The 288,358-nt window shown below is 47.1% G+C and overlaps 2 protein-coding genes across 2 annotated transcripts; one reads left to right on the forward strand and one right to left on the reverse strand.

Moving 5' to 3' along the window:
• The first annotated feature begins 8,772 nt into the window (after window positions 1-8,772).
• Window positions 8,773-10,554, forward strand: LOC149360767 (endothelin-converting enzyme 2-like). The gene has a single exon (XM_089567917.1). The coding sequence runs from the start codon at window positions 8,773-8,775 to the stop codon at window positions 10,552-10,554; it is 1,782 nt and encodes a 593-aa protein (XP_089424043.1).
• Window positions 10,555-148,426: 137,872 nt separating this feature from the next.
• On the reverse strand, window positions 148,427-149,800 carry LOC149360768 (neprilysin-like). Its single transcript, XM_089567919.1, has one exon. The coding sequence runs from the start codon at window positions 149,798-149,800 to the stop codon at window positions 148,427-148,429; it is 1,374 nt and encodes a 457-aa protein (XP_089424045.1).
• Between the last annotated feature and the right edge of the window lie 138,558 nt (window positions 149,801-288,358).

Consider the following 288,358-nt stretch of genomic DNA (forward strand, 5'->3'; position numbering starts at 1 on the left):
CAAACGCCACTCCCATATCTGTCCAATTAGCCTTGTCCGTTGCCACCTGCGGCCCCCTTATCCCCACAAACTTCTTAAATCTAATGCGCCCACCTAACCATCTGCTGCCCGCTGCTACGCTTGCCTTCTTTTGGAACCCACTGCGTTACCCTTAAGGACGAGCTGTTATAGGCCTTTTCTTTACATTCCCGGCCAAAGCCAATTTCTTCTCGATTTCGACTAGCATGACATTAATACGGGTTTGTTCCCTCACCCAATCTGCCCGCTTCCGGTCTCTTAACATTACACCTATCATTTTTCTTTTCACTGCTTGCTGCGCTGTGCGTAACTTAAACAGGCCCCTTTTCGTTAGCCTCCATGTTTCTTCCCCGTAGGTGAGTGCAGGTAACATACAGATGTGGTATAATTTTCTCTTGAGGCATACTGGTGAACTATCTATCAATCATGGTGTAAGCGCACCTGCCATATGCGTTCCATCCCATTCTTGTTCTTCTAATTTTTTGCCTCTCAGCATCCTGACCTGCGGTCACTACTTGCCCTAAGTAGACATAATCCTTTACCACTTCCAGCACGTCGCAGCCAATTTTCAACTGCCGTTCCCTTGCGAGACTTTTAAACATTACTTTGATTTTCTGCATGCTAAATTTTAGTCCCACCGTTCTGCTCCCTCTGCCTAACTCATTCTTTAAAATATGAATGGTATTAGAAGAGCCGTAAGACGAGGCATATAAACGACTCTGATTCTCAAGCGTGCGGCTGATTTATGTTCATCATCTTCGTCAGTCGGACTACGCCTACTGCAGGGCAACGACCTCTCCTACGTCTCTCCAATTACCCTGTTCTTTGGCAGGTGTGGCCGCCGTATTCCGGCAAAGTGCTTAATGTTATCCGCCCACATAACTGTCTGCCCCCTCTGCTACGCGTGCCTTCTCTTGGAACCCACTCTGTTGTATTTAAGAAGCTGCGGTTATCTTGCCTTCTCATTCCGTGCCCTACCCGAGTGGCTGATTACCTGGAGCCTAGATGCTTCAGAAAAAAAAAAACCGTTCGTTATCTGTATAATTTTTATACAAAAAATGCCACTTCTGGCAACGATGTGGCGTAGACTAAAAGCTTTCCAGTGCTCGCTAGCCGCTGTCCGAAATACTTTATAACGCTTCTCTGGGCACAACAGTACCGCGCGACCGCTACACAAAAGCGATTTGCTAACGCTTCACAGAAATCAATAAAAAGGTCATAACCTCTAAGCTGCAGTACATTTTGCTAAATAGCAACTGGTTGTTTACCTGCCATCATGGTTTATTATTATTTCCTACAAATTGTGAGAGTGGTGTCGGATATTTTTATAATTTGCCGATTTCTTCCTGATCGACCCCCCCCCCCCCCCCCCCCCCGAGCGTTTCGATTCCGAAAAGATCACATGATGTGAAATTTTCTTCCACTTTGCCGACCCCTGCTTCCACTGCGGTTCGCCGCTAGGGACTTAAGGTTTCTGTGAGCATGTATTCCTGATTTGTCAGCAGCAACGACAGTTGTGACACAAAGGAACGTCCCTCTCATCTACCCGTCCGGCGGTCGTTCATGTTCTCCTCTGGTAGAGGTACACATACGAAGAGTGAGGGATCTGAAATGTTGCGTTGAAAATTCATACAGGAGGAACAGATAAGACTTAAGTTCGACACTGAGTCGTGAAATTTTTAATGAAAAGTTAGCACAATTGTAATTAACGAAGGAGCTTCCCTGACGAAAAAATGTAATCACGAAGGGAATCGCCCACTAGTTTGGGGGAGAATCACACACTGGTTTTGGGGCGTATCCATTGGCGCTTCCCTTAAGCGAGGGGATAATTGGAAAAGAAGGAGGAGGCCTTAAGCGAGTGAGACGGAACAGAAGAAATTTATCAAGTGATTCAGTTTCACCACATGACTCACAAAGGTTCGAAAGAGAGAACTATGATCGGCGCACGTCAAGATTTAAACCTGGTATTGCGCAACGCAAAACGGTCATGGACACCTGGCGTTGTCGTTAACTGCATAAGCTAGCGCTCCAAGGAAAGTTGTTTTTAGCATTTCAAAAGATTGCACATACCCACACCGGGGTATCGGCCAAGGGGGGGAGGAGGTTGTGTTGCTGTTGTTGTTGTTCCAAAGGCTAAAAATGATGATGATGATGTCTTCAGGCTTAATGCTACATACCCACGGCGGGGGATTGGAAATCCAGGCCTCTTTCTCTTCGTCTTCGTCTACGCATGCAGCGTGGATCGCATGCATCCACTCGCCTCGCTACCTCCTGATTGCCTCATTTGCGTAACAAACGGGTGGGCCTCGAACATATTTACATCATTCCGCTTTCTTAGATATACGTGGAGCTCTCAATTTGGATTCTTCATTATGCCCTTTATAACTCAAGAATCTATCGAAATTTGGCACTATGCATATCACTTCGTGAGCGCGCACTGTTCTTCATAAAGATCATCATCAGTGCGAGAACCACTCGTGCTTCCGGGCGACATACTGGACAACCTGGGTGCCTGATCTCCCAGAACTTCGAAGCGCAGTGGCCTGCTGAGCTGCCCCCCCCCGGCATTGGATTCATTGCGCTGAAAGGTCAACCTTCACGGTCGGAACTGTGAGCGAGGCGTTTGTGTCGGGAACAACGTCCGGCCAACCCATACGTTTTGTCGGTAGGACAATCTATATGCTCCGTAACCCTACCGCTAGCGTTCAGCCATGTTCAGCTCGGACCGAAATTACACGGTAGTTTATCAGATACGAGTTGCGTGCGCGGCAGTCATTCATGTTGTAACCAATAACCTTCAGTTTCTTCAACCGGTCAGTGAAAACGTTCATCATGGGTTTCTGGGAGTAGCAAGCTCTCAAATGCGCCCGCATCGCTCTCATTTGGCCTGTAGCGGCCACTTCCCCTGGGTGTTTCTGATTTGCTGCTCATGCAAGGTTGTTTCAAGATTCTTCGCACACCCTTAGATCTCAGTTTTGCCAGACTTATACCTCCTCGATATAGCCAGAGGTCTCAAACGTACGGATCGAGCAGATGTTGGCGGACGCCTTTTCGTACCGTCTCTCACGTCGCTTTAAGCGTGACGATGATTGTTTTTACGACGGCAAAACTGCGGGCTAGTAGTTATGCGTTTTAACTAGGCACTGCAAAGAGCTACGACGAGACATAGGCTGGACTAATGCAGCGCAAACTTTCCAGTAGGTTTAAGACGGAAACACCCTAGTATCTGCAGAGGCTGGTGAAGAGCGATTGGAAAAAGGGGGAAGGGGGGCACAATGCGCAAGCGATTGATACGAAAGAAACAGCAGTATCTGTTTCTCATAAGAAAAGGGAAGGCCGAAAAGGCATATACGAGAATACGCCTGGAAATAAATGGTTTACTATTAGTAGGAACAGAGTAGTTAACGGGACACAGCGAAGAGGGACACACACACATAGCGCCCCTAGTGTGCCCCTCTTCGTTCCATGCTGTTACTTGCACTGATCCTACAAATATGCATTACAAACTAGCTCGTCACACCGCTTTTCTGAACCTCAGTGTATGTGGGATAGTTCTGTTTTATTTTCTGGATCTTATTAAAGAATTCTCTTCATGACCTATTTAGTCTCAAACTTTGTGAAACTATATTACGGTAGAGAGAACAACAGATACCAGAGGACCTAAAATAGTGAAATAGCAAGATCTTGACTTGAGGGTTTGCTTCGTGGAAGCGAAGACGAGTTTTTGGTGTGAGGTAAAATTTTTTAGTTTTGGCGTGTTCGTTTTTTCGGAGTCGCAGCCGGTTAATAAACACTTTGAATGCGTGTGCTGGTTAATGTTTATAGACACTGCATATATCTTTCAATAGCTTTTTTCTTTGTTTAGAATATGTGAAATAAGAAAAAAGGTGACAGTGATCGGGCACGAATGCTTTAGCACGTTCCTTCTGATCGCGCCAAAGCAGTGCATAACTAATAATGGTCATCACCATTCTCTGCAGCGTTCTCCCCTGTGTCCGTGAGGGTTTAAACGAAACACCTTCGGTCATCCAAGCGCAGCGGAAGCTTCCAGTGAATCACGCGAGGGCATAAAACGAGAGTGAGTGAGCAAATTAAGTAGAGTGTTTACGAAAGCGTTCAAATCGGCTAAATGATAGAAGTTGGGGGCGGAAATCAGCGTCCTCAATCACTCGATTCACTACCCTAGGCTACAGATTATCTTTTTGAAGGCTGTGCACACTGATGTGCAGCAAATAAGCAGCTTCTTCTCGAAGTGTGCTCCAGTTCGCACCTATTCCTTTGTTTAAAGTGAATTCCGTTGTCATATTATTGCAACTGGTGTGCCTTTTTGATTTGCAGATAGCGACCGTAGTGAATATTTCCCAGAAGACTAAGCTGAGCAGCTCGCCCTTGGGCTCTAGAGAGTTTCTCACCGATGAAGTCATTTTCATTGCGAAAGCAACACTACGCGACTCGCCGAGCCATTTCGCGGAGCTGAGGAAAGGCCATACTGTGCGTGCTCGAGGAGCAGTGATGTCACACAGCGCACAGCTGGCGCACCGCCGCCGTCGCTGCGCGGTTTACTCAGAGGTGCCACCGCAGCGCTCGGCAGTTGCGCATGCGCAGTAGCGGCGCATAGCTAGCGTGGCGGGGCCAGCGCCGCCAAAACAGTGGCTATTCCATACAACCACAAGGTGTCCCCCAACCTAAAAAGGGTGGACAACAGGTACGGCGTCTCGATGGTTTTCTCGGCACCGTGTAAATTTTCCAAGATGTGCCCTAAGGTCACCCGCAGTGACCCTGCAACATCTGCAAAACACGCCAAGCCCTTCTTTGTTGGGTGTGCCATGAGTGTGGTCCATGAGATGCCGCTGTCTTGTGGCAAAGTGTACGTTGGCCAGAATGAGCTTTCTGTTAAAGAGCGTGACAGGAAACGTGAAAGAATGATTGAAAACGCATCGACTCAAGCACGAATCGACTAGACCATTGCCGTTCTTGCAAAAATCTAAACATTCAGAACTATGAGCCACGGCTTGATAAGATCAAAATTGTGACGACGAGCAAAGATAGATTAGCTCGAGAAATATCGGAAGCCTTTTTTATCAAGGCGAGAGGCGGCAGGTGTGTCGGAAGCACCTGTGTCTCCCTGCATACCAGCGAATTCACATTGCTTAGAAATAGGGGAAGAAATGCAGTCTGCTTTTCTTACTCTACTTTGACTTATTTGCTGTTCTCTTCAGTAGAAAAAAAGAAAGAAAAACAGTGCGACCTCACTTTCCTTCTCCCCTTCTACCGTTTTCTTGACCTTTCGTTTTGTGGCCAGTCATAGATGCGCATGCGCTCACTGTTGTCTTTCTTGCATCTTCAACGAAAATACGCGTCAGTAAACATGGTTGGAGTCAGCGCCTGTCCTTTTATGTCTTTCAGTGCTTTTGTCTAAAATGTAGCGCTACTTAAATTTCAAGAAAAGAAACATCACGTGTTTTATTAATATACTTGAGCTTGCATAGTATTGCTTTGCGGGAGATTATTTCCTTTTTTTTTCGAAGCCTTTATCATTGAAATAATTAAGGCACTGATGTGTATGCGCCCACTTACCAGCGATGCGTACAGACTTCTGGTTCTAGCTGACTAGTGCTGCGCTCGACAGTCTGTACGACTTCTTACTCATTTGACCGCAAATGGCGCAACAGTAGCGATCGCGGCTACACGACTGTGTGTCTCTTTGCCGTGCGTCACGCCATCCAGCAGCTGTTTCTATGCCACGTCATCGGCTTCGTGCGGTTTCCTGACACCGAAGAAAGTGTCTCGATCCGCGGAATACATTATCGCGGCTGTGTAAAAAACCGCGCGCTCTCATGCTTAAACGTAAATGAACGTAACGGCGACCACTACTGGTCCTCATGGTACCGATAATAGAGGGGCAGTAAATTACGATGGACCCTAACGTCTTAACCCCGCCGCGGTTACTCAGTGCTTACGGCGCTCGGCTCAGAAAAAGAAGTTCACAGGCGTGGGCTCTACTTTACTTTATTTCCGACGTCCCATGTTTCGCGCTTGTTACGTGTCGCCGTGAAGTTGCATGCAGTGCCGTATTATGTACTAGTATTCAGGCTATTATGCATTGCCGTAGAAGTCGTGATGGACGCTGTTGGTGGCTGATTCTGAGAGGAGTAACAGAACCCACCCCCTAACTATTTTCGAGAGCTGTGTAACAGATATCTGTCCTTCTTTATTAGGGACGCACAAACGATAGGTGGCAGGCTTATACAATTCCGCGCCCGTGTTATCTTTGCAGGCTAGGGCTGGGCCATACTCTGCCGTCGAGACGGTATGTCTTCTGGACCATGTGCTCCCGACAAGGAACGTGGCCTTTCCAAGCGAGACGGAGAGATGCCTAATTCGTCCAATCCTAAGAGACGTAGGCCCAGCGCGACCGTCGTCGTAGAGCAAAAGAACGAATCTCACCCTCCTCTAGGTACCCAGGAGGCAGTCAAAACGGGATCTTCAACTAAGAGGCCTTACAGGCCGTCAACTAGTACTGCTGACAACCGCAGTCGACGCTCATTAGTTGGCAGCTCCACCAGGCGCCTTAAGGGTGCAACCATCAAAGTGGAAACAGCAGGGCCAGCCGCAGACGACCCCGCTTCGAAGCCCGCAAAGCCAAGCGATGCTGAGAGCCGTAAAGCGCCGGATCCTGAACGCGTCGCAGAGAATCAGACATCGCAGCAAGCTGGGGATAAATCTTCATATCTAAAGCACTCACGGCAAAAAACCAGCCAAGTGGCCTCCGGCGTGCAAGAGGCTCCCTCGGGTGGAGAAACAAAGCAGCGGGACGTGATCGTCACGCTGATTGCCATCCAACCTCCTACCGCTCATCCCTCGACGTCTGCCAAAAAAGTCGCGGCAGCAACTAGCCTGGCTTACCCGGAGAGCGCAGATGCCCCACCAGGCGACCCGGCACCCGAAGGCTTAGTGCCGGAGAATGCACCTGCGGAGGACCCGGCGCCTCGCGCCAAGGGTTCTAAGGCGATTCCAAGGAAGAGCACCATGGTGAGCCCAAATTTGCTGGGCCTGAAAAACTTCATTTTGGCCGACATGGTGAGTTGCCCATTTGAACATATCATGCGGAGGTATCTTCTAGTATCGGGGCATGGTAGGAATGGAGCTGCATCGGATTTTATAAGGCCAGCGCCCTGATGCAGCGGACTAAAATTGGATGGTGTCACACACTCACGCCAACAATAGGTTCATTTCACTTCAGAGCAGGGCGCTTTAGGATAAACATTTGGAAGGAGAGGGTTTCTTCCAGCAAGAGAAAACTCGCCATTTGGCGTTTCGTTTAGGGTCGGGAAAGAAAGTGAAACGTAAACAGGGAAACTTAAGGGCCTTCTTGACCACATCGTTAAAGAACAAAAATTCTATATTGTTTAGATTGCCTGCTATGGTGTCTATAACGAGAGCCCAATATTCTTGCAATTTTGGCGCCCAAGCCTTTTTGGAAACTCTTGCATTGGGTCTATATGGTATGCATGAATTATAACCTTCAAGAATGATCCGGTACCTTCTATTTTATTATCACATGAAGTTTGACTAAGTAAACTTTGTATTCGAGCTCATTTCACCCACTAATCCTCTTAATAAAATACGGGAGTGGCCCTACCAAAGTTTTGACTGTCCTTAGGAATTTCTCAGCGTGAGAGAATTTCAAATTTGGGGGTCCTCAGATTTTCAATATTGGTGGATCTCTATCATAGGCCCATTGGTGGTCAGGTGATGTTGATTGCGGTACGACCTTTTAATGGCATTCATTATCGCGGGGAGTCCTCGTACGAATCCTGGTACAGTGGCGCAGCTATTAAGCGCCACTGACGAGGATGGTGCCTACTTCAAACACAACCACCGGTTGGGCTTGTGCGACCAAGCTTGCTCATTCGGAGCTCCCGTAAGACTCATGTGCAGCGCCACAATGGGCGGTTGGAATTGCATCGAGTTTAGCAACGGTGCGTGGTTTGCTCACAATCCGTTTGCACACAGCTCAACATCACGTGACCTCTTTTCGCCACTGTAATAATTTCTTTACAAAGAAGTAGGAATGTTCTTCTGAGAGGGTATACTAAACTCTTTCGTATTTATACTTACTATAACTGTACAACACTTTATTGTTATATATTTCATCACTTTTGACATCAAATCTGGCCGCCTTCGACTGCAAATGTCACAGTAATACCTTAATTTCTAACACCATCAAAGACAAAATACCACTGGTATCTTAGGCCGAAGTTACCTAAGTTAAGCTTGGTCCTGCACAAACACTGTCTTGTCCTCGTGTTTCCTAATGTGCAAGATTTTCTTTACCCCATCAGGACACTGGAATGCAGGAAAGGGCACATAAGCAGACTATCATATTAAATAACAACTCTGCAATTTCGGGTCGAGTAATACAAAGCTCCTCTCGGTCTTTAGGTGAGAAGTCCACGTGAGACCTTCGGCAGCAGCGCAGGAGTGCTCCTGAAGAGGGAGATTCTGATCAGCCTCGTTGCTATAGCGACCATGCTGTTTTTGTTAGTCGCCCTCTTCTTCCTAATCCCCACGACGACACCGAAAGTAAAACACGGCTTCTGCGTGACAGACGACTGCCTTTCACACGCAAGCCTTCTCAAAGGGACTCGAAGCACAAAGTTTGACCCGTGCCACGACTTCAGTGCCCACGTCTGCTCAAACTGGTCACCGCCAAAACACAGGGAAGAAATTAGAGATTTTGACACCTCCGCTATGGTAGACATGGTCTACTCATGGCTCCTGGACCTGAGCACGACTCTGCAAAAAGGGTCCAAGGCGTTCCCCGTGGCCAACAAGGCACTGGCTATGCTAGAGTCTTGTATGGGCAACTCCTCCACGTACGGAACAAACTTGAAGGCTTTCCGGCAATTTCTGAATGATCTCAGACTGCCTTGGCCGAATCCACCAAAACAAGGTACCGATGCGCTTGGCGTGCTCGTAAATCTGGCCTACAATTGGCAGGCTTCCTTCTGGTTCAAGGTGAGAGTGTCTTTTATGCATAAAGGCGCATACAAAGGCAAGCGCAGCATTATTTTGACGCCTTCTCCTCTGATTGCCATCTCCCGCAAGCAGCACCACGCTGTCATGAGAGACGGAAAGAACGCGTACGTCAAGTACTGGATGGACTTCTACGTAGCACTCTTCGGCGACATAAAAACAGCCAGCAAAGAACGGGCGCTGCAGACAGCGAAAATGGAGGGTGACATTTCTGAGTCCATCAAAGAGGCTTTACACGCCTCACCAAAAGATTCGGCTGTGTTCCCGATAAGCGAGCTCGAAGTGTTCACGAACGGCATAAGCTCCCGCCGATGGTTGCAGCTGCTGAAGAACGCAACCGCCTTGAATCCCGAACTGACTGAGCATGACGCTGTTGTTACGACCAATGTACTTTTCCTGCAGACAGTGGGCAACCTGTTCAAGAAATACACCAACGCTGAGATCTTGGATTTTTTAGGGTGGCAATTTGCCCAGCACTATGCACCTGTGTCAGACAGCGGCCTTCTGGTGGCGCGTTACGGCGACCGCAGGACAGCCAGAAGCTTGCGACCCGCCTTCTGCGGATTCCACATCGAGGTGCCCTACAGGGTGCTCCTCCTATCCCTGCGCTTTGCGTCGCGGCTAACGCACACCGACAAGGAACTAGTCGACGCCGGCTTCGACCGCCTTGTATCGACGGCTGTGTACTTGCTCAACGATTCGATTTGGTTAGACTCAGAGAGCAGATCCTTGGCCACTGAAAAACTTCGTGCTGCCAAATTGCGGGTGTGGCCTCCCGCCAAATTTCTCAACGATACAAACCTGGAGGAGCTATTTCGAGCGTTTCCGGAAAAAGAAGAGTCGTTTGGCGACTACGTCATCAACTCGCGCCGGAGCATTCGAACAATCAAGAGAACGCCGGAGTTCGACACAGTGCTTGAGATGCCGGAGAACTATGGCCTGCCGTATTTCGAGTACGACTACGTAGAAAACACCGTAGGTGTCGCGATCGGTGCGGTGGCCCGCCCGCTATTTTACAGCAAAGGCACTCTGGCCATGTTCTATGGCGGATTTGGCTTTTCGCTCGCATTAGAATTGGTCAAGGCGCTAGACCAGGAGGGACTCCAATGGCACCCCGACGGACGGCTCGTCGACTCGTTCCTCAGCGCACGCTCGCAGGTTGTTTTCGAAGCCAAAAATAGGTGCTTTAACAACAGTGAGCTGGCCGGCAGCAGAAGTGTGTTTCCAGAAATACCGGCGCTGCAGATCGCCTACTCTGCCTTTCTCGACGCAGCCCGCGAAGGCGGGAACACAACGCAGATAAGCACCGAGCTTAACGAAGAGAAGGTATTTTTTCTGACCATCTGCCACATGACATGCACCCGGCAGGACGTCAAGAACCCGTTCTCGGTTGACTGCAACAAACTTGTGCGCCACTCTGCGGCTTTCGCAAAGGCATTCCGCTGCCCGGAAGGATCTCGAATGAACCCGAGAAATAAGTGCAGCTTTTTTGACTGATACGATAATTTTGTGACGCTAGAATTTTTTAAGCTTTACGACGGTACTGTGAGTTTCTTTGAACACCAACTAGCATTGACTACTATGTGCAATGTTGTGTAGTCATAAAAAAATATCTTGTGTAATCTATATGGAAGTGGCGAGAACTTTGGAAAACTGCGGCGATTTTCATCTTTTTGTTTGTATATTTATTCATCTGATGTGATGTTGTCTCATTGGCGTTTTCACATTTTTACGATAGCCTTGCTCTCGGGTAACAAGCGGCGACAGAGATAATTTTCGAACTGCCCTAATCAAAGCTGAGCTCATAGTATTGAAATATCCTTCTTAAGCAAGGAAATCGAGGCGGGTGCCAAGCTTTGTAGCTAGCTAAATTTGGTCATGGATCTGTGGCAGCTTCTAGACACGTTCTTTTGTTTTTTACAAATGCAGTCATAGTGCCCAAGGCCAGAAGTGGCGTACTCTTGCTAAGAATTCTACTTTCGGTTTCAAAATAGCGTACTCCTACGCTGAGATTTCACTGCAGCTGCAAAATGGTGGCGCCTGCTGTTATCGGGGACCTAGACGTTCAAAGTGATATCTTATCTCATTTGCCAGTCGCTTTTTGCACACTACGACACTTCGTCGAATGTCGAACTGTTAGCTTAACCTGGCGACTTTTGTGTGTTTTGTTGTCTATTGAAGTGGACATGGGGTGCTTAATTTTGAAATTACGTTATTTCTTTAGCCACTGTTAAGTCATCCATTTGCATTAGCGGTGTATCCAAGTGTTGGATCCATTGAAGTCACTGTCAGTTAGTTCGCCACGCCATGTTATTTTAACCTTTAAATTTTTGTTTCGTCTCGGACAACATAAAAAATTTATGTCAGAACAGGTAGCGTTGTGATTCAAATATAAAAGCTTTCTATTTAAACGCATGGTTTTATTTTCGGTGAGCTCTTAATTTTTGGACGCTCACGGTTTTTTCTCGCTGCAGAAAAGGAAACTGAGAAGAGAAACGCATCCAGCATAATAAAGTTGACGTTTTTCACTCATTCTTAGAACTAGTGTCGTCTGAATGCTGAAGCTCTCGGGTGCATCATTGTAGCCAACGTTTCTGCTGCAGAGTACGACCTATTTGTTCATACATTAGGTGACTTTTCATTAAGCGGGAGGAGGAGGAGGACGAGAACGCACCGGAAGGTTGTGCGAATGAGTTGCTCCGTCTTTCTCACGCAGTTACAGTTTTTGGTCTTCGATGACACAGCCACGACCCTAATTTTGGCGAGCGCCACCTTTATGCTTGGCAACCATGCTCATAAGTGTTCAGAATTGTGTGCTCCTTGCGGCGTTTTCCAGTGTAGTCTATCGGAAGAACAACCTTTCCCCCCTTTGACCCCCCCCCCCCCCGCCCTCCACTGTACTATTTGTGCGGAATATTTTGAGATGTCGAACTTAAATATACTGAAGAGTAGCACAGGGGACATTTCTTGTCAGTCTTACGTGCGCTGATCTGTAAAATACTACGTCTACTAACTGCTTTAAGGAAGACAATTAGGGCAAATTGCAGTTTTCCAGCTTTGATTTGTATATTCTTTGTCGGCAGAGCGTTTAGTTACTATTAGAATTGCGCGTTTATAAGCTTGTCAATGTTAAAGTTGTCGCAGCCGCATGCCGTTTTTCTCCCGAGCAGTTAAGTGAATCATTTCGTGTTCAGGAACGAGAGGCATTGAGAGACGGGGACAGGCGACTTCCTGTCGGTCTATGTCTCTGGCCCTTGCGCGTGTCACGCCGTGCAGCCTGGTGTCCAACTGGCTCACCTGAGACAGAGAGAGACTTTAATGAATAAAGGAGAGGTCTGCCTGGTTATAGGCCTGGCATACTACTACAGACCGACTTTACTGAATAAAGGAGAGGCCTTCCTGGTTATGGGCCTGGCATACTATATTACAGACCAGGGTGAGAGAAGAGGGTGAAAAAAAGAGAATAAGGAAAAAAAAAGACGATGTCAAGCATACTGATGAACACTCACGCACTCACCAACACACATGATTATCAAAAGATGTCCACTAAATCCGTGTCTATAAAAAACACTGAGAATGTTTTGTCCCTCGCGCAGCCGAAGTCGCATCGCTCAATGATCCAAGGACATGCTCCAGGTGCACGGGGCTATCCTGACGGAGTCCTGAAGCGCGTAAAAGTGCCTTGAGACGGGGAGTAAAGATTAGGCAGCGGCAGAGCAACAGCTCAAGGTCCTCTCGCACACCACATGCCGAGTGCAGAGGGCTACTTGAGGCATTAATTTTATAAGGATAGAATTTAGTGAAGACAACATCCAGACGAATTCGGTGCAGGCAATTACGATCAAGTCTATCTGAACTGGGTGGTATGCGAAATTCACAAGTGCGGTCGATGCGAAGAAGGGGTCTGTATTGACGCTGCTGATCACACCACAAAGAGCGTTTCATCTGCAGGATTTAACAGCCAGAAGTCTCGCGCCATCACTACGAGAAAAGGGTATGGGTACGAGGAAGGAGGTGTCGCCATGCGCCGACCTCGCTGCACTGTCAGCATGATCGTTGCCTGTGAGGCCACAGTGAACGGGTAACCACTCAAGCACAACACGGTGACTTAGCTCAAAGGCCTTGGTGTGTAGTCTGTTCAAATCATCGACGATCTGCTGCTGAAGGCTTCATGATGAGTTTATCGATTGTATTGCAGCGCGAGTGTCTCTGAAGGTAATCCACGCTGTTGGCGGTTGTTGTAGAATGCAATGAAATGCTGCTCGCGGAGCAGCCAACTCGGTAGCAGTAATCGAGGTGCGTTGACTGAGTGTCGCCGAAATTGTAGTGCGCGTTCACGAAATCGAGACGCCAATCATTGATGAGATGGATGTGACACAGTCATCACTGTAGATTTGGCGGTACGCACTGTAGCAACCATATATGTGCTCGAAAGAAACGTATTCAAGGGCAGGATCGGGAGTGTTTTGTTTTTCGTTTAATGCCAGGGACTCTGGTCTTGATTTTCCATGCTGCGTACCTCCATGATGCGTAGGGGGTCGTGGTGTGGCGCTGGTACTGTGATGAAAGAATGTCAGAAACATCCTCTATAGAGTACTCTGCGAGTGGATGGTTAGGTACACGAGCGACAAACCACACCTGGGCACAAAGGAGCTCCTGCACTAACAGTACAGATGCAGATAGACGTCTGCTTTCTGCCCGAGTACCTCCTGTGGAGGTGTTTTTCGGAAGGTCGAGGCAGATCCGCAATTCTTTAGCTTGCATAGCTTCAAGGATCTTAATATCGGTTTGAGAAATACCCTGAAGAGCTGGGAGACTGCAGCGCAAAAGACCTTCACAGACCACGCCATGCAGTCGTAGTAATGACGTTGTAGAACAGCCTTTTCTGATGGTGGAGAGCATACAAAAGGTAGAGGCGTAAGAGCAGAGCTCTATTTCCAGCTGCTTCACACGTGAGGACCAGGACAGTGACCTTTAAAACGTCATCCTCAGGAATTTATGGCTTATGACTTACGGTATTGGTGTGCCAGCAAATTTCAGCATGCAGCGGAAAAGATGACGCCTCGAGAATACAATTGCTGAGCTTTTTTCTGGCGACATGGCAACACCATGCTGACTTAAGAATGATTCAGTGCAGCTTACTGCCCTCTGTAGACGGACAAGCACATTACACCTATTTCTTCCGGTACACCATACACAGATATCATCTGCATAAAGGGAGAATTCAACTGTCGGTGCGAAGCATTTTCCCAAGCAAACAAGAGAGATATTGAAAAGGGTGGGTCTTAATATTGCCCCCTGAGGTACTCCGCGAGATATTTTATGCAGAGCTGTGTAACCTTCACTTGTTGACTTAAAAGTCGATCTTTCGTGGAGATAGTCAGGCAGCCAGTCAAACATTCGTCCACCAATGCCAACTTATTATAAGGTTGAATGAATTGCCTCATTTGCGACATTATCAAAAGCTCCCTTCACGTCCAGAAACACAGTAATGGTCAGAGACCGCTCTGCTTTGCTGCGTTTGACCCAATTAGCAAGGGCAATAACGTTGTCAATATTGCTGCGTCTTTTTCGGAAACCAGACACAGTCGAAGGGTAAATTCCCCTGTTCGCCAGGTCCAAGGTTAGGGGGGGGGGGGGGGGAACCATTTTCTTCATCACTTTTCCGACGCAACTGAAAAGTGCAGTGGGACGGTGTGCTTAAGTCAGTTGATGATTTTCCAGGCGTGACGATAGGTATGACACGCGAACGCATCCAGCACGTTTGAAGGCAGCCAGACTCCCACGAGGAGTTATAAACTGCGAGCAGCTGAGCCTTCGCCCTAGTTGTTTTCAGGTGAGAAAGGGCAGTGCAGCTTACACCGTGGCGCACATGGACTTCTGAACAAGTAAATCCGTTTCTTTTTTTTAATTTTATGTGACATCTTTGTGTTTAGGCTACAATATTCTCTCACTCCCGGTCGCTGATGGCACTTATACTACAAGTTTGAACTTTGGCAGAAAAAACGATATTTTAAAACCAGATTCGCCCACAAACGAATGTATCGATTCCTCCCGAGCAAATATCAACAAATTATCAGAGATTCAAACACTCGGCCTTTAGTAAGGAACTGACAGATTTTCAACGCCGTTATAACGAATATGACGTACAAAAGCATTTTTTTTTTCGAATTAGCGTGAGTATTGCGTAAGCATTGCCTGAACTTATCGTTCAAATTTTCTTGACTCTTACCTATACGTTGCCTTACATTGTCCTCCAAGACAATTCCTTCTAAAATTTTGTACCAGGGCACCTTCTCCTAGGCACACAGTATTCATGTCATTTCATCTCAAAGGTCAAAGCTCACATCTCAAAGCTTTAGAGACCCATCCGTTTTTTTGCATTACGGCAATTGAAGTTGTGCATTTCCAGTAAAACTAAACATTTATGATGTTATCCTGGGTGTATACTTAATTCGAAGTGCTGGAAAGGGCATGCCTGTACGAAATAGAAATTTCACAGATATGAATGCATCTGATCTGAGAAGATTCATTGTTGCATGAAATTGATACCTCTCAGAGTTTTTTAGGAGCAAAAAGAGAGAGTTGTTCTTAGCGTCCCTTTACAACAAGCAAAACGGCAGACATCCCAAAGTACCGAACTCCGCCGAAATAATAATCTTAAGTGGCAGCAGCTCATGCGTATCTCAAGTAAGGTCATGAGACTCACACCTCTTAAAGGACTGAATATTATTGCTGCCTGTCTGCTTAGGTTGTTGCTATCATTTGAGACACTTCGCACTTATTATAAAGATAATGACCGATATTAGATGGAATGTTTTTTGAGCGCCCTTCCCTTTTCATCTGTTACCCGCTCTTACCTCCGCAGAAGAAGGCTACCGTCACCGGCGTCATACATGCGCCGCACATCTGTTTCACGGTGAGCGAACACTTCTGCAAGTCCGCGGGATTATTACGGACTGGCCGAGAAGGCGTTCGCCGGTATTATATTGATGCGGGTAGACGACGACGACAAAGAGCGATGGCACGAGTGGGAAGAGTAGAAGAGGACAACGAAGTTCGGACTGTGTTCTCGGTGCCGCTCGCAGCTGTTCTTGTCTATTTGTAAATATCTGTAAATATATTCTTTCCCGCAACATATTTGGTGGAGGTGCGGCTTTCCCCTACGTCTACCGACGACGGAGCTCCGCAGCGGCCGCCAGTTGCCTTCACTCATCATGACCCAAGACGCCGCCCAGCAAACCTCAGCCCCGGCCATGACATCACTCGTTCTTTCTCCCCCTCGTGACCCTGGGACCTTTTCTGGTACCGACAACACTGACGTCGACGACTGGATCAACATGTACGAGCGAGTGAGTACCTACAACCGCTGGGATCCGACCCTCATGCTCGCAAATGTAATATTCTATCTAAAAGACACTGCCCGGGTCTGGTATGAGACGCACGAAGACCATCTGACCAGCTGGGACGTGTGCAAAGAGAAACTCCGCGAATTGTTTGGACGGCCGCTCGGCCGAACGCTTGCCGCTAAGAAGGACCTCGCCTCCCGAGCTCAAACATCTACGGAGTCCTATGTGTCGTACATTCAAGATGTACTGGCCCTCTGTCACAAAGTTGACGCCAACATGCCCGAGTCCGACAAAGTCGGCCACGTGTTGAAGGGAATCGCCGACGATGCCTTCAACTTGCTCGTATACAAGAACTGCACTACAGTCGACGGAATTATTAAGGAATGTCGACGCTTCGAGGAAGCCAAAAGCAGGCGTATTAGCCAGCCGTACACACGCCTCCCCAACACGGCTGCGACTTCTTCATGTGAAGACCTGCGACACCGGGAAACTCCAGCGCCCCCAGAAAATGTGACCCGCATCATCCGACGCGAGCTCGAAGCTATGTCCCCTGCCCGCCTGCATCTACATGATGGCGACAACCGCTTGCCTACCATCTCTCTGGTACAGACTGTCGTCCGCCAAGAGCTTGCAAACCTTGGTTTCCAGCCCGTCAGCCCTGTACGGTCTTCATCACCACCCGAAATCACTGCGATTGCTCCTGGACGACCTTCGTACTTCACTCCACGTCGGCGAAACCCTAACGATTGGCGGACAACCGACGACAGGCCCATTTGTTTCCATTGCCACCGCGTTGGCCACATCTCCCGCCACTGTCGAAATTATTGGTCCCGTCGCAGCACATACCGTCCTCTCAGCTCCCACCGCGACGACGAACAGCCCAGCCACTACACGCCCCCTCCAGCCCAGCACAGTGCTTCAGTCGACGGCCAGATTCCCCGCTCCAGCCGCTCCCCGTCCCCCCTGCGTCGACAGTCTCGTTCGCCCCAACGCCGTCGCTCCTCTCCTGGCCCCTACGGACGCTCGCAAGCGGAAAACTAGACGCTGCAGTGTCTGGAGGTGATGCTGCAGTACAGCCCCAGTCCCAAAATCCTCAATTAGCCCTTCGCGCACACCATAATTTGCTCGCCATTCATGTCGATGGAGTGCCTGTGCGAGCCCTGATCGATACAGGCGCGCACGTATCCGTCATGAGTTCAGCCCTACGATGCCGCCTCCGAAAAGTACTGACCCCTGCACCCAAAGCCGTTCTCCGTGTTGCCGACGGCGGAACGCCTCATGTTGTTGGACTATGCACAGCCCGTGTGACCATATCCGGCCGCCATACATCCGTTCTGTTCTCTGTTCTGGACCAGTGCACTCATGAAGTGATTCTTGGCCTCGACTTCCTGTCTGAGCATTCAGCCCTCATTGACTGCGCCACTAATGTTGTTCAGCTTGACCTTCCTCTTTCTGCTGAGTCGCCGTCCCCAGTTATACACCGTCTTTGTGCTGTCGACTTTGTCCGTCTACCGCCTCAAGCCGCAACTTACATTTCTTTCTCATCTGTTCCCCCTGTACCTGTTGGTCACTACGTAGTCACTCCGGAACTTGACGTCACCCTGACGCGCAGCATTGCGCTTCCACACATTGTATTTACAATGTCGGCCAACCGAGCGTACCTTCCGGTCCTGAACTTTGGTTCATCCATCCAACCGCTCCCGCAAGGCATCTCACTCGCCACGCTGTGCCCTGCTGCCGAATGTGTGATATCAGTGGTGGACACCTGCTTACCTTCCACTCAGCAATGCCGGCTGGCTGCGGCCCCATCAACTGACAACCCAACGGACGACTACGCCGACATGATCGCTTCTGACCTACCGCCAATGCAAGCTCGCGATCTTAGGTGTCTCTTATCATCTTTCCGCGACATCTTCGACTTTGATAGCCGTGTTTTGGCTCGGACCTCTGTGGTGACGCATCACATAAACACCGGTGATTCCGCTCCTCTACGCAGACGTCCGTACCGAGTGTCCAGCGCCGAACGCACCGTCATAAATCAAGAGGTGGACAAGATGCTCGCAAAAGACATCATCGAGCCCTCGTCAAGTCCTTGGGCTTCACCAGTCGTCCTGGTGAAAAAGAAGGACGGCAGCTGGCGCTTCTGCGTTGATTATCGGCACCTCAACCGCATCACAAAAAAAGACGTATATCCACTCCCAAGGATCGATGATGCATTAGACTGCCTCCACGGCGCCAAATATTTCTCTTCAATTGATCTTCGATCGGGGTACTGGCAAATTGCCGTTGATGAAAAGGACCGCGAGAAGACCGCCTTCGTGACGCCTGATGGCTTATACCAGTTTAAAGTCATGCCGTTCGGCCTCTGTAACGCCCCGGCTACCTTCGAACGAATGATGGACTCCCTTCTTCGTGGCTTTAAATGGTCCACTTGCCTCTGTTACCTAGACGATGTTGTGGTTTTCTCGCCTACTTTTGCCACGCACCTCGAGCGCCTCTCCAATATTCTGACAGTGTTTCGTAACGCCGGCCTTCAGCTGAACTCATCGAAATGCAAGTTCGGTCGTCGCCAACTCACTATTCTCGGACACCTCGTGGACGCTTCTGGTGTACGCCCAGATCCCATCAAAATTCAAGCTGTGAAGGACTTTCCTCTTCCAAGGTCGTCGAAAGATGTGCGCAGCTTTGTCGTCTTGTGCTCGTATTTTCGCCGTTTTATCAAAGATTTCGCCGGCATCGCTCGTCCCCTCACCGATCTTCTGAAGAACGACACCCCCTTTACCTGGGGCCCTGCTCAAGAGAACTCATTTTCATCCCTCGTCCATTTGCTGACCACTCCGCCCATCTTAGCACATTTTGACCCGTCGTCTCCCACAGAGGTTCGCACGGACGCCTCCGGATATGGCATCGGCGCCGTACTTGCCCAACGTCAACAGGGTCAAGATCGAGTCATCGCTTATGCCAGCCGCCTACTTTCAGCCGCAGAGCAAAATTACACCATTACTGAGCGCGAGTGTCTTGCCCTTGTCTGGGCAGTGGCTAAATTCAGACCCTACCTGTTCGGCCGTTCATTCGCTGTTGTCACTGATCACCAGGCTCTCTGTTGGCTGTCTTCACTAAAAGATCCCACCGGTCGCCTTGGTCGCTGGGCATTGCGCCTCCAAGAATACTCATACTCCGTCGTGTACAAGTCAGGGCGCCATCACCAGGACGCTGACTGTTTATCCCGATACCCTGTGGAACCACCTGACCTAGAGGACGCTGAGACCCTGCCCTGCCTCTTAGCTATCTCCGATCTTGCCGATATTGCCAACGAACAGCGCCACGACTCATCTTTACGTCCTATCTTTGATGGCATCCGTTCTGCAAACCGATCTCCGTCTCTGAACCTTTATGTGCTCCAGAACGGCATTTTGTATCGCCGAAACCTACGCTCCGATGGCCCTCCACTCCTGCTCGTGATACCCCAACATCTACGCTCTTCTGTCCTTCAAGAACTGCACGACCTGCCGACAGCCGGTCACCTTGGCGTGTCCCGCACGTACGCTCGGGTGCGGCATCGCTTCTTTTGGCCTGGTCTCTATCGTTCCGTCAAGCGTTACGTGGCCGCTTGCGACTTGTGTCAACGTCGGAAAAGGCCCTCCACTTTGCCTGCCGGTCTTCTGCAACCCATCGACATACCTCCGGAACCTTTTCACCGTGTTGGCCTCGACCTTCTTGGCCCTTTTCCGACGTCCATCTCCGGCAACAAGTGCATCGCTGTCGCAACTGATTATACGACTCGGTACGCCATCACGCGTGCTTTGCCGTCCAGCTGCGCTACCGATGTTGCCGATTTTCTTCTGCAAGACGTCATCCTTCACCACGGCGCCCCTCGTCAACTGCTTACCGACCGCGGTCGTTATTTTCTATCCAGAGTAGTTCACGACATTCTTCGTTCGTGTGACACGCAGCACCAGCTCGCGACAGCTTACCACCCACAAACCAATGGGCTTACGGAAAGGTTCAACCGCACGCTCACCGACATGTTAGCCATGTACGTATCGCCAGACCACCGAGATTGGGACGCAGCCTTGCCTTATGTGACATTTGCATATAACTCTTCCCTTCATGACAGAACAGGCTATTCTCCTTTCTATCTTTTGTTTGGTAGGCATCCCACCTTGCCTTTGGACACACTCTTGCCGCCTTCTTCAGCCCCCACCACTGCTTACGCTCGGGACGCCATCTCCCAGGCCACGCTGGCGCGCCAAATAGCACGTAGTAGGCTCCAAGCCTCTCAAGTTTCCCAGAAGTCAGCCTACGACCGCCGTCACCAGGCCGTCGAATTTACCCCGGGATCACTCGTCCTTCTCTGGACGCCCTCTCGCAGCGTCGGTCTCTCCGAGAAGCTCCTTTCGCACTACCGTGGCCCTTACCGTGTCGTGCGCCGTGTTACCGACGTGAACTATGAAATTGCTGCCCTTGAAACCTCGCCATCGTCCTCTGGCGCCACCACCGACATCGTCCACGTCTGTCGCCTTAAACCTTATCACGCCGCCCATACGTCGCCGCCCTAACGCCGAGACGGCGTTTCAGCAGCCGGGGGTCCTGATGCGGGTAGACGACGACGACAAAGAGCGATGGCACGAGTGGGAAGAGTAGAAGAGGACAACGAAGTTCGGACTGTGTTCTCGGTGCCGCTCGCAGCTGTTCTTGTCTATTTGTAAATATCTGTTCTTTCCCGCAACAATATAAACGACATAAAGCAGTGTCGTCAACTCACAACAGCTCATACATTCCACAATAAATATTAAGCATGAAATGCTTTTAGCTCCCGTTGTCGCCATTGTGTTGACTTCACGCCGAGACCGAGAGCCATCATCCGGGCACTGAAATCCACTCATCCGGGCACTGAATTCCACTCATCCGGGCTCTGAAACGAGAACATCCGGGCACCGTACGAGACTTAACGAGATTCAACGAGACTCTCTAAGCCCTCCTACGGGACCGGCATACAAGCGCCGGTTACTCTCCAAATGAGTCACAAAAAATAACTGCTGCCAGTGTCTTCTCAATGTTCATCAAGATATCAGTCGAGCTGTGCATTTGATAATGCACGGAATAATAATTTCCGATTTCTAATAACGCGTGGAAAAAGCACATACATGCCACAATACACTTCGTTGTCATACGTGATCTGTTAGGGGCTTTGAGAGAAGGCCGCTTAGAGAAAGAGGGCGAGAAGGGCTTTCGGCGGAAAACTTTCGCTCCCTCCCCAAGAATGGCGCTGCGGACCCACACTCACGCATGTAAAAGACCGGCCGTTTGGCCTTCAAGCCCTTTCCCCCTCTGGCAGGCAGATGTATACACGCTCTCGGAGTATTCGAACGCGCTGCATATACATTCTTGTCAGGCCTTCGTCTCGTCGTGTCCGCGTACGCTTCTGCATCGTCCTGGATTTCAATGCCGCCACCGTCACAGCTGCTTAAGCCGAGCAATGGAGCCTGCGTTAGGCCCGTAAACATTTCATGCTTACTCTACTCTCGGTTACGGGAGAGGCGCAATTTTTTTGTCTGCTCTCAGTCTTTGCAAATTTTCGTGTTATTCCAAAATACAGCAGAATGATTGTGTTTGTGTCATCCAGTGTAACATGATCATAAAATTTGCAACAAGTCTACCTCACCTAGGTCTGTAATAATTACCTTCTTTTGTAATTTTGCATTCTTTCATTTCAAATATGCGTCACTGATAAGTATTTGTGTTATAGCGCAAAGACGCGGACAAGAGAGACGAAACACACACACAAGCGCTAACTGTCAACTGAATTTATTCGTTTTTGTTGTTGTTGTGACTGAGAGAAGGATGAAAAGGAAATTGCACTGGCCTGACTACTGGCTCGAGCCAAGCCACCACCGCTGCCACGTGCAGATTGATGAGAGTTACAGAATCAGAGGAAAGAGAAAAAGGAAAGAAAAGACACGCGTCGCAGCAACAACTGCGTCCGCCGGAGCGGACGCTGCTCAAAAAACAGATAAGCGGCCGAAGCCGCGCTCGCCGAAGCGAGGACAGATATTCATTCCAAACCTCCTCTCACTCCACGTGCTAATCTGAATTTATTCGTCGAAAGGCACGCCTTTTATAGGCCGAAGGATCGGGAGAGAAAAGATGACAAAAAACAAAAACAAGGGCTGTGTCAGAGCGATCAAATCGCGAGCGCATGCTGTTGCGAGGTACGGGCTGTGGACTCAGTGAAGGCAAGGAAATAGGTCTTTATTAAAAGAATTTGACCCAAAAGAAAACAGAGCCCCAGGCCCTTGGAAGGTACAGACTGACTCCCCGAGCAGCTGCTCTCTTCCGCTGCTGGTGGTGGTGGTGAAAACATTTATTACGAATGAGCAGGAGGTATGTTTAGATCGGCCCGTAAGGGACCGATCCTTACAAACACTAGGTGGAGGTCCCTAGTATGGGACCCCAGTGGCGGTTGCCGCCGCCCGGGCGCGCCCGACTAAGGCTTGTTGGGCCTGTAAGTCGTGGCAGCCGAGCAGGGTCGCCTCCCAGTCCTCCCGGGTTGGGTTGGGGATGGGGGGAATAGCGGGGTTGGAGGGGCAGGCCCACACCATGTGATAAGTGTCAGAAGACACTGCACTACAGTGTGGGCAGCTGCCGCTAAAGGAGGGGTCAAAATGTTTTAGCGCTGGAGGAAGACTCGCCTCGTTGACTCCCGTGCGTTCACTCTCTCCCTCGAACGCCGTGCCCACGAGACCAAGCAGCGCGTTCACGGGAGGAAGCGTCGCTAGGCGCTGACGGTCCTGTTCTCGAACGCCGTGTCCCCGTGTTCGCGTCTTTCGAACGCCGAGACCCGCGAGAACGCCGAGAACATGAGACCCGCGTCCGCGACGAGGTCGGCACTCTGCGACGCCGAGTATGGGCCGGAACGCGACACAGCACAAACAGTTTCCGGATCTCTGGCCCACAGGCCAGCAGTGTCTTGCAACGTAACAATGCGCGGGTAGGCAAGAACATCACACTTCCGTTTATCTTCCATGTAATCAACAGGTAGCTGCCTTAAAATAGTCAATCTCAGCCTGGAACAGGGATAAAGAAGGTTCGCTGATACACTCGCTGCCAAGTTGCTGTATGTGGCAGGCTTCAAGGCTTATCCGTGCTGTCCTGTCTTTACTTTTACCAAGAACCTTTGTCTCCTCAAACGGGGACACACATGCTCCACACTTACTTACATGTGCAACAAGATGCTTGTATTTATTGTTTTTGTTTTCTAAATTTAGGGCGTGTTTCCCTAGACGTTCGTTGACACAACGTCCAGTTTGGCCTACATAAAACCTTCCACAAGACAGGGGAATGGAATAAATCGCTGCAGTGGAACACCTTACAAACGGCTTCTGATGCTTTTTCAGGCACTCGCGCTTTTTTGCACTGCAAATGCGCGGACAGAGCTTTCCCAACTTGTTGGGAGCCGAGAACAAAACAGGTACTCCATGCCTGCCAGCAACTTTTTCGAGGTTGTGTGAGATTTTTTGGAGGTAGGGCACAACCTCGGGTCTAGGGGCCTTTTGAAGAGCATCATTCGTTTTTTGTCTCGTTCCACGTTTGAACTTCTGAAGGATGGCCTCAGAGACTGCTGTCAGAACCGACCAGGGAAACCCTGCAGCCACAAGCCGGCTTATCTGATAATTAAAGCTATGGATCATCTGACATTAAAGCTCTGGAGAAAATACTGCATCTTTTGCACAAGGTTCCCAAATATGGTTGGCAACCTGGTGTTCCAGCGCATGAACTGATTGCAGTGAACCGCAAAGTGGCCCTTAAGGCAAAAGACGAACACCGGGACCGCTGCCTTCTTGAAGGCGTGGACTGCCTGCGGAAGTTAGCTCCAAAAGATTCTGACTTACGTACGGACAGTGCCTTTAATGGCGTGGTGTCATTCTTCAAGAGCAAGAACCTGATGCTTGTACAAGGTGATAAGGAGGGCGGGTTTGTTGTTTTACCACATGAAATTTGCAGTCAGAAAGCGCAGGCAGCTGTGAAGAAGAATTTTGTGCCTGGTAAGAAAATGCAGGTTAGTATTAAGACAAGGTTCGTTGAATTTTGCAAGAGGTTAAACCTGAATTCACTCGCCGCGGACATCACTAATAACAGGGATAACAGCCTGACCCCTTTCTTCACAGCTAAGAAGCACAAACCAGAAATTCCGTTTAAGACCATTGTCAGTGAGAAAGGGTCGGGGTAAATAAACGTCAGCCAGTTCTTGTTAAAGAAGCTTAAAAGCCTTGTCTTGGACGATCCCTATCTCAACAAAAAGTCAATCGATGTCGCACAGTTTATTAAGTCTAATGAAGACATTTGTTTTTGTTTTTCTATAGATATTCAAGACCTGTTTTATTCCGTGCCCAAAGATCAGATTTTACTGTCTGTTACAAAATGCACTGAGGAAAACGGCCACGTATCATTCCAGAACTTAGCAGGATTGTCTGTAGATAATCTTTAGCCTTATTGCAGTTTTACTTGAATGCTACTTTTATTGTTTTAACGACGACCCTTTTTTGCAGCGAAACGGCATTTGCATAGGGTCATGTGTAGCCCCTATTCTCTGCGTCATTTTTTAGCTAAGACAGATAAGCGGCTGAATGAGAATTTCAAGGCGCGGGGGGACAGTTCTAAAAGTTTTTGATATGTAGATGATTTTTTAGTACCTTTAACAAAGCAGGAGACCATCACCTACCCCTCTACAGTAGGTGATGTTTTAGATACTTTTAACAAACACGGTCTTGGTTTGTCTTTTATCCATGAACTGCCCGAAGTTTGGGTTTACAGTTTTTAGACCTTAAATTAACGTTCTGCGAAGGACACGTCTGCTGGGCTATTACCCACGAGCAAAGAAGGAGTTGTTGCCGTATGACTCGGCGCACTCCAAGACAATCAAGAGAGGAATAGCGTCGCTATGCTTGGAATCTTCTCTCCAAAAATCGTGCCCACATCAGATGTTCCAGAACTTTAATTATCAGATAAGCCGGCTTGTGACTGCAGGGTTTCCCTGGTCGGTTCTGACAGCAGTCTCTGGGGCCATCGTTCAGGAGCTGAAACGTGCAACGAGACAAAAAACGAATGATGCTCTTCAAAAGGCCCCTAGGCCAGAGGTTGTGCCCTACCTCCCCAAAATATCACACAACCTCAAAAAAGTTGCTAGCAGGCATGAAGTAGCTGTTTTGTTCTCGGCTCCCAACAGGTTGGGAAAGCTCTGTCCGCGCATTTGCAGTGCAAAAAAGCGCGAGTGCCTGAAAAAGCACAGAAGCCGTTTGTAAGGTGTTCCACTGGAGTGATTTATTCCATTCCCCTGTCTTGTGGAATGTTTTATGTAGGCCAAACTGGACGTTGTGTCAACGAACGTCTAGGGAAACATGCCCTAAATTTAGAAAACAAAAACAATAAATACAAGCATCTTGTTGCACATGTAAGTAAGTGTGGAGCATTTGTGGCCCGGTTTGAGGAGACAAAGGTTCTTGGTAAAAGTAAAGACAGGACAGCACGGATAAGCCTTGAAGCCTACCACATACAGAAACTTGGCAGCGAGTGTATCAACGAACCTTCTTTATCTCTGTTCCAGGTTGAGGTTGGCTATTTTAATGCAGCTACCTGTTGATTAGATGGAAGATAAACTGAAGTGTGATGCCCTTGGCTACCCGCGCATGCGCTCCCGATTGGATTTGCTCTGACACAACCCTTGTTTTTGTTTTTTGTCGTCTTCTCTCTCACGATCCTTCGGCTCATAAAAGGTGTGGCTTTCGACGAATAATTTCAGTTGACAGTTAGCGCTTGTGTGTGTGTTTCGTCTCTCTTGTCCGTGTCTTTGTTTTCGCTATAACATTTCTACTTCAACATGAACTACCAACTCGCCCAACAGGAAGTTTTAATGATGTTTAGTAGTAACCCAAATTCATGGTGCAGATGTCGGCATAATATTGAAAAGTTCTACTAGGAGCTGCTATACATGTTTATATGTCAGCAGTATAGCGTAACAACATAGCGGGGCAACGATGTAAAGTATGTTAACACAGATTACACTGAGCTCAAAACTCAGTTATAAATGTCTTCAGTGCAAATGCAAATTAACGTAGTACAGTCGTAAGCACGTCTGTCTAGAACGCTCAAAGGACCTGCTTTTGGCTGCATGAGCGACGCCTACAGGAAACGGCTTTTTTTTCCGATTGCCTGCATCTGAGCACGTGTCAGCCCACTGATGACACTTCCTTTACATTTTTTGCAACACTGGACCGCTGCCGGGATTGAAAACGATCGCCCGTGAAGGCGCTTAAGGCTGAGAAACCAAAGCCCGAATAACTATTTCCGGCGCGCGCGGCAGCGAACGTTTTCCTGCAGGGCGCATTTCGGTCTAGCTAGCACGCATCTGTCCAACATTTATCTGATGCCACGGGATAGTAAATGGTCGCATCATAGCTCCTATGTCCTGAACTAATCATACAGAAAACAGAAACTTGAATCACCTTTTTTACCCAAGCGACAAGCCTTTCTAATGACTTCAGTACGACTACAGAATTGATAGTTTCTGCGAAACTCATTGAGCATTACCAAGAGTGGTGGCCATTGTGTTCTTCGAAGATTACGGAGCATGGTTGCTGCTATCGCCGCCGCCACCGCTGAGTTCAAATCTTCGCGGGCGCAGGTAAGGCAAATAAAGACTTCTTTCCAGTGCTACGTCAATACCTTCGTCTATTTACGACGTTGCCACCTCTGCGTCACTTCATCAAGAGCATTCCGGGTGCTGTTAGTGTTTGCATGACATGTGTACACGGCAATGTTCTAACACATGTGCACATGGTCCCCGTCCTCCAGACACTCCGTCGTCGTCGGTATTTGGACCGCAAAAGGAGGTTGCCCTTCTGCTATCTCGATCATGTGGCCTTGAACCGTTATCGTGTCATGTGAAACATATCAGGAGGAGGACAACGAAAGGCTTTTTCCGTGAATATGGACTTGAGCGCAAGGGTGCTTCTCCTATACCTGTACTTTACGTCACGGCTCATTAAGATGGACAAGAAACTGGTTGAGTGAGCGATTGTTCGTTTGGTCCACGATTCGACCTTTTTCAATGCACGGAGCACAACCTTGGCCACTCTTAAATTTCGCGCCGATAGTTTGCCTGAAAACTGTGCGTTGCCTTATTTCGAGGACAGCTACGCAGGCAAAGCCGCAGATGTCGCCATCGGTGCGGTAGTCCGCCCACTATTCTACAGCACAGGCAATCCGGCCATGTTCTACGGCGGGATCGTCTTCTCCGTCGCCTTTTATTGGTCAACGCGTTCGACCAAGAGGGTTCCCAATGGCACAACGGCGGGTGGCTGGTCAATTCGTAGGGTGCCTCGATGCCAGCGCCGCCGTTCAGGGTGGTGCCATCCTTTGACCGCTCCAACGCCGCCTCTCTCTCCCTGCGGCGCCATTTTGAATCACAGCGGTCGGTCGGGCTGGCTTGGTGCAAGCAGCTGAGCTTCCGTTTTTCGAGGTCCATTGGCTGCGGACGATCGCTGGTGGCTTTATTTGTTTGACAGTGCTCCACCGCATGACTGAGGAGTTTCTCAAGCCCACCGAGGCAGCATGACGGGTTGTTGTGTGCCAATGTGCGCCGGGTCAACGCGTAAAGGTCTACGCTGTTTTCGCTTCCCCCGGGACCCCGAGCAAAGGAAAAAATGGGAAGCTCAAGTAAAGAAGGATAAGCCCTATAGTACATTGCTTGAAATGTTACACCTCACTGTCCTTTTTTACCACTCTGTCTCGGTCTGCTATTTCGGGGTTTGCATCTTTTTTTTTTCACACTTTGTTTTCATGTTTGCGGCGAAGGTTGCACCACACTGTGCACAACAACATTTTTCCCCTAAATCTTGTTGACTTATTTCGTGGTTTGAACCTTTTTTCAAGCTTTCCTTTTATGTTTTCCTTTAAGGCCCCACGGTACATGCCTCACTTTTCTGTCCCAATGTCTTGCTTGCTTATATTGTAGTTCGTGTTTTTTTCATGACCTGCAATTACAGCTGGCATTAAATGATTAATTTGCATTATCTTTTGTTTTGTTCTCTGTACACTCTGTAAGACGGTAGGCTGAAAGGCTATGTTACATATTTGTCTTCCTCAGTAATGAAGATAAACTTTTAGGTAGGAGTTATTTTTCGAACAGCCTAACCCATCAGCACACAATTTTCTAGACAGAATAGGAAATACACGGATAGCCAACGTTAAAAACCGCGTTTTTTTAACAAAACCCTCTATGGTCGATTTTTTTCGAAAAGCGTGACTTTTCAATGTCGATTAATTCGATTTCGAATTTAAAATTTTCAGAATTACTGCAGTTTTTTAGTGACTAAAATCCAATCTTTTTTTGAGCAGGTTTACATGCATGGTTTATTAATGAATACCGATTGGCTTGAATAAAATAAATATGAAAAATGTATGTAGAATTGTGTTTCACAAACTGAGGAATCGCAGGAGAGCAACCGGTGCGTATGTCCAGGGCGCAAGCGAAGTGTGCATGCGTGCGCACGCAAGAACGTTCGGTGGTTGTGCGCCCCTCATAGAAATGAAACGAGTGAGAAACTTGCAATAATCCTTTATGCTATCGCCAACGAGGGGCGATTCGTTTTCTTTGGCCTCGAGAAAGAAAACGCAGGAGCAGTGGCAACGTCGGTGTACGGCGGCATCATTTGTATATACCAGCGCCCGCCCCATAAGCAGATGTAATTAATTGCGCCCTTGTGAGCAATAAACGGGCGAGCAACTCGCAGTTACCCTTTGAAAGATTAGAAAGCAAACAGACACCAGTTTTTGCGAGCAGAAGAAGCGGAAACAGCCCGCACGACGATAGCGAAGCCACCCGCAGCGCTCGAGCGGCTGACGACACGCGGGCGTTAACAGAACGTGGGAATTAAAATCCAAAGTATCACGGAAAAAACAGAGGCATCAATTTATTCTATCCGCATGGTGCAGCAGCACCTGCCCGGCAACAGATCTTTATAATATTAGCGCGTTTTTCAAACCAACAGACGGAACAGTAAATGTTAATCCTCGACCACCTGGGGCTGTAAAATTAAGTCATGCAATTACGTCTTCGACCCTCGGATGTTAAAATGGGTATTATGAGTGAAAAGATACGCAGTGCGATGTTGATGAAAAAGACAGTTCCAGTCAAAAGCACAATCACGCTCGCCGAAAGTAAGAGTGGCGCCGTTACACACGCTAGCGCAGCTGATCCCGTGTGATTCAATATGGCGGCGCCCGCGATGTTGTCTCCACCCTGTACGGCGGCGCTGGCATCGAGGCACCCTAGTCAATTCGCTGCTCAGCGCGCGCTCTCGCGCTGTCTTCAAGGCAATAACAGGTGGTTTAAAGCCAGTTAAGGCGGCGGCGAGGGACTTATTACAACAACTCAACTCAACTTTTTTTTCCCAAAATACCAACGATGCACGCAGCCTACTCCACTTTCTTTGACGCAGTCAGTGAAGGTTGGGGTTCCAACGCTGATAATCACTGAGCTCACTGAGGAGAAGGTATTAAGGCGAAAGCCTTTAGTGGCCCATGCTCGCGGTGTCCGTCCGTGCGCTGGAATCGTGCCAACTGTAACCTCTCCTCCGCGCAGCTCTGCAAACTTCCTCCCCTACTTAACCGGCGCACCGGTGGGGGCGTAGCTGTACATAGCAACCTTGACGTGACACAATAGCGGTAGAATGAGCGCGCGCGCGTCGGCGATGGCAGCTTCACCACCACCTCTCCTTCGCCAGACGACTCGTTGCAGTCGAGTGAATGAGACGCATGTCTCCGAAGCGGCCCAGTGATTCCGCGCCCAGCCGTTCGGGGAAGCGGCTGTGGGTTGACCACAAGCATTCACCAAGCAAACTTTAGATTTTCGAAAGTGTCTTCGGTAATTTTTTGTACGGCAATCTGCTACATGACGTGCACTCTAAAAGACGCCAAGAACCCTCTCGCGGCTCACTGAATCAAAACTGTGTGCCATTTTTCGGCTTTTGGAAAGGCATTTCGCTACCGAGCAGAATCCAGGATTAACCTAGAAAATAGGTTCTCGTTTTTCGACTGATGCGAGTATTTTTTTCACGTGAGGACGTTTGAAATATGAAGACGTCCCTATGAGCTTGTATGCATAGAAATTACCATCGAGTTGACTCTGTTGACGCGGTAATTTTATTCCAGCGCATGACCTCTTCTGTAGTCCAATAGGAAGTGCTGAGAAATGTGGAAGGCTTGGCTTGCTTCCACCGTTTTTTTTCGTGTTCTCTGATCCGATGTGGGTGCTTTAAGACTCATGGTTGCTTGCACATGTTTTACGAGAGCTTTGGGAGTGGGTATGTTGTCGCGACGGAGCAAATTTTTCAGTAATCTCTATCAGAACTGAACTAAAAATTGTGCAATCATTTCCCCCTTAGCAATGAAACCGATATGGCTGCGCAGCGTGTGCACCTGTCCTTAAGTTGGCCGGGCAGCTGCGACACTTCTCGCGAAGTTCTTTTTGTAATCTTGGTGGGAGGCAGCCCATCTTTTAATAACCTGCATTATTGGCATGTTTTGACAAAGGGCAGTCATCTGATTACATATTTCTGGATCATGTTGTAGCGTTCGGTGATCATTATGTTGTGTTGTTAGCGAAACTAAAAGCCAACGCCCGTCGTGCTTCCCCAGCCCCGTGAGTCGTCTACGTCTTCGTGGAAAAACACACGAAGACGTAGACGACTGGCTGGACGCGTACGACCGGGTGGGAGCAGTTATTTTGCATTCGATGGCCCCGCCAAGACATGTTTTGAAAACCGCAAATCTTCCCTCACAAGCTGGGCGACCTTCAAGAAACAGCTGCTTGGTACATTTACTAGCGCCATACGAGAGAAAAGACCGGAGGTCCTGCTGCAGTCAAGAATTCAACGGCCAAACTGTGACTGCGTATGTGTAAGATATGAAACCCTTTTTTAGGCGCACCAACCCCGACATGAATGAAGAAAAGAAGCTCTCCTTCCTGATGCGTGGCGTGAAGGAGCTACTGTTCGCCGGCCTGATCCGGATCCTCCAAAAACCATCGCTGCGTTTGTAGCTGAAGCTTCAAGCATCGAAAAGACCCTCGACACCTGGACCCGTCCCTGCAATCGACCACTTGAAGTGCTATCGGGAAGCCCCCCAGATGTTACCCCTGCAAGCGGGGGTAACCTTCGAGGTCTAATAAGCGAAATTACTCGCGAAGAACATCGCCGACTGTTGCCATCACCAACACAGCTGACGCAGAAGACTCAGGTAGCATCCCTCACGGACATCATCCGTGAAGAAGTACCTCATGGACTTGGCTCCCTGCCACAAAGGACACGAACGAAAGCTACAGCCATTTGCTGCACTGCCGCACTACGCAGACCTCCGGCTCGATGAGATCCCCCAAGTCCTCTTCGATGGGCACCAGCTCTACAAGAACGACGGCCCCTGGCTCCCGCGTGCCGACATTATGAGCGACGCAACAGCTTTAGGATATGCTACGAGTGGCAGACTCCCGATAACAGGCCATTGTGTTTCCATGGTGGCCACGCCGGGCACATACTTCGCCACTGCCCGTACAGACGCATCGGCATGCGAGGTTTCGCCATCGACGCGCCACTACCGCTCCCCGGCCAGCGACCACGGGAAATCGGCAACTACCTGCGCAGAGGTCAGTACGTGTCGTCAAGCCGTCTTTCCCACTCCCCGTCACCGTCCACCTCACGCTTTGCATCACCGAGCCGCACCTACGCGGCGGGTGTCACAGGAAGGTCCCCCAGCTCTCGTAACGGAAACTAAACAAAGCAACCTGTGGAGGTCAGGTTGCTTGCCGAGGAAACGACGAAGATCCTCCAGCGACCACGCCGTATAAAGACGCCGCACCCACTACGCTGACGCCGCTTAAAACGAAAACCTCGACCACGACACGAACCACCTTGAAAACGACGCCGCCATCAACAAACGTTTCGACCCCATGCTGCACCCACCATTCACATATCCCACGAAGCTGTGAACCGACGCCGAGGACGATGTGCAACTCCAGAGCCAGGACATCCGACTTAGAAGTTGTTATCGACGGCCGTAAATTCTCAAGTCTAGTCGACACCGGGGCCGATTATTCGGTAATGAATGAGGAAAGTAACGACCGCTTGGGACGGCTCACAAATTCGCACCGCATGGGTGCTGCCTCATTACGCCATCAGGACGATGTACAGCGCGAGTAACTCTCAAGGGACATACTTATCCCTCTACCTTCGTAGTGCTACGGAAATGTTCCCGCGAAGTGATCTTGGATACGTATTTACCTAATGAGCATCAGGGTATTATCAACTTGCGATCCTAGCTGATCACACTTTCCACGGACGAGGCCACCCCGTCGAAGATAACTCCTTAACATCACGTTGCACTTAGTGTCCTGGAGGAACAAGTGTGTGTCCCACCCTGCTCAAGTGTCATCGCCACCGTAGGCGCCACGGAAGGGAATAACACTGAAGCCGTTATTGGGGGGAACATGCAGAGTCTTTTAGACCGAGGAATCGGCATCGCAACACGCATCGCACATTTCCGGAAAGGACAAGACGAAGTACTGCTGACTAACTTCAGCGAAGAATACCAGCACGTTGCATTTCTCGACGGCGATTGTATTTCTGGACTGAATATCCGACGCACGAGATTTCTTCGCCCTCTCCGACCCATCCGTAGATGATTCACCTGACTAAGAGAACTCGACTACTTTCGACATAAACCCAGCCCTGCCCCGGAACAGACAAGAGTAGATCCGCAATCTCCATCGAAACTGCAGCGAGTGCTTCTGGTCATCGCCGAAGTTCTGACAAACGCCGATTGCCAAGCATCGCATTATAACCGACCAGCACGCCCGAGCTTTCCGCCAAAACCCCTACCGAGTGTCGCTGCGAGAACGACAAGCCATCCGGGACCAAGTGGAAGAAGTGCTGCGCGACGACGTTATTCAGCCTTCAAAAAGCCGCTGGACGGCACCCGTTGTTCGAGTGAGAACGAAAGATGGTGCGCGTCGATTCTGCGTTGTTTTCTGGTGCTTGAACAACATCACAAAGAAGGACCTCTACCCCCTGCCCCGATATGACAACACACTGTACCTGCTCTGGAATGCCAAGTATTTATCATTAATGAACCTCAAGAGCGGCTACTGGCAAACTGAGGTCGATGAAAGAGATTGCAAGATGACCGCATTCATCACTCCAAGTGGCCTCTTCGAGTTCAAGGTGATGCCATTTGGTCTCTGCTCCATACCAGCGACATTTCAGCGAATAATGGATACAGTGCTGGCAGGCCTGAAGTGGCAGATCTGTATGGTACATCTAGATGACGTCGTCGTCTTCGCCTCAAACTTTGAGGAGCATCTAGAAAGGCTTCGAACAGTACTAGACGCAATCAAAATATTCGGCCTAATTTTGAAATCAGAGAAGTGCCACTTTGTCTATGAAGAGCTGCTGTTTCTAGTCCACATCGTTAGCAAGGAGGCAGTACGGCCAGACCCGCACAAAAAAGCTTTTTTTGCAATGCTTCCACCAACGGCCGATAAGAATGCTGTCCGAAGATTCCTCGGACCGTGCGCGTATTACCGACGATTTGTCAAAAACCTTTCGCGCATCGCCGAGCCACTGACCCACCTGACAAAGGCAGACGTGCCATTTAAATGGCAAGCGCTGCAAATGGAAGCCTTCAAGGAACTTAAGCGTCGTTTACAGTCCCCACCGATCGTCGCGCACTTCGACGAAAACGCCGAGACTGAAATTCATACCGACGAAAGTTCTGGGGCCTAGGCGCTGTCCTCGTTCAGAAAACTGACGGAGTGGAGAAAGGCATCGCATACGCTTGCCGTTCCCTGTCCAAGACCAACTGAGTAGTGCCTTGCATCATCTGGACTACGTCGAAATTCTGCCCCTACCTATAGGGAGTTCGTTTAACAGTACCTTTTGCTGGGCTAGTTGGTGTGACATTGTGTTCAGAAAAGAAAAAACAGCGCTAAATTCTATACACCTTCTTCACCTTCTTCGGGCTATATATATGCCACATGTGGCTTTCAATAAACTTAGTTGGAGTCAGCGCCCGTCCTGTCCGTCTTTCTGTGTGGTTTGTGTAGAATTTAGCGCTGTTTTTTTCTTTTCTGAACACCTATAGGGACGACCGTTCAAGGTGGTCAATGGTCACCCCGCACTGTATTGGCTTGCCAGTTTAAGGACCCCTCCGGCCGCCTCGCTCGATGGAGCCCACGCCTCCAAGAGTTTCACGTCACCGTCGTTTACAAGTCCGGGCACAAGCAGTCTGACGCCGACTGCCTGTCGCGAGCCCCTGTAGATGCCGCGCCGCCGGACGACGAAGACGAGCCTTCCTGGGATGCATCAGTTCCAGCTCTTCTGGACAGCAGCAACGTTCTGACCCCGGCTTAAAACGCCCCATCGTGTAATTCGAAGGCAAGGTTTCTTAGTAGTAAGGTGGAAAGTTGGGCGAGTTGAATCTTATTCATGATGAAGTTAGCGCCAAAAACGAGGACCACAGTAGGAAAGAAGACACAACACGAGCGCTTTTTCGCAACTAAAACCTGAATGGAAGAACGCATGACATATACACCCATCTCGTGAAGTAAATCAAAGACGACAGCAGACGACAGCAAATATTATTCAGATTCAGATTATTATATATTATAGATACATAATATAAATATTATTATAAATAATATATAATATATTATTATTATAAATATTATTCAGATTATTCAGGTAACAGCAAATACGCTGAACCGTAATCATGGTAATCTGCCCCCTGTATACGCAAGATGTCTGGGTTCTGTGGTACGCCGTATATTAGGCAACGGTTGCCCGTTTCGCCTCATTGTGAACAAGGATCCCGTGGGAGCCGAAACATCATTCCATCTTTCTTTTTTGGTCGGTGCCATTCTTTCTTCGTCATGTCCCATCCCGACCAGACGGGCTTCCGTCAAACTCTTCACTTTAAATGAAAGGAACATACATGATCACGTCAAGATAAACCTTAGGAGGCGATACATCTGAAGAGTGGCCAAGAAACAAAAGGTTTAGTTGTGAAAAAGCGCTCGTGTTGTGTCTTCTCTCCCACTTTGGTCCTCGCTTTTGGCGCTAACTTCATCATCAACAAGATTTCTTCACCACCCCGCCTCGTTCAAGAGAGGATTGTGTTCGTTCTGTGTACAGAATGATGTCCTCGTGAAGAACTTTGTAGCGGAAAAAGAGCCTACCTCCTTGTTGTACCTGAAATAATGCGCGAAAAAATTCCTCAGGCTTCATACAACGAGCCGACAGCTGGACATCTCGGGTTATCTCGCACCCTCCGCGGCATTCAAGACAAGTATTACTGGCCCCGGAAGTCTGCCGATGTCGCACATTATATGAAAACCTGTGGAGAGTGTCAGCGATGAAAGAACCCTCCAACCCGGTCAGCAGGATTTCTGAAACCCATTGAACCCACCCTCCCTCGGCCCTTTCAACAGATCGGCATGGACTTGCATGGCGCTTTCCCGAAGTCAACGTCTGGAAGTAAGTGGATCATTATAGCGACCGACTACCTGGCCCGCTACGCCGAAGCAAAAGCCATAGCGAACGGAACAGCATCAGAAGTCGCCAAATTTTTTGTAGGGTGCATTCTTTTTCGACACGGCGCCCCCGATGTGCTCATCACGGACAGATGAACAACATCCATGGCTGAACTGACGCAAGCCATCTTGCGCTACAGAAAATCCAACCACGGGAGGACAACTTCATACCGCCCGCAGACCAACGGACTGACCGAGCGCCTGAACAAAACCAGAGCTTATATGCTCGCCATGCATGTCGATGCCGAAGAGAAGACCTGGGACGTCATCCTGCCTTACATCGTCTCCGCCGACAACACCGTAGTGCAGGAGACCACCAAAATGACCCCTTTAAGGCTCCTCCATGGCAGGCAGACCAAGACCAGGCTAGACGCCATGTTGGCCAACGTTACCGAAGAAGATAACGTCGCCGTCGCCGCCTACTTTCAACGCGCAGAAGAAGCCGGAAGACGTGCCCGAATAAGGATGAAAGACCAGCAGCGGACCAACGCCAGGCGCTACAACCTACGAAGATGCAACGCGGAATACAAGCCATAAGACCGAATGTGGGTTTGGACACCCATTCGCCGCCGAGAATTGAGTGAAAAGCTTTTGCATCGCTATTATGGGCCGTACAAGGTTCTTCATCGGCTACGTGAATTGGACTATGAAGCCGTTCCTGACCAAATGACTGCATCCCAGAAATGCCGCGTACGACCAGAAGTGGCCCATGTCGTCCGCCAAAAGCCCTTTCATGCTCGCTAAAGGACGGTGCGTTTACACAAAGCGTCAAGTCGATGCTTCTTTGAGAGGAGACTAATGGTTTGGTTTATGGGGTTTAACGTCCCAAAGCGACTAAGGCTATGAGAGACGCCGTAGTGGAGGGCTCCAGAAATTTCGACCACCTGGTGTTCTTTAACGTGCACTGACATCGCACAGTACACGGGCCTCTAGAATTTCTCCTCCAAAGAAATTCTAGCCGCCGCGGCCGGAATCGAACCCGCGTCTTTTGGAACAGCAGCCGAGCACCATAACCGCTGAGCCACCGCGGCGGCTAGAGGGGACTAATGCCACAAATAATGTAGTGTTTGCTCATTCTTGAAAGCTGCTAGCACGCCGCGTTAACGCTTTGTTTGTGGTGGAACAAGCGCCTAGATTTATCTTGATTGTGAGCATCCAGGCGCAGCCGATTTTACGTTGTTCCTGAATGTTCTAGTAAGTTTCCAAGCTTTATCTTGAAAGTTCACTATCAGCTTTAAAAACAGCATGGACGAGAGCGGCGGGCATTCTGTTCGACGCCAAGCGTGCCATGCCGCCGCCGAGTGATTCAATTCTTTGGGGGGCATCTGAGGCCAAATAAAGAGTTTCGTTTAGAAGCCATTCTTTTGTTTTTCCTGTTTGCAGGACTGCAGTCACCACTACATGAAAATATAATATATTTAGTGCAGTCGCTTCAGTGTCACCTTACAACAAGCGAAAGGCGGGAATTTCCGAAAAAAACGTGCTCAAACCATTAGGTACCCTTGAGTACTTGCGGTTGATTGATACCCCAAGTACGGAAGGCCGTCACCTGCTAGAGGACTTCGTAATCGCTGCCTGAGAAGGAAGGTTGTTGCTGTTGTTGCCAGAACATGGAAAGTACCACAAAGCAAATAAATGAAATGCACTGCAAATTTTCTGAATACAGAAACCCATCATGGGAAGTAGCGGGGCCAGTTGGTTCATTTTTCTATTTAAAACAGTGCGCAGGGACAGGACACAGTCGAGAAACACAGTCGAGAAACACACAGACACAGCACTGCTGTGTCTGTGTGTTTCTCGACTGTGTCCTGTCCCTGCGCACTGTTTGAAACAGAAACCTAGCCAACCATTAGCCGCTTTTGTCTCCGCAGACTGTGGCTGCAGTCACCGGCTGCATACACGGCGCGCACCTGTGCTTCACCGTCAACGAGCACTGCTTCAGGTCGAGGGTATACTGACGGGCTGGCCTCGAAGATATCCGCGGGCTTTACGTCAGCACATCACAGCAGGGTCATTATTTCAAAGACGCTCGTGCATTGCACGACGAATAGTTTTGGATAGATGGAAAAACTTTATTTTCGTCAGAGAGCACGTGTGGACGATTCCGTGTTAGATGGCCATCAACCCATGGCTGACGGCGACCTGGGTGGCCCACTCCACGGCCCTGGTCTGGACGACTGGGTCTGAGCTGGCCAACACGGCCTCCCACTGTTCGAGGGAAGGATCACGCAAAATGTCCGCCGGTGACGGTGCTATTCTGCAGCTCCATAATATGTGGTCATAGGTGTCCAATTCCTGACACCATTTGCACTCCAGCTGAATGTCCGGGTAGATTTTGCTGAACACGTATCGGTTGAAGAAACATCTAGTCTGCAATCGTCGCCAGACGTCTGCATTCCTGCGCCTTCACCAATTGCTTGTCCGGGAGTGGGTAAATCATCCGCTCAAGTCTGAAAGGGTTAGTAATGTCATGAAAGGATACCAGCCCATCTCTCGTGGACCTTCCCGGGACGTCCGGCTCACCTACTCGGATGACGAAACCTCGAGCATTCATGTGAGCCGCCTCATTCCCAGGGTTCCCAGAGTGTGCAGGTACCCAGACAATTTCTGCCTCCGTAGTCCCTCGCCCCGTGGCCCGATTCAGCAATCGCGCCGCTGTGACAGATATTCTGCCCTTCGCCAAATTTCGGATGGCTGTTCTTGAATCGCTGAAGATCACGTCAGCATTACTACTAGTTATAGCTAGTGCTATCGCCGCTTCCTCTGCAGTTTCTGGGGAGCGGGTTTTGACTGATCCAGAGGCGATCAAGCGTCCAGGCCCGTCCACCACTGCAATTGCAAATGCATCCTTGTCCTTATACTCACCGACATCTACATAGACTGCCCCGTTGTACTTCCCGTACTTAGCATGTAAAGCTTTGGCGCTTCCCTTCCTGCGGTCCTCGTGATGTATTGGATGCATGTGCTTGGGCAAAGGTTTTATGTACAAGCCCTTGCGCATTTCCCGCCTCATCTGAATTTTCGTGTCACCGGATGGAACGTCAACTCCAATGCCGATCCTTTCCAATATGTCCCTTCCTGCTTTTGTTTTTGAAAGCCTACCGAGCTGCATCACCAAGTGCGCCTCCCGTAGTTCTTCTAGGGTGGTGTGCACCCCTAATCCCAGAAGCCTTTCGGTATACGCATTGCGAGGCAACCCAAGGGCCGCTTTATGCCCCTGCCTAATCATAGCCTCCACCTTTCCTTTTTCCGCCGCGTCCAACTTCAAATAAGGTGTCGCATACACTATTCTACTCAGTAGAAACGCCTGCACTAACTTACACAAGTCCTTTTCCTTAACATCTCTCTTACGATTGGCTTGTTTTCTTGATCTTTGCCGTGTTTCATGTTGTTTCCATAGTAGAGCTCGAGCCGGTGTTCTTCGCTCAGTCCTGCATGGGATGTAGTCCTGCATGGGAAGCTTTGTAGCAAGTTTACCACGTTCAGCTGTTCACTTATAACCGACATTCATACTTTCCATTCTTTCATTTCGGAAGAGAAGTGATCGTTTAATCGCCATCATATTATCCTAAGATGTTTACTAAGAAGTAGACATCATTTTCAATGGCTGTGTTGATAGCTGTTATACGAAATGTTTATAGCCATGAGCCGTCAAACGCAGCAACTTGCAGGGTAAAGAAGTAATACAACTATACACTGATAAATCTCAAGATAAACAAGACTCATTAATAGAGCATATTCGCGATATGAGGGCATGAGTATTTTGTAATCGAATAAATTAGAATTAATTGGGCGTAACGCTCAATTTCCGTCCAACTCTCGCCGATTCTTACATTTCTTCTCGAGCTTCGTACGTAACTTGGTGGTGAGTACCGCAGCCGATAGACGTAGCCGACAGGCGCTTGTCCAGGGGTAACTCACAGTCCAGTTGCTTCTCGCACGTTCGCTTTTTCTTTGCATTCATTGGCGCGCCCGTTCATAAAAGTTTCAAACTGAATACATTTTTGGACGCTTAACAAAAGAAGCCACACACGGGCTTCAGCAATACTTACTGGTGCTTAGATCTGTAAAGCTTTCGACACGTTCAAATGCTCCAACTTGTAGAGTCGGCTTCGACCTCTTTTCCTGGATATATGAATTTGCTGCTTATTGTTTGATCACAGAAAGCATTAGTTAGTCCAATTCTATTTCTTAACGTTCCGGCTCGAACAAGATTATGATAATTATGTTGGCTAAGCGATGAGGCTAAGCTAATAATTTGTGCATGCTTAAGCCTAGGAGAGGCTCTGAAAATGTTAATTGGGCACATCATGGTCATGTAGAAAGAGAGATGAAATGAAGACACCTAAGCTCCACCTCAAGGGTATGACGTCATAGCTTTAATGGGTTTCTTCAGCGGCCTGGGGTCCGGCCTGGGGTCCTCTTTGCATATCCTTAGCAGACACGCACACTGTTCTTTATTTATTTACGTTTAGGATTTTGTAACCTAATTTTGATTATTTTTGCGAGAAGGTACTCAAGGCTTCCATTTGAATAAGTCGAACGAACGTTCTTCTCTGTTCGAGAGTAGCGCGCCCGCCTCAGGACTCAAGGGTCAGCGGTTCGTGTCCCGGCTCGAACATTTTTATTTTCAGCGCAGTTCTTTTTCCTTATTGAGCTGGCGGTCACTCTCTCTATTTCCAAAGGAAATACAGATTACACTTTATGTGCAATATACAGGCCACCAAATCTGAATGCCAGTGCATTTCTAGATGAGCTGCATACTTTTTTTCGTAAATATATGAATGAGAAGAACTTCATTATTGCAGGGGATCTAAACATAGACATTATAAAAGAGACAAAAGGTACCACAGCAGATTACCTCAATCTGCTGGTAGAATTTGGTCTTGTGAATGTAATTAATGAATGCACGAGAGAGGAATACTTAGGTGCTAATATTACCAAATCATGCATTGACCACATAATTATTCGTTTGCAAAACCAGCAGTATGTTTCGGGAGTTATCAAGCAAAAACTAGCTGATCATTACTTTGTGACGGTTGCAATTCTGTCTGAGGATCATACAACTGATGGAGGTATTATTACAGGTTCTGTTCTAGATAACAGAAAAGTAGACCAATTAATTCGCAATGTTAACTGGAGTTCCTTTTTAGACTTAGATCATGTCAGCTTATATAGCAAAACTATTGAAATCTTTCACAGCGTCTATGCACAGTCAACTAAATCTGTTAACATCAAAAGAAGAAGACCAGATCAGAAGTGGGTAACTCATAAGATAGCAGAGTTGTGCTGTGCGAAAGATAAAGCGTGGCAAAAATGTAGGAAGCAACCTGAAGATAAAGCTCGAAGAGATGAATATAGCGAACTACGGAATCAGGTAACGGCGAAAATGCGACTGGCGAAAAGATCCTGTTACGCACGACAGTTTTCCCTGAACAAACATGACGGAAAGAAAACGTGGCAAATTGCCAATGAACTAACGGGTAGACAGAAAAAGGCTTCCGTTTATGAAGCAGTAAAAAAGAATTTTCCAAAAGAGAACGTGAAAGTGGTGTGTGATAAATTTAATGACGTGTTTATACACACAACCGAAACGTTGCGGCATATAGCTGTCAGTAGGCCTGTACCACATCGACCGAAGCGGACATGTGTGCATACTGCATATCTGCCACTGATATCAGTGGACGAGCTATGGAGCATTATGTGCAGTGTAAGGGATCGGTAGTGTACGCGGGGTCATCGGAACGCGGCTGGGGGCGCTCAAAGCGAAGCGTCTCCTTTATTGGAACGCGGCCACTCGCGAACGGTGTGGCGGACGACGACATCCGGACTGCTTTCGCGGCGTTCGGCAACGTGACGGAGGTGACGCGGGAGCTTTGGCGTGTCCAAGGCTTGAAGGAGAAAGGCTCGACCACCAGGGGTGGTATTCTCCCGGTGTCGCCTTTTGCGACATGTCGCATTAGGGCGGGGCCTAAAAAAGTTCGTACAGTTGCTCGAAGAAACGGAAAATGCCGCCGGCACTTTCGTCGGCGGGGCTTTCATTCACTCCGAGAAGCGACGATTTGCCGCTGCTGATTCACTAGCAGCAGTAGTTTCGTATCTTTGATAGCAAGAATATTTGCCATCATATGACGTCTAATGTTCCAAAAACATTTGCAAATGTAATATAAACTCGCTTTACTTTATTTTAGTCTATAAAACACCGCGAAAAAGCTCCAAATTTGTTTTTGTTTCGTTCCGGACGGTTGTGCAGGGTTTCGGCTGCGTTTCAGGCAGTTGCAGTCGGTAGCAGTGTAGCTGGAGGCTTGCCCGCTCCAGAAACGACAGCGTATCTCAAAAACTAGGCTGAATTGCAGCTTAAACTTTATCGTCGAAGCAAGGTAAGTCATAGCGAAAAGCAACCACACCAGTAGTGGCCGGTAAACATGCCGACCGGAATCGCAAGGACTGCTGAGTTGGCTGAAGCGGGCAGCTCTCGATTGGAAGGACGCCGCCGTGTTTTCACGCTGGGCGCAAAAGCCGCAACGGCCGATTGCGTTCGTACGCTAGCTCTATTTCCCCATTAGCGTTCTGCGCATGCGCACTCTGGATCCGCCATTCCGCTGTGCACGCAATTACTCAAAGCCCGCAATACTAAATCTCTCTAATGTTCAGTTGTAGGTTTGTAAAAGTCGTCCCATTGCTTTAAATCCTCGTGCAGACACTGTTTCGTTGCACTAACGTGCATTAAAATGCCTTGAAGGGTCATGTAGCCGCGAGCGCAAGCGCTGCCAAGGCCATCTCGTCGCAGCGGGCAACGTCTGCTTCGTCGTCTGTTTACGACAGTGCAAAGTAAGTTCGCATGGCGAGTGGCAGTCCGGCTCAGCAGACGGTAGCCGCAGTGCTGTGCTCTTCGACAGCCGGTAATGCCGCCGACAAGATTCGTCGGCCAAGGCAAACTGGTCGCGATCTACGCGGACACGCCACTCTTCGCAACTCAAAAACCAGGCAAGGAGAGTGGGATCCATGGCGTCTAGTATCAGTTTCGTAGCCCGTCGCCCGCGCGAATCGCTTCAGCGCATTCTGTTGTTCGACTAAGCGTAGTAAATTGGGGCGACGTCACGATGACGTAGCAGGAAGGCGGATCCGTGTCGTCACGCCGCCGTCACCGCGGCTCGAGCCAATCAGCGAAGAACGAATGCGACATGTCGCAAAAGGCGACACCGGGAGAATACCACCCCAGGACCGTGCTACTGAAGTTTAAGCCGGGAATTAAGGTGGATGATTTGCCACACCAGGTCCGAGTAGCCGGTGAGCTAGCCCTCGTTGTTGTCCCTGGGCGACCGATGCAGTGCCTGCGTTGCCACGGCACCGGTCACGTTCGCCGCGACTGCAAGGTGCCCAGGTGTTCCCTGTGCAGGCGCTACGGACACGTGGACGCGGACTGCGTCCGTACCTACGCGTCAGCTACCGGGTTCGGAAAGGCGAACGACACTGCGCAACTCATGGACATCGCCGAGGTGGAGGACGCAGCCACTGGTACGGACGAGGCGGGCAAGTCGGCTTCCACGCTTGCGACGTCTGGGACTCCCAGTGACGACACCAAAGCAGCCGACGAACCAGAGAGCCAACAGCCGACGGGAGGCTCGCATGGCGTCTCTAACGAGACGTCAGAGAACGGGGCGTGCCCATCAGAGCCCGTAGTCGTCGAGGGAAAGGACCTGAACGAGGACCACCACGAGAATACCGGCGCCCGCACAACAAGCGTCACGCCCCCCGTTATCACCCCGGCGAAGCGTCCCCATGACCAGGCTAGCCCTGAGGGGGACAAAGTGGTAGCACCCGGCGTCGAGGAGCCCCTGCAAAGACGACCCAAGCCCGGCGTTCGTCGTTACGGCCACGCGCAAACCATGCGGCTGACAAACGGTACTCCTCCGCAGGCAAGGTACTACTCGAGAAGACTGATGTTCTTGCGCCGGATGATACCGGCGGCAACAGTGGCGTCTAGCTGCGCGCTAGACGTGGAAGGTAAGCACCATGCTGTTGGTTCCTTCCTCTTGCGTAAAAATGGCTCCCGCCTCCGCCTTTAGAGTCGCTACATTGAATGTGAGGGGCCTGGCGGCAGGGAAAAAACAAGATCAGGTGTACCGACTTATTACGGAGGACACGAAAGTGGACGGCAACGAAGCAACCGACAGCATGGTGCGACGTTTCACGACTAGATTTTATGCTGTCGTCAGTCAAGCAGTGGGAACATCGGCTGGCTGCGTGCTCTTTGTAAAGATGCCGGGGCTAGAGGTGCAGGCTTATTTTTCGTGTGTGTATGGCCGGTGTATTGTGCTTGATTTTTGTCTGAACGGCACTGAGTGGCGTCTTGTTACCGTGTACGCGCCGAATGTGGTTGAGGAAAGGGTTGCCTTTTTCCAAAGCCTCCAAGAGCGCCTTTGCACGGAGAGGCGTCTCATTGTATTAGGCGACTTCAATTGTGTTCTTAATGCGCGCGATAGGTCAAGCATCCGGGGGTTTCGAGGCAGCACTGAAGTGTTGATGCGAATGATCGAGAACGGAAACCTTGAGGATGTGGCTGAACTTATTGAGGGTGCGCGGACAGTGCAGTTCACTCATTTCCAGGGCTCAAGCCATTCACGGCTGGACCGCATTTACGCATCAGTCGACCTTGCCCCTGATTGCAATCATTATGAAGTTGTGGGAGTCTCCTTCTCAGACCACTGTTTAGTTGAGTGCTGCCTGGGAAGTGTGAACCGAAGCAAGGCATTTTCGTGGGAAATGTGGAAGCTAAACAACACGCTTCTTCACGACGAAATCTACTGCAGAGCAGTAAAGGATGAAATAGGGAAAATAAACCCGCGCAAGAGCCTGAAGATTTGGCAAGAGTGGGAGCTAAGTAAAGAATCATTAAAAATGAAAGCAATAGAAAGGGCGACATGTATCCGTTATAAGGAAAAACAAGACGAAGCTGAGCTAAGGGCACTGCTTCAAACGCTGATGAAGCAGGAATGCAAAGAGCCTGCGAAATGGAAAGAAGATGTCAGGAAAACAAAACAAAAGATAGAGCTTATGGAAGAACGGCGTTATCGCGGAGCACTCGTGAGGGCAAGGGCGGAAGACACAGCTGCTGGCGAAGCGCCATCGAAACGTGCTCTTGGTCTAGAAAAAGCGCGCGCTGAAAGAAATCACATCGATAAAATAGAATGGGGGGTATCTGATCGGCAAACACTGACCACATCAATGAAGCCTTTAATGAATACTACCAGAGGCTTTTTTCATCGACTCCTGTAGACGCAGTAGCCTTTACGCGTCAGTTCCTTGGTGCAATGCCACGGCTTGACGAAGAAAGCAAAAAGAAAATGGAACTAGCAATAACTCACAGCGAGGTAGAGCACGCGATAGATCAGTTAAACCTAGGAAAATCACCAGGACCAGATGGATTCAGTGCGGCATTTTATAAAGAATTTAAGCACGAAATTGCCCCAGTGCTGTGTACAATTTTCAATGAAGCCTATGAAATAAACGTATAGCCTCCGTCTTTTGGGATCTCCCATACAGTGCTCATAACTAAAACGGATGATATAGAGAAATTACAATTGGTTACAGCGTATCGACCCATAGCACTCACTAATGTGGACTACAAAATCTTGTATGAAGGTATTGGCGCGAAGACTGCAGACAATGATATCGGATATTGTTGGACCCCACCAGACATGTGGAATCAAAGGGCGCTCAATTTTTTCCAACATTCACAAAGCGCGCAGTGTGCTTGAAAGCTGTGACGACATCAATGGGCGAGTAGCGATGCTTCAGATTGATCTCGAAAAGGCATTTGATTGTTTCCCACGAAATTTTGTTTACCGTTTTAGACCATGTGAACGTCGGTTGAGTTATCCGTAAGGGTGTATGGCGTATCGAAACTGCACAAGACTGATTGTTAACAAGAGTCTGGGGGCCCCCATTAGCGTTCAGCGTTCGGTGCGTCAGGGCTGCCCCCTCAGCCCTCTCTTGTTTTGTATTTACATCGAAACGCTGTGCATGAAAATCATAGAAAACAATAGTATTAATGGCTTTAGGTTACAAGCAGCTGAAGTTAAGCTGCTGGCCTATGCAGATGACGTTGCAGTATTTACGGTTGATCAGGGGAGCATAAGTGAAGCTGTCGGGTGTGTAAGCGCGTTCAGCGAAGTCACAGGTAGCGGGGTTAACTGGTCCAAGTGCCTTGGGCTCTGGCATGGATGGTGGCCATCCCACCCGGACCATTTCGCCAACGTACCGTGGGCGACGACCCCGGGCAAGTATTTGGGCGTTCCGCTCGATGCTTATCGCGATAGCGAGGAGTATTGGAAAGAGCAAACTAAAGACGCACGTGACCGAGCTGGGAAATGCCAGAGATGCAATTTTCGCCAGAGCTACAGTCTGCAATCTTTTTTTATTAGCAAACTCTGGTTATGTGATGCAGTTTTTGCATTGCTCGCCTGTGAACGTTCAGAAGCTACACAGGATTTTTGCAGTTTTCATATTGGCGTCCGAATGGGAACGTTGTAGCAGAACGAACCTGTTCCGGCGTGTAAAAGACGGGGGGCTAGGGCTAGGGCACCTCTTTTTAAGGCAGCTGGTGAGCCGTTTTTTGTTTTTTCGCGACCTCACAGACCCGTTCTTGCGCACCGTGTGCCAAGTGAAGCTGCGGGAATTGCTGCCGGGGTTTGTGGTATCCACAGAAGAGCTCTCTGGTGGAACTTTTGGTTACTACAAAGAGTTGTAGCAAGCGTTCGGTTTCTTTCGGCACGTTTTTCTACAGATTATTTGTGGAAAAGTAAAAGGAAAAAGTTGTACAATGATCTTTGTGATATTGTTTTCCGAGAGCCCATGTACAGGGCCTTGTACAGTGGAGGCCCGGGAGGGGATGTTTTAAAAATGGTGAAGAAAATGCAGGTGCCACCAGGAGTAAAGACTTTCTTTTTTAAGTTACACACCGGGACGTTACCAGTTAAAAAGTTTCTAGAGGGAAAGGATTTATTTTTACCGTGGGGATCGAACTGCTTAATTTGTAAACAGCCTGAAACAATAGACCATGTTTTTACGCATTGCTGGGAAGGGGTTTATTTTTGGGACGTGTTACAAAGGACCATAAAGAAAGAGCTACCACTTGACGCGCACGGAATTCGCTATTTAAGCATTGATAATGAGGATGGGGCACCTTTTGATCTCATAATGCTCTTGGGCCTCCACTGTATATGGCGCTCCAGAATGGCAGGCTACCATTGTGACAAAGACGCACGACCGGCCCGAATTTATTTTCGGAAAAGCATGGACTAGTTTCTTGCAATCCAAAAAGCAGCTGCGCAGCCTCCCGAGTGGCTTTCAAGACTAGAGCCGTTGTGTATGCTGCGGGAATTTTAAGCTGACGAAGCCAGTCTCGTGCTGGCTGCCCACGACAGTGTCGTATGTATATAGCGTTATGTGTATTTTTGTTGTGCAATGTCATGCGCCAAAGCCAGGCAATAAAGGAAAAAAAATGGCTGAGGCTTAACTTGGTTAAGCCTGGAGAATGCGAAGCATCATCGTGTCGCGTAATTTGGAGGCGCACAACCACAGCGACGGCGCGAGGTGGGTCCCCGTTTCTCCACTGTCGTGACGTCATCGTGTCATGTGGTGTGACGTCATGTATCACGTGATTTGGAGGCGCACAACCACAGCGACGGCGCGAGGTGGGCCCCGTTTCTCCACTGCCGTGACGTCATCGTGTCACGTGGTGTGGCATCATCGTGTCACGTGATTTGGAGGCGCACAACCACAGCGACGGCGCGAGGTGGGCCCCCGTTTTTCCACTGTCGTGACGTCATCGTGTCACGTGGTGTGACGTCATGTATCACGTGATTTGGAGGCGCACAACCACAGCGACGGCGCGAGGTGGGCCCCCGTTTCTCCACTGCCGTGACGTCATCGTGTCACGTGGTGTGACGTCATGTATCACGTGATTTGGAGGCGCACAACCACAGCGACGGCGCGAGGTGGGCCCCCGTTTCTCTACTGTCGTGACGTCATCGTGTCACGTGGTGTGACGTCATGTATCACGTGATTTGGAGGCGCATGACTACGGTGAAGGGCTGAAGTGGTAGCTAAAGTAGTATGTTTCGCATAAAAAGCGAACGCGCCGGGAAGTACGGGTGACCCCCCGCCCCGTGGAACCGATTCGCGCACGTGCTGGCACGAATGTGTATTTGTGTTTGTTTTTATTTTTTATTTTGTGGTGGAGAGAATGTCCTAGTCCGCACATGCTGGCACGACCGTGCGTTTGTGTTTCTGGAAAGGGCGTTTTGTCCTACGGAAGCTGGAAGGCTGGCTGAAGGCTCTCGATAAAACAATCGTGTGAACATTGTAACGATTGGAAGCCACCAAATGTGGGCCGGGCCTTTAGGTCATTAAAATCTGGCCCCGGAGCGGGAATTGGGGTTCTGCGCTAAGGTGAGATGCTATGCATCTTCGGCTACGCCGAGTAGGGGCCTCCCCTAGTGTTAGCCAGTTCCGCCTTTTTGTTGTTTTGTACCTTTTTGCCGTTTAATTTGTCTCTAGTGCGCCTAAACTTGTATATGCTGTAAATATCTGTATATAAATCTAAGTTTGCCTTGATCCCTGCATCTCAACTGATCACAAGACCGTCTCTGACGGGGCACCCCTGGTGCGAAGATCAAGATTCAGTCTTTGAGTTAAACCAACCGTCTCTTGCGGGGCACCTCTGGTGCAAAGAAGATAGAGAACCTGAACTTTACTTGCAGAATGAAGCAGTTCAAGCCACCTGGGTATGATGGAATTCGTCTGAGAGATCTTGGCAGAAACTTTGAAAGGAGTGCTTATGAACATGTTGAATGGTATATTCGAAACTGGTGATATCCCCGAAGAACTTGAAATATCTGTTGTCAGACTAATCTACAAACACGGGAAGAAAAGTGATTTTACAAATTATAGGCCGATCGCAATACTGTCATCAATAGCACATATTATAGAAAAGCATGTTGCATATGTTATGGAATCATTGTGTGAAAAATACTCTTTGAACAATGATGCGCAGTTTGGCTTCACAAGGAATAGAAGTACCACTACACTTCTTGAAGAATTTTCGGACTATGTTTACAATGCACTAGAAAATAATCACATCGTGTTAGCCTTATTTCTGGACTTAACTAAGGCATTGGACACAATAGACCGTACACTAATACTCGAAAAATTAAGCTCACTTGGGTTCCGCGGTCATTTTAACGTTTTTGTAAATTATTTTACAGGTAGATTACAGTGTGTGATGCTTGATAAAACGCACGGAGATTTAAAAAATATTAAATTCGGTGTACCTCAAGGAAGTACACTTGGCCCACTACTTTTTAACATATATGTACTCGATTTGGGTTTGTTACAGCTTACGTCAAACGTTTTTCAATATGCTGACGACACAGCGCTAGCGCTTGAAGCTACTGATTATCGTACAGGCGTGGAGTCATTTCAAACAGATATAAGTGACGTCGTTGACTGGTTCTCGCAAAATTTCACTTTTTTTTAAACGTGAACAAAACAAAACTGTCATGCTTTAAAAACCCTCATAAAATTGTTGCTTTCAACCAACCATTGTATATTCATACATCTTATTGTTACCAGCGTAATTGTAAAGCTATGCAAATAAAGCAAACAGTTCTATATCTCGGCACCACTTTGACCAACACCTTACATGGAGCGACCCCATCGTCTACCTTTCTCGAAAGATAAGGGCCATTGCGGCTATGATGCATCACCTTAGTGGTAAAGCTCCGCTCCATCTTAGGCGGCTGATCTATACAGCATTAGTAGAACCTGTTTTAAAGTACGGCATTACTCTATACGGTAACTGCTCCGAATACAAGACAGAAGCATTAAATGTTATCCTAAAAAGAATAGTCAACACTATATCGTACGGCACAAAACTACACTCGGTTGACATGAAAGAGAGATACGATGAGTTAGGCATCCTTCAAATTCGTGAACTATTCACTTTGTTGTGTCAAAACGATATTATTATTCAAATGAATATAAGACTCCCGTAAAAAAAGATGTCACCTTGAGAAAAACGGAACGTTTATTTAAGCCACGGGTTTACACAAACTATGGTAAAAAGATGCGCAGTTATTATGTACCGGCTGTATTTAATGAAATTCCCGATGATCTGTGTATTGCAAGTAACAAACGTAGGATGATGACTGACATGAGAAATTGGTGTGCAAATGTATTTCCCTGTGTATAGCTTGAGTTCTTTCGTATGTGCAATTGTGTGTTCAAAATTTTTTGTTTGTTTTTTTTCCGTTAGTATGAGTGTTTAGACAAGTAATGTATGCATATGGAGGTATTTCTCCACCTGCTGCCTGATCAGCCAACAAGCAAAATGCGCTTAGGCAGATCAGAATTTATGAATGTGTACGTATACAGACGAATAAAATTTTGATTTGATTTGATTTGACTACGTAATGACGGCAGAATGGGGTGAGGACCCTGTGGAGCAATGAGGATTTCGGTGGTGACGACACCCCTTCTGGCCTGAGTGATCTCTCTTAGGTGTTTGAATTATGTGCACGAGGGAACGTTACTTTTACACCATGTCCCTGTCGACTAATCCCGATTTTTTCGCAGCGACAACGGCTGTTACGAAGACGGGTTTTTCACTGCAGGCATCTCTTGTCGTTATCCCACTGAAACTTCTAGTTGGCACGGAAATTTTCGTCCCGCCTCTCTAGAGCTCCAAGTCCTGGGGCCCTCCGGCCGCTGCTCCGATGTTAGCCCGGTCAATCAGCTTGCGCTGCTCTGCCCTGGTCCTGTAATCACGCAGGAGTAACATATAATCTCTATGCAAAATAATCGCCTTTGTACGCTTCATAACTTCTGATGATGACAATGATAAAACTTCATTTCATCGACTACAAATTAAATCAGATCTTTGAGTGGGCTCAGGTATTTCTCTTCTCCTTGGCCTTGAGGATCCGGGCAACTGCGACTTTCAAATCCCGATGGGCCCTCTTTTGGTTTTGAGGGTCTGAGCCGATGATGCTACCCACACACAAGTACTTGGAAAGAGAGGCCCGTGGGAGTTGTGTTTCCAGGGCATTCATATAATATATCAGCTATATCGCCCATTGAATCTGGTTTTTTGAGAATAAAATCCGGAATAAACGATGAACCATTTGCAGGAATTGAGTTGAGTATCTGTCTTCTGGAGTTGCCCCCTTGTTACCTTTGAGAGGGGATTAATGCCACAAATCTTTGTAGTGTTTATTCATTCTTGAAAGCTGCCATCACACCGCGCTATCGCTTTCTTTGTGATGCAAGACGAGCCTAGATTTATCCTTATTGAGCGCATCCAGGCGGAGCCGATTCTACGCTGTTTCTGAATGTTCTAGCAAGTTTCCAAGCCTTATCTGGAAAGTTCGCTATCAGCTTTAAAACCAGAATGGATGAGAGCGGCACGCATTCCGTTCGACGTGCCACGCCACCGCCGAATGATTCAATTCTTTGCGGGGGCAGGTCAGGCCAAATAAAGTGTTCCGTTTAGAAGCCACTCTTGCTGTGGCAATATACTACGTGACAATATACTATATATAGTGCAGTCGCTTCAGTGTCACCTTATAAGCAAAAGGGAGGAAAAGGGAGGAAAAAGGTGCTCATACTATGTGGTTCCCTTGAGTACTTGCGGTTGATTGATACCCCAAGTACGGACGGCCATTACTAATTAGAAGATTTTGTAATCGCTGCCTGAGAAGGAAGGTTGTTGCTATTGTTGCCAGAACATTGTAAGTACCACAAAGCAAATGACTGAAATCCACTGCAAATTTTGTGAGTGCAGAAACCCTGCCAACCATTACCCGCGTTTGTCTCCGCAGACTGTGGCTGCAGTCACCGGCTCCAGACACGGTGCGCACCTGTGCTTCACCGTGAAGTACCACTGCTTCAGGTCGAGGGTATACTGACGGGCTGGCCTAGAAGATATCCGCGGGCTTTACGTCAGCACATTACAGTAGGGTAGTTATTTCAAAGTTGCTCGTGCATTGCATGACGAATAGTTCGTTTTCTTGATCATTGCTGTGTTTCATGTTGTTTCCACAGTATAGCTCGAGCGGGTGATGTTCGCGCAGTCCTGCATGGGATGATCTTTAAGCTTTGTAGCAAGTTTACCACGTTCAGCTGCTCACTTATAACCGACATTCATACTTTTTATTCTTTCATTTCGGAACAGAAATGGTCATTTCAATCACCATCATATTATCCTAAGATGTTTACTAAGAAGTAGGCATCATTTTCAACGGCTGTGTTGATTGCTTTTGTACGAAGTCTTTATAGCCGTGAGCCGTCAAACGCAGCAACTTGCAGGGTAAAGAAGTAATGCACGTATACACCGATAAAACTCAAGATAAACAAGACACATTAAGAGAGCGTATTAGCGATATGCGAGCGTGAGGATAATGTATTCGAATAAACTAGAACTAATTGGGCATAACGCTCAATTTCAGTCGAACTCTCGCCCATTCTTACATTTCTTCTCGAGCTTTGTACGTAACTTGGTGGTGAGTACCGTGGCCGATAGACGTAGGCGATAGGCGATTGGCCAGGGGTAACTCAGTCCAGTTGGTTCTGGCACGTGTGCTTTTTGTTTGCATTCATTAGCGCGACCGTTCATAAAAGTTTCAAGCTGAATAAATTTGTGGACGCTTAACAGAAGAAGCCACACACCTGCTTCATCAATACTTTCTGGTGCTTACATCTGTAATGCTTTCCAGACGTTCAAATGCCCGAAGCTGTAGAGCCGGCTTCGGCCTCCTTTCCTGGATATATGGATTTGCTGCTTTTTGTTCGATCACACAAAGCATTAGTTAGTCAAGTTCTATTTGTTAACGTTGCGGCTCGAACAAATGATTATGATAATTATGTCGGCCAAGCGCTGAGCCTAAGCTAATAATTTGGGCACGCTGAAGCCTAGCCGTAGGTCTCCAAATGTCAATTGGGCATAACATGTTATTGTAGAAAGAGAGATGAAATGAGGACACCTAAGCTCCACCTCAATTTTATGACGTCATACCTTTAATGGGTTCCTTCAGAGGCCTGGGGTCCTCTTTGCATATCCCTTACCAGACACGGACACTGTTTTTTATTTATTTACATTTATATTTTGTAACTTAATTTTGATTATTTTTTCGAGAAGGTACTCAAGGCCTCCATTTGAATAAGTCGAACGAACGTTCCTCTCTGTTCGAGAGTAGCGGGCCCGCATCATGACTCAAGGGTTAGCGGTTTGTGTCCCGGCTCGAACATTTTTATTTTCAGCGCAGTTCTTTTTCCTTATTGAGCAGGCACTTCGTAATGATGGCCGAATGAGGTCAGGACCCTGTGGAGCAATGAGGGATTCGGTTGTGACGACATCCCTTTTGGGCTGAGTGATCTCTGTTAGGTGTTTGAATTATCCGCATGAGGGAACGTTATTTGACGTCATCGCCCTGTCGACTAATCTCGATTTTTTCGCAACGACAACGGCCGTTACGAACACGGGTTTTTCACTGAAGGCATCCCTTATCGTTATCGCACTGAAACTTTTATTTGGCACGAAAATTTGGCATGGAACAATCCGGAACGAGGATTGTTCTCTAAGTAACTAAAGTGGTTTTTGAGGAAAGGAAATGGCGCAGTATCTGTCTCACATATCTTGGTGGACACCTGAAACATAACATAAGTAAAGGGAGGAAGGTAGGAGCGAACAAAAATAGAGAGAAAGTTCTACCTTTTTTTCTTTTTGACAATTGCTCTTTCTGTGAGAATAATTGAGCTTCTAAAGCACTATCATAGTGTTGTGAACGTCTAAGCCTTTTACTTTTTCCGTTGACATGCATACCTGGAGGTTTAAAGCTGCTTTGTATGCTTGCTTGATAATGTTGTCTACCAGGAATGCCTCTGTTATTAAAATGTAGATAGGGTTTGCAAAATATAACGCGACTCACTATGACTCACTATATAGCGCGACTCACTGGTCTCTTCTACAGCTGTTTCTGTAAAGAGTGCACACTGGAGAACTTAGGGTTAATCGACGCCTTCCTGCGCAGCGCGGCATGCTACCGTGCGTCTAGCGAATTATAGATCCTTTCTTGGCGCATCTATATTTGCGCCAAAGGACCAAACCGGAATCACACGTAGTTCCTCTAATCGGCGCCGCGATTAAAACTTAGAAGATGGGCACCGCTCTAGGTCTCCTTCTGCGATTGGGTAGAGAGCTGCAGAATCTGCGATGGCTCGTCTTGATTACATGGGTATAGGATGTGCGGTGTGACTGCCTTTTGGTGCCCGCAGAGAGAACAGACGGTGCTGGACTGCTCTGGAAACCATATGGAGTACATGCACGAATTTACGTAGGAAGCACTGACTTGTGCATCACTTCGAATTCTGTGTGCTTCTGGTAAGAATTTTTTCTTTCTTTAATTACGTTGAAGTTTCTTTGTGCTCAACTCGGACACGGTGGTCCATGTCTGAGACACGGAACGGGCCGAAGAGTTCGCCTAACGACATCATCGGACGGCCTCCTGGGGTCCGGCCCAGTAGAGGAGTCCACCGCGGGGAAGGGAACGTCACGCCAAGCCGTGTCGAAAACCTCTTTTTAGGAGCTAACCTCCTCCTCCCCCTCCTCTAGGTCTCACTTCCCAGAAGACCGCAGTAGGCCTGGCAGCATACAGCTGACTGTCTCCAAAGCGAAATGTACAACCACAGTTCTGTCCACGCTGTCTGCACATTTTGGGTTACTTATCCTAAGGCTTTACGTCTCTTAATAGCAGCAAAAGCTAGTGCAATTTTTTTTTAAGCGAAAACTTCACTTCGCTAGGTCCAAGCCATTCGAAGTGTAGCTCGCGCTCTGCTCTTGCCCGCAGTTTCGTTCGATTCCGTATATGCGTGTCACTGCTTCACCGAGAGCAGTTTGGCCGTCCACAAGCGACTAATAAATCGTTCATGTCTCAATTCCAGGCGTGCTGCTGTCGTCTGAGTCCCCTCTTTACCAGGAAACCTTTACTTGAGAGCGGTCTAGTTGAGTTATTTTTTCATCGCTTTGGACATAGCAGGAAACTAGCGGCTCTTTTTTTATAGAAAGAAACACGTACAGATCTGTAGCGGAGGCTCAACCTTAGAACGTCTTTATCTTTGTGGTACAGCGGAGGACCGGTCATGTACAGTCCATCCGGAGCTCGCCAAGTTCGCGCTACATTAGGCAGCGGCGCCTTGAAAAAGTATACAACAACAATTCCTTCCACGACGACTAATCCTTTCACCTGAAAGTAGTTTAACCCGAGCTCATAGAAGAAAATCGATCGACAGATATCTGCTCCTGCAGGATACACGCGCCACTTAACGAGCCTACTCAGTGGCTCATTGGTGTATCGCTATCGACAGAAGCCTTTCTTGATCATGTGAGGTTAAGAAGCATCGCGATAAAATTGCTGCATCAGCACAAATGTTCGGGTGCCCTGCGATAACATGATGTGGCAGGCACAGCGCTCAGTAATACTGCTTTAGAAAGCGTACATTGAAAGAACTCTGCATTATTTTCTGTCACTTCTGCAAAGAATCTCTCTCGCGAGTGTCAAAGCACGGAAAGATGTGCGGGAGAAGTGCCTTCGGGTCAGTCTGTGCCTCCTAATGGGATGTTCTTTCCTGTGAGACTCCACTTCCTAGCAGCCCCGCGGACAGAAGTTTTTAATCACATATCTGGAGGACACGGAACTAACTCACAAACTTTGAAATCTTTTGTCCCCGCAAGATATGTTTCTGCGGTGCAAGGACCTTTTTGTTTGCTAACCACAGGGCATTGTATTTCTAAAGTAACATGAAAACATTCTTGTTTTCTCCTTCGTTGCGTATCCATCTGTATTAAATGACCGCTTCTCTTTGTTGTTCATACGTTGAATTCAACAATTTCTGTGCTCTTCTCTTTCCGATCTTTTCCCCCCAAACAGGATTTTATATCAGCCCGTTCAAACGCCGGCTAAAGTATCTATTCTTCATTAAAGCGCCTCTCTCTCGCTGAAGAGCGTGCCGTATTCGTCAGTGTGCGTGCATTGGCCTGCAACCCATCAGCGTCATGTGGGACAACTATGCAGTAAAAACGTGAAATTCAACCATGCTTAGTGCCACTTCCAGAAAAGCAGAGTTAAATAATGAAAAGCCCAGTCCTTCCTCTATTTCACTGAGTTTGAAACATCAGCCTCTTCCAGTGTTTTCCTCAGAAACTGTCTTTTGGTCGCCTAAAGGGGCGCTCAATTATTCCCGCCTCTCATCGTCATCATCATCATCCTGACTGGGCAAACACTGCAGTGCAAAGGCCTCTCCCTTATCTCTCTAATTAGCCCTATCCTTTGCCACCTGAAGCCCCCGTCTCCCCGCAAACTTCTTAATCTAATCCATCCACCTAACCTTCTATCGCCCCCCTGCAACGCATGACTTCTCTTCGAACCCACTCCGCTACGCTTAACGACGAGCAGTTATATTACCTTTTCATTACATGCCCGCCCAAAGCCCATTTCTTCCTCTTGATTTCGGCTGGCATGTCTTTAACACGGGTTTCTTCCCTCTCAGCCCGCTTCCCTCTCTTAACTCTGCCCGCTTCCGGTCTCTTAACGTTACAGCTATATTTTGCTTTTCATAGCTCGTTGCGTTTTGTTTAACTTAAACTGACCCCATTTCGTTAGCCACCTCGTTTCTGCCCCGTAGGTGACTACAGGTAAGATACAGCTGTTGTATTATTTTCGCTTGAGGCATACTGCTAAACTATCAAAGAGAACCTGCCATACGCGTTCCACCTCATTCTTATTCTTCTAATTATTCGCCTGTCATGATACGATCTGTGGCCACTACCGGCCCTAAGTAGACATAATTACTTATCACTTCCAGCATGTCACTGCCATTTTTGAACAGCTTTTGCCATGAGAGACTTTTGAACATTACTTTGGTTTTCTGCATGTGAACTTTTAGTCCCACCGTTCTTCTCTCTCTGGTTAAATCATTCTTTAATTTTGCTACCTGGGGCAGGAGCCTCTGTCATGCTATGAGCCTTTAGCTCCTGCTCCTTTTTTCTCTGTTTTGAGAAAATGAAATTAAGAAAAAAAATAAAAAGTTATTAGATGAGCCGTTAGACGAGGCATATGAACAACTGTGTTTTTCATGTCTGCTACTAATTTATGATCATCATCGTCGTCAGCACAACTACGCCCACTGCAGCGTTAAGACCTCTGCTAAGACTCTTCAATTAACCCTGTCCATTGCCAGTTGTGGCCACCGTATCCCCGCAAAGTTCTTAGTGTTATCGACGCACCTAACTTTCTGCCGCCCCTGCTACTCCTGCCTGCTCTTCGAAACCACTCCGCTACCTCTAAGAAGCAGCGGTTATCTTGCCTTCTCATTGCGTGCTCTGCACAAGCGGCTGACTACCTACAGCCTGAATGCTGCAGAAAAAAAAAAAACACTTCGTTATCTCTATGATTTTGATACCACAAACGGCACTTCCGACAACGAAGAGGCCTAGGCTGAATGCTTTCCAGTGTTCGCTAGCAGCTGCCCGAAATACCTTATAACACTTCTCTGGTTACAGCAGTATCGCGTGAGCGCCACACAAATGCGATTTCTTAACGTTTCACTGTTGTCAACACAAAAGCCATCCCCTAGCCTCCAGTTCGTTCTGCTAAATGCCAACAAGCTGTTCACCTGCCGCCATGGTTCAATATTATTTCCTTGAAATTGTCAGAGTGGTGTCGAAAATCTTTTTCTTTCGTTTGCCGATTTCTTCCTGCACGAACTTTAACCCCCCCCCCCCCTCGATCATTTCCATTCCGAAAAGATCACGTGATCTGAACTTTTCCTCCACTTTCACGACGCCTGCTTCCACTGGGGTTCGCAGCTAGGGACGCCGACTTTCTGTGAGCACGTATCCGTATCCCTGTTTTGTCAGCAACAACAGTTGTGACACAGAGGAACGCCCGTCTCATCTACCCGTCCGGCGGTCGTTCATGTTGTCCTCTGGTAGAGGTGCACATACCAAGAGTAAGGGGTTTTGGAAAGTTGCGTTGAAAATTCACACAGGAGGAACACATAAGACTTAGGTTCGACACTGAGTCGTGAAATTTTGAGTTGAAAGTTAACACAACCATAATAAACGAAGGAACTTCCCGGAATAAATAATGTAATCACGAAGAGAATCGCACACTGGTTTTGCGGCACATCCTCTGGCGCTTCCCTTAAGCGAGGGGATAACCGGAATAGAAGGAGGAATCCTTAAGCGAGTAAAAAGGAACATAACAAATTTAGAAAGTGAGTTAGTTTCACCACATGACTCACAAATTTTCGACATAGAGAGCTATGATCGGCGGACGTCAAGATTTAAACCTTTTATTGCGCAACGCAAAATGGTCATGGACACCTCGAGTTGTCGTTAACTGCATAAGTGAACGATCAAGGGGAGTTGTTGTTGTTAGCATTTCGAAAGATTGCACATACCCCACAACTGGAGATCGGCCAAGAACCGGGATCACGTTGTGCCAAAGGCTGATAATCCAGGCCTCTTCCTTCTTTTCGTCTTCGTGTACACATGCAGCGTGGCTCGCATGTATCTACTCGCCTCGCCACCTCATGATTGCCTCATTTGCGTAGTAAACGAGTGGTTCTCGAAAATATTTGCATCATTCCGCTTTCTCAGATATACGTGGAGCTCTCAATATGCGTTCTTCATCGTGCACTTTATAACTCAAGAGTCTATCTCACTTTGGCACTATTGCCGCGTACCATTGTAGTGTCCATTCGTTCGCGCAAGGCCGCAGAAAAGGGGTGTTATCATTTGTGTTCGTGACGCGAGAAGCGACCGGACTAATCTCGATTGATCACAGTCATGCCGAGCTGCATCTACGTGTTTCCAGATTACTCTAGATGATCTCGACCTGTTATCTCGTAGTTTCCTTGCCGGCTTTAAATTGAACGATGCCGCGAGCATCGGGCATTCGTAGTTCGACGATTGACGAGCACGCTTGTTGCTTACGCCGCCACCGAGTGAGTCAGTTCTTTTGCGGGCGCAAGTCAGCCCAAATAAAGAGCTTCGTTTGCAAGTATTTCTGGTGTCTTCCTGACCGCTGGACTTCCGTCACTACAACGTGACATCTGGTGGAGGTGCGGGGTAGACTTCCATGTACCGCACACCCCCTACAAGCCGTGACGCCAGCCCTCTGAGTCATCAACCGCAGGACCTGAGTCCAGTCCACCGCGCTAGCCGACGCCTGCAAGGGGACGCACCAGAGTTCGGGAATCTGCCGGACCCTACCCGGAAGCGGAAGCCAGCCGCAACGTCTACCATGAGCTTGCCCCAGACGACGACTCCAATCATTCTTCACCAGCCCCGGGTGCCACCAACCTTCGACGCTTCGCCTGGCGCCGACCCCGAAGAATGGCTGGAGCAGTTCGACCGTGCGGCTATCTTCAACAACTGGGACGATGCCACGAAACTTAGGTACGTCTTCTTCGCCTTGGAGGGACCAGCAAAAGTCTGGTTTGAGAATGAGGAAGCTAACCTCACGAGCTGGGAAACCTTCAAGGAGCAGCTCCTAAAGACCTTCACGAACGTCGTGCGAAAGGAGAGAGCCCAGCAGCTGCTACAGTCTCGCATACAACACACAAACGAGACCGTTGCTGTGTACACTGAGGAAATGAAGCGCCTCTTCCGGCGTGCCGACGCGAGCATGAAGGAAGAAGAGAAGGTGAAGTTGCTTATGCGAGGAGTTAAAGAGCAACTATTTGCCGGCCTCGTTCGCAACCCACCGAAAACCGTCGCGGAATTCGTACAAGAGGCATCCACAATGGAGAAAACTCTTGACGCCCGAGCCCGCCAATATGACCGCCAGCAGCGCTTTTTGTCAGCAAGCTGCATGGATACCGCTAACAACGATAACCTGCGGGAGGTTATACGTGAAGTTGTGCGAGAGGAGCTCCGACGATTGCTGCCAATGGGAACGCAGCCGCAACTTTCATCGCTCACTGACGTCATCCGGGACGAGGTTCAACAGGCCTTGGGTGTGACGCCGACACCCACGCCGCCTCTGCAGCCCCCAGCCATGACTTACGCCGCAGCTGTGCGCCGTCCTGCACCTCGACGACGGGACCCAAGCCCCTATCGCCCTCAGCCAGCTGCGTTGGACCGCCGCCCACTCGCCCCAACCCGCCCGTCCTACGAGCGACGCGCGCAGCCGAGGAAATGCGACGAGTGGAGAACTCCCGACCAGCGTCGCCCACTATGCTTCCACTGTGGCGAAGCCGGTCACGTCCTCCGGCACTGCCCATACAGAAGACTGGGCATCCGAGGGTTCTCTTACGACGCTCCACGACCTCGACCCGGCCAGCGACCAGCCGAAATCGAGGAAGTTTTACGTCGGGAAGAATACTCATCGCCGAGCCGCCTATCACGTTCCCTGTCGCCATCGTCCCCGCGCTTTGTTTCTCCTAGCCGAGGTTACGCCGTGCGTGGACGCTCCCCCAGCCCCCGAAGGTTAAACTAAATAAAGCAGCCTCTGGAGGTGAGGTTGCTTTTAAGCGCAAGAACTAAGATCGTCCATCGACGAAAACACAAGACCATGCCTCAACTACCGACGACAACTACGACGACAACTACGACGACAACTACGACGACAACTACGACGACAACTACGACGACAACTACGACGACAACTACGACGACAACTACGACCACAACTACGACCACAACTACGACCACAACTACGACCACAACTACGACGACAACTACGACGACAACTACGACGACAACTACGACGACAACTACGACGACAACTACGACGACAACTACGACGACAACTACGACGACAACTACGACGACAACTACGACGACAACTACGACGACGACGACACGGCCAGACTTGAAGCTTTTACCGCTAATGGACTCGAAGTATGCATTCTCCGTGTTTATTTTCATTTTAAAGCATCGAGGCGACGCTTCTTTGGGAGGGAGGTAATGCCGCGTACCATTGTAGTGTCCATTCGTTCGCGCAAGGCCGCAGAAAAGGGGTGTTATCATTTGTGTTCGTGACGCGAGAAGCGACCGGACTAATCTCGATTGATCACAGTCATGCCGAGCTGCATCTACGTGTTTCCAGATTACTCTAGATGATCTCGACCTGTTATCTCGTAGTTTCCTTGCCGGCTTTAAACTGAACGATGCCGCGAACATCGGGCATTCGTAGTTCGACGATTGACGAGCACGCTTGTTGCTTACGCCGCCACCGAGTGAGTCAGTTCTTTTGCGGGCGCAAGTCAGTACAAATAAAGAGCTTCGTTTGCAAGTATTTCTGGTGTCTTCCTGACCGCTGGACTGCCGTCACTACAACGTGACACTATGTTGTACCATTTCGTGAGCGCGCACTGTTCTTCATAAAAATCATCATCAGTGCGACAACCACTCCTGCTTCCGGGCGACATATTGTATAACCTCGGCGTTCAACTTCGAACCGCTGTGACCTGCAGAGCTTGCCACAGGCATCGGATTCGTAAGTGCGAAAAGGTCAGCATTCGCGATCATAACTGTGAGCGAGGAGTTTCTATTGCGAACAACGTCCGGCCAACCCATACGTTTTGTCGGTAGGGCAATCTATATGCTACGTAACCCTACCTCTAGCGTTCAAAAATATTAAGCTCTGGTAGTAATTACACGTAGTTTGTCAGATACGAGTTGCGCGCGCACCAGTCTGGCATGTTGTAATCAATAACTCTCGCTTTCTTCAACCGGGCAACGAAAACGTTCTTCGTGGGCTTCTAAGAGCAGCAAGATGTCAAATGCGGCCGCATCGCTCTCATTTGGCCTGTAGCGGCCACATACCCTGGGTGGGTCTGATTGGCCGATCATGCAAGGTTGTTTGAAGATTGTTCGCACACCCTTAGGTTTCAGTGTTGCCGGACTTATCCCTCCTCGATATGGCCAGTGATCTCACACGATACGGATAGAGCAGTGCCTTTCTGTACCGTCTGTCACGTAGCTTTAAGCGCGACGATAATTCCTTTTCTTCCAAAGACAAAACTCCAGGCTAATAGTTATTGTGTGAAGTACGCACTGCAGAGCTACGATGAAGCACAGGCTGAACTAAACTTTCGAGTAGGTTTAAGATGGAAGCACCCAAGTTTAGTATCTACAAAGTCTGGTGAAGAACGATTGGGAAAAGGAGTGCACAATGCGTAATCGATTTATACTGCAGAAACAGCAGTACCTGCTTCGTAGAGGACATACACTGCGGGAAAGGCAAGGCCGAAAATGCAGATATGAGAATACGCCTGCAACTAAATAGAGCACAGTAAAGAACGCCTTATTTGTCACGATATCTGTAGGAACAGCTGTGTAGTTAACAGGACAAAACAAAGAGGGACGCATACACAGCACCTGTGTGTGCGTCTGTGTTCGTTCTGTGCTCTTACCTATTCTGTTTGCTTTTGTGCTTTTGTCGCTTTTGTGCACCTCACTATAATGGGAAAGTTTTGTTTTATTTTCCGGATCTTATTAACGAATTCTACTTATGACCTATTTTGTATCAAACCATGTGAAACCATAACAAAGTTGACAGAACAAGAGCTACCAGAGAACCTAACGTAGTGAAATAGCAAGATCTTAACATGAGGGTTTGCTTCGAGGAAGCGGAGAGGAGTTTTTGGTTTGAGGTTAAATTTTGTAAGTTTGGCGTGTTTGCTTTTTTTGGAGTCGCCGAGGTTGATAAACATTTTGAGTGCATGAGCGGGGTACATTTTTATAAGGCACTGAATTTATCTCTGAATAGCTTTCTTTCTTCAAAACAAGCAAAATAAAAAAGAAGATGACAATGATCGGCCACTAAAGCATTAGCAAGCCGCCGCAGTTCTTAGTGGTTATGGTGCTCGGCTGTTCATTCGAAATACGCGGGTTCGATTCCGGCCGCGGTGGTTGAATTTCTATGGAGGCAAAATCGTGGATGCCCGTGTACTGTACGATGTCAGTGCGCGTTAAAAAACCCCAGATGGTCAAAATTTAAAGAGCCCTTCACTACAGCGTCTCTCATAGACGGAGTCTTTTAGGGACGCTAAACCCCATAAGCCAAATCAAAGCATTAGCACATTCCTCCTGATAGCACAAAAGCTGTCGATCACTCTTAATGGTCATCACCATTCTCTGCAGCACCGTCCCCTGTGCCCGCGAGGGTTTCAACGAAACTTCTCCTGTCACTCAAGCGCAGCGAAAGCTTCCAGCGAATCACACCAGGCCGCGAAACGAGAGTGAGTAAGCAAAATATCTTGAGTGCTTACCAAAAGTCTTCAAAGCGTCTAAGCGGTAGAAGTTGGCGGCATAAATCAGCGTCATCAATCACAAGATTCACTGCCCTAGGCTATAGATTATCCTTTTCAAGCGTTGTCCACACTAATGTGCAGCAAATGCGCAGCTTCATCTTGGAGTGTGTTCCGCTAGCACCAATTCCTTTGTTTACAGCGAATTCCGCAGCCATGTTATTGCTACTGGCTTGCCTTTTTGATTTAGATAGCGACCGTAGTGAATATTTCTCAGAACTGTAAGGTGAGTAGCACGCAAAATCATTTTCGTGTCGAAAGCAACACTACGCAAGTCGCCGAGCCATTTGCCGCAGCTGAGCAAAGGCCATACTGCGCGTGCGCGAGGAGCAGTGACGTCACACGGCACACAGCTGGCGAGCCGCCACCGTCGCTGCGCGGGTTACTCAGAGGTGCCGTCGCCGCGCTGTCGAGTTGCGCCTGCGCAGAAGCGGCGCATAGCTAGCGTGCCGGGGCCGCCTCCGCTGCCGCGCGCACTCTATTGCCTCTCTTTCTCTCCTCGTTGCTTTCGCAATCCTCCAGGTTTAACCAGAGCTAAACCACTACCATTTTTTTCTGCAATTTCTAGAATGAAGATCATCTTCAAAAAATACGTGAGCCCCTTATCTCTGGCGTACTCGTCTATGTTGTTTTTCTGTTGTAATTTGCAGCCATTGGAATACTTTGCAGGCAGTTTTTTACAGGGATGAAAAATTACTTGGTGCTTTGAGTTGCAAATCCGGCTTTTACTTGAGGCTCCAGTTTGTAGACATCAACATCATGCTCGGAGAAAGGTGTGTACGCTGGTGCTACCGCCCTAGAGGCAAGAAAGATTTTATCCTTTTGCTTCGGCAAAATCACAAACTGTTAAGAGGGCTGTTGCGGCCCCTTCTCTGGAGTCCGCACTCGTCAAGTGATGCACTCACATGATGCAAGGGTGCTTTCGGGGCTAGGTAGCCAGACTGCGCAGTACAGGGTTCCCTGGCCACGTTTTGACAACTGTGACCGAGGCACTGCTATAGAAATTAAAGGGAAGCGAAAAGGAGACACGGAGACCAGGAAGACTCAAGAACGCCAAAAAAGTTATTCCATACATCCACAAGGTGTCCCACAACCTAAAACGGGTAGGCAACAAGTACGGCGTCCGGATGGTTTTCTCGGCGCTGTGTAACTTGGCCCTGATGTGCCCTAAGGTCGGCAGTAGTGGCCCTGCAACATCTGGCTCTATAGAAGAAACACGCCAAGCCCTTTTTCGTTCGGTGTGCCATGGGTGTTGTCTATGAGATCCCCCTTTCTTGTGGCAAAGTGTACGTTGGCCAGGCTGAGCTTTCTGTTAATGAACGTGACAGGAAACATGAAAGAACGTTTGAAAACGTATTATACTCAAGCACCAATCGACTCCCCCATTACCGTTCTTGAAAGGATCAAAACAATCGGAACTATGAGCCACGGCATGACAAGGCCAAAATTCTGACGGGGAGCACCGATAGATTAGCTAGGGAAATATAGGAAGCCTTTTTTATCAATGCGAGAGGCCATGTGTGTCAGCACCACCTCTGTCTCCTTGCATACCAGCGAATTCCCATAGGTTAGAAATGTTGGAAGAAGAGCAGTCTGCGCAGTCTGCACTTAACCTACTTTGACTTATTTACTGTTATCTTGAGTAGAAAAGAGAAAGAAAAAAAGTGCGACCTTACTTTTCTCTCCACCCCTCTCCTGTTTCCATGACCTTTTGTTCTGCATCCAGTTATAGATGCGTGTGCGCTCACTGTTCTCTTTTTTTTTTACGTTCAACAAAGATAGCTGTTATAGTTGGAGTCAGAGCCTCTGCTGTCATTTCTTTCTGCGCATTCGTGTAAAACGCATCATCAACTAGGCCCGCAACGTGTTTTATTAATATACTGGAGTCGTGCATAATATTGTTTTGCTGAAAATATTTCGTTTTTTCGTAGCGTTTATCCCTGAATAATTAATGCACTGAGGTGTATGCAACCGTGTATCAACGATGGGTACAGATCACTGGTTCTTGATGAATAATTCAGTGCTGTATTGTGTATACGGCTACGTACTCATTCGACCGCCAATGGCGCAACATTAGCGATGACTGCTACACGACCGTGCGTCTTTTTCCCGTGCGTCACGTCATCCAGCATCTGTTTGTATGCCACGTCATCGGCTTCGTGTGGATTCCTGACACCAATGAAAGTCTCTCGATCCGCGCGAAACATTATCGCGGCTGTGTAAAAAAGCGCGCGCTCGCATGCTCAAACGTAACCTAACGTAACGGCGACCCCTACTGGTCCTCTTGGTAACGATCATTCCGGAGCAATAAATTACAAATAGACCCTAACGTCCAGCAAACAGGTTTCACGAAACAACTTCGATCAGAGCTGTTTTCGACGTCATTTTGCGCTGTCCCGTCGTCTGGCGCTTAATGATGATCGTCATTTCATTGCACCAAGAGCAGCTGGGTTATTGAGCGTCATGTTAGCCTTGCGTTTAGTCTAAGCGAGGCGGCATCAGAGACCCGTATTTTTAAGCAGTTCGCGCGGGCACAGCGCCAGGGTATAGTCCGAGGACAGGGCAAAGCTTGCTCACGCCAAAAAACTAGTGAGCACCCAGGACTACCTGGAGTTAAACCCCGCGGATCTCCTATACGATGAATTTGCTAAACCCGCTGTGCTACCCCTGCGGTCGGCAATGGCTTCGCGGGAGACGCTTTTACCCATGCTCCACAAGACGGAGACACAAAGAAGTTCTGAATCTTAGTGTGCCCTCACAAGCTTTAAACTGAAGTGTTTTCATTGCCGCTGCATAAACTTTACCGTGTTCTCTGAGACTTGCCGTTAAGTGGTGAGCGCGCTTCTTAAGCAAGCCAAATTTCTTTTATTTTTATAGTTGTAGCTGCTGAACGAAAGCGCGCCACTCCTTGCAATGGGTCACGACTGACCAATAAGCCTTTTCGTTGTTCTTACTCTAACCCGTAAATCGGTACCATTCCCAGTAATGGTGATCAGATGAATCTTCCCATCCTAACGTGTGCCTTCAGTAATGGGTCCTTTGTGTTGAGGCCAAGCGCCGTCTACACGACAGGCAAGAAGCGCATGGGCCTTCTAGTGCGCTCTGAATTTTGCAAGGTTTGATAGCCATTACTGACACATGGCGCCAGGCTGAACAGGTCTCAGTTTGTCAATATACGCCGGTCCTCTTGGTAACGATCATTCCGGAGCACAAGTGTGATTTGATTTATTCAGAGGCCCAGTATGGCGAAATATGTCAGTAGGTCGTCCAAAGGATTGTAATATGCGCGCTGCGCGCCTCTGGATAATGAGCTGCTCTTGCGAGAACAGTGCATGCTTGCGGAGTAAACATAATGGGAGCTACCTAAGGACCCTGTATCGAACAGCGCCAATACAATCAGGCACAAGAGACAAGGTGGAAACGAACACGCGGCTGTATTCCTCGTCAATTGTGCCTGTTGGCGTTCCCGCTGATCGATACAGAATGCTTAAGCAACAGGCCCCCAAATTGTTCTTACTCAAGGATTTTTTTTGATAAACCATACCTCTGCCAAAAAACCTTTCTTGTAGCACAAAACAAATGAGAGAACATCTTGAAATATACCCTGGGTGTCCTGACACTGCATACTCAAAACAAAAAAATATCAATTTCTCGCGACGCAGCTATTCTCTCGCCCTTTAGCTGCAGGGGCAGCCATCTATACATGAGTAACTGAGAACACACGCGGAGTGGGCCTGACTGGGCTTGTAAATACTTCATTACTTGTGCTCCGCACCTAACGCTCTGCCAATCTAGCTTCGCTCAGTGGAACAGGTGGAACTGGAAGTTCTTAACATTTTTCTCTAACTTTTTTCTCTTTTGTTCTCTTTTGCTCTATTGAATTTTACTGTTAATGTACCTCCCCCCCCCCCCCCCTACAATAATGCCTCTTAAGGCGCTGTAGGTACCTTGAATAAAAAAATAAACAGGTTGTGGCAAGCACGGAAAAGAAAGAGCAGCGCCAAACATGACCTCAGATAAAGAAGGTCATAGGAGTGGGCTGTACTGTACTTTATTTACGGCATCCCATGTTTCGCGCTTGTTACGTGTCTCAGTGAAGTAGTGTGGTGTACAGTATTATGTACTATTCTCCAGGCTATTATGCACTTTCATTGAAGTAGCGATGGGCGCTGTTGATAGCTGATTCTGAACGGGATAAACTAAACCACCCACTAACTTGTTTTTGAGAGCTGTGTAACAGATATTTTTACGTTTTTATAAGGAAGCACAAACGATATGTGGCTGGCTTATACAGTTACGCACCCTTGTGTTCTTTGTAGGCTCTGGCTGGGCCATACTCTGCCGTCGAGACGTTATGTCTTCCGGTCTAGGTGCTCCCGACAAGGAGCATGGGCTTTCAAAGCCAGACGGAGAGATGTCTAAGCTGTCCACTCGTAAGAGACGCAGGCCCAGCGCGACAGTCGCCGTAGAGCAAAAGAATGAATCTCACCCTCCGCAAGTTAGCGAGGAGGCAGTCAAAACGGTATCTTCAATTAAGAGGGCTCGCAGGCTGTCAACTAGTACTGCTCACAACCGCAGTCGACGCCTGTTAGCTGGCAGCTCCACCAGCCGCCTTAAGGGTGCAACCATCAAAGTGGAAACAGCAGGGCCAACCTCAGACGATCCTGCTTCGAAGCTTGCAAAGCCAAGTGATGCTGAGAGCCGTAAAGCGCCACATCCTGAACGCGTTGCAGAGAACCAGCCATCGCAGCAAGCTCGGGACAAAACTTCATATCTAAAGCACTCACGGAAAAAAACCAGCCAAGTGGCCTTCGGTGTGCATGAGGCTCCCTCGGGTGGTGAAACGAAGCAGGGGGACGTGATCGTCACGCTGACCGCCACCCAGCCTCCTAGCGCTCATGCCACGACGTCTACCAAAAAAGATACGGCCGAGACTAGCCCGGCTTGCCCGGAGAGCGCAGATGTCCCACCAGGAGACCCGGCACCCGCCGGCTCAGTGCCGGATATTGGACCTGCCGAGGACCCGGCACCTCGCACCAAGGGTTCCAAGGCGATTCCAAGGAAGAGCGCCGTGTTGAGTCCCAATTGGCTGGACCTGAAGCACCTTGATTTGGCCGACAGGGTAAGTTGCCGATTTGAACACTTCAAGCGGCCGTGTCTTGTAATATCGGGGCATGGTAGAAATTGAGCTGCATCTGATTTATAAGTTCAGCGCCCTGTTGCAACGAACGAAAAGTAGGTGGTGTCGCACACTCAGCGAACACTAGCTTTGTTTCACTTCTGAGCAGGGCGCTGTAGTATAAACATTTTGAAGGTGAGCGTTACTTACAACAGGACACAACTCGCCTATAGCATTTGGCTTAGGGTCAGGAAAAAAAAATCAAACGTAATTAGGGAAACTTAGGGGCCTTCTTAGCCAGATTGTTACAGAAAAAATATTATATCGTTTAGATTGCGTGCGATGGTGTCTATAACGAGTGCCTAATGCTCTTGCAATTTTTGCGCCCTGATTCTGGTTTGCAACTGTTTCATTGGCTCTAAATGGTATGCATGAATTATAACATTCAAGAATGATCGATCACTTTCGATTTTATTATCACATGAAGTCTAATTCAACTTGCTAATTTAGCTGATTTCACCAATTAATCCCCTTTTTCAAATATAGGAGTGGTCCTACCAGAGTTTTCAGTGTCCTTAGCAATTTTGGGGGCTAGTCACATTTCCAACTTTGGCGGTGCTCTATCACAGGTATCATAGGGGCTCTATCAATGGTGGTCACGTGGTGTGGATGGCGTCACGACATTTTCATTGGCACTCATGATCGCGGGGAGTCCTCGTACGAATCCTGGCGTAGTGGCGCAGCGATTAAGCGCCACTGCCGAGGATGGTGGCGACTTCAAACACAGCACCGGTTGGGCTTCTGCGGCCCAGTTTGCTCATCCAGAGCTCCTGTAAGGCTCACGCGCAGCGCCACGATGGGCGAGTTGGAATTGCATAGAGTTTAGCAACGCTGCGTGGTTTGCTCACTATCCGCTTCCTCACAACACAAGATGGCGTGACCTCTTCCCAGCAATCATAGAGATGCTTTACAGAGAATTAGGCATGTTCTTCTGAGACGGCATGCTAAACTTTTTCGCATTTATATTTATTATCGCTGAAGCAACGCTTTACTATTATATCTTTAATCCCTTTCGACATGAAATATGGCCGCCTTCTACTGCAAATTTCACACTTAAAAGTAATACGTTCATATATAACATCGTGAAAGTCAAAATATTACTGATATCTTGGGCCGAAGCTACCTAAATTAAGTTTGGTCCTGCACAAACACTGTCTTGTCCTCGTGTTTCACCATGTACACGATTTTCTTTACCTTATCAGGACACTGGAATGTGGGAAAGGGCGCATGAGCAGACTCTCATATTTAATGACATAATTCTGCAATTCCGGGTCGAGTAATGCAAAGCTCCTCTTCTTCTTCCTTCGGCAGCTGCGCAGCAGTGCTCCTGAAGAGGGACATTCTCATCAGCCTCGTTGCTGTAGCGGCCATGCTATTTTTCTTAGTCGCCCTGTTCTTCCTAATCCCTACGACGACACTGAAAGTAAAAGGCGGCTTCTGCGTGACAGACGACTGCCTTTCACACGCAAGCCTTCTCGAAGAGAGTCGAAGCATAAAGTTTGACCCCTGCCACCACTTCAGTGCCCACGTCTGCTCAAACTGGTCACCGCCCAAACTAAGAGAAGAAATTAGAGATTTTGACACGTCCTCTATGGTAGACATGGTCTACTCATGGCTCCTGGACCTGAGCAAGACTCTGCAGGAAGGATCCAAGGCGTTCCCCGTGGCGAGCAAGGCACTGGCTATGCTAGAGCCTTGCATGAGCAACTCCTCCAGGTACGGAACAAACATGAAGCTTTTCCGGCAATATCTTAACGATCTCAGCCTGACTTGGCCGAATCCACCAAAAGAAGATATCGACGCTCTTGGCGTGCTCGTCAATCTGGCCTACAATTGGCAGGCTGCCTTCTGGTTCGAGGTGAGAGTATCTTTGATGCATAAAGGCCTATACAAAGGCAAGCGCAGCATTATTTTGACGTCGTCTCCCCTGATTACCCTCTACCGCCAGCAGCACCGTGCTGTCATAAGAGACGGAAAGGACGCCTACGTCAAGTACTGGATGGACTTCTACGCAGCCCTTTCCGGCGACATAAAAACAGCCAGCAAAGAACGGGCGCTTCAGACGGCCGAAATGGAGGGTGACATTTTTGAGTCTATCAAAGAGGCTTTACACGCCTCACCAAAAGATTCGGCTGTGTTCCCGATAAGCGAGCTCGAAATGTTCACGAACGACATAAGCTCCAGCCTATGGTTGCAGCTGCTGAAGAACGCTACCGCATTGAATCCCGAACTGACTGAGGATGACGTTGTTGTTACGACTAATGTACTTTTCCTGCAGACAGTGGGTAACCTGTTCAAGAGATACACCAACGCTCAGATCTTGGATTTTCTTGGGTGGCAATTTGCCCAGCATTATGCACCTGTGTCAGACAGCGGCCTTCTGGTGGCGATTTACGGCGACCGCAGGACAGCCAGAAGCTTGAGACCCGCCTTCTGCGGATTCCACATCGAGGTGCCCTACAGGGTGCTCCTCCTATCCTTGCGCTTGGCGTCGCGGCTAACGCACACCGACAGGAAAATAGTCGACGCCGGCTTCGACCGCCTTGTATCGACGGCTGTGTATTTGCTCAACAATTCGATTTGGTTGGACCCAGAGAGCAGATCCTTGGCCACTGAAAAACTTCACGCTGCCAGTTTGCGGCTTGGCCTCCCGCCAAATTCCTCAACGATACAAACCTGGAGGAGTTATTTCGAGCGTTTCCGGAAAAAGAAGTGTCGTTTGGCGAATACATCATCAACTCGCGCCGGAGCATTCGAACAATCAAGAGAACGCCGGAGTTCTACACAGTGCTTGAGATGCCAGAGAACTATGGCCTGCCGTATTTCGAGTACGATTACGTAGAAAACACCGTAGGTGTCGCGATTGGTGCGGTGGCCCGCCCGCTATTTTACAGCAAAGGCACTCTGGCCATGTTCTATGGCGGATTTGGCTTTTCGCTCGCCTTAGAATTGGTCAAGGCGCTCGACCAGGAGGGACTCCAATGGCACCCCGACGGACGGCTGGTCGACTCCTTCCTCAGCGCAAGCTCGCAGGCTGTTTTCGAAGCCAAAAATAGGTGCTTTAACAACAGCGAGCTGGCCGGCAGCAGGAGTGTGTTTCCAGAAATACCGGCGCTCCAGATAGCCTACTCTGCTTTCCTCGACGCCGCCAGTGAAGCCGGGAACACAACGCAGATAAGCGCCGAGCTTAACGAAGAGAAAGTATTTTTTATGACCATCTGCCACATGACGTGCACCCGACAGGACGTCAAGAACCCCTTTTCGGTTGACTGCAACAAACTTGTGCGCCACTCTGCTCCTTTCGCAAAGGCATTCTGCTGCCCGGAAGGATCTCGGATGAACCCGAGAAATAAGTGCAGCTTTTTTGTCTGATACCAGATTTTTGTGATGTGAGAATTTTTTAAGCTTTATGAAGGTTCTGTGAGTTTCTGTGGATACAGAACTTTGGCTTCCATGTGTAATCTTGTGTAATTCATAAGCGATGTCTTGTGTAATGTATATGGAATTGGTGAGAACTTTGGAAAACTGCGGTGGTTTCCATATTTTTTGTTTTTATTTGGTGTCATCTGATGTGGTGTTGTCTCATAGGCGTTGTCACATTTTTGCGATGGCCTTGCTCCCGGGTATCAAGCGGCGTTAGAAATGATTTTCGAACAGTCCTAATCAAAGCTCAACTCTCTATATTGAAATATCCCTCTTAAGCAAGGAAACCTAGGCGGCTAATAAGCTTTTGTACCTAGGCTAAATGGTCGTGCAACTTTGGCTTCTTCTAGAAACGTTCTTTTATGTGTTATTAATGCAGTTATAGAAGCCAAGGCCAAAAAGTGACTTACACTTGCTAAGAATTGTACTTTCGGTTTGGAAAAGATCGAACTGCTACGCTGAGATTTCACTGCAGCTACGAAGTGGTGGCCCCTTTTGTTATCGGGGACGCAGACGTTCAAAGTTATATCTTATTTCCTTTGCGAGTCGCAGTTTGCACACTATCACACTTCGTCGATGGTAGACCCGTTAGCTTAACCTGGCGACTTTTGTGCGTTTTCTTGTCTACTGAAGTGGACATGCGGTGCTTAATTTTTAAATTACGTTATTTGCTTAACCACTGTGAAGTCATCCATTTGCATTATCGGTATATCCAAGTGTTGAATCCATTGATGCCTCTGTAGTTATTTTGCCTCGCCATGTTATTTTGGCCTCAAAATTTTCCTTTCGCCTCGGACAACATAAAAAATTAAGTCAGAACAGATGGCGTAGTGGTTTAAATATAAAAGCTTTTGCTATTAGCGCTTGGTTTTATCTTCGCTGAGCTCTTAGTTGGCGGACGCTAATAGTTTTTCTCACTGCAGAAAAGGAAACTGAGAAGAAGTGAAACGCATCCAGCATAATAAACTTGACGTTTTTAACTTTATCTTCGAACCAATGTCGCCTGAATACTGGAGCCCTCGGGGGCCTCTTTGTAGCCAGCGTTTCTGCTCCAGAGTACGACCTCTCTGCTCTTGCAGTAGGTGATTTTTCATTAAGCGGGAGCAGGTGGACGATAACTCACCGATATGTTGTGCGACTGAGATGCTCTGTCTTCATTACTTTTTGATCTTCGAAGCCACAACCACGATCTTAATTTTTGCGAACGGCCCCTTTATGCTTGGCAACTGCGCTTATTAGTTCGCAGGCGGTAGTGTTCAGAATTGTGTGCTTCTTGAGGCGTAGTCCAGTGTACTCTATTGGAAATACACACCCTGCCCCCCCCCCCCCCCCCCTCCGATCCACTGTATTATTTGTGCGGAATATTTTGAGATGTCGAACTTAAATATACTGAACAGTAGCAGGGGGGCCTTTTTGTCCGTCATACGTGCGCTCATCCGTTATAATAATACGTCTACTATCCCCTTAAAGGGAGCCATATAGGGCAAATTGAAGTTTGCCAGCTTTGTTTTGCTATTGTTCTTACCGCAAAGCGTATAGTTTCAATGAGAACTGAGCGTTTATAAGCTTAACAATGTTAAAGCTGTCGCAGCCGCGTGTCGTCTTTTTTCCGAGCAGTTAAATGAATCATTTCGTGTTCAAGGACGAGAGGCATTGAGAGACGGGGACGGGCGGCTTTCTCTCGTTCTATGGCTCTTGTCTTTGCGCGTTTCACGCCGTGCTGCACGGTGACCAACTCGCTCAGCTGAGAGACAGAGAGAGACTTTAATGAATAAAGGAGAGGTCTGCCTGGCGATGGGCCTGGCATACTGCGGCAGATGAGGGTGAAAGGAGGGGGTAAGAAGAGAGAAAAAGGAAATAGAAAGGTGACATCAAGCATACTGAACACTCACGCACTCACAAACACACACGATTATCAAAGGATGTCCACTAAATCCGTGTCCATAAGAAACACTGAGAATGTTTGTCTCTCGCTTAGCCGAAGTCGCATCGCTCAGTGGTCCAAGCACATGCTCCAGGTGCACGGGGCCGTCCTGACGGAGTCCTGAAGGACTTCACAGTGCCTTGCGATGGCGATTAATGATTTGGCAGTGGCAGATCAAGTGCTGAAGGTCCTCACGCGCACCACATGTCGAGCACAGAGGGCTACTTGAGACACCAATTTTATAAAGGTAGAATTTAATGAAGGCAACATCCAGACGAATTCTGTGCAGGCAATTACGATCGCGTCTATTTAAATTGCATGGCACACCAAATTCACAAGTGGGGTCGATGTGAAGAAGGGGTCTGTGTTGAGGCTGTGGGTCACACCACAAAGAGCGTTGCATCTGGCAAGTTTTAACAGCCAGAAATGTCGCGCCATCACTATGAGAAAAGGGTATGGCTAGCAGCAAGCAGGTGTCGCCATGCGCCGACCTCGCTGCACTGTCAGCATCATCATTGCCTGCGAGGCCGCAGTGAGCGGGTAACCACTGCAGCACAACACGGTGACGTAGCTCACAGGTCTCGGTGTGTACTGTGTTCAAATCATCAACTATCTGCTCCTGAAGGCTTCCTGATGAGTTTATCGATTGTAGTGCAGCGCGAAAGTCGCTGAAGATTACCCACGCTGTTTGCGGCTGCTGTAGAATGTAATTAAATGCTGCTCGCTAAGCAGCCAGCTCGGTAGCAGTAGTCGAGGTGCGGTGACTGAATGTCGCCGAAATTGTGGTGCGCAATGACGGAATCCAGACGCCAATCGTTGATGAGCTTGATGTGAGAGAGCCATCAGTGTAGATGCGGCCGTACGCACTGTAGCAACCATAAATATGCTCATGAGCGAAGTATTTAACAACAGGATCGGGGGTGTTTGTTTTTCGTCTAATGCCAGAGACTGTGGTCTTGATTTTCCATGCAGCGTACCTCCAAGGTGCGGAAGAGGTTCTTACAGGGCGCTAGTACTGTAATGGAAGAATGTCAGAAATGTCCTCTGCACAGTATTCTGCGAGTGGAGGGTTAGGTACACGAGCCACAAACCGCACCTGGGCACGAAGGAGTTCCTGCGTTAACAGAACTGATGCAGATGTCTGCTTTCTGCTCGAGTACCCACTGTGGAGGTGTTTTTAGGATGGCCAAGGCAGATTCTGAAGGTTTGCATAGCTTCAAGGCTTTTAATATTGGTTTGCGAAATACACTGAAGAGCTGGGAGACTGTAGCGCAAACGACCTTCACAGAGCGCTCCATGCAGTCGTAGTAATGAAGCTGTAGAACAGCCTTTTCTGATGGTGGAGAGCACACAAAATATAGAGGCGTAAGAGGAGAGCTTGATATTCAGTTGTTGCACATGTGGGGACCAGGATATTGACCTGTCAAACGTCACCGCTAGGAATTTATGGCTTATGACCTAAGGTATTTGGGTGCCAGCAGGTTTCAGCACGTAGCGCAAAAGATCGCTCCTCGAGAGTATAATTGCTGAGCGTTTATCTGGTGACATGGCGAGACCGCGCTTACTTAAGAATGGTTCAGTGCAGCTTATTGCCCTCTGTAGACGGACATGCACAATACGCCTATTGCATCCGGAACATCATACAGAGATGTCATCTTCATAAAGGGAGATTTCAACTGTCGGTGGGAAGCATTTTTCCAAGCCGAGGTCAGTCGGATTTCTGGAAGTCAGCATGCCCTTTGTACTCTGCACTGCAGACATTCTTTGTCGAAATCGTTTCATCGGCGGGAAATGGTTCATGTTTGAAACGGGCTGATTCCTTAATTCCCGGCTTCTTGAGCACAAAAAGGAATGTTGATACGCTGGGAGGGATGCACAGCGCCTACACACGCGCAAGCCGCCGCGGTGGCTCAGTGGCTATGGTGCTCGGCTGCTGACCCAAAAGACGCGGGTTCGATCCCGGCAGCGGCAGCTGGAATTTCTTTGGAGGAGAAATTCTTGAGGCCCGTGTACTGTGCGATGTCAGTGCACGTTAAAGAACCCCAGGTGGTCAAAATTTCCGGAGCCCTTCACTACGGCGTCTCTCATAGCCTCAGTCGCTTTGGGACGTTAAACCCCATAAACCAAACCAAACCATACACACGCGCAAGCGTTTGAAAGAAGATTATAATCCCGCCCTCTTTAATAATTTGTCATTTTAGGTACTTCTAATACAGTCAAGAAACAATGCAAGTGTGAGAATAACAAATATGTTAGATCATCAGTAATCTTCTCCAGTTTTTGTGCCATTTGAATCTCTTCTTTACTTGGGACTTATATCAACTTGTCTCTGATTTCTGGTATCCGTTTTGCTTGAGCTGGTATAATCGTGTCCACGAGAGAAATATTTATAATGAGCAGGTGATTACGGTCAATGTTGAGACGTTATAAGTCATTCAGATGTAATTCTTACTTTCCAGGTACCGCAGTGGGATATGTGGGACAGCAATTTCTTGGCAGCTGTTGCTTTTTAGTTTCTTTTCTCTTCTGTCCACCCTTTTTGGATGTGTTTAAGTGAACACGATGCGGGAATGTGTTGTATCTGACTGTTGCTTCGAATAGATTAGATTCCGAGTGGTTTATGGTTTACGACATCCCTCAAAGCCTCACCCACGTGCGCTGACATCAGACAGTACACGGGCCAATAGCATTCTGCCCCCATCGAAATGCGACAGCCACGGCCAGGATCGAACGTGTGTATTTCTTGTCACCAGCCAAGTGCCATCATCAGTGAGCCATCGCGGCGATTTAAGATAACGAATCTATTTGGCAACAAAGATGAAGAGAGAAAGCTGCCCTACAGGCCAAAAACACAAAAGTTCAGCGCCATTTCACGCCAGGCAGGCAAAAACTGGCGGGGCGACGCAAGCTGTGGTGCTATAATCTCCTGTCAGTAGCTTCGAACCGGCGGTGTGAAAGGACGGTACGTTACCAAATGAATGTGCGTTCTCGCTTTTCCACTGTCTTGGACGCAGTGGTGTTTGCTGCTGAGGAGCGTGAACACCAGCCGTTTACGTAGTTTGATATTTTGAGTTAATGAAAAAATTAGTGACGAGATTAAACCAAGTACATGTTGGTTGGGAAAGAAACGTTGATAGGCCAGCAGGTAAGACAGGACTGGTACAAAAAGTACGAACAGATTAAAAGCATTTCGGCGAATATTTGGATGCGTGTGAATGAGGAGGAAAATCTCGACGCAAAAAGTAAGACAGATGTTAACAAGAGGGAATTCATTATGCAGAAGCTACAGGTGTGTTAGGACCAGTAAGAAGCAAGCGAAGTCAAAAAGCTGACGACGTCTCAAGCGCTTAGCGTTTGCAGGGGCGCCATTTCCAGCGAAATACGTCCGGCTGTTAACGCGAGAATGGACGTCATTTGCCTAATGCGCTGTTTCTCTTGCGTTCCTCTCACATAATGTTTTCTGGACATTAAGTGCGAATGCTGACCCGGAAATGACAGCTTACGCATTCGCGTTTTCGTAATGGCGTGTTTTGCCCAGCCCTTGGTTCATTTCTTTTTAATTTAACGCATCCTGAATGCTCTCTATTTTCTGGATCTTTGCGGCTGGTTCCCTGGCACTTGAAGAGAACGACTACTTCACCGCTGCTTATCAGTCTTCTGGATGCCTTGACCTGTCGGGGAAGTGGCATGCTTACCTAAAAGCTATACAAGACATCACGCTTGCTGTTTTATTACTTCCACTGGCCTCGAGAAGTACACGTCCCACCAGTTACATGTTTGGCAGCGAACTCGTAGGAAGCATCTTCTCGATCACAGGAACTTTTCGCCACCTCTTCTCATCAGTATGAAACATGAAAAAAAAAATTCAGTTGAGAGCTTTTGTCGAAAATAATTATTTAAAGATCCAGATACTTTTTCTCCCTGTGAATGACAATCTCCAGCTCTCTCCAGTGACTGCTTTCCCTGACCATGAACACGAAAGGGTGGTAAATGGTTTGATACTTTTTCTAAGGAAGCTAACAGCGTTATTTAAATATAAATAGATGACAAAATTGAATTGCTCTGACTCTGCTTAGGATTTCTCAAATGGTAGCGAACGCTGAGAAAGGACAGGTGCGGCACAGCAAGGCAGGTCTGCATCACCATGATGTGATTATTTGCCTCCTGCCTACATTCATGTACGGCGGAGCAAACAGACCCATCGTAGAACTTTCGTCGTCATCTGCTGATTAAGACACCGTTCCGCTTGAGTGGAGTAAATACATGATTAACATCAGTTTTCTACTGCTGGACACTGCAAAGGAGCAAGCAGCAACGCTCCTTTCAAGTGAAAGGTTGTTCTGATGACGTCTAAGCTATTCTATTACTCTGCAGTCAGCGTTCTCGAGTCGTGGGCATTGCTTCTTTCCAGAAACAAAAGAATGTTTGGCAAATACTGTGCACCAATTGAACGATGGATAAATTATTTCAAACAGTTCTGTTGTTTTTTAAGGCGGAAGCCTTTAATGTCTCATCGTTATAAGCAGCAGTTGTCGACAGAAAATGTCACGCTTTTCAATTGGTGGAAACGGTCGTGACGTCACAGTGCGCGAATTTCAAACGGGGCCAATTGTACTTTGGCTAGTAACCATGCAACCAATTAGCTTTACTAGTCAGGCCATATAAATAAAGAAAACCGATTAAGAAATTGGTCGAGCTCAGGAATCGAACCCCGGTCTTCAGCGTGCGCGACGAGCATGCTATCCACTCCGCCATGCCAGCTCGATGGTTTGGAATGAACAAAGGCGCGTCTAGTGAATACGGTGTCTTCACTCACTCTCAGCCTCCTCCATTCCCTTCCCGCGAGGTTTAGGTGTCCACCGACAAATGAGAGACAGATACATTTCCTTTCCTCAACCAATTTACTGACGAGCGAGGCGTAGAACCGAATGGGCGATGGCGTTCTATGGACTCCTTGGCAGCATTGCAAGACGCTATCGCGTTCCACTCTTAGGGGCATCAGTGACCACACTTTAGGTCAAAAAAGTGCCCCCCCCCCCCCGAGTTTTGTGAGACAGTTACTGCGTAATTTCCTTTCCTCAAATACAGTTTTTATTTTCTTCATTACGGCTCCTCTTTATCTATCTTCTTTCACTCCCACTTCCTCCCTTCCTCTACGGTGCGGTTCAGGTGTCCACCGAGATGACAGAGAATTACTGCGCCATTTCCTTTCCTCAAAAAGCGTTGCGTTTAAAGGGCAAGGCGTCGCGCTGAACGGGTGGTGTTCCGTGGACTCCCTGGCAGCGCTACAACGCGCTGTCACGTTCCACTCCTAAAGGCGAAGCTTAAGCGTCATTAATTAGCAGTTAATTAGTATTCTAATTAATTAGCAATTAATTAGCAATCAGTAATTAATTAGCAGTTAATTAGTAATCTCAGACCAATTTCCCTAACCTCGTGCGTAGGAAAGCTTATGGAACGCGTCATCCAGGCTAGACTGACACGCTTCATGGAGCACAACGACCTGTGGCCGCACGAGATGGTCGGTGAAATAAAAACTGGTATGGCGCAAGAAACGGGGACACAGAAGGCACACAAAACACAGGACTGGCGTCAGTCCTGTGTTTTGTGTGCCTTCTGTGTCCCCGTTTCTTGCGCCATACCAGTTTTTATTTCATCATGAACCAACTCGCCCAAACTAGAGTTTTACTTGAGATGGTCGGGTTCCGGCCGGGCTTGTGTACGCAGGACGTGATGCTTTGCTTGCAACATGACATTATAAATTCGAGATCCAAAGACGCGAAGGTGATTTTAGGTTTAGATCTAACCAAAGCCTTCGACAATGTTAAGCATGCGGCCGTCCTTGCGGGGCTTCAGGACATAGGTGTCGGCGAAAGGACGTATAATTACATCAAGGATTTCCTGTCGCACAGGACGATAGAACTAAAATTGCAGGACTTAGATTTCCCGAAGGTTTACCTGGGAAGTAAGGGAACGCCACAGGGATCGGTGCTCTCCCCCTTCCTTTTTAACGTGGCAATGAGGGGCCTTCCCGCCGCACTCAGGAATATAGACGGCATAAAATTTAGCTTGTACGCAGATGACATCAACATATGGTTGAACAGTGGTAGTGACGGTAGCATAGAAGAGCGGCTGCAGGCAGCGGCAGACACTGTAGTATCCTACGCGGCCGAAAGGGGCCTTGTGTGTTCGCCGCAGAAGTCAGAACTTTTTGTTTACAATCCCAAAGCGCTCCGGTGCAAGCGCGACTGGAATTTTGAAATTAGGGTAGAGGGCAAACCTGTACCGAAAGTTAATCACATCAGGATCCTCGGACTTTTTATCCAAGAGGACGGTTACATTGAAGGAACGATCAAGAAGCTCAGCAACTACGCTGCGCAAGTAACAGGGATCTTTAGGAGGGTCGCGCTGAAGGGCAGAGGCCTCAAAGAAAGTAGCCTCTTGAAACTGACGCAGGCGTATATTATTAGCCGAATATGCTATGCCACGCCATTCCTCGATATTAGGGTAAACGAGAGAGAGAAGATCGACGCAATTATTCGGCGTTGCGTCAAGAGGGCGCTGGGCCTACCTATCTCCACCTCTACAGACCGCCTGTTGGAAATGGGGGTGCATAATACTTGGATTCAACTCGCCGAGGCGGTGCGAATCGCCCAGCTTGAAAGACTGAGTACAACGAATACGGGCCGGACCATCTTAGAGTGGGTCGGCCGAAAAGTAGATAGGGGCCTATGCGACAAGGTCGCCCTACCGCCACAATGTCGCGAGAATATCATCGTTCCCCCCCTCCCCCGCAACATGCACCCAGAACATCACCGGGAAAGACGGGAGAAGAGGGCGGAGGCGCTGGTTAAAAGGGCCGGAAATTTCAGGGCAGATGAGGTTGCCTACGTGGACGCAGCGAGTGGCAGGTCGGGGGCGGCGGTCGCCTCAGTAGTCGACGGCCAAGGGGCACCAATCGCTGCCGCCTCCATTAGGAGTAGAAACATAGATACGGCCGAGGAGGTCGCAATAGCGCTTGCTTGCGCCGGAACCAAGGCTTGTTTGATTCTTGGTGACAGCAAAACAGCAATCTGCAACATCGTAAAGGGCAGGGTCTCGCCAGAAACGGCTCGAATTCTGTCCGCAGCCAAAATCGATCGCAAGATCACCTTAATTTGGGTCTCAGCACACACATCCGTCCCCGGTAAAGAGGCGGCCCACATGTTAGCCCGAGATCTCTACTTCCGGGTAACTGTAGACTGCCCGATCCCCAGGGGATGGACGAACGTTTGCAAACGTACGCGGAAATCGCCGTGCACTACAGGTTAGGCAGGCGTCTAATGCCACCACCAGATCCAAACTTAACCAATACAGAGGCCATCGCCTGGCGACGATTACAGGCCGGAAATTTCGTTAACCCTGTCTGGTTATTTCAAACCACGTTAGACGATAAAAAAGGTGACAAATGTAAGACCTGCGGAGCGAGGGGGACCCTCGATCATATAATTTGGCAATGCCCTGGATCCCCGGGTGCTGAGGACAATATTAAGAGTAGAGAAGCCTGGGAGGCCCTTCTGCGAAGCGAGGTCCCCGCCGACCAGAAACGAGCTGTCCGCCTGGCGGCTGAAGCCGCGAAGAGACAATGTATCTTCGCCAGTGTTTACTCGCGGAGGTCCCGTCCCCCGTCCCCTAGGCCTGCGTGCCAGGGACGGGGAGTAGGGGGCCTCCTACATCGGTGGAAATAAAAGTTGTTATCATCATCATTAATTAGTATTCAGGCATTAATCCCTAATTAACCATTAATTATTGATTTGGCATCACTTAGTAATTAGTGGTCAATTATATGTGACGCCACCGGTGCCACAGAAACAGCGAAGGTGGTGCGGAAAACGCTTCCGCCTCTACCCACTTTAGACAGTCAAAGTGCCCCCTGAATTTTTTACTGTGAACATTTGCGAACATGTTGTGTGAAAAAAAAAATTACATAAGTAGCTCCTCAGTCCACCGAGAAACAATTCATCCTTGAAAGGGCTAAAGGAAAGAAGAACGACGAAACTGCTTCAGAATAGGTTGGCGTTGCGTTGCACTAAGAATGAACACCCCCATATCTGGTAGTACTCAAAGAAGAAAAAAATAGTAAATATTCTTACTTCCAACTGCACTGTTGGAAGCCCAGCATAAAGTGTTATGGGGTAGCCGCATAGTTTCTGCATATTGCTTGGTATCTGCCAATAGAGGGGGATGAAGTCGCTTGAGCCAAGAAGAAGCAGCTAAGCGTTAAATATTAAAATCGTAGAAGAAAACACGTACTTAAGCTTAGTCATAGCAGTATTTATTAAACGATGGTTTTAATGGGTTTTTGCCCGTATATACAGAATTGGTCATTCTCTGCTTAACATTCATACATCCCTAGGAGTCTTCATACCTTTTGGCGCAGTGGTGCAGTGGTTCAGTGATGCGCCTTGCCCTGCGATGGCAGGTGCTGCCATTGCTGGGACTTATGTGACCCACGTTGCTGTTCCCGAGCTCTCCCGAGACCAACTATTGATGTAACTGCCATCTTCTGTCACGGTACGCTATTCACTTTCAATAAGATGGGCAGGTGGTGATGACACCTCAAGGTTACGTTACCTAGGTGACCCACGTGCCTTCTAGGTGACTTCTGTGAGAATTTTTCGTGGATTTCTCGCTCACAGTCAATGAAGCCGATGACGGTTTTCTGGGACACGAGGTCCTTAAGGCCATCGAATTAGAGCGCACGCTTCTGCTGTAGCGCCTCTCCTGCCTCTATCGCCGCCTTGTATAATCCTAAAAAACCTTATCTACTGAAGAGCTGTAGAGCCTCTGATTTGTAGGGGGCGCGGAGGTTCGCAGTTCCGGGGCAGGTCCGGATGAGGTGACGCAAATCGATGTTGGAGTCAGCAGCTCAATTGACGCAGTCGATCCTGGTTCGGAGCCATACACTCGGGGTGCCCGATTTGCACGCTTGACGACCCCCAGTGACGAGGCCAAGCGCAAGCTAAGTGCGCCTTTAGCCCTCGTTTCGGAGTACACGTTATAACCTTCACCTGAAGCTCACAATTCGCCCTCAAGCCTCATGAAGTCCTAGTCAGTAAAGTATGAATGAATGAATGAATGAATGAATGAATGAATGAATGAATGAATGAATGAATGAATGAATGAATGAATGAATGAATGAATGAATGAATGAATGAATGAATGCTAGTGTAGACAGCTGCTCAGCGTCACCAGTCCCTGTGTACACACTCGCGGCAGCTACGGAGCTTTTATCAATAAACGCCGGTCGCGTGCAGCCAATGGCTGGCCGTCACAGCAGAGTCACTTCTAATTTCCTATGCTACTCTTCTCTCTTTATAAGCAGTATTTGCATAAAGGCGCACTTCGGTATTTCCTCCACGGCTATTTACTAAAGGTATCGTGGAGGCTACTACCAGGCATGAACCTGAGTGGTCTCCGCCCCTTGTAGCTTTCCGTTGGTGACATGGAGAGGTATTCCTCCCTTGGCTCTACAATCCAACTTCATGGAATATTTTGTGCTTGAAGCCCCTGTTCCTAGCTGCACACGCCCACAGCATGTTGCAGACGTCCACCCAAGAAGTCGGCACGCGATATTTAGGGCATCTGCTAGGCCCTTCGTCTTTTTTTAGAGTGTTATCTGGTACGTCACAGGTGTGCCATTCCTACCTTTATCCTTCTGAAGGACACCTCCCCTGTATTGTTAAGTTGTGGTCACATGGTAGATTGAGAGCTCATATATTTAGGAAGTTGATAGGATTGAATGAGGAAAAAGGGGATCGAAAGACAAAGGCTGGGGATGCGTTACTATCCCGTACATGGTCTGTGAGGACGTGTGCTGTCCTCTAGTGAACATTATGAGCGTCTTATGTCTTATGCCTTATATCTCTGTTACGCTACTTTTTATTCTTATTTAGGGCATGTATCTCCTCAGTTTTACATAGTTTCTGCCAGTCTTTTGAGCTTTCTTATGACAGGTAAGAAATCTGTGTAACTATGAGCTGTTCTCATAGATACGTTGTTCTATATATCCCTTACTACATCGCCTTCACTATATGCATTCACTATCCATGACTTGCGATTAACGTTTTTAGGTCAAAATTTGTTGGCGCAGTGTGGCGGCAATCACAGCGAAGCTTGATGAATTATCCTCTTCTACGGAAGGAGTGTGTATGAAGTAGCGACAGAAAACATTTCATATTTACTGCGTTGATTTTTTCGGCACCCAAAGGCAAACACACCGCTACGGAGGAATGCATTCTCTCAAGCAGACAGTTAGTGAAATGAAATCAAAAATAAAACAATAGAGAAGAAGCTAAAGAAAAAATTTGCTCAGCTTTGGGTGAGAGTGCAACGTGCAACAGTTCAACCATTGCTGAAAAATGAAGACTGACTTGCAGCCGTTCCGAGGCCACTCTTTTCCCGTAAGTTATCGTGTCACTATATTAATATTCGCGAGTTCTTACCAACAAGATATAGAAGGTTTCAAGCCGAACGCAACAAGAAATAAATAATAAAAGACCGCCTCAAAAATTTGTCGAAAGGCGTTTCTGTAAAGGGCAAAACGGAGTTCTTGCTTCACAACAAAAACCAGGAGTTTCACGTTACTTACGAAAAGCAGGTGACGAGGATAGAGGAAACAAAAAAGCAACATCAGCAAACGACCCATAGGAGGAGAGGTGTATAGTGAAAATGTCCCTTGAACAAGCCCAGAGAGAAAATCCTCCCTTACAGAGCAGGACAAGCCAAAGATGCCTAAATCCCTTGAGCTGTGCTCACGGAAGCATTGAAGCCGCATTAGTGTCGACATTCTCCTTTTCCAGACATTACCTTGCTTCATTAGGCGCCTCAGTAGAACGCACTAAGTGGGTGTTTCTTCATTCCGTGATTTCATTTTACTTTTACCTCAAAGAGGACGTGACAGTAGGGAGGTACGTACTCTCGAAGAATCAGCACAGGCAGCTGGTGGAGCTGTTCTCAGCTCCCGTGTGTTTGAACTCTTAACGAAGCCATTGGGAAAACTCGCTGCTCAGTGCCAAAAACAAAATCTGCTCATTGGACTTGCCCTACAGATCGTCTTTAGCAACACGATGTAAGAGTTTTTTTTCAGGGTGGTTTGCTCTCACGGCTACTGTGGAATGCACGCCAATCAGTCGGGATTAAAACTCAAACATATCTGGTATGCGTTCACTGAGTGGGATTAATTTTTTTCCTGCTGCATGCGTGGAGGTAAGGAGACTTAGCTGCTATTACAACATGATTTTCAAACGTTTCATTGATAGTTTTGTTCATACGCGCTTATATTTGGAGCCCTTTCAAGCTCCGACGTTTACAAAAGGAACATTACAAAGTGGCGCTGCATTGAAACGTGGTATCATTGTATCGTCATCTGGCCTTAAGTAAAACTAGCCCTTCTTTTTTTTTGCTTGGAGAGTCTGTAACCAAATAATCATGGTTTTGTGGAACATAGAGATGGGAAAAAACCTTTTCTTTTCCGAAAAAACAATGTGGTTTTAGAGACTCATTTATAGAGATTCCAGCTGCAATTGAAAAGCCCGTCGTTGTGACTGTCGGATCACTAGAGTGCTTCTTTAAGACTGCAGAAGGGAAAACGCAGTAACTCTCGCGTGAAGTCCAGCCAGTTTTTATGCTCGGTAGCTCAAGGCACAAGGGTAGCAAACGGCACAAGGTGCGGAGTAAAGGGGCTTGAACTGCCACACGAAGCGCAAGCTCCGCATTCGGTCCTCAGATTCGGTTGCGCTATGGAGTGCGAGGAGAAGGCGCTGATAAGGAGAGGAAATGCACTCGAATGTCTACAATAACCTCCTCTAGGATTCGTGGAGTTCAGGTGGAGTAATGAACTTTGTTCAGTCTTTCCTTGTCGTAGTTAGGCCAGTTCGCCCCAGGGGCCTCCTTGGGGGGGGGGGGGGGGGGAGAGGGAGGGGAGGGGCGACCTCGAGAATCCAGTCTGCGATACTCACTTGTATTTGTTTGTTGTCATTTCTCATGATCTTTTCTCAGCTGCCAGCTGAGGATATGGCCGCAGCTTTCTGGGGGGAAAACTTCCCTATCATCCTCATAAAATAGGGTCATCCTCTGCGATGAAGTTTTACTCATGAACTTGGCACAAAGAATTAACCTCACCTATTGCACTTATAGCCAATCTGTAAGGGCACATGACAGCGGAAGAACGGAACAGGATACGCTGAACCACGAGCGCGCAGATAAATCAAGATGATTGAAATGACAGCCGCTGCTTGTGTAGAGACTCTGGAGCACAGGACACAGCAGTAGAACCTTGTTCCTGCATCAGAAGAATAACTCTACTTAAATTCCAAACATGTCCAGGCAAAATATTCCTACAGTCTCAAGAGTATTTTCTGAAGGACGGTGACTTGCATCGACTTTAAACCCACTTTTGATGAACAATATATTAGAACACGTTAGTTCGGGTGTCATTGAGTCTCAGTTATATCATGAGATCCTTAAGGTGTATTTGTTCCTTTTGTTTCTAAGTTGGTAAGGTCGCAGGCCTCGAGTTACGTGGCTTTTCTGCTGCGTCTGTCAGGCACAGGTCTTGAGGCGCGCGTGGTCACGCTTTGCCGTGGTGACCAAGCACCTCGCAGCATTTTAAGGCAAAAGCATTTCTTGACTCATGAGTGACGTGGACGGAAGGCTGTCCACAAAAGCGTTCGCACGAACTGTCGATCATAAGTTGTAGTCCTGCAAAGGACGAGGGTTCGAGTCGCCTGAGGGTCGTTGGTTGAAGTTCCGTGAAGATCCTGCCTTCTAACGCAAAAAAAAGGAAGGAGAAAGAGAGGAAAGGGAAAGGCTTTCGAATTTCCGCTCCTAAGCAGATTGAGTGCAATCCTGTATTTTTTTTTTCACGCCGTTCAACACTGGCTTCAGCATTTATGCATAAAGGCTGGACACTGCAGTAAGGTGGAAAGCTTAGCTAGTTGGTAAGTAACTGGATGCACTGCAGCAGTGAAAAACAGAGCGGCAAAATAGAGGTCGTCCTAGGCTTTACGTGTCTGGTCTTTGTGCTTTTTTCTCTGCTGCAGCAAAGCTAAGCAGCAAGCACACCAAATTTTGAATGCATAAAACTCTTGCCGAAGGCTTTCTGCTTTTGCAAGGATAGTTGCGTGAAAAAGCAGAGAAGGGGGATGCAAAGCATAGAGTATGTTCTCTTTTCGTTATAAGGTGCGCAGATCCAGCTTGACTTCAAGAACCGTTAATAAGCAGGATTAGGATGGCCCATCACGGTTGATTCGGTAACATACCTCTACTGCGCAAGTGTGAACGGCATGACAGAAAAAAAAAACAATGGATTTCTGACCGAATGGTATCGAATGTGTAGGGAAAAATGCATCGTCACTACGTTTTGCTTTTGTTTCATTGTCCTTCGCGAAATATACCTCAGTACATCAAGATCCATCATGTATGTACAGTGTTAACTCACGCTCGCCGCGTGGAATTCCGGCCAATTTTCCAATTCACATTTAAAATCCTTGGACCCAGATCTGATGCTCCGGCTTCCATTCGGCGTACCATGGCGTGAAGAAACTTAGCTGTGTCGCCTATCACTTGGTGTAGCTTTCATCAACCATTACTCTTTCTTAATCGGTATGGCTGATAACCCTGCATGTGCCATTTGCGGTATGACGAGACTGTATCCCACATTCTTTGAGACTGCCCTGCCTACAGCTCCGAAAGGCAGTCTCTCAGCCATGCGCTGGAGCGCCTAGATCCACGCCCACTGACAGAAGTGAAGATTCTCGGCCACTGGCCGCGGCGATCGTCGGCGGTGAAGGCTTGCAAGGCACTTCTCCGCTTCTTGCGAACTTCTGGCCCGCATGACAAGCAGTGACTTCAACGAACACTGACTTTTTAGAGTGACTTCAATTTTCTGCTACTATCCTCTGTGTTTCTTTTTTTATTCCCTCACTCCTTTCCACCCATGTAGGGTAGCAAACCAATTATTCTTCCGGTTAACCTCCCTGCCTTTCCTCTTCTACCTCCTCCTCTTTCTCCCCCTGCAGCTGCAGAAGTACGGAAATCGAATATAAAAGAGATATTGCTCAGCCGCATGGCAAAGGGCAAATGATCAGGTTAGTAAGACACGTCCACAAGATTACTGTGGAAGTTCCCAAAAATGCCTCATAGCCCAAGCAGATGTCTGCCGGATATGCCTGGTACGTAAACATTCTTCTTCATTGGTTCGGGAGGCTTCAATTTTCGAAATGGACACCGACACCTGCTGAGGTTATGTTTAAAATTTCTGCTTTGCAAAAAAAAGCAGGTACTCGTAAAACTGCTTCGAAAGAAGATTAATGTTTTCTGGCGTTGAAAAATTTGAAAATTCCTCTATGGACAAATGGTCCACCTCTCATACTGCTTCAGATTACAGGATTGTAGGATTTCAGGAATGAAGAGTGATATGTGCTCGTCGACGGTACTGCGGGAGTACTGCACCATTCTTGTTCGCCCAGTTCTTTCACTCCCGTATTCCATGTCACCTATCACTACCTGCCCCAAGTAGATCTATTCCATGACAATTCGTAGTGCTTCTCAGCCTTTCGTTAACAGTTGTTTTCTTCGAAACCCCTGAACATCATTTTAGTTTTCTTCACACTAGTTCTAAACACGCCGTTCTGCTCTGTCTAAGTTACAAATTATGATCTACAACACGTCCCTTGAGAGACCCAGCCAGGCAGCGTCATTAGCAAATCGCAGTTTGGACATTCGTCCTCCTTTGCCTTTTATCGACAACATGCTTAGAACGAACAAAGTTAGTTCGAACTCACGTCTTCCCTCGCACCTTCCCATATATCACGCATTTACGCTTGTCTTTGCACTGGGCTCAGATACAGCAATGTCTCCGTCAATGCTTCCCTCACGGCGGCGCTCTTAAGTAACTTGCGATACGCCGACTTGATAACTTAGTTTATTTTGACTTCATTTTTTTTAAATAGAGAGTCAAGGTGCCAACCTGCTTGAACGCAATGCTGTAATGGCGGCTAGTTGGTTTGTCAACTTCAGGTTGGCGCGCAATAATTGGGCAAAATAAGCAATCCAGTCAGTGTCGCCAAGCATGTAGCTCGCTTCAAAGAATGCATTCCAAGATTCGAGTAGACCACTATAATCGGGCATTTCACAGACCAGAATGAAATAGTAATCTTTGAGGAATACGAAATGGCACGGGCCGGTTGCACGGAATGCGTAAGCGATCCGTCGATACTGCTGACACACAGCGAGATTCAATTATTAACAAACAGCGAGATGGAAAACGGTGATACATAGGTTAGTGTTTCGTGAATAGCGCTTAACATCTTGTTTTTCATACGTGTTTGTGCATTTGTTCTTTGCATGCGAATATATAAGGAGTGCAGTATATGTACTAAACCTATCTGCGCTGACTGATATTCTATATTTCCTTTATAAAAATTTCATCTCTGTCTCTGTCTCTCTCTCTCTCTCGCACAGGGAAAAAGCCCCTCACCTCTTCGCTCATTAAAAAAGAGCAAAAGGTCGTCTACGAAACAAATACAAAAATGAAAACGTCGCTTGCTAACTCATTGCATGAAAAATTATCTTCGACGTGAGTGAATCCCTGTAGCACGATCATTATTTTCGCCTATACTTAGTGCTTTCATGCTCTTTCCGGTTCGTCCTGCGTATAAATGTAAGGTTTCCACAATTCATAAACGCTCGGTTACAAGTGAGAGCTCCGTTTGTGTCTCTTCCAGCTTCGTCCTGTCCCTCCGCTCTTTCCTTATTACTTGTTTGCCTTGCACCGACGGCCACCAATTTGTACTTTAATGAGCTTGCTCCATACCCAGCAAGTGTTGTACAAATAACTGCTCATGCCGGCCAGAATGAGTGCGCCTCTCAGGTTCAGTATACTTTTTGATCATTTCCGGACTTTAATACTCCCTCACTTTCTTTACTGTTCTGGGGTGGACGTCATTGGGAACACTTAGTCGACACTTCATGGCATCGGCAGTGATTTGTCCTCAACCAAGGAAGACTCCTATTTTCTTCGGGTCTTGTGTCAGATCGCCGGCAATGAAGTGTTTTCCTTTTGTACTTTAGGACTGCTCTAGAGAGAATATAAGCAAGGGTATAGTTTTACAGACGACAATACAACCTTTATCTTTACTTTGGGACGTGTTGAATACGGAATTGTAGCGTTTTGGCCATAAGTGCAGCCTGTTACTAAAATATTTCTATCTAAAAAAAGCAAAGCGAAAAAAATTGTTATAATTTACGTAAAAGAAGGATTAGTTTTCAAAAATCAAACCTTACGTCAATCCACGACACTAGAGGACATGAGCGGTACAATACAGAAAAATTCTGCTTGCAGAAGTTGACACCTGTTTGATCGCTTTGCCGTTCACGAAGCCCTAATTTGCTTTTTTTAGTCTGCTTAGAACAAACATATCTCAGCATTCAAAAGTATTTAAGTTTCATTACAAATTTTAATAATACCTCTGCCTGTGACAAGGAACTCCTACAGGTGTAACCACCCTAAAAGTTTAACTCATCGAAGCCAGTGTGGGCGCCCTGTTAGAGAAACACGGATGGTGCCCCGAAACGCTGGAAACGACAGAAATAAGGCAACAGTATTGCGAATAGAGGCTCCAGGCTTAACTGAAAACTTACATATTTGAGGCAGTGAGGCCCAGTGAATGTAATCCCGTTATTGCGATCAGCTTATGAGACGGCAAATCCTGGAAAAAACGAGCTTTCAGCCGATAAGATTTTGTGAAATAGCGTTAATCACGTATGAGCTCACCACATGTACCCATAATGTGGAAACTCTTTTTGCGGATAGCTCTGGAAGAACGCTCAAGTAAGGGCACCAGTTGCCTCTGTCGCAACAGTGCACCTCTTGCGCGTGTTCATTTTTGATGCTACCTGGACAACTTGACCCACCATTGATGACACACACTTGATGTGTACAGATTTTCTGCCTCAACCCATCTTGTGCGCCTCTTTTTTCGAGCATCGTTGCACCATAAGTAGCAGAGGCAACAGCTGCGCTTCGTCCTCAAAGGTATTAATTATATTCGCAGAGAGGACCTCACATATTTTTAAAGAGGGATTGGAAGAGGAGACTGTCATTGTTATACACTCAAGGAAACACCTAATTGAGTCAGCCAAATGGCTCATTTACAAAAGGCTTTTGGCCGCTGCTCTGGGGCTAACGAGAGATTAATAGCTATAAGAGGATGAGCGCAGAAAGAGGCGAAGGTAATAGTTCGCAGCCGGAAGTCAAATTGTGGACACATGCGGAAGAGACTTCTTTGTGCAGAGGCAGCGCCGCGCATGTCTACACCGTCAGCGCTAAAAGGTTGATGACGGTATAGTCGGGACGCTTCCTGACACACGGCAGCGAGCGCCGAGGACGATAGGGCTGTTTTGCAGAGCGTCGCCGGTTGCCTGCCGGCGCTTTCTCCTTGTTGAATCGAGATCAGTGCAGCGCAGTGAATGCTAGAACTATTCAAGTATGCAAGTCCCGAATGCATGAAGTATCAAGGACAGTTCGAGTTAATAAATGCACTCTTCTGGGATTGTCCTCGCTTGGCTCCTTCAATAATTAATTTCCTCAACTACTCTACAACTTACCAATATCGCAAGGAAGTGCACTTCTGTTGTGAAATTGTTCATACGGCTACCGCCATAGCTCCTGACGCTTTCCGTGTGGTTCATAAGTGAACATATAGAATATACCGCTGCCTTGTCGCGGTGTCGTGCCCCAATTTTGTCGACTGGTGTGGTGTTATGCTTCTTAGTTGTGCTATGCTGGCGCTTGGAATGTTGTCGCGATTATTGCTCTTGCTGTCAGGCGATGTGGAACTTAACCCAGGCACTCCCAAGAAGGATGATAAAGCTATCCTGGACGCTCTGCAGCGCCTTGAGGAACAACACGCAGCCTTCAGTACTGAGCTGAAACAGCTACGTACTACCCAAATAACCCATGAAAAGTTAATATCCTCACTAACAAACCGCGTGCTTGCGCTGGAAACATCCCAACAGAACTTGAGCACACACACCAACCTGAACGAAACAGGCGAACTTAAACATGAAATAGCAGTCTTAAAGGCCGCAAGTATTGATACCAGTAATCGAATGCGACGAAACAATTTGCTCTTCCTAGGCCTTGAAGACACTGAAAATGAATCCTGGGCAGAATCTGAAACAAAAGTCTTGTCATTCTGTTCGAATGAACTTGACATCGAGATAGACCCCACCAGCATCGAGCGTGCCCACCGTTTAGGTAAATTTAATGCTGAAAAAAAAACGTCCTATCATTGTTAAATTAGCACACTTTAAAACCAAAGACACCATCCTAGCCTGCGGTCCCAAACTGAAAGATACAAGTTACGCCATCAGAGAAGATTTTGCTTTTGCCACACGTCTCGCTCGCTCTAAATTGATACAGTTTATTCGGCCTAAAAAATGCGCATTCAAGCTAAACGTTGACAAGCTTCATGTAGGGCATAAATGCTATGTGTACGACCCTGTGTCTGATAGCGTAATTGAGTCTGCAAAACAGCCAGCTGGTCGTGCTCAATCCGAGCAGCTCTCCAACAAACCATCACAAAGCACCGATTGACACCCCGCAAAACATGCTACGCCACTAAATAGCCACCACCCTTCACGTTCCAAGCATCTCAATATCGCCTTCACTAACATACGGAGCATTTTACCAAAACGAGATAAACTGCACAGCCTTATCGACGACACTGGTGCTGACATTGTCCTACTAACAGAAACGTGGCTACACGAAGGCGTGAAAGATACTGAAATTCTCCCTTCAAACGGGAACTACGTTCTTTATCGTCGTGATCGGCGCGGACGGAGGGGCGGAGGAGTGCTTATCGCCATCCGAAACACCCTATCATCATCACTCATCTGTCACGACACCAAACTAGAACTAACCTGGGTATGCGTGCACAACTTCGGATTGAAAGAAATATTGGGCATTTGCTACAGGCCACCAGACAGCGATTCATCCTTCTGTGACTCCCTTCATGACGCATTAACAGCGATTAAAAACACATATTTGAATTCGAACATCTTTATGTTCGGTGATTTTAACTATCCACATATAAACTGGGCTTCCCTCTCTGTATCTAGTCATTCACCTTCCAAAGAATCGAAACAATTTCTTGACTTAACACTGGACTTCAACCTGCATCAAGCCATAACACACCCCACAAGAGGTACTCACACTCTTGACCTGTTACTGACATCTTGCCCAGACAACATTCACAGTGTAACTCTGCTTCCGGGCCTCAGCGATCACATGTTTCTGCACATTTGCACGCCATTACATTCCAACAGGCGATCAGCTACGAAAAAATTAATCACTGACTATAAGTGAGGTAACTTCGATTCCATAAATAAGGAACTTTCATTCTTTTTCACCGACTTCCTAGGTTCTTATCTAACCAACACAGTTCACGAAAACTGGGAAAGTTACAAGTCAACAATGCTGCGACTAAAAAATAAGTACATCCCAACCATTGTCGTCAAATCGGATTCGAACAATATTTGGTTTAACAAAAACTTGAAGCACCTTCTTAGTAGGAAAAAACGGCTTTATCGTTCCGCTAAACTAAGCCAAAAACAAGAAGCATGGGAAAGATACCACGCCTGCGCGAGTAAATATTTAAATGAATTGAGTGCTGCGAAAGATAAATTTTTCTCTGTTGACTTCCTATCAATTCTGAGAACAAATCCCACCAAATTCTGGCGTATCCTCTCCCCTAAACATAAATCTAATCGGTTCGATCTTGTAGGACCAGATGGCGAACCAGCTGATACTAATCAATGCGCAAAACTTTTAAATGACTACTTCTCATCTGTGTTTTCGCCTGTCAGCAATTCTACACCCACAGTTTTGCAAACCAATAGTCTAAAAGAAATGCCGGAAATTCAAATTAGCCCCGAAGGAATCTCCAGATTAATCAGTTCACTCAAACTCTCATCATCTGCAGGATGTGACCAAATAAACAGTAAACTACTTAAAAACACTCTATCATTATCAAGCCAGATACTACACCTAATATTTACCCAATCTTTATACACCGGAATCATTCCTGACGATTGGAAGATAGCACAAATTGTTCCCATTTTCAAAACAGGTGATCGCGCATGCCCAGCTAACTATCGTCCAATATCCCTTACTAGCATATCTTCTAAACTTCTAGAGCACATTATATCATCAAGCTTAATGTCTCACCTTGATTCAATTAATTTCTTTTATCCTCACAACATGGCTTCAGGAAATCATTTTCATGCGAAACCCAGCTGGCAGAGTTCACCCAAGACATCCTTAAGGCCATAGACGATAACCTCCAAATAGATGCAATCTTCTTAGACTTCTCGAAGGCATTTGATCGCGTACCTCACAACCATCTGCTTGCGAAACTTTAGTTCCTGGGAATTCCTGCTAATCTGATATGCTGGCTCGAACATTTTCTAAAAGGACGCTCGCAGTTGACATCCGCCAATAACATCCAGTCACCCTTAACAGATGTAACATCTGGTGTCCCTCAAGGGGCCGGGTTATCACCATTACTCTTCTTAATATACATCAACGACCTGCCCTCTAATATTCAATGCAAATTGCGACTCTTTGCGGACGATTGTGTCACCTATAATGCGATAAGTAGCCCAACCGATAACCTCACTTTGCAACAGGACCTTGACGTTATTGCATCATGGTGTGAAAAGTGGCAGATGCCTTTAAATCTTACTAAGTGCAAATCGTTGTCATTCACTCACAAACACACCTTGACGAATCACACTTACAGCATTTCATCAGTCCCTATAACCGTTGCAAAATCTTACAAATATCTAGGTGTACATCTCACATCAACACTTTCTTGGGTCAACCACATTAGAACCATTTGCTCCGACACTTCACGCACACTTGGCTACCTGAGAAGGAATCTGAAATCTGTATCCCCTAACATAAAACAACTCGCGTATGAAACATTTCTGCGGCCAAAATTAGAGTATGCATCATCCATCTGGCACCCATGGCAATCGTATCTCACCATCGAATTGGAATCAATCCAAAATCGTGCAGCTCGGTTCATCACTTCATGTTACTCAAGAGAAGCCAGTGTCACCGCCCTCAAGCAGTCCCTCCATCTCTCAACACTGGAATCACGCCGCGTCGTTTCCCGCCTATGCTTACTTCATACATTTTATCATAACACAAGATCACGGCACGCTCTATTAACCGCCCCACTACGAACGTCCTCCCGGCTTAGTCACGGTAACCCGATAGCACGCATCAGTGGCCACACGTCAGCTTACAACAACTCATTTTTCCCCAACGCAATAGCACTATGGAATTCACTGCCTAACGACATCGCTGCATGCACTGATCACAAAACATTCCGCGAGAAAATAAAAATTCACCTCACATAAATCTTAATCACTTCTGCGCTCTTTGTAGCGAGTATTGCTTGACATATCTTTATTAAATGATGTATCACCTGCTGGGAAACCCTGATATGACTGCAACCCCTTTTATGTTTGTTTGTATGTTTGTTCTTTTTATTGTTATGCATGTTCCCATCATCGCCGTTGGAAACCAATATGCCCCCCCTTATGTAATGCCTTCGGGCCTTTAAGGGATCAATAAATGAAATGAAATGACATACGGATTCTACGGAATATATCGACAACGTAAAAGCTGAAATTCATACAAACTGCCCACGAGATTATGTGCATCTTATGGAAATGCTATGGAAACGGCACAGTTAATCAGTTAATGCAAGGGGAAACCATATGAGAAACAAATGGCATTCGAGTGTGTTTCCGTATTTTTGCACTATACACCAACTCCGCATTCCCATGATTTTATATGCCTTTTATGGAGCGTTTCAGTAGGATGTTGCTAGCCGTAAGATCATAAAACCATTATATTACCATCGGCATACGGCACATGTCCATTCCACACAGGCGTCCGAATTCGTTGCCCGGCTTCTGCAGCGTAATACTGGGATCGTATTCGTTGGCTGCTACTCCGCGCGTAAGCTGTCTTGCCAGTGTCGCCGCCAGTGACATCTAGAGGAAGGTGCGTGCACGATAATAACGCCGTTCAAGACAGGCACGTCTTGTACTGCTCCGCTTACAGCCGCGCTATTAGCAGCGTGGGCCGCTGTTTCTAAGTTGTGTTCGTTCACTCATTCCAACTAACGTCCCGCGAGTTGTGGCAACGCGACAATGCGTACACTCGTAAATTTTATTAGCAAGCTTACGCTCTTTGAATGCTTGTAACCAAGGCTGGAAGGCGGCAAAACTAAGTGGCGGAGCGTTCACTACGGCAGAAGGGATGTGTGGCGCTCTGGAAATTTCTTAATCCCAGTGTTCTGCAAGACGTGTTTATTTTTTATTTCTGGAATTATTCCTGAATTTCTTGGAAGGTAGGCGCAGCGAACACTTGGAACACGCTTTAAAGCGATATAAAGGGCTTCTTGGCCAGTCTACACGTGTTTTTCTTCTCTCTTTAACCTCTTGGCTACATAAAATCAACATTTTTATACTGAGCTATTCCGACTTTCTGTAATGCTTTCTTTGTTTATTCGTTCTACCCTTCGGTCTTGGTTTAGTTACGCGCCACGGAATAAGCTAGCTGGTTCGGACAATGGTTAACAGGGAATCCTGCTGCTGGAACACCGCGATAACGATAACGCTTAAAATCAGCGCAGAGGTTATTTCAGGAGCGTCAGTACAGGGATGATTTCGGGGGTAAATTCGGTCAGAGGTATCGCCTATGACAAGAGTTGCAGCCACGTTTATCAGCAAAGTAACAAAACGCTACCTCATCAGTTTTCCCTGGGCCATAAAGGTGAGGTGGTTGTAGGAGGAGGCTCTTTGTTCAGCCTGCCCTCTTTCAAGCTCGCGGTAGGAGCGTGACGAGGAGGAACAACTAATTTAGTAAAGATCAAAACGTCATCTAGGGTGGGCTCCTACTTGTCTAAGAGTACTCGGGGCTGTGCACCAGGAGAGCTCTGTCCACTAGCCATATTTTGCACCTGGTTAGGCAGGCGGGCCTCCTGCAGGAGGTGGATGGGTTGGGTATGGGGGGAACTGCCATTGGTTGGGGGCATTCCTACAAGCCCTGCATAAGGGTGGACTTGGCCGCCCCACATTTTGAGCAAAGCGGTAGGGTCAGAGTCGAGGTAGGTCGTAGGTGCAACCGACATATCCGCTTTTCACCAAATTACCGAAATCGGCTGACATATTTTTCTCGCCGCTGCCGGAGCGTGAAAATTTTTATTACAGCAGAGATTTTCATGCAGAACATGAGCCTATTGCCAGTCACTGTTTTAGACAGCGTGATCCCCACCACTTCATTCCAACTAGACTTCGCTGCTTTGTACAGGCTTAGGAAGCATACACGTGAGGCTAATCTCTTGGGTAGATCTGTGTCCTGATGTCAGAATGCGTCAGGCGGTTGGTGTGATAAAGTTTTGCTGATAGACGCGGCACGCACCTTGGGAACCGGTGCAGATTTCAGTGATGCTAAGCTCTTGTGTAGCGAGTCTGAGCGCGAAGGCGTTGGCCGCACCCTGAGACACCGCAGAATTGTTGGCATGGAAGCTGGAGTGGTCCGGTTGTGGTATCCTCGGAGGCAGCGACAGCAGTATAATAGCCTGGTAGGTTTTATCGAGCCACGACCACGTAGAGGATGTCGTATCTGCCTGTGCAGTGTTCGGTGTAATATTGAGCTCGGGCCTGGAGTATGCCCGTGTGTAGCTCGGGGCTCATGTTTATGGGTAGAGATTTGATGAGCATTTGGCCCCGGATTTAGATAGGATGATTTCATAGTTGGGCGCAGGTGAGCATGAGGCGGGGGCCTGTTGTGGATGTCGTAGGAGGTTTTGACAGGTTGCCGTGCGGGTTATTCGAAGTATCTGCTTGCTTCGTTGGGCCCGCGTTGCGAGTAAACCTGTTGCGAGTGAGCAATTTGTGCTAACGGATTGTGGTAGGCGGAGCGCTGAGGTGGCCGTCCTTCTAATAAGCCCATCAGCATGTCCTGTTGCCCTTTGGTGAGCAAGTGATAAGGAATATTATAAGTCGAGCCGTTGATGATGAGAGCATAGGTCATATTGAAGATTTCTCTCTCCGATAGTCTGTGGCTGCTTGTGGCCACTCTGCGGATAAGACCGGCCATTTGTTTGGTTTGCTTTTCTAGGAGTTGTAGAGTGAAGGTTGCATCAAAAGTGCCTTTTATATAGAGTCCAAAGACCTTGAATCTCTTGACCAGTAGTATGGGGTCGTCGTACATTCGGAGGTATATGCGTCGCATCTGCGCCGGCCTCAAAGTCATTGCGTGGGCCGCAGCCGGCTGCTCCCCCTTCCACCATGCAATTACACGCACGCGCACCGCATACTCGCAACAAATTTGCGCGGGCAGCACCCCCCAGTTATCTTTATTTCAATACCCTGTATTTGTACATAATGTGAATTGCTGCCCTACCCCTTCCCTTTCTTCTATCGCTCCCCCCTTTCTTTCCTACTCACTGTCCTCTCCTCTCATTTTATTCTCGCTAGCCGCAGCTCAAGTGATTCAGGCTTGGATGGCAGATGCCGCGGCTAGCAACATCTGTTCCTCCTTTTTTATTTTCTTATTACAAATAAATAGCCACTAAGAACACTGGCAAAGTGGTCTGATCTTGCGCACATTGGTCAGGTTTGAGATGATGATATCAACTTCCAGTTGTAAAGTGTCTTGCGCTTCAGTTATGGAAACTTCAGTCGTCCATAAGGTAATGCCGTAGGCGTATATTGCCACGTGGAGGTCAGGTATATTGGTAGCTTGTCTTGTCAGTGGGGCTAGGGCTGCGTTAGGGGGAGAGAGAACGGCCCCTCAAAGAGTGCCCTGGTTGGGAGCGAGAATGGAGGTGATGATATAGTGGCAAGTTATATCTGGGCCGCTGATGTTAAGAGGGCTTGGATGTAGCGACATATGCATGACCCGCAGCCAGTGGTGGCCGTGGTGCGAAACATATGGTCGCGGCTAATATTGTTGAAGCGTTTGAATGTCAAGAGCAAGAATTACGCTTGTTTATGTATTTATTTTATTTACAAATACTGCAGGCCCTTCTCGGGCCCATGCAGGAGTGGATACAAAGGAGACAATACAGGGGAACAAGTTAGGTACATATATAATGCAAAATAAGAATTCATCACCATAGCGGCATCGTGGTGGTAATGATGCCAATGTGTGCGTTCGCCGTGTGTTTGTTGTTGTAGAATAAGGTTTCCTTCAGGGATAAGAGTACGTCTTCTGCAGAGAGAGCGGGACGAAAGCCGAATTGGTTGTCGGATAGGAATCCCGAGACATCTAGAAGGGGCTCCAGTCTGTTGGGAACGACATGTTCTAATAGCTTTGCCAGGCAAGTGTTGAGTGAATGAAAAAACTATTTCCGCCAGAAGAAGACCCGTGCCCCTCCGGGTCCGCACGCAGGCGTCCGGGGAGGGGCAGCGTCGCAGCTGGAAGACTAGCAACGATATAGTCGCGCAGCTTCTGCTGCCAGGCGAGGAGTGTATCGTTGTATGCTAAGGTCGGCACTTCTGAGTATGGTCTCTCATTACTCTGCATTATTAATTCTGCCATATCCTGGGGCACTGGGGCATCTCCATAGTATGTGTTCGAGTGTAGCGGTATGCCCGCAGAACTCGAACATCTGCGCATCCTCCCTCGTGTCACCTCCTGTCCAGCTCCTCCAGAGCGGGGATGCGAAGTTTCTAGCTTGGAGTCTTCTCCAGTCATAGGCCTCAGCCGAGCTAAGCGATCTATCCGGAGGAGGATAGATCCTTTTGTTCTTTTTCTGATTGTCTGTGATGGTATTAAAGGTATTGGTTTCCTCTATATTGCTGAATTCGTATGAGGTGTCCACGGCTCCCTTGGGTAAAGAGGAGCGGGCGAGCCTGTTGGCGGCCTCGTTTCCAACCAGACCCGAGTGGGCTGGGGTCCAGATGATTAGAATATTGTGGGCTGGTATAAAGTCTTTTAGATATTTAGCCGCCATTTCTTGGAAGTGTCCCTTGCTGTAATTTCTAATTGCGGCTTTGCAGTCGCTTACTACGTATTTGGTACCTGGCTGAGTTAGAGCGATCGCTATTGCAACCTCCTCCGATACAAGGGGTTTTAAGTCAAGGTGTCTTACAACACCTAACGTTCTGGTTGTGACCCCGACGGCTACGGAAACGGTGTCTCCTAGTGTGCCTACTGCGGCATCATTGTAGGCCACGGTTCCCAGTGGCATATTGCCTAGCTTAGCAGCTTAGTGCGACCCTGCTTTTCCTTCTGCCTTTGTCGTAGATGGGATGCATGTTTCTGGGTATGGGAGCGATAATAAGATGCTCTCTTATTTCTCTTCCCAGATCTGTTCTGGTGTTCACTGTGCTATCTACGGTTACCCATTTCGCTAGCTCTAGGTATTTCCTTCCTGCGGGTGTGGATGTTAGCCAATTGTTATGCAGGCCCATTTTCTCCAGTATATCATTGGACGCGGAAATGGGAAGCCCTAGCGCTCGTTTGACACATTTTCTGATGATTGTGTCTAATACCTTTTCTTCGGTTTCGTTTATTTACAGGAATGGGGCTGCGTAGCATATCCTGCTAACGGTAAAGGCCTGCGTGAGTCTTAGTTTGCTGGACTCTGGGAGTCCTTCCCCCCTTCTAGATACCTTTCTGAAGGCTCTGACGATAGGTTCAGCTTGCGCTTTGAGCTTGCCCAGCGTACTTTTGTTTTTCCTTTTTCTGTTAATATACATGCCTAGGATTCGTATTTCCTCGACAATTGGTATCGTTCTATTTTCAAGTGTAACCTCGATTGCCGGTATCCTTTGACTGCGCTTGCTCATTGCTACAAATAGCTCCGACTTTTGCGGAGAGCAGCTGAGACCCACGCATTTCGCATGCTCGTTAATGATATTAGCTGCCTTCTGTAGCGCTTCTTTCATTTCTGATTCGCCTCCTTTGTTTAGCCAGACATCTACATCATCTGCGTAGAGGCTGATGTTTAAGCCTTCTACCTCTCTAACCTTGCGGGGAAGGTCCCTCATTACCAGATTAAAGAGAAATGGGGAGAGGACAGCCCCTTGTGAGGTTCCTCTACATCCCATGGGGAACTCATCGGATGTGATGCCCTGCTATCTCATTTAGCCCATCAAGAATGGCGTCACGGCTGACATTGTCAAAGGCTTTCTTAAGATCTATACCTAAGATCGCCTTCAGGTTGCCGAGGTCCAGCTGATCTACTATATCTCCATAGAGTCTTAGCATTGTATCTTGGGTGGTGAGCCCAGGCCTTAATCCGACCATTTCATCTGGCCAGAGGCCGTTATCCTCCATGTATTTGGTCAGTATGCTCAGGATGACCTTCTCAAGCAGTTTCCCTACACATGATGTCAAGTCACTCTTCTAAAACCTTCACTCTGTCTCTCTTACCACTTCCGATCTCACGCAAATGGTAAGGGAGACAGGGTGAAGGTTTTGGAAGAGTGCCTTGCAAGGTTTGGGAATAAAAGATGTGTGCATGTTTCCAGGTGGAGGCAGTGTTTCGTTGCGCCAGTGTTGATTAAAGACATCTGTCAGCTAATGAATACAGGTGTCGTCAAGGTAGCAGAGGACCTTGTATGTGATTTCGGGGGGGGGGGGGGGGGGGGGGGGGGGGGGTGGGGGGCTCATTTTGTTAGATTGAGGGTAAGTGCGCACAGAGAACGTGCTTTTGAGAATTATTTGTGTGCGTCTATGTAAACCAGGCATGATTGGGATTGGGTGCTGCAAGGTAAATCTAATCAGTGTAATTTTTTGTCGAAATCTAAGATATAATGTTTTGCACCGTTTAAAGAAAACGGAGTGTAGTGCACTTTCTGGTGTGCACAAAAAGGTACCTAGGTTATTAAGAATATTGTCACGTAGCAGTTGGTACAGGTAGCGCCGCGTTTAGACGGCAGAGTAACGCCAACACCGAGAAGACACGAACGCACACCGCGACGGCCAGGATGGAACGTCCGGTTTCGTCTTCTTCAGCAGCGAACAGCGGGGCGCACGAGCTGCGTGCGGAACAGCCGCCGAGCGGCTATTGTTGCAGACGCGGCATTACCCTCCCTCTCGGAAAGAGCATCGGTACCGATGCTTTAAGAAGAAAATAGGGAGGAAGAAAAAGAAAACAGAGTAACGCGCAGCACTTAGTCACTAAATGTCTCGCGCAAAATAGGCCTTCATCCGCACCACATGAACAATCTCTGGTCAATGCTGACGACGTGTAGTCCGGGAAGCCCCATCCGGGAGAACTTCATAGGTTACGTCGCTTAGCTGACGGGGAACCCTGTAGGGGCCGAAATACTGCTTGAGCAGTTTTTCGGAAAGACCACGGCGTCGAATGGGTGTCCATACCCACACTTTGTCGTCCGGGGCGAACTTCATCCGTCTGTGGAGGCGGTTGTAACGTCGGGCGTCACGGTCTTGTTGGTTCAGGATGCGCACTCTTGCAAGTTGTCGAGCTTCTGCGCGCAGCGTGAACTCCTCGGCTCCAACGTCTGGGTCACGGCCATCATGGGGCAGCATTGCTTCCAACACTGTCGACACTTCGCGGCCGTACAACAGACAGAAGGGCGTCCTCCGCGTGGTTTCCTGTTGAGCCGTGTTATACGCGAAAGTAATATATGGCAGGATATCGTCCCAAGATCGATGCTCAACGTCAACATACATAGAGAGCATGTCGACGAGAGTTTTGTTGAGGCGCTCGGTCAGGCCATTTGTCTGTGGATGGTAGGCGGTTGTTTTCCTGTGAGTAGTGCCACTTAGCCGCATGAGGGATTCGAATAGTTTTGCAGTGAAAGCGGTGCCTCTATCCGTGATAATTAGTGCTAGAGCGCCATGCCGGAGGACGATACGCTCCACAAAAAATTTCGCAGCCTCGGCTGCTGTGCCACGCTGGAGGGCCTTGGTTTCGGCGTAGCGTGTAAGGTAATCAGTAGCGACGATAATCCACCGGTTTCCCGAAGATGAAGTTGGAAAAGGGCCGAGAAGGTCCATGCCAACTTGCTCAAACGGGCGTCTGGGCACTTGAACGGGATGTAAAAGTCCAGCTGGCTTGACAGGTGGTGTTTTTCGTCGTCGACAATTACGGCACGTGCGCACATAGTGTCGTACAGTCGCCGCAAGCTTAGGCCAGTAATAGCTCTTTTTGATCCGAGCCAGAGTGCGGGCGTAGCCGAGGTGATCTGCGGTGGGCTCGTCATGACACGCCTGCAAGATTTCTTCACGGAGATTCGCTGGGACGACGAGGAAGTAGTCGCTTCCGGTTGGAGAAAAGTTGGCTTTGTACAGCACGTTCTTGCGCAGACAAAAGGAGGACTGGGTTCTTGCGAAGGGCTGGGGAACCTCTGTGGTACGTGCTTCCAAAAAGTCGATGAGAGGTTTCAGCGCCGGGTCCTCACGTTGCTGACTGGAAATAGTCGCTGCGTCTACGGCTGCGATGAGAGGGAAGTCCGGTTCGTCGTCGTCGCGCGCAGCTTCGACTGGATATCTGGACAAGCAGTCGGCATCGTTGTGCTGGCGCCCTGATTTATACACGATGGACATGTCGAACTCCTGAAGACGTAAGCTCCAACGCGCAAGGCGGCCAGAGGGATCCCGTAAGTTCGTCAAGCAGCAGAGAGAGTGGTGGTCGGTCACGACTTGAAAACGCCGGCCGTACAGGTAGGGTCGAAATTTCGTCACAGCCCATACCACGGCAAGGCATTCTTTATCGGTCGTGGAATAATTAGATTCAGCACGAGACAGAGTGCGGCTGGCGTATGCTATCACGCGCTCAGCGCCGTCCTGCCACTGGACGAGTACAGCACCGAGGCCCACGTTGCTGGCATCTGTGTGGACCAGAGTCTCCGCACGAGAATCGAAATGACCGAGGACAGGCGTGCTTTGCAAGCGTTGCCGTAATTCATCAAATGCCTGCTGCTGCTGTTCTGTCCACGCGAATGGGACGTCCTCTCTTGTAAGATGCGTCAACGGTGCAGCAAGTCGGGAAAAGTTGGCAATGAACCGCAATGAACCGGTAATACGCGCAAAGGCCCAAAAAACGCCGGACCGTTTTCTTGTCCGAAGGAGTAGGAAAGTTGGCGACGGCAGCCGTTTTAGCAGGATCCGGCCGGACTCCACGATGGCTGACGACATGGCCCAGGAAAAGGAGTTCCTCATAACCAAAGTGGCATTTCTCGGGCTTCACCGTCAGGCCGGCAGATCTTATAGCCTATAGCACGGTCAAGAGGCGCTGGAGGTGTTCTTCGAACGTTGGCGAAAATACAACAACGTAGTACAAGTATACCAAGCACGTCTGCCATTTCAGGCCCGACAAAACAGCGTCCATCATTCTCTGAAATGTTGCCGGAGCCGAACACAAACCGAAAGGAAGGACCTTGAACTCATAAAAGCCATCCGGCGTCACGAACGCGATCCCGCTCGTCAACTTCAATCTGCCAGTAACCACTTTTTAAGTCCAGCGAAGAAAAGTAGCGTGCGTGCCGCAGCCGGTCAGGAGAGTGGTCAATGCGTGGCAAAGGGTAGACGCCTTTCTTGGTAACCTGGTTAAGCTTCCGGTAGTCAACGCAAAATCGCAGACTACCATCCTTCTTAACCAAAACCACCGGCGAAGCCCACGGGCTCCTCGATGGCTGAATAACACCATCCCGCAACATCTCTTGGACTTGTTCAGCTATGACTTCACGCTCCCGCAATGAGACACGGTATGGGTTTTGTCGAATTGGTCGGGTACTGTAGTCTGTAATGATGCGGTGCTTAGCGAGAAGCGTCTGTTTGAATGCCGACGTAGACGAGAAAGTCTTGGAACTGATGCAGAAGGCCGACTAGACTTTCCCTATCGGTTGGGGGTAAGCCTGGGTTCACGTCGAGGGTCAACTGAGGTGTGCAACAAGTGGACGTTTCACTCTGGAGGGCAAGGCATTCGTGAGTTTCGGCGATGCCATCGTAGTATGCGACCGCAGTGCCCTTGGCGATGAGTTGCCGTTCGGTCCCGAAATTCGTAAGGAGGACGTCTGCCAGGCCTTTCCGTAGCGTGACGATACCCCTCGCGATGCAGACCCCATGAGAGAGCACAAGCACAGTGTTCTGTTCTGCTACGCCGTCAGCACTGCACCGGTCGTCACAAATGACGGTAACGAAGGCACAGGATCGCGGAGGCACGGTCACATCTGCGTCGATTATGCGCAGGGCCGCTCTGCGTGGTTCGGTGTCGGCTGAAATCGTTCCAGGGGTCGAAAATGTTATCAGACGACCAGGAAGGTTTATGATGGCACCATGCTCACGCAAGAAGTCCATTCCGAGGATCAGGTCTTTGCAGCAGTGCGGCAGAACAACAAAAGTGCCAACAAAAGCAGAATTGGCAATGGTGACTCGAGCAGTGCATCTTCCGACAGGCGTCATGAGGTGACCGCCATCAGTACGAATTTGAGGTCCATCCCATGCTGTCTTTACCTTGCTGAGGCGATCCGCGAGGTGCTTGTTTATTATCGAAAAGTCCGCGCCTGTATCGACTAAAGCAGTCACTGGGTGCCCGTCAACGTGAATGCGGAGGTCGGCGCTAAGTGCATCGGTGTCAGGGAAACTCGGTGTCACAGATTCGGGCTGCGGCGGCATGGGGATCTCGGCATCGCACTCCGGCGGCGTTTGGGGGTCTTCGTTATATCCGCTGTCAGCAACCTTCCCCCCTGGGGTCGCCGCTTTCAGTTTCCCCGGCGCGGGCTTGGAGACCGGCCCCGCAGTCCATCTGAGAAAGCCTGGCGGCTGGGCGACGTGATGCGTGCGGGAGACGGAGATCGGGGTCGGCGGGTAGAGGTAGTGTCATGGACAGAAAGGTACTCCTCTATTTCGCGGGGTCGCTCACCGAAACGGGGACAGGGAGCGTCACGTGGGAAACCCCGGAGGCCTATTTCACGGTAGGGGCAACGGCGATACAGGTGGCCGGCTTCCCCGCAATGGTAACAGAGCGGCTGCTGGTCAGAAGTGCGCCAAACAGCCGCCTTCCGGGCCGGTGGACGCATGGCAGGTCCTCGCTGAGGCCGCTGGTAGAATGACGGTGGCGGAGCGGTTGGCGGCGGCGGGTGGTAAGGCAAGCGTTGCACAGGTGGCAACTCGGAGCTGAAAGCCGCGGCGTAGCTCATGGGGCGTGTCTCCGGCATGACTGGGGGAGGCGGTGAAAATGCTTGCCGAATCTCGCCGCGCACAACCTCGGTAATAGCCGCAGCCGTCGGATCAGGTGAGGCAAGGGTCAGTTTCTGCAACTCTTCACGGACCACCGCGCGTATGAGCTCACGCAGCGACGAATTGTCGCTGGACAAGCTCAAAGAAGCCGCACTGGCGCTTGGCTCACCGCACAAGGAGTCATTTCGGCGGCAGCGCTGATGCAAGGCCCGCTCAATGGCGGTCGCCTCTTTGATGAAGTCGGCTACCGTCTGCGGGGGATTTCAGACCAAACGAGCGAAGAGTTGGTCCTTCACACCTTGCATCAGGTGGCGGAGCTTCGTGGATTCCGCCATATCTGGGTCAGCGCGCCGACAAAGACGGGTCACGTCCTCGGCGAACATGGCAGCGCTCTCAGCGGGCTTTTGTACGCGAGCGTCCAGGAGGCGCCGCGAACGATTCCGGCGGTCCGTGCTAGCAAAGGTGTCCCGGACCTGCTGACGGAAGGTATCCCAGCTTTGGAGATCGGCCTCCCTGTTCTCGAACCAAATCTTGGCTCCATCTTCGAGGGCGAAATACACGTTTCGCAGCTTCTGCACAGGGCTCCATTGGTTATATTCGGCAACCTGCTCGAACTGGTCAAGCCAGTCTTCAACATTTTCGAAAGTGACGCCATGGAAGCTGGCTGGCACGCGGGGTTGCTGTAGCGTCTAGTGTGAAGCGCTAGCCTGCGCCATGGTGGTATGCTCACCAGTTCGATGAGTGCGTGCCTCTTTTGGGAGGAGACCAAACTCTGGGACCAGTCCCAGGAGGCGGCGGCTGCTGCGGTGAACGGGCGTGCAGACAAGCGGTAGTTGGTCCGGACTCGATGAGCGGCTGTCTGAAGAGGTGCTGGACATGGGACGTCGAGCCCACAACCTCCACCAGTGTCACGTAGCAGTTGGTACAGGTAGCGCCGCGTCTAGATGGCAGAGGAACGCCAACACCGAGAAGACACGAACGCACACCGCGACGGCCAGGATGGAACGTCCGGTTTCGTCTTCTTCAGCAGCGAACAGCGGGGCGCACGAGCTGCGTGCGGAACAGCCGCCGAGCGGCTATTGTTGCAGACGCGGCAATATTTTCTTTTCACTAATTTCGCTACAGCTTCAGTCCCGCGCTCATTTTTGCAGTTTCCTTTGAAATGCTAGCCTGACATTGCAGCCCTTTAGCGAATGTATCGCTAGAGGAAAGTGCAAATTTGATTTACGTATGATACCACACGGTGTTTTCAGGCTTTCGTCCAACAGTCCGGTTACTTCTCGGCCACTGCCAAATACCAATCTTGCTCGCATCTGCGCGCCCTAATGACACCTCCTAGTTGTACTCGTGACAGACCTCCTGCGTACATTCCTTCCCCTCCATTTTCTTGCAGCTCCAAACACGTGCTTATACAGTTGGCTCATTCTAAAAATGTCCCTGCTGCACTATGTGTACAAACTTGGTGGAAGCTGGCAACTGATTCATCTCAGAGAAAAAAAAAACAAACTGAATGCGCAATTCTTTGGTAATGCCGTCGTCCTCCTCCTTTTGCATGGTTTTTTTTTTCCTGCACACCCCAGTCGAAAAATAACAGCAGAATGATGCCCAAAATACGAGAATTATTTAATCACTTTGTCGCAAGCAGAGCTTCCCTCTCTGTGGTCTTAAGCGTGATAGGCTTTTAGATACCATTATCGGAGTGCCGCTGCTGAACTTGGGGGCATCACACAGGACAACACGGAGCCGAACATAAGCAAAAATAGGCAAACTTTCCTTCAATCTCTGATGCCGACATAGTGATCCACCACCGGACTGGTGCAACGTTCACCAACAGCGTCATCATAATTCCTTCGTGGGCGAAACCTGCCCACGGAGGGCGTAGTCAAAGTCTCTGTTGCTGCAACAACTTCATAGCCAGCTATACTTTAAAAATTTTGTTGTCACGTCATAACATTTTCTGTGTGTTTTACGAAGCGGTGCAACGTTCAACAACAGCGTCTTCCCAATCCCTTGGCGGGCGACGCCTGACTGCGGAGCGTGGAGCCAAAGTCTCTGTCGCTGCAACAAGTTAATTGCCAGCAATACTATAAAAACTTGTTTTCACGGCATAACTATTTCTGCGTGTTTTTCAACTTGGATGTGATAAGCTTAGTGAAGTCAGGTTTAGCGCTAGCGCTTGTTTTTATTTCGCTTCGGAAGTGTGAAATTTTCATGGCATTGGGAGGACGAGGACGCCAGCAATGATTGCATGAGTGTTTGCACGAATCATTACAAAATCAGTCCAATCAAGCAATCAAGGTTTACATCAGCAACTCAGCACAACTGACGTTTCCTGTGATTGCATCCATCAGCTTCTTATGACCCTTTTTAGGGATGCTACCCTTCACCGATCAGCAGCAAAGTTTGAGTAAGAAAGCAAGCGGGAAGGGAGAATGCTGCTGCATTTTCATCTTAGTGAAACTTCAGCCCCAGCGCCCTCGCATGCATTCTCTTCTGCAGATCTCACGTTACCGTGCTAATGCGGGCTTAGCATCGGCAAACGCGAGGAACCTGGCATTTTCGCCGCAGGGAGGCTACAGTAGGTTTATAATCGTTTTTCTAGAAGCCGTCTACTTTACCTTTGCAACACTGTTCAGCGCATGAGTAAGAACCGGAGTTGCGCGTGTTAATAGGCACACCAGAAAAAAACGAAGACAAATAATCTTCCCCTTAATGGTCTGGCACGATAGCGTAAATTGTTAATGCCATATATGCGGTATTCGTCATTCTCTACTTTACATTCCTCGATCGCTGGGAACCGTCATACCAATCCTTGAACTGCAGTGGAGCGGTTAAGTTATGCGCGACTGCCACAACAGGTTGCTCTTTTAAAAAAAAAGCCAGAAGGGGGCTAGTACGACCGGCGTTGTTCTTCCCGAGCAACTTCACTCCACCAATCGACTGTGTTAGGTTGTCACCTGCGACAGTGGCCAGGTTGTGACCTCATGTGGCCTAGGCGGTAGGTGGGACATCTGTTTCTTCTCTCAGAACACTGCGGCTGACGACACCGCCTACGACGCCGCATTTCCTTAATGGCTATCGTGGTAAGGCTATGCGTGGTAAAGCTGAGTTCCTGCATACTGAACAAGTAACGTAAACATTTCGAGTGCTGTAGTTGAAGCGGAAAGAAGGCTTACGGTGAGGGTAATGTAGATATATGTCTCTAATGTTTCGGACGGTTTGATGTTTTCCTAATATCGGCCCAGAAAAAGCGCTAAAACGACTTTCATTCAAAGTATTGTACGGGTGATGCTTTTGAGGAAAAACAATTATAAGGTAAAACGTAGGTACAATATGACCCTCCCGCACCATTTCATGTAATTTTTAGTTTACCAACAGCCTCCTGTCATTCTGAGGATGATTGTGTTATGATTTGATCAAAGAGTTTCATTTTATCAGGAAATGTGATGTATATACTCATATTTATGCGGGACTTTCTCTGAGCTCCTCTAATTTTACTTTTCCTTTTATGACTAGCAGACAAATATTCTTCATTGTGCAAAGAGTTCACAACATCAAGATAAAAACAAACAATAATGCAAATAGTGTTGAATAAAATGGTCCTAAAGTAACCTTTTCTAGCGAGAAGACACGTATGCTTTTCCTTTAATTCCCGAAAGACGCCGCTTTGATCCCGGCTGCGGTGGTCGAATTTCGATGGAGACGAAATTCTAAAGGTTCGTGTATTGGGCGATGTAAGTGCGCGTTAATGAACCCCATGCGGTCGAAATTTCCGGTGCCTGTTACTACGGCGTCCTTAGTCGCATTGGTGCGTCAAAGCCCAATAAACCAACGTACAAAATATTGTAGCTATATGTTCTTTTTGTGCTTTTGTGCTATTTATTATAAATACGGCAATTCCTGCAGGGATTTTAGCAGGATAGAATATAATAGTAACGTTTATCTACATAAATAACTTGAAACAGAGTAAATAATAATGTAAATCGAACACACACTTCAGATGGAAACTAAATTACAATTAGAAGTTAAACGTTGAGAATGCAGACAAAGGAAAAAAACTACATCAATCTGAAGCTTATTTTATTCAATAAAATTACTAACAATGAAAGAAAACCTAGAAGAGCGAATTGGGTGTTAGAGTACGCCTCTGCCGTTTATTTTATCGAATCCTGTGAACAGAGCAAATGTTTGAGGAATGTGTGCTTTCATATGACCCTTAATATGGCATGGTACGCTTGGCCCTATGAAGCGATAACATCGGCTATGAGGGGCGTAGTAGTGGAGGACTCAAATTAGTTTAGATCACATGTTTTTTTCTTAATCTCCTCTTGCACCTCACAGAAAAGCGTTACCTATTTAATTTCGGCTCTATGATAACGAGGCGCCTGCGGCAGGGCTTCCATCATGTGGCTTTGGGATCAGTAGACGAGCGCAATACCCGCTTCACCGTCGGCGAGGGGTAATGACCTTTGATTAATTGCAACTGATTTTATGTACGAACCGCTCTCTCTCTATGTCGAGGAGATTACCTTAGCGTTTCTTAAACGCCATGGTATTCAAAGCACCTGATCTGTTACAGGCAGTACGATTTGGATGTTACCGTAGATTTTCAATCATATGCTTCTAAGAGTGCAGGTACCGGATATAATGCTATAATCTCATGAAGTAACTACAGTAAATTTATATGCAAGAAGGCGAACGCGAAGTGTGGACACTTTTGGCGCTTGTCTCAAGAAAACGAGTTCTTGATTAGAAGAGAAAGTTAGAAAAGTATTACGTTTGGTTCCGGTTTCATATGTAGAAGTCGCTCAATTAAAGTGCTTAAAAATTTAAGTTTCCGGTGGAAAAACAACTGAAAAAAAAATGTAAATAAAAATATCTGTAGAGGATTCTTTTTGCAGGTAGTTTTCAGAAATGCAGCATTTAAAATTTCTCGGCATTTGCGAATCTTCATACCAAAAGGTATCTTTTGGCGAAGGCTCGAATAACTAAACCGGTCTCTACTGATAACAAACTGAATTGATTACAACGGTATCTTTGCCTCAATGCTACTTACAATGCAATTATTAAATGAGAGGAATGAAAATATTGCGAGAGCTGAGCCCTGGAGAAAGCCCAAATCTACTGAAGTTTGTAGGTGCAATGTTCTTTGATGCAAACGTACAGCCTCTTTGAAATATGAGCTGAAATCGATGTTACGAGGTCGGCGTTTCTGAATATCATGCCTAATCTAAAGATTATAATTTCACGCGAGCCTCTATCAAAAGCTTTTGCACAGTCTATGAAGAATACATTGACTTCTGCTTCGGAATTTTATTGAACCTGCGAAATTATCCAGAGTTGTGACTGAGCGCATACGGAGAAGCCATTTGCAAGTCAATGTTTGACCCTGTAACGCTAATCTCTCAAGTCCACTGGGCGCCGTCTGGTTAGCGTCCCTGTCTTTCCGTTCATTATTCTGTTTCTCTCTCACGTCTAAAAAACATTTCACCGTAGTCAGCTCTCGAAAGGAAAGTGTATTGAATAACATTTTTAGTTTCCTAAAGCACAGCCATCCTGTTGTCAAAGAACCTGTGACCCCAGCTACCATAAGGGCAATCTGTGCAATATGTAAGTAAGACATGACAATTGGGAGTGGTGCAAAAATGAGGACACTTTTCGAGAAAAGGCTTTACCGTACAGACGTCGCACAAAGCCGGTCTGCGTCGCAATCTCGGAGGCGCATAAATCACCTGGGAACGCTCGCACCGGTGCAACGAAGAATAAGCGCACGCTGGCGACGGTAAGGCGCGACTCTTTGTTGGAGTTGGTACTAGCACAAACATCTTCTGAACGCGCTTACTTCTCGTATTCCTTCCGTGCTAGGCACTGGCAAGCTCAGCAAAAGCACGTCCCAATGCAATCGTCAAATACTGAAAAAAAAAGCGAGTTCTTGTAAGTCATCCGAGACGCCAGCTTTCTTCGCGCTGTTTCAACCTTAGTCTAGACGACAGTTTCTTTTTCTTCTCCGCTTGACAGAAAGTGAAGATATAATAAAAAATATCCATGGCATTGCGTCACAATATTGGGTAGCGCGGAAACGGTGTGAGCGGTGAAGATTTACAAATGTTAGTCCCCTGTGGAGGTCATAGGCTGTCGCAGAAGATAGGTGTTTTTGGGGTAGGGCATAAAGCGGCGATCGAGGCGGAGAGTCTCGAGACGCGTTGAGTAGTGTTGCGAGAGGGGATATTGGTCAAGGCACTAGTACTGGATGCTGTGAAACCCGCCGCCAAAGCCGGTTCTTAGCGGCGGCGATGCCACGCCGCTAAAGCTAAGCCGGGAAAGTGCGCTCGCATGTTGCAATTCTCACTATGGTGTGGGCACTTTTTTTTCTGAATGGTCTGTATTTACCCTCTGGCTGTTGAAAACATGCTGAAGAAAATGAGCATCTTTAATTGCTACGCCGGTTGAAAACGATTATGAAGCAACGTATCAGAGCAAAACAACCTAAATTTGAATTTCTAGTTGTATCACTGTATCAGGTGCAACAAACACAGATGCTTGAGCTGACGCCATCGAAGTTTCATTCTCTGATTTTAGAAGGTAGCCATTTTGATGGGTTAGGCTAGCAGCTGCGCATGAGAGCGAACATGCAAAATGCTGCATGTTTACTCATATGTCCAACATTTTTGGGCAAAAATTTTTAAATTGGGGAAATTGTAAGATACTGTGATGGTATTTAAGCTTAGGTTGATATGTAACAATTTTTTTCTTTTAACGCGTTTCCATCGATCGCATCTAGGTGTAAGACTGCCTTGTAAACCAACGGGGAAAGCTTTTCACGATAGAATAGCAAAAACGCGAAGAGCGAAAAACAAATTCATGATTGCCGTCCGGTGGACGGCAGTCCACCGGAGTGCAGTTTTGTAGTACATTGCTGCGATGATCGCAGCCATATTCAACCCCTAGGAGTTGAATTATGACCGCGTTTATTTGCTGCCCATTTCAATGTATGGGCTGAATGCGAAGGTTTCTCTTTAGAGTCAGTATATTAACTTTGCTGCCGAGACCAAGCGCCGCTGACGCCACCGCTGCAGACTGAGGAGTCGTTAAAGCCGACTCTGCGGCTACGCGCCGCCACAGAGCGAAGGGTTAGCCAAGGCTAGCGACTAGTGTAGGTGCCACAAAATCTTGGATCCCGAATTCTTCGACAATCCCTACGGTGCTGCCCGTTCCGTCTGCGATCACCTTGTAAGGAATGTAATGACTGTAACTGCTTGGTTTTGGAGGTGTATCAGGCATTCTTGGTGTGAAATGTTGGTGTTGCCCCATGATGATATGCGACAAGCACTCTGATTGCCAATAAATGCGCAGTATAATTACTTACGTACGTGCTGCGGAAATAGATTCGTGTAGGGATCAATAGATGTATTCCAAACCTTTTTAAGGCGAAAGCCTTACTATCCCTAATACGAGAATAGCCGGCGGCGTCTGTTAGTATGTTATTGCGTTAGTGGACTGACAGATGGTACAGAGAATCCCAGCGATGGCAAAAAAAGATAGGCAGACATCATCTATCGGCCGCAGGACGAACACACATGCCGAGCACTGCCATTTCACACAATTGATCCTTAACATTTCGCTGGCTGACTTCAATGTGGCGCCAGTTTTGTAGACTACATTTCTACCAAAATTGTGAGAAACCGCTTGTCGTGCAGCGTTCCGAATGGTGACATACGATTTCTCCTTGCATATAGCTTACATCTACTATTCAAGGTGGAGGCTACGAACCAACGACATATGCACCTTAAATTGTATGCCTTCCCAGACTCTTTAGCTCTTACCTTAAGGCGCAGTTGAAGTGTCCACAGTGATGTCAGTTTTTTACACTGCCGTTTTCTTTCTTCGGAACTAGATTTATTCTTGAAATTGTCAAGCAGCCGCTCGTCGTAAACCGTTGCGGGTAGTGTCATGCGGTTTCTAGTAGCTTATAGAATACGAATCATAGTAAAACTGGAGGCTATCTCGAGACAGGTATTCGAACTGAGTGCGCGAGTGTTTCACTCAGACTGTTGTGGCTTCTGCGTTTGTGGAATGAGCCTTCGGAGGCGCGTCTTTGTTCAGTTTCACAGTGAGCAACCTGCGCTAAGGGCGGACGCTCACGATGACACACAATCTGAGTTTTCACTGTTTTCGACCGTCTGCCACTACAATTTACTTCTGTATGCCAAGAGCATTATGCTCGCTGCCATTTCGTGATATTTACTAAGTGCAAGGAATAAAACAAAAAGTTTACGAAGTTCAACATAAGCAGGCGTGTAGGAACCTGCGTCGATGCAAATATTGCATACTAATTCAGGCGTGACTGTGAGGTGTTTACTCCAGATCTCAAGCTCCACTCGAGTTCTCGAAAACAAATAGGGTGTGGTTCATGAATATCTGAAGAAAGTCTTTGAATTTTCTGTAAGCATTTGTTTAACGCAAAATGTGCTGTCGCGGTTCTCTTACACATCTTTCCAAATATCAAGAATTGGTACAATAGACTTGACATGTAGACTAAAGTACTAAGAAACGCAGACAGTGACAGGAACACACACAACTCACGTTTAAACCATGTCGAACTGTATAGCACCGATATATATGAGAGTAAAGATGCGCGAGCGTAACTTCTTACTCTTCTCTACTTAAAGGGGTGGAGACACCAAATTTTGAAGCTATAAAAAGCCTGCTATGGGATTCCTATGTATGCAAGGGCACTCAGAGCCAGGTGTTGGACGCAACAAACGTTTAAAAAATATTTTAATTCCGTTCCAAAGATTACCTAAATGCTCACTCTCACGATCTAGACCCATCGCTAGCGCCATCAACGCTGACGTCTCAAGGCGGTAAACAAATTAAAGTTTTAGTGACGTCATACCAAAATACAGTGACGTATGATGAGCGGGGCACAGCCGCGTGAGCGCAGTCGACGCCCCAGCGAGCCGCATTTGCTGCTAACCGCCACTCGCTCGGTTTGCGGCGCGCCGTTGCGAACAGCGTCGCAGCGTCCGATTGCAGCTCGTCGCCTGCGTCCGGCCTGCTAGATGTCAACGGCAAGCCGCTCGCGACAAACGCAACTACGGGAAGCGGCAGCCAATGCGAGCCCGGAGAGCGGCAGCGTCATGATGAAATAAGGCGCACTCCTTGGAGCCGGGCGGCCTGCGCCAGTCTTCGTGCCGACCACCGGCATCCGAAGAACGCGACAGTATTGTTTGTTCACGTTCATAGCAAACCCTGGGATATATGAATATCAAAAATGCATCGTTTCTGACGATCGTTGGCAAATACCGAGTTCCTGATAGAAGTGATGACTGCGATGCAAGCAAATTTCATCCCATAGCCGGTTTTGTGCTGCTGCTACCTGGTGCGGTTCGCCTGCCGTCTGCTAGCTCTGTTGCTGAAGACGTCGTGGAAATCGAACATATATTTTATTGTGGGATGAGTTCACAGTAAAGGGGTGCCGAGCAGAGCACGTTAGCGCTGGCCAGTCCCGAAGCGCCCTCAGCTGCGGAGTCGATGTGAAATCAGCTTAGGCCTAGCGACGACTAGGGCAGTCTGGGACCAGCGCGCAGGTCGTCGCCCGGCGTTGCCGCAGGATGTGCCGTTGCCGAAAGATCCACTTTTAGCACAGTCATGCTGTCGTATCTCGAATCTAGGAAGCATCCTTACTGGTAGCATGGCTGTTTTGTGCGGACGTGAAGTACGGCGTGCCTGCCGGCCGGTCGGCCAGCCTGGATACCGTCTGCCGACGTCATAAAAGCGGGTTAAGGAGTGTTCTTGACGTAAATAATAAACCATGGTACAAGAAATGTGAAAAAAGTGTCATTTTTGAGGATCGCTGACCAATACTGAGCTGCTGGCAGAGGTAACAACGGTGATATGAGCAATTTTCTTGGCAGAACCGCCTCGCAGCTGCCGACGTTGGGGTCCGGCTCGCCTGGCGGCCGCTAGCTCCGCTGCCGAAGGCGTCGAGGAGATTGACCATACTGTTATTTTATTGTGAGATTATGCTGTTGACACTAAAGCTATTTGTGAAAAGTATTCCTTTTATTATAGCGCAGGCGACTTCCGAAGCGCCGGCCGCTTGCGAAACAGGCTATAGGCCTAGCGCGACCACGGCAGCCAGGCAGCAACAGAGCTCGTCGCCCGGAGCGCCCGCGAGCGGTGCCGTTGCCGAAAGCTCCCTATATTAGCAGGCATGCTTTGTCGCTGCTCGAATATAGCTGGCAGTTCTGATAACAAGGCGATTTTGTCTTTTCTTGTGATATTTGTACACCATCCCAAACAGCGCTCAGGTACTGCTGCACGGCGGCGAAGTATGACACCGGTTGTGGGCGCAGCTTGGGTAGAGCGGCGCAGCGATGCTTACTGGCATATTGCAAAGTGCTTCGCATCCTCACGCGAACCCGCGAAGGCGATATTAGCGTGCGATAAAAAAGAAGTCGATGCCCTCACTCATTGGATTCAGATCCGTCAGAATCCGAGCTCCTGGTACTAGCCATGCCATTGTTTTTTTCATGCGCTGGTCAGCACGTGTGTGAGAAAGCAGACGATGCAGCAGTATGTGCGTCACAACTTTTGTGGGCCCACGTGACCAACCGAAGTAGTTGATCTTCCCCCTCTGTGACGTGTCCAACTCAGCGTTCGGAAACCGAAACCAAAAATCGTTCACCTAAAAATGCGATAATAAATTATTCACTGTGAATATATGAATATTTGAGTGTGTATCATGCTTCCTGGAGCCATAAGAAACGTTTGAAACTAAGAACGCGCGAACCACAAATTTGGTGCCTCCACCCCTTTAATATTGTTTTTACTATGCTACCACCCGTTATTTAACGTCCTCGGTACTGGGAGGTCTTCAGGGAAATGAAGATAATGATGTGAAGAAAAGAACTGCCATTCCTAATTCGGTACATTAATAATAAGCATCATAAAGCGCGAAAGTGCACGAAACAATAGCAACAATGAGTACATGCACTACCTGCTTGGGAGCACTCTCAGCTTTCATAGCCAAAAAACAACACAATAAATAGCCGAGGGAGCATTCGAACAAAATTTCGCCTTGAGGTCCGTACGCGCAACGGCCCTTTCAACCCTGTCTTATGATCACTGGGGTCCCCCTGCGACAATAGGCAACGGGATTCCCATGTAAAAATACGAAATCAAAGGGTCGCATTGCCTGCCTACATACTTCCTCTCGTCATATTCGCCTAGAGTGCAAGTTTGGGGAGCAGAGCATGACGAGTATTCAATCAGATTGTGTACTGAGAGGGGTGTTGTTTACTCTGTTATATTCAGAAAGAGGGCTCACTCACAGTTCTTTTTATTTCGTCAACGGCCCCCACTGGCAGCACAAACGGGCTGAATTATATGTCTAGCAAGCTGGCGGTTTTTGGCGACTTCGACACGACTTTTGCATCACCAATGATTTATGTGCATCACACGCGCATTTTCCATTTTCACGCCACAATCATGACTGAAATCCTCGTGCAGCACCGCTTCTTCTTCCTTCTTGTATTGATTCACCCCCGTATTTGCATGTGGTGTTAAAACTATATCGGTACTTCGCTCCATGAAATAATATGATTGCGCTGCTGGCTGTGTTATGGACTTCCGCCGAATTTGAATTAACCCTTGAGGTCAGAGCAGCTACCATAAACGCAAGCAGTAAACGCGTCATCTATCACGTTGTTCAGCGCCGTAATTGAACTGTGGAAAGGAGTGGCAACTTCTTTTTTCGCCGTTGCGCTGTTTCGACATCATGGAAGACGAATTCACCCAATATTTCGTGATTTGTTACTACACCTAAAGAATACGCATATCCCGATACGCCCAAAGCCGGTAAAGCTCTACTCCCCGTCCTCAACTGCGATTCCTCTCCATTCGTTATCTGAAGGCAGGACTTCCTGGTGAAAGGTTCAAAAGAACGGGTGCTTTGAGAAGCGTCCATTTATCACAGCACATGTGAGAAAGCAGTTCGTGAAGCCTTCTCCATTCACTACGCCGGGCACAGGTCCCCGCGTCACTTTTTATGCTGCCCTTACGTCACCCCCCTAATTTTATCCTTAATACTAGATTGTTGAAAAGTCATTGACTTAGTTCTTGGAATACTCCACTTTTTGGCGTCGGCAATGCTCGCCGCTCAGCAAAACATGCAATTTACAAAGTTTGCATTCCTTCATGAGACTCGGTTGAATAAATCGGACTCCAAAGAGAGAATTGCTGACACTGCTTTTACTCTAGCACTATTCACTTTTCTTGCTTCTATTCGTTTCATTTAGAGTAGATGCCTGGCTAAGCCAGTGTAGACATGTGCCCTCTCGCCGTGTGCGTTGGCGAAGAGTCGAGGTAGGGCAGAAGCCAATGTTCAGCCTCATACGTGAGTAATGACCGAGGACATAGTCCTATCATCATAATAATCATAATCGTTATCAGACAAACTACGCCCACTGCAAGAGGAAGGTCTCTGAGATGTACCTCCAACTGACCCTGTCTTTCTTGTCTTTTGCGCTGTACCATACGCAACAAACTGACCCTGCCCTCTGTCACATGTAGCCTGCTTTTCCCCGCTTTAACTTATTCTTGGTTAGGGCTATATATTGTTACGGTATTGGAGAAACGCAGGAAGGGCAAGGCCGGAGAACAAAAGAAGAAGAGGTTGAGAGTTTTGTGCCCCCCGCTGGACGCCGATTCCCGCTCGCCGATCGAACCTCTCGCCGCTGGCCTGTTGAACCAGCTAGAACACCCCGGCTGCAAAGATTATAGCCGTAACATCGTGGTGGAGGCGCCGGGTAACGATCTCAGCAACAATACGGCGCAGCAACAACTGGAGCAGCCCCGCCGGCGTCGTCGCCTTGCCGGCCTGGAACCGCTGACCGAAACCATGCAGTCTCCCGAAGAGCCATCCGCAGCACAAAGTGACGCTGCGATCCAAGTTTCAGACCAGCGTGTGGCCACAGCGACCGGTTCAACGCAGCACTATCGGAAGCCTCGCAGTTTCGCCGGAGCAGCAGGCGAGGACATGGAGGAATCGCTGACCCATTACAAAAGGGTGAGCCGCTATAACCGCTGGGACGCCGCCACTCAGCTTGCCAACGTGGTCTTCTTTCTGACCCATACAGCTTTGGTGTGGTTTGAGAACCACGAGGACTCCTTCACCACCTGGGACCGCTTCGTAACCGAACTGCGACAGTGTTTTGGCGATTGCCTCGCGCGCCGCAAGCGGGCCGAATAAACGCTGGCACACAGGGCTCAGTTACCGGGCGAAACTTGCACTACCTACATAGAAGAAATACTTAAGTTATGCAAAACAACGAACGCTAATATGACCGAGGATGATAAAGTAGGACATCTTCTGAAGGGAATTGCAGAAGATGTGTACAATTTTCTAATCACCAAAGATGACTTGGGGGCCGTCTCAGACGTCATTCGGCACGTCCGCACATTCGAGACGTTGAAGACTCGTCGTATTACGCCTAAATTTGGGCGGCTGGCTAACGTTCCAACTGTGGCCAGCGTCGAAGAGCGTTTTACGGATCTCTCAACGACGATCCGCCAGATCGTTCGCGAGGAACTTCTGAGATTCGAGCCCCATGCACGGTGTCCACCATCTGTGCCGTCTGAGGTTCCCGTTTATCAAGGTTCTCCATTAGTAGTCCCGTCGATGCCTGGGCTGAGTTCTGTAAACACTGCACACACGTCCAGGTTCGGTGGACCCAGTCATCCCTATCACTCCTACCCACGCTCGGCGGACTTCGAATTGAACTACGATCCAGATTATGAACATCGTTCAAGACCGCCTGCACCCTCCTTCCGGCGCCCAGCCAGAAGGCCTGAGGACGCGCGTGGGTATTCAGTGCTTCCCGCCTCGTCACAGTCTTCAAGAGAACAAGCTCTTCGTCGCACCGCTCCCGTTTGTCGCCGCTGCGGCATCGAGGGGCACATTGCTCGCTATTGCCGCCGCCGTCCACCACCTCGATACGAGCGGCCCGTCCATCCTCCTCCGCCGGTCAACAATTCGTACGACCCACCTTGGCAACGGCCCTTGACCTCGAGCGACTATCCTCTGCCCGACGGACAACGCAGCCACTCTCCCGTCTCCGACCGAAGTTTCTCACCACCCCCTTCCTCTTCTGTGCGCCGTTCTTCGTCACCCCGGCGACGTTCCCCAACGCCTTCGCCGGGAAACTAGTCAGCGCGGCCGCGGGAGGTGAGGCCGCTGGAGACTGTGCGCTGCGTTTAGAAATTCCTCCCTCAATTGTTATGCTGAAGAACACAGTTCATGTGCTTGTAGATGGTGTACGCACAATGGCGTTAGTGGATACGGGTGCAACTGTCTCAATTATGAGTTTGTCATTCAAGAACCAGTTAGGCCGCAAAGTTATGTTTCTTTGGGACCGCAGTGTTAATTTTCATGGCGCGGGCGGTGAGTTGTTGTGCCCCTTGGGGATATGCAGTGCTGTGATGTACCTCGGCGGAGCCGTTTTTTACAGCGGAGTTTGCAGTGCTTCCGAGATGTACGCATGACGTTATCTTAGGTATTGACTTTTTACGAATGTGTGGCGCAACTGTTGACTGTCGCTCTGGGGAACTCTGCGTTGATGGTTCCCTTCCATCTGGACTCTTCGAAGAGACGTCCCACTTCGGGACACCTGGGTTCTGTGAGGACACTCCACCGCATCCAAGAGCGCTTTTACTGGCCACGTATGCGCGAAACGACTGAGAAGTATGTGGCTAGTTGTGCACACTGTGCGAGTCACAAACGTTCCACCGGTCCTCCTCCTGGTCTTCTTCACCCGGTGACGCCTCCCAGATCTTCTTTTGAGAAGGTTGGGATAGACCTTGTGGGACCTTTTCCCAAGTCCCATGGCTGCAACCGTTGAATTGTCGTCTGTACAGATTACCACACTCGTTACTGTGAGACAGCTGCTCTCCCCTCGGCTACTGCATTTAACGTCTCTGTCTTTCTGCTGCATTCTGTGATCCTGCACCATGGACCCCCGCGAGTCGTATTCAGCGACCGTGGCCGCCAGTTCACCGCCGATATTATTGAAGCACTCCTTCGACTGTGCACAGTGCAGTTCAGACATTCTACCCCCTATCATCCACAAACCAATGGTTTAACGGAGCGAACCAACCGGACACTCACCAACATGCTTTCCATGTACGTCGCTCCTGACCACAAAGACTGGAACTCCATCCTACCTTTTATCACATGCGCATACAACACCGCTCAACACGAAACTACGGGTTACAATCCGTTCTTCCTCCTCTATGCCCGCTCTCCCCGACACACCCTGGACACTATACTTCCGTTCTCCACTGACGATGACCCTGGCATCGCTGAGATCCTCTGCAATGCTGAGGAAGCCCGCCAACTAGCCTGCCTGAGAACTCTCGCCTCACAGGACTGCTCCAAAGCCCGCTACGACGACCATCATCGCCGAGTCACCTACCTCCCTGGCGAGTTGGTCTGGGTTTGGCGTCCACTCAGGAAGCGTGGCTTAAGCCAGAAACTGCTCGCGAACTATACCGGTCCCTATGTCATCTTGGAGCGACTCAGTGACCTCAATTATAGGATTGCACGCGTCACCGCAAGCGGCCGACGTTCTGCCCGCACAGAACTCACCCATGTCGCGCGGCTGAAACTTTGTCATCCACGTGCCGATGCCTGACTCGCCCAGCGGGCTTCGCCTGCGACGGGGGAAGTGTTACGGGATTGGAGAAACGCAGGAAGCGCAAGGCCGGAGAACAAAAGAAGAAGAGGTTGAGAGTGTTGTGCCGCATCCAAGAGCGCTTTTACTGGCCACGTATGCGCGAAACGACTGAGAAGTATGTGGCTAGTTGTGCACAGTGTGCACAGGCCTGTTCCTGCTGTTCCCTCTCCTCCCCGTTGGAGCTGCTTCTACCACGGACTGCCTCTGCGTCTTCTGGCCGTCTTCAAATTTTGGTGAGGCCGTTCCGCGAGTGGGGGATTTGGCCAGGTCTTTCCCCCTTTGGATGTAGGTTCGAAGGCTTTGCAGGTTTTCCGTCATGGCTATGTCTTCCCCGGGCTCAGGTCCGGTAACCTGGTTCGCCAGTTTACCGGCTGAAAATCTGCCGTTACCATCTTTTAGTCAAAACGGTGTAAAGCTAATCCCTGTGGCGCTGGTCCCTGTAGGAGATGGAGTAATTAAAATGAAAAACTCTCGATTGATCCAGGAGCAGCTGAAGGCAGCCACCAGCCACTATCTTGAGATTTCGGAGGTGCGACCATTTGGCAAGAGAGGAATTCTATGCAAATCGGCTCACTTGGATTGCGTTGCTGATTTGCTGCAGTGCACCTCTTTCGCCTCACTACCGGTGAAGGTATTCATTCCAGAGCAGCTAGCCTGCGTAAAAGGAATTATACGCGGTGTGGATCCTTCCGCTACACCAGGGGAAATTCTTGCAGACTTTCATGACGCCGGTGTTGGCATCCTTTCAGTTTACCGCTGCAGCAGAGAGGCTGGAGGCTCTCGAACACCAACGGAGTCGGTTATTGCCACATTTGCAGGGTACTCTTGTCCGTCCGAGATCAAAGTTTGGCCTATTGTGTACCGTGTAGACCCACTGCAGCCCCGTCCTTTACAGTGTAAGAATTGCTGGCGGTTCGGTCACAGTGCCAAATCTTGCAAGTCCGCAACGCGCTGTCGCGTTTGTGGCGGTGATCATGCACACGATATTTGCACTTCTGAGTCGCTTAGCTGCTGTCTTTGCCACTCTGATCACACAGCTGACGACCCCACCTGCCCCAAGCGTGCCGATGAGCAGAACGTCTTGGACATTATTCAGCGTGACAGGTGCTCGCGCGCTGATGCATACGCCCGCCTTGACAGACGGCAGTGCTCATACGCAAGTATTGCCCGCACGTCCACTGCTGATGTGGAGGCAGCCTTAACTAAGTCCGTTGTTGCTGCGGTGGAGAAGGCTGTTGCTGGCGTACTTGACCGCATGATCAGTACGTTCAGTGACGTCTTGTCCCAGGTCATTTCCGCGCAGGCTGCTTCATCGGCTTTAAGTAACCTCAACTCGTCTACCTGTCCTTCCTCCTCTGCCACTGCTGCTATTCAGCCCACCACCCCTTCTACCTCCACATCCGTGGATGTAAATGACTTTGACCAAGTCCCCCTCTCTAACGCTTGTGAGTCAGATGTTGAAATGACTACTCCATCTCAGAAGCGTCGTGCTTCCTCTTCTCCATCGAAATCTGACCATCATGGTAAGACTAAGAAAAGTTCGCCTGGAATTTCAAAGAAAACAGATGTGTTGAAAGAGGCTGTTGCGGCTACGTTTTTAAAGCAATAATCATGGCGGGAATATCTGTTCTGCAGTGGAATTGTCGCTCTATATCATCTTCTTTCCCCGATTTACAGCAGCTTATACTAAAACATAGTCCAGACATTATTTTAATACAGGAGTCGTGGCTCAATCCTAATCGCCCATTTGCAATTAAAAATTTCGCCGTTTTTATAAATGATCGCCCAAACGGCAGGGGTGGGGGCTTACTAACATTGATTTCAACGAAACTGTATCATCGAGCTAAAGTGTCTCACAAAATTATGAGACCTGATTGTGAGATACTTGCCGTTGAAATCATTATTCCGCAGTGCGCCCCTGTTACGGTGGCAAATATCTACTTCCCCGCAGGAGTCCGTAGGACGGATGAGCTCGATGCGTTACTGCGCATTAGCAGACGAGTAGTTCTAGCTGGGGACTTCAATTCTCATCATGTAATTTGGGGTTTCAGATCAGACTTTAGCGGGAAATTACTTTGGTCTTGGATGTCAGCAAACGGCGTGTGCTGTTAAATAGTCGCGCCATAACTTACATGAGGGCTAATTCTCGATCAGCTATTGATTTAACGCTAGCAGTTAATGGTACAGCGGTATCTTCGTGGTGTACAGTTGACTGTGGTACGTCCAGTGACCACGCCCCAATCACTTTCACTATTGCGTGCAGTCCAGTCAGGGCGACTGGTTCGCCACAAAAATTTATAAATACTTCACTGTTCAAGAACCTCCTAGGTGAGGCCCTCTCGTCTGTTTCCCCCTCCGATAAATCTGACGGGGGCCCTCTGGTATTAAATTCAGTGTTAGACGCCTCTCGGCGAGCAGTCTTTACAGTCCGGTCAGGCGTTGTAAATAAGTTGGTGGAATGACGACTGCGAAAAAGCCTATCGACGAAGGAAAGCTGCATGGAAGAGTCTAACGCACAACCAGTGCCCAAAGAACTGGATAAATTACAAATTCTTTGCAGCCTCTTTTAAAAGAACAATATCTAAGGCTAAGGATGAGTACAATGCCAGCCTGAACACCTATCTGTCTAATCCTGTCAACCGGAAGTCTCTTTATAGGTTCATGGAACGTACTCATGTGCTGCCTTCTTCTCACATCTCTCAGTCCACAGTATTGCCACCTCGGGACGAAAAAGATACATTAATAATAAGCATCATAAAGCGCGAAAGTGCACGAAACAATAGCAACAATGAGTACATGCACTACCTGCTTGGGAGCACTCTCAGCTTTCATAGCCAAAAAACAACACAATAAATAGCCGAGGGAGCATTCGAACAAAATTTCGCCTTGAGGTCCGTACGCGCAACGGCCCTTTCAACCCTGTCTTATGATCACTGGGGTCCCCCTGCGACAATAGGCAACGGGATTCCCATGTAAAAATACGAAATCAAAGGGTCGCACTGCCTGCCTACATACTTCCTCTCGTCATATTCGCCTAGAGTGCAAGTTTGGGGAGCAGAGCATGACGAGTATTCAATCAGATTGTGTACTGAGAGGGGTGTTGTTTACTCTGTTATATTCAGAAAGAGGGCTCACTCACAGTTCTTTTTATTTCGTCAACGGCCCCCACTGGCAGCACAAACGGGCTGAATTATATGTCTAGCAAGCTGGCGGTTTTTGGCGACTTCGACACGACTTTTGCATCACCAATGATTTATGTGCATCACACGCGCATTTTCCATTTTCACGCCACAATCATGACTGAAATCCTCGTGCAGCACCGCTTCTTCTTTCTTCTTGTACTGATTCACCCCCGTATTTGCATGTGCTGTTAAAACTATATCGGTACTTCGCTCGATGAAATAATATGATTGCGCTGCTGGCTGTGTTATGGACTTCCGCCGAATTTGAATTAACCCTTGAGGTCAGAGCAGCTACCATAAACGCAAGCAGTAAACGCGTCATCTATCACGTTGTTCAGCGCCGTAATTGAACTGAGGAAAGGAGTGGCAACTTCTTTTTTCGCCGTTGCGCTGTTTCGACATCATGGAAGACGAATTCGCCCAATATTTCGTGATTTGTTACTACACCTAAAGAATACGCATATCCCGATACGCCCAAAGCCGGTAAAGCTCTACTCCCCGTCCTCAACTGAGATTCCTCTCCATTCGTTATCTGAAGGCAGGACTTCCTGGTGAAAGGTTCAAAAGAACGGGTGCTTTGAGAAGCGTCCATTTATCACAGCACATGTGAGAAAGCAGTTCGTGAAGCCTTCTCCATTCACTACGCCGGGCACAGGTCCCCGCGTCACCTTTTATGCTGCCCTTACGTCACCCCCCTAATTTTATCTTTAATACTAGATTGTTGAAAAGTCATTGACTTAGTTCTTGGAATACTCCACTTTTTGGCGTCGGCAATGCTCGCCGCTCAGCAAAACATGCAATTTACGAAGTTAGCATTCCTTCATGAGACTCGGTTGAATAAATCTGACTCCAAAGAGAGAATTGCTGACACTGCTTTTACTCTAGCACTATTCACTTTTCTTGCTTCTATTCGTTTCATTTAGAGTAGATGCCTGGCTAAGCCAGTGTAGACATGTGCCCTCTCGCCGTGTGCTTTGGCGAAGAGTCGAGGTAGGGCAGAAGCCAATGTTCAGCCTCATACGTGAGTAATGACCGAGGACATAGTCCTATCATCATAATAATCATAATCGTTATCAGACAAACTACGCCCACTGCAAGAGGAAGGTCTCTGAGATGTACCTCCAACTGTCTCTCTCTTTCTTGTCTTTTGCGCTGTACCATACGCAACAAACTGACCCTGCCCTCTGTCACATGTAGCCTGCTTTTCCCCGCTTTAACTTATTCTTGGTTAGGGCTATATATTGTTACGGTATTGGAGAAACGCAGGAAGGGCAAGGCCGGAGAACAAAAGAAGAAGAGGTTGAGAGTGTTGTGCCCCACGCTGGACGCTGATTCCCGCTCGCCGATCGAACTTCTCACCGCTGGCCTGTTGAACCAGCTAGAACACCCCGGCTGTAAAGATTATAGCCGTAACATCGTGGTGGAGGCGCCGGGTAACGATCTCAGCAACAATACGGCGCAGCAACAACTGGAGCAGCCCCGCCGGCGTCGTCGCCTTGCCGGCCTGGAACCGCTGACCGAAACCATGCAGTCTCCCGAAGAGCCATCCGCAGCACAAAGTGACGCTGCGATCCAAGTTTCAGACCAGCGTGTGGCCACAGCGACCGGTTCAACGCAGCACTATCGGAAGCCTCGCAGTTTCGCCGGAGCAGCAGGCGAGGACAAGATGGAATCGCTGACCCATTACAAAAGGGTGAGCCGCTATAACCGCTGGGACGCCGCCACTCAGCTTGCCGACGTGGTCTTCTTTCTGACCCATACTACTTTGGTGTGGTTTGAGAACCACGAGGACTCCTTCACCACCTGGGACCGCTTCGTAACCGAACTGCGACAGTGTTCTGGCGATTGCCTCGCGCGCCGCAAGCGGGCCGAATAAACGCTGGCACACAGGGCTCAGTTACCGGGCGAAACTTGCACGACCTACATAGAAGAAATACTTAAGTTATGCAAAACAACGAACGCTAATCTGACCGAGGATGATAAAGTAGGACATCTTCTGAAGGGAATTGCAGAAGATGTGTACAATTTTCTAATCACCAAAGATGACTTGGGGGCCGTCTCAGACGTCATTCGGCACGTCCGCACATTCGAGACGTTGAAGACTCGTCGTATTACGCCTAAATTTGGGCGGCTGGCTAACGTTCCAACTGTGGCCAGCGTCGAAGAGCGTTTTACGGATCTCTCAACGACGATCCGCCAGATCGTTCGCGAGGAACTTCTGAGATTCGAGCCCCATGCACGGTGTCCACCATCTGTGCCGTCTGAGGTTCCCGTTTATCAAGGTTCTCCATTAGTAGTCCCCTCGATGCCTGGGCTGAGTTCTGTAAACACTGCACACACGTCCAGGTTCGGTGGACCCAGTCATCCCTATCACTCCTACCCACGCTCGGCGGACTTCGAATTGAACTACGATCCAGATTATGAACATCGTTCAAGACCGCCTGCACCCTCCTTCCGGCGCCCAGCCAGAAGGCCTGAGGACGCGCGTGGGTATTCAGTGCTTCCCGCCTCGTCAGAGTCTTCAAGAGAACAAGCTCTTCGTCGCACCGCTCCCGTTTATCGCCGCTGCGGCATCGAGGGGCACATTGCTCGCTATTGCCGCCGCCGTCCACCACCTCGATACGAGCGGCCCGTCCATCCTCCTCCGCCGGTCAACAATTCGTACGACCCACCTTGGCAACGGCCCTTGACCTCGAGCGACTATCCTCTGCCCGACGGACAACGCAGCCACTCTCCCGTCTCCGACCGAAGTTTCTCACCACCCCCTTCCTCTTCTGTGCGCCGTTCTTCGTCACCCCGGCGACGTTCCCCAACGCCTTCGCTGGGAAACTAGTCAGCGCGGCCGCGGGAGGTGAGGCCGCTGGAGACTGTGCGCTGCGTTTAGAAATTCCTCCCTCAATTGTTATGCTGAAGAACACAGTTCATGTGCTTGTAGATGGTGTGCGCACAATGGCGTTAGTGGATACGGGTGCAACTGTCTCAATTATGAGTTTGTCATTCAAGAACCAGTTAGGCCGCAAAGTTATGTTTCTTTGGGACCGCAGTGTTAATTTTCATGGCGCGGGCGGTGAGTTGTTGTGCCCCTTGGGGATATGCAGTGCTGTGATGTACCTCGGCGGAGCCGTTTTTTACAGCGGAGTTTGCAGTGCTTCCGAGATGTACGCATGACGTTATCTTAGGTATTGACTTTTTACGAATGTGTGGCGCAACTGTTGACTGTCGCTCTGGGGAACTCTGCGTTGATGGTTCCCTTCCATCTGGACTCTTCGAAGAGACGTCCCACTTCGGGACACCTGGGTTCTGTGAGGACACTCCACCGCATCCAAGAGCGTTTTTACTGGCCACGTATGCGCGAAACGACTGAGAAGTATGTGGCTAGTTGTGCACAGTGTGCGAGTCACAAACGTTCCACCGGTCCTCCTCCTGGTCTTCTTCACCCGGTGACGCCTCCCAGATCTTCTTTTGAGAAGGTTGGGATAGACCTTGTGGGACCTTTTCCCAAGTCCCATGGCTGCAACCGTTGGATTGTCGTCTGTACAGATTACCACACTCGTTACTGTGAGACAGCTGCTCTCCCCTCGGCTACTGCATTTAACGTCTCTGTCTTTCTGCTGCATTCTGTGATCCTGCACCATGGACCCCCGCGAGTCGTATTCAGCGACCGTGGCCGCCAGTTCACCGCCGATATTATTGAAGCACTCCTTCGACTGTGCACAGTGCAGTTCAGACATTCTACCCCCTATCATCCACAAACCAATGGTTTAACGGAGCGAAACAACCGGACACTCACCAACATGCTTTCCATGTACGTCGCTCCTGACCACAAAGACTGGAACTCCATCCTACCTTTTGTCACATACGCATACAACACCGCTCAACACGAAACTACGGGTTACAGTCCGTTCTTCCTCCTCTATGCCTGCTCTCCCCGACACTCCCTGGACACTATACTTCCGTTCTCCACCGACGATGACCCTGGCATCGCTGAGATCCTCTGCAATGCTGAGGAAGCCCGCCAACTAGCCTGCCTGAGAACTCTCGCCTCACAGGACCGCTCCAAAGCCCGCTACGACGACCATCATCGCCGAGTCACCTACCTCCCTGGCGAGTTGGTCTGGGTTTGGCGTCCACTCAGGAAGCGTAGCTTAAGCCAGAAACTGCTCGCGAACTATACCGGTCCCTATGTCATCTTGGAGCGACTCAGTGACCTCAATTATAGGATTGCACGCGTCACCGCAAGCGGCCGACGTTCTGCCCGCACAGAACTCACCCATGTCGCGCGGCTGAAACTTTGTCATCCACGTGCCGATGCCTGACTCGCCCAGCGGGCTTCGCCTGCGACGGGGGAAGTGTTACGGTATTGGAGAAACGCAGGAAGGGCAAGGCCGGAGAACAAAAGAAGAGGTTGAGAGTGTTGTGCCCCGCTGGACGCTGATTCCCGCTCGCCGATGGAACCTCTCGCCGCTGGCCTGTTGAACCAGCTAGAATACCCCGGCTGTAAAGATTATAGCCGTAACAATATATATTGATTGTAATGTATGCAATGTGCGCTATTCCTCAGTATTTCAACATGTATCTGGGGTAACCGGCTATATTATCCTAGTCCTAGACAATCCTAGACAAAATGACGAAGCTTGTTTTTGAATTTTTGAAAAGCTAGAAAAAGTGCGCTGGACAACTGTTTTTTGTTTTTACAACAGCGTTACGCATGTGTTTTCTACGAGCTCGTACGTGTCCGGGCTCCTGAACACAATATTAAGAAAACATTGCGCTGTTGATCAATCTCTTTGAGGCGTTGGCGCTCATGGTCTAGAAGCTCTATTTTTACTAGAGACTCAAATTTTCACACCCGCCTTTAATTTACCTCGCAGCTAAACGCAGCATACAGCTGTTCAGACCTTAAGGCGACCCTGAAAACTTCATCCCAACTTTGTTCTCACTGAAAATCAGTTTCAAGGCTTGTTCTGCATAGCCTGATATTTTTCCGCCGACAAGAGATGCATTTATTGCATTTGAAACGTTTCCGCTTCGCGGTTGAAACTTGTAAAGGCGACAACAAAAAGTTATCATCGTTTACCGTTTTTAATTTAATGCCCCAGTAGGCAACCCTCTGGGATCCGCGAACAAAAACATCTTTCAATGCACTCAGTGTAATTGAGAAATGAAACGCGGAAGCTCCGTTTTCAATAGAAGCAGAGTCAGCCTTTAGCATCCTCAGTGCCCCATTAGGAACAGACAGCCTCATTGAACAAGGAATCACCGAGAACAAAGCAAGATGCATGGGCATACTTGGAGTTTTCTGGAAAAGCCGCCTGCAAAGTAAGCAAACCAACATGAGTGTACCGCTGTGTTTCGAAACTAAGTTGATAATGACCGGGGTTTGTTATGACCTCCCCCGTTTAATGTATTCAGTCTGACGTAAATACGCAGTCCATATTTGCGTATGTAAAGGCTCGAGGAGTACTGCATTATTTTTACTGTGAAACCAGGGGAGATGTATTTCATTACTATACCAAGATTAACATTGCAATACCAAGATCAAAAAATCCTATATCGGTGGCAATATTCATCTGTCCCTTAAAGCCTACCCTGCTTCAGTATCTCGAAGCCGAATATTGCTATCTGCTCGCTGAAGGATTTCGGCCTTTGCGGTCGTAATAACACATAAGCATTACTCAGCCACATTCCATGGTTTGTGAAACGCTAGAGCGACTAAGTTCAAAATTATTTGCCAGCGGCCAAGTGTGCTTTAATCAAAGATTGTGAAGGCAACGTCAGGAAATTGTTAACTGTACAAAAGTTTGCTAATTTTCCGTCTGCCCTTTCTTTAGCTGAAGTTTCTTGAACCTCTCTCGCGTTGGTATCTCGACTCAAGATTTTTTTCCCACTTTCAAAGCGGACAAAATAACTCAGAAGGTTACCGCTGCTGCCGACAAAGTTGTCTTCAAGGGCAGCTATATTTTGCAATACCTCTTAAACCTTTGGCCAAATTTTTCAGGCTATGTGCGGCTATAATTTGCACACTGTCTACTGTGATCCCACATATCACATTTTCATGGGTTCTCTAGCAAAAGAGGTGCTAATTTACGACCACTAGGCGCAGGTACAGAAGCGGAAAGAGTGGTCAAACTTGAAGCTCCAATCTCGTGTTCACTTTAGGCGTGAGGCCTTCTCAACTGCTTGAGGCTTCCTGCCTTCCCTCTCTCCACTCCTTTCTCTTCAAAATCGATGGTTGAGCTTTTGAGAATATAGCGTGTGCTTCATTATTTGTTTGGTTCATGCACGGTCGCTATCGCCTTTAGTTTGCCTAGCTTCCTTACGACAAGGCATGCCATCCATCTTGATATCGGCGGACGGAACTTTGAGAGGGCTTTTTTATGATTCAAAAATATCTTTGACGAGCTTTGCGCGAAGTCCTCACCTCTAAAGGCGGAGTATGCATACCGCCGAAACGAAAAGCAGCGTTGTCTTTGCATTGCGCCTGGGCGCTACGAAATTCTGCATTAAGCTCTTCAAACTTGATCCACCTAGCAATTCAGATTAATGATGCACACACTGCACACCGACTCCAGTCTTTCACGCACTCATTAATAAGAGGATGCCTCGCACTTCCGAACAACTACAGATTATACATCGCGCTCAGGCATTCCAATCTTAACGTCAAAATAGTGCCGATGAGGTGAAATTCCAATGCTATTCGTTAGAAGGCTGCCGCCTGGCATAGATGGATTACGAGCGGGTATTGGTCTACGTTGTGCAGGCTATATCAAACCAACTTTGACTGCAATATTTCTGCTTTCTAGTTTGGTATGTTTAATGAAATATAATTGCTATTTAATACAACAAGGGTGAAATCTGCTTGTTTCGGCAAAACAACAGACTTTGTTGCTAGAGAACATATTTAAGTTTGATATGTGGGATCACAGTAGACTGCGCAATTTCTAGCCGCACTTAGCCTTAAAAATTTGGCCCAAAGTTGAAGAGGCATTGCAAAATATAGCGAAAAATGGCAATTTACGCGACTTCTCACAACGCTAACACAAAGCAATCATGCCTAAAAGGCATTCAAAAAAGAAAATATTTAGGAATTTTTCTTGAGCTCCTAACACGGTACCTGAAGTTCTTGCTCTGCACAGCTCTCTGAATCGCTTACTAACATCACTTTCTTGTTTGCATGGTGAAAGGCAGAGGCAGGGGGAACAGCGGGGTTATCTTGGTGAGAATGTGAGTGCAGCATTTTGAGTACCAGCTGTGCAGTTTAATGAAAGAACCACACATGAATATTCATGCGTTTATAATTACTCTTCCTTTGCAGAATTATTTCTGCTGCCGAGAAGCCAATGTGCTGTTCTTTTAGGGTCAAAGCGGTATCCGCAAATAAATATTCGGATTGTTTCCTTCACGTCATTTTGCCTAGGATTTTGTCTAGCTTTTCGCCTTCACGTCAGCAGCTGGAGAAAGTCGAGAGCTTGTTGCTACAAGCTTGCATCGCTGACTTTATACCATGGTTAGCACTAGGACAACCTTTACCATAAAAGAACTGGTTTTGAACTGAGTTTATTTTTAAAAATATTTTTCGAATTGGAATAACTGTTTTGGGGGACACATGGGCGCAATAAAAGACACGGACAAAGTAGACAGGGACGAGGGCTTACTATCAACACGCTTTATTCGACGTAGACCGTTAATAACACGCCCAAATAATAACACGCCCGACCGTAACCAACACGCCCAAATACAAGTATTTCTGGGAATAACTGTTTCGCATAACAGTAACTTGTAATCAATGCCAATGCGTTATTGCTAATTCAAAGGCTAATTCATAAGAAGAGAGACTGACAAGCTTTGAACGACATAAGACATTCCCTCGTGGGTATTAGATGTGCGCATATTTTCAAAACATGCTTGTCCCTATCCTATCGGTATGGAACGGATACTTCTGAATAGGCATTGGGTCCAGTGACATGCGGGTTGTGAGCAGTTCTTACACTCATCGAATGCTTCCCTCTGACGAACGTGTCATGCAATGCAACCTGGTGGCCGTCATGCCGACCGAGCGTCTACGTGATGCTTCGCAGGTAACTTGCCGCATATGGCCGAGTTGCTTGCCGCAGCAGATGGTGCCTGTAGGAAGAAAGCTTCCGGTCCGGACTACATTCCGTACAAAATTTACAAGAACCTGAGTTAACAAAGAAAACCCAACTTTATAAGTTATACCACAAATTCACTAGTTCACCAGATATGTATTTTCAGTCGGACTTGAACTTCCCTTTAAAAAAAACTACGTACAGGCTACTTCACAGCTAGACTGAAACTGGGAGCACGTGACGTCACGCTTCGAGAACAGCTGCCGCCGAAGTCCGGCAAGAATGGGCGGCACCAGGCGTATACGCGGAAAGAGCGGCCAACCATGCTTATTAAGCATGCGCGTTTGTCGCCGATTCTTGCCGGCAGTTGGCGGCAGAGGCTCGCCAAACGCGGCAGCCACGCGCTCGCAGTTTCCCTGTAAGTGTGAAGTAGCCTGCACGTGTCAGTCACCAGCCCCAGAGGGAGCCAAAAAATGGCTGTAACACCGACACGAGTCCACGTATCCGGAACCCCATATCAGGAAAGCTTGACTGTAAACATTTTGGGTTCGGTGGTCCACAAGTAGGAAAGTAGTACTATTTGGCTTTCAGCGACTAAAAAATTGCCAACAATTACTTTACTTCCTAATGCGAAATTTCCGCGCAGCTCATCACCTGTTTCAGCTTTTCGATAGATTGAGGCAAAGAATTCGAGCAAGACATGTATGTACAATTACAGACAACTTGTTATTTTGAAGCGAAAAGCTTCACTGCGCGGGTCAGAGCCGAGCTTCGCGTGAGCCGAACTGGTGAGTTATGCGGATGCCCGAAACCGAGTGACGTCAAGCGCCGCGCAGGTGGTCGCTCCTCGCTGCTGCCGCAACCGTCGCCGCCACCGACTCCGTCGCCTGACCTTTCGGCGCCGCCGCGGGCTACTGCGCATGTGCGTCGCCTCCTCGCTGTCGCTACAACTGCGCGCTTCGCCTCCTCGCCCACCGTCTGTCCTTTCGTTGCAGCCGCGTGTTGCCCGTGCCGCAGCCGGCAACCCTCCTCTCCGCATTCCTGCGGGCAGTTTTAACCGCAGCGATTTCCTTCTCCTCGTCCGCCTCCGTAGAGGCAGTGTGTGGACGGCCGAACGCCTCCACCGTTAACGTGGTGCTTCCAGTGCATTGTGCGCGAACTTGCGACCGCCATGACGTCAAACCAAGTATAACTGAAGCTTTTCGCTTGTATATCAAGGCTTAACCATAGCTAAGCCACTGCCTAATTTTTTCACACCTATTCCTTCTTCAAGAAACACTCCACTAAAAGTTCTTGATTGTCATGAAGGAAGATGTGTGGACGGTGAAATAGATGGATATACGAGGTCTGTTAGAAAAGTATCCGACCTTTGGCCGTAGAAAAAAAATCTCTGCCTCTCCCGTAAACGAGAGTAGAGTAAGCATGAAATGTTTACGGGCCTAATGTCATCTCGGTGGACACCCGAACCGCACCGTACAGGCAGGGAGGAACGCCACCACCCGTTCAGCGCGATGCCTTGCCATTTGAACGCGACGTTTTTTGAGGAAAGGAAATGGCGCAGTAATTCTCTGCCATCTCGGTGGACACCCGAACCGCACCGTAAAGGAAGGGAGGAACGCCACCACCCGTTCGGCACGGTGCCTTGCCCTTTGAACGCAGCGCTTCTCCCCCGGATCACGTACGACAACGAAGTGCAACATGCAATTTATGTGGTTTTTGCACGCGTTATTAGAAATCGGAAATTATAATTCCGTGCGTTATCAAACCCACAGCTCCACTGATATCTTGATAAACATTGAGAAGGCACTGGCAGCAGTTATTTTTTGTCTCGTTTGGAGACCAACCAGCGCTTGCATGCCGGTCGCGTAGGAGGGCTTACGGAGTCTCGTTAAATCTCGCTAAGTCTCGTACGGTGCCCGGATGTTCTCGTTTCAGAGCCCGGATGACTGGAATTCAGTGCCCGGATGACTCGATTTGAGTGCCCGGATGACTCGATTTCAGTGCCCGGATGACTCGATTTCAGTGCCCGGATGAGTGGATTTCAGTGCCCGGATGATGGCTCTCGGTCTCGGCGTGACGTCACCACACTGCCGACAACGGGGGCTAAAAGCATTTCATGCTTAAAAACTTGCATAACTGGAGCGTTCAAACCTAGTCACCTTCAAAGTAGTCTACTTGGGACTCCACACACTTCTCCCAGCGGTGCTGCATTTTGGGAAGTATTCCGAAAGGCCCCTTTCGGAATGGAGTTTAGCTCAGCTGTCGTTGCAGCCATAATGTTCTTCCTTGTCTGAAATCGCGCTCCTTTCAATGGCCTTTTGATTTTGAGAACCAGCCAGAAATCGCAGGGGCCATATCAGGAGAGTAAGGAGTGTGTTGAACTACAGCAGTCTGGTTTTTGCAAAAAAAGTCTGAATCAAGTGCGAGGCATGTGCAGGAGCATTGTCGTGACGGATGCGCCACTTTCCTGTTGACCTCAACTCCGGGTTTTTGCGCCGCACAGCATCACGTAGGCAACAAAGGACATATCTGTAGCACTCTTTGGTCATTGTTTCACCCTGTGGAGTGCGTACTCGTGGTCTGCCACACAGAGGGTGTCAAAGAAAGCAGTCAGCATCACTTTCACATTGCTGCGTACTTGGAGGGCCTTCTGAAGTCTTGGTGACGTGGAATGCTTCCACTGTGACGACTGGGGTCTGGTTTCCGGGTCGTACCTGTACACCCAAGACTCGTCACCAGTTATTATGATGTTGATGAAGTCGGGGTCACTGTTTGCGGAATCCAGCATGTCCTGTGAGACTTCAACACGAAGCTGCTTTTGCTCCACCGTGAGCAGCTTCGGCACGAATTTCGCCGCAACTCTCTCCATGGCCAAATCTTCGGTGATAATGGAATGTGCGAAACAATTGCAAATGTCCACCTCTTCCCCAATTTCTCGGATAGTCACGCGACGGTGTGGCATCACCACAGCGTTCAGTTCGGCAATGACCTGGTAATTTCGGCATGTTGATGGTCGATTGGAGCGTGGCTCGCTCTCCACCGATGTGCGGCCATCTTTAAATCAATTGTACCACTGCTTAATCTGTGTGCTGCTCATAGCATCGTCACCGAAAGCCGTCTGAATATTCCGAATGGTTTCCACTTGGCTGTCGCCCAGTTTATGGCAAAATTTCATGCAGTAGCGCTGCTCCTGTCACTCCGCTATTTTCGTTGCAATAAAAAACCGACGAGAGCACTGCGCACCGCCTCACTCAAACGCTGCGTCCCAGCGACTGACGCTATCGGCAGGCGGGAAAAAATTCGTGCAGGCGCACGAAGGTTCAAGGTCACGTGATGCAAGCGCGCTTGTTTCATATCTGTCAGGTGTTCCTAAAAAAAAAAAAAGTCGGATACTTTTCTAACAGACCTCGTATGCTCGGCTTGCTGCACCAATGCCTGGTTCTCTAAAGACGAGGTCTGCGCAACCATTTCGCGAGGTTGTCACAGCTGTGGGAGCCGTTAAGATCGAGAGGAACGTGATGTTCTCCCGCATAAGTGGTAAGAAATTCCCGCTTGTCTTTATACCTACATTAAAGTCCCCTCCCACCCTACCACCCTTTCAGGTGGCAGCGTTTCTGGCACAACGTCGTCAATGCCAAAGCATGCAGCGCACATCTGTCACTACCGCCACGAAGCTTAAAGCAAGTTTGAGGTGCCCACTGTTCCAAGAGGGCAGTTATGCGCCTTCCCTCTGGTTCAGCTGTCGGCTGAGATATGTGAGACAGATACTGCGCATTTCTTTTCCTCAAAAACCAAATTACTTATTTTACCCTCTCCTTGGCAGGCCCCCGCTCTATTGGTTTCGCAGCTGTGGGAGACGGATACTGCGCATTTATTTCCTAACAAAATACCGAAAACACTTCGGAAATTCTACAGTGTGCTTGGCGAAAGCCTTGTGGTCAACCCACTGCCGCTTCGCCGAACTGCTGGGCACGGAATCACTGGGCCGCTGCGGAGCCATGCGCCTCACTCACTCAACTGCAACGAGACGTCTGGCGAAGGAGAAGCGGGGCAGCTGCCACCGCCGACGTGCGCGCGCTCGTTCTACCGCTACTGTGTGGCGTCACGTTTGCTATGCACAGCAGCGCCCCCCCCCCCCCCCCCCCCCCCACTGGCGCGAGGTTGCGCTTTTACCCTCTCCTTTCCAAGCTCCCGATCCATTGCTGTCGCAGCTTAAAGGGTGCACACTGCTGGTTACAACGGACAACGGCGACGGCAGCGGCGACGGCGACGGCGACGCCTCGAAACGCAGAAACGGGCGCCAAAGAGCTGCGCTCTAAGATCAGGCGATTCAGGCCTTCGGTTCTATTCGACGCATTGCTCCTAAAACGGGTGGTGCCCGCTCATATGTTGCATGGCACTTGGTATGGTCAGTTGTGCAACCACGTTTCGTTTACGAAACCCAATTCCAACATTTGAAAATAAATTGAGGGGGCACTTTGGCTCTCTGAAGTGCTGCAAGGCGAAAGCCTTTCGTAGCTCACTGTGGATGGATGGATGGATGGATGGATGGATGGATGGATGGATGGATGGATGGATGGATGGATGGATGGATGGATGGATGGATGGATGGATGGATGGATGGATGGATGGATGGATGGATGGATGGATGGATGGATGGATGGATGGATGGATGGATGGATGGATGGATGGATGGATGGATGGATGGATGGATGGATGGATGGATGGATGGATGGATGGATGGATGGATGGATGGATGGATGGATGGATGGATGGATGGATGGATGGATGGATGGATGGATGGATGGATGGATGGATGGATGGATGGATGGATGGATGGATGGATGGATGGATGGATGGATGGATGGATGGATGGATGGATGGATGGATGGATGGATGGATGGATGGATGGATGGATGGATGGATGGATGGATGGATGGATGGATGGATGGATGGATGGATGGATGGATGGATGGATGGATGGATGGATGGATGGATGGATGGATGGATGGATGGATGGATGGATGGATGGATGGATGGATGGATGGATGGATGGATGGATGGATGGATGGATGGATGGATGGATGGATGGATGGATGGATGGATGGATGGATGGATGGATGGATGGATGGATGGATGGATGGATGGATGGATGGATGGATGGATGGATGGATGGATGGATGGATGGATGGATGGATGGATGGATGGATGGATGGATGGATGGATGGATGGATGGATGGATGGATGGATGGATGGATGGATGGATGGATGGATGGATGGATGGATGGATGGATGGATGGATGGATGGATGGATGGATGGATGGATGGATGGATGGATGGATGGATGGATGGATGGATGGATGGATGGATGGATGGATGGATGGATGGATGGATGGATGGATGGATGGATGGATGGATGGATGGATGGATGGATGGATGGATGGATGGATGGATGGATGGATGGATGGATGGATGGATGGATGGATGGATGGATGGATGGATGGATGGATGGATGGATGGATGGATGGATGGATGGATGGATGGATGGATGGATGGATGGATGGATGGATGGATGGATGGATGGATGGATGGATGGATGGATGGATGGATGGATGGATGGATGGATGGATGGATGGATGGATGGATGGATGGATGGATGGATGGATGGATGGATGGATGGATGGATGGATGGATGGATGGATGGATGGATGGATGGATGGATGGATGGATGGATGGATGGATGGATGGATGGATGGATGGATGGATGGATGGATGGATGGATGGATGGATGGATGGATGGATGGATGGATGGATGGATGGATGGATGGATGGATGGATGGATGGATGGATGGATGGATGGATGGATGGATGGATGGATGGATGGATGGATGGATGGATGGATGGATGGATGGATGGATGGATGGATGGATGGATGGATGGATGGATGGATGGATGGATGGATGGATGGATGGATGGATGGATGGATGGATGGATGGATGGATGGATGGATGGATGGATGGATGGATGGATGGATGGATGGATGGATGGATGGATGGATGGATGGATGGATGGATGGATGGATGGATGGACGGACGGACGGATGGACGGATGGACGGATGGACGGATGGACGGATGGACGGATGGACGGATGGACGGATGGACGGATGGACGGATGGACGGATGGACGGACGGACGGACGGACGGACGGACGGACGGACGGACGGATGGACGGATAGCAGCGCCCCCTTTGAAGCGGGGCGGTAGCAATTGCCACCATGATCAGCTTTTTTATGCGAAGCATACTAAAATAGCCCAACCCAGCTCCTCGAGCGCGGCGGTGTCGTTACCATTGACTATAGTGAACTAGAATGTATTCTAGCTCACTATACCATTGACCTTTCGTGACCTCCATGTCATACCACGTGATGCGTGACGTCACAGCAGATGAAAAACGGGGACCCAACTCGCGCCGTCGCGCGAGGCGTCGTGACCAAGGATGACCACGTGGTGCGTGACGTCACAGCAGATGAGAAACGGGGGCCCAGCTCGCACCGTCGCACGAGGCGTCGCGACCAAGGAGGACCACGTGATGCGTGACGTAACGACATAAGAGAAACGGGGCCCCAGCTCGCGCCGTCGCGCGAGGCGTCGCGACCAATGTGTTTCCTGCTTCTGCCGCTAGGTGCGCTGTAGTGAACACGTGATGCTGGAGCGGCGGTATACAAGGGGGTGCGCCTGCCTCTGCTAGGGGTACACGGGATAGAGATGCCTCCTGGAGACAGGGCTGCTCGTTGGAATGAGAAGCAAAAGTTGCGGCGTGCTACAGAGACTGATGAAGAGCGTGAAGAACGTCTAGCCAAGCGGCGTGCTCGATATGCAACTCGGCGACAATATGCTTCGCATCTGACTAGGCTTAACCTAAGCTAAGCCTCAGCCATTTTTTTCGCTTATTGTTGTTCAACCGTGTTCTTAATTCTCATTAAGATTCGCCATCTTCTTTCACTACGGTTTCCTACACTTCTAACCTGATGTCACCTCTGTGCTTTTCAGCCACCAATCCTCCGATCGCTTTTAAGCATGAAATGCTTTTAGCTCCCGTTGTCGGCAGTGTGGTGACGTCACGCCGAGACCTGGAGCCGTCATCCGGGCACTGAAATCCACTCATCCGGGCACTGCATTCCAGTCATCCGGGCTCTGAAACGAAAACATCCGGGCACCGTACGAGACTTAACGAGACTCTCTAAGCCCTCCTACGCGACCGGCATGCAAGCGCCGGTTGGTCTCCAAACGAGTCACAAAAAATAACTGCTGCCAGTGCCTTCTCAATGTTTATCAAGATATCAGTCGAGCTGTGCGTTTGATAATGCACGGATATATAATTTCCGATTTCTAATAACGCGTGCAAAAAGCACATACATGCCACAATATTTAAGCATGTAAAGCTTTTAGCTCCCGTTGTCGGCAGTGTGGTGATAGTCACGCCAAGACCGAGAGCCAACATCCGGGCACTGAATTCCACTCATCCGGGCACTGAAACGACAACATCCGGGCACCGTACGAGATTTAACGAGACTCTCTAAGCCCTCCTACAGGACCGGCATACAAGCGCCGGTAGCTTCGCGCTGAACGGGTGGTCGCGTTCCTCCCTTCCTGTATGGTGCGGTCGGGTGTCCACCGAGATGACAGAGAATTACTGCGCCATTTCCTTTCCTCAAAAAGCGTTTCGTTCAAAGGGCAACGCATCGCACCGAACGGGTGGTGACGTTCCTCCCTTCCTGTACGGTGCGGTTCGGGTGTCCACCGCGATTACAGAGAATTACTGCTCCATATCCTGTCCTCAAAAAACGTTGCGTTCAAAGGGCAAGGCATCGCGCCGAATGGGTGGTGGCGTTCCTACCTTCCTGTAAGGTGCGGCTCGGGTGTCCACCGACAAGGCAGAGAATTACTGCGTAATTTCCTTTCCTCAAAAAGCGTCGCGTTCAAAGGACGAGGTATCACGCCGAACGGGTGGTGGCGTTCCGCGGACTGCCTGGCAGCGCTACAACACGCTTTCGCGTTCCACTCCTAAAGGCGAAGCTTAAGCGTTATTAATCAGCAGTTTATTAGTATTTAGTCATTAATCAGTCATTACACACTAATCAGTAATTAGTCATTACTTCGTCACGAATTATGTGTGATGTAATCCAGTGGTAGCATCACCAGTGTCACTTATGCAAAGTGGTGCTGAAAACGCTTTTGCCTCTACGCACTTCGGACAGTTTCGAAAGCGCTGCATATACATTCTTGTCAGGCCAGCGTCTCGTCGTGTCAGCGTGCGCTTCGCATTATGCCCGTAAACATTACATGCTTACGCTACTCTCGGTTACGGGAGAGGCAGTTTTTTTTGCTAGCGCCTTGCGCCACCTATCGGGACGGATGGCAACTATTTTTATAAGTTGTCCTCTGCTCAAAATGAGGGCGTCAGACATCCATGGCTGACTTTATTACTTCGAATCCGCGCACTCTGACGTCATAACCATTTCGACCAATCCAAAAGCGTGAGCTCTGCTGACAACCTCCTGCTGACAACACGATGGAAGAATAAGCTAGGTGTCGGAACGGCGGCCGCTGTACGTGGAGCGACCGTGTCGCGCCACTCGTGCATGCTTTGGCCGCTCGCCGACAGATGGCGTGAGGGCTATTGGGGCCTTCGGTAGCGCCGCTGGCACTTGTCACAGCACGTTCGGGCGCTTCTCTTCCATGGGTCGTTTGCACGTTTCGTCCTTGACAGGCATGCATAAGTGAGTGCAATGGGAAAAAAGTGCTTCGTTCCACGCTGCATAACGGGTTACAAAAGCTGTACCGAGAAACTGTCTCTCTTTTGTGCTCCGAAAGATGAAGAACGCTTGAACCTGTGGCGTCAAGCTATACCAAGCGTCATTGGAAGAAAGTGCCCTTCATCATCAGCCTGAAAGCAGCCTTGTTCTCTGTAAAACCAGTGGCGGCCTAGTAAAGTTTCGCTTACACAAACCAAAAGCGAATAGGTTCTTTTCTTCTTTCCTTTGCACCAGGGGTGCCCCGTCGGAGACGGCTTTTGAATGATGACTTGAAGGCTGAAGGTTTAGCTAGCAGACACCACTTGGCAACAACGGAGAACTTGCAAGGGATATATACTGGAGCTTTATATATACATACAATTTTGAGCAGTGAGCACAACAACAACATGGAACTGGCTAACATTTAGGGGAGGCCTCTACTCGGCATAGCCGAAGATGCGTTACATCTATCTCCGTAGCCCAGAACCCCGTTTTCCGGGCTCCGGGACCCAGTTTTAAAGACACATGGGCGCGACCCACATTCATCAGCATCCAATCGTGTCAACCTCTTAACACGATTGGTTATTAGCCATGTGGCCCGCCCTCCAACTTCCTTAAGGCCCATAACTCTCTCTCAAATGTACATATTGTATAAAGGGCATCATTTTCACTTAAAACATAGTACATTCCGAGAATTCACACACATACGGATTGGCCGCCTGGGTTACGGGCCCCGCCCCACACTTCCACTGTATTACACAAACTCTCTCCCCTATGAAATACACTGCAAAACACATAAATACAACATGTCAAAAAATTTCCACGGGTACGTCTGTCTCCCCGGTACCCGTGACCTTGACGCTTCCCGGCACTAGGGCAATTATCGGCCCCATCCCAGCTGCGACTGTCGCAAACAACAACCGGGAGCGCAGATCCACTTTCCGATAAGAGTCGGATCACAATGGACTGCCGCCCCACCAGCCGTCCTCCGGGGTCCGGCCGGCGACATAAGTCAAGTGGCCGCCACTGTCCCCAATTAAGCAGGTGGCTGTGCTAGTTCTGTCCGTTGGTGTCTTCTGCGCGCTGCCGTTCCTTGAGACCGAGTTGTCGAGCCTCGGGGCTATACCGGACGCCAGCCAGCTGCACCGCCGCCCACAGCTGCCATTCATCCGGAACCGCCTGTCTCCGCTTCGTTCAGCAGTGTTCTCTTTTCAAAACAAAAGCGGTCGAACCTCCGAACGAAGCGTTCGAACCTTAATTGGGCCGGAAGTGGTGTTTGTCAAGCAGCGGTGAGCTGTCGGCGTAAGATGAAACGGCGGCGTTGAGATTTTAATGGCTCTTGGATGTTTGTGCACTGGCACAAAGCTGTCCCGGCGAGGAACGCGCGTCCTCCCCCGAAGGGGGACAATGGGAGGCTTGGGTGAGCCGGCCGCTCCCTCTCTGGCTGCTGCCCGCCTTGGGCGCTAACTGCCGCTTCCCGCTTTTGCGCCCTCCTCGCAGCCCCCCCGCAGGGGGCTTTCCGGAGTCTGCAGCGGCGACACAAGAGACAGAAAGATGGGCACTCCTAATGAGACCGCGCGCATCCACAGATCTCCTTGGGGCCCTCTCAACGGCGAAGCTCCCCTCCCTTAGCCGCGAAGAGAGGAGGGGGGGGGGGGGGGATAAACACACATGGCGCATGCTAGTCCTCTACACGCCCTCCTCGAAATTCATCTAAGGGTTGCAGCACGCTTAGATGAATAAACACACACAAAAAGAGGGCTGGTGGCTTACATACAATGAACCCAAAAACGAAACTAAGCACACACTTCAAAAGTAAAAAGGTTTCATGCATGCTGAGCTCGTAGTACGGGTGTACCGGTCCATTGGCTGTGCTTACAGTCAGTGCCCTACACGCGCGTACACGTTTCATACATCCAAACACAGCGCCTTGACCGCAGTCCAAGTTGTCGCGCTGCGACCGGTTACACCTGCACGCACACCCTCGTCCTGCTCGCGAATGAGCACTCATACGCACAGACACTGGCAACTGAAGCACTCGTATGAGGTCCGCAAGTGGCCGCGTGAGCCCCCTTGGTCGCACCGAGTGTCCCTGTGTGCATTCGAGCCATCACGTGTTATCAACGTACATGGTTAACCGCTAACGGTCACTCAGCTCATATGCCTGGTGCCGCCACGGGACGAGAATTCAAAAGCTGCTGCCCTCCAGGATCGAAAACGTCCTGGTCCACGATGGGTCCGAATACCCGCGCACGTGACGTCCCTGAGGGTACGCTTTCTCCGGCGTGCCAGTACAAACCGCGCGCTGCGTAAGGAGCATAGCCCCTGCTCGGCCTAGTAACCATACCACTGCGGCCGGTTTTGCTGCACTTGCTTTGGCGTACTGCCGCACGGAACGTATTGCTCCACGCGTCGACTTTCGGCGTGAAAGCCACGCACCTGCCTCCAGCTGCTCTGCCTCGCTTGGAGCCATTTGCACCTTTGTTGCACGCGCCAACCTTGAAATTACCGCCCCCTGCTTGATCAGCGCAAGCCGGCTTCGTGGCATCGTCTGAGGATGCATGAGCTTCCTCGCAGTCAAATGACCCGAATCTGCCTTTTGGAAAATTGCCACGCGTTTCTCCGTCCTCGGATGACCTGGTCGGACACTCATTGGGCGCGTTCGACAACTGCGCGGCACTGTTCGGCCCAGCAGGCCCACCTCCGCTCTCTGCCTCAGATGAAAGGCTCTTGCCAGGCATAGGGCAGGCATAGGGCAGGAATCTCAAATTGGGTTTCGCAATCACATTGGAACAGAAGACGGCCTGGCTGTTTTGGCTGCGGACGTACTAAATCATTCTCCCCATAGTCACCTTGTTCGTATGGTGATCGCTACTGACATCGCGAAGGCATATGACAACGTCCTACACTCTTCTATTCTTGGTACCCTTCAAGATCTCGGTCTCCCGCATCGCTTTCTCCTTTCAGTTCACTCATTTCTAACAAACAGAACCTTAAGTGTACGTGTTCATAGGAAGCCTTTTGGTCACTTTACCTCCAACCGCGGTGTACCCCTGGGCTCCGTCCTCGCCCCCCCCCCCCCACTATTAAACGTAACTTTTATACCTCTTGTCCGAGCCCCAGAGAAAAGTCCTTCTGTACGCGTCCTTGCGTATGCCGACGACATAACCTTGTGGTGTTGTCATCTAGATGCGTCTGTGCAACAGTCGGCGCTCCAGCAAGCGCTGGATGGCTTAACATCACGACTACCCACTTTGGGTTTGACCCTCTCGTGTAATAAATCTTGTTTAATTCGCATTGGAAACAGAAGTGGCTTACGGAAAGCAGCACTTTTTACCTTCATGGTAGATAATTCTCCAATTCCTCAAGCAGAAAGTGTGCGTGTTCTAGGTCTTCTACTTCATGCATCTGGGACTGGGACTCCGCGGCTAAACGCAACCCGTAAATCGGCTCACGCTACTCTCGGTCTGATTCGACGCATAGCTATGCGCTTTGGCGGAGCGCGTTTTGATACTGCCCGTCAGCTCGTGCGCTCCATCCTTCAGCCACGGATAGTGTACCAGGCCCAATTTCGTCGCCTCACCCGCCGACAGTGGGACTCCCTTGAATCAATCAATCGGGAGGCTATGCATGCCATAACTTATCTTCCTCGTATCACACCCATACCCATTCTGCAAGAGTACGCTCAACTTAATACATTAAGTGAAATTATCGGCCAGCGTGAGGCAAACAGAGCACGCAAGATGTCGCTTCAGCTTCATCGTTTACAGACTCTTCCTCCATGCTCATACTGTCAACTCACAGACAATCGCTCCTCTGCTTCGACGCCGATATCAGCCGCCCATCTTCCTCCAGGGTGCATAATATACACCGATGCATCACACACAGCACTGCAGGGAGTTACTGCAGTCTACAGTCCCTCCCATCCTCATCTTAACTCCCGCGCTACATATAGCGCGGATACTTGCTCCCCCCTTGCCTTGGAGCTTCAGGCGATACACAATGACATTGCTTCCCTTCCACTCGTACCCACTTTCGATATTGTTCACATTTACACTGACTCCCTTGCCGCCCTTAAGCAGCTTAAGGCTGTCCGGCGCACATTCCAAGTTACACAATTCATTCACCAACTTTGCACAAAATATCCCTGTCCTGTGCGTATAAATTGGGTTCGCGGGCATGCCCAGGATCCGCATAATATTCATGTGGATGCAATGACACACCTTGACACGTCTGATATCCCGCAACCTTCCCCTCTTCCCTCAGATCCATTCCTCTCCCATGTTTCCGAGAAACAGGCTTTGCGTCAGCGAACACGCGCTCTAATTCCTCCGTGATCGTACCCTCTTCCCCGGAGTCTCACTCGGGAGGAGGAGGTATCTGTGCGCCAGATTCGGGCAGGAGCAGCTCTAACTCCTGTGCGTCATCGGTGGCGTGACAAACGTTACGAAGTGACTGAAAAGTGTCCTTATTGTGGTGCTGCGCCCGACCAGTGTGACGAAAAACAATTGCTGTGGGCTTGCCCGGCTACAGCTTCCGTGAGACGACGCTTGCTAAGAAAGGTAGGCCTGCGATGGGACGTTGCAGACGACTATCGCAAGTGGACTCATGATAATCGCTTCATCGCGAACTTCTGCCGCTTTATAAGCGAGGCTTGTTTGCACTCCTTTTTATAACTTTCCTTCCCTTTTCATTATGCCTAATGGCAAAGAGCTCGAATAAAAAAAAGAGCGACATGCGGCTGCGACAACTTTAACATTGCCAAGCTTATAAACGCTCAGTTCTCGCTGAAACTATCCGATTTGCCGTCAGAACCAAAACAAATCAAAGCTGGCAACCTTCAATTTGCCCTAAATGTCTCCCTTAAAGGGGTTAGTAGACATAGTATTAATACGGATGAGCGCACGTAAGACTGGCAAAAAAAGCCCCTCAGTGCTGTTCTTTAGAATGTTCAAGTTCGACATCTCAAAATATTCCGCACAAATAATACAGTGGAGGGGGGGGGGGGGGGGGGGGGGGGGCTGACGGTGTACTCCCAATAGAGTAGACTGGGAAACGCCTCAAGGAGCGCACAATTCTGAAAACTTCCGCCTGCGAACTTACAAGCGCGGTTGCCAAGCATAAAGGTGGCGCTCGCAAGAATAAGGAAATTGGCTGTGGCTTCGAAGATCAAGAACTGCAATTGTGTGAGAAAGGCAGAGCAACTCAGTCGCACAGCGTTCCGGTGATTTCTCGCCCTCCTCCTGCCACTTAATGAACCTACTACATGAACAAAGAGGTCGTACTCTGCAGCAGAAACGTTAGCTGCAAACAGGCCCCCGAGGGCTTCGGCATTCAGGTGACATTATAGTTCAAAGCAAAAGAGAAAAACTTTGTTTATTTCGCTGGATGCGTTTCACTTCTCAGTTTTTTCTCCTGCAGCGAAAAAAAACGTTCGGCCCTCAAAAATTAAGAGGCCAGCGAAAATAACACGATGCGCTAAAAGAGAAAGCTTCTATATTTGAACCACAACCCGACCTATTCTGACGGAATTTTTTTTCATCATGTGCCAGGCAAAAGAAAAATATAGAGACCGAAATAACATGCCGTGACTAATTGACAGAACCATCAATAGATTCAAGACTTGGGGACACCGACAATGCAGATGGATAAATTCACAGTGGCTAAGCAAATAACGTAATTTAAAATTTAAGCACCGCATGTCCACTTCAACAGACAAGAAAACGAACAAAAGTCGTCAGGTTAAGCTAACAGGTCTACACACCACGAAGTGCCTTTGTGTGCAAACATTTACTCGACAAGGAAATAAGACTTTGAACGCCTACGTCCCCGATAACTCAAGGGGCCACCATTTTGTAGCTGCAGTGAAATCTCAGCGTAAGGGTACGCTCTTTTGAAACCCAAAGTAGAATTTTTAGGAAGAGTACGCCACTTTTTGGTCTCGGCCACTATGACTTCATTAGTAAAATACAACAGAACGTTTCTAGAAGCAACCACAGATCCATGACGAATTATAGCTAGGTACAAAGCTTGGCAGCCGCCTCGGTTTCCTTGCTTAAGAAGGATATTCCAATATTATGACTTCAGCTTTGATTAGGGCAGTTCAAAAATTATCTCTGTCACCGCTTGATACCCGAGAGCAAGGCTATCGTAAAAATGTGAAAACGTCTCTGAGACAACATCACATGAGAGGAACCAAAATACACACAAAAAATATAGAAATCACCGCAGTTTTCCAAAGTTCTCACACTTCCTTATAGAATACAGAAGATATTGCTTATGAATTACACTACATTACACGTGGTAGTAAATGTTCGTTGCTATTCACAGAAACTCACAGCACCATCGCAAAGCTTAAAAAATTCTCACATCACAAAATTCTCGTATCAATCGAAAAAGTAGCACTTATTTCGCAGGTTCATTCGAGATCCTTCCGGGCACCGGAACGCCTTTGCGAAAGCCGCAGAGGGGCGCACAAGTTTGTTGCAGTCAACCGAGAAGGGGTTTTTGACATCCTGTCGGGTGCACGTCATGTGGCAGATGGTCATAAAAAATACCTTCTGTTCGTTCAGCTCGGAGCTTATCTGCGTTGTGTTCCCGGCTTCGCTGGCTGCGTCCAGGAAGGCAGAGTAGGCTATCTGCAGCGCCGGTATTTCTGGAAACACACTTCTTCTGCCAGCCAGCTCGCTGTTGTTAAAGCACCTATTTTTGGCTTCGAAAACAGCCTGCGAGCTTGCTCTCAGGAACGAGTCGACCAGCAGTCCATCGGGGTGCCATTGGAGTCCCTCCTGGTCGAGCGCCTTGACCAATTCTAAGGAGAGCGAAAAGCCAAATCCGCCATAGAACATGGCCAGAGTGCCTTGGCTGTAAAACAGTGGACGGGCCACCGGACCGATCTCGACACCTACGGTGTTTTCTACGTAATCGTACTCGAAATACAGCAGGCCATAGTTCTCCGGCATTTCAAGCACTGTGTCGAATTCCGGCGTTATCTTGATTGTTCGAATGCTCCCGCGCGAGTTGATGAAGTATTCGCCAAACGACTCTTGTTTGTCCGGAAACGCTCGAAATAGCTCCTCCAGGTTTGTATCGTTCAGAAATTTTGCGGGAGGCCACAGCCGCAAGCTGGCAGCCCGAAGTTTGTCAGTGGCCAAGGTTCTGCTCTCTGAGTCAAACCAATTAGATTTGTTGAGCAAGTACACAGCCGTCGATATGAGGCGGTCGAAGCCAGCGTCGACCAGTTCCTTGTCGGTGAGCGTTAGCCGCGACGCAAAACCTAGGGATAGGAGGAGCACCCTGTAGGGCACCTCGATGTGGAATCCGCAGAAGGCGGGTCGCAAGCTTCTGGCTATCCTGTGGTCGCCGTAACGCGCCACCAGAAGGCCGCTGTCTGACACATGGGCATAGTGCTGGGCAAATTGCCACCCTAGGAAATCCACAATCGCATCGTTGGTGTATCTCTTGAACAGGTTGCCTACTGTCCGCAGGAAAAGTGCATTGGTCGTAAAAACAATATCCTGGTACGTCAGCTCAGGGTTCAAGGCAGTACCGCCCTGAATCTGTTGCAACCATCGGCGGGAACTAATGTGGTTCGTGTACACTTCCAGATCTTCTATAAGGAACACGACCGAATGTTTTGTTGATGTTTGTAGCGCCTCGTTGATGGTCTCAATAATGTCGCCTTCCATTTCCGCCGTCTGAAGAGCCCGTTTCTTGTTGGCTGATTTGGCGTCACCAAGGAGGGCCACGTAGAAGTCCATCCAGTACTTGACGTAGGAGTCCTTTCCGTCTCTTATGACAGCGCGATGCTGCTGGCGGTAGAGCGTAATCAGAGGAGACGGCGTCAAAATAATGCGGCGCTTGCCTTTGTATAGGCCTTTATGCATAAAAGACACTCTCACCTTGAATCAGAAGGAAGCCTGCCAATTGTAGGCCAGATTGACGAGCACGCCAAGCGCATCGGTACCTTGTTTTGGTGGATTCGGCCAAGGCAGGCTGAGATCGTCCAGAAATTGCCGGAAAGCCTTCAGGTTAGTTCCGTACGTGGAGGAGTTGCTCATGCAAGACTGTAGCATTGCCAGTGCCTTGCTGGCCACGGGGAACGCCTTGGATCCTTCCTGCAAAGTCGTGCTCAGATCCAGGAGCCATGAGTAGACCATGTCTACCATAGCGGACGTGTCAAAATCTCTAATTTCTTCTCTTACTTTGGGCGGTGACCAGTTTGAGCAGACGTGGGCACTGAAGTCATGGCAGGGGTCAAACTTTGTACTTCGACTCTTTTTGAGGAGTCTTGCGTGGGAAAGGCAGTCGTCGGTCACGCAGAAGCAGTCTTTTACTTTCGGTGTCGTCGTGGGGATTAGGAAGAATAGGGCGACTAGGAAGAATAGCATGGTCGCTATAGCAACGAGGGTGATGAGAATCTCCTTTTTAAGGAGCACTCCTGCGGTCTTGCCGATGGTCTCACGAGGACTTCTCACCTGAAGACGAAGAGATGCTTTGTATTACTCGACCCTCAGAATCATATCATTAAATATAAGAGCCAAAAATGCGTCCCTTCGCGTATTTTTGCGTCCTGATAGGGTAAAGAAAATCTTCTAAATGGTGCAAAACGAGGACAAGACAGTGGTTGCCCAGGACTAACTTAATTTCGGTAGCTTTGGCCTAAGATATCAGTAGTATTTTGACTTTCAGGGTGTTATAAGTGAGGGCATTATTTTAAGACTGAATTTTGTATTAGAAGGCGGCCAGATATCATGTCGAAAGGAATGAAAGATATAATAGTAAAGCGTTGCATCAGTGGTAATAAATAAAAATGCGAAAAAGATTTCAGTATGCCGTCTCAGAAGAACATTCATACTTCTTTGTAAAGAAATTCTCTGATTGCTGGAAAGAGGTCAGTCATCTTGTGTTGTGAGCAAACGGATCGTGAGCAAACCAAGCACCGTTGCTAAATTCGATGCAATTTCAACGCGCCCATCGTGGCGCTGCACATGAGTCTTACGGGAGCTCTGGATGAGAGAGATTGGTCGCAGAAGCCCAACCGGTGGCCGTGTTTGAAGTAGCCACCTTGCTCGGCAGTGCCGCTTAATCGCTGCGCCACTACGCAACGAGTCGTACGAGGACTCCCCGCGATCATGAATGCCATTAAAATGTCATGACGCCATAACCACCACGTGACCACCAGTGATAGAGCACCTATGATACCTATGATAGAGCACCGCGAAAGTTGAAAATGTGACGATCCCCAAAATTTGAAAATCGCCACCGCGAAAAATTTCTACTGACACTCAAAACTCTGGTAGCGCCCCTCTCATATTTGAATAAGGAGATTAATGAGTGAAATAAGCTCGATTAGCAAGTTTAATCAGTAAAACTTCATGTGATAATAAAATAGAAGGCACTCGATCATTCTTGAAGGTTATAATTCGTGCAAACCATTTAGAGCCAATGCAGCGGTTTCAAACCAAGGATTGGGCGCGAAAATTGCAAGAACATTACGCACTCGTTATAGGCATCGTAGTAGGCAATCTAAACGATATATATTTTTCTTCTGCCGCCGTGGTGGCTCAGTGGTTATGCTGCTCGGTTGCTGACCCAAAAGACGCGGGTTCGATCCCGGCCGCGGCGGATGGAATTTCTGTGGAGGAGAAATTCTAGAGGCCCGTGTACTGTGCGATGTCAGTGCACGTTAAAGAACCCCACGTGGTCGAAATTTCCGGAGCCCTCAACGACGGCGTCTCTCATAGCCTTAGTCGCTTTGGGACGTTGAACCCCATAAACCAAACCAACCAAACCAATGTTTTTTTTCTTTAAAAATGTGGCTAAGAAGACCGCTAAATTTTCCTGCTAACAATTGATTTTTTTTCCTGACCCTAAACCAACCGCCGCTATATGGCGAATTGCCTCCTGTTGGAAGTAACGCTCGCGTTCCAAATGTTTATCCTAAAGCGCCCTGCTCAGAAGTCAAATAAAACTAGTGTTGGTGTGAATGTGCGACATCATCCACCTGTCGTCCATAGCATCAGGGCGCTGGCCTTATAATATCGGATGCAGTTCAATTCCTACGATGCCCCTATATCATAAGACACGGCCGCATGAGGTGTTCAAATCAGCAACTTACCATGTCGGCCAAATCGAAGTTTTTCAGGCCCAGCCAATTGGGGCTCAAGACGGTGCTCCTCCTAGGAAACGCCTTAGAACCCTTGGTGCGAGGTGCCGGGTCCTCGGCAGGTGCAATATCTGGCACTAAGCTTGCGGGTGCCGGGTCGCCTGGTGGGGCATCTGCGCTCTGCGGGTAAGCCAGGCTAGTTCCGGCCGCGTCTTTTATGGTAGACGTGGTTGGATGAGCGCTAGGAGGTTGGGTGGCGGTCAGCGTGACGATCACGTCCCTCTGCTTTGTTTCTCCACCCGAGGGAGCCTCTTGCACGCCGGAGGCCACTTGGCTGGTTTTTTGCCGTGAGTGCTTTAGATACGAACCTTTGTCCCGAGTTTACGGCGATGGCTGATTCTCTGCGACGGGTTCAGGATGTGGCGCTTTGCGGCTCTCAGCATCACTTGGATTTGCAGGCTTCGAAGCGGGGTCGTCCGAGGTTGGCCCTGCTGATTCCACTTTGATGGTGGCACCCTTAAGGCGGCTGGCGGAGCTGCCAGCTAATGAGCGCCGACGGCGGTTGTCAGCAGTACTAGTTGACGGCCTGCGAGGCCTCTTATTGGAAGATCCTGCTTTGACTGCATCATCGGTATCATGCGGAGGTTGAGATTCGTACTTCTGCTCTACGCCGAGAGTAAGCTAGGAGAGGAAATAAGTGCATGGGTGGTTGGAGGAAGCACAGATGGACCCCCCGGAGTCTGACCGGTTCTGAGGCCGCGAGGCCGTTGACGAACTGGGCGTCCATTGGCCGGGACTATCACACATACTTCCGGTGCCCGGAAAACCGCGAAAAACCTTCGACGGCTAGTAGCCGGCAGGTGGGAAAAGCCTTCTAGTGAGCGATGAGGAGCCCCAGGTAGCTACTGACCCCGTGTTAGGTTTTCCTGTCTCCGACGGTCGGAGCCCGTTGCGTATGGTGGGTGGTCGGGCATCCCGTGAGTGGGGCCGCACCATTGGGCAATCTCGATGCTCTCCCTGCCCTGGCCAGGCGGGCCAGTAATGGAGTCGAGACAATTGAAGGATCAGAGCAAAAATCTCGCTGTCCCCATTCCCTTCCGACGTCCCATTTCCCTTTCCGCTACTTCCCAGGGGAGGTCAGGGGAGCCTCCCCGGGCCCGCTCTCTCGGCTGTGGGTCGCTAATGTAGCATTTTCCCTAATATTTTATTTTTCCACCCACGGGTGGTCAAATTACAACTTGCCTACGGGCCTCCTCTTTTATTTTTCAATTGGGTTAAGCCTGTTGTGTGTAAACGGTGCAGGCAGGGGCCTATTATTTTTATTTCCTTTTCGGTTGCCCCAACCTATTCAATGTCGCGCTGGGCTTGCGTCTCTTACGAGTGGACATCTTAGACATCTCTCCCTCTGGCTTTGAAAGGCCAAGTTCCTTGTCGGGAGCCCCTGGTCCAGTAGACATAACGTCTCGACGGCAGAGTATGGCCCAGCCCGAGCCTACAAAGAACACAAGGGTGCGGAACTCTATAAGCCTGCCCCCAATCGTTCATGTGCCCCTAATAAAGGCGGACAGATATCTGTTGTACAGCTCTTGAGAAAAGTTGGGAGGTAGGTTAGTTTATCCCTTTCAGAATCAGCTATCCACTGCGCCCATCATTACTACAACGGTATGCATATCCTGAATAATACATAATACTGCACTTCATACTACTTCACGGTGACACGTAACAAGCGCGGAACATGGGATGCCGGAAATAAAGTGCAGTAGAGCTCAAGCCTGTGACCTTCTTTTTCTGAGGTTATTTGTTTTGCGCTGCTTTTTCTTTTCCGTGCTTGCCATATCCTGTTCCACTGAGCGGAGCTAGATTGGCAGAGCGTTGAGTGCGGAGCACCTGCAATGAATAATTTACAAACGCAGTCTTGGACACTCCGCGTGTTCTCGCCGTTACTGATGTATAAATGGCTGCTCCTGCAGCTAAGGTGCGAGAGAATAGCTGAGTCGCTAGAAATAATATTTTTTTTTGTTGTGAGTATGCGGCGTCAGGACACCCAGGATGTATATAAAGAAGTTCTCGCTGTTCTTTTGTGCTAGAAGAAAGGGTTTTTAGGAGAAGTATGGCTGATCATAAAAAACACTTGAGTAAGAAGATTTTCGGGGTCTGGTTGGTTAAGCATTCTGTATCGAACAGCGGGAACGCCAACAGGCACAAGTGACGAGAAATACAGCAGTGTGTTCGACTGTTTCCTCGTCTCTTGTGGCTGATTGTATTCGCGCTGTTCGATACAGGGTCCTTGTGTAGCTGCCATTATGTTTACTCCGTAAGCCTACAGAGTTCTCTCTAGAGCAGCTGATTATGCGGACGCGCGCAGCACGCATTGTAAAATCCTTTGGAGATCCTACTGACATATTTCACCTTACTCGGCATCTGAATAAATCAACTGACACTTGCGCCTGTACGTCGTTGCAGCGTATATTAACAAACTGAGACCTGTTCAGCCTGGCGCCATATGTCAGCGATGGCCAACAAATCTTGCAAAATGAAGAGTGTAGACAAGGCCCATGCGCTTTGTGCCTGTCGTGTAGATGGCGATTAGCCTCAAAACAAAGTATCCATCATAGAAGGCACACTTTGGCATGGGAAGATGCATCTGATCACCACTACTGGGAATGCTGCATTACCATGTGGTATCGATTTAGGGGTCAGAGTAAGTGCAAGAAAAAGGCTTATTGCTCTGTCAACCCATTGCGAGTACTGGCGCGTTTTTCGTTCAGCAGCTACGACTGCAAAGGTTAAAGAACGTTGGCTTGCTTATGAAGCGCGCAGGCCAGTTGACGGCAAGTATCACAGTACACGGTAGATTTTATAGAGCGGCTATGAAAACAGCTTAGTTGAAAGCTTGTGAGGGCACACTGAGATTCATAACTTCTTTGTGTCTGCGTCTTGTGGAACATGGGTAAAAGCGTCTGCGGCGAGGTCATTGCCGTCCGGAGGGGTAGCACAGCTCGTTAAGCAAATTCCTCGCATGTGAGATGAGCGGGGTTTAACTTCAGATAGGCCTGGGTGCTCACCAATTTTTTGCCGTGTGCAAGCTTTACGCTGCCCTTGGACTCTACCATGGCGTTATGGACGAGCGAACTGCTTACAAATACGCGTCTCTGACGCCGCCTCGCTTAGACTAAACGCAAGACTAACATGACGCGCATTAACCAACCAGCCCTTTGTGCAACGAAATCACGATCATCATTTAGCGCCAGACGGAGGGATAGCGCGAAATGGCATAGCAAACACCTCTGATGGAAGTTGCGAAGGCTGTTTGCTGGACGCTAGGGTCCATCGTTATTTATTGCTCCTGTATGATCGGTACCAGTAGGACCCGTAGGGGTCGCCGTTACGCTAGGTTCCGTTTAGGCATGCGAGCGCGCGCTTTTTTACGCAGCCGCGATAATGTTTCGCGCGGATCGGGAGACTTTCTTTGGTGTCAGGAAACCACACGAAGCGGATGACGTGGCATAGAAACAGCTGCTGGATGACGTGACGCACGGCAAAGAGACTCACAGTTGCGTGGCAATGATCGCTACTGTTGCGACATTTGCGGTCGATTGAGTAAGCAGCCGTACAGACAGTAGAACACTGCGTTAGTCAGCTAGACCAGAGATCTGTACCCATCGTTGATATGCGTTGCGTGCACCTCAGTGCCTTAATTATTTCAGAGATAAAGGCTCCGAAAAAGGAAAACATTTTCTGGAAAATAATACTATGAAAGCCTCAAGTATATTAATGAAACACGTTGAGGGCCTAGTGGGTGATGCATTATCCCAGAAGTACTTGTATTTGGGCCTGTTGGTTCATAACTTTCCTGAGGGACACTGGGGCGCAACAAAAGACACGGACAAGAAGTAGACAGGGACGAGCGCTCGTCCCTGTCTACGTCTTGTCCGTGTCTTTTATTGCGCCCCTGTGTCCCCCAGGAAAGAGATGCATTATCTTTTCTTGAAATTTAAATAAAGCTACACTTTAGACGAATACACAAAAGGACATGACAGGACAGGCGCTGACTACAACTATGTTCACTGACACGTATTTTTGTTGAACATGCAAGAAAGAAAACACTTAGCACATGCGTATCTATGACTGGCTACAGAAAAAAAGGTCAAGAAAACGGGACAAGGGGGAGAGGAAAGTGTGGTCGCACTTTTTTTGTTTGTCTTTTCCACTCAAGATGACACCAAATAAGTCAAAGTAGGTTAAGGAGAGCAGACTGCATTTCTTCCCCTATTTTTAAGCGATGTGAATTCGCTGGTATGCAGGGAGACAGAGGTGGTGCTGACACACATGATCTCTCGCCTTGATAAAAATGGCTTCGGATATTTCCCGAGTTAATCTATCTTTCCTCCTCGTCAGAATTTTTATCTTGTCAAGCCGTGGCTCATAGTTCTGATCGTTTAGATCCTTGCACGAACCGCAGTGGGCGGGTCGATTCGTGCTGGGGTCGCTTTTTCAAACGTTCTTTCATGTTTCGTGGCACGTGCATTAACAGAACGCCCAGTCTCACCAAAGTACACTTTGCCACAAGAAAGGGGGATCTCATAGACCACACCCATGGCACACCGAAAAAAAAAGGGCTTGCCGTGCTTTTTTTTGTTTTTTCCCCGCCGCCAGATGTTGCAGGGGCACTACTGCTGACCTTAGGGCAAATCTTGGCCAATTTGGACGGCGCCGAGAAAAATCCTCCGGACGCCGTACTTGTTGCCTACCCTTTTTAGGTTGTGGGACACCTTGTGGATGTATGGAATAACCACTGTTTTGGCGTTCCCGAGTCTTCCTGATCTCCGTGTCTTCTTTTCCCTTACCTTGATTTTCTGTAGCAGTGCCTTGGTCACAGATGTCAACACGTTGCCAGGGAACCCTGCTTTGCGCAATCTGGCTACCTCTCCCCGAAAGCTCTCTTGCATCATTTGAGTGCACCACTTTACGAGTGCGGATTCTAGAGAACGGGCCGCAATAGCAAAAAAAGTTATTGATTGAGACGAGGAAAAAGGATAAAACCTTTCTTGGCTCCAGGGTGGTAGCACCACTGTACACACCTTTCTCCGAGCATGATGCTGAGGTCTAATAATTGGAGCCTGAAGTAACAGCCGGATTTGCAACTCAAAGCACAAAGTAATTTTTATCCCTGTAAAAAAAAACTGGGTGCAAAATGTCCCAATGGCTACAAATCGCAACACGAAAACACCATAGTAAGACGAGTACGCCAGAACTAAGGGGTTCACATATTTTTGAAGATGGACTTCATTTTAGAAATAGCAGAAAAAATTGGCAATGCTTTAGCTCTGGTTACACTTGGACGATTGCGAAAACAACGAGTAGAGAGAGAGAGGCGATGGCGAGGGCGCGGCAGCCGCGGCGGCTCGAGCACGCTAGCTATGCGCCGCTACTGCGCATGCGTAACTGGCGAGCGCGACGGCGGCACCTCTGACTCACCCGTGCAGCGACGGCGGCAGCGCGCCAACTGTGCGCTGTGTGACGTCACTGCTCCTCGCGCACGCGCAGTATGGCCTTTCGTGAGCTCCGCGAAATGGCTCGGCGACTGGCGTAGTGTTGCTTTCGCAACAAAAATCATTTTAGCGGTGACAAAATGTCTCTAGAGTCCAAAGGCGTGCTACTCAGCTTACTCTTCTGAGAAATATTCACTACGGTCTCTATCTAAATCAAAAAGGCAACCCAGTTGCAATAACATGACTACGGAATTCGCTTTAAACAAAGGAATTGGTGCTAGCTGGAGCACATCACAAGAAGAAGCTGCGCATTTGCTGCACATTAGTGTGCACAACGCTTCAAAAGGATAATCTATAGCCTAGGGCAGTGAATCTTGTGATTGACGACGCTGATATACGCCGCCAACTCCTACTGTTTAGGCGCTTTGAACTCTTCTGGTAAACACTCCAGTTATTTTGCTTACTCACTGTCGTTTTACGGCCTGGTGCGATTCGCTGGAAGCTTTCGCTGCGCTTGAGTGACCGGAGGTGCGTCGTTAAAACCCTCAGGAATACAGGAGACGGGGCTGCAGAGAATGGTGAAGACTATTAATAGTGTTGGACTTTTTTTGCGCGATCAGGAGGATTGTGCTAATGCTTTAGTGACCGATCACTGTCATCTTTTTTTATTTCACTTGTGCGGAATAAACAAAAAGCTATTCATAGATAAATGCAGTGTCTTACAAAAATTTATCCCGCTCAAGCACTCAAAATGCTTATTAACCGGCTGCGAATCCGATAAAGCAAACGCGCCAAACACGCCAAACAAACTTTAAAAATTTAACCTCAAACCAAAAACTCGTCTCCGCTTCCTCGAATCAAATCAAGTCAAGATCTTGCTATTTCACTGTTAGGTCCTCTGGTATCGGTTGTTCTGTAAACATTAATATAGTTTCGCAGTCTTTGATACTGAATGGGTCGTAAATAAAATTCGTTAATGAGATCCGGAAAACAAAATAGAACTATCCCACGTATATTGAGGTTCACAAAAGAGATGTGGCAGGCTACTTGGTAGTGCATATCTGTGGGAACGGGGAAGGTAACAGGACAGAACGAAGAGGGACACACACACGGTGTGTGTCCCTCTTCGTTTTGTCCTCTTAACTACGCTGTTCCTACAGATATCGTGAGGAATAAGGCATGCTCAACTGTGCTCCATTTAGTCCCAGGCGTATTCACATGTCTGCATTTTGGGCCTTCCCTTTTCCACATTGATTGATCTGTACGAAACAGATACTACTCTTTCTTTCCTATCAATGGCGTGCGCGTTGTGCCCTTCGTTTTCCAATCGTTCTCCGCCAGTCTCTGCAGATGCTAAACTTGGGTGTTAAACCTACTCGAAGGTTTGCGCTGCATTAGTCCAGCCTATGTCTCGTCGTAGTTGTTTGCAATTCCTAGTTAACACGAATACCTACTAGCCCAAAGTTTTGCCCTTGTAAAAAGAAATTATTGTCGCGCTTAAAGCGACGTGATAGACGGTACGAAAAGGCGTTTGCGAACAGCTGTTACATCCGTATCATGTTAGCCCTCTGGCCATATCGAGGAGGGATAAGTGCGGCAACACTGAGAGCTAAGGGTGCGCGAAGAATCTTGCAGCAACCTTGCATGATTGGCCAATCCGGCACATCCGGGGGATGTTCCCACTAAAGTCCGAATGAGAGCGATGCGGGCGCACTTGCGCCCGCGAAGAACGTTTTCGATGACCGCTTCACGAAACCGAGAGTTGTTAGTTACAACATGCCTGACTGGCGCGCACGCAACTGGAATCTGAGAAACTACCAAGTAATTACTATCCGAGCTGAACAAGGCTGAACGCTACCGGTAGGGTTACGGAGCATATAGATTGCCCTACTGACAAAACGTCTGGGTTGGCGGGACGTTGTTCGCGATACAAACGCCTCGCTAACTGTTCTGATCGCGAAGGCTCACCTTTTAGCACTTATGAATCCGATGCCTGTGGGCAGCTCAGCAGGCCACAGCGGTTCGAAGTTTTGGGAGATCGGACAGCGAGGTTGTCCAATATGTCGCCCGGAAGCATGAGTGGTTGTTGTTGTTGTTGTTGTCCTCTAGATAATGGCACATACCCACTGCGGGGGATTGGCCAAGACACAGGCGGCGACTGATACTCGCACTGATGATGATTTTTATGAGAAACAGTGCGCGCTCACGAAGTGGTACGCATAGTGTCAAATTGAGATAGATTCTTGAGTTAACGTGCGTGATGAAAAACTCAAATTGAGAGCTCAAGTAAGAAAGCGGAATGATGTAAATATTTTCGATACCCACTCGTTTACCACGCAAATGAGGCAATCAGGAGACAACGAGGCGAGTGGATGCATGCGATCCACGCTGCATGTGTAGACGAAGACGAAGAGAAAGAGGACTGGAATCTGATCGGTTACCTTGCTAACTTTCCCACCATTATTTTCTTGTTTAACATTTTGTACACCTATCAGTTGCCGCCTGTGTCTTGGCCAATCCCCCGCAGTGGGTATGCGCCATTTTCTAGAGGACAACAACAACAACAACTTTTTTTTTACTCATGATGCCAGACTTGCCACTTCTGCGGATGCGCGAAACCGAGCGACGTCGCGCGCAGCGCAGATGGCCGCCGACTTCGTAATAAAAAAAAAGAATAAAAATAAGCATAGCAATAAATAATAAGCTTTTTAAATATTAACTGCTTAAATATTAGCCGTTGCTTATATTCTTAATTTCACTAACAACCATGCTCTATTTTTGCGCCCAAACGAAGAAAGTAGGCTGGTAGCGCTCGGCTGTTAGGGCGGTGTCTTTTCGTTAGAATTGCTTCAAGGAAAAGAGAGAGCGCTTTACTGCTGCGTCGACTCCACCATTTGCTGCCTACCTCCTTTCTTTAACGCACTTCACAAGGTCATCTAAATAGTCCTGATAATTTTGAGCCGATAAGGACAGCTTTCGAATGGAAGTTTACGATAGACGACGTGAAAAGTTAGTGCCCTTAGAAACTAGTTTGAAATTTAAAAGCTGTTCTTGACATACTCCAGTGCATCTCTCCTCTGATGGTGTCGTTACATGTATCCTCATCACCATAACAGCTCGTCTCTGTGTCATAGATTTTTATCCTTGAAGCGAAACCTAGAGCGGTGAGCGGAAATCTGAGGCAGCATTCAAAAAGGAGCTGACACGTACGAGAAAAGCTGACTGGAAGGCGCATTATATCTGCAGTTTTGATGGCCCGCCATCCCATATCTAAAGTGGTGGCCTTTCGTGCTCCTTTGGAGCCGCCGCGGTGGCTCAGTGGTTATGGTGCTCGGCTGCTGACCCGAAAGACGCGGGTTCGATCCCGGCCGCGACGGTTGAATATCTTTGGAGGAGACATTCTAGGGGCCCGTGTACTGCGCGATATCAGTGCACGTTAAAGAACCCCACGTGGTCGAAATTTCCGGAGCCCTCCACGACGGCGTCTCTCATAGCCTTAGTCGCTTTGGGACGTTGAACCCCATAAACCAAACCAACCAAACCAATGTTTTTTTTCTTTAAAAATGTGGCTAAGAAGACCGCTAAATTTTCCTGCTAACAATTGATTTTTTTTCCTGACCCTAAACCAACCGCCGCTATATGGCGAATTGCCTCCTGTTGGAAGTAACGCTCGCCTTCCAAAGCTGACTGGAAGGCGCTTTATATCTGCAGTTTTGATGGCCCGCCATTCCATAGCTGAAGTTGTGGTCAATCATGCTCCTTTCGAACACGTGAACAGATCTGAGAGCAAGAGAACGGAAAAGAGGGGCTCGTTATGGGTGATATGACGGACGCCAACAGTCACCGAAACCAAGCAGCATAGGGTATTCTTTTTAATTTGTTGTGTTCATCAATAGGAAAGCAACAAATGATCATTTCTAAACCTAATTGATTATAAAGCATAAGAAAAAACAACCACATGCCACCGGTGGAGCCCGAACCCTTGACCTCCGTATTTCGCGTGCGGTGCTCTACAAAGTGAGCTAACGTAACGATTGACCAATCTTCTTTCGGGGGCCTTTATGTGTAGTGTAACCGAAACTTGAGCGTGTTCACCAGTGCCGTCCTCGTCAATAGCGGCGGATGTAGCACGTTCTGTATTACTGCGAGTGTCACGTAGGAACATGATCGAACGGCGGAGGCGGACACTGTGTGAGATCTCGCACTAGCGGCATGTTCTAGTTTCGGCTTTCTAATCACTTATGTGTAAAAGTAAGCACTTGGTTAATCTCCGATTTAGGAACAGCACAAATAAAAAACTCCGCTACGGTCCTTCGTTTCGGTGAGTGTTGGCTTCCCTCATGTCATATTTGATTACGCGTTCCATGACATCGTTGACGCCACATGCAGTCCTGCTCTAGTGCCTGGAAATTCTGACACAGCATATGAACAACTGACCTATCTGTTTCTTTGCTATACATTTCCGGTCTTCAAGCTAGAGTGCATAGCCCGAAAATCTACATACGATCGTGCAGTAAAAGCTGATGGCTGCCCGTTGGTTCAGTGAAAGTAAAAATCCTTTCGTGACCCAACGTGGAACGCCATATTGGATCTATATGGACATTGGGCTTTGTGTTCCCTCTATGTGCTGGCGCCGAAGCAGAAGCTACAGGCCTGCATTGCAAAACGCGAGGAATGAATTGCGCAATGTGATCTCGGCATAATTGCAGCATCATATTTATCGATATTACATGAGTAACATTTCTGGAACTCTTTGTCTTTTCTTGTCCGGTATCGGTGAACAGAAAGGCAATACGTGCCAGTGTTTATGGGTATCAGGTCTAGCCTAACCTGGCCGCAAAATCGGCGGCCTCCTTTAGAAGCATGAAAACAGTACCACCCTACTACGGTGAGCACTTTCAAAGCTCCACTGTATGCTTTGCCATTGCTTCATAAGAAATTGAAAATTAAACAACTTAATTAATGACTAGACTTTTATAGTTCGGCGGCTTGTGTAATGACTAGGGCCCGGAACTTCAGGCATTTGCCTAAACATGCCTATAAAGGCCTAAACCGAGGATTTATATACTTACAAGCCTTTTTGTTATTTTTTACTAAATACTGCCTATTTAACCGCACCTGTTGCATATCAATGCGGCATTTTGGTCCTCGGTGCGGTTTTTCAATTTTGACACAGTCGAAGTGTGGTGAAAGGCGTGCGCGGATGCACGCACAAAACGCGCCGGTCTCGCAAAACGCTTTTCCCGGCGTGTAACTGGCGCAACCAAAGAGGTTATATAACCAGCTTGAGTGTAACCCTACACCCGAACTGGAGCCGCCCAGCCAAAGACCATCGCCTCAACGCGCTCCGTCCAGCCGGGGACCGCCGGCTCACCGCGCGCAGGACTCACATGCACTCGCGCGCTCCCTGCTCGCTCTTCGCTCGGTCTACTCTCAGCCGCCCACCCCACCGCAGAGAATGCCCACTTTTTGCTTGCCGCTTCCAGAACACGCGATACTCACTTGAGCGGGCTCACAACCTTTGCTTCGTCAGCGCTTCGCATTTCATTTCGCACTGACAGGGCGAAAGAAAAGGCATTGAGAGGCGCTCGTTGCAAGCAATAGGTTTCGGAGCATGCAAATGTTTTTTCATTGAATGAAACTGTGTTTTGCTGCAAAATTCGCGAAACGTCAGCATCAAGTGAGAAGCGATGCCATGTAGCGCAACACGTCGCTAGCAACGAGCATATTGCATACCTGAAGCGATTGAAATGGGGGACATCGCAGCTCCTACTGGCAGTGGCTTTCAGCGGTAGTTCGACAGCAAAGGGTTCGTCATTTCTCAAAGAGTTGTGTCAAGCATTTTTGGCGGCAGATATCCCGTTGTAAAAACTAACCAGCATTGATCATCGCAGCTTTCTGGAACAATACACCCAGTAATATTTTCCAGACGATTCAACGCTTCGTAAGAGATGCGCGAAAGAGTGCTTCGAGGATACTCTCGCAAAAATCAGAGATGAAATTGGGACAACTATATTTGGGTGTCAGTCGACGAAACCACGGACGCTAGCGGACGCAGTGTGGCCAACTTAATCGTCGGATTATTGACCCCAGAGAAAGCTGGACACTTAATCCTGACCAACGCAGAAGTTCTTGAAAAAGTGAGCTATTCGATGATAGGGCGTTTTTTCACTTCGTCTATGGAACATCTATGACCAGAAAATTGTCAGTATGAGAAGGTACTTTTGTTCGTCACGGATGGGGAATCCTACATGTGCAAGGCAGGAAAGGGACTGGTGCCTTTCTACAAAATGGTTCACCTGACCTGCATTTTTTATGCAATACATCGTGTCGCCGAATGTGTCCGACCCTCTTTTCGCCAAGTGGACGCGTTAGTATCGAAGACAAAACATGTGTTTCTTAAATCTCCATCCAGAATTGCTGTTTTCCGCGCCACAGGACATTACGTTGCTCTGCACCAAAGCCTGTTTTGACTCGATGGTGAAGATGGATAAACGCAGCATTATATTGCGCCCAGCACTTTGAAGTGGTCAAGTCTGTCTGATGAAATCAAAGATGACGCAGCGTGTGCGATGAAGAAAGCGCTATGTTCGAAGATGCGAGTTTGGAAAGAGACCGGACATACATGACTGCAAACTTCTTAGCATTGAAGGAAAGGACTGCAGAGTTGCGAAAGACTGGATTCTCAATAGATGATTCATTGAAGGCAGTCGCAGAAGTACAAGCAGCACTTCGGTGACTGGAAGGAAAGGGTGCTATTGCTTCTAGGAAGATGCAACAATTGCTGGAAAAAACAGAGGCCTAGAAAGAATTTCTAAAATCAGATACCTTCTAGGCGGAGATGATACTGCCACATCACCGGAAGGCTTGGGTCCCTATGAACTCTCATGTTTTAGGTTCACGCCTCTGACTTCATCGAAACCGGAGAGTGTGCTTTACTGTGGCTTGCTTTAATTGAGGACTGCGTACGCTCCATGCTTGACTGACAAATCTTGTGCTAATAAGGGGTATTATTCAAAGCGCCTATTTTTGCTTTATAGGGCTTATTTCAATGTTTTTTTTAAAGCCTAGGTGCCTGCCTATTTCGGGGTTCGTTAGTGCCTTAATTTCGGGGCCCTAGTAATGACCATCCTGCCTCAGAGAGAAATCGCGAATGCAAGGCAGCCGTAGCACTTAGCCGCCTTTAACGTTAAGGAAGGTGGTGCTTGACACATCTAAGGTCACCGGGTACATATTGTATACCACCAATGTAATCTTAACCGGCTTTTCTCCAGTTAAACAGTATCGCAAACATTAATGGCGCCACAATCTTCTCAAGGCTGTTTAACCTTGCGAGGAAAATTGAGCGCGTGTGCAATGAAATGAAAGAGTCGCAGTCTCCGCGCTCTTCATTGGGCACCAAGATGGCACCAAGTAGCCCCATTTCTTGTGCCCCATGTAAGACGACATTCTCACAAAATTAACACTTCTCGTTAAATGGTAGCCTCTAAAAGTATAGCTGTGCTATACCTGGAAACCCAACGCCCATGGATAATTTCACTGTAGTGTGTCTTCTTTGTCATGGCTATCCCGTGCTAGCATGGCTGGCTGTGATGCTACAGGTCTAATTGTATTAGATGCAGCGGTACAAATAATGTTTTTATTATATTACTCCTCTGCGTCACTGAATTTATGTTGGTCTGAGTTTTTCCTGCACCAGCTTGGCAATGTTTTCACTGCATATCCCGCTTTACAGGGCAGTATTGAAGTTTAATAAGACACAATCGCATTCGAGTGCTGACTTGGTAGGTTTTTTCCAGAGCACCTTTCATTCGGCATCGCAGATCTCATGGTTATGTGGTTAAATATAAATGCCGCACTTGTAGCAAAACAGGACAAAGCCTCCTGAACAACTCTAAGCAGTAGCCACTGCTTTGAATGTGCATTCTACGTGCATACATGTCCACGCAGGTTATCCTTGTTATGCAGGGGATATTTTGGAATAAGACAAAGATGAAGGACAGGAGGAAGTTTTACACAAGGCAAAAAAGGATAGCGTGTAAAAATACAGCGGCTTCTGTGAAATCTCACGTCAAAACATGAACACAAAGAAGTGCGGTTATATTTCACAAATCGCCAAGGCAATAATTCAATTCAATTCAATTCAATTCAAGGTTTATTTTTCAGTTTACACTAGAAGGTTTTCAGGGCTAAAAGCTGCTCTGGGCAGCTTGACGTGGCCACTGAAACCTTCACTTGGCTTTTACAAAACGACAAACAGTGGAAACGCAATAAATAGACCACAAAAACAATAGCAGATATAATACAATACAAGATATAACTGAAAAGCAGATGATTTGAATCACTGTTTATAATGAGAAATAGATTTTTAAGATTGAAGTACCTATTCTTACAACACATAATAGATTGAACGATGTCGTACTCTGATTAACATCACATAAAAAAAAACAAAAAAAAACACAGGAAATCATAAGACACAGTAAGAAAGAAAAACGTTACATATTTACAAAATACTGCTGCAACTGTTTCATTGTGAGAAGTTCTGTGTCCTGATGCTTGTTAAGAATGGTAGGAAGAGAGTAGTGCAGTGTTTGTAGCTTGTAGTTAGTGCGAAAATGAGGCACGAACCATGGTTCTGTGCTGCGTGTACGCGCATCATTTACACCAGCTGTAAGGCAAGCAGTATTTATTAAAAAGCCTTTTAGTGCTGTAGACGTGGAATGAAAAGATGCTAGAATGCGATATGTGAGTTGGTGTTCAGTCTTTATTAGCCCGTATTTTTGAAATAAAGCATATGTGGACGCGGAATATGGAATGTTTGCGATTATGCGAACGATTTTCTTTTGCAGAAAATTTATTCTATTCATATATTGTTTAGTTGTTGTGAGCCAAACTAGGCTACAATAGGAAGGGTGGCAACACCCTTCCGAGGCCCTTGCGCGCAGCATTTTTTCCACCTCCATATTTTTTTTCTTTTTGCCTCACCCTCATCGGCCGTCAATACATCCTCGAACCTGACCTATCTTTTCCTTTGGCCTCTAACCAATTTAACGGCTAAAACGCTGATTTCATCAGCTTTTTTCCGAATGCTTGAAGCGCTGTGTACCGAATGCAATATGCGGTATCCAATGTAAGAAGTTGATACTGAGGTCGAAATTCAGAGAGGTTTACTTGACAGAGAGGCGGATACGCCAGCCTTATGTATCATTATCTGCGCTGCTACTCTGCACTCGGGAAGAGAAAGAGGGTATGAATGAAAGGTTATGAAGTGTGATGATGTGGATACGAGAGAGAAACGAATATATGCACGCACATATGGACAGCGCCTAATCACAGCCGAGAGTACAAACACGATTCCCGCAAGAAACGAAGCACCCGGAATTCCAGGAGAGCTTTCCATCTCTCCGACTAAGGTACTAAATAAACTGACCGGCGCTCTTGGACAGACAGTAGGTTTTCGTTTTTGCACGCCGGTTCGACTTCGTTTAATTTCCATTCAGCTGCAAGAAACCGGAATCTCATCGAGAGGTGAGAGAAAAGCCCGAGATAGTTCGCCTAGCGCGAAGAGCAAAAAAAAAAAATAGATTAGATATGGCATCCGGTACAATCGAAGAGGCAACACTTAATCGTAACAACATAATAATTTCGACCACGTAGAGAATAGCGACAGTAGGGAAGTCTGCGAGCGTATTCACCGATCCTTATGAAGTGAAAATTGTGCTGTTGAAGTTCAAATTAAAGTGGCATGCCTTATTATTGGGATCAGAAATAAAAAGAATTTCCCTATATTCATGAGGTGCCGAACACGAACACCTCTTTCTTTCGTGATTCGCATTGCTTTTAGCAGTATTGTGTTCGCAGACATCCACAGTGTATCTTGGGTTGGCTTCTTTCATTTATTTTGAATAAACGGCTCTATAACAACGATAAAAACATGTTTAGGTTATCAAAAAATGAGTCAATATTTATTTCAGTAAATTCGTCATGGCGTATGACCAAAATTTGTTATAGTTATCGCATGACTGGCCAAAGTAATATTTCATCATTGATCGCCGGGATGTGATTTGGTGGAGTAAAAGTAAAAAAGTAAATGTTGTGACCCGAAAACGCGGCCTTCGTGGACACACCCGAACCGTTAAAAGGTGTCCAGGAAAGAACGCTGCGCGAACAGCGCGAGGCCAAGAGACTGAAAAAAAAAAAGCAGAAATAGCACAGAGGTTCTCATTGCATTTGCGCGCGTTTCATTGCCCTTGCACGTAAATGAACCAAGTAGACCAAATGACTGTTTTACAAAATGTAAAAGCTCGGCTGGGCTGTGGTATGCCGTCTTTGAGCTGCATGACACGAGTGTAGAAACAATATGCACGCATTATGAAGGCATTTCCTTACAAAAAATTCTTGACCATTTAAGGTGTATGATCACAACGTGGGGTAAAATGCTGAGAGCAAAATTTGAAGTAATAAAAACTTCACAAAATGCAGACTGGCGGAAAACCCTCTCCATGAGTTACGCCTATCACTCTGAATGAAGGAAATTAACTTCTCAACACAGTTTCCGCACTCGAGAGGATAGCCGACAATTTTTTTTCTTAAATCCGCTCACTTATAACCCGCGAAGCGGCGCATAATACTCTCCTGAGAGCGCACACGAGTGGTTCTAGCCAAACACACACCGTTCAGCGCGAAGCCAAACAGAAACAAGTTCATGCAAACCTTAAAGGAATATCGACGCCAAATGCTCACTCGCGTGTTTTCACCTTTAAATTTATGCGGTAAAAATTAGACTGCCTCAATCAACAACTGGTATTCGTGTATGACCGCATTATAATTTATGCTTGAATTGCTTCTTGACACCGTCCCGGTTTCGGTTTCTTAATTACCGATGTGACATGGAGTTCATATTTAGGTTACGTGAACCACTAAAAAAACATCAATATAACTACTGATGTGTCTTTTATTCTTATTCAACATCTTTAAGCAGGCTGGTTGAAGTGTTGTAATGAACTGAAAGTACGTATGAGCGCTCATATTGCCGATTGTTCCTGCTTTACGTGGCGTAATTGTGAACTAAAACATCAAAGCCATCGTTCAGGAGATGAAACCAGAGCAGAAGAAGAGCAAAAACTCATTTAATAATTATTTATCTGTCGTAGACAAATACCGGGCGATGGTCTATGTATATTAATGTCTAACGCATGACTTTAAACAAAACAAAAAGGGGAAACTAAAACGAGGTGTGTATTGGCTTCTAATAATACATGTGGAACAGAGAAACTCTTAGTGAGGAGTCGTGCTTTCTATTTTTTCTCTGATTCTTTTCTGAGCATTTTTCTGGGGCTATTGGTCCTGTGGGATCAAATATACTGCTCCAGACCTCAGGCGAATAGTGATTTTATTACTGCGTAATTTAATCGGCGGCCAAAAAATGTGGCGGCCAGAATTCACCATCGCATTCAGCAATCTGTGAGCCAGATAAAGGATGTATTTTAATTACGCAAGGAGAAAATTTTTACTTTTTAACTACACTAGAGAGTATGTGAACATTATGAAGGAAATACCATATTAATCTCATTTAACGCGTTTCGCATTGGTGGGTCGAATGGTAACCCGCGGATTGTTATACGGTGCATATCCTCGCGTATGAGGCGGAACCGGCATTCCGAACGGCCACAGGAGTCAAGTCCATATCTCGTAGCCCTTCCTGCTGCCTTCTCTAAGAGAAGACAGGTGCGCATGGCATAGACTTGCGGCACCACTCTTGGGTTACAGCTATCACTGCAGTATTCGTTTCTGTTGCGATGCGCATACCAAACAAATGGTATTAAGCAAACAAGGGAAGGGGTATGAGGGGCTCGTTATAAATATGAAAGAAGCCAACAGCCACAGAAACCAAGGGGCACAGGGGATTTTTTTTTTAATCTATTTATTTATTTTGTGGTGTTGATCAATTTAGAATATTACTGAACATGTTATCGCTTAAAGCTAATTGATTAGAAAAGCAGAAGAAAAAAGCAGAAGAAAAAACAACCACTGCCGCCGGTGGGATCCGAACCCACGACCTCCGAATTACGCGTCCGGTGCTCTACCTCTGAGCTACGGCGTTGGCTGTCAAATCTTCTGCTTTCGGGGGTATTTATGTTTACAAGTAACCTAACCTTGAGAGTGTTCATCAGCGCCACCCACGTTCATAAGCGGCGGACGTAGAACGTCCTGAGATACCGCAGGTGTGACGTAGAACGTCATCGAACGGAGAGGGTGGAAGCTGCGTGAGAACCCTCTTTATGCTTCCTATGGCGTCAAGGCTGCCAGAACCGAGGCCCTCGCTAAGCAATTAAGCAAACAAGGGAAGGGGTATGAGGGGCTCGTTATAAATATGAAAGAAGCCAACAGCCACAGAAACCAAGGGGCACAGGGGATTTTTTTTTAATCTATTTATTTATTTTGTGGTGTTGATCAATTTAGAATATTACTGAACATGTTATCGCTTAAAGCTAATTGATTAGAAAAGCAGAAGAAAAAAGCAGAAGAAAAAACAACCACTGCCGCCGGTGGGATCCGAACCCACGACCTCCGAATTACGCGTCCGGTGCTCTACCTCTGAGCTACGGCGTTGGCTGTCAAATCTTCTGCTTTCGGGGGTATTTATGTTTACAAGTAACCTAACCTTGAGAGTGTTCATCAGCGCCACCCACGTTCATAAGCGGCGGACGTAGAACGTCCTGAGATACCGCAGGTGTGACGTAGAACGTCTTCGAACGGAGAGGGTGGAAGCTGCGTGAGAACCCTCTTTATGCTTCCTATGGCGTCAAGGCTGCCAGAACCGAGGCCCTCGCTAAGCAATTAAGCAAACAAGGGAAGGGGTATGAGGGGCTCGTTATAAATATGAAAGAAGCCAACAGCCACAGAAACCAAGGGGCACAGGGGATTTTTTTTTAATTTATTTATTTATTTTGTGGTGTTGGTCAATTTAGAATATTACTGAACATGTTATCGCTTAAAGCTAATTGATTAGAAAAGCAGAAGAAAAAAGCAGAAGAAAAAACAACCACTGCCGCCGGTGGGATCCGAACCCACGACCTCCGAATTACGCGTCCGGTGCTCTACCTCTGAGCTACGGCGTTGGCTGTCAAATCTTCTGCTTTCGGGGGTATTTATGTTTACAAGTAACCTAACCTTGAGAGTGTTCATCAGCGCCACCCACGTTCATAAGCGGCGGACGTAGAACGTCCTGAGATACCGCAGGTGTGACGTAGAACGTCATCGAACGGAGAGGGTGGAAGCTGCGTGAGAACCCTCTTTATGCTTCCTATGGCGTCAAGGCTGCCAGAACCGAGGCCCTCGCTAAGCAATTAAGCAAACAAGGGAAGGGGTATGAGGGGCTCGTTATAAATATGAAAGAAGCCAACAGCCACAGAAACCAAGGGGCACAGGGGATTTTTTTTTAATCTATATATTTATTTTGTGGTGTTGATCAATTAACAATATTACTGAACATGTTATCGCTTAAAGCTAATTGATTAGAAAAGCAGAAGAAAAAAGCAGAAGAAAAAACAACGACTGCCGCCGGTGGGATCCGAACCCACGACCTCCGAATTACGCGTCCGGTGCTCTACCTCTGAGCTACGGCGTTGGCTGTCAAATCTTCTGCTTTCGGGGGTATTTATGTTTACAAGTAACCTAACCTTGAGAGTGTTCATCAGCGCCACCCACGTTCATAAGCGGCGGACGTAGAACGTCCTGAGATACAGCAGGTGTGACGTAGAACGTCATCGAACGGAGAGGGTGGAAGCTGCGTGAGAACCCTCTTTATGCTTCCTATGGCGTCAAGGCTGCCAGAACCGAGGCCCTCGCTAAGCAATTAAGCAAACAAGGGAAGGGGTATGAGGGGCTCGTTATAAATATGAAAGAAGCCAACAGCCACAGAAACCAAGGGGCACAGGGAATGTTTTTTTTTTTTGACAGAAGATTTGACAGCCAACGCCGTAGCTCAGAGGTAGAGCACCGGACGCGTAATTCGGAGGTCGTGGTTTCGGATCCCACCGGCGGCAGTGGTTGTTTTTTCTTCTGCTTTTTTCTTCTGCTTTTCTAATCAATTAGCTTTAAGCGATAACATGTTCAGTAATATTCTAAATTGATCAACACCACAAAATAAATAAATAGATTTAAAAAAAAATCCCCTGTGCCCCTTGGTTTCTGTGGCTGTTGGCTTCTTTCATATTTATAACGAGCCCCTCATACCCCTTCCCTTGTTTGCTTAATTGCTTAGCGAGGGCCTCGGTTCTGGCAGCCTTGACGCCATAGGAAGCATAAAGAGGGTTCTCACGCAGCTTCCACCCTCTCCGTTCGATGACGTTCTACGTCACACCTGCGGTATCTCAGGACGTTCTACGTCCGCCGCTTATGAACGTGGGTGGCGCTGATGAACACTCTCAAGGTTAGGTTACTTGTAAACATAAATACCCCCGAAAGCAGAAGATTTGACAGCCAACGCCGTAACTCAGAGGTAGAGCACCGGACGCGTAATTCGGAGGTCGTGGGTTCGGATCCCACCGGCGGCAGTGGTTGTTTTTTCTTCTGCTTTTTTCTTCTGCTTTTCTAATCAATTAGCTTTAAGCGATAACATGTTCAGTAATATTCTAAATTGATCAACACCACAAAATAAATAAATAGATGTAAAAAAAAATCCCCTGTGCCCCTTGGTTTCTGTGGCTGTTGGCTTCTTTCATATTTATAACGAGCCCCTCATACCCCTTCCCTTGTTTGCTTAATTGCTTAGCGAGGGCCTCGGTTCTGGCAGCCTTGACGCCATAGGAAGCATAAAGAGGGTTCTCACGCAGCTTCCACCCTCTCCGTTCGATGACGTTCTACGTCACACCTGCGGTATCTCAGGACGTTCTACGTCCGCCGCTTATGAACGTGGGTGGCGCTGATGAACACTCTCAAGGTTAGGTTACTTGTAAACATAAATACCCCCGAAAGCAGATTTGACAGCCAACGCCGTAGCTCAGAGGTAGAGCACCGGACGCGTAATTCGGAGGTCGTGGGTTCGGATCCCACCGGCGGCAGTGGTTGTTTTTTCTTCTGCTTATTTCTTCTGCTTTTCTAATCAATTAGCTTTAAGCGATAACATGTTCAGTAATATTCTAAATTGATCAACACCACAAAATAAATAAATAGATTTAAAAAAAAATCCCCTGTGCCCCTTGGTTTCTGTGGCTGTTGGCTTCTTTCAAACAAATGGTATGTTCTTCAACCCGGAAAGAATCGCGACTTCCAGGGTAAGCAGTTCCCGTACTGTTTAAACATTTCGTGGCGTATAAACTTTCGCACCGAGTAAAGTTGGGAGGTGATAAAACTTGTTTCAACAGCATAGATGCACAAGCCTGGAAAACCAGCTTAACGCAAATCGTAGCAAGTTATCAATTGCGGGAATCCGTCTTGCGCATTTATGGTGCTTAAACTCGGTGGGTATTCCAGCTATCTGTCTGTCGCGCAGGGCCGTGTCAATAGCCAGGAACGGTGGGGAAAATTGCACATGGCCTAGAATGTTTGCCGGTAGTTTGTGTGGTACCGAACGTTCGTGCTATAGTCTGAACAAAATATCCCGTTCATCTGTGGACGACGGGCTGTAGGAAGAGAATGAAGTAGCCAGCGTAATACTTTCATTTTATCATTTAGCGCAGTTTTTATCATCACTATACTAATGTAGCACGTAAATTAGGGACATAACGACTTTTTGCCAAAACTTGTAGGTTGCGAAGCGCTAGCTCCTCTAATTCACCTGCCTTCTTTTCCTTCTCCTATTTTCTCTTTCTGATTTTGTCGATTTTTAAATGCGTTTTATATGGGCATTTGCGTTGTCACTGTTACGAAGGGGGTTGTCTACTTCACACTTGTGTATGGCGCTCCACTAGTGCGCGTGTGGCAAACTTGATGTGAGACAGCCACCTATAATTTTCAGATGACATGCTTACAACCTGCAACTACACGTGATTCTACTTCTTCGAAAGTTTTGCTATATATGTTGAACCAACAGCTGCGGCAAGGCATCGCTTTGTTTATAAAGCTACTGTATGCTCGGGCGCTCTACATAAGTGTGAGGAAGGCTCCACATGGCATTCCTAGTGGAGCACAAAAACCAACCAAATAGTGAGGTGACAACGATATAACAAGATTGTATTCAGGATTTCATTTAGTGTTATAAAACCAGGTGGCCAGAATCCATGCCATCATCATCGTGATATGGCGTGCCTTGTAGCAAGTGCGCAGTTCTGTTCACGTACCGTCAGATGAAACTCCAACTTGACACGCCAAATATGAAAAGCGAAATGAGAACATGCTGGCGCGAAGACTGTCCTTTAGAGAGTTTATTCGACCTCGTTTCTATCGCATCCCCAGGGCTAATAAGTTTGTGTTTTAGTGTTGACAGTTCCATTGTATTGTTCGCTTTTTACGTTTTCCTTATAGTACGTAAGTACGGTGTGAGTGAAGGCCTCACATCTCTGTGTGTGGCTGATTGCCTCGCAACCAACGTGCGATGGTATTAGGCGCCTGCCACGGCAGATAAATGAAGCTGCTTTAAATTCACTGCCTCAAAGCGGATTTATACAAGCTCAGTTGCGCTCTATATAAGCGACCTGGCTTTTGCAGTTGTTCACTGCTTCGGATTTTGCGAGATCCGCCGTCAATTCCAATGCGACATTCGGAAAAACCTGGCATTTGGAAGCGAACTGTCTGAACACTGCACGCCCAGTCAACAACTTCATTTCCCACGAGGACGGGGATTTCTGAAACGGGGTATTCCGCAAATCCATGGTGAGCCGAGAAGAACACGATAAAAGTTTCTGATAGGGTGGCTCAGAAGGCGGGAGACGTTCAGATGTAATCTCCAGACCAGGGATGTACTCCGTAGTACACCGACGCCCACCTGTCTCCGGAACCTTTACAGCAGCGTTGTTTTCTATTCCTTGTTAGCAAAAGGCAGCATATTTGCAGGGAAAAGTTGGCTGTATGCTCTGCTGTAATATCCGTTTTGCGCACTTATTAAGCCTCGAAATAGAGTTGTTGCAACTTGCGGTGAATGAAGTGCGGCGCGAGAGAGGATTAGCTTCCTGGAAACCGGAAAATTGCGCTGAGTTAATATAGCGCGGTATCATTTTGAGAGAGGTTTCAGTGGCTGACGTACTGAGTGGGCGCATTTCCTCATGTGAAGGTTTGAGTGCTCAAGGGCTGTTATTTGAAAAAAACTCTGTACTTTTGTCTGTATTTAATCTTTGCTTGTGTTTCGACACAGCGTGGGTGATACTGCTTTTTTTTGCGCCGCCACACAACTACAGAGACGCAGAAAAGAATGCACTCCACAAACCCACTGGTTAAAATGGGGACATACAAATAAGGGTACCTTTCTGGAGCCCACAGAGAAATAAGGTTCACAGGGAAAGGGTGCTGCCGCCGGAACTAGTCTCCGACACGAGGCGCTTCAGTCTCGGCCCTAGTGTGCGCTCAGTTAAAGCGCGTCGCCAGTGGGGATGGGCAGAGCTCTTCGTGTCATCTCAAGCCGCTCTTTCAGTCAAGGGTTGGGGAGATGGGTGGTTTTCAGCAACCCTTATCTGAAAGTGCAAGCCTTCCTGTCGTCTAAGGCACGCTGAAATGGCCTCGTCATTTCACTCCTCGTTTCTCTGTTTGCCGTTCCTTTCGTATAGCACTTTTTGTCGAGACACACGTAGTTGCCGGTGTTGACAAGAAAAACACAGTGCTCGAGAGAAACAAAGGGCGTAGAGTGTTTAAATAGCCTCCAAAGAAAGGCATATGTCTAGAAGGTAAAATATGCTAACGAAAATGTGCGTGGCTACAGTTGAGGAGAAAAAAAAAATGAGATGGGGAAGTAGACGGAGATATTCAGATGGATAGACCATTCTCAACATCTTCGGAGTGATTTTGCGGTTTTGTATTTGATGTTGGGCTTTTATTTAAGCATTGCATGACAGGACTGCGTCTAACTGGTTTTCACCACTGCATTATTTCGCTTAGCGTTTTCCTGTTTATTGCGTAGTGATTATGTCTCGTTTATGGCCAGATAAATGTGCGTTTCTGAGAATGATAACATCTTTACTGCCCTGCCAGCTGAACATAAGGTTGATGCACGTTTCACATCATCCAGTCGGTCGAAAGAAATGGGCTGTTCTGGAGAATGAGCTCCCCTCTGGCGACATCGACGACGAATTGATTGTGCTTCATGACGCCGACGATGAAGTCACAAGTGAGGAGGTTTCAGCATGTGTGATCAAAACCCGCCGATTGGGAGCTTGAAGGGTTTCAAGTTTGCCTCACAGCCGTTTCGAGGTATTCGACGGCATTCTGTCGCGATCGGTAGCTCCGTCTGACGATCACTAAGAAAGCACGAGGAAGGAAGCGTGGGCCGCGTGCACAGAATGGTCACGTGATCACATACGACCGCGGTGCCCACGACGATGAAAGCAGCGCCAGGCGCAATGCATAGGCTCGCGTTCTCCTTGAGAGATTCCTCTCTGTGCCATACCCGTAGTCTACCCCGCACTGCCCGCCTCCTCCTCCTGCATTAGTACTCGAACGCGAATACCTGCGCGATTACCACCAACCTTCGAATTATCGGTTTGCGCTGTAAAACGACACCATAAGGAGCACCAATACCTGGACACATAAAAAGGTGTCTGCATTTAAAAAATGCTCCCTGAGCCAGCAATACCATAATCCCACGCGAATTGATATCATTCGCTCTATTTTATAATTTGCACTCACGTGAACTAAATAAAAAAAAAGACATTTCATTTCAGCCTAACGATTTTTCTGAACAAAAACGATGAGTGAAAAGAAGGACGGGAGAAATATGACACGGGTAATCGTCTCTAGCAGAATCCATCATAGTCAAACACAAGAAACAAAATGAGCGGTTAAAAGCAGTTTGTTATTCACATTTTTTAGAGGCCGTGCGCTTCTAACAGTTTGAAAGGTTGGGTGTTTAATGATGTTTAATGCCTTGCATAAGCTTGCATTACCAAAAAACGAATCCGAGTGTGTCAGCTACAATTTTCTTGGGGGGGGGGGGGGGGTCCACCTAAATTTCATGTGTGCAGCGCCCATGGGCGCTCGTGCAGGTCGGTGGAGCCCTGGACTCTAAGGACTCTAGCATCGCTACAGAGCCCATTGAGCACTCGTTGCAAAGCACATGTATTCTCATTATCGATACCTCGCTTCACTCGGCCGGCGATAATAAAGAACAAGAGGTCGCTAATCCAAGGCCTGCGGGAAAATACGAAGCGAAGAATTCGCAGCGTGAAAATAACAAAATCCATTTTTTGGGAAAAAGACGTAAGTCTATGAAGAATGTGCTGGTGATAAAAACATTGGCGGCATTTCATCATCACCATCATGATCAGCCTGACTGAAAGGCGTCTCACATATCTCTCCAATTATCCGGTATTGTGCCAGCTGCGGCCTTCTTATCCCCGCAAAGCTCTCAATCTCATCCACCCACCTAACTTTCTGCCACCAACGGCTGCGCTTGCCTTCCCGTGAAATCTAGCCTGCTACCATCAAGGACCATTGTTTATCATGGCTTCGCATTACAAGTTCTGCCCAAGCCCATTTCTCCTTATTGGTTTTGACTAAGATATCGTAAACGCGTGTTTGATCTCTTACCGACTCTGCCCTGTTCCTGTCTATAAACTTTACATCTATCATTCTTCTTTCCATAGCTGAAAGCTTTTGGTAAGCTTCTACGCTTCAGCCCCATAGGTAAGTACCGGTAAGGCACAGCTGTTATCTACTTTTCTCTTGAGGGACATTGGTACAATAGCATTCATGAAAAGAGAGAACATGCCAAATATGATCCACCCCATTCTTGTTCTTCTGGTAATTTCACTACCGCGATCCGGATCTGCGATCACTACCTGTCAGAAGTAGACGTACCAGTATTTCCTTACCACTTGCAGCACCTCGCTTGCAATTGTTAACAGCTGTTTTCTTCCGAAAGTGTTGAACATTACTTTGGTTTACTGCTTATTATTTTTAGACCTATCATTTTGTTGTCCCTTTTTAACTAAATGATCATGTTTTTCATTTTATCTGCTGAATGACATAGCAAGGCAATGTCATAAGCGAATCGCATGTTACCAAGGTATTCTTCATTATTTCTTATCACCGACTGTTCCCAATCCAGGCCTCTGAATACCTCGGGTAAACAGGCGGTGAATAGCATTGGCGAGATCGTATTTCCCTCCTTGAACTTTTCTTACTGGAATTTTAGTGTTGACGTTATTGAGGATTATGGTAGCTTCGCACCCTCTATATATTTCTTCCAGTATTTTTACATAAGGATGTTCTACACCCTGATTCAACAATGCCTGCATGACTGCTGAAATTCCGACAGGGCCGAATGCTTTCTATTAGTTTATAAAGGCTCCGTATAGCTGTTGATTATACTCTGCGTATTTCTCTATAACCTGAATGATTGTGTGAGTATGGTCTATTGTCGAGTAGCCTATACGAAAGTCTTCATGATCATTTGGTTCATTAAAGTCTAGCTTTGTCCTGACTCTATTAGCGAATACCTTAGCAAATATAGTGTAGACAACGGACAGTAAGCTGATTTGACTAACTTTTGAAGTCCTCGACGTCTACTTTGTTATGAATTAAGATAATGTTAGCGTTCTTCCAAGCTTCTCCTGCGCTCACAGTTATAAGGCATTGCGTAAAGAGGGTGGCTAGTTTTTTTAGCACGATCTCCCCTCCATCGTTGAAGAGATCTGCTGTTATTTGTTCCTCACCAGCTGCTTTCTCCCTTTGCATTGCTCCTAAACCTTTCCTTACTTCGTCTTTTTTTAGGGGCGGCATGTCGCAGGGCTGTGCACTACTGCCTCTCTTATTAACCTCCTGATTTTATTGGCTATTTCTTAGATTTAGAACTCATCGGCTTCTGTAACTATCTTATCCGTATTGGTAATCGGGTATTGGGCTGCTATTATATTGGCAATATTACCCTAATTCCAGACAAAAAAAACTCACGCCTTTTGTGCGGCTGAAAATATGAGGCAAGAAAATCTTGCCCATAGTGCGCTACTGAATGAGGACTTCAAAGCTTTATGCGACATAAAAGATGCATACATTCTGTATATTTCAGTTGAAGTATACCAGAACAGCTTGCGCCTATATGCAGAATTAGTCGTTCTCAACTCAACTCAGTCCTCATGCCACTAGCAGCGCAGTGGCCCAGCAGTTAAACGATGCGCCACTGCACTGCCAGGTGGCTGTTTCCTCCACAGCCGCCGGTAGGGATTGTGCGACCCTCTCGCTCTTCCCGAGCAACTTCTCGCGCAGATGGCGTGACACTCCTCGGAACTTACCCACGCTTACCCGAGTTGCTAGCCGAGCTTAAGCGAGTAACTCGAGTAAGCCTGGGTAGCGACTCGGTTTGCTAGGCAACGGCACCAGACCTGAAGAATGTATGTACTATTGGGGACAAAATTCTCCAGGACGCGCGACTCATGATGTTGGCTTATAGGTATTAAGTGCGCTAGTGTTCAGCTGATTTCCCTAACAAGCATTATAGAATCCAAGGCCTAGTTTCATCTGCACAAGTGTGACCTGCAAGCATTGGCTGAAAACAAATCTCTATGATAAAATAGAGCTAGTAGAGCTGTCGAAGATAATAAATAAGCGCAAGGTAGCCGACATCAGGAAGTTTAACATAAAGAGAAACCGAGCATACTCTAAAGAGCGGAGGTAGCCTAAAAGCAGCGAAGAGAAAACTAGGCATAGGTGAAAACCAGATGCATGCAATAAGAGACAAAGAGGGCAATGCCATTAATTTTTCCCCGGAAATCCTGCTACAATTTGGTGGAGCTGTGCTGGGTACAGCCTTCGGCCAACGTCCTGGAGCTTCGCAGCAGAACGATCGCTCCAGCCATGTCCACCGACGCAAGCCAGTCATCTTCCCTTTCGCCTACGCCCGTCGTTTGCCCTGGCGCTCTCCGACAGCGGGACCCAGCCATTTTTACCGGGTCCGATGATCACGACGTGGAGGACTGGCTTGCCTCCTACGAGCGGGTAAGCGGCCACAACCGGTGGGACGACGCCATGAAATTGAACAACGTGGTGTTTTACCTCTCGGACATGGCCAGCCTATGGCACAGGAACCATGAAGCAGACTTTACCACCTGGTCTGCCTTCAAAAGAGCCTTTTCTGACATCTTTGGGCGCCCTGCAGTACGCAAGCTGCGCGCTGAACAGCGCCTGCGAGTGAGAGCCCAGCTGCAGGGAGAATCGTTCACGAGTTATATCGAGGATGTCATCAACCTCTGTTCAAGGGTAGACTCGTCTATGACCGAGGCGGACCGGAATAAGCATGTCCTGAAAGGCATCGAAACGGAAGCATTTCAGATGCTTATCGCCCGAAACCCTACCACCGTTGCCGAAGTATTCAACCTTTGTCAGAGCTACGATGAGCTCCGCAAGCAGCGCATTCTGTTGCTACCACCTTCCGTGCAGCCTGACTCGCTTTCCAGCCTCGCTGTGACAACCTCGCACAGCCCGCTGCTTGACCAGATAAAAGACTTTGTACGTGAGGAGGTGACTCGACAGCTGTCACTTCTTCACGGCGTGCAGGGGCCTCCATCCAACCTGGATCCGACCCTACAAACGGTGATTCGCGAGCAAGTGACCGAAGCGCTACCACCTGTTCATCCGCCGGTTCCCGCTGCAGCGCCGCTCACATACGCCGACGCCGTCCGAAAACCAAGAGCCGAGCCGTTTGTCCCGTATTATCCTCCGACGCCGCCGCCTGCCTTTCCAACCCGACCACCTCCTGCTCGTGTCAACCCTTGGCGAACCCGTGACAACCTTCCCATTTGCTATGCATGTGGTGTCCCTGGTCACGTTGCGCGCCTGTGCCGACGCCGTGTGCCACCAGCCGTGGATGACCGCAGGACCTACGTCTACGCGGCACCACAGCCACCGCCACGTCCGTCGGCCGCCGAACAGCTTGATGCCTCCGATCGCCGCCCGTATTCTCGCCGCCGTTCGCCATCCCCGCGGCGCCGTTCTGTTTCGCCACTGCGTCCTCATTCCCCTATGCGCCAGGAAAACTAGTTGCCGCAGTTCCGGAGGCAAGAAGTGCGTATTCGGCGACAAGTTTAAGACCTCGTTTGTCCCCAGCGAATGTGCTCGACGTTTCTGTGGATGGCCACACCGCCTTGGCGCTTGTTGATACTGGCGCTGCTGTTTCTGTAATGAATGAGAACCTGTGCCGCAAACTTCGCAAAGTGACGACGCCGTTATCCGGATTTTCGCTTCATACAGCTAATGCGCAGCGAATTTCGCCTATAGCCGCCTGCACAGCCAGGGTCATCATTCACGGTTCCTTATATACTGTTGAATTCGTCGTTTTCTCATCGTGCTCGCATGACATTATTTTAGGTTGGGACTTTCTTTCCCAACATGAGGCCCTCATCGACTGTGCTCGTGCCGAGCTCGAACTTCTTCCGTGCAGTGCTACCTCGCCTTATACGTCATCTACGTGGGGCAAACTGCCTGTGGCTGACGACATCGAGATTCCCCCGTGCTCATCTGTTCCTGTCCCTGTCTCCTGCCTCACCGCATCTGACGGCGCCGTCGTCTTTACACCATCCGACGTCTTCATCTCTCGACATGGTCTGCCCCTGCCATTCGCTGTGCTCACTGTTCAAGACGGCTGCAGCCTCATTCCGATCTCGAACCCTTTTTTGAGCCCCTGCATATTTCTCCGTGGCGAATGCCTTGGCCACATTCAGCCCGTAGACTCTTTGCTCGATCCCGAACAATGCGCCGAATCATGTTCTCTTGCTACTAATTCTCTTACTTTGCCCGCATCTCCCGCTGTGGCCACAGACGATGCCTTTGCCGATTCCGTCGACGCCAGTCTTGCCACACCGCAACGCGCCCGACTACTTCAACTACTGAGCCAGTTTCGCTCTTCTTTCGACGTGGCTCAAAACCGACTCGGCCGCACGTCTACGGTGACCCATGAGATCGACACCGGAGCCCACTTGCCGCTTCGTCAACACCCATACCGAGTTTCGGCAGCCGAACGCCAGATTATCAACACTCAGGTGGACGACATGCTCCAGCGAGGCGTCATTCAACCATCCAGTAGTCCATGGGCCTCTCCTGTGGTTCTAGTGAAGGAAAAAGATGGCACAATACGATTTTGCGTCGATTATCGGCGGCTTAACAAGATCACCCGCGAAGACGTTTACCCGCTACCGCGAATCGATGACGCCCTTGACTGCCTCCAAGGCGCGGAGTTCTTTTCTTCTTTAGACCTGCGTTCGGGGTATTGGCAGGTCCCTGTGGCGGAGGCTGACCGTGCCAAGACGACTTTTGTTACACCAGATGGCCTGTACGAATTTACCGTCATGCCTTTCGGCCTTTGTAATGCCCCAGTGACTTTCGAGCGAATGATGGACTCCATTTTACGCGGCCTGAAGTGGACCACGTGCCTGTGCTACTTAGACGACATTGTTGTCTTCGCGCCTGATTTTGAGACACACCTACACCGCTTGGAGCACGTGTTGACATGTTTAACTGCCGCGGGGCTCCAACTTAATCTCAAAAAGTGTCGCTTTGGCGCCCGACAACTGACAATTTTAGGTCATGTCGTCTCTAAGGACGGCGTGCTTCCTGACCCAGCCAAACTTCGTGCCGTCGCTGAGTTCCCCAAGCCGTCGACTCAGAAGGAACTTCGCAGCTTTCTCGGCCTGTGTTCTTATTTCCGGCGTTTCGTCCGAACTTTTGCCTCTATCATCGCACTACTTACGAGCCTTCTTCGAGGAGCCAACAACCTGTCCGATTGGTCACCTGACTGCGACGACGCCTTCATCACCTTACGCCGGCTGCTCACAGCGCCTCCCATTTTACGCCACTTCTACCCCACTGCTCCCACTGAAATTCACACCGATGCCAGTGGCGTTGGCCTCGGCGCTGTCCTTACGCAACGTAAACCCGGATTTCCCGAGTATGTCGTTGCCTACGCGAGCCGTGCACTGACAAAAGCGGAATCCAACTACTCAGTAACCGAGAAGGAATGCTTGGCGATTGTTTGGGCGATCGGAAAGATCGCCTTTACGTTTATGGCCGCCCTTTCGATATCGTCACGGACCATCATTCCCTGTGCTGGCTGGCCTCCTTGAAAGACCCTACAGGCCGCCTCGCTCGCTGTGCCCTATGCCTACAGGAGTATGATATCCGTGTCATCTATCGCTCCGGCCGAAAAGATAACGACGCCGATGCATTGTCCCGCTCTCCACTGCCACCAGACGTTGTCTGCCACTCGCCGACCGGTTGCGCTTCGCTGTCGTTTTCAACAGATACGATGGGCAGCGAGCAAAATAAGGACCCCTGGATATCTTCGCTTGTACGTTTTCTCACAAATTCCTCGGCGGCACCCGTGCCTCGTGCCCTACGCCGCCAGGCTGCTCACTTCGCCATTCGTGATGGTCTCCTGTACCGCCGCAACTACGTCCCTACCGGCAGGAAGTGGTTGCTTGTCATCCCTGCCCATCTGCGGTCGACATTCTGCGCCCTGTTTCACAACGACCCGCAGTCTGCTCATGCCGGCGCCTTTAAAACATACACGCGACTCCGACTCCGTTATTATTGGCGCGGTATGTCCACCTACGTCCGCAAATACGTCCGCTCGTGCCCTGACTGTCAACGTCGCAAGCCGGCTCCTCACCACTCCGTCGGCCAGGCGCAGCCTCTCCCTTGCCCTTCCCGTCCTTTTGACAGAGTTGGGATTGACCTCTACGGCCCCCTTCCTTACACTGCTGCTGGTAACCGCTGGGTTATTGTAGCCGTCGACCACCTCACGCGTTACGCCGAAACCGCGGCTCTTCCTGCTGCTACGGCAACACACGTTGCCTCTTTCATCTTGCATAACTTCATTCCTCGCCATGGAGCGCCCCGGGAACTGCTGAGCGACCGTGGGCGCGTCTTTCTGTCCGAGGTCGTGGAATCTCTTCTCAAACAGTGTAAGATCACTCACCATACCGCCACGGCCTACCATCCTCAGACTAACGGTTTGACGGAACGGTTTAACCGCACCTTGAGCGATATGCTGTCGATGTACGTGTCTTCCGACCACTCCGACTGGGACCGGATCCTGCCGTTCATCACCTACGCCTACAACACCGCCACGCAGACCACCACCGGCTTCTCGCCGTTTTTTCTCCTCTACGGGCGAGAACCTTCTTCACCACTCGACACAGTACTTCCTTACCGGCCCGACGTGTCTGAGTGCACCACTATTTCGGAGGCTTCCAAGCATGCCGAGGAGTGCCGTCAGCTCGCTCGGTCGTTAACATCCGGCGAGCAGGGGCGTCAAAAATTCCGTTTCGACACAAGCCACAATGATGACATTTTTTTACCCGGATCTCTCGTCTGGCTTCACGTGCCGTCTACCTCACCTGGCCTTTCCTCCAAACTTCTCCCCAAGTACCACGGACCTTACCGCATCGTAGAGCGCACTTCCCCGGTCAACTACATTGTCGACCCGGTGACACCCTCCACAGATCAACGCCGACGCAGCCGGGAGACTGTTCATGTGTCACGCCTGAAGCCGTACTATGACCCGTGTGTGTTGTCGTCTCCCTGACTCGCCAGGATGGCTTCGCCTTCAGCCCGGGGGTGATTGTAAAGAGGAAGATGAGCAGCGGCTGCCGCCGCTCCGCTAGCGCGCGGCGCGAGATCGCTGGCTGGATGACCGAAGCTCGGACCGGCATTTTGGCTAGCTGTCTCTAAGTTACTTTCCCCGGAAATCCTGCTACATTTTATTTATTTCAGTACCCTCAGGGCCCGAGGGCATTACAGAGGGGAGTGGGGTACAATAGGCAAGATGACAAAAGAACAGCAGTCACAAGTAACACAAAATGTGAACAAAAATATGGCTCGCGCAAATCAGTAGGTTACAGCAAATACAATCAAACAAATTAACAGTCATTTAACACGAAATTATGAGCAAAGAATAAACGTAAGCATACCATGCAAACAAAACAAAAAACACGAGGCAGTTGTTGAAAATGGTAGGAAAACACTGGTGCACACATTCTGTCATGCGCTTAAACAGAATTTGTGAAGGGGAAAAAAAAACACGAGGTCTGTTCGAACTACCACATAAGCTGAAAAGAATAAATGGCAGGGCGCAAGAATTACATGTACTATGTTACCATAAAGTTAGTTAAAGCCGATTTAAACACAGAATGATCACTTATTTCGACGACCGATCGGGGAAGGTGCTCCATTGTGCCGATGTGCTGGGGATGAATGAGTTGTAAAAGTGGTTTGTTTGGCATGAAAGAACACCAACTTTGTGACGATGAACGATCCGAGCTGAAACGTAGCAAGGTGGCGTTATAAATTTTCTCTTAAGGATGGGGTTATCATAGTAAATATTATGGAATAGACAAAGGCGGGATATATTTATACGTGGCGACAGTAGTGAGAGTGATAAGCTTGATTTCATGGCATTGACGCTAGAGTTACGGTGATAATTCGAGAAAATGAAACGGGCCGCACGGTTCTGTATAGATTCAAGTTGTTATATTAGTGTCTCTTGATAGGGGTCCCAGATAGATGCAGCATATTCTAGTTTACTACGAACCAACGACTTGTAGAGAAGCAGTTTTACGGAGCTAGAAGAAAGATTAAAGTTACGGCGTATGTAGCCCAGCATGCGATTAGCGTTATTGCTTACATGGTCTATGTGTACTTTCCAAGAAAGATTACGGGAAATGAAGACACCTAAATATTTATAAAAAGGCATAGACTCAAGGCTGCAATTATTAAGACGATATGAAGGCAATGTGGTGTTACGACGAGAAACCCGCATGTACTTGCACTTTTTTATGTTTAGTTCCATGATCCATTTGTTAGTCCATTCAAGAGCATGATCAATATCCGATTGAAGAACAGCTATATCAGAGTCACTGTTAATTTCGCGGTATATGACGCAGTCATCAGCAAAAAGATTTATTGTTGAACATAGATTGTCAGGTAAGTCATTGATATATATAAGAAAAAGCAGAGGCCCTAGAAGAGAGCCTTGTGGCACTCCAGATCCAACTGGAGAAGTGAAGGAAGAAGCATTATTAGCGGTGACAAATTGTGAACGATTAGTGAGAAACGAATGCAGCCCCCTAAGAACGTTAGGGTCGAGGTTAAGTTTACTAAGTTTGAAAAAAAAAAGCAGTTGATGAGAGACCTTGTCAAACACCTTTGAGAAATCGAGGAATATGCAGTCGACAACGGAACCCCTGTCGAGGAATGAGTTTAGATCATGCGTGAAGGTTAAAAGCTGTGTTTCGCAAGAAAACCACTTCCGAAATCCATGTTGACTGTCAGTAAAAAAGGCATTAGAATCAAGGAACGATGCAAGGTGAGAGTAAATAACATGCTCCATAATTTTACACGGAATGCTGGTAAGTGAGATAGGTCGATAATTATGCGGGGAATGTTGATCACCAGATTTATGCAAAGGAATCACCTTCCCGACCTTCCAGTCATCAGGTATGCATGTTGTTTCAAGAGATTGCTGAAATAGGTTAGAGAGTATTATTGCGCTGTACACTTTGGTTTTAATCAAGAACTTAGAACTAATGTTATCAACAACGCATGATGAAGAAACCTTTTGTTTTTCGATTACTTTTTCCACTCCACAGGATCAAAAACAATACAATCCATCGGTAAAAAGTCAGCACTATTATATGCAGGTGTTACCGAACACTGATTTTTGGAGAAAGCTGAAACGAATACACTGTTTAGAACATTTGCACATACATTAGGATGAATTAGTTGGTCACTGGAGTCTTTAAGGCTGACGGATGAATTGTCTTTTTTGTTAACTACGCTCCAAAATTGCCTAGGGTTATTTATCATAGCAACATGGATAAGATAGTTAAAGTAGCCGAAGAATTATACACAAATCTATACAGTAGCGATTGCAATCACAATGTCACTGAGAGAGGCAGTGGAACACAGCAATGGGAGATCCCGCCAGTAACGGAGGAGGAAGTAAAGAAAGCCTTGGGAGCAATGCAGAGGGGGAAAGAAGCTGGTGATGATCAGATAGCAGCAGATTTGTTGAAGGATGGAGGAGAGATTGTGCTCGAAAAACTAGCCACCCTGTATACGCAATGCCTTGTGACCTCGAGCGTACCTAGAGCTTGGAAAAACGCTAACATTATCTTCATTCATAAGAAAGAAGAAGCCAAGGACTTGAAGAATTACAGGCCTATAAGCTTACTGTCTGTTGTCTACAAGGTATTTACTAAGGTAATCGCTATAGGGTCAGGACAACCTTAGACTTCAATCAACCAAATGACCAGGCATGCTTTCGTAAAGGATACTCGACAATGGACCATATTCACGCAATCAATCAGGAGATAGAGAAATGCGCAGAATATAACCAGCCCCTATATATAGCGTTCATTGATTACGAGAAAGCATTCGACTCAGTCGAAACCTCAGCAGTCATGAAGGCATTGCGGTATCAGGGTGTAGAGGAGTGTTATGTGAAAATATTGGAAGATATTTATAACGATTGCAGAGCTACCATAGTTCTTCATAAAGTCAGAAAATAAAATTCCAATAAGGAAAGGATGCCAGGCAGGGAGACACGATCTCGCCTATGCTATTCACTGCCTATTTACAGGAGGTATTCCGGGGCCTGAGATGGGAACAATTGGGGATAAGAGTTAATGGAGAATACCTAAGTAATTTGCGATTCGCTGATGACATTGCCTTGCTAAGTCACTCAGGACATGAACAGCAAAGCACGATCAATGAATTAGACAGGCAGAGCATAACGGTGGGGCTAAAAATAAACATGCAGAAAACCGAAGCAATGTTGAACAGCCTAGCAAGGGAACAGCAGTTCGCAGTTGGTAGCCAGGTGCTGGAAGTAGTAAGTGAATATATTTAATTAGGGCAGGTAGTGACAGCTGATCGATATCATGAGAGGGAAATAACTAGAAGAATAAGAACGGGGTGGAGCGCATATGGCAGGTTATCTCAGATCATGAATGGCAGTTTGCCAATATCCCTCAAGAGAAAAGTATACAACAGGTGTATCTTACCGGTACTCACCTATGGGGTAGAAACGTGGAGGCTAACAAAGGTGGTTCAGCTTAGGTTAAGGACAACGCAGAGAGCAATGGAAAGAAAAATGACAGGTGTAACGTTAAGAGATCGGAAGCGGGCGGAGTGGGTGAGAGAACAAACGCGTGTTAATGATATCCTAGTTGAAATCAAGAGGAAGAAGTGGGCTTGGGCAGGGCATGTAATGCGTGGGCAAGATCAGGCAAGTTCAGGTAAATGAGTGACGCAGTGCACGTGGGCGCTCGAGGCTCTTTATCGCTTGAGTACAGCTCTAAATAGTATTTTTTTTTCCAATAGCAGACCCAAACACAATGCATGGCAGATACTCTGTGTGTAACTTTAAATTCTCCGGCAAATTATACAAAAGAAAAAATTCATGTCACTGGTCCTCCAGCAAAGTGTCTTTTGTTTTAGACTTTTCTAATGGTTCTCATTGTAGCACGTATAGTTATAATGCAAAAAAAACGAACCCTTTCTGGCATGTTGCGTAAAGGCTTGAAAAGTGTTAAGCATGTCGGACTGTGCGCCAAAGCCGGATTGTTCATAAACGCAGGAAGCTTTTTCTGTTTTTCTCTCGTATCTTTTGAGTCCTCTTAACTACCGGGGTCAAGGTATTTTGAAGGCAGCTTCATTCTTCACTCTCTATTTACGGTCATTATCACTGCATTACAATCTCGTGGCAACTTCGCGTATATTGGTCTCTTAGTAATACACGTTTGTCAGACACCATATTTCACTCCTTCTTAGGCGCGACATAAATTAAACTTATGCTGTCAATGCAAAACACTGTTAAATGAAACCTCCCTCAAGGTTGTCTGAGGAAGTAATCTCACATAAGGTGCAAATTCTCCCCACAGGCTCTCTCCTGAAACCCTCAGTTCCGCTTCGCATGCGGTCTCCTAACTGGGAGACATTTTGTTCCACATCCAGAATTCAAGGCAGGGTTGGAAAAAACGCGCTGCTAACGTCGAACGTGTCCTTACGTGATACCACGCATTGTGGAACAGAAACAAAGTGGCACTGAAGTGTGCTGTACAGACAGGAAGGCACTCTGAAGTATTTTATGAGACATGATTGATATTTGCGTAATTTTGTGCCTTGAAAGGTTCTGTATTTATGGTTGTGGCTTGAATTTTACAATGCCGTTAGGCATCACGCCTTAATCGCTGCTGGAAACTGGCGGCCTGACAACGCCCTCCCCTCCCCACAGCTTTCTCTGCCGTATCGACGTGCTCAAATCTGGGGAATAAAGCGTGCGTGCGCATGTTTGTTTGTTCGGCCGTGCAGGGGAGTTTAACCTTGCATACTTATCGCATTGGCTTCGCTCGAGTAGCTTGAGGTGAGGCCTGCCATCCATCTTCCTCTGCGCGAAAGCGAGCGGCAAGAGGACGGCGTGCGAGTTAATAAACAACGCTGACGACATTCTCCGAAATTTTCACTCCATAAATTACGGCATGCATTTAGAAAAGGCGAATGCGAGCGTTGGCTTCACTTGGCGTCAAGTACGCTAGCATGAGCGATGTTTATTTGTTTACCCTCCACACCCACAACTCCGAACTTAAATAGCACGAACTCGACAACATAACCCATTGTGTTCCCCCCACTCACTATTAATAGCGTGACTCCGCTATCAAACACTTTCGATTGTCATGTGTGCTTAGGCATTCAGCCGTTAGCGCCAAAGGTAAATATTTTTGTTAAAACTTCCTCCGGCTGTTTAGAAGGCTGCAGTGAAAAAGATCTAGATTAGGACCAAGTGAACATGTCTACTTTCTAGCCTATATTGAAATGTTCGTTAATATGATGCTTTTTTTGTATTCCTTCGCAATACTGCAATAAAATATGGTTTTCTTCTAGATTCAAACCATACGTATTTTCAAGAGCCGATGAAAGCATTATTGGAAGCTAACGTGAACGGATTCGTGCGTTGTAACAAATAAATCATGAAAATAAGTTTTTAAAACAAGAATACATGCTTTCTAAAACTGCATATGTGAATCTAACCAACCTCCTCATAAGAATTTCAGGCATTCGAAGCTGCACCCCCAACTTTCCGCCCTCTCTGTATCTATCTCGAAGCTGCTCTTAGCTCTGTTCGACAGAGCGGCTTACTAAGAAGTGGGATTAGGAAGGCGTCATTGTCAACAACAAGTTTACTTTTTTTCTGCACCCAGGTTGGAAGCACTTAGGCTTGCTGGGATTGGGCGCGGATTCGTGGTAATTCAGTACATCGCTAAGTGTCTGTAGTAATAGTTTATGAATTAATGAACTTGTTGGGGCAGGTTTGAGAAATCGGATGAGTCGGACAATACGTGCAGCTATAGCTCTAAGGCTCAATGTGTGATAACTATTATTTCACTGAGCGACGTATCCTGCGGGGCTAAAAAGCACTCAGAGCTATGAATGAGGAGAATGGATTTTTTCCTGGTTCGGTGTGTTTGCAAGTGTACGCGTCTCTTACACTCGCCTTTCATTCACTTAGTGATATGTTCTATCCCCTGTGCGTATAGGGTACCCACCGGTAACACAGTGGGTACAAGCTTTCGCTTTGCCTTGTGCTCGTCTTATCTGGGTGAAATGCTTCGGTAATGAGTATTGTACATCAACCTGTGCAGACGAAGATGGGGCATAGCTGCCCTTGCACCATAAATAGTAATCATCTTCAACACTCATAGCACCTGTCGCGATGTTCAATGAACGTATAAGATTACTCCGTGTACTGTGGTTTCCAATGTCACCTAAAGTTTGGCCTTCGACGCGCCTTCGCAAAAGAAATATTTGAATAGCACCATAGCATTCGAAGGGCTTATTTTAGTAAGGCCACTAAGGCTTTTAGAATTGCATGCATATTATCTGTTTAAGAAGCGAGAGAAGACAAGAACTCTGGTTTTCAGAACACGTCCTTGAGCTGCGCTGAACGACATATTACGTATTCATGTCACTCGAATACGTAGTTCAGTATGCATCAGATACGCTGACGCCCTTGCTACTGAAAAGGATGTCTGAACATAATTTTTTACCTGCTTGCTCTCTTCCCTAGAGAAAATGGACTCTGAAGCTCAAAATTTATTATCACTGATGGTTTACAGAGAATGGAGTAATGGTATGCAGAGAAAGGTCCGGAAGTCAATGCTGTACCGGGATCTTTTATCATCAATGCATAGGAAAAGTAAAACAGAAGGAGTCGGGCAATGAACAAAATCATATGTCCATAACAAAATATGCTAAATAACTTAACTAAATATGTTCACAAGGAAAGTATCAGTAGAATAAGAGGTAGAAATATCGTTAGAAATCAGTATATTCGGTAAGCTGTAGGAGGCAAATACTGAAAACAAGGTTCAAACGAACAATGGATGATTGAAGGATATAACGGTAGAAGATTTAGTAGGAGGGCTACGCGCAAAAATATGATTTAAACAATGCTAGAATACTATAACACTATGGGATGATTGCAAATGTACTGCCTGAAAGATTTCCTGAAATATAAGAGAAAGAACGATGATTTGACAGAGAAGAGAAGTTTGTTCTACATTTGAACCAAGGTGAAAGTAATAGTTAGTTTGCCATACTTGGTGCAAACGTTTGGAAGTAAAGGGTTATTTACATTGGAAATTCGGGTTATGTTGAGTCAAGCTGCCTACGTGAGTGTGTATATAGAGCAAAGCTATTTTCATGCAAAGTTTTTTCAGCCCTTGCCATTTGCCCTTCTTATTTTCTTCCAGGCTACCAAGCATAAATTTGCCGCCGTGGTGGCTCACTGGTTACAGTGCTCGGCTGCTGACCCGAAAGACGCGGGTTCGATCCCGGCCGCGGCGGTTGAATTTCTTTGGAGGAGAAATTCCAGAGGCCCGTGTACTGTGCGATGTCAGTGCACGTTAAAGAACCTCAGGTGGTCGAAATTTCCGGAGCCCTTCACTACGGCGTCTTTCATAGCCTTAGTCGCTGTGGGACGTTAAACCCCATAAACCACACCAAACCAAACATAAATTTAAAAACTTTTTTGCAGTCATTACAGAATACGCCTTCACATCGTCGTATTACTGTTTACTCCACACTTAATGGTATTCGAGGATAAAAAGCTAGAGTGAAATGTGGAAAGGAGATAGAGGAGAAATTTATAGCACTGTTTTGCGCTTGAAACAAAGCTGGAAAGTGGGGACAAGTATAAATTTCAAAAGGCTCGAGCGCCTACACATACCTGTATAATGGGATGGGCGGATCAGGCGATTAATGCAGCTACCAGGAAGGCAGTGCTTTTATACATGAATATAAACTTTTAATGCTAGCTTTTTAGAACGGTATTCTCATCTCGAAGAACTGCAAAGGAAGTAAGCGGTTTGTTAGACTTGATATTGAACCAGCATTTCAATGAAAGCGAGAGGAGAAGGTTGTATTCCACTCCCATTTCTGTTTATTATTTTAGCAGTCCATAACCTATTCATTTACATTTCGCCCGGCCACTGGTCAGCTGAACATTTCGTACTGCGAACAACGACGAACAATTACTGCATGTCACCATATCATCACAGAAAGTGTGTGCGTTTGACAATAGTGATAGGTAAAATAATACAGTGTGAAAATTACGTATTCAATAATAAATATAAAATGTCGCCTGTTAGAGAGAATTGCTATTTCCAGCAACTATTCTTCCCACCGCATGGGACGCTACGTGTCAAAATGAGCACCTTTTTTTTTCGAATGTAAACAATGATAAGATGTATCTTCAGGGCAGCTCACGAGGTAGCTGCGGAGTTGGGTTTCATCGTAGAGCAAATTGTTGAGTTTTTTTTACATCCCTCGTGTAATAAGATTATGAAATTAAGTCTAGAAGCTTCAGCGTTTCTGAAGTAAATGCTACATTTCTGATTACAATTTTATTGTGCCCTTATATATTTCTCGTCTTCTGATTGTGCCTCTAACATCATTTACAAAGTAAAAGCTTAACCTGGAGTTGGCGAAGGCGGTAAATATGGCTTATTATTTGTCAAGGCTACAGTGTTAATGCATGTAATTTTAAACAAACATTGGCTGAAGCACAGTTCTATATTTAGTTCATCTTGCACTTAAGTGCAAGGGGTGAAGAAATAAAGAAGGCTCTAAGCAGCAATGTCCTACTACTAGTAGTACTAGTTACACTTACCTGCATTCACTTGATTGCGCCGTTTGAAATGTTACATTCTTTTGAAATGAAAAGAAGGAAAGGAGATTTACTTGCGCACATAATAAACTACTCAGAAATTATGCACCAACAATCAAGAGATGATAAGCTGGTTTATTTGAAAGAAATATGCGAAAAGAAAGCGAATGAGTTCCCATAGAAAAGGCTTTTCAATACAAGTTTTATCACACTACAAGCAACGCATGCATCGTGTCTCACTGCTTATGACACGTATGCTTAGAATGCCTAGCAATGTTCTTTCGTGGCAAATATGCCTAAGAGTTTAACATGTCTCGCATGTCGTCCTGAAGGATAGTGGTCAACGGGAAGGCGATTTGCTTCTGGCTAATGTATCCTCAGGAAAGCGCTTCGTTTCATTGAATATATTGTCGAACCTTGGTCACTAGTGGCGCAACCCTTTCTTAACTGCTTGAGTATAAGAGAATATTATTCACATACATTCCATACGAGAACAGCGTTGTTGCTTTCGCTCGGCGTCGAAGAAAGTGTAAACTCTTTAATTAAATGGACACTGAGGACCATTCCATCCCGTTTTTGTCTTCGGGAAAAAATGGATTCGGTAGCTCTTTCTGGGTGTTGTGCTTCAGCCCGAATTCCGCTCACCTCTCTCAAAACCAGAGCCGTGCGCCCGCCATCGCGCAAAGCAAGCCCGGACTGGCCGCCATGGCACGGCTTGCAAGGAGTCATCCTGGCTCGCCGGCGCAGACCCTTCCTTCTCGTCCTCCTGACCAAGCGTCGGCTCGAGCCACTCCGAACGGTGGCCTGTGGCTTGTCCTGATTGGAGCGTTCGAACGGCTGGCTGCCGCAACGGTCACCTGCGGCTATAAGAAGAAAGCCGCGCTGAGACGCAGTAGCAGGCGGGCAGCAGACGCGCCATCGTGCCAGAGAGACGCTCTGCGCAGGTCCTCGTCCTAACCCATTGTGCTCTCGGCCCTTGTATATATGATGTAAAAGGGTTGTAAATACTGTATATAAACGTCCGTTCACTCACCGTCGCATCTACCGTTCTTCAAGAACTCGCGTGGTGGAAGCAGCGTCCGAGACCCCCCCCCCCCCCCCCCCCCGCCCGCCTCCTCGCTGCTGCTGCTGCAGGAGAAGTTTCAGGAAGCTACGTCAAATCACTTTGCTTTTCTGTAATATCGGGTTGTCTTTTCATATCAGAGGATTACTGTCAATTCCCGTCGCTCAGCTCTGCTCAACAGAGGCAGCAGGCTGAGACGCTCCAGTCACCGCAGTGGTGGCAGCGGTGGGGTGCCCCAAAGTCACAACAGTGTGTTGGCAAAATATACATTTACTGCTGAGAAAGTTGCATTTAAAATTTACCCTGAAGGTCATTCAAGCTTGTAACGTCTACAACAGAAAATACTGCGTGATCACCGTTTTAAAGTTAATGGCGGTGTAGCTAAGACACTGGGCCGAAGCACCACGGCCCACTTCTAAAATCGGCCGATGATGTCGGGACCTGTATCTTGCTGCATATCAGTTTCTAAATTATAAAAGTTTTTTTTTCGATGAGAGTTCTCTCTTTGTGACTAAGTCACGGCACCTATCAATACAGGCCTCCTCCAATTTGTTATTAGTGTTCCTTTCAAGCAATACAGTGACACGTTATCCACCCATGAAATTCTATCGTAAAGGAGATCCTTCGTGCACCTCCGCTCAGATTTCCATTGCGTCGGCACAGGAGCGTTCCACATTGTGCGCTATCACCGCATGTAATGTAACAGTTATGTTCTTATCAATGCTTAATATGATGTGCCGGGAAGTTAAGCGAGGCAGCAGGTGGCACTACGCCACACCGCATTCTCGGGAAGGAAACCGACAAAAATGTGCCCTAGTCTCGCGACGTCGAGTCCCCACGACAGCTCAAGTAATTGAAGCATGGAACTCTGCAATGAAAACTAGTCCTACGCTTCAATAAAAAGATTACAAAAATGCTACAGAGAACGCTAAAGAGAAAACTACAGGCTGGCTTCAGTGCAAACACATTGGTGGTTTTACAGGCCTAAAATACCAAAGATTTTTTTCGCGTATCGGAGTAAAGGTACCATTATTTTCAGTTATAAAAATGGCCAACCAAATCACCTTCTTTTTGTAACGCCTTCATGATCGATAAAGGAGAAGGTGAGCGTTTGTAGGTAAGCGTGGCGCGTTGTATAGTACCGTGTGGTGACAGCGGTAACTACCACAGCGCAGACCTCCATGCCCGAAAAGTATATCTACATTGTTACATTTCCTCCTTTGTTCGTGCAGAACTTTCTGCCTGCCCAGAATCGGCGTTTTCCCGCATCTCTGGAGGATCACGCTCCTCCCACCCAAACCGAACACCGATTCTCCATTGTTCGCGCCCTCGCGTCGCCGAAGCTGCGAGTGTCAGGGCTGCGGCGCTCCCGGCGCAGTCTAACCGCCGCTACCTCTAGCGTTTCTTTCCGCCTTTCGTTTTCTCTGGGGCGCTCCCTCCATTCCATCTCCCAACATCGTAGGCAACAACCACCAGTTCATTGGGCGGCCGGGCCAACGGCCCCGACCCTCTGATGGCCGTCCTAAGCTCCTTGCTCACACTCTCTCTTGATCGCCATTTGTGGCTCTCCGTTCCCATTCCGCTGAACACTCCGCTAGAATCGAGTCCTCAGGCTCCGCAGCGACGAAGCTGAGATGCAGCGCCATCCTTTCGCCAAAAGTTCTTTCTGTAGGCGGTCAGACGTTGTTGAGCGATCAAGGTCTCACATAACGACTTCAGTTTGGGCTTCTTGACAACACACGGACGCACAAAATCTCGAAATATGCGAAATAGAAGTGGAACAGATAAGGGAAGCGGCTCCTTGGAATGTATAAAATATTCGAATTATGCAAGTTTTTGAAATATGCAAAATCGAAGCGGAACAGATCAGGGAACCGCGAAACGTTTTCCAGCAGCTTGCAGCCATTAGAGTTACTGCCATTCCATTCAACGAAACTCTGAACGGGGTCTAACTATGGTCCTACATCGGGAGTTCGTTTTCACTACAAGGGTACGATGTGTATCAACAGCCCTTCCCTTCCATATACGAGAGGGAATTGAGTTATGTGACCACCCACGTGCCTTTCAGCTAACTTCTGTTGATAAGTGACTTGGCAGCGGCAACGGCAGTGGTGGCTTAGTTACGCAACGCTGAGCACTTTTCTGCTTCTTCACTGCAGATAGCCTGTCTGGGAAGCTGCAAGCCGGACCCACCACCAGTAGAGCTGTTCGCACGTGCTCACAAGCAACTGACCTGGTGCGATATCAACAGTCGTCAGAGGGCGCGGCCGTCAGCGATTCCTATCAACGGCATTGTAGGCGGAAACGTCACAGCTTCGCAGCTACAAAAGGAGACATCCATGGTCCCACCGGTTCACTTGGCAGCGGCGACGGAAGTGGTGGCTTAGTTACGCAACGCTGAGCACTTTTCTGCTTCTTCACTGCAGGTTGGTCATTCTTGATAACTTATCTTGTATATTTCTGGTTATCATTCTGTCGTCGCTGCTGCCAACTTTTTGTACTGAGTGTGTTATATTTTCATCACTTTTTTTTTGTACCGAGCATGACGAAAGATCTAGCGAAAATGGAAAAAGAACTAAAGGCTGAATTTGCTCGCTTTAAGGAAGAATGCAAACAAGAACTGAAATCCTACAAAGAAGCATTAGAAAGAGATTGCAGAGCTGAAATCCGGGAACTGAAGACCGAGATAAACAACATGAAACACAGTTTGGAGTTTGCTTATACATCAATTAACGAGCTGGAAACTAAGGTGAAAGCTCTAGAACCAGAAAAACAAAAGGTAGTACTTGAAAACGAGGCCCTGGAGGCCAAGATCTTGGATCTGGAAAGCAGGCATCGAGAGCATGAAACTCGCATTGTTCACATGGAACAATACAGCAGGGATAAGAACCTCGAAATTCAGGGCGTAACAAAGCTTGAGGATGAAAATGTTGTTAGCATTGTTTCACAAATTGGCCGTGCCATAAGTGAGGAAATCACAGAAAGTGACATTGAGGCATGTCATCGTGTGCCCACTCGGAACCCTGATAAGCACAACATTTTAGTTCAGTTTAAATCCCGGTCAAAGCGAGATGCTGCATTAACAAAAGCGAAACGCCTGCGTTTGACAAACGAAGACATCGGCACTGAAAGCAAAGAGCCATTTTATGTCAATAAACATTTGTGTCCGTCGCTGAAACGACTTCTAGGAACGGCAATACAGAGGAAGCGCGAACATGAATGGAAGTCAGTTTGGGTGTACAATGGGCAAATTTTTGCAAGGAAGTGTGAAGGTGCACCTGTCATTAAGATTCTGCATAACGCAGATATCTACAAAATATGCTAGTCATTTGTTACTGAGTGTAAGCCATCACCTTGAAGTACACTGAATTCGTCTTTCCCAATCATCTTAACCTTCAAGACCCCTCGCATAAGTCTGTTTTGCATTTCAACGCCCGCTCAGCTACAAACAAACACAACCAGATAGTATGCTTCCTAAGTCAATTCCAATTTTGCTTTGATATCATAATGATATCAAAGACGTGGTATCAAGAAAACTGTAATCCACTCCTCCTTGATGGTTACGATCATTATTTCATAAATAGAGAAAATAGGAGAGGTGGTGGTGTGGCAATTTATGCTAAAAAATGTGCGCAGTGCACTGTGATACCAGAATTTAGCCTTATCACGAATGAGTATGAGATACTGACTTTGAGGAGCAGAGGTGAAGTGATATCTGTTTTATACCGGCCCCCTGATGGGAATATTAACGAGTTCTTGAAGTTTTTCGATGTTTTTCTGCAATATGTTTCACTAAAGAGCTTCCATCTTATTTGTGCTCGTGACTTTAACATCAATATCCTTGAAGACAATAACAGAACATACGATCTTGTAACTACGCTGCAGTCATCTGGTTTTTCAAACGTCATTACGAGTCCCACAAGAATTACTGCCAGTTGCTCATCTGCCCTTGATCTTCTCATTACAAATATGGAAACCAGTATTTCTGACGCCGGCACTATAACTTCCGATATTAGCGACCACTGTCCGATCTTTATGTTCTACTCCAGTAACACCGGGAAATATGCATTTCATAATGAGGCCTTCTGTTTCCAGCCTGTCTCTGATACGGCACTCGAAGCGTTCAAATATGAGATAAGCTTACATGACTGGTCTACTGTTCTCGGCGAGAATGATGTCAACAAAGCGTATTCTAAATTTATTGAAGCCTTCGCACGTATTTACGCTAAGCATTTCCCTCTAAAAACTAGTAAGCGATCGAAAAAGCATAGAAAACCCTGGATTTCACACGAGCATATCTGCATGATCAGAAACAAAAACCGTCTATACCACAGATTTCTGCTCTCAAGGTCAGAAATGGCATTGAAAGAATTTAAGACTACTAGGAATAAGTTAAATTCTACACTACGACAAGCGAAAATGACCTACTACCAGCAGCTGTTCGCCGATGTTTCTAGAAAGCACCCCACTGCTATCTGGAAAATATTAAATAGGGTCTTAAATCGTGGAAACATTGATCAAGCCCCGAAATTCATATTACATGCAAACGAAAACTTATCTGCAAAAGAACTTGCTGACCATTTTAATCATCACTTTGTAAATATAGCAGGGTTAATCAGTAATGCCACACGTGCCCCAAAACACAGTCAATATCAGTAACGTTCCTTTGGGAAGTATTTTCTTCGAACCAACAAATGTATCTGAAGTTTTCAGTTCATTTCTGAACCTATGAAACAGTAGAACCCTCGACTTTGATAACTTGCAAATCAAGCCAATCAAATATGTCCTTGAATATATTACTCCTGTGCTTGTCCACATATTTAATTTGGCAATTGCAACACATACATTTCCAGACGTTATGAAAGTAGCCAGAGTATCGGTAATTTACAAAAGCGGCGACTAAAACCTAATGTCTAACTATCGGCCAATTTCAGTGCTTCCCGTCTTTTCAAAAAGACTTGAAAAAATAATTCTTTTCCGCATAACAAAATTCATAGAAAAATTTCATATTCTTAGCGATGCGCAATTTGGATTTCGAAAGGGTAGATCAACAGAATCAGCGTTATTGGAAATAAAAGAAGAAATTGTACAAAACATTGACACCAACCAATTTACACTAGGCGTTTTCATTGATTTTAGTAAGGCCTTCGACTGCCTAAACCATAAAATTCTTCTTGGCAAGTTACATTCATACGGCATTCGTGGAGAACCGCTAATGCTGCTTGAGTCCTACCTGAGTAACAGAAGACAATGCGTATCCCTAGACAGCCAACAATCTTCCTTGTTACCTATTGTCTGCGGCGTGCCGCAGGGAATTATATTGGGCCCCGTTCTTTTTAACATGTGCATTAACGATTTAGTGGAAATTGACAAAACAGTTAAATTTTTCATTTATGCCGACGACAGTAGCTTTCTAATTACCGGTAGTGACCCAAACACACTAGTTCTAAAATGTAATGAAATATTCGGTAAACTATGCATGTGGTCACAGTCTAATTTTCTTAAACTTAATGCTACCAAAACCAAAGCAATATTATTTCGCGACCGAAATAAGATTTTTAAAATGAACAGCACACTACAATATCAAGGCCAACCTATCGAACTCGTCGAACTACATAAAATCCTAGGCGTAACGTTTCACAGCGATTTGAGCTGCAACAATCATATCGGTCACATCTGTAAGAAGCTTTCTGTCGTTGCTGGCGCGCTATCCCGCTGTCGAATGTTACTTCCTGTAAAAGCTAGGCTTCAAGTATATGATGGCTTATTTTTCTCTCAAATAAACTATTGCAATCTAGTTTGGGCTACCACAACACAAACCAACATAAATAAAATCAGTATCCTTCAAAAGAAAATTATGCGCCACATCGCAAATATTGATCCTGGCTTGACCACCGCCGATAGTTTTGCTGACTACAATATTATCCGAATTCATCACTTTTATGAGTATCGCATCTTGAAGTCATTTCTCTTTTCCACAAAAGAGTTCCAATCTTTTTTTAAACGTGTATCTTCATTGACACGCCACGAACACAATGTTGCTACCCGTAACACCGACCCTTGGCTCGTTCCTCATTTTCGCACCAATTATAAATTGCAGTCCATAAAGCACAATCTACCTGTTATATTAAATCGCCATAAAGATATGAATAACTTTTCGCGTAAAAAGCTACACGAATACTTTAGTAAATTGTAATTGCCTTCTTCCTCGCATTTTGTAGTTATATAACTCTGTATAAGTGTCCTCTTTTGTGTGCTTTGTATATATGTATGTACTTTTTATATGTGTACACTCTGTTCAACTTTGGTATTGTATAGTATTTCTCCGTATGTACTGCCTGTCGCTGCTCTGTAAACGTCTCCGGGACTCAGTCAAGGCCCAGTCGGTCCTTTTAGCCCGGAGAACGTTCCAGTGTATAACCGGAGAATAAATTAAATTGAATTGAATTGAACTGAATGTTTGTATTTATACGCCTTTCGTTCTCCAATAAAAACTAGTTGATAGTCAGCGCTTGCTCGTGTCATTCTTTCGTCTCGTGTCCCGTTCTTGTTGCGCTGTGAGCAAAATCATGAATGCTTACCAACTCACCCAAATTTCCGCCTTGCTGAGCGTATAAACGCGTCCTGGTCGCCACATCACTGCTGGCTGGAATTTAGTCACAGTGGTTCCGACATCCGCAGAATATGGACGCACATCCCTCTACAGGTTACTCCGTCCTGGCACGGCTGTTCACACTGGTAAGGGGCTTTTATGCTCCGACCTATATGTGCGCGAGGTTGGCGGCCAAGGTCGGATATGTGAGGTTAGTGAGGCAGCGTTGTTAGGTGCATGCTAAAAATGGCAAACTGTTGGTTTGAAAGGAGCGACATGAAGAGTGTGCACGCGGTAGGTCGTACCAATCCGTGCATGGGGCGGTGTTTTAAGCATGAAATTCTTTTAGATCTAATTATCCTCGGTGCGCCATGGGTTACATCGGCGCCATAACGGAGGGAGAACACGAATCAGACCTAAGCGAACTTTGTCGAACCTTTCTATCTTCAATTTGGTGCTTACGTACTGCGCTGACGCCAGAGCGCGCATTCGTCAATAGCAGCGTCCTCCATAACCTCTTGCATAACCGTCTCTCCATAACCTCCATAGCCGCCGCGGTGGCTCAGTAGTTATGGTGCTCGGCTGCTGACCCAAAAGACGCGGGTTCGATCCCGGCCATGGTGGCTGGAATTTCTTTGGAGGAGAAATTCTAGAGGCCCGTGTACTGTGCGATGCCAGTGCACGTTAAAGAACCCCAGGAAGTCGAAATTTCCGGAGCCCTTCACTACGGCGTCTCCATAGCCTTAGTCGCTATGGGACGTTAAACCCCATAAACCAAACCATCCATAACCTCTTCCTTCTTATCTCGATGGGCGAAGTCAGCGAGATACGAAAAAGCATGTGCAGTGTCTTGAAGCCCCTGCGGCGCACGCGCGGGTATCGCGACTTGTGATCGAAATGGGAGCACAGCGCGTTGCACAATGCCTGAGCCCACGGTCTCGTGCTGAGCCATGGCGCCATCTTTCTCCGCATCGGAACGCGATGTAAAAGGTGGTGGCATTGCATTGTTGCTCCCGAGCGACGCTGCGAACGGATGGTGGTGCCTGGTAGAAGAGAGACATTGCCTGTCAGTGAGGTTCAGTCCCTAGAAAATTGCACGCCTGTACTGCACAGCATTTCATGCTTACATCAACTCTCGACCACGATGGGAGTGTTTTTTTTTCTGGCATCGACGAATTGGTCAAGGCAAGCGGTGTGCACGAAATATTAACTACGCTTTCTGCCAGCGCCAATGGGAATGTCGTTCTGCCCGGCGTGATGTCACCCTGCCGCGCGCTGAAACGGAGTTTCGCCGCCTTTAGCGCAGTAGGGCCTCAAGCATTAGAGTCCGAATAACAGTCACGCTCTTTATTTTGTTGGCTCGCACATCTGTTAAAACCGGTACGACCCTGCGTTAAAGGTGAACTGAGGTCTTCCCCATTTTACAACAAGTTCCGCCACTCCCCGATGGCACCCTTGGTACTAGGATTAACCAAGGCAGTGCAAATTACGGGACAGCTGATATTTTACCAAAGAGTCGGCGTTTAGAATTATTCAACAATAAATTCTCGAAGTTTTACTGCGTTAATACCTGCGCCATACTAAAGATGGGCTCAACAATCGAAGAAAAAGGTCTGCTGAAAGGAAATCTAACAGAAAACATTGCGTATAGATTGCTACAAATTGCAACTAACAAGGTGCAATTTGACTATTTTCTAAGACTTTCTATTTTTTCTAAGGCTATTTTCTAACACTCTGACTATTTTCTAGGACAGTACTTTATTTACCTACTCTGCAGCAAAAATGAATCACATAAATTATAAACAAAAATATGCACATTCTTTCTGTTCCTACTCGCCCTGTGTTCACCTATAGCTCACATAAGTGCACTAATGAAAATGGTTCGCTTTCCCACAGATCTAGATGCCTTAGTCTATACTTTGGTATCAATTTCTGTACAGATCTAAGGTCGGAGAACCTAAAACACCTTTAGCGCTCACTTGGAGACATTGGGCGAGGGACAATAGCGGACGCATATTTTGGCCTATAATAAAAAACAACGCTCCTTCTACAACCAACTCGGAGGTCAGCTAGAAGGAAGCAGAAAGCCCAACTTCAAATATAAAAATATCTGAGCAGAACATCCTCAAAGCGTAAACTATGTGATTAAGTAAGCAGTGGAGCGCTTTATTATACATCTCTATTTCATTTAATTTATTCAACTCTCAGTGCCAAAGGCGCTAAAGAAGGTAGCGCTTACACTACAAAAAATGCGTGAATAAATGCAGTGCATGTTACAAAACGAAGTATTTTTATCCTCCTGTTACAGAATATCAGCTAGTGCTGAACGAAAATGCTGTTTATCACTAATATCGACAATATCTGGGGGAAGACGTTTCCATTCGCGAGTTGTACGAGGCAAGAGAGACTGAAATGGCTTTAGAGTGTTACATGTTTTAATGCCAACTTTGTGACGATAATCAATTCAGTTTAATACGCATCTGGTGATCGAAATGAGAGCATCGCGTAGCATGTGATGATGATGCAGTTTATCAAGAAGGCTCAGGCGAATAAACTGCCGGCGGGATGTTAAAAGAGCTAAGAAAGATTAGCTTTAAAGTTTGTTACACTCGCGGTGCGGTTAAAGTTGGCCACGATAAAACAGGCAGCGTTATTTTCAACTCTTAAGGCAACGTAATTAGTTTTTCATGATGGGGATATCATATGGCGGCGACGAATGTCAGTTTAGAACGTAGTATTGTTCTGTGAAGTACTAATTTCAAGGAAGCTGAGGTTTGCAAAAATTACGTCGCACGTAGCCCGGCATGCTGTTAACGTTTTAGTAATGTACACAATACGGCAGCGTCCAATTCATGTCAGCAGAAATGTGCACATCCAAATATTTATCTGAAGTGATCGCTTCTAAGGGAACGTTATTTAAGTAGTACACAGGTAGATTGGCGGTACGTTTTGATACTCACATAACTTTACACTTATTACCATTAAGTTCTATAAGCCATTCATTACACAAAAGAGAAATGTTAAAGAGATCGAGCTGAAGGATGTTAGCATTGTCGGCGGATTTATTTCGCTGAAAGCAACGCAGTCTTCAACAAACAAAGTAATATTAGGTGATACAATGACAGTGAGATCATTATTGTAAATAAGAAATAAAAGGGGTCCAAGCACTGAGCTTTCTGGCAAGCTCGAGTAAACTTCGTTGAAAGGTGAGTTAAAATTTTTGGCGGAAACAAACTATGACCCGTCAAGAAGATAGTATTCAATCCATTTCAGAACATTGGAGTTGGTATTCAGCTAGAATAGATTGAAAAATAGTAAACGGTGACATTTGTTGTCGAATGCTTTAGAGTAACCAAAGGAAATGCAGGCAGCTTCTCATGCATGCTCTAAAATACCGTGAAGTTCCATAGTGAAGCTGGTAAGTTGAGCTTCGCAAGAAAATGACCTCCGAAAGCCACGCTGTGCGGGTGTAAAAAACGAGTTAGACTCGAGAAAGTTCACAACGTTAGTGAATGTGACCTGTCATAATAGTTTCCAGGAAGTACTAGTGAGCGACATAGGACGGTAATTTGTAGGGGAGGTTCTATTTCCTGATTGAATAACGGAACCACCTTCCCGATATTATGGTGGCAGACTGAACTATCGAGAGTCTGCTGGAAAATGTGGTTTAGTATTAAGGGGCTGTAGGTAATTTTTTTTCTAAATATTTAGGAGTAAAATTCGGGCAATTAATGAAATATTACGGAATAAATAAGTTCAGCAAAGCGAGATGAATCGATGAAAATTTGAGGCATAGTTGGGTAATTATACTCAAGCGGAACGAGACGTATGGTGTTTGATGTGCGCGAGCATTCCTGAATAAAGGCTTCGTTAAGTGCTGACACGAATAAATGAGCCGGAGTAGGGTCATCTAACGCGTCGGTTGAGTTAATAGATTCTTCCGTATTTGACTTGATGACGCGCCAGAATTTTTTAATGTTGGTTGATAGCATGGATGATAACGCGTTATAAAGGAACTTATGTTTTGCTTGCTTACGCACAGCTATATTGTCGTGTAGTGGTGACTGCAGTCCGACGAACAGGAGAACAGTGAGAATTGCTTCTAAACGAAACTCTTTAGTTCGGCTGACTTGCGCCCGCAAAGTACTAAATCACTCGGCGGCGGCGTAGCAACAAGCGTGCTCGGCTGTCGTCGAACACAATGCCCGCTGCTATCATGCGTGCTCTTTTTAAAGGTAATAGCGAACTTTTTAAATAAAGCATACAAAGTTACTATAACATTCTGTAACAACGTAAAACCGGCTCCGCCTGAATAGAATCAATCGAGATAAATCTAGGAGCTCTTGCATCACAAACAAAGCAATAACGCGGTGTGGCAGCAGCTTTGTAGAATGAACAAGAAACGCTCCAAAGATTTACGGAAATATAGGCAACAGCGGCAGCCTTGTAGTCGCCCCTGCTGACTTTAATAGCTTTTAATATGTAATAATGTTCTTCGCATCGGGTACGTGTATTGAAGAATTCTATAATGCATGTCTGGCATGGGGCGCGTAAGAAAACAAAATCTACATCAACGCTCTTTCAGGCTTTTAGCCGGAGCTGTATCTAAATATATTTTAAAGCATTTCTTTTTGCGGATTAGCTTTAATTAAGGCGACACAGTGAAAAGTCGAATAACTGCGTTGCACCACGGGAAATTGGGCAGGGAGAGAAAGTCAACAGACTGAAGCAGGAGGCATGTTCGATTGGGCCTAGCCATTAAGTGGACTTCGTTCCTTCTAAGGTTCTTGCCCCCCATTGACCTTCCGAACAAAAAAAGAAGGTGGAGCACAGCGGGACGTAATTGCTCGTCTGGATCGAGGTAGTACAATGAAGAACTCTTTCGTTTTCTTTTCCTGACGGTAGTTTTCTTGGCAGCACCCGAACCAAACAAGGTGTAATTGTGGCAGCTTTAGGGCGCCTCCACTGTGAGTAGACGCGGCAACCACAATCTATAAAATTGAGGAGGACTTCGAAATAAACCTTCGGACAATATGTGAAGTGTTTTAATGCAGAAGGAAATTTATCTGCGGCCTCATGACGCTACCCTGCTGCTTGCTACATTTCTTCCTGAATAACAGAAAATGGAGTGCGCAAAGAGGAAAAACAAATATAAAATAAAAAACACGTCATGAGAAAAGTTGCTTGGTACAGAAAACGATGCTAAAGCTGCTCTCCAGTGATCTATGAGCCATGTAATGAAGGACAATAATCAATTTATTAGCTAATAAAGAAGCCAATACGGCCTCTATAGGTATCCCAATCATTATGATGCTACTCCATTTGACGGAGTCAGGGGTTCGACAGAATCCTGTCTGGCGAAGGAGAAGCATACAGGTAAAATAAAACATACACTAAACCATACAAAACAAGCCATCTTTTGCGAGTGTATGTTTTATTTTACCACCTCCATTTGACGGCATGTAATTGCTGTAATGTCTCGATGAGCTGATACATGAATTTATTTATTCAAGTTACTCACAGGCTCCTTTACATTGGAGCATTGTGTGAGTGGGGCAGTACATAAAGATAGAGAACAGCGCAAAAAAAAGACAAAAATCAATAAAAACGACGACAGAACAGAAACGTTATACAGTAGTTAGCAAGGGGCACTCAGTAGAATACAAATAAAGTAATAGAACACACAATAATTACATTTTTCAAAACGTGCCAACATGGAAATGGGACACGATTTGACAGTGAGCCTAAAAAGTGCACAAGTTAGTTCACACTAAGCAGCAATAAAAGATATTTTTCGCCAGAATACAGAACTGAGACACGGCGTGGATTGCGGTTATTTTATCACGAAACGTAGCAGGATTTCTGGTATTAGTAGCATCGTCAGGAAGGCTGTTCCAATAGTTTATGGCACGTGGGAGAGCAGACATGGTGAATGCTTTTGTATGACCAAAAATACGCCTAAAGCTGCTATGATTATGGAGGTGATGAGATGTGCGACATGGCCGTGACAAAGGTAGTGTGTGACTAAGAACACCGAAAATCATTTTATGAAATAAGCAAAGAAGCGCTACGGTACGACGTGATTTTAAAGACTCAAGTGATAGCAATAACTTGATCTTACTGACGCTGGAATGCCGGTTATAATCGCGAGCGATGAAGCGTGCAGCACGGTTCTGTATAGATTCGAGATTACGTGTTAGATACGCTTGGTGAGGTGTCCAGATGGGTGATGCGAATTCTATTTGTGGGCGGACAAACGTCTGGTAGGCTAGTTTTCGAGTGTCAGATGGTGCACCATGAAGATTACGCTTTAGGTATCCAAGGGTTAGTGAAGCCTTAGCTGTAATTTTATTATTGTGTGTCGACCAGGAAAGGTTTTGATTTAGGTGAATGCCGAGATATTTATATGAGGACGCTGTTTTCACATGATTACCGCTGAGCGAGTAGGTGAAAGAAGAGTTTGAAAGTTTACGGCTGAAAGCCATTAATTTACAATTATCGGTGTTGACCGGCATTAGCCACATGGAACACCAGTTTGTTATATGGTCTAGATCTTTCTGTAAAGCGATATGATCGGCTGGATTAGAAATTTTGCGTAAATAATACAGTCGTCAGCAAACAAACAGATGTTAGAGGCAATGTCGGTTGGCAGATCGTTAATATATATTAAAGATAGTAACGGGCCCATAACACTGCCCTGGGGAACACCGGACGATACTTCAGAGAGAGAGGATGAACAATTATTTATACTGGTAAATTGTTTGCGAAATGAGAGAAAATTTCTAATCCATGATAGCGTTAATGAGTCGATATTTAAAGCAGAGAACTTGGCAATTAAACGACAATGTGCTACCCGATCAAATGCCTTAGAAAAGTCGATGAAAATGCAATCAGTCTGTTGGTTATCATTCATGTTAGTCAGAACTTCGTGCGTAAATTCCATGAGTTGTGTATCGCACGACAGACCTTTTCTAAAACCGTGCTGATGAGGGTAAAAAAAAGCGGTTTTGTACAAGGTGCTGCGCAACATTGGAAACAATGATATGTTCTAGAAGCTTACATACAATACTGGTTAAAGATATAGGTCGGTAGTTACCGATGTTACTTCTGTCTCCAGATTTGAACAAGGGGATGACTTTGCCTATTTTTCAATCAAACGGAAGTTCACCTGTAGATAAAGACTGCTGAAAAATGTGATACAAGGTTAAGCTGCTCGAGTTTTTAGTGAGTTTAAGAATTTTGGCGTTGATTCCGTCAACACCAGAGCTAGTGGACATTTTAAGGTTTTTGATTAGTGACATGATGCCTTCAACAGTTAATTCAATAGGGGTCATATATCTGTAGTCGACTTCGGCGGTGGCAGGAATGTTAGAAAGATCTTCATGGGTGAACACTGAAGTAAAATAATTGTTAAAGATAGTCGCACTTTCTTCGTCAGTAATGAAATTTCCGCTATTGTCCTGTAGAGCGATTTGGGCATGAGCGTTAGCTGGGGATATTGTACGCTAGAATTTTTTAGGGTTGTTGCGCATAAGGGATTGAAGATCATGAGAATAAAATTTATGTCTCGCTTTACGAACGGGACGGCAGTATTGTTTTTCGCAATCTTTCTGTTGCAGTTTCAGAGAGTGGGATCCAGATTTTTTCATTGCTTTAAATAAGCGCTTCTTTTTATTCTTAATTGTGCGAAGTGACCTATGATACCATGGCTTAGAAATGTTGACCCGAAATGAAATTTGTGGTACCGGAGCAACCATTAATGATAGCAACTTTTCTTTAAATAAGGTCCAGTTTTCATTGACGGTATGGGAAGAGAAAGTGGAAAGGTACGAAGAGCAAAATTCTTGCAGACCAACGTTAAGAGCATTGCAATCAGCTTTTTTATAGTTGAAGATGAGCTTAGACGTGAGATGCTGCGTATGTGATGGGATGCTAACTGCAAAATTAAGAATCAGATGGTCACTGAATCCCTCACTAGTAGAGACGGTGCTTGAATTGTTGGGGCATGAAGTCAAAACAAGGTCAAGAATATTCGTTCCGCTTGTAGGTTCGTTTACTAATTGAGTTAAAGAAAAATCTAAAGTTAAGTGGATGAAGTCTTTACAACAGCGAGTTAGAGGTAAGGTTAGACCAGTCAATGTCCGAGAAATTGAAGTCCCCCCACTCATAAATATATTTGCTTTAGGAAACTTGGTCCTTATGGCACTGAGGTTATCGCGCAACTAAGATATGAAACCAGCGGAGCTATCTGGTGGTCTGTAACATGCACCTATTATTGAATTAACTAATGATGACGTAATGCGGATCCATATAATCTCAAGAGGACTGGGTAAATTAACAAGATGAGATGCTATACGCTTCCTGACGGCTATTAGGACACCTCCTCCCCTTTTTGTTTTCTCTATCTTTGCGGAAGATTATGTACTCGTTGGTATCGGACAGCACCTCAGTGTCAGAAATATCAGGATTAAACCACGTTTCAGTTAATGCTAAAATGTCACACTCACTGTTATCCAGGTATAAACATAGTTCAACACGTTTGGGTAGCAAACTACGCACATTAGTAAATGATAAGTGTAATCGTGATGGCGTGTGATTACGACAAGTAGAGTTTGAATGATCGATTGTACCAGCTATCTTTTCCCGTGTGAGCTGTCTTGTAGATCGAATGACACTCCCAGATGCAGCATCAAATACGAAGGTGGCGTCACCGATGTGCAGTCTGTCTACGCTAAGCTTATACGTGGCGTTTTGTGACTTCGCAAAATCAAGTAGGTGTTTCCTTGATATTCGTGTTTTTAACGAAAAATCTTATCGTACAGCATGATTTGTATTCTTGAATTTGGGCCCCTTTTCCAGAACGAGCTGTTTCCAGAACGACCTGGTATTTCCCGAGGCGATGTGCGCGCTCTATTTGAGACGGCTCGACTGTTACACCGAGGGTTTCCGAGCATAAGTTTATTACTTTAGTCTCAGCGGATGACCAGGTTTCACCAGAGGTGTCAGGTAGGCTGAAGAAAAGGAGATTGGAACGGCGTAGACGGTTTTCGGCGTCATCGCAGCGCGATTTGATAGACTTTAACTTGTCCGAGATTTCGAGAGCAACCTCGGGCGCCTGAACTGGTGAAGCACTACTGTTTTTTAGAGCAGCAGTGTCCACCTCTAGCACCCGAATTCGAGCTGACAGCTGTCTCAACTCGACATCAACGGACGCCTGCCAATTCTTTAAAGCGCGAAGGTCGTTGCGGATATCATCCTGGCCTAATTCAATTCTTTGCACAGTTTCCAAGACATTTGCTAGAACTTCTTCCGTTCCAGGGCCAGGATTCGATTCTACATCCCCTGACAAAAGCAATAAAATTCTACACAGCAGGTCTTTTACAAACTTGTCACAGTTGATGAAAGGAACAGACCACTCACTGGGGCACAACTCCACAATAAGAAAACGATTGTCGCTCGTTACGCGGCAGTAGGAGCAGTAAAGGTAACTGACCTGAAAGAGCAACATCGGTGAGCGCTCCGTCTCGGTCGTGGTGCTGTGCCCCAGCGGGGGGCGGTGTCATTAACCCGCACTCTCTCCCTGACCCAGTCTGCCCGACCCCTGTCTCTTGAAGTTACACCTATCATTTTGCTTTCCGTATATCGCTGCGTTGTTCTAAATTTTAAGTTTAACGCTTTTCATTAGCCACCCCATTTCGGCCGCATAGGTATCTACCGACGAGGGGCAGCAGTTATACAATTTGGTAAATCGATATTGTAAACGGCATTGTTATCGGGATTAAACAAAGGATGATGCATAGCCCTCTTCTCACAGCTTTGTGTTATGAGAACTTTGTTGATGACGTCATAATGAAGGCGATTTAGGATTTTCTGCCTTCACCAAACAATTTCCGGGCCACTTCCAGTGCCACGAAACAAAGTTCCGTGAGAGTTACCTTTGATGCGGTTTTATTTATTCTTTCAATGAAACCTTCCTGCATTTGAAAATGTACTGCACCCTCAATATGACGTCATCATGTGCCCCAGCCTCCCTGCTCCTGCCAGGCGCTGCACAGCGCTGATAGTCCTGAACGCTGTCGTGTCTTTCCATTTCAATGGCTAGCACCAACCGATATCACGGAATGCTGGCCAAAGAAAGCAACGTGCTTCCCCTGCTAGGTTCACACAATATCTATTATCTAAGTCTTATTTCAAAATGTGGTCAGTTAAAAAGACCAGGAACGAGTCTACAGACGTAACGTACGCTTGTGTCTCTCTCCCTACCTGGTCACTTATCGCGCTCTAAAAAGCGGATTTGGCATGTGGTCATTGACCAGCTCACTGACGGGCGTAAGCATGAAGCAAGTAGTTTATATGGTTGAGCTTACTAGACAGTATGATTCCCCTGGTTTTCCATTATTGGCAGCAAAAGCTGTCTCTACACTCCTAAAAGCTAATTCTTAACATTATTAGCTGTCTTCCCTGTAACATACTACATGTAACATGGAAAAGTAGACTTCCTCGCCTTCTTAGCATAGCTCACGGGTAATCTTATCTATGGTCCTCAGATTCAGCAATTATTGTACTATAGAGCGCGTACTGCTGACACACCTGGATGGGCTGTTTTGATGCTTAATTGCGGAAATTCCATGTGTCTGGCCTGCACTACATTGGCTTTCACCAGCTACCGATTATTGTGAATTGCAAAAGGTGGTGGTACAAGCTACGCAAATTATATGTAGTAGTTTGCGTGGGCGACAATTGCCACCATGACGCGTTTTCGCCTTTAACCTGCTTTGTCTAGTGGGTTTGTGCTGCTATTCGCCAAGCGAGTATTTCAACATAATTTTTATTGACAGGCAATCGAAACAAATATGAAAACAAAAGACAATTTTACTTCAGCCTTGCTGACATTTGCACATCTTAAATGAGGGTAAACCAATACTGTTGTTAGCAGAACAAACCGCCTGTATTAAAGCACATTACTGTTACAGAAGCACTAAAAAGTTCATGAGAGCCTCGCTTGACCTGATTATAAACCCACTGTAAATACCTTTGAAAAACATGCCAGGAAATGTTCGCTAGCATTGTACAAAATAATAATCAAGGCCGTTGATTGTAGCAAGACAAAATCTAATAATAAGAATAAAATTTACACACACATAACAGGGAATCCTGAGAATGTTTTATAAAGAAGAAATATACAAATCATGCTGGACAGCATCACACATGGACGAATACAACCGCACGTGAAGCTATGCCGTTATCATGTGAACCCATCTATGTCAGGCAGCTACACAACCCCTGCGCGCACAGTGAATATATAACGTGAAAGGTTTATTCAAATTCTAGGAATGTGCTTTCCTGTTGTACTATTCGGGAAGAGCTCACTTAAAACCCTACGATTCTCCTGGCTTTCTGCCTTGTCTTGGTCCCTACCTTCAACATATGGATTGCTGTCAGCGTGGAAAATGTATAAGAGATCACTTTCAAAAATGTGGGTTAGATACACTATGAACCTCGACTAAGCCGACGTTAAAGTTTCGGTTCGAAAAGAAATGCAATAATTTGCGCGAATTAGACATCGCGTTACTCCTCTTTATCAGACGGTTGTCGCTGAGCACACTTTCTACGGTAACGGCAGCAGTCGCTTTGTATTTGACGCTTTCCTGAATGCTCATTGCCCGTGATGCTCCTGTTGTCTATGTCCCCAGTGGTCACCAGGTTTGCGACTCGGCTTGGAGGGTCGCGAATCATTTCCATCTTCGTCTTCGCTATACAATCTAGTTGCCTGGTTAGTGTCAGTCGAGGTTGCTGCAGCTTGGATTACCTGTACTGACACATTATTATTGAGGACACCTTCAGACGCCTTTCGTTTCTCTATTAGAGGAACCGAGCCGCGCATTGCTGACCTTTGTAAATCGCTTTGAGGTTCTTTTACGCAATCTGCCTGCTCAGCGCGGACGCTGTTCAAATTTTCCACCTCTTGTTGTGCCTTCTCATTGTCAGTTGCGGCTTTGATTCCTTTATGGCAAATAGGCCTATATTGATCTAACATCGAAGCTTCATAGGTGTTGTCCTGGTCTATAATCGCTCGTTTGTGCTGGATGATCAGAGCACAGGCGCCACTAGAAACAACCGTATCTTGCCAACGCTCCACTGTAGCCAACAGGTTGTCTTCAAGGGGCTTCTTAAGCTGGCCAGCGTCTTCCTGGGACTCTGTAGTACTCAAAACATTTTCCTCATTGCCAGTCTTCACAGCTGAGGTGTCTTTCGGAATTTGGCCAACTTCGAGCGCTAGGGGTTCCTGCTGCAGTGTGGCCAGTGCTGGGACGGCTTTAACGGTTCTCATGTTGGTATCCTCCACAGGCCACTCCCCGGCGCTTTCTCTTGATTCAGAAGAATTCAGTCGGTGCTGTGCTTGTGGCGAAAATTTTGTTTTTTGTTCGGTGCGGTTGACATGAGTCTTCTCGCGAGGCACTGTACTCTTGCTGCTCGATGCTTCTAGGGTGGATGTCCTTGGCATGGATAGAACATGGTGATCATGTGAACTAGCAACGGCCGAGGTACCGTCAGACTTACAGATGCCAGCGCTGTCGCATCTTAGCGGCATGTCATGTTCATTCTCTCGTTTTGCATTTGTGTTACCATTGAGAAATTCTGCTGCACCTTTGCTTAAACTGGCATCTCGTAAAAAAGGCGAAGATATTTTGCAGCTGACAGTGCTTTTTATGAACTCTTCACGTTCTTCTGGCGCGTGCCGGTCGTCACACCTACCATCTTGAAGAGGCTGACAACGGTACCCTGCAGTCTTCATGCCAGAGGAGTGCACGTCGTTTATATTACCCACTCGTGAAAACTGACTTTTCTTATTGCCTTCCGAGACGGTATATCTGTCGCGAAGCGCTGCGGGGAAGACAGCGGCTGTATTTGTGCTTTTTTGCTGTGGTGCTGCCTCAGCTGAAAAACGAACGGCGATGTCTTGCGTGCACATTTGAGTGAAACCAGTGCTCAAGACCAGCTAGAAGGCTTTCAACAGAGCTTCGACTAGGCGACTTGCTCGTCAGTAGTGAGTGATTCCGGCTGCTTCGCGTTCGACTGCCTGCGCGTGAGGACGACCGGCCCGCTCGCTTGGAAAGTCGGGAGCCCTCTCGCCGACGCATCGATCGTTTCCACAGCGCGGTGGCATCCCCCTGCGAGCTGATGGATCCCTGAGGAGTAGTCGCATTGTCTGCAGTTGTCCAGCGCGACCCAGTTTGAAGAGCACACAAATAGTCGGCGTAGACATGGACCAGAAGAAATGCCTGCAACATGAAAAAAAGATCGGTGAAGTTCCACAAAAAGCTGCGCGCGACTACTAACCCATTTTAGTGAAGTAGGAAAATGTGTGACATTTTCATGATTATATTAGGCACGATGACCAATACGTATCATGCCGCATGTGAATAACAGCCACTACAGAAAGAGTGAAAGACCACTCTGCAGCGAAGCTTCCCCCAGCTGTCACTTCAAAACTATAAACGTATAAAAGAATGTCGCGTCATGATAATGATACCGACTGCGCCCAATGCGGCACAAAGACCTCTCCCATATTTCTGAAAATAACCCTGTCCTGCGGCAGCTGCAGGAACCCTATTCCCGCAAACTTCAAAATGTTATCCGGCCAGTTACCCTTTACGCCCAGTACTCTTTACGTAAGCGTGCCTGGTGATTTGGTAGATTGAATTCTAAGGTTGTCCTAACTATTAGCGGTTACTTGCGTTATTAGCGAGTGCTTTGTAGGCAACGGACAGTAAGCTAATCGGACTGTTTTAAATTTTTTTATATTTTTTTTTTGACATTTCGTCTGTTATGGATTTTGATATTAGCGGTCTTCCAAGCTTCTCGTACGTTCGAGGTCATAAGGCATTGCGTACAGAAGGTGGCCAATTTTTGTAGCACAACCTCCCCTCCGTCTTTCAAAATTTAGAGTTTTACTTTATCTTCACCCACTGCTTTCCTCCTTTTCATTTACAACTATAAGTTTCTTTACTTCCTCTTTCGTTAGTAGCCGTATGAACCAGTATCGTGCTCTACTGCCGATCTAATCAACGCACTGATTATGTTGGGTACTGTAGATATTTGTGTAGAACTCTTCAGCCACTAACTACCGTCTCCATATTGCTAATTATATTGCTCTCTTTGTCTCTTAACGAATTGATGTATATGCCTAGTTTCTTCTTCACCGCTTTTAGGTTACCTCCTTTTTTTAAAGCATGCTCGATTCACTCCATTATAAACTCCTTTGGATAGGCTGCATTGCGCATATTAACTTTGAGACCCCTCCCATTTCTATTCTGTCTGTGGGGTTAGACGCCTTCACGCTTTGGCGTTTTTTAATTAGATGTTTCGTCTCCATAGATAGGTTGCCGGTATTCTGTCGAACCAACCTACCGCCTATTTCTCCCGCGCATTCCGTAATGATAGCTGTGAGATTGTCATTCACTGCTTGAACATTGATATCGTCTTCTTGAGCTAAAGCCTAACGTCTGTTCTGCATCGGTATACTCATTTCTTTCAATTCGCTTCTAATCACCAACTCGTTAATGAGCTACTGACACTTCTCCAGGGCACGAGGTGTACTTGACGCAAGAGAGTTGCAGCCAGCAATATATTCGAAGCCTTGAAACGGCTACTCGCAAAAATATTTCGATAACTAAATTTTGTCAGCTCTCTTGCAACATAAAGGTTTGATATTTTACCTGTATGTGAAATTTGAACTAATTCAATGTGTACAATCTAATACATCAGTTTCTTCTTGGATTCTGTGTCATAAATGAGTTAAAACCACAAATGAGGATTGCATTTCAATCAACGCCTGCCACAGGGTCGAAAATACGCCTTGAGTTGCAGATATTGATATGTGCATGAGAAGAATTTTATTGTATTCAAATGTGCGAAATCACGGACCTCAGGAGCAAGCGGCCTTGTGAAATATTTCATTTCGAAAAAGTCACCTTCGACTATATTTGCAATATGCTTTTCACACTGAACAGAGAAGGGTCTGAAAAATGCACAGTTCCCAGCTGACAGTCCCATATGCGAGGGGCGTTCAATAAAGATTTCCCCTGACTAACTTCTGTTTATTGCAGGATGCTAAAACTGCGCGTGTGTAATAACTTAAGTCACTATTGCTCACGTGTCAGTGTGCAACTCTGAGCTAATAACGGTCTTTCTTTTACAAGTGCTGATGTGGTGTGAGGTGTGATAGTGGATGCAGTGGAATACAGAGCAGTCATAAAGTTCTTGTACTTGAAAGGCCGCACTCCAATGGAGACGTTCGATGAGATAAAATAGGTTTATGGGGAGGATTTCCCATCATATGATGTAGTGAAGAACTGGCATCGTCAATTCAAATGCAACCGGGCATCGGTGGAAACGGCTCCGATTGCAGGGCAACCTCACTCCGCTATCGGTGAACACACAATCTAGAAAGTGGAGGCCGCCATTTTAGAAAATCGCCGCGCAACCGTTCGAAACCTAGCGCAAAATGTCAAGATTGGTGTTGGGTTCGTAGAAAATATCATTCAGAACCATCTTCATACGCGTAAGGTATCCGCTTGCTGGGTTCTCCGGCTGCTCACACCTTTCCAAAAGCAGGAACGAGTCGAATGCTCCCAGGATCTTTTGACCATGTGCCATGGAAACCAGAAGGACTTTTTCAACAGACTGATCACACATGACAAAATCTGGGTCCATCACTATTATCCGGAAACTAAAGTGCAGTCGATGCAATGGAAGCACTTGGACTCACCGCCTCCAAAGAAGGCACAGTCTCAGCCCTCAGCGGGCAAGGCCATGCTCACAGTCTTTTGGGACCAGCACGGAGTAGTTTTGATGGATTTCCTAGCAAAGGGTGCCACGATTACTGGGGCATACTACGCTCACTGCTGCAGAAATTGCGGGAGGCCATCAAATGCAAGAAATGTGGCATGCTTACCAAAGGTGTCCGGCTTCTGCAAGACAATGCCCCACTTCAGAACTCACGCTTTGCCCAGATGGAAGCACGCTGCTGCGGCTTTGAAGTTCTACGGCATCCCCCTTATCCACTCGACCTCGCACCATCGGACTTCCACCTCTTTCCAACAGTGAAGTCATATTTGAAGGGCAAGCATTTTCCAGATGATGAGACTCTGATTTCTGAAGTCAGCACATGGTTTTTGGAGCAACCTGTCGCCTTCTACAAACGAGTTGTTTACAGTTGCTTAAAAAGACGGGAGATGTGTGTGTCCCTGGGTGGCACCTATGTAGAGAAGGACTACTAAATCTTCAAAGTTTCATTGCTCTCTGTCCACAGGAAGTGTGTCAGGGGAAATCTTTATTGAACACCCCTCGTATGTATCATTTACGCACATATGTGCCGGGCTAGAAAGAAGAAAAAAATTGCCCGAGGTATTTCATTATTAACTCGCTTATGTATAGTATAGGCCTGAAAGCTTTGACATGACGCTGGGAAGAATTGAGAAAAGCAGATGTAACGAAAATAAGTGCACACAATATAATGAGCCGCAAAGATTAACGCACACGAATAAGTAATTTAAGTAGAACTCTGACGTGAGTAAGTAGGAATAAAGAAATGTAACGAAAATATACATTTTAAACGCGAGGACACTGTATACACAAAACGCGCAGTTGACCCGTGTGACACAGGGGACACAAAGTCGTAGTTGTTTTTTTCTTACTTGCGCAACACCAGGATAGAAATACAACGGATAAAGTTTGCGACAGTTCAATCAGAACGGAACCATGCAGAGCAGAGGCATGAACAAAGGTGCGGCGAAGTGCGTACTATGATGAGGTATTTCTTTATGGTAATCAGATGATATGGCATTGTTTACTTATATGGATCTTTTTCGTAAGGACAGAATACTTATGCTAGGAATGTTGCCTCACGTCTCGTATTTTATCACAAAGCGTGTCTCAGATTCTTTGTGAATGCATTCTGCTACTACCGTGAGTTCATGCTTGAATCCACTTATCCATGTTCGTCAAATTTTACGTGCGAGACCATCCAACATCACGTTGCACTCTGAGCACGAATGAGCCCGATGGAAGTAGAAAGGCGTAAGCTATCCTCTAGCGCAGTTCTTTTTAGGGGCAGCGTATGCAGTTCAAGTCTCGTAGCAGAAATTTCGTTCAGTAGGTATAAAAATGGCTTATATTCGGCAATGTAGGCATATCCTACCTGCAAGCCATATTAATTTGATGCAGTTAGGAGTGGGAACAGGTTTTTAAACGCTGCATCGGCGGTCTTGATGTTAGCAACTAAAGGAGGTTGAAACCTTTCTGTAAAATCTTCGTAACTTCTAGAAGTTGTCATGGCTTCAAGAGGGAGCTGGTTTCCGTTGCAAACCGTAAAGGGGGCGCGCTAATCGACAGCCCACTTCATATTTAATCCTATACATGCTAATTCGTATTTAGAGTCTAGCAGTTTATTATGTCAAGGTAAGTTGCTGGTAGTTAAGAAGAACTTCTTGTTGGGCGAGTTGGTGCTGGACGAGTTGTTTCCGATATTCCATGACTACAGCGCAACGAACGGGACAAGAAGGACAAAAGCAGAGACACAACACAGCGCTGTGTTTTGTCTCTGCCTGTGTCCTTCTTGTCCCGTCCGTTGCGCTGTAGTCATGCAATATCAGTTTATTATGTTGAAACCGAAACTACTAGCTTAAGTTGTGGCAGTTGTGTCAGCGACATTGGCATCAGCACCGCGGAAGTGATCATTATCCATTTGAGAGAAGCCAAATCCAGATCTGCAGAAAGGTGTCCCCATTTACGGCAAATTATTCTTGTTCTGACCTGGTTGGAGACGCCCCATGCCAGCTAACTCCGTAACCACACTGTCTTACGTGAATCTCCGCCAATTCCTGTTATAATGTTTCTTCTGGAATCTACTCCGTTGTCCCAAGTTAACATGCTACTGGTTCTCGACGTCACATGGTCTCCCTATGTATGTCTACATCTAAAGATTTCAAAAAGGATATCGTTATGTCGTGTGGGATCTTGCCCAACTGGTGCTTTTCGCTTCATGTCTCCATGCTACCGGTATCATTTACTTTTTTCATGCCTCGCTGCGATGTTCCCAACTATTTCACCTCTTCGTAAACCTGTAATATATTGCACCTATAGAAGAGTGCGCGAAAGAACAACTTATCAGACGCTTTCCCCTTGAAAGACATTATCGCGCTGTGACAAAACAGTCTCCCCATCACTCGCCCATCAGCTCGTGCTTTCAAGTCTCCCCAAGTGCACTCCATCCAGTTGGCTTCTTACAAACTATTTCATTGTCATCTACGCTTAGAACTTACTCTAGATAACTGCAATTCCAATAGCTGGCAGCATTTCCAATAGCTGGCAGCCCACTGTAAATTGTTGCTTTTTAGACAGTTGAAAATTCTAATTATTTTCGCATTAATTTTTATTCCGACTGCACTGCTTTCTGTGTTTAGCTCCCGAGTTATGCTGTGTTGATCACTACCTGACATCTGCATTAAAGCAAATCATGAACTAAGCTACCTACAAAATTATTTCGATTTAAATTTATGCCCAGCACTTCCCAACCAAGCCATTTCAATATCTCCTGTACACTAGTGGCTGATGGCTGTCGAGAGTTTGGCTGAGGCTGCATGACACTCAGCCCATTTGACATTTTGCCAGGTCCACAGCGTTAGCTGTATATTGCAGAGTTGGTGGATTTCTTCATATCGGGCGTCAGGAGTGTTGTGAACAGTGGAGCTCGTATGAGTTGCGTGGTTCGAGCCGCATCATAAAGAGTTGCTCTGGCAGGCACACAAAAGGTGACCGTTCAGTTACCTTGACATGAACTACGATGGAGAGCAGTTTCGATTGACCATTAGCGGCCGAAATCTTGGATCGACTAGTTTCAGCGCTGCTGCAAGTCGTCAGCTAGCGGCTACAGCAGATGTCAAGCGGCCTTTGATAGGGCCTGTCTCGTAGTCATCTAGCCGCCCCAGATAACATTGCCTAGCGATTCCTCACAGTCGAATTTTCCGTGACAACAAAATTTCCTTTAACTTCGCTAACCGTGATAGCGTCAGAGCTCTGTACGTTTTCTTAGAAGGTTATACGAAAACATTAGTGACAACTGTGATTCTGACCGCGATTAGCCGTCAGAATCTAAAACTAATAGAAATTTTAGAATAGGGGCTTTGCGTGATAACATGCTTAACGGAATAGCTGGCCTACATTGCGCATGCGCAAAGCGCTAACGGTGGAATAGAGTTAGCGTACGCACGCAACTTTAAGTAGTTAGTGTTCCGGCTTTTGCTCTGCTGGCGAGGCAACATGGCGCTGTTCTTCGGACGAGAGCCGACAACTGCAAGCGAATAAGTAGCCGCTGCGGCGCTTGTCGGCACGTTTACCAGTTGCTACTGCTGGTGCCTTTCGCTGACTCAACTTTCTTCAACGAACAAAGCGCAAGCCATTATTCCACTCTGTTTATGAGGTACACTCTGAATTCTGGAGCACTGAGTACTAATAGGACATACAGTAGCGCTGCGCAAATAGGTAACACAAATAGGCAACAGAAATAGGAAAAGATAACAGAAATAGGTTTCGAGCTTTGTCACAATAGTTTACGTATTACATCAATTTAACAAGGCAATTTAGATTAAACTAACTAAAGTATTTACAGCTTTACAATTCATGTTATAGAAACTATTTTACCTCGAGCGTGAACTAGATGCCGCCACTAGATGGCGCCATCACTAGGTGGTGGAACTTGATAGCACTCTGAACTAGATGGCGCCACTATGTTCATGCCTCTTAGTTCACAATTTTATTCCCCGTTGCAGTACTTGGGTCATTCACTGGCGTAACTAAGCGTTACTGTATTGCCTAGCTGTAAAACACTGTTATGGATAGTATTCAACGGCAGCGGCGACAGTTTTGAAAAGGAACTTTCTTCTCCTTGTGAAGTACGTTGCGTTGAACGTTTTCGGAACGCTTTACTAAAATTTTATTGTGTATAATTTGCTTGAGCCGCAATACAGTACTCTAACTTGGGCCCGCTATGACGCAACGCTACGCTACAACTCTCTGTTATCACTGCCGCGTAGATATCCCCTAATTCCTCTTGAGACAGAGTCGTTAGTTCCTTCAGCCGCCATCGTAGTCAAATCATCCTGACTCATGATTCCAAACCATACTTTGACAGGCAAGAGCCGTGTGTCCATGACACGTTGGTGAAAAATCCAGTTTTTATGCTTTTCAGTCCGCTTGCTCTGAAACACTGCACTGATCATGTCTTATTGCCTTTTTGAAAAGAAAATCAATTTTGTAACCTACTCCTTTGGACATAAGTTGCTAAAGTAGCCCCAAAGTAAACTGTGTTGTGCGTGCTTTCACCGTTGTGTCTTTAGTGGATCGATTGCTCCTAATTAAAAATATACCTTGCAAATAAACTACTAGGCGTACATCGAAGATGATGTGATATTAAGTGGTATCTTTACCAGGAGACGGCATAATAATTGGTTTCTGAAACTGCAAAACGCACGCTAAAAAACGCAGCCTGTGTTATAGCAGCCGCAGACTTCTACTCATTACCTGCGGATATTTTCTAGCACCTTTACCTACGATTTTTCCACACTGGTTACGCAATTCCAGCGTTGCTTATATCTTAACTGAATGAAATGCTTATCATAAGCTTATTCATTTAAGGCTGCGTTTCACTCTGCCGATTTCTTTATTTCTTCATTCATAGTATGAGTATGGTCGATTGTCTACGGCTGCTCCTATACGAGAAGCTCTCAGCTTACTAAAGTCACTTCACAGAAGGCAGAATCAGCTTATCTGTCCATAATTTTTGCTCTCCAGCTTTTCTTCCTAAATAATAGAATCGTTGCATTCTTCCATGCTCCTGGTACTCGTTATCATGATAAATTGCGTTTACTTAGTGTTACACTTTTCTTGCCTCTATCGTCATTCAGAATGTATGCAAATACATGATGATCTTTTGCAGCCTTTCCGTTTTGATTGTCTGACAGCATTTTTCTTCTTGCTTGTGAGTTACTACCCGAATGTCAATCTCATTACTGATAAGTTGCCTGTGACGAGTCTTGTGATGGTTGAATTTTCAGTATTGCTCACACGGAGTCCGTATAGAGCATACGGAGCAATATGAACAATGCAGAAAGCACATTCTGGAACGTACAGACCCTATAGGACATCCTGTACACCATATGAATATCATTCGGGAACAACGCGGAGCCCATATAAAAATCATACAAAATCATATATATATCCTTATAGTTCTTCATTTCATATGGGCTACATATTTCCGTAAGTTTGTATGAGCCGCTCCTGTGGAATATTTCAGTCGGGCGATAACGCTGTACCCGCGGCGCCATCATTTATCTCGACTAGGCAAAATGTCGCCGTAGAGTCTATCTGGTGAGCTAACTAACATATGAGTATTATAACTAAGCTGCGTTCATTGTTTTTCGTGCCTAATTCATATTTTTGGCCATCCTTATTTTGTCTCTATGATGGCCTCTGGTCATATGCGTACTTTGAGCAGCGTTAATCGCGAGGAAGTCTAATCCGTTCATATGTGAGATGCATATTCATATTTCACGATGTATGGCAAGTGAGGGAAGAATCGCGTGAAGCCAACAAGAGAACAGTGACGCCAAGCTAGTTACCTTAAGGCAGTTCGTGGAAAGGAATAGGAATGGAGAGAGGGCACACTATATTTTCCCGGTGGTCGCGTGACGTGATCGGCTCTTGTCGGATGTTATGATAGACCGCAGTGACACCGAAGACCACCAAAGCACACATATAGAATCCTAACAGTCCGCGCCCTATGCCATGAACTTCTACATATCCTCAATTTGCTCTGCGGGCGCCATTAATTTTACAGGCCGAATGGCATAATTGAATTTTTTTTTTGCCGCTGAGTAGTCGCGTCATCTAAACTCGCCGCAAATCGGCAGAAGTCTGGTAGACGTAGAGTACCTCCAACCTCCATCCTTCGGTTAGCATTCTCCTCAGCAAACTACTTTCAGGAATGTATTAGAGCTTACGTTCACAGCAGGGGCAGAAAACTGTTGTGGAATTAGAAGCTAGCGTGAAGCATTCAGTTGGGATCACACAAAAACTGTCATGAGGAGGGAGAAGGAGTGAAACTGTAAAATGGTTGGTTGGTTTATGGGGTTTCACGTCCCAAAGGGACTAAGGCCATGAGAGAGGCCGTAGTGAAGGGCTCCGGAAATTTCAACCACCTGGGGTTCTTTAACGTGCACTGACATCGCACAGTACACGGGCCTCTAGAATTTCTTCTCCAAAGAAATTCAAACGCCGCGGCCGGGATCGAACTCGCGTCTTTCGGGCCAGCAGCCGAACACCACTGAGCCACCGCGGCGGCTGAAACTGTAAAATAATTGTGCGCATACCTTCAAGGCAGCCAATCCTGTGAGGGCGAATAGGACCAAGATGTAGGGTGCCTAAAAATGAATTAGGAAATGTGTGTTAGGCAAAATCTTTTGTTGTGACATTCTGACCAGTGTTAGACAAAGATAGAGAGAGAGAGAGGCTGTAATGAATAATGGAGAGGTCGGAGGTCGGCCTGGTTATAGGCCTGGCATGCTACTCCGGATGAGGGTGAAAGAAGAGGGCGAGAGAGAGAGAGAAAAAAAAAGGTGACATCAATCATACTCAACACTCACGCACTCACAAACACACATGATTATCAAAGTATGTCCACTAAAACCGTGTCCCTTAGATGACTATCAAAGTATGTCCACTAAACCCGTGTCCCTTAGAAAAACTAAGAAAGCTTTTGTCCCTTGCTTAGCCGAAGTCGCATCAGTCCAGGGCCCAAGGACATGCTCCAGGCGCACGGTGTCGTCCTGACGAAGTCCTAAAGCACACCTAACAGTGCCTTCCGATGAGTATCAAAAATTTGGCCGTGGCAGATCAAGTGTTGAATATCCTCGCACACACCACATGTGGGGCACAGAGGGCTACTTGAGACACCAATTTTATAAATATAGAATTTAGTAAAGGCAACGTCCAGACGAATTCGGTGCAGGCAATTACAGTCACGTCTATAAAAACTGCGTGGCATGCGGAATTCATAAGCGGGGTCGATGCGAAAGAGGGGTCTCTACTGACGCTGCGGATCACACCACAAAGAGCTTTGCATCTGCCAGGATTTAATAGCGAGAAGTCTCGCGCCATCACTACGAGAAAAGGGTATGGGTAGGAACAATGAGGTGTCGCTATGCGCCGATCTTGCTGCACCGTCAGCACGATCATTGCCTGCGAGGCCGCAGTGAGCGGGTAACCACTGAAGCACAACACGGTGACGTAACTCACAGGCCTCGCTGTGTAAGCTGTTCAAGTCATCGACGCTCTGCTCCTGAAGGCTTCCTGATGACTTTATCAAGTGTAGTGCAGCGCGAGAGACACTGAAGATAACCCACGCTTCTGGCGGTTGTTGTAGGATGTAAGTAAATGCAAGACGCCTAGCAGCCAGCTCGGTAGCAGTAGTCGAGGTGCGGTGACTGAGCATCGCTGAAATTGTGGTGCACGTTGACGGAATCCAGACGCCAATCGCTGATGATAAGGACGTGACAGAGCCATCAGTGTAGATGTGGCGGTACGCATTGTGGAAAATATGAATGTGCTCAAGCGCAAAGTATTTAAGTGCAGGATTGGGGGTGTTTGTTTTCCTTTTAATGCCAGGGATTGTGATCTTAATTTTCCATGCTGTATACCTCCAAGGTGCGCTGGAGGTTGTGACAGGACGCTGGTACTGTGATGGGAGAATGTTAGAAATTTCCTCCCTGCAGTACTCAGCGAGTGGATAGTTTGGTACACGAGCCACAAACCGCACCTGGGCACGAATGAGCTCCTGGGTTAAGAGCACTGATGCCGATAAACGTCTGCTCTCAGCTAGAGTACCCATTGTGGAGGTGTTTTTGGGAAGATCGAGACAGATTCTCAAGGCTTTAGCTTGCATAGCGTCAAGGATTTTAATATTTGTTTGCGAAATACCCTCCAGAGCTGGAAGACTAGCGCAGAAGGCCTTCACAGAGCGCTCCATACAGTCGTAGTAATGAAGGTGTAGAACAGCCTCTTCTGCTGGTGGGGAGCATACGAAAAATGGAGGCGTAAGAGCAGACCTTGACTTCCATCTGTTGCACATGTGGAGACCATGACAGTGACCTGTCAAACGTTACCCCCAGAAATTTATGGCTTGTGACGTACGGTATTGGAGTACCAGCAGCTTTCAGCACGTAGCGCGAAAGATCATGGCTTGAAAATCCAATTGCTGAGCTTTTATCTGACGACATGGCGAGACCGCGCTTGCTTAAGAATGATTCAATGCAGCCTATTCCCCTCTGTAGACGGGCATGCACAATGCGCCTATTGCATCCGGAACACCATATGCAGATGTCATCTGCATAAAGGAAGATTTCAACTGTCAGTGGCAAGCATTTTTCCAAGCCAACAAGTGAGAGATTGAAAAGGGTGGGACACCATATGCAGATGTCATCTGCATTAAGGAAGATTTCAACTGTCGATGGCAAGAATTTTTTCAAGCCAACAAGTGAGAGATTGAAAAGGGTGGGACTTAGTATACCCCCCTGATGTACTCCGCGAGATATTTGATGCGGAGGTATGTCACCTTCACTTGTTGACATAAAAATCAATCTTTCGTGAAGATAGTCACGCAGCCAGTTATACATTCGTCCAGTAATGCCAGTTGATTGTAAAGCTGAGTGAGTTGCCTCATGTGTGACATTATCAAAGGCTCCCTTCCAATCAAGGAACACTGAAATGGTCATAGACCGCACTGCTTTGCTGCGTTTGACACAATTGGCAAGGGCAATAACATTGTCAATGCTGCTGCGTCCTTTTCGAAAGCGAGACATGGTCGGAGGATAAATTCCCCTGTTCGTCAGGTCCCAGGTTAAACGGGAGTGAACCATTTTTTCCAGCAACTTTCCGACACAGCTTAGAAGGGCTATGGTACGATAGGCTTTTAAGTCAGTTGATGGTTTTCCAAGCTTGAGGATAGGTATGACACGCGCACGCTTCCAACACGTTTCAAGGCGGCCGAACTCCCAGGAGCTGTTATAAACTGCGAGGAGTTCAACCTTGGCGCTAGTTGTCAGGGGAGAGAGGGTAGTGCAGGTTATGCGATATGGGCCAGGGCAGGATCTTTTATTGGTAGTTGCCAGAGCCCCATGAAGTTCATCCATAGTGAACGGTTCGTCAAGGAGGGCGGTGTTAGGTGAAGAGAGGAAGCTTTGAGGAGGTAGTGGCACCGATACGGCTGTTGAACGAGCAATTATCTTAGAACAGAAAGCCTCCGCTGCGTCGAGACGAGAAATATTCGCATTCACAGCTACGCACTCAAAAGGATTTAATGGCGCGGGCTGACTACTGAGGCTGCGCACAATGCTCCAGATATTAGAAAGAGGCTTTCTGGGATCAAGCTTTGCGCAGGAGGATCGCCATTCCCGTCTTGCGAGTTTGTCCAAATGGCGCTGAACAAGCTATCGTCAGACAAGGAGAGCAGCGCTCTGTGAAAAGTGGGAAGGAATAGACGGAACATTCGTTGCACAGAGAAAGGCATTGTTGCAAGCATACTGTTGTAGAGTGAAGAATAAAATGTTCACTTTTAGCAAATTTAATCACCAACAAAGACTACAAATATTTCGTACCAGAAGCTCAAAGAAAGCAGGCCCAGTGCACAGCGGTGAATCAGTGGCTTAGGCGTTGTGCGAGGTAGCGGGACAGACGTACATTTATATACTGGCAAAAAAACCAGATGTACATTTCTATAGAAGCAACAACCATGAAGCCCTCTCGATACAATGTTTAGGATCCCATAAAAACCCCGGCACCAAATTCCATCTAATCCGAAGCATATCATTACGACTCTCCGCAATTGGATTTGTGGAATTGGACTGTAAAACTGTTTTATGTAAGAGGCTGGGGGCAGAAAGGATGGCCAGTACAGCAACGTCTATGACATATCCTTACTGCTCGTTCTCCACTGCTGTCCCGAACGCTGGTTTTCGTGTCTTCGTCCGTAGTGTTTCCCTGACGAGCCCCATCTTCTGACTGTAGGTCCAACTTTTGGAAAGAAAAGAGCAAGCACAAATAAGTTTTGGCATGAAACGCAGAAAAATAAGAATTGGAGATATTAGTTTCATGACTTAAGCTCAAAGAAACGAAAACATCTAAATCGTTACAAAGACAAGCACGACAGTCTTTAGCTTAGGGGCTTAAGAGTGCCAGCAAACGCCAACCAAACAGCATCACTGAAAAGCTGGGATATATCCGGTACAATGCGGGCATGCCTGACAACACTTCCTACTGATAAAACGGCAAAGGTTTTCCATTCAAGTTAGGGCTCCGTTATAATAGTGTATTGAAATGCTGTACCCTTAGCGCAGTTTTCCGGCTGAGCATTCTCGTCGCGTTATTCTCGGCGCTCATAAAAATGAAAGATGCACCGGTGACGGCTAGCTGCTTGCAGGCACGGTGGTGGCGCAAAAGGGAAAATGGAAGTCAAAGTACACAGCTATACAATTGTCTGCTGTAAATTACTGGGCACCTGGAAGGTTGACCTGATGTTGTGATTACTCGACTGATAACCCAAAAGCTGGCTCCACCTCTCGGGCTGCAATGGAAGCAGGCATCTACAGGACGAGTGACGCGCAGTATGCTCACCAGGAGTTTAGGATTCGTGGAGTTCACTTTTAATTCCGGGGTAACTGTGGAATAAATGGAAGATACAACTGCGAACAGATAATGGGAGTGGTCTAACTTCTGTTGCGTAGAAAAAGTTTGCTTTTCCTGCGCTCTCCGAGTGTTGCCTGCGCTCATACCGAGTAGTAAACAGCGCCTTAACTATTAACTACTCTTAAAGCTTGTGAGACAGCCCAAGAATATTGTAAGATCATGTTATGAACCTGTTGATGAAAATGGTCTCATGTTCCCATGCGTACCAAAATCTTGGTTTTAAAGTCTGTCCTGCGCTAACAGAAAGTATTTAAGTCTGGCTTGGAAAACCGATGCGGTGTCTTTTTGACTATAAAAAGCAGAAAACTACAAGCCTTCCGGGGAGCGATATGTGAATATATTGAGTGTTTTGATGGAACCTTACCTCGTTCCAAACAACTGCGTGCCTGGAAGTCTTCTGATTGAAATAATGGGCTTGTCCGGGATTTCTGCGCATTCTCTGGCTTCAGCAGAGCGGGGACCAAAATGTACGAGATATGCAGGTGGAACCCTAAAAGCGCAGCATCTAACAGCACCTTCACCCCGAACCTACTCCCGCCGCTGTACTAGGTGCTCGGGATCTGCTGCTGTTCTTAAAGCTTGCTTGGAGAGTGGTCTGAGTAAGCTTGAGGTGACAAGTACCATTGGTGGCATTAAATAGCGCCTGTACTTTGGTTGTATCGCTCCGTATATTAGAGGCACGCGGGGGCGCTGTAAGCTTTTCTAAAGTTTACCCTAACTTATAAAATGCGTCTCTTGATTTCGCCTTGTACCGGAGGCCCTGGCCTGAGGTGGGCACTTCCTGTTATTTAACAAAAGTTTTCAGATGAAACCACGGTGAGAAGAAAGCGTTCTGCCTCATTCTGCATTTCCCCATAAAAGAATTTCGTGGTTTCCATGGAGCTATAAAAATTTTCTTTTCCATTCTTTGGACTCTGAAAAATATGCATGAACTTTGCTGTATATTTTGGACCGGTAGCTTCTGCGCCAGTACCTACATGCGGTTGCGGATTGTAGATAAAGCGTTCGTACAGAATTAGGGCTTGTCTGCTGCGATTTTGTTCCCATTATCATGATATGAATACACGGCTCGAATTACCGAACAGCAACGTCAAGCAAACCCAATAGCAGCACCAAGCGCGTGTAAACAACCATTCCTGGTACGCAACGTGTGCGCTAGAGCAAAACAACATAAGACATCAGTTGGTAATTTGGGTCCTATTCTACGACTCTTGTTTTATATGAAGAACGGCAACAATCATTAAGGCCAAGAAACACATAGAAAGGGTTTTATGTCGAAATATGAAAAATCATTAGTGTTAACATTTTCCCTGACAGATAATTAATAAGAAAAAACGCATTGCCTCCGAATGTGCCGTACGTTGCTTTACGAACTGAGCTAAGGCGGCGGCTGTCCAACCTTTTACTTTCAAGCATAATAGGAAAGAATATAACTGGAAGAGTTACCAAAGTTAATAAGTAAGCTCAAGGTAGCCTGTATAAGGAAGTTTAACATTGATAAATTGAGCATGCTCTAAAGAACGGAGGTAGCCTAAAAGCAGTGAAGAGAAAACTATGCAAAGGTAAAAACCAGATGCATGCGCTAAGAGACAAATAGTGCAATGTCATTAGCAATGTGGATAAGATAGTTGAAGTAGCCAAAGAGTTCTACAGAAATCTATAGAGCAGCCAGTGTAATCAGGACGTTAATGAGAGAGTCAGTAGAACACAGCAATAGGACATCCCGCCAGTAAAGAAAGAGGAAGTAAAGAAAACCTTAGAGGCAATAAAAGGGGCAAAGCAGCTGGTGAGGATTAGGTAACGGCCGATCTCTTTAAGGACGGAAGAAAGATAGTGCGAGGAAAACTAGCCTTTATACGCAATGCATTATGACCTCGAGCGTACCAGAAGCTTGGATGGACGCTAGCATTATCTTAATTCATAACAAAGGAGACGCCAAGGAGTTGAAAAATTAAAGGCCCGTCAGCTTACTGTCAGTTTCTAACAAGGTATTTACTAGGTAATCGCGAATAGAGTCAGGAAAACCTCAGTCTTCAATCAGCGAAACCATCAGGCAAGGTTTTGTAAAAGATAATCCGCAAAAGAGCGTATTCACACTATCAATCAACTGGTAGAGAAATGGGCAGAATATAACCGACCCGTATATATAGCCTTCATCGATTCTAGAATGCATTTGACTCAGTGGAAACCTCAGCTGGCATGCATGAATTGCGTAAACAGGGTGTAGTTATACAACGACAGCACAGCTACCACAGCCCTTCATCAAGTTAGCATGAAATTCCAACAAGAAAGGACGTCAGGCAGGGAGACGCTTTCTTGTGAATACTATTCAGCGACTGTTTACAGGAGGTGTTCCGAGGTCTTGACTGGGGACAGTTGGGGATCAGAGTTAATGGTCAATACCTAAGTAGTTTGCTATTCGCTCATGTCACTGCCTGGCCAAGTCAGTCAGGAGATGAGCTGCAAAGCATGATCTATGATTTAGACAGGCAGAGAAGAACGGGAGATCTCAACATTAACATACAAGAAACCAAAGTAACGTCCACCCGTCTCGCAAGAGAACAGCAGTTCACAATTGTAGCGAAGGGCTGAAAGTGGTAAGGGAATACTACTTAAGGCAGGTAGTGGCAGCTGATTCTGATCTTGAGAGGGACATAACTATAAGAATAAGAATGCGGCGGAGTGCATATGGCAGGCTCTTTCAGATCATGAATGACAGTTTACCAGTACCCCTCAAGAGAAACGTATACAACAGCTATATCTTACCGGTACACAACTACGGGGCAAAAATGTGGAGGCTACAGCTAGAGCCTCCCATGTATTTTTGCTGGTCCATACCTATTTGTAGAAACGTGGAATGTAACCAAGAGCTTTCATCTTAAGTTAAGTGACAACGCAGCGAGCTATGTAAAGAAAATTGATAGTTGTAACATTAACAGACAGGAGGCTGGCAGAGTGGGTGAGGGAACAAGCGCAGGTTAATCACATCCTAGTCGAAATCAAGAGGAAGAAATGGGTTTGGGCAGGGCATGTAATGCGAAGGGAGTAAAACCACTGGTTCTTAAGAAGGGCGATTGAGTGGATTCCAACAGAAGGCAAGCGTAGCAGGGGCGGCCGAAAGTTATGTGAGCGGATGAGATTAATAAATTTGCGGGGATGCGGTGGCCGCATCTGGGAAATGTAGAGCTAATTGGAGAGACAAGGGAGAGGTCTTTGCCCTGCAGTCGGCGTAGTGAGGGTGGTGATGATGATGGTGATAATAGGATGACGCTTATGCTATTACAGGATTTGCACGTTCACCGCTAGGGTCGGGGGTTGCACTGATGAACACTCTAAAGGATACGCTACACGCATCATAAAGGACAAAAGTTGCAAAGCCAGCAGTGGAGCTGTGTTGGTAGAGGCCCACACGCTACACGCGGAGGTCGTGAGTTCGTGTCCCAGTGGCATCAGGTGCATGTCTTTTTTGTTGTAATTTTAACGGATTCGTTTTCAGGTGAAAAAACGTTACTAATGTTTGCATTTATCAAAATCACAAGGTCAGTGACTCTTGACTGCTTTCATTGGCATGTCACAGCGACTCCTTCATTTTCTTACTATTTTCTGCTCATATGGTTGACGTTCAGAACTCTATGCATGTAATGTCTTAACCAAAATTCAATTACAATAAAGAAAGGATGCTTGTTTTAAACGCACCTTGTTATGAATTGGATCAAGTGCAAGGTTTATGAAGAGTTTACTAACAGACGCTCAAAGGTTTCTTGATCTGCATCAGGTATTTTTGGTAGAGAAGCAAGCGATCAGAGATATCCATCGCTGTCTCTGAAAATCACGCTTGTTCAGTGCAAATCTAATACAACACTCTAGCCAGATGTTCCGCAGTATATGTGCGTGCAAAAACACACAGCTGAAATTTTCCAGCGCACTTTCACTGGTCCATAAATTCTTGCGTATCGAGTGGCCTTTCACAGAAAGAATAAACTCACCTCTGCATACGCGAGAAATACTTCAGCGGTGGAGGCGCACCATATCATCACCATTGTGACTGAGTTCCACAAAATGAAAACCTTGATTGTTCGACGCAGTGGCTGAAATAATGAAATAAGACAAGAGTTTTTGCTCTTATTAAAATGTAAGGATTGTTATAGATACGGGAGGGCTGCATAGAGCCACTGGAAAAAGTTGGGAGGACAGTTAAACTCCGCCTTTAAAGATATGACGCGACAGCGGTCCCTCTTCGGCACGGTTACACGGACACTGTTTCGTCTCTCACAATCACAATCATAATGTGAGAAGCCTCATAACATACATATAATGTCCAGCTTTAACGAAGCCGCACGAACATGCCTGCATGGCGTAGCGGTTGCTTGTCTCACTCGCAACGCGAAGGTCAGGGGTTCGGTCCCTCATGTAGTCAGGGTTGCCAGGTCCTAAACTCAAAAAAGCGCCACAAAAATTGCAAAAGTAGCCAAAAAGTAGCCAACGTGTCGCCGGAGTGTCAAAAGTAGCCAAAAAAGCGCCAAAGTTCCAGAAAAGCAGCGCAACATGCGAATAACTGAAGTATGAAAGCATCAAATCAAATGGAAGGAAATACATGAACATCATGGGGCAAGAGCACGGAAACGCGCGAGGAATTTCTAAAGGGAGTGAAAGTGTGGGAAAAGTAACCAGAAGGGTTTTTCTTCTCTGCAGAGGAGAAATAATTTGGGTTCCTAAGCCACTGCCATAACACTCTGCATTCCCATATAAATATAGCATGCATGGCATTTTTTTAACGAAATTTCTTCACTGTTCTGTAAACAAGGGCATGATTTCATATGCGCCTATTTCTTGTTCCGTTTTTCTCCTGCGATCTTTTTTTCGGCTTTCTACTGCGAAACAGACTGATCGCCACGTGCAGTTCATATGTATTGAAGGCATAGAAAGCACGTGGCCTTGGCCAAAGTTTTTCAGGTGAAATGAGTTGCTTTTCAGCCACTTATGGCTGCCCAGCTCTATATCGCTATGCGATACGAAGATCCTTCGTCATCACGTTTCAAAACTTTTTGGTCTGCCCCGCTCGCCACTAATCGGCTAAAAAAAGCCCATGTGTCTTGAAAAATTTCAATCAGGACTGTAATTCTCAGCATCATGCAAGTGGCTTGAGGGGCTGGCATGTGCGGCCGATCAACTCGCTTTGAACCAGTAGTCAACTGAGGACACAGGTGTATCAGCTAAGTAGCGAGACACTTCCCTGTTAACCTGAGGTGCATTCAGTGACTGGAGATATGACATCTATTGCTAGTTCTAAGGAAGCTACATATCCGCTTTGCATAGCAGAGCCAGAGTTTCGGAGTCTCGGCTGGGAGAACAAGTCCGGGGAGCATTAAGTGAACACAGGAGCGAGAAGTATTTTATGTGTAGGAGATGATGACAGGTAAATTTGCAACAACAGGGTAGGCACCGTAGAATAATAGTGTTACGTGTGGCATTCTAACGCACTTCAGCAAAGATGCACTGGGATCATCGGCGAAAAAATAGGTCTATTGTTCAGTACTAACTTCGAATTGAAATGTAGCCAAAAAGTAGCCAAGTAGCCAAATTAAAATTTTTGTCGCCAACAGGTCCCAAAAGTATCCAATTTGGCGCAAAGTAGCCAAACCTGGCAACCCTGCATGTAGTTCCGGAGCCCACATTTCGCTGGCTGGCCTCTCTGGAAACAAGCGCTGCGCGCCCGCCGTCGCTCAAAGCATGCCCAGACTCTCTCGGGCATGTCGCGGCGTGCAGCGTGACTCATGCCGTCTCGCCGGCGCCGACGCGGACCCTTCCTCCTCGCCCTCCTCATCGTCGGCTCGGACACCCGCGGCGCTTCTCCGGCCACCCGTTCCTGTCTCAAGCCTTCAACGGCCGGCGCCTCTCGACCATTGGTCTAATTTGAACGGTGGCCAGTGCCGTGACCTGATTGGAGGATTTGAACGGCTGGCTGCCGTAACCGTTACCAGCGGCTTTAAAAGCGGAGCCGCGCTGAACCCGACCAGCAGACGGGCAGCAGAAGAGCCATTACGCCGGAGCTACGCTCGCCGCCGGGGCCGCTCTTCTTCTTTGTGCTAGCCCGTGGTGCTCTTGGCCTTTGTATCATGTAAAAGCCCTTGTACATACTGTACATTAAAGTCTCTTTGACTCACCGTCGCCTCGACCGTTTCCTGGCTCGGACACCCAGTCCCAACAGTGGTGGCAGCAGTGGGATGCCTCAGTCCCAACAGTGGTGGCAGCAGTGGGATGCCTCAGTCCCAACATTGGTGGCAGCGGTGGGATCGACCGGCGTCAGCTACCTCGGCGCGTTGAGTGCCTGATGTTTTCCCCTCAATTCGCCAGACTGCTCTAGCACACGTTATTGTAGTTTAGAGTAGGGCTGTGTGATGCACTGGAGAGAGCTTTGCTGTTTTGAGCCAAGTCGGAGCGCTTTGAAACCAAAGCTGGTCCAGAGGGAGTAAACGAGGCGTTTCGGAAAGAATTACTTGCGCGTGTCATGCTAGTAGCGCTATAGTAGTGAACGGCAAGGGAATTCTAAGAAAAGGGCAAACTACAAGAGGCTATTGTGCGCGATGGAGAACTTCAAAGTGAAGGAACTCATCGAAATTTGTGAAGAGTTGGGCATTGATTTGGGCCCCGCAAAACAAAAGCATGCGATTCTTGAGGTCATGCAGAAGGAGAATCTAACGGCTGAGGAAGCTAATGAGACCTGGGAAGAGATCACAGAACGCCGTGAGCGCGAAGCAGCTTGAGACAAAACGGCGTGCTCGCGTCAGGAAACTGAGGGGCCTCGAGCTTGAAGCGCATAGGATGAGTTTCGAGAGATATGAAACATTATCCGTTCTGAATGAGACTAATAGTCGACAGCCGAGAGACAGGCCACGGCCCTTCGTGATCGCCGAGGATATGGCGAAATATTTGGCGGAGTTTGAGAGCGTCTGCGAGAGAAAGCGCGTTGAGCGCAATTTTTGGGCCCAGAAGTTGTTAGCCCTGCTTTCCAGCGAAGCGTATGACGTTGTCAAGCGCCTGTTGGACGGCGGCTTGGCAGACTACGATGAGTTGAAAAGCTTCTTACTGGCGAAATATAACGTGTCACCGCTGGACCATCGCCAAAGGTACCTGCGAGAGAATAGCACCCCATCGTTTAACGATTTTCCCTACCAGTTTAAAGCCGACATTTTAGAGTGGCTCGAAAATGCTGAAGAGTCGGAAGATCGTGACACAGAGGTAGAGTGCGTCGCTGTGGAGCAGCACTGCCAGTGCGGCACAGAGGAACGTAGTCCGTACTTGGCAGATATAACTGCTGCTGTAATATTGGGAATTGCCCCGCATTCGCCAACCGAGGAGACCGCTCTACCCTCGGATAACGTAGTCACAGCATCGGACGATGCACTTGCAGAGGTCTCGCCCATTGAAATTGTGGCGGAGTTACCGGAAAGCGGGTCTCCTAGCGTGTCGAAAGCAGGGGAAGTTGCCGAACAGGGCAGAGAGGATGTCCGTCTGGACCTTAATGAAAGCGCCAGTGCCAACGCTAGCGAAGTAAACGAGGATGACACACCGCGATGTGCATCGCATTCAACAGAAATGCAGAAACCTGAGACTTCCGATCAACGGATGCGGACGCATATAGAGTTTGCGGACGCGGAGTTGCGAGCTAGTGTTTGCAGCGAGCGATGCGAAACGAGTCCCGTGCTTTCGCACTGCTCTGAGCTTTGCGACTTTCCAGAAAGCAGCTGCAGTAGCGGGAACATCGCGACTGAGTGCAGAGCCGACCCTCATCCGAAATTGGCTGAAACGCGTCAGGAGCATGACGAGAGCTGTATACCAGCACTCATGCCGGTTGAAAACACTGGTTCGTCTGCGCCTGAAGAAACTAAGGTGCTGGACGACAGTGGAGAACAGAACGTTCCAGATAACATAGCGGCGGTAGACGTCAATCCGTCCGAGAAAGATGAGGCCGAATGCGCACTCAGAGACGCTGAGCAGGAAGAGCGCAGCTTTGAGGAACTTAGTGAAGGCGCCAAAGACAGGTCTGATCTAGGTAGCGCACGTGAATCGGCTGAGAATCATAGTGACATTGTCAGAGAACAGGAACCTAGACGACGGAAGCAGCATCTGCTTCCTCAGGAGAAAATGATAGGAAAGCACAAGAAAGAAAGCTGCAACCGGAAGGAAAGTAACAGCCAGTTCCGAAAAGTGAGCTATCACCACAAGGTGACCGACAAACAGTGCTGCCGCCGAAAGGACAGGAAAGGCAAGCTCAAGAGAGAGAGCTGTCACCGAAAGACGATGAAAGGCAGGCAAAAGAAAGAGCGGTGCCGCCGAGAGATGAAAGGCAGGCATAAGAAAGAAGGGCGCTGCCGAAAAGAGAGAAAGGGCAAGCGCGCGGAGACGGGTTGCCACCATCGGAAGCATCGGCTTCAACGGAATATGGATAGCAGCAAGGTCAGTCACTTCGACAGCCCTGAAACTAGAGTCAGAATGAGAGCTAAAGAAGTGTTCGAGGCGTCGCTATCGCGCAAAGCGAAGCGCATAAGTGTGTCGAGGCACCTAGATCTGAGCAGTCGGATAAACTGCAAAAAGAAATCATATAAGAATTCGCGCGGGAAAAAGTATCGAGAGAGGAAACCGAGATACAATAGAGCGCTGCCCAGGAGTCGAAAAATTAAGGAGCGAGACAAGAGAGAATTTTGTCGCCAGCACAAAGAGAGCAAGACACCCAAAGGTGCGTACTCTCATGAAGACTCTCGTTTTCCGCTGCAGTCAGGGAAGAAACCGCGATCCCACAGAAAGCGGCACGCGCACACAGGGAAAACGCGAGTACGGCTCAAAGAGCGAAATATTGTACAAGGCCGCAGTGACAGGAGCAAGGAAATTTGCAAGAAACCGTCTAAGCGCCCGGCCAAGCACAGTTACCGCGATGGAAAGCCGCGATTGGAAATAACACCATTTAGTATGCGCAAAATCAAAAGGCCGGGTAGATGCGCACTTCACCTCGAGCGGAAAGGCAAACGCGTGCGCGAGAAATACAAGACTCGTGGAAGGTCTCACTTGCCACCACGAACAAAGAGAAAGAAAGAACGGTCCAACCGGAAGCGTTGCGCACTCGAAATTGAACACCGCGACTGGCGTGCGAAGCGCAAAGAAAGGGATAAGTCAGTAAGAGAAAACAAATCATTCTCGTACTGTACCGCCCGTAGAAACTGGAAAGACAAGTACAGAGAGAAAGAAAAGCGCGTCTACCGCGAAAGAGGCAGAAACATTAGCTACCACGGTAGTGCTGAGAGAGAGAAAAGCGCAGCTACAGCGAAAGAGGCAGTCATTAGCTTCCGCGGTAGCGGGTCTCGTTTAACGTCCGTTAGAAGCGAGGAAAACGCGAACGTAGACGCACTAAGCCGTGTGTTCTAAGCAAGGCTGCCTTCGCATCCTCGTGGCTTACATTTTGTCACTTCGTGTGCAATTATCAAGTTCGCTCGTCAATCAGGGAAAAATTTATGTCCTCATTTGTGGTCTCAGCTGAGTGTTCTTCTGGCCGAGTGATCTCAAGAGAGCGAATTTTATGTGCATTCATTTCATTCCGAGTGTTTCATGTGTTTGACACTTTGTCTGAGTTATTTACTTTGGAGTTCTTGTATCCCACATGTGTCTCTTGTTGAAGAGGGAGCTAAAAGAGGACAGAACTATTGCTAGCGGAGTTTTGTGACCTTTAAGTCTGGTGTATTGACGGGTGACAGAGGGCACTTGCTCGTGTTGGGTGTTGCCTGTTGTCGGTCGGTTCTTGGCAACATGCAGAACGATCAACGACCGATGCTGAGAAGCAAGCTCTTCCGATGGACCGAGCGAAGCTGATCCAGTCACCTGGGCGACAAAGCTGCGGAGCAGTGATCCTGTCCTGACGAGCGGGACCCGTTCTCGGAAAGGAGCCTGGAGCTACCTGCGGCTGAACACCGGACGAGAACTTGGAGGAGCCTGGCGTACGAGCGCGCCCCGCATCCGAGCCACGCGGAAGTAGCTCGTCTTCGTGGCGCATTGTCTGGCGGCGGTGGTGCTGTAGTGCCGGAGCCCACATTTCGCTGGCTGGCCTCTCTGGAAACAAGCGCTGCGCGCCCGCCGTCGCTCAAAGCAGGCCCAGACTCTCTCGGGCATGTCGCGGCGTGCAGCGTGACTCATGCCGTCTCGCTGGCGCCGACGCGGACCCTTCCTCCTCGCCCTCCTCATCGTCGGCTCGAACACCCGCGGCGCTTCTACGGCCACCCGTTCCTGTCTCAAGTCTTCAACGGCCGGCGCCTCTCGACCATTGGTCTAATTTGAACGGTGGCCAGTGCCGTGACCTGATTGGAGGATTTGAACGGCTGGCTGCCGTAACCGTTACCAGCGGCTTTAGAAGCGGAGCCGCGCTGAACCCGACCAGCAGACTGGCAGCAGAAGAGCCATCACGCCGGAGCTACGCTCGCCGCCGGGGCTGCTCTTCTTCTTTGTGCTAGCCCGTGGTGCTCTTGGCCCTTGTATCATGTAAAAACCCTTGTACATACTGTACATAAAAGACTCTTTGACTCACCGTCGCCTCGACCGTTTCCTGGCTCGGACACCCAGTCCCAACAGTGGTGGCAGCAATGGGATGCCTCAGTCCCAACACTCACTAGGTTACGTAGGTGGGGTCACTAGGAATACAGCGATGGCTCTACTGCGTAGAAGGTTGAGAGGCGATGCTTGTAACGTGAGTTGTCGTCTGCTTTACGTTTATCTGAGGTTGAGGAGCAATACGTTGGCCAACGGCCTCTTCGCTTAACATTGCTAGCAGTTGCTCCGATCGCTAAACATACAATGTGCCGCAGGTGCGGGTCGTGTAATCTATGAAAAAAACATATTTTTCCGTCGCGTCGAAAGCAACGCCGACTCCGACTTTTCTCGCACATCGCGCACTTACACTGTCCCGTAAAACTTCCTGCGAATCCAGAACGCAACATACACTGCTACTTTTGCTCTTATAATCTACAGAATGCAGTCCACGAAAGTAAAAACGTAGCGACCACAGCGGCCATCTGCGATCTTGCTTACTGTTTTGTTAGTAAACCAACGCGCGATAATTGACAGAATAATGAGCCATTTGAGAAGCTATGGGCTGCAATTGTTGAACGCGTAGAATACAATACGTTAGAGCGCGACCGTTGCTCGCATACTTCGGAGTATCCCTCGGAACATTTCATGTACTATCAGCGTCAAATGAAATGCGAACAAAACACCTGGAACGCGAGCACAAAAAATCAAGCATATTAGCGGTTGGAGGTGAAATACAGGCGTGGCCTATTAATATTTCAGAAGAGCGGTCTTTTCGGCTTCGATGGGGAAATCAACTGCTCATGTATTTTGTCTCCCTAGTATAATATCTGCGAGTTATGCTGTTCGCGTTTCAATTGACTTGTTCGCGTTTCAATTGACGCTGATAGTACACTGCACGAGAGCGCGTAACACACAGAAGGTAGGCACCTCCGATGTACACGTGTGTTAACGCAGTAAGAAATATATCCTCTAGGCAGCGGCTGCGCTAGAGAACTTACAGTAGTTTCTTTCACACGCGCAGAAATTATTTGGCTGCGCTCGACATCTGACCATATTACCTTTCAAACGCAAAGGAGCCATTTCCGCGCTACGCTTGTGCAGCTACCAACGAGACGCACACGCAGGCGATATAGTGGAGTGCCAAATTTCAGTCTCCCGAGACGGCTGAGGTAGCCTGCCCCTCGATAAGCTAGTTCCAGTTTCTGGCCGCATTTTCGGCCCTTCTTATATGGCACCTGTGATTCGTTGGAGAGCACCATTATGAATGCGTCACTGAATTGACGCCAGGCTGCTCGTATTTCGAGAGGTGGTTTGAACCGGAAAGAGGTCAGGGACTTTCATTTCCGCTTTTCTCACCAATGCAGTCAGTTTTCATTGCACGCATTTCGTAATACTGTGGAACAATCAGTCCGCTTTACGTCCTTGATATTCCTCTTTAATGTCCCTTCAATACCAATATCTCACACGCGCAGCGAGTAACATACACGCTGAGAATTATAAAACAAATCGCACTGGTAATCTCCTTTATAGAGTAAACTCTCGACGTTGTTATGGATTAAAAATTACAACGGAGAAGCGTCTGCGGGAGGCCTCTGAAGGCATTATTTTACACCCGGACGTAAAACTGCTGTCATGGCCAAGCTGAGAACACGACATGATGCTATCCACAAAGCAAGTCGAGCACCACTGCAGTTAATTGCTAGTGGTTTTTGTTCCATATCTGTCCTCCGTTTCGCTGTGCGGCACTGGATGCGGGAAGTTGGAGATTAAGGTTTTGGGGTAATTTGTGCTTTCCTCATGTGTACAGAACAAATCCCATTCAGAGGGATGCACGCTGCTGTGTTGCGATTAATGTAGTGTGAGATTATTTTGTTGCGGGCGTGAGAATTGTTCGCTTGTCTCTCACGTCACGTTGGTGCAGTGCGATGTGGCAGCTTATCGCGTATCGCTTCACAAAAGAGCGCCCGTCATGTGCGGAATTCAGTTTATTTTTTGAAGAAGTTCTTCCAGTAGTTCCGCTCGGGTATCATTTAAGTTTGCCATATTATCATGCCTTTTCAGACATTTTTTTTCTCTTCCCCTAATGAAATCGGAGCTACCATATGTTTCATAATTGCCTTTGAAGTGAATGTATGAGGTTTGTAAGCCAACATTCCCGTGTCTTAAAAGTTGTGGCAGGGAATGGTGGTCTTACGCTTTCCTCCGGAGTGGTTGCTTGGATTTTCTGTTGCTGGAACAAAGAAAGGGCACAAAATATCAGTATTTCATGAGTTTTACTTTACGTGCGGTTACATTCATTTGTCCAGGCAGCTGTACACCTTGTTTTCTTAAGGTGCCTCCCAGAACCGCAATAGGCATGCAAGATTGGGGTACGCCATTCTATCCATGAAGAAGGCAATGATGGTTTGGTTTACTGGGGTTTAACGTCCCAAAGTGACTAAGGCTATGGAGACGCCGTAGTGGAGGGCTCCGGAAATTTCTACCACCTGGGGTTCTTTAACGTGCACTGACATCGTACAGTACACCGGCCTCTAGAATTTCACCTCCAAAGAAATTCAACAGCCGCGGCCGGGATCGAACCCGCGTCTTTCGAGTCAGCAGCCGAGCACCATAACCACTGAGCCACCGCGGCGGCAAGAAGGCAATGATACAACGCCAATAGCAATTGAGGAGAGTTATTTCCTTGGGTGGATTTTAGTTGGGAAGCTGTTTATGAAAAAAAACCTGGCGCAAAAACAGCAAGTAATGCTTCTAAACGAGAAACTAGACAAGCTAGCTTTTTTCCAAGTTCTTACTTCTGTTTCTCCACCTGCAGAGATATTTGATATCATTGTTTCTTATTTCCATATACGTTTTACTCATACATACATACATACACACACACACACACACACACACACACACACACACACACACACACACACACACACACACACACACACACACACACACACACACACACACACACACACACACACACACACACACACACACACACACACACACACACACACACATACACATACATACATACATACATACATGAATTTTATTGCAAGATATAATATATACACAGTACATAGCGTGTGCCCGCAGAAGCGCAAGCGCTTGTGGGCGGGCCACGGCAGTAACAACAGCATGCGGTGAATACAAAACGCTGAAAATGCACAATTTACAATCCATAAAGAAGAAAAAGAAGAAGAAGAAAGAAGAAAAAAAAGCAATAACACAAAGCCGAAATATTACATATAGTTCAGTGAACAAATTTAGCGATTGAAAATTATGTAAAGCAAAGAAAATCTGCAGTTAATAAATGGAACACAAATTTAAAAACAAGATAGAAATTACCAAGCAAATCAGTATTTCCTTTCTTTGAAACTTTCAAACCACGCTTGCAGTCCAGATTTCACAGCCGTCAACGAATCACAACCAAACAACTTAGTAGGTAGTTTATTAAAATAGTAGGGTATGTAGAACTGTCGTGTCCTTTTACCATAAAGTGTGTAAACCCTGGGAACTTTATAACGCGCTATATGCCTAAGTGACTCTGGTTTTTTATCTGGCTGTTTAAACTGTGCTGAAAAGTAATTTCTCAGAGCTACCACCTGCAAGTACAAGTCATGCAGAGGAATAACTCCTGCTTTAACCATTCTGGTGTTACGGTCGGACTTCTCGTGAGCAATGCCATACAATAAATTAGTGGAGATTCTGCACAGGAAACTATCTACCTTCTTAATGTTACCAGGTGCACTAGAACCATACACTGAAACACCGTATCTAAGGATAGATTCTCCTAAAGATCTATACACAGTCTGACGCAGGTTTATAGGTTTAGTGTATTTTATACGATAAAGCTGGACAGAAAGAGCACGGAGTCGTTTTAATAAATAGACAATTTGGGAAGACCAACACATGTTGGAATCAAGATATAGGCCAAGATATTTAACACTGCTCGAGTAGGGTAGGGGCGAACATTCGCAATTGGCACAGTTCCTACCATGCAGTAGAACCGACTGGGTAAGATCAACATTCTTGTGCGGATTTCTGAAACATATTAACACAGTTTTGTTTATGTTTATGTATATTTGATTTCCAGATAGCCAGTCTACTATTTTATTGATATCGTACTGAAGATATTTCAGTGCGAGTGGGCTAGATTCATGTAATATCACTAAAGCTGTATGATCAGCATACTGAAATAATTTTGCATTTAATGTTAGGTTAACCATATCATTTACATAAATATTAAACAAAAAGGGTCCCAAAACAGAACCTTGTGGAACGCCGTACTGAATATCAGAAAAAGCACTAAATGATTCTTTAATTTTCACTACTTCCTTACGCTGCGACAGGTAACTTGCAAAAAATTGTTGGTATGGACCACGGAATCCAATACTTTCCAAATTACTTAACAAAACAGAGTGCTCCACGGTATCGAATGCTTGCGATAAATCCAAAAACAATCCAAAAACACATTGATTAACATCCAAGTTACCATTGATAAAATCACAGCAATCTTCGAGAAGCTCAACCGCACCAATATTACGACGGAAACCATACTGTGTAGTACTCAAACAAGAATACTTCTCACAAAAACATGTCATATATTGGTGCACAATTTTTTCCATCAGGATGCTAATGACTGGTAGTATGGCAATTGGTCTGTAATTTGTTTGATCTGTCTTTTTTCCCGACTTGTAGATGGGTCGTAGTAATGAGATCTTCAGACCTGATGGTATTTCTCCTGTCTTGAAACACCCATTAAGTATATATAAAAGTACAACTTTAAGTTTGGAGTAATTGTTTCGCAAATCACGCAGTCTAATCTTATCGTAGCCTAGTAGTTTGCTGTCTGGTAGCGTCCTAATAAGGTTCCACAACTCATCTTGATCAACAGGAGGAAAAGCAGCAGAATTAATTGTTTTCTTGCCTTGGTATTGAATGGTAGAAACGACAGTTTGTTTTTAAATTCCCTAATGGATGATACAAACGCATCATTAAAAGAATTTGCAATGGTCGAAGGATCTGCTTTCAGAAAAGTACAATGCAACTTCTCATCCAAATTAGATTTCTTCTGTCTACCTAATAATTCATTTAATAGACTGCAAGTTTTCCTCGTATTGCTGCTGCACCTAGAAAACTCAGCAGAAAAATAGTGCTTCTTTGCTTGCCTCAGCATAGCAGAAAGCTTATTACGATGTGCCCTATACTGCTCTTTCAAGGCAAGATTCTCGACATCTTGTTTATAGTCATTCCATAGTTTGTCCTTCTCATGAGAAAGTTTAAGTATATCATTCGTTATCCATTTCTTCTCTGGATTTCTTAACTTGATTTTAACCTCCTTCGTGGAACTGGCATATAGCTCATCAAACTTAGCTACTAACGAGTTATAAGCATCAATGTGAGTTTGACTTAGCAGAGACCTCCAATCAAAAGTTTGAACGTGCTCGTCCAAGCACTTGTTATCAATTATTTTTATCGTTCTAACGGTTTGACCAGGCGTTTCCCTTTCTTGCGCCAGAACACATAGCACTGTGAAATAATGATCCGCCACCTTTTTTCGTATTACTGCAGCGTTAGCGACATTATTCGGGAGTCTGACTGCTATATGGTCGATGCACGACTGAGTAAGTCTGGTGCCCATGACCTCTTCCCTGGTAAAACTAGAAATCATATTTTCTATTCCATATGAAGCTAGTAAATCTAAATAGCACTCAGCACCGGGTTTCTTTATCTCGGAAAGGTCAATATTAATGTCTCCAGCTATTATTACATTAATTCGATTGTGGTGAGTTAAGAATTCCGCAAGTTTAGAAAAAAATACTTCGAGTATTGAGTTCGGAGGGCGATAAACTGCTAGCACAATAAATGTCTCGTCTTTGCAACTGAGTGAAAGAGCTACTACTTCCGCCGCAGTAAAAGCACAAGCTACTCTTTCAATGTGCCAGCATTCTTTAACAAATCCTAATGCGCCACCACCCCTACCAGAGTCACGGCAACAAGAGAAAGATTGAAATCCTGGAAGAATAAACGTATCAGACTAATAGTCGTTAACATTAGTTTCAGTCAAAAGTACAATATCAAGGTACCGAAGCAAATCAGACAAGTAGATATTTAATAAATTCCAGTGCTTCTTGATGCTCCTTATGTTGATATGGATAAGATCTAGTGCAGAATTGACTTGGGAGTTAAACAAACTACTTCTGTGTGTATTCCAGTCTGTAAATGAGCCGAAGTCCTCACTCATGGTTACTCAAGCTTATCAAAGTCACATACGCTCTCAATTCTTATAGCTCCAGAGCCCCCGATCTTCCTCACAAAGATTTTGCCATTTTTCAGCCATACAAACTTGTACGACTTCTTCTTTGCTTCCTGTTTAGTTTGCCACAACAACTTCTTTGTCTGGGCAGGTAGGTTCTCATTAATGTAAACATCTTCTTCCTTAAGTGCGTAGCATTTCTTTATCCACTGTTCCTGAGCAGTATGTGAATGGAATTTCACTAGCACAGCTGGTATCTTTCCCTTTTGGGCAGGCAGTCGATGCGCAACCTCTATGGACTGAAACGTAGTCTCTTCGGCTGCGGTGGTGGCAGACAGCGGTTCGCAGCCTAATTGCTCCGTACAACTGGTTGCAGGTTGCAGACTGCGCGACGGATTTCTCCTTCGCCTGGAATTTCCAAGACTGTGGGACCTGCAGTAACCTTCTTTGAACTGACCGGCTGTGGATGCACGGCATTTCGTTTCCTGAAGCAACTACCGCTGCTAGCGTCACCAGGCTGCTATCACCGGAATGATTTGTGCCGCTCCTGTCACGCCCACTGCTCGTCACTTCGGCTGCGGTGGTGGCAGACAGCGGTTCGCAGCCTAATTGCTCCGTACAACTGGTTGCAGGTTGCAGACTGCGCGACGGATTTCTCCTTCGCCTGGAATTCCCAAGACTGTGGGACCTGCAGTAACCTTCTTTGAACTGACCGGCTGTGGATGCACGGCATTTCGTTTCCTGAAGCAACTACCGCTGCTAGCGTCACCAGGCTGCTATCACCGGAATGATTTGGGCCGCTCCTGTCACGCCCACTGCTCGTCACTTCGGCTGCGGTGGTCGCAGACAGCGGTTCGCAGCCTAATTGCTCCGTACAACTGGTTGCAGGTTGGTGCTTTCGCCTTTACATTGTCAGTCTTGGTCTTACCCTGCTGCCACCGCTGCCGAAAGTGTCTTGATTTGTGCTGTGCCTCTTTGACTTGTTGGCCCGTGTTAGATAAGACATGGCTGGCCGCGATAAAATATGTGCGGCATGTTCGAAAGCAATTCCAGCCAAAGGCCGTGTAATGGAATGCTCTGAATGTAGCAACTTGTTCCACCTAGGAAAATGCTCTGGGGTGTCTGAAGCTGCTGCGAAGGGAAAGGCTGAGGCTTTTTTCGAGGTCTGGAAATGTGGCACATGCTATTCGTCACGCCTCAGAGGGGCGGGAGGCGGCAAGGAGGGAGACGAAGTCAATATACCTGTCATTCTCAGTGCTATCCTTGCGAGACTTGAGAAACTTTAACATCTTCCAGAAAAAGTTGACAATATTGACAAGTCGATCAATATGATGTCAGAGAAATATGATGAAGTGTTAAAAACAATGGCTAGACAAGAGGCAGAGATTAAGGAACTTCGAAAGCGAGTTGTTGTCCTTGAAAGTTGTAGTAACAGTGAGGAAGTGAATCATCTGAAGGTCACTGTGAACGATTTGGAGTGGAGGATTAGACGGCAAAATTTGGTATTCCACGGCATTTCGGAGTCAGATGGTGAGAATTTGCTTGAAAAAGTGAATGATGTGGCCCACTCAATTGAGTTTCCTGAGCTGTGCGAAGGCGATGTAGATGCCGTACACAGGCTTCCCGCGAAACAAGGCAAAGTTCCAGGTTTGCTAGTTCGTTTCACTTCCCAGAAGCTCAGAGATCAATGGTTTTTGAAAGACAAATCACTCAGAACGTCTGACTCTGAGGTCTCAATCGTAGAAAACCTGACTCGGTTGAACAGAACGCTTCTCGATTCTGCGAAGAAATGGGCTGATGCGAATGCCTACAAGTATGCCTGGCACCGGAACAACAAAGTGCTTGTACGAAAGGCGAACGGGAAACTGGCACACGTGATTCGATGCGATGACGATTTGAGGAAGTTGTTGCAGTGAGTCACTGCTCTTGGTTGTAATTAGTTCCTTCTATATGGGTGATACTTACCTCTCTCCTAATGATATTAACAATGAGGTTCAGGGCCAGACTAACCATTTTTCAGTGCTATGTTTGAATATTCAGTCTGTTCGTGATAAACATGACATTTTACGTGCATTCCTTGAACAGTTTAAATTCATGTTCTCTGTGGTAATGCTTACTGAGACATGGGTCAAAGACAAAGTTGATTGTCCTGAGCTGCTCAACTATCAGTCTTACTTCCTAAACAGAACAAGCAGAAGAGGCGGAGGCGTTTCTTTGTTTGTGCTTGATACTGTTCAGTGTGAAAGGGTTGATGAGATTACTTCGGTTACACCTGATTATGAGGTGCTCTCAGTTTGTAGCAATAAGAACCTCTTCACTGTTGTGTATCGCCCCCCGAATGGTTGTGTTGAGAACTTTTTTCACTATATGGAGCATGTTTTTCAATTTGCCACTGAATATAATTACACTGTATATATAGGTGGTGATTTCAATGTCGATATGCATGAAAATACACCCAGAAGGTCACGACTATCATTACTAATGGAATCATATTGTCTTGTAAACGTTGTGGCATTGCCTACACGCATAACACCCACTACAGCAACACTTCTTGATTTGCTGATTACAAATAACGCGAAAAATGTGCTCTCAACCGGGGTTATTAATTATGCTATTAGTGACCACCTGCCTGTTTACATCATATGTAAAAGTGTGCCTGTATTAAAATCAAACTGTAAACAAACAAATGTAAAAATACAGCAGATCACCTCAACTACGTTAGAAACATTTCGACGCAAAATAATGAACGTCAATTGGGAACCAGTTTTTGCTGCATTGACTGCTGACATAGCGTTTAGTTCTTTTCTGAAGATATTCGCTTCTATATATCGTAACAGTTTTCCGTACAAAGATGTAAAGAAACCAAAACGAGCTCGTAAACCCTGGATTACCTCGCATATTCTTCGAATGATTGCCAGGAAAAATTCCCTCTATCAGAAGTTCTTACAAAGCCGCAGTCCAGAATCGTGGGCAACATTCAAGAGGTACCGAAACAACCTGAACTTAACTTTAAGAAAAGCGAGGAATGCATATCACCTTAACATGTTCGCTGGCTTGACCGATCAAAAGAAAGTTTGGAATAGGTTAAATCGAGTCTTGAGCCCTAACTCTATAAATACAATTGAAAGTATTACAATGGAAGGCATTAGTTATAGCGGACTCGCACTCGCAAACAAGTTTAATAGCTATTTCAGTGGACTTGTTGATAGTGAACACAATAATATGGCATTGGATTACATTACGAATCATACAAGTAACAGTATTTTTATAACATGTTGTGACGAAAATGAGGTGCTTAATATATATAAAGGCATGAACAATACAAACAGTGAAGATGCTTTTGGACTGAAAATTAAACCTGTTATGTACGTCTTGGACATTATCTGCCCAATTTTAACTTATATTTATAACTTGTCTTTGACTACCGGCATTTTCCCTTCGGACATGAAAATAGCAAAAGTAGTTGTTCTTTATAAAGGTGGGTCGAAAAACGATCTTGGTAATTATAGACCAGTGTCTATATTGCCTATTTTTTCTAAGGGCTTGGAAAAAACAATACATTTACGACTTTCCAATTTTCTTGAAAAATACAACGTGATAACTCCAAGACAGTTTGGATTTAGACCTAAGTCCTCTACTGAAATGGCTCTCCTGAAGCAAAAAAGAAATAATCTTAAATAACATTGAATGTAAACAAATAACCCTTGGAATATACATAGACTTCTCCAAAGCCTTCGATAAGATTCATCACGAAACTCTTCTTCTTAAACTTTCTGCATACGGTGTCCGGAACAAGGCACTATCTCTTATCACCAGCTATTTAACTGACCGATATCAGTACGTTTCTATAGATAATCATCGCTCTACTTATAATAAAATAAAGCATGGTGTACCTCAAGGAAGTATCCTTGGTCCCTTATTATTTAATGTATATATTAATGACTTAGTACAGATTGACTCCGAAACAGAATACGTAATTTACGCTGACGACCCTACTTTATTTCTGTCTGGCACCAACGCGAATGATATAGTAGAAAAGGCTAACAGCGTGTTGGGCAAACTTAACTCATGGTCTGAAAAAAATTCCCTACTAATAAACACACGGAAAACAAAGGCGATATTTTTTAGAGCTAAAAATGTCACATGGGCTGTACATACAGATTTAGTATTGGGTGGTAATATGATAGAAATAACTAATGTTGTAAAAACACTTGGCGTTCACTTCAATGAATTTATGCTATGGGACTACCACATCGAGCAAATGGAGAGTAAGCTAGCTCGCGTTGTCGGCATACTCAGAAGGTTAAAGTGCATGATACCTACTAGGACAAAACTTGTTATTTACCATGCCCTCTTTGACTCTCATGTTAAATATTGCCACTTGGTCTGGGGTACAACGACGCAAACTAATATTCAGAAGGTTTTGACATTACAAAAAAATGCAGTCAGAGCAATTGCGGGTGCCACATACTTAGCACATACGAGTGCTCTATTTGCAAAATACCGCATTATGGATGCAAGGGTTATTCATCAGTACCGTGTAATTCAGCAGTACAAATCTCAGGTACATAGTGACACCACATTTTTTGCTGACCTTGCGAATCTACGGGAAAATACCGCTGCTCACAACACAAGACACTACGAATATTGGTATGTACCTTGTCCACGCACAAATTACGGTTTTCAAACTCTCAGGTATGTGTTGCCATCTTTCCTTAATAGTAACGCTTTCACTAATCAATCCATTCTTTCCGTTTCATATAACGCTGTCAGAAATATGTTCTTACAAAAGAATGAATCATATCCAACTGTAAAATAAACAAAGTGTCCATGTGCTGTGATTGAACGATCGTTTGCGTGTGTGTAACAGTACCGAGACTATTCTGGTGATCTGTTATGAAGATATTGTACATATTTGTTATTTCATGCATTCTCTTGTTATTGTTTTACTGCTGTCTGTCATCGCCGTGCCAAGCCGCTACGGGAGATGGGAGCTTTGTCAAGCCGCGTGTGCGGCTTTTTTTCCTTTCTCCTCAGCGATTGTACATGACTGAAATAAATGCACTGAACTGAACTGAACTGGAATCTCCATCCTACCTGCCAGTGACTTCAGTACAACGTCAAGGTCCTCATTTTGCTCTAGCTTGAGACCATGAATTTCTATGTTGTTGCGCCTTGAGTAGGCTTCCAGGTTATTCAAGGCTGTGCTAAGATAACTCAGCGTGTCCGCCTGCCCCGCAAGAGATCCCGCCAACTCCTCTGATTTCTCCTTTAAAGCAGAAACCTCAGCTGAATACGAAGCCACAGACACCTTCTTTTCTTCATATTTGGAGGCGAGCAGTTCCATCGAAGTCTCAATGCCCGTAATTACCTGCCCTTGCTTCTCAATGTGTTCAAGCACTGAATCATTCTTCGAGCTCTGTGTTTGTATAGCTTTGTCTAGCTTGTCAACTCTAGAAGTAACCTTGGATAGTTTCTCATCTAGCGAACGGATAGCCTTCATGAGCTCATTCATAGTCGGTTGCTTTTCTTCATATTCACTGTCTGTATCAGAATTTTCTGTATCCTTCTGATGTGCAGACCTCAACGACATGCATGTCCGGCACACCCAGATTGATCTGTTCAGTGTTTTCAAGGATTTCTTTGCAATCCCAGAGCATTTCCCAGAGTGATAAGAGCTCTTACATTCACTACACTTCAGACCGTTATCATCAGGCACTAGTTTTGAACAAACACCACAAAAACGAGTAGAATTAGGAGGCATGATGAGGGGGAAAAAGAGTTCTCCAAAGTACGCTGATCGCAGTCCGACGAGGTGAACAGAATTCAAGCAATTGAGTGGTTGTAAAAACCGCTTACCTAGAATAAAGCATAGGCGTTAGCATCTCGTTCCGCTCCCCGTCGGGCTGCGATATGTCGAAGATCCGTGGCCGTTTAAGTAGCTTCTGTCCGTTGCCGCCCTCCTTGATATCTGTGGCACCACGTGACGGTAAGATAGATGACGCCCGCTGTCTTGCTTCAGGTGACGCACACCGGCAGCTTTTGTGCTGGTTTTCCTAGAAGGGTCGCCAGGCAGCTGCGGTAACCATTCCGTCGTCGATGGTCAGCAGGCTAGAATAAAGCATAGGCGTTAGCATCTCGTTCCGCTCCCCGTCGGGCTGCGATATGTCGAAGATCCGTGGCCGTTTAAGTAGCTTCTGTCCGTTGCCGCCCTCCTTGATATCTGTGGCACCACGTGACGGTAAGATAGATGACGCCCGCTGTCTTGCTTCAGGTGACGCACACCGGCAGCTTTTGTGCTGGTTTTCCTAGAAGGGTCGCCAGGCAGCTGCGGTAACCATTCCGTCGTCGATGGTCAGCAGGCTAGAATAAAGCACAGGCGTTAGCATCTCGTTCCGCTCCCCGTCGGACTGCGATATGTCGAAGATCCGTGGCCGTTTAAGTAGCTTCTGTCCGTTGCCGCCCTCCTTGATATCTGTGGCACCACGTGACGGTAAGATAGATGACGCCCGCTGTCTTGCTTCAGGTGACGCACACCGGCAGCTTTTGTGCTGGTTTTCCTAGAAGGGTCGCCAGGCAGCTGCGGTAACCATTCCGTCGTCGTAGGTCAGGAGGCTAGAATAAAGCATAGGCGTTAGCATCTCGTTCCGCTCCCCGTCGGATAGTGTTCAAGGAGAGAACTTTAAAAAATATTTCAGGAATTGACGTAATCTCAAGAAGAATAACTGTTGCTTCTGTATTACTACGTCCCTGCTGAAAAAAAGTTCTATGATGCAATAACCTCATAGAGGCTTCATCATAGAATATCACACCATATGTATGATATATCATACAATTTGTATGATATTCTATGACATCTCTATGATGACTGTATGATTTTACAGAAACGTATGACATTTGTATAATAAGTGTCTATGATTTGTATGATAAGTGTATGATACTTGTATGATAAAATGCTTGAGTTGCATCATAAAACTTTTTTCAGCAGGGTGTAGAGTGATGTAACACAATAATAACTCTATATAGGAAAGACAAGCATTGCGGTGAGCAGTATACCTACATAAAAAAAGATACAGAAGTAGAGGTTCACCCAGAATCAACAATGATTTTTGAAGATTTCTGTACCTTTCTTTAACATCTCAAATGCGACTATGCTTTTCAGGCACTGATCTGTTCGTGGAATATTCAACGTATTTTTTACTCATACTTCATCCTTCCTTCAGTACACTAGTCTGGCTAATTGGCGTTTTGTATTTATTCGGTAATCTGAATTTTGATTCATTAAGAAATAGGCGAAGTCAGAAAAAACTGAGCTGATGTTATTACATGGTTAAAAAGGGCCGTTTACAAGGTCCAGATGAATGCGTCAAGATTAAGAAACATTATAATATCGATGCTTTGGTAATCTGTCCTAAAATAAAATTCATGTGCCGCAATTTTGGCAAATTTAGTGTGACCACCTAGTATTTTGTGCCTTTTGTTAGAAAAGTTTCCTTTTTTTTAAAAAACAAAAGGCCTCGATTAAATAAAGTCAGCATGCGGAGATCAACGTACACTCACGTGGTATAGGCTGTATATTAAGATGACGTCACTGAGTGCGTTGGAAGCGTGGAGAATGTTGATTGCTCTTAAGATCCAGTCCGTGGAAAAACGAACAAACATAAGAATTTACAAAAAAGAGAAGGCAAAGGTTCCATTGTATTCCCAGTTATAACTCACGACGATTATCGATGAATTTGCTATTGTTACCTGAGCGGTCAATTGGGGCAAAGCACTGCAGTCGCTCACTTTGCTGTGGCCAGTGAATTCGCTCACAGGCTGTGTAGACCATGATTTAGATTGACTACTATGCGGTTGTCCTTGATTACATGTGCTGTTTCTTCTCAGGAGTCAATAACAATATGATGGTGCCTGTACTGCAACAACTTTATTGAGTCAATGTTGTCACTGTTGACTCCTGCTTTGATTGTTCATGACCAAGAAGATGGCTCGGAAGACTTATAGATCTGTCCACGTTAGTTCTCCGGTTTAAAATCCTTCACATTATTCCGTTCATGACACAAGTTTAAGCTGCGCTAGTTAGTAGCTAATATTCTTTGAAGGGTCTTTGGTACAGCGCCGAGACGATACACGTCGCTGTGCTGTTGTCTCCTCTATTCTCACAGTCAAGTTGAGCAACGAAACACCTTCGAAGCCCTTCATTCTCTGAACACAATAAACATGATCGAAGGCACAGTGCAGAGGGGTGATGAACATGCCAGCTGAGATTGCCGCTCAATCGTTTTGACCAAATCAATAAGCAAGCTTTTCTAGAGTTTCGCGCTGGGTGGCGCTAAAAAACCTGCCTTAAGTATGACAGAAGCCAACAGCCACAGAAACCAAGGGGCACAGGGGATTTTTTAATTAATTTATTTAATTTGTGGTGTTGATCAATTTAGAATATTACTGAATGTACTATCGCTTAAAGCTATTTTATTAAAGCTACCACACATAATTCACACCTCGCGCGGCGTAATAACTTTGAAAACTATTCAGTGCATATTTGTTTTTTTTATCTACCATGTGCACCGCATAGAAAACCGTTTCACTTTTTGCGTAGATGTTACTGGGCCAATGCTGAGGGTGCGCGTTTAGGTGTTGGGCAACAACTATCTCCTCCTGGCACTCACCTGAGCGCGCTGCTATGGTGAACCACTTAGAGATCCACGAGTTCGTTGATCTGCCGTACACCAGGGCGCAGTTCAACACCTAGTGTACGTTGGAGAAGACAAGGCGATTTCTCACTGCATACAAAATACCAACCCTAACAGATTGGTGATAATTGCAACTACAATTGTTAGGACCAATACTTAAGAGTACACTGTGAAGACGAGCTGGCAAGCCTGCTTAGGTTCACCGTTGACTGGCTTCTCTTCTACGTTAAACGCATCTTTCACTTCTATATAGCATGCGTAACTTTTTGGTTCTAAACGAAGCTCAGGGAACACCAACCCGCTACCTCGCAAACACTCCCCAGGATTTCAGCCGGAAGTATTTATTAAACAATATTGAGGGTGTGGTAATATTGTGCTCATTTGTGCATCACAGTTTTATTTGGCTTTAGCTCTTACACTTGGGCAAATTTTTACAATCTCTAAGCTTCATCAATTCCATGCGCAATATCTTGATGAAGCGAATTATAAGGTTAAAGTGTGCGGCCTAATTTCCATTCAGTTCTTGGGAAGTGGTCCAAGGTGGCGCACGTGCTCAACGGGTATAATTTTCCGCGCTGAAACACGAAACGCATGACTGGTCCGTGATGCACCATCTGTGAAATGAAAGCTTAAAGCTTCGGCTGTGCTTCCGAGACTCTTCGCGCTTCACAAGCGCCTCAAGCTGAACTCCCGGCGCTTTTATTGACGGCGTGCTAACAAAGCGGAAAGTGCCCAGGACGCTTGAGCACCGACCGATTTGACTTGTTGGTCACCTCGAGGCTTGCCAGTCTGCTTTCGACGTTGCATGTGAGGCCTCTATCTCGAGAGGCATGGAAGGCCCTGGTGTATGAGGACGAGCGATGCAGCTACGCACTGATAGCCAAATGCAGAGCAATACGCCCTGTTTAAACAGTGTTTTTGCGACATATCACTGTAGCAGCACTCGAGGGGAGTACCGCCAGCTTGCCGACTCTTCGTGATGGTCTCATCCCCACTTATGCCAAACGAAAAGAAAGCTGACTCTTCCAGACAAGCACATCTCTGCAGAAGAAATGGAAGATCCTGCGTATTTCAAGTTTTGATTTTCATAACATGTTTAAGATAAACGTGTGACACAGAGAGCAGCCAGAACGACATCTTCTTGTATTAACCGAGCAGAACTCATGTATTCTCTTTGTGCGCCTACTGGTTGTGGATGAAGCTAATATTGTACTCTTGCAAGGCGAATGCGGCGCGTCGAGTCAAAGGGAAACCTCGAGTAATCGTTGAAAGCTAATGCCGCATAAGCTAGAAACTCACCCTTGCACTCATTTTTGTTCAGTGGAACATACATTCGCGACCCGCATTTTTAATTCTGACTGTGACTGAAGAAAGTTACACTGGCGGCCAGGGATTGCCGCCAGTATTGTCATAAATCAAGAAAAAAAAACATTCTTAGAAGAAGGATCGACAGCGCAGGTTGGCACAACGCGCTTGCCTACGCCCTTACAAACCCTACGTGACGGCGCCGAACTGTTCCACGCGATCACCAAGCGCTGCACTTTGTTGGAATACGCAGTTCATGTGCCACTGTTTCACAAAATCTCGGTCAACTGGACGCAGATTCCATCAGGATATTACTGCCGTCTAGTGAAGGATTGGGCGATGGCGAAAGAATAGAACTGGGTTTATTTACATTTTGTACAAAGTAAAGAGCATACGGGAGAGTCTCTCAGCCACACTCTTGCAGAGTTTTATAGCGCTCTCATTCCCTAAAGTGCCACGATAGAGGACGGCATTACTTCGGAGGGAGGGACTTCTCAAGTTCACTTTTGAGCATAATCTCACACCCCTGTGTAGATTATTTATTTATTTATTTATTTATTTATTTACAATACTGCTGGTCTTATTGCAAGACCATAGCAGGGGCAATTAGTACAGTGCAAAAAACAAATATAAACATATTATTCAAAGGCAGCAAACATGGCATAAAAGCAAAAGTAGGGAAAAGTGAATTGGCCATAGCAAAAGGATATACAGAACAGATCTTCGACAATGGTAGGCACAATTTCAAAATGCACTCAAAATCGCATACATGACAAGTTAGAAGGGGTTGTCTTCTTGCCTAGATTTTCAGTCACGGTTGCTGCATCGCCACTGTGCATTACGACAAATGCTCTATCTGCGACACGAATGATGATAAGGATTGAGTGCAGGTGATGTTACGATCCAAGCGATTCCATTCACTAATGGAGAGAGGGAAAAAGGAATGCTTAAACGTGTCATTATGGCACACATACTCGGTTAGTGTGTTCGTATGTTTGTGCCGTGAAGGTGGCGATTGTGAGTACGTCACGTATTTTTTCACATCTATCCTGTACTGCTCGTGTAATAATTGAAACAAAAATTTTAAGCGTGCTTGTTTTGCTCTTGCGGATAATGTTTGGAGACCGGATGAAGCTGCAAGCAATGTTGGGGAATCTGTGCGCTTGTATTTATTGTGAATTATTCGTAGGGCTTTGCGTTGTATAGCCTCAAGTTTTGTGATGTTAGTTATTGATTGGGGGAACCAGACTGTGTTCGCGTATTCTAAGACTGGCCTTACAAGGGTTTTGTAGGCCAGGAGTTTAGAAGATACTGGTGCGGACCGCAAGCGTCTCCTGATAAAGAGAAGTTTCCGTAAAGCAGTAGACGTGATGTTAGCAATGTAAGAGTCCCACCTCAGGTCAGAAGACAGCGTAATACCTAGATATTTATGGTGTTTAGTTTTCGCCAATGGAACGCCGTTTACAGAGTAAGAAAAGCAAAACGGGAATTTTTTTCTTGTTACTGTCATACAAACGGATTTTTTAGTGTTTATTGTCATTTGCCACGCGTTACACCATTCTGTTATTTTTTTTAGAGAACTGTTTAACGACAGATGGTCTTCGCGGTTGTTAATAGTTTTGTAAAGAATGCAGTCATCTGCGAAGAGCTTAATGTTACAATCAATGTCATTAGTTATGTCATTGATGAAGAGCAGAAATAACAATGGACCAAGGACTGATCCCTGAGGAACGCCCGACGTTACTGGAACTGTTTTGGATGAAACATACTCAAAAACTACAAACTGAGACCGATTTGACAAAAAATCTTCTAACCAAGATAGTAAGTCGCCTTCCCCGATAACAGTTTTTAGTTTTCCTAGCAACTTATTGTGTGATACAGAGTCGAATGCCTTTGAAAAATCGAGCAATATTATGTCTGTCTGGCTACAGTTATTAATATTAAGTGCTAGATCGTGTACAACCTCTGTTAGTTGAGTAACGGTTGATAACCCGCGTCGGAATCCATGCTGATGGGGTGTCAATATACTATTGCGCTCCAGGAATGAGGTTATGTGCTTCGAAATTATGTGTTCCAAAATTTTACATGATGTACTTGTAAGAGAGATTGGCCTATAGTTTGAGGGTGAGGTAGTGTCCCCTGATTTATGAATAGGTATGATCTTTGCCATTTTCCAGTCTCTGGGCAGCCTTGATGATGAAATAGACTTGCGAAAGATAATACCAAGGTACTTGCTACACCATTCGGCATATCTTTTTAAAAACTCATTTGGAATATCATCCGGACCTGTTGATTTTTTTGGATCTAGGTTCAGCAGAAGATTGAAAATCCCGTCATCGGTAATTCTGAGAGGTTCAATATTTAGCAGGGGCAAATTGCAGGAGTCGGGGATGATGCCGTTATCTTTAGTAAAGACTGAAAAGAAGAAATCGTTGTACATATTAGCAGTATTGGCCTTATCTTCTACAGAGAGACCGGACTGCACCGTTTTACGGCCACGAAAATGGCTCCAAAACCTGTGTGGATTATTTCTCAAAAAACTTGGGAAAGTTACGTTGAAGTAGTAGTCTTTCGCTTGTTTCGTGACCTGTTTGAGCTTTTCAACGGCACTGCTTAATTTAGATTTCCTCACATGACTACCACCTTTGGTCTTGATAGCTCTGCGTAACCTCTTTACATGACGCTGCGCGTGAATGACGTCTCTAGTGATCCAAGGGTTATTTTTAGCGATGCGTTTGATCTTGAGCGGGACAAAGTTAGTCATACAGTACTGTACAGCGCGTTTAAAGATAAGCCACGTAGCGTCTATGTTTGTAGATCTATCTGATGCGCTCTCGGCAAAGCTGTCGAATTCATGGGCGAGATAAGTTAGGACAGCTGCGTCGTCTGCCTTTGCAAAGTTTTTTATGGTGGTGGTTGGACAGTGGCATGTCATGGTGCATTGTAGCGGTAATTCACAAACTGGGATTTTATGGTCTGAGATGCCTTCGATGACGTGGGTTGCAACACGATGGACGGGGAAATGTTCACTGATTAAAATCAAATCAAGAATGTTTTTTGTTGAGCCTTGTACGCGTGTAGGATCGAGAACTATTTGATGGAGGTTAAAGTTTATCATCAAATTAATTACAGCGTCGGAGATAATTGAAGTGTGATGCATGGTAGTCCAGTCGATATCTGGTAGGTTAAAATCGCCCATTAGAATGATTCGCGAGTTACAACAGTATTGCTGGAGGAAATCTTGAATTACCGATATGCATTCGTGTCCAGAAGAAGGGCTTCTGTAGAAGCTGCCAATTATAATGTTGGTGTTGTTGCAAATAACTTTGCAGAAAACAGCTTCAGCGCCGGTTACTTCAGGAAGCATGACAAATGGGATGCGCTTTTGTATCATAAGTGCCATAAGTGCCATCATAAGTGATTATGTTCCTGATAAACCTTATATTCCTGATAACACAGGTGTTCCTGATAAACTTGGCCCCACATATGCGTAGTACCGTATGATACATATGCTGCGTATGCTAAAGCATGAACGCTGTTCAGAAAGCCTCCTAGCGCAGCTAGTGTATTAAAACAGCGTCTGAACGTTTTCGGCTGCAGAGATTCGAGCGTTCCAGAGGTATCGCTCACGAACCGCACTGATTCGCAAGTGAATCTGTCAAATCGCAGCTTCTCGGATTGTATGTACATGTGAGGAATGTGAAATGGCAAGAAAAGTTTCCGGAATACTAATTATTGCGAAAACCCCGCGACAGCTGCTGTGCTCTCCCCCTGTCCATACTGCGGCATCAGTGCAGTGCTCTCTTGCGCCGTACCACGACATCTTAGTCTCTGCCTGTGATCATGCTGGGCTGCGCTGCAGCTTGCGAATGTGCATCCTCCGAGCTGTGCAGCTCTGTTGCCTTTTCCCCTCTCTGAGTGAGGCTTCACCTGCTCTGCGAGAGTTGTTATTGACGCACAGCGTTAGACATCCCGTTCAATGCGAACATCAGTGTCTGTATGGCGTTAATTCCCTATTTGTCGTAAGGGACTATGACGTTGCAAATCTCGCAGCGAACTGTGTTAGACGTGGGCGCTGGAGGCCACATTTTGGTTTGTAGGATGAGACGACACACCAAATGTTCAAAGGGACGTACAAATAAATAATTGAGTGCATTCCATGATAAACCAACCCAAGTCACTAGTGGGATCGATCTTTGCTCTCCTGAGTTGCGAAGCGAGCGCGCTACCTCAGCGGCACAAACAAACAAGCGTTCAACATGATTAAAGCTGAGAATGATTTGGCTAAGCTCCGGATGTCACGTGATATGACAGGTGTGAAGAGATCTCCTTCGGTTTGACACCGCGCAAGCTGCGAACCTGCCAGAGAGCGGGATCTGAACGCGATAGTTTGCGGCGATTCCTTTGCGTGTAACGCCTTGCAAGGGTTCGATGTCCTGATTTTTTTTGCACACTCAAAGCAGAAAGTTAATGGTTGCGAATGAAAGCTCATTCACTCATAGGGATCCTCTCACGCTATCGCTTTCAGATCTCATGGCGGTTGATAATGCGTTCCAAAAGTTTCTGTTGTTCTCATCGCGTGTACTATCCGCTCGAAATGCTTGCATCTAGGGAAACCGAGCAGTTAGAGGAGTTAGAGCAGTTAAAATTAACAGCTATGGCTGAGCAGAAAAAACAAACTCATCGGCCTCTACCGTCGAAGGTGCACTTACAAACCAGCCGATGGTGACGAAAGCGATCTTTCGCTCCCTCCGAAGGAGGTCTGGCGTCTTCTTCTGGGGGCCATCTTCGAATGTCCACCTGGGCGCACTCGCAGTGGTCGGGTGGTGTCCCCGGTATGTCCTGACCTCTGTAGCCGACGACGATGGGGTCTCAGGTGTCCGGGGCCGTCCGCCAAAATTCGGCCTCAAGTCACGCCGCTTGTTCTGTGGCTGCGCCAGGTTCATCGGTTATTTGCAGTGTGCACGGAGCAACGAAATTTGCAGCGCTTCGCTCTCGGCGTTTCTTCTTCTTCTGACAACAAAATGCACGTTCAGCCTGCAGCTTCATTTTCTTTGCCAGCTGTCCATATCGTGGCATAATGAAGTCTTCCACCTTGACAGTATTCTATGGCAGTGGGCTTCAAAGTATCAGTGATGTACCTTTTGTCGGTCTTGGTTCCCGTCTAATCAGGCTTAGAGCTGGACAGTGCACTAGCAATACTCAATTTCAATGCAGTTCATACGAATGCTCATATGGATGGGTGCTGCTCAAGCTGCTCACATTTCTGCAAAAGAAATGAAGTGTTTCTTTGCTCTATTTATTTCATACGTGAAATGCTTTTTCTCCATGATGCCACTGAGACCAAGCGGCAAGCAGATCCACTTCAGTTGACGTCAGTCTCCCGCTTGAAGCAAGGTTGATGCATATTGAGTTAAATTAATACTGAAACGTTTGGCAACTGCTGTCATGATGATTCTTAGCACTAAATTAAGTATCGAGATTAATGAGAATATTTATTATATTTACCAAATGCTGCCTCTCTGAGCTAGAGCAAAGTAAGATTTTCTAGCGCAGCGGATAGCAGTTGTGCCACTCACAAGCGTCTTGCTAGTTCCTATTTCGCGATCCTCTTGTTATGCCTTTCCCGGCAGGTGTCTCCCCACTGCGCGCTTCTGTGAGGAAAGCATGCGTAAACGCGTTTCAATGAGCCGCTTCCAGCGAATAATTCTACAATTTTACCTTGCGGATTCAATTTTTCGGCATATGTGTGCAGTGTAAATGGCGAACGTTGGGAAGAGCAAATATTATTACTTTTATTGTATGGCAGCAAAATTAAGCCCACCTTTCCACTCTGTGATGATTGATTGAGATATGTATTGGCATTTGTGGTGAGAATTAATTTAAGCGAATTGTTTTGACAAAACTACACTTCTCCGGAATGCCTATTGGCAACTAATTTGCACCTTTGATGTATTTGAACACCCTAAACAGGAAGAGCATTTCTAGGGCTTAGGCTTGCTGTAGCACATGTTTTCTTGACTTCAGAAACTCCAATATTGTGACCACGCCTCGTAGAGCTTAATGCTATCAGATTCGCAATACGTAAACAGACTTAAGTGCCCCCCGGTAGTTTTTCAATGCCGATCAGGTGTCACCAATCTCACCTAGTCTCTCGGTTTGCTCCCGGACATCTTCCAAGCCAACCGCAGTGGGTAAGGGCGAAGCCTTCCAGCCGTCTCCTAATCTCAGGAATACCGAGCAAATTGATGACTCAGATTCCCGGAAAAAAGTGCCCCTCATTTGGTCAGAGTCCAGAAAATGCGTGCATGTTTATATCGATAAATCTGCAACGCATTACTACCTGCTATTATTGTACCTGCGCAGCGCATTATTCTCCGCTCCACTTGTGACCACTGAACGACATCAGTGACTGCTGAGCTTGTTGCGATTAGTGAAGCCATTCGTCATATATGCATGCAGCCATTTCAAAGTTTTTAACCCCCCCCCCCCCCCCCCCCCCCCGCCGCGGTGGCTCAGTGGTTACGGCGCTCGGCTGCTGACACGAAAGACGCGGGTTCAATCCCGGCCGCGGCGGTCGAATTTCGATGATGGCCAAATTCTAGAGGCCCGTGTGCTGTGCGATGTCAGTGCACGTTAAAGAACCCCAGGTGGTCGAAATTTTCGGAGCCCTTCACTACGGCTTCCCTCAAGGCCTGAGTTGCTTCAGGACGTTAAACCCCAATAAACCTAATAAACCTAAAGTTTCTAACCCGTAAACGATCACTGATCATCTAGACTTCGTCGAGCGATAGAGCTCCAGTATCTGTCCGTCGACAGCATTGAATTCGGCTCATCGACGCAATGAAAAGGTCACCATGCGCCGCCTATGGATCCAGGTGCATTTCGGGCTCTACAGGAACGAGCGTGCACGTGAAGGAGCAAAGGCTGGTTTAAGCGATGGTGTACAACTAGCAGTTTTGGGTTCTGTAGAGAATTCCACCTGTTTCCTTTCTGGTTTGATGTCCAATGCGGCAGCGAAACACGGCAAAAACAGGAAGGTCTTCGTCGCAGTCGTCTTGAAACGCTGCGTCGAAATGTTACGTTAAGATTTCCCCGTGCTATTGAGTACAGCCAATGAAGACTTCGGTATTGACAGAGCTGGGAGTGGTTTGACGCTGCGAGACCACTATTTCGTTGCACATCTGGACTCTCCAAACTGTGCCCCTTGTCAAATCCTTGAAGTGATAGACCACGTGCGCGCGAGAAAGACGACCATTGACTGCTCACAGTGTGTTTCAAGGCGGGGGAGAGGCTATGTCAGAGATCGTTTGTTGCACACTCTGCCAGAGGCTTGGAAAGCTGTCCGGGCAGGTGGGGCGCTTTTTCGCTTCCGAAGTAAACTTCCACTTGCGGCCGTCATCAGAAGTACTGATCAGTGTTCGCCTACATTTTCACGTCTCTTGTGTCGTGCTTATCGCGCACCCATGCCCTATTGCTCCCTGATAAAAATAGTGGGTATGAGAAATATAGCTCGGACCAACCTTTGTGCCTTTCTTTATGAATGAGAATTCTTTCTATAATAAACATTACGGATGAGCTCGCAAAAGTTTCAAACAGGAATAGATCTTCCATCACAGCTATTAATAACATCGCTGATTCCTGCCTCAAATGAAGTTTTTTGCGACTTGAATAAAGCCGGCTTTTGCGAGCGTAAGCCGCAATTGTGGGCGTGCCCCGTTGGATAGAAATCTTCTACAAAAAAGTCACTTTTAAATTGAACTAGATATATTGTTATTGGAAATGGCAACCGTCTGAAACGGTTTCAAATGGTTTGCAGATATCATGAGATTCAAGAGAGTGGAGTATCCTGCTTGATCATGAGGTATTTCCTCGAAAGAGTCAATAACAACGGCGAGCTCACTCTCCAGCCTTGTAGCTAGACCCCTGCGGAAGAGGGGTTGTTGTCCCGTGCAGCTAAAAGTCTTCTTTTGGAAAATCAATATTTACTAAAATATCCAACACAGCTCCACAAGTATGCCTTGTCGGTAATGAGGGCATTGATCATTGATAGCCATAAGCACGAACATCGACCATTGACAAAGGAAGGTCCCAAAAACTTACAAGCCATTACATCCTTCAGACTAGAGCTCCGGCCCGGAAGCCCGGGCGCTGGCCCGGCCCTCGGGCCGCACTGTGCCCAAAAATGCGGTGTGTCTTATAGCCTGCCCCGGACTTGAATTTAGAGGCTGGAGCTGGGCCCAGCCTGAAGTTGCGTGCCCGAACGTAGAGAGCCTTTGTACTACTTTCTTTTAATTATTGGATTGTGAACTGCAACTGGGGTGGGCTAGCAGCAGCATGAATGAAATAAGGCCATGATGTTGGCAGGAAGAAAAAAATTTGGGGTGATCCATTGGATTGATGCGACGGAATTGCGATAGCATGTCCTTTCAGCCGCGAAATTACTCCAGTTGTGATTCTATTAAAAATATGATCCTGTTCTAATTCTGTCTCCATATTTTTTCACTCCCTATCTACTGCAATTGTGATTATTTTCCAATTACGACTACGCAGCAGCGCGAAATGAATCACATTATTAAATCGCTGCGAACCCCCATATATCTACCAGCGCAGTGGCGCTGCGGTAAACCGATGCGGTTTTGCACTGGCGGGTAGCTGTTTCAAACACAGACGCCGGAGAGGCTTGTGAGACCTAGGTCACCCTGGCCGTGCATTGAGAGAGGGAATATAGCTATTCCAAGCCTCATTTCTGCGCACATATTTCTACGGAAGGCTGCATATTTTGCACGAATAGGCTTGCTCCGCCTATCCTCTCTCCTACAAGTGTAGAGAATAAGAGGGGCAGGAGATGGAGAGAGGCGAATTTCCTCAAACACCACCTAACGGGTGGAGGCTACTAAAAGACACCGACGCTGACGGACAATTTAAGCCTCGATGACCAGCATAATGCTATAGTCGCTTTGGAAATTAGCATCGATGATTTGGCTCTTTTTGATGTCTGCGGTAGTTACATTTTGATCACCCGAAAAATTGTAGGCAATGCTGAATTTCGTTCCACTGTTGCACTCAGCACTCTGAAATGAGGGCATATCGGCGCTAACATCTTTGCGATGGTAAAGATTATAAACCACTACTACTTCTTTTATTGCGCTAGCATTGCAACGCTTAAGCTAATGAAATTTGCCCTAGTAAGGTTCCGGGTTGGGCTAATTGGTTCATGGTTGGAGATGTAAGGAAAACAGCGCGACGAATGAGCACAAAAGTAGAGCACAAAAGACAGCACCAGCTCCTCTTGGACTTGTGTATCTTCCCCGTTTTGGAGCCATCTCTCGTACACGCCACTCGTGTATGCAAAATACTCCAGCCCGAATGCCACTGGTCCGGTCGTGTGTGGCCTACTAATATGTTCTCAGTCGTCGCACCATCTTCATTACACCTTCAAGCGTGAACCAACTAGCTCAAGCAAGGGTTTTAACTGAATACATTTCTTCTAAATTGGGCCCTTCCATTCATCGAAGTTTCTGCACTGATCCCGCCATTTTGTGCGTTGACCTGATCGCCGTCTCAAATTGCAAGTCTCGACTGGTGTCGTATTGCTTGAGACGAAAACTGGTGCAATTGGAAGTACAGTCTATCCTCGGCGTTTTGGAGTTATTTTCAGGAGACGTCAGGCGCGTATGCAAGATCCTCAAATCCAAGTGGCGCTGGTCCTGTCGTCTGTGTCTTGTTATATTGGTCTTGTTATATGAGGCCTTGATCGCTCCGCAATGTCTGGCCGCCTACAAAAAGAACTTTTGACGAAAGGGCGGCGCTGCATCGCAGCTTCGTCGCTGCGGAGCGTGAAGACTGGATTCTAGCTTAGTGTTCAGCGGAATGGGAAAGGAGAGCCACAAATAGCGATCAAGAGGGAGTGTGAGCAAGTAGCTTAGGACGGCCATCGGGGGGTCGGGGCCGTTGGCCCTGCCGTCCGATGAAGTGGTGGTTGTTGCCTACGATGTTGGGAAGAGGAATGGAGGTGGAGTGCTCCCGAGAGAACGAAAGGCGCAAAGAGAACGCTAGGAGTAGCGGCGGATAGACTGCGCCGGGCGCGCCGCGGCCGTGACACTCGCAGCTCCAGCGCCGAGGGCGCGAACAATGGAGAATCGATGATGGGTTCGGGTGGGACGAGCATGATCCTCCAGAGATGCGGGGAAACGCCGGCGCTGGGCACGCAGAATGGTCTACGAGAACAAAGGAAGGAAAGTAATAATGTAGATAAACCTTTCGGGCATGGAGGTCTGCGCTGTGGTAATTTGCGCTGTCACCGCACGGTACTATACCAAACGCCACGCTTACCTACAAATGATCAGCTTCTCCATTATAGGTCATCAAGGCGTTACGAAAAGAAGGTCATTTGGTTGGCGACTCTTTAAAGTGAAAATAGCGCTATCTTTACTCCCCAACGCGAAAAAAATCTTCGGTATTTCAGGCGTGTAAAACCGCCAAACTTTTTGTACTGAAGCCAGCCCGTAGTTTTCTCTATAGCGTTGATAAGAACGTAACTGTTACGTTATATGCGGCAACAGCGCATGATGTGGCCCGTTAGTGTGCCTACGTTTTGGAAGTCTGAGCTGAGGTGAATGTAGGATCTGCTTTACGAGTGCATTTCATAGGTAGACACCATGCCACTGTTTTCCTTTAAAGGAAAACGAATTACAAATTGGAGCAGGCCTGATCAATACGTGTCGTGAAGTTTTGTAAGCTATTAAATTGCAAAGCATCAAAAGGTGCCGACATCATCCGCCGATATTGTAAGTGAGCCGTGGTCCTTCGGCGCAGAGGCACGTCACAAGCCTGAATAAACTGTAGGTAAACTTTAAATGGATATTTCGCCGCATTAAATGTATATTTTGCCAACACATCCACAAATAACTACGCAATTCATTTTTCCTGAAGACAAAATTGGATAGAATGGTCCTCGTGTCCAAACTTACCTTACACTTTTTCGACGACGAGCCAATGCAACAGCGGGGCTCTCTTCTGGAATATATGTCAATAATATTCACGTATACAAAAACAGTTAAGAAAGAGATGCGCAGCTGGTGACGAAGGTTCGACGATATGTTGGCCGGAACAAAGTGCTTTCCTGAGGAAACCTCAGTGTCAAGCAAATCGCCTTCCTGTTGGCCTCTATCCTTCAGCGCAACACGCGAGACATGTTTAACTCTTAGGCACATTTGCCACGAAGAAACATTTTCAGGCATTCTAAACACAGGTTTCATAAGCAGTGAGACACGATGCATGCATTATTTGTATTGTGATAAAACTTATAATAGAAAAACCTCTTCCATGGGAACTCATTCGCTTTCTTTTCCCATATTACTTTCAAATAAGCCCGCTTATCATCTCTTGTTCGTTGGCGCATATTTTATAAGTAGTTTCTTAACTGCCCAAGGAATGACCTTTCCTTCTTTTCATTTCAAAGAAATGTAACATTTCAATCGGCTCCATCAAGTTAGTGCAGGTAAGTGTAACTAGTATTGCTAGTAGTAGGACCTTGCTGTTTTCAGCCTTCTTTATTTCTTCACCCCTTGCAACTTAGTGGAAGATGAAGTAAATATAGAACTGTGCTTCAGCTCATGTTTGTTAAACACAGTGGACATGACAAATAATAAGCCTTTTTTACCGCCTCCCCAACACCAGATTCAACTTTTACTGTTTAAATGATATTAGAGGCACTGTCAGAAGACGACAAATATATAACGGTACAATAAAATCGTAATCACTAATTTCGCATTAACTTCAGAAACGCTGAAGCTTCTAAATTTAATTAAATATTCCGCTTACACGAGGCATTTAAAAAAATGTCAACAATTTGCTTTATGACTAAACTCTACTCCGCAGCCTCGTTGTGAGCTGCCTGCAAGAGACATCACGTCTTTATTTCCATTCGGAAAAAAGGTACTCATTTTGGCACGTAACGTAACATAGGGTTGCTAGCGATAGCAATTTGCTCTGCCAGAAAACTTATTTTTTATTATTGTATGCATAATTTTTACCCTGTGTTAATTTACCTATCACTATTGTCAAACGCACAAACTTTCTGTGATATTGGTGACATTCAACAAATGTTCGTTGCTGTTCGGAGTATGAAATGCTCAGCTGACCGGTGGCCGGGCGAAGTATGAATCAACAGGATAATGGACTGCTAAAATAAGAAAGACGCATGGAAATGAAATACTACCTTCTCATGTCGCTTTCATTCAAATGCTGGTACAGTAGGAAGTCTAACACACCGCTTACTTCCTTCGCAGTTCTTCGAGAGAAAAAAACTTTTCCAAAAAGGTAATACTAAGAATTCATAATAATACATAGAATCACTCCCTTCCTGGTGACCGCATTCATCGCACGACACTCCCATCGCATTATATAGGTAATGTGTAGGCGTTTGAGCTGTTTGAAGGTGATAGTTGTCTCCGCTGTGCACAATTGTTTCAAACGCAAAAACAGTGCTGTAAATTACTCCCCCAACTCCTTTTACACATTTCACCCTAACTTTATCCCCTAAAATAGCATTAAGTGCGGAGTAAACAGTAATACGACGAAGTGAAGGCTTTTTCGTCAATGACTGCAGCTGGCAAGCACACATGATGAAACTGCAAAAAATTTGTAAAATTTTTTTTTATGGTTGGTAGCCTGACAAAAAATAAGAAGGGCAAATTACAAGGCCCGAAAAATCATCGCATGAAAATAGCTTTGCTCGGTGTGCACATCCACGTAGGTAGTCTTGTCGTATTTAAGTAGCAGCTTCACTCGACATAACTGGAATTTCCAATGCGAATAACCTTTTACTTGCAAACATTCGGACCAATTATGGCAAACTAACTATTACTTTCACCTTGATTCAAATATAGGAGAAACTTCCCTACTGTATCAAATTATTCTGCTTTCTTTCATCTTTCAGGAAATCTTTCAGGAAGAACATTTGCAATCATCCCATAGTGTTTTAATATTGTAGCATTGTTTAAATCATATTTTGCATGTAGCACTCCCACTAATACTTCTGCCGTTCTTTCCTTTAACCTTGCATTGTTTCTTTGAACCCTTCAGCTTAGCGAATATACTTATTTGTTAGGACACTTCCACCGCTCCCGTATACTGCAAGTTTATTCGTGAACATTTTTAGTTATTAAGTTATTTTGCGTACTTAGTCGCTGACAAATGATTTTGCTCATTGCCCGACTGCTTCTGTTTTACTCTTCCTATGCATTCACTATAAGAGTACCCCGTACAGCATTGACTTCGGGACCTTTTTCTGCATACCACAACTCCATTCTCTGTACAACCATCAATGATAATAAATCTCAAATTCAGAGTCGCGTCGCTGTTTTTCTCCACGGAAGAGAGTAAGCAGGCAAAATAATATGTTCAGACATCCTCTTCAGTAGCAAGGCCGCCAGCGTATGTGATGCATACAGAACTATGTATTCGCGTGACCTGCATATGTAATATGTCGCTTAGCGCAGCTCAAGCACGTGTTCTGAAAAACTGAGAACTTTTCTTCTCTCTCCTGAAAACCGCAAAATATGCATGCAACGCTAATAGCCTTGGAGCTTTTACTATTAAAAGTCCTTCTATTCAATAGAAGGTGCTATTCAAATATTTTTACTGCGAAAAAACGCGTCGAAGGCCAAAATTTAGGTGGCACATGAAGCGAGAGTGCTGAGATCAATCTTAATACTTCCGTTGAACCTCACGACAGAAGCTGTGAGTGCTGACGATGATTAATATTTATGGCGCAAGAGCTGCTATGCCGCGTCTTCGTCAACGCAGGTTGGTCTACAATACCCATTACCGAAGCATTTCACCCAGATAAGCCGTGTACAAGGCCAATACAAAGCTTGTACCCACTGTTTCACCGGTGGGTACCCTAAGGCACTGGGGACAGAACCCCTTAGTCGAACCCCATGGGGTGCAACGAAAGGAAGGCAACACATGGGAATAAAGTGACAGTGGATTTGTCTGTGTTCCTCCTGCAGTTTGTGTTCATGGGGGTGATGAAAACAGCAAAATGCCGCAATGATTACTCATCGCGCTTCACGCGCTTCTACTGAGAAGATATCGCAGTTGCCATCAGTCCCTGCCTTCCTTTTTTTGCGATGAGCTCTTTACATGGGGCACCGTTATCTAAACGGTTACAAGCATTGCTTTAGGTAGTCAGTGACAATTTTTGGTAATTTTAGCTTGATTATTAAGTACGATGGCTCTATTATAAGACACTTTTTGAAGTTATGAAGTAGCATCAAAAAAACAGACAGCGAAAATGACGCAGTGTGAACAGTTGCGTACCTCCGATGACACACAACAATAGTGCAACATCCACGTTCTTGTTCATGGACGAAAAATGTTAAAATTTTTTTCGGTACAAATGCACCTGTTATTCATCACATATCGCTAAGTGAATGAAAGGTGGATGTAAGAGACGTGCACACTCGCAAACACACCGCCCAATGGAAAAATTCATTCTTCTCATTCATAGTCTGAATGGTTTTTAGCCCAGCTGGATAGATTGCTGAGTGAAACAATAATTGTCACACATTGAGCCTTAGAGCCATAGCTGCACGTACTGTCTGACTCACCCGATATCTCAAACCTGCCCCAAGAAGTTCATTAATCCTTAAAATATTACTACAGACACTTAGTGATGTACTGAATTACCACGTGTCCGCGCCCAGTGCCAGCAAGCCTAATTGATCCCAACCTGGGTGCAGAAAAAAGTAAGCATGCAAGCCTGTGGTTTACAATGACGCCCTCCTATTACCACTTCTTAGTAAGCCACTCTGTCGAACAGAACAAAATTCAGCCTCGAATGCCTGAAGTTCTTAGGAGGTGGTTGGTTCGATTCACATATGCGTTTTTAGAAAAGACGTATTATTGTTCTACAAACCTATTTTCATGATTTATTTTTGTTACAATACATGAATTCGTTCACCTTAGCTTTCACAAATGCTTTCACCGGCGCATCAAAATGCGATTAGATTGAATCTAGAAGAAAACCATATTTTATTGCAGTATTTTGAACGAATACTAAGAAACATTCTATTAAAACACAGATCAAGATAGCCTAGAAAGTAAACATGTTAACATGGTCCAAATCCAGCTCTGCTTCACTGCGGCCTTTTAAACAGCCGGAGGAGGTTTTAGCAAGAACATTTATTTACGTTTGGCGCTAACGGCTGAATGCCTAAGCACGCATGACACTCGATAGTGTTTGAGAGCGGAGTCACGCTATTATTAGTCAGTGGCGGAAAAACAGGGGCTCATGTGGCAGGGCTCCTGCCCCTTAAGTTCGGAGTTGGGGGCGTGGAGGGTAAACAAATAAACATCGCTTTTGACAGCGTACTTGACGCCTAGTGAAGTAAACGCTAACATTCGCCTTTTCTGTATGTACGCATGCCCCAATTTATCGAATGAAAACTTCGGACAATGCTTGTCAGGGTTGTTTATTAATTCGCACGCCATCCTCTCACCGGCCGCTTTAATGCAGAGCAAGATGGATGGCATGCCGCATCTCAAGCTACTGGGGCGGAGCCAATGCGATAAGTATGCAAGGCTAAACTCCCGTCTGGGACCGAACAAACAAACAAGCGTACGCACGTTTTATTCCCCAGAACTGAGCACGGCGAAACGGCAGGGAACGCTGTGGGGAGGGGAGGGCGTTTTCAGGCTGGCAGTTTCCAGCGGCGATTTAGGCGTCATGCCTAAAGTCATAGTAAAATTCAAGAGCCCAATATGCGCAAATCTACAGCGAGGCTTTAATGCAATGATAATAACCGTAGATAGAGAGCAATGAATGAAGCTGCTTTGAGAACGCCATGACACCGTTAGTTTAGAGAAATAAAAAGATATGGCACAAAAACAGAAAGCGCTTCCTCCGTTTATGAACACACCGGCTTTGGCGCACAGTCTGACGTGCCCAATACCTTTCATGCCTTAACGCAAGATACCAAAAAGGTTTCCTTTTTAACAGGATGAATATACGTGCTACGATGAGGACCAGTGCAAAAGCCTATGAACAAAGACTCTTTGCTGGAAGACCAGTGGCATTAATTCATGCTTTGTAGAATTTGCCTTAGAATTTATTATTACACACGGATTACCGTCGATGCATGGTGCTTGTGTCTTCTATCGGAAAAAAAAATACTATTTAGGGGTGTACTCAAGCGATAAAGAGCCTCGAGCGGCCATGAGCACTGCGTCACTCACTTACATGAACTTAATTAATTGATCGGGAGCATCTGCATATTATGCGAAGGATGTCGACGATACTTGATTTATCATTTTCTCAGCGACGGCTAAGCACCCGTTCCTGGGTTTCGCGCCGCAGTCGTCCTAGTCGCGGCAGTTGTAGTAGTCCGCGTAACTGGCGGGCGAGTTGCTGTGGTGGCCACTCTATTGCTCATTACCGTGGAGGGAGGGGTGTGTAAGGAGACGAAGGAAGGCGCAACCTCAGGGTGGTTACCACGGGAACGGACCACAAGGCGGTTACCACTCAAGGAAGAGGATGTGGGGTTAACGGATAAATCGTCAATTTATTTCTTCATAAAATACTGCTAGCCTCATGGTGAGGTTGTATGCAGGAGTAGGATGTATGAAGTACGGGCACAAGTAAGTAATACATGCGAAAAACAAACTAAGGCACAACAAGACTGCTCCACAAATCGACACGAACAACCGAGTAAATGCACGCGGGGATTGACAGAATAGTGTACTCAGAGGTGGCTGAGTTCAAAGTCCTTAAAAGTACAGCTGAAGGATTTCAATGACTCATTCAGTAGTTGTGCGTTCCACGGCACTGGCTGGCAGCCGACTCTGCTCATGTATCGTCTTCGGAAAGGATGAGTTTGCGAATGTGTTTGCATATTGAAAGTGTTTGCATAGCAGCAATTATCTTTTAATTTTTTATTATACGGTGATGACAAAGAACATGATGACAATGTCAGTAACGGCGCTAGGATCTCAGCCTAATTCCCTAGAGAGCCATATGAAGTTCGTTCCTTTATGCCAGATTTTTTAACACGTACTTCTCAGGTGTGCTGAGCATGTCATCCCCATATACGGGAGAGATAGGCCGTGAAAGAGAGCCAAAATGGTCTAAAAACGCTGCGCATATATTTTGTGCTCTGCCTCACTCAACCACAGGGCACACACACCTGAAAGCACGCACGAGCACGGGTTTCTTTGCATACTTGTACCCATACGTGCCGGTTTCTTTAGAGTACTCACGAGGTCATCAGGTCAGCTTTCCCACTACCATCTCCAGAGGTCAAGGAAACCAGCCTTTCACGAAACTTCACGAGCATGCAGAGTGGGGACATGAAACTATATTCCGCAGGGAAAAATGACATAGCGACAAAACAGCACAGGGAAAAAAAGATCATGGTGACAAAACAGCACAGGGACAAATTTCCCGATGATTACGTTACTTCCTAATGCGAAATTTGAGAGCGGCTCATCAGCTGTTTCAGCTTTTCGATAGATTGAGGCAAACAATTCGAGCAAGGCATACATATACAACTACAGACAACTTGTTATTATGACACATATTCCTTCTTCAGGAAACGCTCCTCTAACCCTTCTTGATTGTCATGAAGGAAGCTTTGTAGAGGGAGAAATAGCTGGACATATGCTCGACTTGCTGCACCAATGCCTGGTTCTCAAAGACGAGGTCTGCGCAAGTATTTCGCGAGGTTGTCACAGCTCTGGGAGCCGTTACGAGCGAGAGGAACAGGATGTTCTCCCGCATAAGTTGTAAGAAATTCCCGCTTGTCTTTATATCTACATTAAAGTCCTCACCCACGCTGCCAACCTGGCAGGTTGACGGCACAATGTTGTCAATGCCAGAGCATGCAGCGCACATTGGTCACTAACGCCACGTAGCTTAAAGCATAATTGAGGTGTCCACAGTTTCAAAAGGGCAGTCATGCGCCTTCCCTCTGGTTCAGGTGTCCACCGAGATGTGGGAGACAGATACTGCGCATTTCCTTTCCTCAAAAACCAATTTGCAAATTTTACCCTCTGCTTTCCAAGCCTCCGCTGTATTGGTTTCGCAGCTCTGGGAGACAGATACTGCGCATTTACTTTTCACAAAAAAATACCGAAGACACTTTGGAAATTCTAAATTGTGCATGGCGAAAGCCTTGTGGTCAACCTACTGCCGCTTCCCCGAACCGCTTGGCGCGGAATCACTGGGCCGCTTCGGAGCCATGCGTCTCACTCACTCGACTGCAACGAGACGTCTGGCGAAAGAGAGGTGGTGGTGCAGCTGCAACCGCCGACGCGCGCGCGCTCATTCTACCGCTACTGTGTGACGCGACGGTTGCTATGCACAGCTGCACCCACCACCGGCGGGTCGGTTGCTAAGGGGGGGAAGGTTGCGCTTTTACTTTCTCCTTTACAAGCTCTCGCTCCATTGCTTTCACAGCTTAAAGGGTGTCCACTGCTGATTTCAACGGTCAACGGCGACGGCAACCGTGAGGGCGACGGCGACGCCGCGAAACGCAGAAACGGGCGCCTAAGAGCTGCGCTTTAAAACAGCATGACGACAAAACAGCACAGAGAAAAAACGACACAGCGACAAAACAGTACAGGGAAAAAACAGCACACGTCAAAACAGCGCGGCGAACAAAACGGCGCAGCGAAAAAACAGCACAGAGAAAAAACTACACGATGACAAAACAGCAAAGCGTACTACGCTGCAGCACTGCTGGAAGGGTGAACTATCAAAGCCGTAACCGGAAACGGTAAACGACAACACATACGGCAGCGACCTTTGGAGTTAGAGAGTGCTCTTTTCGCTGATTCATTACGAAACAGGGCAGGCTCATTCCTTGAGGAGCAGCGTTGCTTGAACGGTGCATACAGCAGAACTAGTGATTATGTGGTCCTTGCTTGCTTGACATCTTTGATCCAGTTTCTTTCTGTAGTATGTAAGCAGAATCTGGGAAACCTAGAGATAAAAAGACCTGGGCTTCTGCTCTGCAGTCAAATGACCCGAGAGGCTGCTGCCATGGCCGAGTGGTCCAATAGATTGAAGAGCTGAGCGCATGTCTGGTGCGAATTCAGATTGATGTACTGTTATTTTTTTCTGCTTCGTACAGTTCTCACGCAAAATTTTCGAAATTCGGAAGCATCAAAATAGCAACTAACAGCATCAAGAACGATTATAAAAGACGAAGGAAAGTGTGTAAAGGACCACAGACATCCGGTTTTAGCTTCATGCTATAGAATATGGATGTTGAACCGAACTTCCTGTTAATCAAGTGGCCGCCACAACACCAAATAAATGTATTCGCTCCTTTGTTCACGAAACACAGAACGGTTGCAGATAGCCTAAGGTTGGTTTGATTACTGAAGCGTACGGCAGCCTAACATGAGAAAAAAAGAGATAGAAACACTAATTTGAGTTACATTTTAGCTAGTTATTATTTAGTTATAATCTAGCTTGCTTGCGGGCTATTTTCTCGCCCACATGAGCAGTGCATTATTTACTTTACAACAACGGGGCCCCAAAGGCAGCGCTGCTAAATTGCAGTGATGAATGCAGTATGTATTTTAGTGGAATTAGGGAGTCGAGCCCCGCGTTGACACCGGTGTCTATGCCCCTCTGCGACAGCGCCCATATCGTGTTTCCGCCACTGACCGACGAGTTATCGAACAACAGGTGTACACTATGCTTAAAGGTGGTGTTATACAGGTGTCCAACAGCCCATGGGCGGGATGACACGTAACGACCTCGAAAGGACGGCCTTACACGTAAGGGCGAAGCTTGCCTAAGGCCCACACAATGACAAAGCACTCTTTTTCAGTCACAGAGTAGTTGGACTCAGGCGGGGTCGCTGTTCTACTGACAATGTCGTTGATCTCGTATCCACGGTTCAACAACAGAAGCGATTTAAACGTTTGTCAGTGGCACTCTTTCTGGATGTGAAAGGTGCAGAAGACAAAGTGACCCATGAGGCCACCCTTGATGCGCTGGAAACTGTGGGTATCGGTGGTCGGATGTTTGCGTTAATAGAGAGCTATCTGTCCAAAAGGTCATTTTTTATCCAGTGTGAAGATGGCCCGACGCCTGCGCATTACACCTACCATGGCGTGCCCCAGGGCGGTGTCCTTAGATCTACTTTGTCTAATCTGACTTTAATTACTTCAGCGGGCAGCATCGATCACTTCTTCCTATCTCCAGAAGCAAGGTCTCAGCGTTTCACCGGAAAAGTGTGCGCTAGTGGCATTTACACGAAAATGTATGATTTCATATCCGGTAAGCATCGACGGTCACATCATTTCTTAATGCAAAACTCATCGTTTCCTAGGGATCTTGATCGACCGCAACTTATCATGGAGCCCGCATTGCACTCTACTGAAAAAAAAGCTAACATCTATCGCTGATTTACTCCGACTGCTGGTTGGAAAATCATGGGGCTCGTCGGTCCAGTCAATGGTGGAGTTGTACAGACCTTTATTTCTGGGATACTTGTCGTACAGTACACCTGCACTCACAAACACGTCCAAGACTAACATGAGTGCCCTCCAGACGGTGCAGGGTCAGGCCCTTCGAACATGCCTTGGTCTCCCTCGGAGCGCATCAACACCGGCAAGCATTGCACTCGCCAAAGACCACCCGATCTCTACTTATATTGTCCTAGACTGCTTGCGAATGCACATCCGTCATATTTCAAGGATTTCACAGCATCACCTTGCGCCTCTGCCACTGCAGAGACCACATTCTGCATTTGCAAAGGTGATAACAACGCAACAGTCGTCGATCCCATAACAGTTCACCCCGGCAGCACTACTTCCCTCTCCTCTGTGGTGTATGCGGCTCCCATGTGTGCGCCTTGCTATTCCGGGGATAGCGAAGAAATCAAATTTATCGACGCCAGCCATTAAGCAAGCGACACTGTCCATGCTCCACTTCGAATATTGGGACTGTACTCACGTCTATACGGATGGATCAGTAACCTCTACTTGTTCTGCTTGCCCTGTGGTCGTTCTTGCGCGACAGACTCAAATTCACCAACAAATTTCGCATCGGACTACCTCCACTGGAGCAGAATTGGCCGCACTTCTTGCGGCGGTACAGTATATCTCACAACAATCAGCTCAAAAATGGGCTGTTTTCTGTGATTCAAAATCTGCCCTACAATGCCTTCAATCTTCCTTGAGACAGCGACCATGAGCAGCTTGTAGCGGAGATACAATATCTGCACCACCAGGCAATCGAACAAGATCATGAAATCATCTTCCAATGGGTACCAGGCCATAGCGGCATTGTTGGTAACGCTTTAGCTGACGATGCTGCTCGATCGGCTCACGATACAGAACACTGTCCGCATACCATTGACAAGAGCTGACGCAGCAAGGCACCTTCAACTGCTCGCCCGAAACCTGACTGTAACGTCGTGGTCTGCCCTGAAGGTTGGACACCCCGCTAGCACCACTTCAACCTCTTGCTTCAACATCATATACCATTCGGCCTCCCCCGCGGTGATACTACGCTGTTGTGCCGCCTGTGGCTGGGAGTGGCGTTCACAAACGCCTATTCCCATCTCATCGCAATGGCTGACTCTCCAGCGTGTGACCAGTGCGGTTGTGATGAAACGATCGGACACCTCCTTTGTGACTGCCCTCGTTTTGAGCGAGAGCGCGCTTTCCTAATTGCTGTTCTGTACCGCTTGGACTCGCGTCCTTTAACAGAGTCCAACGTTCTGGGGCCTTGGACACAACCTTCCACGCAAAGGATAGCGGTGAAAGCGCTCCTGAGATTCTTAAGGGACTCGGGGTTGTATTCCTGTCTATAATTTTTTAAGTTTGCAGTGCGCGCCCTCTGTCCCCGTGACATGATGGTCGCTGGACACTTAGAAAACTCATTTCATTGCCGCTCTTTTTTTCCCCTTGTTCCTCTCCCCAAGTGTAGAGTAGCCAACGTGGCATCGCCTGGTTAACCTCCCTGCCTTTCCGTCCATTTCTCTCTCTCTCTATCTTCACTGAAAGATCCTTCCGGCCGCCTGGCGCGGTGGGCGCTGCGTCAAGAAGGATATAACATTCCAGACGTCTACCGGTCGGGCCGCAAGCATCAGGGCGCCGACGCCTTGTCTCTCTCCCCACTACACGCCGACATTACAAGCATGTACCAAATAGAAGCCCCTGCTCCGTCTCCCATTATCAGTGACCTGAATTCTCAACAGCTCAAAGTTCCCTGGATTCGGGCTCTTCTCGCCTTTTTCGGCGACCCATCGGCGGTTACACCATCCCGCGCCCTGCGCCGCAAAACTTCACATTTTGAGATCATTGATAACCTGCTTTATCGCCGTATTTATCTTTATGAAGAGCGAAAATGGGTCCTCGTCATTCCTCCCCGCCTCCAGTCCTACATCTGCTCGTGTTTTCACGCTGGCTTACAATGCGGTGACGTGGGCGTTTCAAGACTTACTCGCGCCTCCGCCTCCGATACTACTGGCGAAGCATGTACAACTTCGTACGCTCGTACCTCCACGGCCAACGCCGCAAAACACCCACTCATCGTACGGTTGGCTTGTGGCAGCCGCTGTCTTGTCCGCCTCGCTCTTTCGACCGCATCGGCATTGATTTATATAGGCCCCTCCGGTATACTTCTTCTGGAAAACGATGGGTCATTGTTGCCTCGATCACCTCACGAGGTATGCTGAAACCACCGCGTTCTTTGCTCCCACAGCACAAGATGTGTCATCCTTTCTTCTGCATTGGTTCATCCTTAGCCATGGTGCCCCTCGTGAACTCCGCGACAGAGGCCGTGCCTTCCTCTCTGATGCTAACAAAGCCCTGCTACGCGAGTGCAACGTCATCCATCGGTCTCGCACGGCTTACCACCCTCAGACAAACGGCAACACTGAGCGCTTTAACCGCACTGTGTAGAGCATGCTAGCTATGTACGTCGGTTCGAACCACACAAACGTGAACCTGGTTCTCCAGCATATTACGTTCGGGTACAATACTGCTAGGCAGTCTACAACAGGAATTGCTTCTTGTTTCTTTTTATAGTCGACATCCCTCCGTTCCCATTGATACCGTTATCCACAACTACCCTGACACATCTTAGTGCACCACTGTTTCCCAAGCCGCCAGGCACGCCGAACATTGCCGCCAGTTCACCCGGTCGCTCACGACAGCTACCCAGTCACTCCAGAAAACCCGCCACGATGAAGATCAATCCACCCAGCATTTCCTGCCCGGCTCTCTTGTCTGGCTATAGATACCTCCCCGTACTCCGGGCCTGCCACGGAAATTGCTCGCTAATTACCAAGTGCCCTATCGCATCGCATCGCAAAGATCTCCTGTCAACTATATTGTCGAGCCACTCACGTCGTCTCCTGATCTCAGACGCCGCGGCCGCGAGGTAGTTCACATTCAGCGCCTCAAAACTTACAGCGGCTCCGCTCTGTTGAGCGCATTTTGAGTCGCCAGGATGGCTTCTCTTGTGTGTGGGGCCATTGTGAGCAAGACAATGGGCATATGCGCAAGCTGCACGGCCATCGGCTGGTGCACGCTCCTGAATGGAATGGCTGCTCTCGGACTGCTGTTAGCCCTGCTCCCGTTACGAAGCTTCGCTATATAAGCCCCACCTTGCTCTTAGACACGAAGAGTTTAAGATATGTTTATACTAAAATTGTAATGGTGACGTCTAATATTTTATCTTTGCAAAGTCCTTTTTGTGTATCCGGAAAAAACCAGCGTTTTGAGAACATTTTATTTGTCACTCTGAAGACGAAGATTGTGCAAATAGGGGACAAACCACAAAGGAGAGACACAGAGACACACACAGATGCTATTTGCGCAACCTTCACCTTCACAGCAATATATACCAACGAGGCCAAACTGAAGTTTTATTTGTCGCTCGTGAGGTGAGACCATGGCTAACCTGTGTTTCAGAAGCGGGGCCTTAAGTATACAGCCTAGTGCACTGCACGGGCTCGGGCCGGCCCGAAAGCCCGGGCCCGGGCCTGAAGTTGCGGCCCCGGGCCGGGCTCGGGCTTAAAAGCTGCGAGCAAGAGCCGGGCTTGGGTCCGTACAGAAACGCCTGGTGTCCGACTATTCATTCACTATTGTAGAGTCAAGTACGTGCACAACTGCGGCATTGGAGCAGCGACACGGATGAGCTATGGATTATAGTACGTGCTGAGAAAAAAACTAAGCTTTATTCATTGACTTATTTATTTCCTTATTTCCACGCCGCGGCGGCTTAGTGTGATTACTGAGCCGGGGAACCGGGGTTTGCTCCTAGCCTCGGCGGCCGCATCTCTATTTAGGCGGCAAGCATGACAGCCATGTACTTTGTAGCATCATTGCTCGTTGAAGAAACCCAGGTGGTCGAAATGATCCGGGGCCCTCTGCTTCGATGTCTCTCATAGCTTGACTCCCCTTCGGCCCTTAAGCGCCCAAAATATAGCTCTTATTCTATAGTCATATTTTTATCTCATGTGAGAAAATTGACAAACTAAAGCGCGTTTATTTTTCTTTTTGATCAGCTGACCGGAACGTCTCGTAAATGAAATAGCCACGAAAATTCGCGAGAGTTTGTAAATCTCATCTCATGACCGCATCTACCCTCCTCGCTTCTTCAGCCTGGTTGTCATGACAAGTGTTTTGCCCTGTAAGTTATCACGTGGTTCGCGTGTTATCTTCTGCTCCACCAGTAAGAAAATTCAGCCGGTCTTAATTGGCCATTGATCGTTCGTCATCCCTAAACATACCTATGCAGAGATGTTTAGGACGCTTATAGTCTTCAAACACCGTGAAATACTCAAGCCTTTTAGCTTTTCGTTTCTGTTGAAAGGCGACCAGTTCGGCTATGAAATCAACCTGTGAGATCGCGTTCACTAAAAAAAAATGTCATCCCACTGCTTGCTAGGCAGCTTTAATGTTTATACTTCGCGGGCAGCAAAATATAACTGATTAAAATTATGGGGGAATGCAAGGAGTCTATTACGCGCGTATGCAGCCCTTTTCATTTGGTTCTCGGAACTTCCGAGTTTATCTTTGCGTACCTACACGAGACCACTGTCCAATAGACGGGCCTGGCGAGCACTACTATTAATCTTTTCCTTCTGGGTTAAAAAGAACCAACTTTCAGCAAGCCAAACTGTGGTTTCAGAACCATTGTCGGACAGTTTCTTATCGGTCTAGTAGCACAGTAACGCTTAAGGCATACTGCTGAGAATGAGCAGTATACCTCAAGCATTACTGTGAAACGGGCCGGGCCGGGCCCGGGCTGGGTTTCACTACAGGATACACGGGCCGGGCCGGGCTTGCTAGAGCGATAAATTAGCGGGCCTAGTCCGGGCCAGGGCTTGAAGCCGCGGGCCTGGGCCGGGCTCGGGCTTCAGGTCTCGGGCCCGGGCCGGGCTTGGGCCTCAGATTGAGGCCCGTGCAGTGCTCTAATACAGCCTGTCCACCCGTCCACATGTTGCAGCAACGTCATTTGAAGATACCATGTCACACGTAATAAATATGCCCGGCCTGAGCGATTATAATATCTTGCATTTCACGTTCGATCTATTGCATGTACATAGCCAAAACGCTCCAAGACAATTACAGACTATAACAAAGCTTATTTTGGAGTCATTAATAACTGGGCTCCTTTTTAGGTATTTTCTTAACAGGTTATCTCCAGCGCTCAGCAAAAAACTTGTGCATGCACGGCAATAAAATGTCTTAACTGATTCCTCGTGTTATCTTTTTTTGGCCTTTGTACTGCAATAGTCATGCTGTATGGTATAACGGATTTTCAAAAACATTTCCTAAGAAAAAGAAAATATTTTTCGAACTGTTAATTATTCATTAAAACCTGCCCATTGGACAGTATACAAGAGAGCTCCTTCAGCATATTAACGAGCACTAAACTCTACCAAATCCAGCTTCTCTAAAGTAACCCTCCTGAACATTCTAAAGACTAATACAAAGCGCTTCTGGAACATAATAAGACCTGGAAACAACAGTAAAGTATCATTATTGCACTCACTGGTGAACCTGCTCCCGACAACATCTGTGCTACTGTAGTAAATGATAATAGAAGTGATAACTAGAAGAATATGAATAGGGTGGACTGTATTTGCCAGTTTCTCTTAGGTCATGATCGCCAATGCACCAATGTCCTTCAGGAGAGAAGTAGATAACAGCTCCATATTACCGGTACTTACTTATGGGGCTGAAATGTGGAAGCCAACGAAAAGCCTTCAGCTTAAGGACAGAGCAGCGATCTATTGAAAGAAAAATGTTCGATGTAATACTTAGAGATAGCAACAGGGCAGAGTGGGTCAGAGATCAAACGCGGGTTGACAATATTGTTGTCAAAAGTCAAGACAAAGAAATGGGCGTAGCCAAGATTTGTAATGCGAAGTCATGGTAAGCGATGGTCCTTGTTGGTAAAAGGCTAGATTCCAAGCGAAAGCAAGTGCAACGGGGGGTGGCAGAAAATTTGGTTGGCGGTGAAGAAGTTTGCGAGGATAAGGTGGCCGCACCTGGCACAGTAGAGGATAATTGGAGAGATATGTGAGAGGCATTTTGTTCTGCATTGGGCGTAGTCAGGCTGATCATGATGATGGTGACCAAATACCGCCAGTATTTTTATCAGTAGCAAATTCTTTAGGGGCTCACGTCTCTCCCCTCAAAAAATGTGTATTGTCCTTTTCACGCTGCGAATTCTATGCTTCGTATTTTACCGCAGGCCTTAGCTTGGGGGCCTCTTGTTCTTAATTCTCGCCAGCCGAATGAAGAGAAGTATCGATAGTGAGAATACATGTGCTTTCAACTGACTGCCCATTGGGCTCTGTAGCGATGCTGTAGTTCTTATAGTCGAGGTCTCCACCTGCCTGCACGAGCGCCCATTGGCGCTGCAAAAATTATTAAATTTAAATGGACTAAAAAAATAGTAGCTACCGCACTAGGATGCGTTTTTTGGTAATGAAAGCTTATGCAAGGCATTAAACATCATTAAACACCCAACCTTTCTAACTCTTAGAAGCGCACGACCTCTAAAAAATGTGAATTACAAACTGCCTTTAACCGCTCTTCATTTCTGTTTCTTCTGTTTGACTATTATAGATTCTACTAGAGACGACTACCTGTGTCATGTTTCTGCCGGTCTTCTCTTCGTTCCTCCTGTTTGTTCATAGAAATCGCAAGGCTGAAATAAAATTTCTCTTTTTTTTTAATTAGGACACATGACAAGAATATTTCGCGCGAGATTAATCTTTTGCTGATTCAGGGAGCATTTTTTACACGTAACCACCTTTTCCTGTGTGTAAATATTGGTGTTTCTTATGGTCTCTTTTTACAGCGCGAAAGGATAATTCGGAGGCTGCTGGTAATCGCGCAGGAGGTGTTCGCATCTGAATGTTCATAGAGGAGGTGAAGGCGGGCAGTGCGGGATGGCACAGACAGGAATCTCTCAAGGAGGAGCGCGAGCTTATGCATTACGCCTAGCGCTGCTTTCGTCGTCATTGGCACCGCGGTCGTGTGGGATCACGTGACCATTCTGTGCACGCGGCCCACACTTCCTTCCTCGTGCTCTCTTCGTGGTCGTCGGATGGTGCTCCCGATCGCCACAGAATGCAGTCGAACACCTCGAAACGGCTGTGAGGCAAATTTGAAACCCTTCAAGCTCCCAATTGGCGGGTTTTGATAACACATTCTGAAACATCCTCATTGTGACTTCATCGTCGGCGTCATGAAGCTCAAGCAATTCGTCGTCGATGTCGCTAGAGGGGAGTTCATTCTACAAAACAGCCGATTTATTTCGACCGACCGGATGATAGAAAACGTGCAACAACCGTATGTTCAGCTGGCAGGGTAGTAAAGATGTCATTACTCTCTGAAACGCACATTTATCTGGCCATAAAGCAGACGTAATCACTACGCAATAAAGAGAAAAGCGCTAAATGAAATAATGCCGTGGTGAAATCCATTTAGACGCAGTCCTATCAGGCAATACTTAATTAAAAGCCCAACATCAAATACAAAACCGCAATACACTACGAAGATGCTGTGAATGCTGCATCCATCTGAATACCTACGTAAACTTCCTCATCTCATTTTTTTCTCCTGCACTATAGCCACTCACATTCCTCGTTAGCATATTTTACCTTCTAAGCAAACGACTTTCTTTGGAGGCAATTTAAACACTCTACGCCCTTTGTTTCTCTCCAGCACATTGTTTTTCTTGTCAACTGCTTGTGCCTCGACCAAAAATGGAGTAGAAAAGGAACGGAGAAATGAGAAACGAGGAGCACGAAGACGAGGCCGTGTCAGCATCCCTTCGACGACAGGAACGCTTGCACTTTCGCATAGGGGTTACTACACCACCCATCTCACCAACTCTGGACTGAAAGAGTGGCGTGAGCTGACACGAAATGCTCTGCCCATCCCCCTGGCGACGCGCTTTAAGTGAGCGCACACTAGGGCCGAGGCTGAAGCCTCACCTGTCGCAGAGTAGTTCCGGCGGGAGCGCCCTTTTCCTCTCAACCTTATTTCTCTCACGCTGAAGAAAGCTGCCCTTATTTGTATGTCCCCGTTTTAACCAGTGGGTTTGTGGAGTGCATTCTTTTCTGCGTCTGTGTAGTTGTGTGGCGGCCAAAAAAAAAGCAGTATCAGCCACGCTGTATCAAAGCACAAGCAAAGGTTAAATAGAGATAAGAGTACAGAGTTTTTTTCAAATCACAGCCCTTGAGCACTCAAGCCTTCACATTCAGGAAATGCGCCCACTGAGCACGTCAACCACTGAAACCTCTCCCAAAATGACAACGGGCTATATTAAGCCAGCGCAATTTTGCGGAGTCCAGGAAGCTCATCCTCTCTCGCGCCGCACTTCATTCACTGCAAGTTGCAGCATCTCTATTTCGAGGCTTAATAATGGAGCAAAGCGGATATTACTGCAGAGCATAAAGCTAAGCTTTCCCTGCAAATATGCTGTATTTTGCTAACAAGGAATAGAAAACAACGCTGTTGTAAACGTTCCGGAGACAGGTGGGCGTCGGTGTACTACGGAGTACGTCCCTGGTCTGGAGATTGCATGTGAACATCTCCCGCTTTGTGAGCCACCCTATCAGAAACTTTTACCATGTTCTTCTCATTTGCTGAATACCCCGTTTCAGAAATCCCCGTCCTCGTGGGGAAAGAAGTTGTTGACTGGGCGTGCAGTGTTCAGACAGTTCGCTTCGAAATGCCAGGTTTTCCCGAATGTCGCACTGAAATTGACGGGGGATCTCGCAAAATCCGAAGAAGTGAACAACTGCAAAAGCCAGGTCGCTTATAGAGAGCGCAACTGAGCTTGTATAAACCTGCTTTGAGGCAGTGAATTTAAAGCAGCTGCGTATATCTGCCATGGCAGGCACCTAATCTCATCGCACGTTGGTTGCGAGGCAATCGGCCACACACAGAGATGTGAGGCCTTCACTCACACCGTACTTACGTACTATAAGGAAAAAGTAAAAAGCGAACAAGACAATGGAACTTTCAACACTAAAACACAAACTTATTAGCCCTGGGGATGCGATAGAAAGGAGGTCGAATAAACCCTGCTCATCTTGCTTTTCATTTTTGGCGTGTCAAGTTGGAGTTTCATTTGTCGGTATGTGACAGAACTGCGCTCTTGCTACAAGGAACGCCATATCACGATGATGATGGCATGGATTCTGGCCCCCTGGTTTTATAACGCCCAATGAAATCCTCAATACAATCTTGTTATATAGTTCTCACCTCAATATTTGGTTGGTTTTTGTGCTCCACTAGGAATATCAAGTGCAGCCTTCCTCACACTTACGTACAGCGTCCGAGCATACAGTAGCTTTATAAACAAAGCGATGCCTCGCCGTAGCTGTTGATTCAATATATATAGCAAAACATTCGCGGAAGTGGAATCACATGTATTTTCAGGTCATAAGCATCTCATCTTAAAATTATTGGTGGCTGTCTAACATCAGGTTTGCCTCACGCGCACTAGTGGAGCGCCATGCACAAGTGTGAAGCACGCTACCCCTTCCTAACAATGACAGCGCAAACGCCCATATAAAAACTCGTTTTAAAATTGGCAAAAACAGAAAGAGAAAATAGGAGATGGAAAAGGGGGCAGGTGCATTAGAGGAGCTCCTCTTTGCAACCCACATGTTCCGGCAAAAATTCTGACACAAAAAACTTAACTCGGAATTTCAGTCCGTAATTTACGTGCTACGTTAGCATAGTAATGATAAAAACTGCGCTAAATGATATAATGAAAGTATTACGCTGGCTCCTTCATTCTCTGCCTACAGCCGCTCGTCCACAGGTGAATTGAATAGATTGTTCAGAATATAACATGAACGTTCCGTACTACACAAACTGCCGACAAATATTCGAGGCCATGTACAATTTTTCCCACCGTTCCGGACCATTGAAACGGCCCTGACCAACAGAAAATTAGCTGGAATACCCACCGAGTTTCAGCATCATAAATGCGGAAGCCGGTTTCCCGCAATTCATAACATACTACGATATGCGTTAAGCTGGTTTTCCAGGTTTCTGGATCTATGAGGTTCAAACAAATTTTGTCGTGGCACAACTTTATCAAGTGCGAAAGTTTATACGGCACGGGAACTGTTTACGCTGGAAGTCGCGATTCTTTCCGGGTTGAAGAACTTACCATTAGTTTTGTATGCGCTTTGCAACAGAAACGAATGCTGCAGTGCTAGCTCTAGCTGTAGAGTGGTGCCGGCAATTTATGGGATGCGCCCTGTTTTCCCTTTGAGAAGGCAGCAGTAAGGGCTCCTGCATGGGGACTTCATTCCTGTGGACGTTCGGAATTCCGGTTCCGCCTCATACGCGAGGATATTGCAACGTGTAACATTCCGCGAGAGTCTCTGGCCTTGAACCATGCTATCCACCGTTGCGAAGCACATTAAATGAGATTACATCGTATTTTCTTCATAATGCTCACATACTCTCTAGAGTAGTTAAAAAGTAAAAATTTTCTCCTTGCTTAATTGAAGTACGTCCTTCATCACGCGCTCAGAGTGCTGATTGCGATGGTGACACCGTTTTTTACCGCCGATTAAATTATGCAATAAGAAAATCACTGCTTGCCGAATGCCTACACGAGTATATTTATCCCACGGGATAAGTAGCCAATAAAAATGCTCGGAAAAGAATCAGAGAAAGAACAGAAACCTCGTCTGCTCACTAAGAGTTTCTCTGTTCCACATGTTAAAGGACAATTAACAGCTCGTTTTATTGCATGTTTTTTTTTGTTTCAAATCATGTGTTAGACATTAAAATACGCGGATCATCACCTGGTATTTGTCTACGACGGCTAAATAATTTATAACTGAGTTTTTTCTCTTATCCGGTTTCCGTTTTATTACCAGAACGACGGCTCTAATGTTTTCGTTCACACTTAGGCCATGTGAGGCGAGGAAAAATCTGCGATATGAGCACTGATGCCTACTTTTAATTCATTTAACCAGCCCGCTTAACACTTTAACCAGCCCGCTTAAAAACTCGTAATGAGAATAAACGACACATCAATAGTTATATTGGTGTATTTTTTGTGCTTCACGTGGCCTAAATGCATGAAGCCTGAATAGCATCAAGAAGTAATTCAAGTATAAATTATTTCTCGGTTCTAGACGAATACCATTCGTTCATTGATGCAGTCTAATATTTTGGCGTCTATAGCCTTTTAAGATTTGCAGGAACTTGTTGCTGTTTGGCTTCGCGCTGATAGCTGTGTGTTGTGTCAGAGCAACTCATACGCTCTCTCAAGAGAGCATTATTCGCCGCTTCAGGGGTGACAAGTGAGCGAGTATAAGAAAAAATATGCTGTCGAGAGCAGAAGCTGTGTTGAAAAGTCATGTTCTTTTATTCAGAGGGATAGGCATAACTCATGAAATGGGTTTTCCGCCAAACTGCATTTTGTCCCATTTTTACCGGATCAAATATTGCCCTGAATATGTTACCCGACCTTGTGAACGCACACCGTCAATTTTCAAGAATTTTTTGTAAGAAATTGCGCTCATTATGCGTGTATATTGTTGCTACACTGGAGTCAATGCACTCGAAAGGCATTTAAGACCACAACCCATCCGAGCTTTTACATTTCGTAACACAATCCTGTGGTCTACTTGGTTCATTTACGTTCAGGGCAATTAAACGTGCGCAAATGCGATGAGCACCATTGTGCTATTTTTTTCGCTTTGGTATCTTGGCCTAGCGCTGTTCGCGCAGCGTTCTTCCCTGGACACCTTTTAGTGCTTTAGGTGTTTCCATAAAGGCCACGTTATCGGGTCGCAAGATTTACTTTTTTTACTTTTCCACTGCCTGCCACTCCACCGAATCGCATACCGGCGATAAATAGTGAAATATGATTTTGACCACTCACGAGATAACTATAAGAACTTTATTGTTTTACGCCATGACGAATTTACTGATAGAAACATTGACAAATTTTTTGATTACCTAAACACCTTGAATAAACAGCGCGAACGACGACAAGCGCAAGAGAGAAGGAAACAGACGACACAGCGCTGTGTCGTCCGTTTCCTTGTCTCTTGTGCTTGTCGTCCTTCCCGGTGTTTATTCAAGATGCTTAACCGACTAGCCCGCCAAAGCGTGTTACCTAAACACGTTTTTCTCGTTCTTACTAAGCCGTTTATTCAAACCAAAATAAAGAAGCCAACCCAAGATACACTGTGGATGTCTAGGAGCACAGTACTGCGAAAAGCAATCCGAATCATGAAAAAGAGCTGATCGGCGACTGATGAATGTGGGGAAATTATTTTTACTGCTTATGCCAATAATATGGAATACCACTTTAATCTGCACTTCAACAGCATCATTCCCACTTAATAACGAACGGTAAATACACCCGCAGATTTTCCTTTTGTCAATATTTTTACGCAGTTGAAATTGATATGTTGTTACGATTAAGTGTTGCGTCTTGGATTGTACCGGATACCATATCTAATCTCTTTTTTTTTTGCTCTTTGCGCTGGGCGAAATATCTCGGGCTTTTCTCACCGGTCAATGAGATTCCGGTGTCTTGGAATTGAACAGAAATTAGGTGAAGTCGACCCGGCGTGTGAAAACGGAAACCTACTGTCTGTCCTCGAGTGCCGGTCAGTTTATTTAGTACCTTAGTCAGAGAGATGGATAGCTCTCGAGGAATTCCGGGTGCTCAGTTTCCTGCGTGACACGCGTTTGTACTCGCGGCTGCCATTAGGTGCTGTCCATATGTGCAACTAGATATTTGTTTCTCTCTTATATCCACGTCATCACATTTCATAACCTTCTTTCACATCCTCTCCATCTTCTCCAGTGCAAAGTAGCAGGAAAGAAAATGATACATAATGCTGGCGTATCTGCCTCTTTCTCAAATAAGCCTCTCTGAATTTCGAACTCAATATCAACTTATTACATTCGGTACCGTTTATTGCATTCGGTACACAGCGTTCAAGCCTTCGGCAAAAAGGTGATCAAAGCAGCATTTTTGTCATTACATGGGTTGGAGGCAAAATGAAAAGACACATTAGGTTGGGGGCAATATTGACGGCCGATGAGTGGGAAGCAAAAAGAAAAAAAATATAAAAGTGGAAAAAAATCCAGGGCTCGAGTGCCTCGGAAGGGTGCCTCGGATTTGCGCAATATAGCAGCACTATTTTGCGTTCTGCTTTTTATTTATTTATTTATTTATTTACCCTCAAGGCCTAGGAGGCGTTACAGAGGGGGTGGGTACAGGGGTTGAACAAAATTTCAACAAAGCAATTCGGAGAAAAAAAAGAGAAAGAACACGCGTACAGGCATGTACGCGTGTTCTTTCTCTTTTGCGATACTGCGTACTGTGTTGTGTTGCACGTGTTGGTCGTGTTGAGGCCGCGGGCCGTAATTACGCGTATAAATGTGACCGTGTGTTCGGTGTCAGTGGTTACGTGACCATCGTCATCGCGCGTGGAGCTACAGTATGACACGATCACAGCGTGGGAAAGCCGGCAGCAAGACGGCGAGCGACGGTGAGGCCGTCGACGACTGGGTCATGTGCACAGTGTGCACGTCGTGGGTAAAGTTGTGTGACACCCCCTTCGAGTCCGTGG

This window comes from Amblyomma mixtum, chromosome 2 (assembly GCF_055824585.1).
Source record: "Amblyomma mixtum isolate Tamu chromosome 2, ASM5582458v1, whole genome shotgun sequence".
In the NCBI taxonomy this organism is placed as follows: domain Eukaryota; kingdom Metazoa; phylum Arthropoda; class Arachnida; order Ixodida; family Ixodidae; genus Amblyomma; species Amblyomma mixtum.

What these genes read in the sequence shown, in the direction of transcription:
- LOC149360767 (XM_089567917.1), top strand. Translation starts at nt 8,773, where the DNA reads ATGGTAGACATGGTCTACTCATGGCTCCTGGACCTGAGCACGACTCTG.
- LOC149360768 (XM_089567919.1), bottom strand. Translation starts at nt 149,800, where the DNA reads ATGGACTTCTACGTGGCCCTCCTTGGTGACGCCAAATCAGCCAACAAG.